Source organism: Calonectris borealis, chromosome 2, assembly GCF_964195595.1.
Source record: "Calonectris borealis chromosome 2, bCalBor7.hap1.2, whole genome shotgun sequence".
Taxonomy (NCBI): Eukaryota; Metazoa; Chordata; class Aves; order Procellariiformes; family Procellariidae; genus Calonectris; species Calonectris borealis.
The window spans coordinates 93,030,575-93,239,996 of NC_134313.1; the positions used below are offsets into that span (position 1 = coordinate 93,030,575).

The following is a 209,422-nucleotide window of genomic DNA, read 5'->3' on the forward strand; positions in this document are numbered from 1 at the left end:
GGCCAGGAACCCTGGAGAAAGACTTGCCTACAGATTGGGGACATAGCAAAACCGGTATCGTTTTGGGTTTGGAGCAATTAGGGCAAGCTCTGCACACGCTTTCAAATGCGTCCCCATTTCTGAACTAGCAAACACAAAGTTTAAATCCTCACCTAATCACAGGACTCCAGGAGCTGGAGCTTTAAGAGAAACAAAGTATTTCATGGCTCGTGCCATAGCCGTGGCCGCTGGACGTGTCCATGGTTGTCTCTTCTCCTACCCGTGTGCCCGGGGCAGCCTGAATTTGAGACTTGATTCGGAGGGCAGCCTCAGCTTCTCCAGTTTGCTTCTAAGGGTCTGCCGGCAAGGAAAAAATAAATTGAAAATCTTTTTATCTGTGGGTGGATAGCTGGCCTGTGCCACCCTAATCTGTATGCCACTACAAACAGCGAACTATGTTCTAGGAATTACACTTTGAGCCCTAAAGTTTTCACCAGCTAATGAAAGGCATTTTGATAATTACGTCAAGCGTAAGGGAAACATCTCTATAGTTACTCAGTAACTAAGATACTTTGTCAACACAGAAGTGACAGGGTTCTTACTGCCTAGTTAGTTACTCAGAAAAATTGAACTATTTACAAGAGAGGCATTCAATATATTGTATTTGCTAATGCTGCATTTCAGTGGTACGGCCATGGTAATCAAGACTCCTTAATAGCCTAGGGTTTGTCATGTTTGAATCATGGTGGAGCCCCTTTTGAAAAAAAATGATGCTTGCAGGGAATGTTTTATATATGTAAAGTGTATTTTATTGGATGGAGAATTAAATTGACTTAGTGAATCAGACGACACAGGTATTGTAAAGTTACCGATCTTCAATTCCCAATTTTTTTCTAAAGACAGGCACCGCTGTGCAGGAGCGTACACCACCAGCGGCATTTGAAGGCCCCTGAGTTTATTCAAGTCAGGGTAAAAAAAGAAATTTCTGGTAAATAGGGCAGAAGAAAGAGCAAAGGTTATTCGGAGAGGCCACCTCTGTCTGTGGGTCGGCGAAGTTGCCCCCTCCTAACCATCAAGAAAATGAAGGCTGAGCTGTGAGAAAACAGCTGTTTAGGAGGGTCCTTTTCAACACGGATGCTGGCGTATTGCTGGCAGGCTGGCTCTTTTCGGTGTTTCGCTACTGCCTTTTGGTTTATGGTATGTACCGCTCTCTTTCCCCCCTCTGTTTCAAAATGAATGAAAGAGATTAGCTGTGACAAGCAAGATGGGGAAAGCACGCACGAAAGAGGTGAACCTTTAAAGCACAAAATAAACCACAGTATTCGATATTCCGCAGTTGGATTTAATTAGGATAATGAATCGTTGCTCTTCTGCAAGTGGAATGAAGTGTGCAAAGCCACGGGCCAAAGACAAGCGGCTTGACGGGCTGGAGGGAGGGGGAGGACGCTGCCAGCTCCACCGCCGGCCGGCGCGGAGAGCTCCCCTCGCCGCGGAGGGGGGCACGAACCATCGCTGCCTTCTCACAGCTCGCCGAAACCGCGCGCTCCGCACGCCAGCCTGCCGCGCCGGGCCTGGCCCGCAGCTTCCCAGCACGCACGCACCTTCCTCCGCCCCGCGGCTGCCGGGCTGGCGGCACTGCTCACCCCCTCAGGGGGACAGGGGGGTCCCTCTATTAGAACTCCCTTTAATGGGCAGCGAGCGCGGAGTATTACGCAAACGAATTTCACTGAAAAGGGGGAAAAGAGGAAACCGACGGAAAAGAAATGACAAGATCCCCCGCTGCTCTGAAGCAACTCCCTTGCTCTTTCTAAAGTAGGTTGCATAAATATTGATCTAGCTGGGATATGCCCTACATTCATTTGCACAGACATTATAAATGTGCTTAAGAATGAGAAACCAATCTTGTTTTCCTGCGCAGTAAACATGTACAGCCAAGAATGTGCGCAGATAATGCAAATTACAGCTCTCGGGCTTGCCACTTAAACATCGAGTCGGAAAAGGCGTTCTTGGGGAATGCATGAGAAAAAGATCTTCTTACCTGTTTGTTTATTTTCAGGTATTTCCATTAATCCCCCTACAGATCATTTAAAACACACTCCCACTCCAATTCTAGTTATAATCTGTCATCTAACCAGTTTTCTGTATTTCGCCTGCTGGATTTGTTTAGGTTACTTTTTCATAACCTTCTCCAAGCAAGGCAAGGTATCACCTTAGGCACCCCTGTAACTTTATCGCTCCTTCTGCCACTAGCCTTCCGTCTGGTTGAGCACTGCAACACTGCAACTGGGAAAATCATATCATTAGGTTGCAAAAGCAGTAGAGTTCCTGCACTAGAGAGCCACGGGGTGGCTTCTGAATCACTGGGCGATTAATAATTAATACGTAATTGTTGGATAATCTGTTTAGACAGTCACAGTGCAGGAAATTTATTAGTATTTTCTCTGGAGAACACTGCTACTAAAATAATAAAATTTTAACAAGTCCTCTCTCATTATAATCCTACTGAATTACCGAAATAGTGCAAAGCTGCCTCATCTTGCTATACATTGTAGTGAAAGATTCTGCCTTTTTACTAAGCCAACTGTATGTATGTTCATAAAGTAGAAGATGTGGCAGACGTTAGGTGACAGAGATAAGGATTTGCATGTTCAGCTGGATTTTAAAAGAAAATGATTCAGCTCTTTTTTAAAGTATCTGATTTACCTTGTTTGAGCTACCATTTGGCCAATTCCTCTGCCAGTTTTATTGGTTTGACTTATTATTTTCAGTTATTTTCAAATTCGTTTACGTATTCTAAATTACATATCCTCTTCGGAAAGCGTTTAAAATGTTTATGTTGTTGCAAAGAGAAAAAAACTTTAAATTAAAAATGCAGAGTCCCTTTTCATAAGCATAACTCCAGCACAAGGAGATGCAGTAAATGAGTAGGCTTTAGATGGTGGAAACAGTATGTTTAAAGACTTGGCAAAGGCAGGAAGAAAAAATGAGTCAAGTGATCCCTATTTCTTATAATTACTCGCCATGCTGACAGAACTCATCACCGTTGGCCTCGAAATGAAATAATTGTCATGCTGCATTTCAAAGCTGTGATTCAGGAGCTGCGGGATGTGTCTTTCTGTTTCACAATGTTGTTATATACAGAGATACTCGCCCATACTGTGAAGATGCTGAACCTAGAATATTCCTGAGTTACACAAATGTGGTTTATTTGAACACTGACTGACATATGCAGAACTTGGTAATTTATCAATTTACTCTTGGTGACTAATGATCCTGTGTTAAAACGCTGGATATTCTTATAATGGGCAGATACTCCATATTATAAAATGCGTTTTATTCAGCTGTATATTCAATATGTAATTTGTAGCTACGCTGCAGAAGCAATCCAAAAAGATAAATTTGCTTCCTGAAGGTAGCTGCCAGGCTCTACTACATGGAGGAGCAGAAGCACCAGCTTACAGAAAGCAGTGCCTTCCAACAAAACGGTTTCAGCCAAAGAAATGGAGCTTAGAGAATAATGCAATGTTACAGCTGAAGTACCGGGATAATTGAGCCTATAACATCTGCTCAAATGTAGTGGCACCAAAAATAAGCACTTCTGTCCATGTTGTTATTCCTTGTTAAAGCAGGGTGTAAGCATGTGACGTGACCCCAGCACATCAGGGAGTTTGGGAACAGAAGCAGCTTGCTGTCACAACTACCCTTTCCCTGCCAAAGAAGGAACTTTCCCAGCAAAACTTTAATAAAGACATTGTTTGGGTTGCTTTCCAACAAGTTTTACGACAAGGAAAAAGGGATCATGTACTTAATTAGGCCCCTTAACAAGGGATGTTCTTGTGTCTGTTTTACAGCTGGAACAAAGGGTTGGGGTTAGGCTGTTTGCTTGATTTTTGCCTTGGAGTAAGAAATGGTATTGAATCCTTCCTGGAAGGAAAACAGTGGCGGGAAAAAAATAGAAAAAAACCTTTGGCATATTATAAGGACTCACTTTCCTAGGAAATTGTTCAAGATTTTTCTTCTGTTGCAAATTACTGTTGAGTTTGATTAACCAGAACCCTTAATTTGCTTATTCAACTCTTTTGTGATTTCACCTGGTTTGAAGCAGTGGGAAGCCAGTCCTAGCCCCAGGACTGTCCAGCAAATCCGCTCATAAATACATGCTGCTAGTTTCCCTTCCACAGTATAAACACAAGGGAATATTCAGTTAAGTTGAAAAGGGACACATTTAAAACTGATAAAAAGAAAATAAATTTTTTGCACAACATGCAATTACTCAGCCAAATCCTTTCCTTCCTAGCATCATCACAACCAAAATCTTAGCAGGAGTTGAAAGAGGACTGGTAATACATGCATAAAAATAAACATGAGCTTTGGAAGGGATTTACACTCTCGCGCTTCTGGGGAGAAGCCAGCATCCATCCACTGCAGCTTTGGGAAAAGCTTTCTGAGGCTGGTCATCCCAGACCCTCTACCATCACACGCCTTGCATCTTTCCTGGAAGTGTGTGGTAACAATCACTTTGCAGCAGGACGCTGTCTAGAAGGACCAGTAGTCTAATCCGCTTATATTCCTGAAAAGATATAGGTAGGAAATCTTACAGAATATTTACAAATCATTTCTGTATCTCAACCCTTACAAAAAAAGGGCCGTTGGTTAGGTATTTGATAACCTGTTGTTACACTTGTTCAGCAGGGACCACATTGACAACCAATTTGCCACGTGACTCAGACTGCTAATTTCAGCCTGTCGAGTCTTGCCTCACTTAGGTTTTGTGCATGACGAGGCCCTGGGTGATGTGATCTCACTTTGACGTTCGCCCTGCTCCCAGAAGGTCCAGAGGCCATCCACCTTAACGCACCTTACTGATCAATACTTCCCCTCTGCAATGAGATGTGTTCATTGTAAGTCTCGTATAGAGGCTTCCCGAAGTCCTTGGATTCCTCCCATCCATGCATCCCTTCAGGGCTACACACTGGTCATGGAGCAGCCTGCCTTTGTACCTGCCTGACCTCTGTCACCCCACGGTGACTCTGGCACAGTGTGATCGACACTTTGAAAGCTGGTCCATGCCACCGAGGACAGGGAGAGTCAGCAGAGCCTTTCTAGTCGCTGCTTTCTGCACGTTCCTGCACAGCTCCTGAGTCTGGCTGCTGGTTTTGGAGAGCTACATGGTTCGTCTGATCCGGAAGAGCGTTCATTCTCAGAGTAAGCGATGAAGAGCAGGCACGCCTGAAAGTAAATAGTCCCTCAAGGCAGCAGAGCTCTGGCTAAAGCACCGGAAGACAAAGCGTCATACACTGAGAATGAGGATACTTCTTGCAAGCAATGCCACCATGTGGGAGAATGATGTGGTAAATGGTTTTCCGCCAGTCACCTAAGAATCCACTGCATGTTCCTTGTATATCGTGGTATCTGATACGGAGAAAATATAAAAGGGCAGCCAAGAATGGTAGGACACAAAATATTTGGCTATCACGCAGAAATGCATGCAGCCCAGCTGTGCTAAGTCATGACGGATGTGAGCCCTGCCAGCAGCCCGGCTGCAAACGCTGCGGAGAAGAGCTCTACGGCTAGGTCTTATTTGCTATACTACAGACCAACCGCATGGAGAAAACATCATCGCTGTTGGGTTTTTTTTAAAAAAAATCTGATTGCTCACGGTCACAGGCACCAAGTTGGCTTCCTCCCTCCGCCTCTCTGACTCTGCAAGGAAAACCTTCATCACATGCTCCAGGCAACACCTTCGTCAGAAGACGCACGCTTGAAAGCTTTGGTTCCCCACAGCATTGAATCCCAGACCCACTACTGGTGCAGGACTGATCTGTTTGGTGTGGCAAAGAAATGTGTCAGGCAGGTGGAAGCTGAAGTTTGTGATGCTATTATGAAAACAGCTTATCGGTATCTGTTGGCAGAAGCAATGTTCCTAAAAATCCAGCTGACTTTCAAAGCGCGGCATTTCCCAACTGCGCGGGGGCCACTGATGGGTTTTCACATGTTCATCGCCTGTCTTCTCAAGAGGCCAATGAATATTTTACCCACAGTACATGTCTTGATCTGTGGAATAGTAGGTCACAGGCACTGAATATCCTGGCGAGCGTGCTACCGGTGACAGTGCGTCAGCATTTACATGCTTGGAAAAACGAAGACCTTATTCTGCTCTATCAATGAGAATTCACATCAGTTTGGAGAACCTGGTTTATCCTTGCTCTGACTGGAGCAGGTGGAGTCTCACAGAGCATTCAGCTCTGTTCTTGGCACTTACAGAACAGCAGAGGACACCTTTGGAAAGCCAAAAGCAGGATGATGCTGCCTCTGGAAGAGTTTGGACGTCAAATAAATACATGTCACTGTAGTTTGCTGTGCCCTGGCCAACATCTGCAAAGCTAACGATGCAGGTTTTCACCTCAGCAAAATCTGGATGCTAAAATATTAGCTGTTCCCCCTTTCCTACGGCTTCCCTCCCGCCAAGTCCTAGGCCAGCTTCTGCACAGATTGACAGAGAGCGCGGAGCAGGGCCTCACAGTGACCTGGGTTACTGCATGGGGAGCCATACGATCTATCGGCTAAATGGCAGCCTCATTTTCCTGGAAATTTTGCTTAGACTCACCCATGAGTACTGGGCTCATTCCCATCATTCCAGCGTATTACCAAGAGCACTCTTAATCTCACGCAACAGCGCGGCACAGCCCTGTGACTACGCAGTCATAGCTGAAATGGCCGAGCGAGCGAGCAAGGGAGGGGTGGAGCTGTTAAGCCGAGGCATCTTTGGTGGGCACCTTCACGTGCCGCTGAGGTGGCACGGGAGGGCAGTTCTGCACACAGGTGTGCAGCCGCCCGCCTAGAAGTCAATGGGCATTTTGTCACTGTAGTAGCTGAAGAAAAAAATTCCTGCTCTCCTAGATTTGACTCCTTCTGGTCCTATTCATCAACCAGAGCTCAGATGTGTTCCCTGCCGATTTCCTGAAAGCCCTTCTGAGAGGGCTGCTTGGGGAGCTGCAGATGTGACAGTGAGTTATTTTAGTATTAACTTCTAGGTTGACCCTGACAATATTTTAATTGTATAAGGCTTTATTTTATTAGTCTCCTTGGAGGATTTCTATGTTTACTCTTAACAAGATACAGGTTTGGTGTTGAAGAAATGAAGTTAAAAAGGTTCCTTCAAAGGGCATAATGTGCACCTTTGTTTATACTTCGAGTATATTACTATAGATGCAGCTGTTGATAGCACTCTGTACTAGTATAAATCACCAGTAACATGTATTTTGAGAGTTTAGCCCCCACTTTGCTATTCTCACTTCAGTGCTTATGCCATTCACAAATAAATAACATGCATTTATGTGATAGATTCTCACTGTATTAAAGCAATAACTGAGATTCTTAAGGCATGATTCATTTTAATGCAGAGCATTTCCATTATCTGGCTGACAGAGCAGCTCCAGTCATACTGGCACACTGGAGTGGGCAACACACCGTGCAGAAGCGGCAAATACAAGTGAGTAGGGGCATGAACTTCCTAAACCAGAAACACATCCTCAGTCTTGCATGAAAGGCCTTTATGTACAGTCTTTTAACAACAGACAGTACCCTCTAAGATATTTATAAGGGAATTAATGGGAGATGACTAACCTCATGAAAAGCTGATATCAAAAGTGTCTGAATCTCTTGGGTCACTTCAAATGTGCCAGTCATGCTATTTTAGGCTATATATTATGTAAAACTATTGCATTCAAGTCACTGTGTTGGCTGCAGCTTAATGAATCCACATTAATCCATCTCTATCAGTAGTGATGAATACTGTACCTCGAGGAGTTGTGGGGCTCTAAAACAGAAAGGGCTTAAGAGCATAAAAGATAAAAAGAAATAATTACAAGGAAGGATTTATAAAGTTCTGGAAGAGAATCTTATAGTGTTAATGTCTAACAGGCAATGAAACTCTTTTCCTTTTAAAAAAAACCCCAAACAAAACACGTAGCTTAAAATGGAAGAGCCGAAGACACAGTAAGAGGATTAGTGTATAGGGGTTGCTGAGTTTACTGGCAATTACAAGTTCTGGCTTTGCAATTAGTATCAACACAAATTAAAACCAAACTCTGGAAAATATTGCTTCAATTTTAATACAGTATTTAATATGACACTAGAATGTATAACATAGACCTGTAATCAATCCAGGTAACAAAGCTGGCGTTTCTTTTTCTCACATTTGTCTCCCTGTGCGTGGCTTTTAGCCATACGGTTAACTCGGTGTCAGCTGCTCATTACCCTGAACAGGAACGGAGAAGCTGCTACTTACTTCTGTAAATTGCCTTCTTCATACGTGATGGGAACAAGAAGTTTGTGCTGGAGAAGAAATTCCAAAATTTGCTAACAAAGCTGCACCTCCCAGCTATGTAACTCCACCGCTAACACAACTCGGCCTGTGCGTGTCACAGTGGGAAACGTTTGTGTCATCGAAGGATCTCCACATCAGGCCACCGACGATGGCCTAGGAAAACCTTACCTTGCTGAAAACAATACAGGTTAGCTCTACAAGAAACTGAAATTCAAGTGGCCACATAATGCTAGCGAGCAATGCTGAGTGTCAGTCGAACAACCTAACAACGGGATTCTCCACCTGGCTCCAGCCCCTCCACCCAGAAAAGCTGGGACAGGGCTTTTGTTCCACAAGAAGGGAGCTTCGCAGCCTGGTGCTCCGCTTTCCGGATGCGGGGACCCGAGTTCTGCCGATTGCCTTCAGAGGGGTTTAATGCACAGCCAAGAAGGTTCTTGCCTCTTTTCTCCTCTCTTTGTAATATGGAAATAATTACACTTACCCACATTTGTAAAGGTGTTGAGGTGCATTGCTGAAGAACATGTAGTAGTGTCAATATTACTTGTATGGGTGTGTTTTTGAAATCAGAAATACAGATCAACCCTGGCTGAAAATTATTTAGGGGGCTGTAGGTACAAATAACCTTCCAGGCAATGCGACTCCTGAATATATAAACACAAGTGTAACCTGTAAGATAATTTACAGCCTAATTCTATCTCAGGCATCACTTAATGCAAACTTCCCAGATTCCCAGATCAAGAAAGGTTCTTAATCCTATGCTCAATCTAAGAACACATTTAAAATTAAGAGTTTCCTTGAATAAGCACCGTCTTAAATGCTTTACTATACTGTAGGCCTTACACACCAAGATAAGCACAACTAGCACAGAACATACACATGCTGTGGTGCTTTAGCTCACAGCTGGAGCAGCGATCAACAAAAAATCTTCAGTTTCTTGTTATCTGCCTATCCAATTTGCTCCTACAGTGGTGACAATTGCCCATATGGATGAGGGATACAGTGCATACCTAGCATTTTAAAAAATGAAATTAATCCCTACCGATAAAATTAAGTATTATTCTGAGAATAGCTTCCATATGATGACATTCAATTTCTCTTTACAAAGAAGGATATTATTATACTCTTTAATTTGAAATGGTCCCTTTGCTCATCCATCTCCTGGTCTTTGAATTATTTTTACAGTGGCAAATGTTTTGTCTTTTGATTCAGCATTTTGGCATTGAAATAAGTCTCTTGCTTCCTTGTCTGTAGGGAAACTCTCCCTTACTAGAAAAACAGGCTACTAAAGAAGAGAGCTGAGTAAGCTCCCTAACATTTTGCAGGGTTGAAGGACACTAAATTCCTTCTTTCTAAGCTCCCTCCCCACCTTCACGTTAACTGGAATCACTGAAGTGATTCATACCTTCTTAAAACACAGATGAACATTTAACAGCACCATTGATGATGACTTATAGCAGAGAAAGTATAAATATAACCTTTCCCACACTAGTATTTCTCAGTGCTCATCAGCTTTTGATCCAGAACTGACTTGTCAGTCAAGTTTTCTGCAGTCAAGGACTGGGGATTAAGCAATTCCTGTTTAATGAGGGCATACTATTCTGAAATGATATCTTTGAAAACAAAAACCAAATTGGGTAATCATTGCATATTTGATCCAATTAAAAAATTCTCTTTGAGTATAGTTCATGGTAAAACAGAGTCTACAGAGGCTGTGTGCTGTTCGTACTATCCCACCGCAGCAGACATCTCAGAAAAATTAGCCAGTACCAATAAGCCATCATTGAATTTCCCAGCAAAATATTAATTGTAGCTAAACCAAGGGGTTACGTGAAATGAAGTGGTATAATGTTAAAGAACAGAACAGAACTGGCAGTAACAGGAATTGAAGTTGGACCCGGCCCTTTCCCCTACATTCCCAGTGAAAGAGTAAGGAAAACCACGGACATCAGCTGATGCCCCATCATCTGTCCCTTCCCTTGTAGAAACATCTAATAACAGCCCAGTGTATCCCTGAGGGCTTTACAGAGTTTGTAAGAATGGGGGGAGGCAGATTTCAGAAGTAGTTGAACGGGAGTTAACATACGCCAAGCACCACTGCTGTTAGTCAGGCAGCTCCACGGTTGCGTACGGCAGCCTGATGCCTCCTGCCGTAGCTGTAGTAGCTGCCGCAGAGGTGTAGGCGGTAAAGATCACAACAGCTCCAGCCTCTGCGAGGATTTCAGCTAAGCTCTGGTCTGCTCTGTTGCTCAGAGGACTCTGTGGCTCTGATAACTCTGGATGTAACATTGTCCACAAAAGTCACCTTGTGGTTTCAAGATCTTCTGGCATTTTCCTGCCGCTGTGGGAATGTATAATCTCTTCATTCAGTATAAAGAGTTTTGGTATGGAGTCATTTATAGTAATCTGCGATAAATTACTTTTTATTCCCTTATTTTTTGTTGACAACTCCTATAATCAGAAAACTTCTTCAGGATTGCCAGATTCTGATTGGAAAACTGCAGATTGCAAACCATCCTGTTTCATTTTACCTGTTTTCCAAATAGCCGCCACCAAACTTTAGAAAAGGGAAATGTGCATTTCACCCTTCCACCTCCTCCTGACAAACATCAATTTCATAAGCTCCATTCCCATGTCTCGCAACAGCAGTTAATCCCTATCAAAATTCACAATTCCGGGAGAGTTTAAGAGTTTCTATCAGTTACTGGGAAACGGAGAATAGCCTCATTTTCTCATAAGCTGGAGAGTTCAGTTTAAATATGCATATACTTACAGATTTCAAGCACATTTCCCTGCATAAAGCAAAAATAACTGGGCTTGGTACCACTAACGTTTGGAGATGCTGGGTCACTACAGAAACTGCCGCCTTCATATTCAGGAAGCTGTGAAGAGCGACAGCGCGGTCCCTTTTTTCCTCATGGTGCAACTCGGGGCTCACAGGACGCTGGGAGCCTCGCTGCAGCCTTCTGCTCCTGAACAAATTTCACAGGGCAGTGATAAACCCAACAATTTTTCCACCCTCAGGACTTCAGTACTGCTACTTTGTTTTTTAATTGCATAAAGCCCTTCGTTAGTAAGGCCGCTGGCGGTGGTGAGTTAGCCTGGCAAGAGGGAGAGCGAGGTGAGCTCAGTCCCCGGCCACTTCTCCGAATGCTATCGCAGATGGCGGCTGCTCTGTGCGGACTCACAAAGCTGCGGCATAAATCCAGAGCTGGAGCTATACCAGTCCACCCCACTGAGGATCTGACCCAAGGCTATGTAAATGACCTTAACTCTGTGTTCTGACACTATAGGGACTATCTCACCAGAGGAGACAAAAAGAGCGTGTTTAGTCTATCAAAGAGAATATGAAGTCTGCCAGGGGATACCATTGCTGCCTATAAGTACCTTGGGGGTAAATACTCTGGAGTTAAAAAGGAAAAAAAAGCTATTTGAGTCAAAGGGCAATGCAATGCTGGCATGTGAGCAAACGGGGATAGACTACCTGTGTGTAAATTCAGATGAAAATTGGAAGGAAGTGCCCAACAGCGAGGGCAGGGTGGCCCTGGGACAGTCTTCCAGTTAGAGCAGAGGACAAATCAGCTCATTTCAAAATGATGTTCAACTTTGTTTATCTACCATGTTAGGGGGGGTTTCACTAACATGGAAGATGCGGTATCTCCAGTCACAAGGGAGAAAATTGGGTATCCCATGAGACCTCTCTTCGGTTCCGTGTTCCTAAGTAACATTGGAGAATCTGTGTTCTGGATTTTTTCTGTGTGTGCATGAACATTCAGGTACTTGAACAATTTGAGAAAAGTAGAGCTTCTCTCTCCCTGCTCCTTCCAAAGAAGAGAAGAGCTGGAAACTGTTTTCTAGAAACTGCCTTTTATTTCAGGTATTACTGTTACCAATATGTCCCTAGAGCTTGCTCTCTCCTTCTTCTGTGTCTCCGTGTGTGTGTGTTTGCACGTTGAATATTTCTCTCACACATTTAAATCAGGAGGCCTGGAGTAACCCTCATGAAGTAGGTGGCGTGAGGGTGGTGCAAAGCAGTAGAAATAAACCCGAATGTACAAAGCAGCCAGAACCAGACCTCAATATATTCAGTGCTGCACTTCTGCTACTGTCAAATGAGATTTTGGGCACCCGTTTAAGCCTTTAATGGCCAAGCGCTGCCGTCATCTTCTGTCAGTCTGTGCTCTGGATGTGGTCCTGGCTGTCTCGCGCGGCAGGAATTCCAAAGACGCTCTTGCTGATGATTGCAACTCCAGATACGGGCCAGCAAACTGCATGGTCAGACTGTAATTAATTTACAGATTGTTCTGTTCAGAAAGTGGGTGGTTTCCATATAAAGGTAAAACGTCGGCTTCGTTGTTACAAAACCTTTTAAAAGGTAGTCACGTATTTCCATGGCAAGTTCCTTGGGGAATACCTCTTTTTTCTGTGATGTTTCACCTGCTTGTACGAGATATGAAGATAGTAATGTGGAAGTGTAGAGGAATGTTTTATTAGGAGATGTAAACTTTCGTTTTATTATGGTTCTGTTTTATTTATGGTTCATATATTATATGTATGCTCTAAAAAAACCCACCAACTAAAAATACTGTTTCACTAAGAGTTTCTCTCGGGCTTCTCAGTGATGATTTATCTCCCCTAACATTGACGTAACTGGTTAATTGCCCAGAACTCCCACTTTATTGCAGTCTATAGCATTTTTGATGAATATCTGGCAAGATGTCTCACTTTGATTTTACAAAATGTATTAAAAAGGAAAGATCTCAGGCAGTTACAGTCCTATCCAACCGATATTACTCAGCTGAAACATGCCCAGGACCATAAGAGATTTATCTGAATAAATACCGTAGTATGGTGTCCTTACAGTATGGAAACTCACGCTTTCACACTGCTAATTGTATTTATCTGATTGTGATTCTCCTTTTCAGTAATTCATTTAAAATCACATTTTGGAGGAAAATGCTGCTATTTAATGGCTGCTTCTAAGCAGCTTTCAAGAAGTAAGTATTTTCAGTAATTTTAGTCCCCGAAATACAGTGACAGACTAATAGCACCAAAATGTTTTCTGTGAGTCTACTCACAAAGCAGCTCTTTCTCTGTGTGTATGTGTGCGTATATGTAATGTGTAATTTCCCCCACACATTTCCATGTTTCTCTCCATCTTGGCTCTGAAGAGATCATCTCCTCGGACAAGAAGATCGTTCGGGCTCAGTGCTTGGGTTCTGCACTGAGACAGCCAACAGGGAGAACATGTCAAATTGGAAAGGGTGGAATGGGTACAGTCACTGAACCTGTAAAATCGTTTCACGTATGCTGCCAGGTGGCTATTAGCCAGCAATTACTGCTAAGCACTGACGTTCCTAGTGAGGTGCAGCACAGGGGTGACTGCACACAGGTCTCATTACCAGCACTCCAGGCCATACAGTTTCCCTTCATCAGCTGTTTCTATAAAACCTTCTGATAAAACTTAAGGAATACAACCATCGAGCGTAGGGCAAAGTCCCGGAATAATTTTAAAACGGATTCAGTCCCGTGCCATAAGGAGTGTCGGCACACTACGCCTCCCCGGGGTCAGCGAGGGCAGGCGGTGGGGCTTCCAGCATATTCCGTGCTCCTGCCCTCACGCTTGGCCAGTCGGCGGGCTCTCACACCAGAGGCTGCCCGGCCCTTGCAGACGGCGGGGGCGGGATCACGGGCAGGCCTGTAACGCACCACGGGGCGCAGGCCGCACACAGCAGCCCGCAAGGCCTCCTCACCAGCGCGGCCGGCGGCCGTTACGGCAGGACCGCGCGGCGCTGCCGATCCCACCGTGGGGGCGGGCGGGCCTCCGACACGCAAAGCAGGGACACCCCTCCCCGCCGCCCTCGCCGCCTGCCTGCGGGGAAAAGGGCTGGGGGACGGCCGCGCCAGGGGCGCCCGCCTGAGGGAAGGGAGCCTGCCGCCCCCCGCCGCGACCAACGGCAGAACGCAGGTGCTGCTGGGACTTGTAGTCGGCGGGGGGCGGCCGGCTCGGGACTACACTTCCCAGCGGCCCCCGCGCTCGCCCGCCTGCCCCTTCCCAGCCCCAGGCGCGGTCACGTTGTGTTTATCGGCGAGGCCCCGCCCCGCCGCGCGAGCGGTGGCGTCACCCTCGCGAGCCTCCCTCGCCCGGTGGCCCTTGTCATCGACGAGGCGGGGGCTGCTTAATATTCATGAGGCGCGGGGAGCGGGCGGGCGCGCGGGGAGCGGCGGCGGGCTCACTCGCGCTCTGCCTGCCTAATGGCGCTCGCGACAGCTGGGGAGCGGGGCTGAGCCGGGCGCGCGGCGCGAGGGCACCGGCGGAATGCTCGCCGCTGCTACGTAATCCCCCCCGGGACGCGGCGCCGCGCTCCGCTCGGCCCCCCCCGCGCCGCGCCGGGCCGCCGAGCGGTGCTCCCAGCAGGGCGGCGGCGGCATCCCCGGCCCCGCGGGCAATGGAGCCCGCGCAACAGCGAGCGAGAGAAGCCCCGGCGGCGGGGAGCGGGCGGGGGGAGCCGGAGAGCAGCTCCCCGGGCAGGAGGAGTCAGGCAGCGCCCGGCGCGGAGAGCGGCGTGGAGCCGTCGGGCGGCGGCGGGCAGCTGGACGGCAAAGGAGCCGGCGGCCCGCGGCGGAGGCGAGGGGTAGCCGGCGGCCTCGCTCCCCCCGCGGCGCTGGCGGCCGGCGGGACTCCGGCGGCCCCCGGCGGGGCCGGCAACGCCAACTCCCTGCTCCTGCGGCGGGGGAGGCTGAAGAGGAACCTCTCCGCCGCCGCCTCCTCGCCCGCCGCTGCCCCCGCCGCCTCGCTGGGCACCCGCAGCTTGGACAGGAAGGCGCTGCTGCTGAAGCCGCCCCGGCAGCTGCAGCCCCTGCAGCCCCCGGAGCGGGACTGGGTGCGGCGGGACCTGCAGCGGGGCTGCGTCCACGTCTACGAGCGCCACATGAACTGCTACCTGCGCCCGGTGCTCTGCACCCTGGAGACCACGGCGGCCGAGGTGGCCGCCCGGCTGCAGCAGCTCGGCCACCGGGGCGGCAGCAGCGTGGTGCGGGTGCTGGGCAAGGCGGGCGCGCCGCCGCAGCCCCCGCCCGAGCCGGCGGCGGTCCCTGCCGAGGCGCCGCCCGAGCCCGCGGCGGAGGGGCAGCGGCCGCAGCCGGAGGAGAGGCCGCGGAGCCGGCGGGGGACGCGGAGCGGGCTGGCCGGAGGAGACTGCGGGGAAGCGGCGCGGCCCGGCCGCCTGCCGCTGGGCGGCAGCGCCGAGGAGAGCGACTTGGCCGGCGGCCGGCCGAGCCCGGCGCCCTCCGACTTCAGCCCCGGGGCGCCGCCGGCCGAGCTGTACCTGGCGGGGCCGCCGCTCTCCTGCCCCTCCCTCCTGGGGGAGCTGGGGCCGGCCGGCTCCGACACCGAGAGCTTCAGCCCCAGCGCCGAGAGCGTCTCCGACCGGCTGGATCCCTACAGCAGCGGCGGCGGCGGCGGCTCGTCCTCCTCGGAGGAGCTGGAGGTGGAGCCGGTGCCCCCCGACGGGCTGGAAGCAGGTGCGGGGCCTGGCCGGGGCCCCTCCTGCCCGGGGGAGCTGCCCCCGGGGCGGGCAGGGGGGGCGCCGGCGGGCGCGGCCGGCGGGCGGGAGCTGCCGGCGGGGGCCGCGCCGCCGGGGCCACCCGCCTTGTACGTGCAGCTCCACGGGGAGACCAGCCGGCGGCTGGAGGCCCACGAGAAGCCGCTGCAGATCCAGAACGACTACCTCTCCCAGCTGGGCTTCCGGGACCTGTGGCGGGTGCAGGAGGAGGGCATGGACTCGGAGACCGGCTGCCTCATCCGCTTCTACGCCGGTGAGCGGGGCGGCGGGCGCCGGGTTGAGGGGAGGGCGGGTGGCTGGGCGCTGCCCCTCCGCCGGGGCCGGCCCCGGGGCTGTCTCCTCTCACCGGGAAGGTGGCCCGCGGGTGTCGCCGCGCCGGGGAGGGGCCGTGCGGGGAGGTCCCCAGCGGCGGCGGCGGGCAGGGCTGCCCCGAGCCGGCTGCCGGGGGGTCAGCGGCGCTGAGGAGCTCTGGGCTGCCCCAAAGCCGACGCTGTGCCAGGGCAGCCTCCCCTCCCTTCAGCGGGTGGGTAATGGAGGTCGCTCTTCTGTTGTTTTCCCTTTCCAGCAGCGGCACTGGGCGTTCGAGGTTAGATCAGCCTAAACCTACTGCTTTCCCCAGTGACGAGAAATGCATGGGTGCCGCTGCTGGGAATGGGAGGTCGCAGGCTGTTCCCAGGGTGCCGGCAGCTCACTCCCGGTGTAGGTGAGCTGTGTGCTCCGGCGTGCTCCGAGACCGCCTCGTAACGGAGCCGCGGGCGAGGCTGGCTTCTTCAGAAGGAGAAAGCTCCGCGCAGTTTTGCCCCTGAAATAGGTTGCAACTATGCAGGGCGCGCGGATTCCTGAGCTGAGAACGGTGCATTCCTGCAAACAAACCCCTCTGCTTGGCTTTCCGTGTGGTTAGGGCTTGCGATCAATTTTCCCGTTTGTTAGAGTAGCGGGGACTTCACTGAGAGACTGAGGCAGTAAGCGAGGAAGATACGCAAGTACAGGACATAGCCTTTGAAAACAGGGTAGTCAAAACCTTTGTAATGAAAAGGCAGAAGCTTTTTAATGCAGCTTTGCTGTTACAACTTACAGTACAGAATTTGGGGAGTATTGGGCGGAAAAGTTAGCTCCCACGTTGTAATTATGCAACCTTCTGCAGTTCTAGAGAGGTTTAAAAATACCTTGTGTGCCAGTTGAATTGGTTTGTATAAAATACTGTAATCTTGGAACTCCTTGGGTTTTAGCTGTCCTGTCCACCTCTCCAAGAAGGAGAAATTGTTTAATGTCCAAGTAAGCGTTCGAATACCTAGTAAGTTTTCCTGTGAAATAGGTAAATGTGGTATCCAAAGATAAGGTCATGCTAGCAAAGTAGTAAATGCCACCCATCCCCGTGCTGGGTTGGCTGAGCGGAGTGGTCCTTCACTGAACTGTGAGAATTCAGTGCTTTAACTCTGAAAAATACGGAGATTCTTCTCTCGAGTGAATTCCGCTGAATGTCAAATAGAGGCGGTAATGGCGGGGTGGGAAGGAGAGCAGTATGCTAGATAAGTGCCCTGCTTTATTCAGGAGAGAATGTGGGAGTGGTGGCGAGTGGTCAGTTCAGCTTTTCTTCAGATTTCTTGGTCTGTCGTATAATGACCCTGGCATAACGAGTGCAGAAGTAGTGTTTGTTCAAGGGATTGACAGAAGTAGGTTAGAAATGTTGGGGTTAGAAAGGAGCTAAAATATTTTCTTGAGATGATGATGGTGGTCTGTGTGCTTCTCTGCTGTGCTGTTGAGGGTGGAAGTCAGCAGGTGATGCTGGAAGGGATGTTGCTTCCTTTATTTCCAGTCCCACCATTAAATGGGGATGCACAGACACGTTTTAAAATGGGACAACCGTGAGCCTCCTTTCCTAACAGCGTGTGTTCTAAAGAAAACACAATCAGAAAATGTAGCTAAGTCTTACACACAGTTAAGCCTGTTTGCATGTAGTTTTTATGCATCAAATGATTAATTCTATATGTTAAACGCGGGTGTTCCAACTGTTTTATTTCAGTATCTCAACTTGATTGCTGACGTAGCTCGTACGTTTTGGACTTCCTTGTACAAAACTACTAAATAGAAATGTATGTCTATAAGCATACACAGGATTAAATTAATGCAAATTTCTTACGCAAGTTCATATGCTAAGAAGTATGCCCCTCTACTTCAAAAGTGCAGTGTTTTTTGAAATCCTTATCTCTTTGAGGGGATCTGTGATCAACATCCAAAACACCTGTGATCAGGTGCTTGAAGCAGAATGGTTGCAGCATCTAATGTACCAGACCAGCCAAAAACAGCTAAGAAAATATTACTGACATGTAATCATACTGATTTTATGTAACTGTCTTGGCAAGTTATCTCTGCTTCCTTATTTTATATTCCCCCTCCCCTCCCCCGAAGATGAAAGGGAAGGAAGGAGAGACACTTAAAAAGAATACACATCAAATTAAACTGGAAAGGGGAGTGGTTTTTGACCCCAAAGTTAGGGTGTTTTGCTTAGGAGAAGTACCTTTTTTATAAATGATCCTCCAGGATCATACCCGAAGGAAAGCTTTAAAACAGTGATTTCCTGTTTGCCTGGGACTTCATTGGTTTAAGCAGCCTGGCTTGTCCCAATGGATAGAGAACCACTAGCATCTCTATCCCTGTAATTTCCTGCAAGCTGTCTCAGTAGGATTTGGCGATCCTGGTCTTGTACTGATGTAAAATGGCATAAACCTAGGCTGGATTTATTGCATCGCTTCTGAAAAGAATTCTTTCACCTAATCCCCTTGGAGTGGGGAGAGAAGAAGAGAACACAGTGGTGACTTTCGGGCTTTTTTATTTCTGGGGAGAGACAGCCTTAAGACTGGAAGATTACCATACTGAAACTTAACGTTCTAAATAAGAGAAGATGATACAGCCAGTGATTTTAGTGATTACTGTAGGTTGGTAATTTCTCTAGTTGCGGAATCTGGAAACTACGTATTTTTAAAAAAAATTACTAGGAGAACTGCAGAGAATCAGGGTTTTTTGCTATGACAAAACAGCTTGCTTAGTAAGTAGCAGTCCACAAACATTCTGTAAATGAAATACCTGTTCTTTTAATGCAGAATTCCAAGTTTAAAGGCCCCCAAAAGCAAAATGTGACACTAGGAAGGTAAAATTGCTTCCTGTACGTTGCCTTGGTCTGTTTCAAAATGTGGTTAGTACATCTTTATTTTGTTATCTCCTCTCCTTTTCTTACTTGGAGTGTGAGTGTGGTTGATTTCCTCAATCTCTTGACTCTGAGCATTAAAGATAACGCCGTTGCTAAAACAAAATCCCTTACAGCTTTAAGGGTCTGATCCTACTTCCTCTAACATCAATTGGAGCAGAACTGGGCATTAGTGACTGGTCATGCATGTCAACTTTTCTCTCTGTTAAAATCTATCTCAACAAAAGATAACTGTTCTCAAAGTTTGAAATACTTAATCTCTATTTCAGAGGATATGGTTAAATAGCTTTCCATTGAGATATTACATTACTGAGTTATGGAACTGTATAAGAATCCATAGTGCAATTACAGTCATGATATTGTCGCTGGGAGACCGATTAGGTCAGGCTTACTAAACTATTCCTAAAACCATAAGAGTGGCTGTGATCCAGAAGGCTTCTCGCAAACAAGTTAGAGTATTCCTTATTGCTGTGTAAAAATAATTTTTGTAAAACATGAGTTGTCCCAGTGGCCTTGACTTCTCTATAATTTGCCTGTGGAAGGAAAAATAGACTAATACACCAATCTCGTCATTTAAAAACTGCAAAACTGCTTATTTGTTTTGAGACTTTCGATCAAAAATAAGCTTGGAATCATATTAGTGCTGTGTTCTGGAGCATCTGCATGGCAAGGAGCATGAGTAACATGATCTTAGTTTTGAAGACTGGTTCGGTACAATGGATGTTTGAGGCTTTTTTGTTTTACTACTGAAAGGTGATGTTATTTGTGATTCTGGCAATTGGCCACCATTAAATTCTCTGCTCTTTGATGTGATATAGGGCTTCTGCACCTGCTCGTGTCGTCAAATATATCACTTTTCAGTAGATGATTGCCTATAGGCAGAATACTAAGAAACGCCAGATGTGATTAGGGGTGTTAATTTTGCAACTGGCTGTCAAATGTTATTTGGGAAGAGATGCTTTTTGCTCATGTGACCTTTTAGAAAGCTATGAGGAGAAACAAATCCAGCTTTGTCTTAAAGTTTATTACAAGAAATGTTGGTCTGTCCAGTATGAAGATAAGGGTGGGAAGATCCAGTGTCAGGATCAGTTGTAGTGATCTAAGCAATTGTTTGATTGTTTTTTTTTTTTTAGAAAAAGTACACTTGGTAGTTGGGGTCACACCAAGACTTCCAGCTATATGGATGGAAACATGGTTTTAGATGCTTACTTTAGGTGAAAACACCATAGGCCTGGCAATGCTGAGCTTTGTGGAATGTGACATGTATTGAATCACCAGCTGCTTGTTGTGCTACTTGGTGAATAACTCAGTTCAGCTATTTAATACATTGGTAAACTCAATTTAAGATGACTAAGTGCCGTTTAAGAGGGGAAAACATGCAAAGACAGACCTGCTTCTTAACTGAGGGTAGGAGAACAGCTGTGCGGTAAAGAGCGTCTGCCTTTGGAGCCCTGACTTAGTTCTGAAATCCAGTATCTTATTTAACGTGAAAGAAATTAATTCACATTAATGTGAATGGATGTTTTTTTACAGATGTGATTGGAAAGGAGAGGTCTCTGAACTTGTCTGAAACCGAAAGGAAAAACCACCTCTGCCTAGGGCTGCCATGATCTTGATTTTTTTCCTTCCTAATGTGACTTGGATGTACGTTCTTTTACCTTGTAATTGTTTATGTGTTGGCATCTCCTGCAAAGAGAAGTAATACCTAAAACTTGCCACTTTTATCTCATTTAAATTACATAGTGTGTTTAAATCCAAGCTTGGTCCTTGGCGGGACCAAAGAAATGACATTTCCAGTCCTGTTCTGCAGGAAGGCTTAAAATGGCTGTGGTGCCATGGGCTTGCTCCACCTGTCCACGTGCCTCGCCGCTTGCTTATCTCCTGGCGGTTGGAATGGGGTCTTTCTAAGGTAGGCGGCTCTGCGAGCTCGGGGGCTCTGAGGGCGCAGCGGCCTCTCCTCCGGTGCAGGAGGAGCCGTGCAGATAATGCTGGAATGCTGGTGAAACCGCAGCTGAGCTTTGGTATGTGACAGCTGCTAAGTACAATGGTTTTTGCAACTCTTAAATTATGTTGTACTCCTGGCTAGCATCCATAATTTAAGTACGTGTGAAGTATCAGCATGGGGGATTTTAGTGTGATGTACATAAGAGTTACTATATATACTAAATATGTAGTACCTAAATTGGTACATCCAGGAGCTGAACTTCCTCACTGCTGCAGCACGGAATGCAGCATTCTCCTTTTTTTTTTTCCCTTTTCTTTTCTCTTTATGTATTTTGATACTATCCCTCTTTCCATATCTCACCAGCTATTTCCTTAACATATTTTTTTTTGTTGTTTTTTAAAATGTGCATAAACATCCTCTTGATGATGAAACTGCTGATATACCTAAAAGCCTTTGTGCAATTAAAACATCCATCTGTTCTGTTAGGACACTGACAGACTGCTATGCATCTAAAGCACTATGTAGTTCTTAGGAAGATGCTACTTAATAGTACAAAAAAAGAAACATTCGTTTGAAACAGTGTTAGCAACCGGTATGTGCTTCTCAACTACCAAAAACTACTTTGTGGCTTTATAAAACAATATAAAGAGAGATTTCTTTGTTATCCAAGTGATCCTCTGGAAAAGAAGCAAGTATAAAACTCTATGTCTGAGAAGGTCAGTTTGAAAAGTATATGCATACAGAATTCCATGGAATAGAAGCTTAGAGAGAGAAATCCTACAGAGTGCTACTTGTTACACTCAGCTGTTTAATTGGGAGGGAATCTGTACCTGACATTCTTTCAGCTGTATTTTCCTCTGTGTTTAAGGGGTGGTCATTTTTAATTAACTGTTTAAGCTATTAGTATCTTGATTTCGGGAAAAAAAAAAAAGGAAACCAAAGACTGACTTTCTATCTGCCTTGGACAGTAGAAGCAAAGACACTTTTACTTAGTCTTCAGTGTTTCGTTATTTCGCTGCTTGTGGAATGTGGCATACTGGCATTTTAGATCAGATAAATCTGCGGGTGTGCTTGTTTTCAGCTTCCCTTGACTCAATTTTATTGGTCTAGTTTAGAACTTTTGCTCAAATGAGGATTTGCATTCTGTGAAGCCGTATGTCTGAAATAGCCCTGTAATAACTTTATTCTTTGACCCAGAGAACTGAATGTTGCGTTTACGTTTGAATTTTTTTTTGTGAGGTCTGTTTTTTTGGTGTGGATTCAAACGGGATAGACTTCGATGCTTGGAGTCAGTTGCAGTTTGTGTGGGGAAACTAACTCAAGTAAAAGGGTCGGGGTGGGGTGTACTAAAGTCTCTCTTGTTTTGTAAGGTTCACTATCTTGGCCGTGCGATTCCAGCTTATTTTTTCCTTCTCAAAGATATTTAAGAGAAGAGCAACCAACCTTTGTAAACAACCAACAAGTTTTAAACTCACTGAAAAATGAATGAGTCTTAACTCTTTCTAGATTTGGCTCCAAAACTGGAATTCTGAAACACTAAGCTTTTCACAAGATATTTAAGAAAATTCACAGGAAGACAGTGTCCTCATTTTAAAAATAATCAATAACCTCTTGCTTATGATAATCATCTGTGAGATTGGAAACCTAAGTTAAAATTCCAACTGCATGGTAATGACAGAGTTGTGTATAGATTGTTAAGCTTTACAAATTTTATGTCAGAAAGTTTCTGTGAAAATTCTAGATTTTCAGCTTCCTGCTGTGCTCAAAAGTGCCTTGTTTTATTCTTTGTGTAACTTTTGTCCTTCAAATAGCTTTTCTGGACAGTTGAGTTAGCTGCAGCATTACCTTTTTGGAGAGAATAATTTTTACATTTTTCACTATAAAATAACTGGTATTTGCTGTAGAATATTTTTTTTCCTATTAGGCTGGCATTTGTCCAGTGTGCTATCTTAACATAGATACCATTTTCCAAAAATAACTAGTGGCAAATTCTAATTGAACATTTTCCCACTGATTGCTGTTAAATACTGAAGCCATCTTAGATATTGGAGGATTTTAAACTTAAGCGTTTTTATTTATGGTATATTTTAATTGACTCTTAATTTACTTTTTGTCATATTTGTGCTATATGATAAAATGTTACATGCAAAGGATAGACATCACTTGCCTGTTGGAATGCAGCAGCTGTCCTAACAGCACGGAGGGACGTATGTGGGTTGTAAATGAATAACAGTATTGTGTCCCGCTGAAATTCTCTTCAGTATTTCAGGTAGGCAAAATTAATAGTAAAACCAGTTTTCTATGATGTCCGTGCTGGCACAGCCACTTTGGTGTCTGCTTTTTTTTCAAAAATATAAGCACTGGCAGTAATCGCCGTTTGGAGTCCTGTCTGTAAGTTACCACGGCTGTGGTCACCTCCTCCACACCCTCTGCCACCGTCACATAAAATCGTTTAGTTACGTCAGTTGATAGTCCAAATTCTTTCTGCCAGTTGCCACAATCAGGATTCCTCTTGCTTCCCTGGTTAGCTACCTAGCTAGTCCTGGCCCTTTGGGTCTGATGGCTGAGACTTCCTGCTCCTGTGGTTGTAGTTAAAATACGTGGAAGAATGGGAGTGTTGCAGAATCTCTTGGGGGGGTTTTGTGTCATCTCCTGTGTGTCCCCCCCCTTATTTAGCGGGCTAAAATTGTTCTTTGAAGAACATTGCATTTAAAAATGACAACTGTTAAATCGGGAAGAAAGACCTCCTGGAGTGAAAAGTCATTTAATTTCACAACATAGCATACTATTCTTTGAAGCTTTTTCTGTCGATGGGGAAGTAAAATTTCTTCCAGCTGGCTTTGACTTATTTGGAAGGATGCTGAAAATACTCATTGCCCAACTAACTGTGTTCCTCGATTTGACAGCTAAGAATAACTATTTACATATTGATGTAAAATACTGAGTTTCAGGGGATTTTTCTCTCCAATTTTATCTAGCTTAGTTCTCGGTGTAGAAGGAAAATGAAATTGTGTAAGTGGAAAAGATTTTTCAAGTTTAATTCCACATTTTTTGTGGGCCAGAGGTAAATTTGGCCCTTTACAGGGTATTAATTGTTCCCGGTGTTGTCCAATGGCAACGGGAATCTTCAAACCAACTTCACGAGGCTCTGAATTGTATTCATAATTCTCAAAACCCCATCATAGCCGCATGAGCCGGTTCCTCTCATCTGCAAGCACTCCAAGGGCTGTGCCAACTTATTTAAATAAAGACAAAACAACGGGCCTTGGTCCAAGGGGTAACGAGGAGCTGGAATGCCTTTGAAGTTCAGGACCCTAGGCTGTAGGTGCGATTTACATAAACCTCATTATGTAATCTGAATGCAGTTTCTCTTCCTGTTTGTTCGATTTATGAATCTTTGTGTCCAAAGAGAAAGAGATAGTAAGACCTGTAATTAAGATAAGTAGCAGGCCACTCCTTTTCTGAATGCGTGCTCTGGTGAGGAGAGAATTTTAGATGCAGCATTAAGGCTAGAACAAAACCTGTGATTCAGGCACCTTCAGTTGATGAGAATAATACCAACTCCTTTCCTTTGAAAAAGCTGCATGCTTCTTTAAACAATAACTATGCCTAGTTCAGCCTATTATTTGCTTTAAAATAAATGGTACAGAAAAGCTTAGAGTTCTTACTGGCAACGATTTTGCTTTTATGTAAGCCATAGATGGTCTTTATCTAAGCAGCTCTCTTCAGTTTTAAAGCTTCCTTGAAACTAGTAAGTTTCTAAGTGGACAATGATTTTTCTGATCAGAATTGCATACCGTGACGTTTTGTTGTTCTCAATCAAACACTTGCTTTTTCTTCCTGTCTGATCCTCGCTAACCTTTTCTTAAAGCAGAGAGTAAGTAGTAGCTCTGGGTTTGTAATAAGAGTCCTGCAAGCAGCAAAGCTAACTGCGTGTGCAGTCTACGTGCTCATGAGATGGTTGGTCAGATCTACCAGTGACTTCTTATCACCAGTTATTTTATGATTATTGACTCAGATTGTAGGTGATGGAGGAACGTATTTTTCCTTCTACCCTGTGTTACTTAGCGGGACAGACCAACCCCTAGGGGACAACAGTCTCCGTTAGCAATCATTCTATTTGTGAAACTTAATTATGTCTGAGACAACCTAATATTGCATGTCCCTATTGGCTTTCTGCATCTGCATATATTTGCTTTCATGCTATAAAGCTTGCCTGTTGGAATAAAAAAGTTAATGACAAAAACTGTTATGAATGAGGTGGTGGAACACCTGGAAGAAGGCTGGCATGTATAACGTACTCAAGTTAACAGGCTAGGAGCTCTTGGTTTCTTCTGGTACCAGTATTACGTGGCTACAAACATGAAGGCAAGATAGTTTGCAGGTTGCAAACGGGATGTTTCTCAAAGTGAAGTTAATCACATATGTGTGGGAGATGCAATTTAACATTTCAGAAATACCAACAGGAGCTTGTTGAAAGCTGTGTAATATGTAATTATACGAAAGGGATTTTTTTCCCATTTCAGTCCTAGAGTTGAGGATTTTTATGTACTGTCTTGGTAAAAGCGTGGAGCTTATAACATGGTTGTGTGAATTAAAATTTCAATGGTTAGAAGTAGACCTGAGTTTATATCCTTTCAGAGCAGATAGTTAACTTTTTTGTCTTGGGTGTCCTAGCTAATAAAAGAAAGGACTGGCTGAAAATGGGAATCTGAACTCTCTTTGAAGTGTCCGAGCTCTGTGAAGTGGCTGTGGATGTGTCTTATCTTTTTTTTTTTTTTGGTGGCATGAAAATCATGTCCCTTGTTTGTATCAACAGAAAGTAGAATCTGTAGTCTGTATATTCAAATAATAAATAAACCAAAGATTAATGTGATACGTTTCAGACTATTAAATACAGAAAGTGTTTCCGTTTCATAACTTCCAGAACAATGGTATCATCTGTATAAGTAGATTCATTCCCCTTAAGATTAGACTATAGCACTGAGAACTGCTTGGTTTGTCTCTCTTTAATCTTCTTAATAAATGACAACTTTAATTCCTGCTAATACGAGAAGAGTACATTAAATTATTTTACTTTATTTTGCTTTACAGATTCCATCTTGGAAGTGTCTCTTGTAAGAAAAATGTTTCGGAATGTTTCTTTTCTGAATCCATGTGATAGAAGATCCTAGTTTATTTTGCAACTTCCAGCTTTTTCCTTCATAATTGAAACCTAGAATGGAAATGTGTTAATCAGTATTGCTAAATATCGTAGTCCAAAGTTTAAGAGGCTTTGTGGCCTGCAGTGGACTAAGTTGTATTCCTTCTATCAGTGTCAGAATAAGTGTTGCTCTGGAGAAAATGGTCTACTAGAGCCTGGGGTATATATTATGTTTAATTTGCAACACTGGGTGGGGTGAGATCCTTTGTATAGTGCTCCACGGGAGTGTGAGCAGTTCCAGCACCTCTTGCTGCTTCAGTTTTGCATTAATAAGAGGTGTATTTTGAGTTCTTGGCAAATAACTGATATTACTCACACTGTGGAAACAGGAGAATGCAGATTTGTCACCTTAGTTGTGAACAGCACTGTCTTGAGACTGTCAGCAGATCACAAAGCATAGATCAACTGTAGATCCTTTTAGTCTAGAATATGCAGCTAAACTTTTTTCCTTTTTTCCCTCCTCCCTTTTTTTTCCCTCCTCCCTTTTTTTTCCCTCCTCCCTTTTTTTTCCCTCCTCCCTTTTTTTTCCCTCCTCCCTTTTTTTTCCCTCCTCCCTTTTTTTTCCCTCCTCCCTTTTTTTTCCCTCCTCCCTTTTTTTTCCCTCCTCCCTTTTTTTTCCCTCCTCCCTTTTTTTTCCCTCCTCCCTTTTTTTTCCCTCCTCCCTTTTTTTTCCCTCCTCCCTTTTTTTTCCCTCCTCCCTTTTTTTTCCCTCCTCCCTTTTTTTTCCCTCCTCCCTTTTTTTTCCCTCCTCCCTTTTTTTTCCCTCCTCCCTTTTTTTCCCTCCTCCCTTTTTTTCCCTCCTCCCTTTTTTTCCCTCCTCCCTTTTTTTTCCTCCTCCCTTTTTTTCCCCTCCTCCCTTTTTTTCCCCTCCTCCCTTTTTTTTTCCCCTCCTCCTTTTTTTTTCCCCTCCTCCCTTTTTTTTCCCTCCCCCCTTTTTTTTCCCCTCCTCCCCTTTTTTTTCCCCTCCTCCCCTTTTTTTTCCCCTCCTCCCCTTTTTTTTCCCCTCCTCCCCTTTTTTTTCCCCTCCTCCCCTTTTTTTTCCCCTCCTCCCCTTTTTTTTCCCCTCCTCCCCTTTTTTTTCCCCCTCCTCCCCTTTTTTTTCCCCTCCTCCCCTTTTTTTTCCCCTCCTCCCCTTTTTTTTCCCCTCCTCCCCTTTTTTTTCCCCTCCTCCCCTTTTTTTTCCCCTCCTCCCCTTTTTTTTCCCCCCCCTCCTCCCTCCCTATTTTTAAATCTTTTTTCCTACAGGAAGTTTTTGGGCATTCTTGACTGCATTTGCCAGCTCACCCATTTTGTACAGTTTTAGTCCTCTTCTTGAAGATTTTAGGGGTTTTCTCTGCAATGGCCATTTATCAGTATGACTCTGTGTGTGTTGTCGTCCCCCCCCCTCCATTTCTATAAGGCTATGTATGAAACAGTACCACTATGTTACTTGTGGAGAAGAGCATTCATTCTAGCATGGCTAACGCAGGGCTGCAAAAATAAATAAGCAAAATTCTCTCCAGAAAGTCACAGCACATAGGTACAACAAATTTTTCTGTCTGTGTATGTTAACAATGTAGGATCAGGCAATGATGTAGTCAAAAGAGATAAAAAGAGCAGAGCCTTAAAGGGGTTTAAAGTCTATTGTATCTTTATATTACAGAAACAAGCATGTGAAAAGTTTTTGGTTTGTTTTTTGGTTTTGCGTCACATGTATGTTCACCCAGTAGTGAATCTCCTGCAAATGTGGGATTTTAAGAGGCAAAGGTTGTGGCCTGCATAATGTTCTCAAAGTGCTTGTGTATAAGAAGAATTTGTAAACTGGTTATGAAAGGCTAATCTTGCATAGTAAAAATTATGGCAGGCAGTAGAAGAGTTCATGCTGTTGTAGCCTTTGAACCTAAAATTGGATGTACTGAATCTTTAACATTAGACTGACTTGTGAACAGTGGTATTACATGCGGCACATCCGTAAGGCTTATGCTTTTTAGGAATGTGTACAGCAAACATGGAGGAGATTCAGCATTTGCCACTGTTCTCTTGCTTGCTGTCACCAGCTAAGGAAGGCATGATCAACTGGTCGAGTTTAAAAAAAAAATGCAGTTAGCAATCATTGTCCGTTCTGAATTGTGAAGTAAGGCGCTGCTAAGGGATACGCTACAGGGCAAGTCTAATCTCTTCTTGTAGCCTGGAAAAAGGATGGATTCCTGGTAAGCAGGTTCTGGGAACTCGGTGTGCAGAGTTCTGTCCAGGAGTGGATTGCATATGTGTACTCGTCACTGGTAAATGCAAGAACAGCTGTAATTTTGATTGGGGCGCACTGTTCTTGTGCCTATATGTTGTCTTCATTCAGTGAGGTTCTTAACCATATCGCACTTAAAGAATTGGTGAATTGCCTTTCCAGATGTGGTATTGTTACTTCAAGTTTGTTCGGATGCTGTGCATATTGGCAAGCCTTAATCAGAGATGTTATTTGACACTCTTCAATAGGTCCTTTGGCCATTGTGCCTCGGCGCTCTATGGGTTTTTGGTGGCACTGGCTTTTTTCACATTCTGGTTTCACTTTTGCTCGGCTCTTTATTGCTCATATCCACTAATTTTTCTAAACGTGTAGGGCATGTACTCGGTTGAAAATCCTTTGAGCCTTTCTCCGTAGACATGGCTATACTGTTTTGCAGCAAAATGTGTAGTTGTTCAAAGATAGTCAGAGTCTTAATGTTTAACCTTCATACCTAATGTAGATGCTGTCCATACCAAAACAAATGCTGTGGCATAAAGTTAATACCCACTAACCTTTTCATAGCAGAAATATCTGAATATAGCAGTGTCTTCATAGCAAGGAAATAGCGCGACATCCTTATTTCCCTAATGAAAGATTAGGCAAACCTTGTCTTATCATTTATACAGAAACATCCCATTTTGCCTTTTGGGATTCTCTTGAGCATTTGCTTCTCTGCACCGGAGTTACTGTTGTCCTTTTGGCAACTCATGCTTAGGAGAATATACCCCCGTGGGACTGTCTGCAGGCAGGCATGCCTGGTTCCTTTGCTTTGAATGTGAATATTTGTTTGCTTCCCTTCTTGTTAGCGAAAAGCATGGCAGTAGCTTGTCATAAGTTTCATTAAGCCATGTCAGCATGGCCACTAATCTGAGCATTTCGCTGTGATTTGAGTTGATGGAGGGCTGTCACCTGTCTGGCAAGGCACAAGGGGGAGGTGCTGGTATCAGTAGAGGTGTCGTGTGTAACAGGCTGAGTTCCCAAATCGTAGCTGAACTGTAAAAATGAGTACGCTGCGCTGTGGGTTACTTTAGTCTTTCCCACTATGTGCTGTTCTCAGCCTATCCGTTTTGTTGCACGTATGTGAGGCTGTTGAGAGATTTGGCGAGCAGCAGAGTTCTCAGTAAGAGGAAGCTGCCTTGGTTTTGTTTCCTAATGATCTGCAAGGCAAATTGCTGAGTGCATTCGTTCCTTGCTAGTTATAAAGGGAGGGAAGATCGCACATGATTGGAAAAAAGTAGAGGTTTTGTCATCTCATTGTTTGCTAGCTGTAGTTACTCTTATTAATGCGTGCGCTTTAATTTTTACTGAAGGCGGTTGAAGTGAAATGAGGATTTGAATGCTGACATGTGAGTGCATTTAGTCAGGGGTTGAAGGTACGGTGGTAAATACAGTTGTAGCGTGCTTGCAAGTGTCACGAGTTTCCCGGTGAACGAAGAGCAAAGGTAAAAAACCTGAGGTGATGAAGAAGCATGGTTTGTCTGCAGGCTAGCTGGTGAAGACTCTTGCCTGCAGGTAGAGCAGTGCCCCACCACCGCCGCCAGCTCTGCCGGGCGCTGGCAGAAGCGTGGTGGTGACATCACCCCGAGGAGAGGGAGGAGGTTAGGCAGAGGCACTGGGGCTGCTTGTTCCGCACAGGCACTCGGGAAAGGGTTTCTTTCGTATGCTGTCTAATAGATTCAGCCTTTTATTTTATAATATAATTAAATAACCAGGCCTTTGTGAGGCTCCTGAATTCCTTTAATTTAGCGGCAGCACAGAAGCTGAATTCAGAGCATTCATGGGCCTGTACTATCTCCCTGACTACTTGCCAGGTCTATTCATGCTGTTCTGAGTGCAGGAAGTTCTCACATTCATTCAGGGTTGGGGGGGTGGCGGTGGGAGGCGTTGTGTGGTTGGCTTTTTTTTTTTTTTTTTTTTAAGAAAGGGAAATGGTTATAAGGAAAATTCTTCAGCGATTCCCTGGGACCAATTTACCAACTGTTAATCTGTGAGTAAATAATGGGAACAGTTTATACACTTGGCAGCTCTTGAGAAAGAGCAAAGAATCATGAGAAGTTCACAGTCCACAGCCCCAAGATAGCTGAATACTTTGGTATGTTAGGATTTGTCTGAACAGGGATAGACCAGTACTTTTTTGTCGGCACATGTAATCTTATATATTCTGAAGTACTGAGTTTGATGAGGAAAACTTCACTCTGGCATGTGGTAGCTGGCTGCTTATACTTAACTTGCTCTGGTTAAAGAATTCTTTCTGTACTTGAGTTTTAATGCTCTAGCCAATATGTTCATAGTCTTCTACAGACTGTTACTAATGCCCTCTCAAGGAGGGGATGAGGAAGTGTATTTGCTGCCCAGTGAGGGGGAAGCTGGTAGCAGTGGCTTTCCTTTGGTTCAAGGGAAGGGAAGGATAAGGGAGGACAAGAAGGTGAGACAAAACTGAGAAAGCAATGACTAAATCAAAGCGTGTAGACAGGAAGTACAAAATGCTTTGCAGACTTAAGCATTCATTTCACTTCCCAGGAACTGTCCCACACCTCTAATCTGTGGTATCTAATCTTTATAACTAGATACCACAGTGGTAGACATAATTGACATGTGTAAAATGCCTAGGAGAAAGGAAAGTGACTTCTCAGTGTGGGTTTTCTGCTGATAGAACTGATGTGTTGTGGGAAGTGCGTAGCTAGCTAGGGTGAGTATAGCAGGTATTTGACAATTTGTGTTTTCACCAAAACAAACAGAATTGGGGTAGTACAGACTCTTCTGCAGAGTTGGTATTCGCTTGTGAACTTCTCTGTCTGGATCCTCTGTTGCAAAATGGAAAGAGAAATGCTTGACAGAAGAATGGGTATACAATATTTGGTAACTGTGAATAAGCAAGAAAGTCCATAGCTGAAAACCTTTTTGTGTAGACAGGGTGAGCTATATCTAACGTGTTCCATCTGGAAACTGAATTGGAGGTGGGGAACCCAAAGTTCGTCTCTCTGGCTCATAGGGTATGTTGAAGTACATGTTTTTATGCTGGGGTATAAAACTTGCAAGCCAATGTACCCTTACAAGTAATGTTTTAAACTTAAATTACTTTAAGGCTAAGTAATCATCTTGATAAGATTCTGCCTTTATTGGGATCCTGGCGTGCGTGGGACTTAATGATTCCCGTACTATGAGACTTAATTTGTTACTGTGATGATGTCCTACAACTTCCTGTTCTGAAAACTGAAATGGGTTTTTGAGTTGCATTCCATTCCTTTGTAATTTCTATACAGAAAAGCATTGCTCTTATACTCCGACAGTGAGTATTTGGGCTCTTCTTACCCTTTTCTCTTTCCATCCTCTAGCTTACAAGTTTTAGAGATCAGTCTGAATTCCTCTTCATAAGATTAAAAGTGTTGTGAATGAAGTAGTTTTCTTAAGGTGCCGTAGTTTCTGGAATCGCAGTCTGTTAAGAACATTTATGTACGGATTATGGCACATTTTACCACACGTGCAACTGTGAAAGTAATGCCAAATGTCTGGATTGTTTGGGCAAAAAAAAAAGGAAATGAGTGTAAAATTAGAGGATAGCCTCTTCATATTGCTCGTTTTTTTCTTTAGAACTATGAGTTTTGATTGCTGTTTTGTATTACAAGTAATGGTGCTGAATATCTATATCAGCTTTTTCCTTTTAAAACAGTTTACCGTTTCAAGCTATAAAAGTACTGTGACGGCTTTGCTTTTCATAGATTTATATTAAAAACCTTCTGCTTGCCTATATGTATAAAATTATATATTATATACAAGTTTTTAATCTCTTCAGAGTTTAGAAGGTCATTACTTAAACTTATTTTGTGAACCCAATTTCATAACAAGACTAAAAAATGTATGGAAGCACACATTTGCTTCAGGGTTGGCTTTCTGGTGTTTTTTTAACAGCTTGTGAAAGTCTTTAGCAAAACGAAGATAAATAGCATCAGCTATTCCACGCGTTCTTGAGTAGTGGAGGAGGGGGGTATGTCAGTTGAGGGAAGGTTTACAAGTTAAAACTCCTGTTGCCAGGCAGCCCAAGAAGTGAGTTGGCATCACTTGGAAATGAGAGCAAATTGTGGGTTGATGTTGGAGCAGAGTGGACAATAGTGAAAATGAAGAGAAACTTGACTGTTTTTAAATTAGCTTGTTTCTGCTTCCAGAATACAAAATATTAAAGAGAAGGTAACTATCTTTGAAAGTCTTAACTGTATTGTGAGGAAGAAGAGAGCTGGGCTGCACGGGAAGTGTAATTCCGTTCCCTTTTTTATTATTCTAGCGTGTTATGGCGAGTTAATGACTGCTGTTACAAAATGGGGCGTTCGAACACTGGTAATTATACTATTGCTCCTCCTAGCTGTAAGAGTTGTGAGTAGATGAATGCTCAAGAGTCACCCTTTCTCCTGTAATGCCACGACTTTTTGTTTCGCTTCTGGCTTATATAAGCGAGTTGAGCATTTCCCACAGGATGCTTCGTGGAAGATACTGCCACCTCTAAGTACCAGTCTCCATAGGATTGTGTTGTTCCCTCTGCCTTTCTAAGCTGGTGTTAGGGACCCATCACACGGGTAAACTAGCAGTCAAAGACTTACTGTGTGGATAAGCTTTACACATAAAAATGTCTTGGTTTTTAATGAAAGCCACTTCTTACTTGTCTCCTTTCCCCACCACCAGTGGTGTAGGATTTGCTCTGTTGAAACATATGCCTTGGTAAGATTAAACTTGTCAGTATGCGTGTGTTTAGCAGAATGTTGTAAGATAGTAATTAATGCTGTAGCCATCATGTGAATGGAAAATATTTCTGCAAACGTGTCTATATATCTAGATACTTAAGAGGATAAAATTAGGCTTTGGAATTTCCCTCTGGTTCTGTTTAACTTAGTCAGCTCTTAGAAACGCTTTTATTATGGTGATAATGGTTATCTGCCATTGTTTTAATGTCAAAGTTGCATGGTCCTTTGCAAGAGCGTAATGTGCAAAGCAGTAGCAGTTGGTGCAAATCAGGACAGTCAGACGGAGGTTATATTGTTATGTTCTGTCACCTGGCAAGTTTCTGTCATTTCTTCAGTTTCCTTGTGAGTTTAAAAACTGTTGTGGTTGTTGTGTAGCACCTTTCTTGAAAATGTTTTAATATTTCTACCTCAAACCTTGAAAGTTGGAAAGTACAGTATTACAGGCATATATTCATTCACTGGTCTTCAGTGTTTGTATTTTATGAGTATAAAAGACACTGATTTAGCTGGGACTCTTAACTTCTCCTAGGATTCTTGTGTCCATACAGGATAAAACTTAACTGTATAATCTTACTGATACAACAGTGCTGTTTTCTTCTTTTCGTCTACATATTTTTGTGGGAAAAAACTGCGTAGGCAACTCTAGTGGATGTACCATGTCGCCTGCTTTTTTTTTTTTTTTTCTCCCAAATTATGTTTAACTTTTGCTTAAGTAACTTGAGATGAGAAATTATTTAGGAAGGCTTTGGGCTAGATGACAAAAATTTGTGGTGCCTAGTCCTTTCCCCTCCATATTGCTGAAGATTGTGAGCAACATTGTTTTAGCACATTTCTTCCATAGTTCTGAACTTAAAACTGGGGGGGGGGGGGGGGGGGGGGAAATGGTGAATTGCTTTTTCTCTCTTCCCTTTCATTTCGTTATTTCATCTCTAGCTGTAAGCATTCCTCAAAATAAAAAAGAGGTAATGCTGTCTTCTTCAGCAATTGAATAGTAGAAGAAAAAATGAGGTGACAAGGTAGTGTTTTTCGATGGGTGCCTATGAAAGAGGAAACATGATCGTTTGACAGAGCAGTGGCAGTCGCAAGCAAGGTAGATTATAGATGGCGTTGGTAAAGCATGAGTGCAATGAGAGAATAGTCTCTCTAGGCTATACACGCTGTTCAACTTTGCTGCGAATACAAGCACTGAAATCCTTTGTCGCAGGAGTGCTTGAGTGCAAAGTTCATTCTGTACTGAAGCTTTTCACCCAGCGTATCTATGATGTGTCTTTCTCATTTAGTACCAGGATTCCTGCAAGTCACAGGAGCACTAACAGAAATCTAACTTCCTCTCTGCACATAAGAAGGAGGAAAACATGTAGGAGAAGCATGTTAGTCCTCAGCAGACTTGCCCTTTGCAAGCAGTATTTGCTTGGTGGGGTCCTTGCGAGATGTTCGGTGCGGCCGCCTGTTGCGTCTCTGCTCCTGTTGCCCCCGAGTGCTCCCCAGGCTTCTCCTGGCTGGGCTTTTCTGTAGCGCGTTCGGAAACCTCTGGGCTCGCCTCCTTCTGTTGGGAGTTCCGTCTTGGAAATTGGGGGAGCAAACGCTTGTGAGGTGGAGGTTTTTCTTCCCTTTTTGTCTCCCCTCTCACTGTGGTATGACTCTGACATGACGGGAAGTCACAAGAGCAGCAGCCTTTTGGTTTCTGCAGTGTGCGGGTGGGCAGTGCTGCCAGCAGCAGCATTCACCTGTCTTCCGAGGAAACCTTCCAACAAATTGGCTGGCCACTGTGCTGTGCTGCCGCAGGGTTGTCTAAAGCAGGCAAGCCTTCTTCCATTTTAACTGACGTCTGTCCAGAGCTGCGTTCGGGTTGTGAGTATTAACACAGATCTTTGTGGCCCTGGTGTTGGAACTTGGAATAGTTTGCGTTAGCAATAGCAAGTTGCTAGGCTAAATCATCTAAAACTTCAGTGGCCGCAAATCTCTTGTTTTAATAAAACCTCCTGTTAACTTCTCATCCGGTGTGCGATTAGTTGCAAGAAATCATTGGAGTGTTTTCCAGAGTCTTAATTTTCTGAGGAATCAAGTTGTTGCTTGAAGGACTCGGCCTTCCTTTCATTTCACTTCTGCCTGAAAGAAAAATTAGATTTGGGAACTTAAAGATTCTAAATGTAAAATTTAGAAGAAAAAATGGAGGAGGTAGGAGGGGTTTGAAAGGCAGAAATTACTTCAGGACCCTAATAAAACGGAAAGAAAATAAGTGTTCTTTTAACATCTTTAAACTTTATTTTTGCCTAGCTTCATAACAGGCTAGGTAAACACTAGTGATCAAGTATGTTATTCTAATTTTTGTACACTTTAAACCTTAATCAGGCTTCAGAGCGTTGCTTTCAAGCTCAGAGGCAATTATCTAGATTACTGAGATTAAATATTTGTGATTGTTGGAGTTTTACCACAGCTTTTTTTGGCTGCCTGTACTTTCTACTGCAGAAATAAAAAATGCAGTCATAGGCAAGGGCATTGCCGTTGTGGTGGTTTTAGGGGCAGACAAGGGGGGGATGCAGAGAGCAAATACCGAATTTCCTGGGAGGGGGGAGGCAGTGCAGGCTGCTCCGCCATCCCGATTGCCTTATTGACTGTTAAAAATTATATATTTTTAATTAAATAGAAGAACAGGTCATCCTTTTTTTAATAATGCAGCTTGGTTTACAGCAGGGGAAGGGTTCCTGACTGTTTTGTTTTTTAATTGTTTCTGAAGGGATCTTATGTGCTGTCCTGAACTGCTGCTCTTGGAGGCCCTGGGGAGTCTGTCGCTGTTTGCACAGCTTCAAGGAAATCTGACCCTTGAGTGCCAAAGGGCTGGTCTGAGCTGAATGAGAACGAAATCTGTTTCCTTTCAAGGGATTTCTGTGCTGAAGACAGTGGTCTGTTCCATTTCTTCTAGAAAACTTCTTGAAGCGGCCGCTTTCCTAAGGCCTGGGTTTAGGTGGGGCTTTTTGCTCAATTCTTCTGGATATCCGTTAAAAGGAGAACACGCTGTCTTGTGCTTGCTAGGCTGCTGGGCATGGTTAAGTAAAACGTATGTGATCTGTGACTTGAAGAGTCTTGTTACTGTTTGTTTTTTCTTTCAGCCCGTAGAAATACACAGGAATGGGATAAGCCTTCTGAAAGAGGGATCTTGCTTTGTCTGAGTGGGTGTACATGGCGATGCTGGCTTCGTTTTTACTGGGGTGGTAACAATTCTGTGCTCTGTTAGCATAGTCTTTTTTTCCTCCTCGCTGTGGACTAATATGCAGTATTTTTTTCCCAAGCTTGGCTGATCTTTATAATGGATGATTCCAGAATTTTGTATCAAGGAATCTTTTTTTTTTTTTCTTTTCTTTATTCCTTATCTTTGGTTGCAGTAACAAGACCTTGCTTTGGAATCGTCTAGAAGTGGTGCCTGTTGTTGAGCTCGGTGCAGTTGATCTTACATGTTTGCATGAGCCTGACGACGCTCACTGGAGCACGCCACTTGTAGGATTGCCTTCCACAGGCAAGTTCTTCCATCCTAATGTCTGTAAGACATTGAGTCTGAAAGGCGTGTTTTGGGGGGTCAGACATGTAGTGTTCAGCAGGCAGTGCTGCTCATCATCTCCTTTTTACAGTGTTGGTACTTGGGGGCTACAGAGAGGTCTTAAAATAAGGTATTTTGTCAGTACATTTACCTGCACCTGTGGACATCTTCTGCATAGCTGAACAAGGAGTAGTGGTGTCTAACTATGCCCTCTTGTGCCTATGCATTTTGTTATTAAAAAGGTTCTTTATAATGGGGACTGCAAAATCAGATGGTACTGGTGTGACATTGTTTTTAAAATATCTTAAAAGTCTTATTTTTGAACTATCTTGAGTGAGGAGTTTGCCTCTATCTCTAGCAGTTGTTGAATTCTCACAGGCTTCTAACTTAAGCCTTCTTAAAAATAAACGTGTAAATATTTACATGATACCTTTTCTCAGTGAGTGTCCTCCTACGTCTCCTGCTGCATACCATCCAATCCACATATTACAGGCTATAGTTAGTAATATATTGAACCTGTGCAGTTACTCTATATTAAGTATGATAGTGATGTGATTTTAGGACTAATAAATCAAAAACTTTAAACTCCAGGCTCCTTCACCTTTGTTAATTTTAATGTCTGGGTGCTGAAAAAAGACAGGTTGCATGCAGTTCAGTGACTAGCTCTTATAGGGATACAAAGGGACAAAGCCAGAACACAAAATTCATAGTCTTTGCTTCTGGAAGTTTGAGGCCCTTCTGTCAGCTAGGCTTTTTTTGTATAGGAATCATAAAATGTGTATAGAGGCTGCACGTATAAAACTTCCTTTCTAAAACAAAGAGAAATGCATCAGTATGATGGGTAAAAGGAACTTGTCTTCCGATTAAGAAACTCATCAAGGAGAAAGTTGATCTTCTCTTTCCTTCTCCTTCCAGGTGCTGGGTTGTCCCCTTGCACAGAAGGTGCGCTAGTTCTGTGATTAGTGTTTTGAAATATGTTTAACTCTGCAGAAGGTTTTCTTACTATAGAGTATTGCGTGATGTGTTACAGCTAAAGAAAACATTTTCAAAATTCTTAAATGACAATTAAAAATGAACTAATGGTGTGGAGGAATTTGAAATAGACGACTGCACTTCCAAACACAAAAATTGAAGGTTAAGCCTGGATGCCCTAACTTGCATAACTTTTAAAGACTTAAGCTCCAGGCATAAACAAAACAATCCATCCTGCTCTTCTCCAAAGTAGCACTTGGTGCAGATTAGAGAATTGCTTTAGGGTAATTTACGCAGTAGTGGTAGTATTATGTTGACGTATCTACTGGCATCCTCTGGATCCAGAGGTCAGTGGAAAAGACTCAAAGGTAAGAGAAATTGGTGTGATATTAGGGGGTTGATTAACCATTTTGCAGTGCTGCTGGTGCTTGATTTTTTTTCACTCTTTTTTTCTCCACTGTGCAGATGGCCAAAATGTTTGGAGGAAGTCCTTTTGCTTTGTGGTGTGTGTTTGTTTTTCCTGGGAGACCCTTTGAGGAAAAAGGTTCTTCTGGCCTGCCTTGCTGAAAAAGAAAGCAGAGCACCAGATAGAAAGTTGTTCTGCAGGAAGAAGCGTCATCTCTGTTAGATCTTTTGGGGTTCCGTATTTCAGCGAGGTATCTGGGTGGTATTTGTGGCATGGGTTTTTTTTCTGGGAGGGATTAAAAGAGCCTTATTTGCATCAGTAGTACCTTGCTGAGGTTTATCTAAAATTCATCAGCTCGTGTAAGTTGACTGGTTACAAAGTAGTTTTGCTGTATAAAATAATTATGTAACGCCTTTTGCAGCAGTTTTCTTGACGTGCAGGTGAAATCCTCACACAGAGAGTTGCCTTCCAGAGTAGAAAATGTTGGCTGTCAAATGCAAATTTTAAAACACAAATTAAAAATGGGTTGTTGTTACACTAATCAGATGTGCTTGCTCAAATTTAAGGTAGAGGTATCCTGAGAGATTTAAGAAGGTTTTTCTTCTCTGTCTGTAGCGTAGTGGGAAATATGTTGGGGTTCTTATATGAGTACTGTTGGATATATTCTGTGCTGTGTGTTCTCCCAGAAGCATGGTTACAGCGAGAACAGCTTACTTGGCTAACATGATAATGGAGTAGCTTGGGCAGCTATTTTAATAGGAGGATTGTATGTATTCAGACACTTTTGAAAGAAGCTGGGTTGGTTTGTTTAAAGCGTTGCTCCAGAACTTTATTGCCCTCCATGAAACTCACCTTCAGACTATAGCCAAAATGTATTGGTGGCTAACTGTTACCTGCTTGTTCTTAGGCTAAGATTCTGATGCTAAGAAATAAAATTGTTTTAAGCATAAAGATCAATTTGGGGGGGTGGGGGGCGGAGGAGGGTGTGCGTGTGTCACATTGTCCCTTTATCCTCATTCATCTCCTTTATGAGCTCTATTGCAAAGACTAGAAGGAAATGCTCTCCTAAGACAGTATTGGTTAAGGTGTTTATGTATAATAGGGGAAAAGAAACGTGTTGTACTGATCCCCTCAGAAGTAGAGTATATAGTGCTAGTTCCGGGTCCTCCTCCTTGAATGTGGGTGACTGTTGTAGAAAAGGAATGCTTCAGGTAATTGAGAAAGGAATTTACAAAGTTGGGGGGGGGTTACTTTAGTTGCTAGCAAAGCAGAGGTTGAGGGAGGATTCAATCTAAACCTAAGTGCTTGGAGTTGAATACAATCCAAAACTCAAAGTGCTTTCATCCCGTCTAACACAATGTTGTTTCAGCCATCTCTGAACTGTGAACTGAAACTTAAGCAAAATAAACGGGATTTGACTCTGATGTAAGTGAACATTTTTTAGGAGTATGTCTGTCTGAAAGTTTCTCAGCTACAGCTTGTAATGAGATTTTCAAAATTAGCCTGCCTTGAAGACAAATGAGCCGTGCAGGAGAAAAGTAGACATTAGTTTGAGCATGTTATACCCTCCAGTAGATGCTGACGTCCTCTCTGTGCTGCACTACTTCTTAACATTTAAGATCTTTCCCATTTAAAAACACGGTTTTCAAGTTTTTTCTACTAGAGAAGAAATGAATCTGACGTTACTCTGCTGTCAGTGGGATGAGTTTTACCCCATTAAATGTAGCTTGATTATCAGGTGGGGATTAGCAAACTGTTTCTTGAAGAAAAGACTTTCTTCAGAGGAGGACATACTTTCTTTGCCAAACACAGGAGTCGAATACCTCCACGCTGAAGACTGAAGCAAAGGCATTGGGACATAGGCTACCTCAGCCTTATCTCTGTGCTCCCACTGAATCACCTGCTCCCACTGAATCACCTGTTCAGCCACGGGCCCGCATTTTCCGTGGTCAGTCTTTTGCGAGTTACGTAGCACTATAACTGTATTTGTTGCCCTTGATGTCCCTTGCAACCTCAGTTCCAGTTGAGCTTTGGCTTTCCTAACATCATCCCTACAAGCCTGGGCAGTGTTTCTAAATTCCTCCTTCAGAGCGTCGTTCAGGACTTCCTTGCTTAAACAACCGCTCCTCACCCCACCCTCCTTTTTTTTTTTTTTTTTCTTCCCTCTTCTTTTATGTCTATTTGTTTTCCTGAGTATGGGGATGGACTGTGCTTGTGCTTGGAGGGTGCTGCTGTTAAAGTGGTTTCATGGTCACCACAACCACAGTTGCTGTTGATTGCTGTAAACCCAGTCAGCTCCTCTTTGGTGAACAGCAGATCAAGCGGGTAAATGATAGCAATGGGTTTACTGAAACTTCCCTGAAGTAACTGAACCTGGGAAGTCAGATTTTATATCTGAGTTCTTCTGTGGGTGTTTCTGATGTCCCTGTTTGAAGAAACAGCACTGAAAGCATTTCAATATCAGATTTGCTTGTAGAATATTTCTCTTTAACTTCTAGCTGCTGTCGTACATTTACTACATGCATTTAGTAGTTCACTTCCGCTCTGTTTCTTTTTGCCATATCTACAGGAAGTAATTGGTGACTAATTTCATGTTTTGCTTACTCCTCTCTCCCCTATCCCCCAGTGTAGTTTGCCTCTTGTGTAACGGTGGTTTTTTGGTGTGTGGTTTTTTGTTTGGATTTTTTTTTTTAAATCCATTGATCTTGATTACTTCAAGACTTTGTTCATTCAGCCTTTTCATTTTGAATGATTGGGGAGGAGGAAGACAGAGTACAAAATGTCTTAACAGGTGAGTGTGTGGAGGCAAAAAGGTCAATGCTGTCTACTGCATTGGTATCAGTAGCAGGGTTTTGGTTTCTTATATAATGTCTAAGGCCATTAAAGAATACCAGAACTGTGCTGGGAGAGAGAATTGGGTGACTTTCTGAAACTTATTAATAAAGGGGGGAATGTGTAGCACCCTGCCACTGTATTTAAAAAGAATAGATAAATAAAAATTGTGTGTATATATATGTCTGTGGAGGAGCAAAAATACAAGTATGAAACTACGATGTTAAAATCAGGTAAGTTTGATTGCTTTACTCATGCTTAGGTCTCTGACCTTTTTGAGGTACCCAGGAACATATAATTCTTCTGTTGCTGCAGAGACAGCCTTTTATGAGGAATAAGTTATATAGATAAAGAAGAACTTGAGGTACCTTGGATATTAGACTTACAGTGAGGGTACCTAGAGCCCTCTTTAGGAAAAGGGGCCAAAGGTTCATTTTCATAAATACTTCTGTAGGTGTTAATAATACTTTATGTGGTTTCTGGCTTTTATTTTATACCATGGTTTGTCTAGTTTCTTCTACCTTTTTTTTTATCTAGGTGTCTGCTATCTGTAGAGGGTAATAGGTTTGGTGACATAGACAAATATGTTATCTACAGATACAGAGCGTTATTTCCCTTATGAACAAAGGTGAAGGTTCAGCTGTCTCAAGCCGACACAGAAGAGAATGAGCTTAACTCAGGGAATGAAGCAATGCAAGGCCAGAGTCTTCAGATAATGTGTGGCATGAAACTGGTTTGGCAAAGCTGAAAGTGCTTTCTAGACTCAATTTCACTTTCCCTTTGCTCTCCTTTTTCTGTCCTGCGTTTGGTGGCAAGTCAAGCACTTAACAGCATCATGATTTACGTATAGTCATTGTCCTGGTTTTGGTTGGGATAGAGTTAATTTTTCTTCCTAGTAGCTGGTATAGTGCTGTGTTTTGGATTTAGTATGAGAATAATGTTGATAACACACTGATGTTTTAGTTGTTGCTAAGTGGTGTTTGCATAGTCAAGGACTTTTCAGCTTTCCATGCTTTGCCAGGTGCACAAGAAGCTGGGAGGGAGCATAGCCAGGACAGCTAACCCATATGTATTCCATACCATATGATGTCATGCTCAGTATATAAACTAGGGGGCGTTGTTCCAGGGAGCAGCAATCGCTGGTCAGGAACTGACTGGGCATCGGTTGGCAGGTGGTGAGCAATTGCATTATGCATCACTCATTTTGTATGTTTTATCATCATTATTATTGTTATTATTATTTTCCCTTCCTTTTCTGTTCTATTAAACTGTCTTTATCTCAATCCATGAATTTTACTTTTTTTCTTTTTTTCGATTCTCTCCCCCATGCCGCAGAGGGGTGGGGGGGATGAGCGAGCGGCTGTGTGGTGTTTGGCTATCTGCTGGGTTAAACCACAACAATCATGCAGAATGTTCTCTGCCTTTTTTCTTTCAAGTCAGTCAAGGACCAAGTGCTTCCTTCTTCTGGAAGCTTGTTTCCTTTTAACCTGGATGTTCCAGACACAAGTTGGAGGAATATACCCTTGCAGAGGTTGTTTGTAAATACAGAAAATGGTGTGCTGCAAGAAGGCAAGACTGTGGAAAATCAAAATAAGTCTTCACATAGCAGTGGATCTTCCTTGATGAGCCAGGTCTGCTTTGCTCCTTTGGCTAACTGTGCCTTTCTGGTTGTTTTTGAACAGAGGTTACATAGGTGCTTTATCACTATTAGCGTTAAACTTGTGAGTTTCTTTCATTAGGAGTAAGCAGGCTTTCCTTCTGCTTTTTTTTTCTTTTTTTTTTTTTTTTTTTGCTGCTGTCAAAGGCAGCATGAATCTCTACTTCTGTAGTGCTATGAACATAGTGCCTGAAATTTTTGTAGCTTAGCTGGGGAAGCCGAACAGGCTTTGAGACTTGGGATCTTCCAGCAAGAGTCATCTCTTGCCTTAAAAACCTGCTTGCAGGAAAGATGTCTAGGGCTGTCTCAGTCCTCTTGTCTGCCCTGAGTCATTGTGGTGGCAGGGTCAGGGTCGTGCCTGGATACACTCCTAGAAAGATAAAATAATTTTAAAGGCTTCTAAGGATCTCTGGATAGTTACAGGTGTAGTTGCAGCTATCTCACAGTAAACCTCTCTCTATTGAGGCTCTTGAATTTTGTTTCAAAGATGGAATAAAATGAAATAACGTTTTACTGTCTTGTTTCTGCTGGATTAATTTGGTGCTTAAAATGTTATCCTTTGTAACCAGTGTGGCAGGGCAGATGCATCCTTGAGGCTATCAGTCCAGGCATGGACTCCAAAATGTTTCCAGCTGGATTCTAAATTTCTGTTACTTTCATAAAAGATTATTTTAAGAGGGAGGAAACTAATTGGTGGATGAGTGATGACTTTGGCCAGCTGAAAGGATGAGTTTACTGTGTAGAGGCTGCATGAAAAGCTCAGGAATTGGAGGGAAGTAAATTGTTCTAGTCAAAGGTTATATAGAAAGAGTCCTGCACAGCAAAAGCAAATGGGTATGATACTTGGGTTTTTGAAAAGAGACTGATTTCTCAACTGACTCCTCACAAATGAGCTGTGTGTGTATATGGAAGTTGGCTGAATATAGTGCAGAAGGAGTTGGAGACACAATTGGACAGACTGTTTTGAGGCTCTTCCAAGAATAGAAAGCAAGAGCAATACCATTTGTATGTGTGGAGCTGAGGGAAAACGGGATGCTGGATTAAACAGATCTAGCTACGAGATGTCCTTAGAGTTCTAAGTAGTACTGGCCAGTGGTAGGGCTTCTACCCTGGTTTATACATGTAAGTACTATCTAATAATAAAAAGAAAACTCTTAACTTAGATTGTGAAAGCTGCATATTAGAGAGAAAAATCTCTTTCCACGTTACTAATGTTTGTATTGCTGAATTGGAAATTAAGTCTCTTGTGAATTAAAAGTTAAGATTCATTAACATTTCTGCACAGAAATACATTTTCTCATCCAAGTTAGTACGTTCATGTTTGTGCAAAATTTCTTTCAAGCCGTTTTAAGCAAAACTTTCTATGTTAGTGGATACATTTCTTGATATTTTTAGAATATGGTGTTCTGTCTTTAAAAGAAATTAACTATTTCAGAGTTGAAGAACAAGTATCCCAAAGTGATTTGAAATAACTTTGTGGAACATTGGCAAACCTTGCAAAAGCATTCTCTGCTTTTGCAGCAATAATTCGAACTGCAGGGCTCATTCTCCAGCACATGACTGTTGTAGGTCCTTGCTTATTCTGCAGCTGTTTTACTGAAGTAAGGGAGTTGAGAGGTATGCGGTGAGTCATTTGTATATCGACGTTCACCATGGCTTTATCTGTAGCAGCATCTCCTGTAGAGCTCTTGTTCTCCGTTTTTACTATTTAAAAATATACACAGGAGATACTTCTTAATAGCAGAAGCTTCAACTGGAGAATCTAGATAAGTAACTTCACATTCTCACAGAAAGCACTATATCTGATATGACTGCTCTAGATGACCCTGTTCAGGTACTTTTTAATACATAAGATTCGTAGGGAATTGCCATTTAGTTTGATGACTTTCAATTCTGTGAATAGTATCCCCGTCAGAAATGGAGGTTAAATCAGTATGGACTGAGATTATAGTATCTTTCCTTCCAAGTAGTTGCCCTTTGTTTTCACTTACAAATGTTCTGTATATTCTTTAAAACAGCTTACACAACTCTTAATAAGGGGTTATTTAATCTTTATAAGGACCTGTCTAGGATTTATCTTACCTTGGATAGCATGAGTAAGCACAGTCTCCTCGGTGAGCTGTGGTAATTGCATCTTAGATAAACCGGTTGTGTTTTCATCAGTTTATAAAATTGGATATTCACTGCAATAGAAACGATACTGGCTTTACTTTGATAGTTTTTATAGTAATGATGTTTAATCTAAATACAGGTGAATTCAGTCTTTATTTACAAAAAAAACCCAAAACCCAACACTTGAAAATGCATAGCTTGAAGGGCTTGTGTGCCTGCTTTCTCTAGCTAAAGAGTTGGCCCAAAAATATTCCTACCTGTATCTGTTGTCTTGCAGTGCACATGACTGACTTCGTATCTGTGGGACTGTGTCAGGAAACGCTCTAAGATTGGTGCTCACTGACTTCTATGACTAAAAAAAAAAAATTTTAATTGTGATATATGACTAAGTACAGAAATCTGTCTTTAAAATCTGTCTTTAATTTGGCTTTTTAATTTAGTTTCTGAGTAAGGGTAATCTGTGTATCCTATTTGAAGAAGTACAGAAGAGTAACACCTAACGAAAGCCACCTAAAGTCCTGCTGCAGTGGTTTTGTTCAATTTAATTGTAGAATCATAGAATTGTTTAGGTTGGAAAAGACCTTTAAGACCATCAAGTCCAACTGTTAACCTAGCACTACCGCTAAACTATGTCCCTAAGTGCCACATCTACATGGTTTTTAAATACCTCCAGGGATAGTGACTCAACCACTTCCCTGGGCAGCCTGTTCCAATGCTTGACAACCCTTTTTGTAAAGAAATTTTTCCGAATATCCAATCTAAACCTCCCCTGGCGCAACTTGAGGCCATTTCCTCTCGTCCTATCGCTAGTTACTTGGGAGAAGAGACCAACACCCACCTTGCTACAACCTCCTTTCAGGTAGTCGTAGAGAGTGATAGGGTCTCCCGTGAGCCTCCTTTTCTCCAGGCTAAACAACCCCAGTTCCCTCAGCCGCTCCTCATAAGACTTGTGCTCCAGACCCTTCACCAGCTTCGTTGCCCTTCTCTGGACACGCTCCAGCACCTCCATGTCCTTCTTGTAGTGAGGGGCCCAAAACTGAACACAGGATTCGAGGTGCGGCCTCACCAGTGCCGAGTACAGGGGCACCATCACCTCCCTGCTCCTGCTGGCCACGCTATTTCTGATACAGGCCAGGATGCCGTTGGCCTTCTTGGCCACCTGGGCACACTGCCGGCTCATGTTCAGCCGGCTGTCAACCAGCACCCCCAGGTCCTTTTCCTCCGGGCAGCTTTCCAGCCACTCTTCCCCAAGCCTGTAGCGTTGCCTGGGGTTGTTGTGGCCGAAGTGCAGGACCCGGCACTTGGCCTTGTTGAATCACATATATTACAGCAAACATGGAGGATTAACCTCTAAAATACTATAAATCCATTGAATTTACAGTATTAATACTTGTCTTTATACATGTGATTAAAATCTTCCTTTTAAATGGGACTCTAATGTATTGGATGATGATTGTTTGCTGTTTGAATTTCCTTAATGTCTTAGCAAAGGCTTAGATGTCAGTTTTATCTGATGCTGCCTTTAACCTAAGTTACTCTATCAGAAACTTACCATAAACTTAAAATAGGGAGTCCCAGCTGCCTGGCCCTAATGGGTTAAAACTTGAATGTGCTTCACTGGTTTGTGAGCTCAGGAATTTCCAGGAAGAGAAGAGATTGAATCAAAGTGGTGGTTTTTTATTTAAAAAAGAAGAACAAACAGTATTTCAAAAGTGTCATTGCACGAATTTTAAGCTCTTGAGTGAATACTTAAGCTTGTCTGTTTAGTGGTGAACATAATTGATTCACCTTCTCATTGCGCAGAACATAACTCAATTATGGTAGGAACAAACAGTGTCTCCAGAGATACAAGCTTGAGTGGATATATGAGATCCTGGCCTCCATCCAGCAAATGATGCTATGACTTCTCTTACTTCTGGTGCTTAAAATCTTATACTAGAGTCTTTCTGCAGGAATTAATGCAAACAGCGGGGAGGCAGAACTCAAGTGGTATCTGTTCAGTTTTAGCTGCCTCCATAAGACATTGCAGTCAGTTTAAAATGTAACATGGAAACTTGTTCTTATCTGTGCCCTTTCGGGATGCTTACTTATCTCCATTGGGTATGCAGACAGTCAAGGGTGGGTTTTTTTGTGGTGGCTTTTTTTGTGTTTGGTTTTTGTTGTTGTTTTTATGCATGAACTCTGTTTTGGGACCTTTCTACTGTTGGGTCTTGACTGCAAACCAGGCGTGCTCTTTTTTTTCTTTATTTATTCTTCACAGTCTAAATGTATTTGACATACTTAACAAAATGCGTTTGTTGCAAGAGTCCAGTAGTGAACTCAGTGCTGTCTCTGCTCTCAGCACTGCAGCTGCAGGTGTGTGGGGATGAAGTGTTTGGGGGTTTTGTTTGAGTTTTTTTGTGTTGTTGTTAATCCCTACTAGGAATCAAGTTGTGAGATTCTTGACTTGAGAATACAATATTGAAGCTCGTTTCACAATGACTTGTGAATCTTTCAAGCAGAGCAATTACTGTTCTTTTCCACAGTACTTCTTTTTCTGTTGTGGCTCTTAGTCCATTTTATCTGCTGAAACCAGCAGGGTGGCAGAAGCATGACCTAAAGTGAACCCCGACTGCAACAGACCTTTGTTTTTTATTTATTAAAAAAAAGGCAAACAAAGAAGATAACACGGAATTACTTAAGTCAGAAGGGACCTCCGGGCCTCAGCTGGTCCCACTTCCCGCTCAGAGCGGGTCAGGTCCAGTTGGATCAGACTGTTCAAGGTTTTGTTTAGTGTAGTTTGGAATTATTTCCATGGAAATGGGACAACCTTCACTTGAACTTTGTACCACTGATCACAAGCTTTAAGCCTGGTGGTATTGTCCACTTATTCAATCCATATCTCAACAAACTGAGGATGTCACGGGAGACCAAGTGAAAGGCTTTGCTAAAACAGCAGTAAAGAACATCCACTGCTCTCCCTTTGCCTGTACAGACCCTCCTCATGTCCTAGAATACAATCAGGTTGATTGGGTGCAGTCTAACCTCGTGCTGGCTAATCCCAGCCACATCCTTGTCCTTCACGTGGCTTCCAGGAGGATTGGCTCTGTAGTGACTTGGGTTGTGCTGACTGACCCCAGATCTTGCTTCTTGCAGATGGGCATGATATTTGCCATCCAAAGAGGGCGGTGGGGCTAATGACCTCCAGAGCTTTGCTCCAGCCAACACGTCTGTGATCTTACACCAGCTGGGATTGCCAGTGAACCTGGGATTGCCTATTGCAGTTTATGCCGCTGGCACCTAGAACTTCTGAAGAACTGGCCTTTCTAGCCTCCAGCTCTGAGCAGTATTTCACGTGTGTGTGGTGCCTTACTCAGACACCTTTTTTTAGGCTTAGTTTTTTCCCTGAGAACTGACTCCAGAGTAGCAGAAGTCTTGTCTTGGGCATCTATTTTTAACGGCGTTTTGGTTCACTGGGTAGATAACCTTGCACAGATTTAGTATGGAGCCGTAATTCTCTCATAAAACTTCTGGAGCTGAATTACCGCTAAGTACAGTAGTAGTTTGTTTTTAACCTACAATAAAACTTATTGAGAGTGGACTTGATTAAAGATCTTTTATATTTGTATGCTGCTGCAAATGCTAGCTTGTCCTAGATAAAAGTACAATATGGAAACTGTACCTGTTTTGCAGAAGGTTTTAGTAAGAGCTGTAGCTGCAGGTGGTTTGGCTCTAAGTGTATTTCTTTATAGGAAGAACCAAAATACAGACGATTGTCTCCTGAAGCTATGAGTGTTCTCTGGCAGAAAGTTGTGAGAGAAGAGAGTTATGAGATCTTGGGATTTTTGCAGGATGGGAACTCACTGGGGAAGTCTGACTTCTACTTAAAAATAAAATATGTTGTTAGTGATGCAGATAAAATGGAAGAATTGTCTGTTAGAGGTGCAGTTTATATAGTAGTCTATTGAGAAGTATAAGCACTGGAAAGGGAAATACAGCTTTTTTTTCTAAGCCTGAGCTGAAACTTTTGAGATGGAGAAATTATCCTTGACTAAAGGTACTCTGATTCTGATTCTTCAGGACTTGTAAGCTTGCTTAAACTTGTGTTTATATTTCTGACTGGAAAAAGTGGTTCTCCTTTGTGAATGTACTTCTGGCTTGAGGGGTCAAACTTTCAAAGTTGAGCATGAGTAACTTGAACAGTGCTTGTTTAGTCTATTTGTGCTCTTATGGTTGAGCTTGTAATTACATGTTCAATCCAGTGTGCCCTTCTGGAAAAGTATGTGTTGCTGTTCTGCGGGAGTCCAAACAAGTATTTGTTTAGCTGATTGCATTCCTTCAGCCAATGTGCAATCTTTAAAAATAAAAATAAAATTCAGAGATTTAAATATACTTACTACAGTAAATTAAGTAGAACAGTTAGTCTCCTCATTTGGAGCAGAATATGTTTAGAAAAAATACTTATGAATGTTATGCATGTTTCTGTAATAGAGGAAAGGGTGAACTATTTATTGATGTTATTTCTTACTATCTCTGGGTGGGAGGTTACCCAGGGATGTATAGAGTAGATATTTCTGAAATCCTGTTGTTTCTGTTGTCCCCTGAAGATGGAACAGGAATCTTTGTAGCATGGCATAGATGCCGCTTCTTCATATTTCTCATGCAGTATCTCAGTGTTGTTGGACTGCTCTCCTTTGCAGAAGCTTAGGCATGCAAGTAATGAGGGGACTGGCAGCTCCCACCAGTCTAACTAGCGCTTTTCAGTCTTGCTCTTCATGTCAACAAGGTAGCTTTTAAAATGCTACACGCTGTTTTAGAAAACTGAGTCTGACGCTTTCTGAAATCCTGACTGGCAATGCCGGATAACAGTTTTCTCAGTTTGAACTCCAGGTGAATCTGGTGGTGTTTTAAAAATAAAGTGGACGTTGGGGCAGGATTTGTGTGAGTGTGTGACAGTCAGTGGTACAGGAAAGTCTAAACTGGCACCGCTGTAGGATGCATGGGGAGTAAAGGAGTCTGAACTTCTCACCTGGGAAGGATGTGGGAAGGTAACACCTTGTGCTTTTTTAAATTTGAGATTAGACTTCAGTGTGGAGGAATTTGTGAGGTACCTGAGCAGAAAAAAAGAAAAAGCCTTGTGTAAATGCAGACTTCTACATCTTCGTTTCTGTTGGTTATGGACTTCGGCGTTCGTAACGATAACTTGTTTCTAATGATAAACACGTGTGGGCACTCTTCCTCTTCACCAAGCCTGTGCCTCTTCTGTCAGATGCAACTTTCCTTACGAGCAGTAGCTATGCCAAATGATTCTTACATGAAGCTTGGATAAATACATTCCTGGGTGGTTAAATTGTGAGTTGTGGGCCAAGCCTCAGTCCTGGTGCTTGGTTTTTTGCCTGTAATTTCTGATGGATGGTACTTTGAGTTCTGTCTTGAGCATTTTTGTGCTGTCTGTTCTGCATGTGATAGGCTTAGATAAATGCTAGATTGTAACACTGATGATAACAAACAGCTATTGTACTCTGCCCTCCAGAATGAATGTCTGCTGTGTTCTGTAATTACTGGGGTAAAAGAGGACACTTGAGTTCTTAAAGTAAGCCATTTTCTGCTGCTTTCCTGGGTAACAGTCATCCAGGCTGTAGAGAGAGCTTGTGTTACCACTTCATGTAGAAGAGTATGATACAGGTTTATGCCAGTCTACTCTTCTCCATTTGTCTGGCAGAGACCTTCATGTAATTGGACCTCATGCAAGTTTGTGTTTTGTTGTTGATTTTGGGGGAGGTGTGTGGGGCAGAAAGTGGCATGTAACATGCCAATAAGAAAGCTATATTTTAACTCCTACTGTGGCCTGGGACTGACTGAGTACATATTCCTGTCTGAATGATTCTGTCCCTGTGTCTTCCTTATTGATGTGTGGTTTCATCTGGAAGAGTACTGCATCGGGACAATTGAGCATCAAGACTTTGGGCTCCTGATCTTCAGTGGGTGTTGCTAGTCACAATTTCCTCAGTAACGCTGTGCAACAGCGTGATGGATGTGCCTTCCCAGAAGCAGTCAGGGTGTTCAGTACATGCATTCTTTTGTTACCTTAAATCTTGGGCATTCATTTGTGTACTACTTTGAGTTGAAAGATAGCGAGTGTGGTATGGGGGGAGGGAGGGGAATGGTTAGTGATAGAATTCACAACAGCTATATAATAGCTGGGAATTTGGCTTTTTCCGTTCCAGTGCTATGTTTTTTTCTTTAGCTGTTACTCTGTGCAAGGACTAGTGGGCATCCAGATGGCATGACGGATGCCTTACACAGGCCAGAAATGAATATTTCATCATGCCTCCCAAAAGATAATGTGTAGTCTACTAAGCAGCTTTTTTACAGCAAGTAGCTCAGCCTCCTGAGAATATCTGTTTCCGAGTGTTTGTCTCTTTGAGGGAGAAAGAGCTTGGGCTTCAGACTCTGCAGCTGACAACCTGGAGTAATCTAGTTCTTGCTCACCAATCTGGGATGGTCAAGATAAGCTGTGGATCCAATTCTAAAATGATGCTTAGTTGCTGGGAATATCTAACCTTAGTGCTTAGGTTTTTGATGTTAGTTATTTGCAGGCTTTGGCAACTTAGCAGCTAACTTAAAGGTAAAAGAAGTTTGTTGTGGTGGAGTGTTGAGTTGGCTTTTTTTTGTTTATTTGTTAGTTTGCTTGGTGGTTTGTTTGGTTTGTTTTCATCCTGAAATGTTCCTGGAAATAAGTAACATCTTCCGTGTCAGGCTACTTTGTGACAGAGTGAAAACACTGAGAGTGTACTCCCTGGCTGTTGTCTCTAATCACAGCAGCACTGAAGTGCTAATTAGTTATCCTGAGAAGAAGTTATTGACGTAGGGTTGGAAACCCTGTTCCTTGAGGAATGGATGCAGTTTTAGCAAAGAAGGGGATTTGAAGGCTTAGAGAACTAGACTGTTTTGATAGGTGGTAGTAGACCCTCAAGCCAGTGCTCTGGTTCTTCAGAATATTTTCTTCTGCCTTCCTTCTCAGACAGGAGAAACACAAGGCTTGACAGGGACAGTGGCTCGTTTTTCATACATGGGTCCCTACTTTCTCCAGACATCCAAGCGCGGGGAAGCATTGTTGCTCTCATATGAAGTTGCTGACAGGAGCAGGCACTGTGGAGTGTTCTCCCTGTCACTGAGCACTGTGAAAAAGCCATGACTGAGAGCATGGGGGGACAGTGCTGGGCAAGGTCTGTTCCCTTCCCATGGGCTGGCGCTGACAAGTTGTTTGAAGTCCTTTCTGAGAGGAGTCGAGGGTGTCATGTTAGGGCAGTTCTGTTCTGATACCTCCTGTAGATATTGTGCTGCTCAGCTTTTCGTGATCAGTGTTAGAGGCAGCTGAGATGTCCATTCTGGTGCTGGCGTATATGAGCTGCAATTGCTGTCTCTAAAGATGCTTCTGCTTTTATTTTAGGTAGTTAAAGGCTGACCCTCTCTTTAGGGCATATGATTCATAAGTACTTTTTTCTGTTTTGATTGATTTCATCCTGTAAGTTAAAAAAAGAAATGGAGAAGGCTTTTTAATAAAACGCAGACCATGATGTCTGGATTTCCATCCTCTGCAGCAAATAGCTAAGATGGCAAAGAAAAAAAAGGGGGTCTCTGAAGCAATTAAAGGACTAAAACTTCTCCGTTTTATGGCTTGTACAATACAGTCAAAACTGGTAGTGATCCTGTGTTTGTTTGTCAGGCAGCTTTCCACTATAAGAGGGAGTGTGCAGTTGCTGGTAAAATGGCCAAACTGATTGGGCTTATGTTTTCCATACAGAGTGTCTGCTTTATTCTGAATTATTTTTAGAAAACCTCAAGAAAAATATTTAAACTACTTTCAGGAAAGATTAAGGCAATTAAATTTTCTTCCTGTGGAAGAGGTAGGGCTGTATGTGTGTATGGTGAGGGGAGGAGTGTTAACAGCTTTAGCACTTCTGTATTCTGGGGAAATAAAAATTTGCCATCCGGTGTGTATTTTACTCATTCAGTGAAAATCCTCAAACTTCTATATCACTTCTCAAGCAACTGAAAATCTTACTGCACACATACTTGGAGCAAGTGTAGTTTGGAAACTGCATTCTTAGAAGACAGCAGCTGTGTGAAACATTGAGGTTCTGCCCCCCCCGAGATGCTAAGAGGATTTCTCCGGCTGCATACAGGATACAAAAAGTGCTGCTTTTGTATAGGATGCAAGTGAAAACAAGGATATCCTCTTCCTTTTTTTTTTTTTTTATTTTGTTTTTATCTTTAAACTTTTCAAAGGCAATATTGGGGGTTGCAAGTTTGACTTGCATGAAAAAGTAATGAGAAACCATATTGGTATTGCCTCTGAATTAGAGGCTTTTTAGACATTATATTTCTGTGGCTGGTGTTCTACTGCTGGTGTGTTTGGCAGGTTGTAGATCTGTAGATTCATTTCCCAAAGGTACATATCCTATGCCTGTATTTTCATCTTTACTTGAGTGTTCCGTAAAGGCTTTGAGGTGTAACCAATTTCCTCGGATGAAATGTCTTCAGTGCTGTATTTTGGCCATATTGGAATCTCATTAACTCTCATGCATATTTTAGGTTGAGGAAATCACTTACGCTTCACGCAGGCTTCAAACCGTGTGTCAGTGATAAACTTTTTCTCATGCTACAGCTGTTGAGCTCTATAGAGTAACGGATGTTTCATCCTGAAACAAGAGGAGGAGTCCCTGCATGATTTCTGGCCAAATTCTGCAGTCTTACAAAATGAGTGAACTTGACATGTGTTTATTGTGGGAGAGGCTTCCCTGGTATTTATTATTAAAGACTGGAATTTAAGTCTAGTTTTCTTTACCACAAAAAAAGAGAGTCAGTTGCAGGCTTCACATGAATGAATTTTTAACAAGAATTTTTCCTAAGTTAGGCTGTTTCAGTTAAGCTATTCTTGGGTTTTTACTGCTGCTGGAGTTTCAGATTGAGACCCTTCATTTATGTCTAAAGAATCTCCTGTAGAGATTTTTGGACTGTGAAAGAGTCTTGAGATTTGGAAGGAAGAGGAGGAATTGTCTCACTGTCTCAAATCTTTCAAACAAATTTAACAATTCAGGCACAGAGCAATTGATTCAAGCCCTCTATAAGACAGGTAGGCCTGATGAACATATAGTGTGGGGTTTTCTGTGTTGTTTACAGTGTAGTACTCAGCAGAACTTCCAAAAGTAATTTTCTTTGTACACAAACCTGGAAAAAATACTAGTGTCTTAACCACAGGGTGAGTGGATTACAGTTCAGAATGTAACTGCACTCTCAGTGACATGCAGAACGAACAGATTATATGGTTCTGTTTTTGTTAAATAATTGTGTGGTTTCTCTTCAGATGTAGCTGTTGTAAGTTAAAAAGTGGAATAGGATTGCTTTGAGATACGGAGTCATGAAATAATGGAAAAGAGAAGGAATGCAGGGAAAAATCACTCCTTTCAGCTTCTCTGCAGCTCTTCAGTGAGAAAAGAATGGTATTCGATGTCCCTGGGAATTCTTACTAGTGCGTGCTCTTGCTAAGTTAGCCATATACGGAATAATGGGGGAATTCTAGTAATTGGTACCTTTCCTATTTAGGCTTGCAAAGACTGATGACAGGTTTTTAAATTTAATTGCAAACCCACGTCTGAATGTTCTTAAAGAACTCGTTAGTACCACGAGCTGCTGGGATAGTGGTTTCTCTCATACAAGATGAAGTTTTGCCAACAATGACGTCTTGACTGCTATGCAGAGAGTCCTCAAGATCGTGTTTTATGAGGAGGGTGAGAGAAACTTGGATGAGTCTCAGCAAAATCTTTAGCAGGGATTGGAGAAAATCTGAGAGAACTCCTCCTAATTTGCTCCCTGTTGTTAGATTTAAGATCAATTTTCATTCCATATCAAATAGTTGCTTCAGCTTTTGTTATGATACAATATGAAGACCAGATTTTACTGAACTTGCCAACATAACTAAGCCAATATTGGGCAAATTCTTAAGCTGCTTTTTGGTTTGTTTTGTTACTTACTGGGGAGACTGCTGATATTGAGAAAGAAAAAAAACTATAGTGAGCTGACAAGGGTTGGAAAGTTGAAAGAATAACTTCTTTCAGGCCTGAAAATGTTGGGGCTTAAATAGATGCTTATAATTGTAAAGTGAAAGAGGAATATCAAGTATATTTCACTTATGGACAGAAGGGATGATGAAAGTATGCCAGAGCTTGCTTGTTGTTCTAACCAAACTCTGCTTTTGTCCAAAAAAATACGTTAAGTTCTCATTTCTAAAACTTTGAACTTCTCTACTAAGGTGGAGGAACACTGTGAAGGTGGAAGATTGTGCTGTTTGCTAGTCTCTTCCAGTTGTACACAGAGTTTTTCAGGTGGCTAAAGACGGCTTCCTCATTCAAGCCATAGAGTTCACAGGCCTTGTGCAGCTAAGCATCTCTCTCCTTTTTTTCCTACTTTTTTTTTTTAATTTATTATTTTCGATATGTCTCTTCATTCTGTATTCAGCCCAGCCATCATTTGCTGGAACTTTGTTACATCTTGCCGAAGGATTGCTCAAAGCAGGTGTCAAGAGGTGAGAGACATCTTTTCTTGCTTTGAATTATTCAATAGTGGGTCTCTAGTTGACATTTCTAATATGAACTTTAATAGAGGCTTCTGTCTCCTCGTAATCCATCTGGATTGCTTGATTGGGTGACAGATTTTTTTTTTTCATGTAAGTCATGAAATCAGTTAGTAGGAAACCTTCCGCAGCCTTCTGTAAAAGGCTTCAGTCTGAATGTCACCTACTTGCTCTTAAAGTAATATAGCACATAGATTTTAATAATTATAAAACTGGCCGCTAGCATGTGGCAGGCACACTTGGAACGGTCACCAGCCTTTTAAGGGGACAGTATGAAGTAACTACTTGTGGTATTTACTAATCTGGGGAGTCTCCTCTTCATCAGCCTACACCCCTCTTAGAGCAGTTTTCATCTGGGATCCTGGAGTAGCAAAGCTTCAATTACTTCTACAGAAATCCCTCATAGTGAGGAGCAGGCTGATTGTCATTACCCCACAGCCTTTCTGTGCAGGGCTGGGTTGGCTTTTTGGCAAACAGGAGGAGACGCCTTTCTCTGCGTGTGTGCGTGTGGTTGCACTCGTGAGTTGCGAGTGATGTATCGTTATGGCCAAAGCTGAGGGGAAGAAACAAACTCCTTAATAATGCCATCTGCCCTCTGGGAAATTGTGGCTGGTATGCCTGTGGCTGTGTCTTGCAGGGCAGCTTTTAATGAAGGAAAACCTTAATAGACTCTATATAAAGGTAAATGAGTATTGGAACAATGCAGCTGACTTTTTGTATAGCTTACTTGCTTATAAACACGTATAGCTTGACTTCATCTGTGGCAGATAACAAACTTCTATGTTAGAGAAGTAGCAGGAGTCTCAAGTCAAACTCTGTTCTGTAAGATGAGCAATGTTCTTTAGTGCACAGGGTGCTGTACCGATAGCAGATGGGGAGAACAAAGGTTGACAGTCGTAGCTGGAAGACTAGGGTAGCTTCTGGTGTTTCATAGCAGCTGGGACTCTAGAAAGCAGGAAAATTGCAATGAAGGGTATGGAAGAGAACAGACAGGAGAGATGAAAGGGAAAATATGCCTAAGCATACAAATTGCTGAGAGTTGCCACCTCTTTTTTGTTTGGGTTTTTTTTTTCTTTTCCTGTAGTTGCACGGAATGCACACGATTCCCATAGCACAGGAGCCACACAGACTATGAAAGCAAGTGTTACTATTTCAAGGCAGTATTTGTTAATACTGTTTCAATTTAGCTCGTCATTTGTCCCATCTAAGTTGCAGTATTTTGCTTGATGAGGGAAATAGATAAAGCTTTTCTCCTCTTATTCTAGAGACAATGAAAATAATTGTTACTTATTCTCAACTCTGTGACTTCAAGAGGGAAGTAGTCCAGTGTGCATTGCTTTAAATATTGTGTATGATATCCCCTTTAAGCACTTCTTTGATCGCTGGCAGCAGGACAGTCTGATGCTGATGAGAAAATCCTACCATGGAGGCTGCAGTTTAAAATGGACCAGCCAACGTCTGCGGCTGAAGGGACTCTACTATTTCTGTCAGCAGAAACGTTGCACGGTGTCAGGGTAGCTTATAAAGTCTGATGAGCCACATCAGAGCTGTAAATCAGTTGGTAAAAGCTCTAGCGCTACATCAATACTGCAAACCTTATCAACCCAGTCATATGCAAAGCAATTCCCATCTTAATATGTGTTGGAGTGTCATCTTCGAAGACTTAAAAGCATTTTTTCAATAATAGCACATTTTACATTTTTTAAAAAAGCTTCATTTTAAATATGTAGTGTTGTCTAGAGCTAGGCTTTGCTGCTTTGTTTTTTAGCCTCCTGTTTCTCCGCTGAAAATTAATTATAGAGATGCAAGAACTGCAGAAACAGACTTGCATGTAAATTTTCACCAGAAAGAAACCATTGCTGTCACTGAGCCTTGAAATGCCCAAGTTTCATCCAATTATTACCTAAGTTATACTAAAAATAATACTGTTGCAGTAAGCACTTGGAAAACTGAAAGGGAAGCTACTACTAATTTTTTGTGGGGGTGTGTACATTGTGATTTTCCACCTTTTGCAGGCAGCGTAGAAGACTTTCTGTGCACAAATCAGGTTTGTAATGTCAAGGGGCCAGTTTGTTGAGTTGATGCTTTCTTTGTGCTAGAAGTTAGAGATGCAGTGACAGCTAAAGCTGGGACTGCAGGCAAGAGCGCAGCTTTGTAGTTGGCTTCATAGGAACAAATTCTTTCATATCCTTATTTTCTATCAAGGCACTTACTGAGTTACTTAAACCATAGTTTTTTGCAGTTGTTTGTTTCTTGCTTTCTAGATTTTTCTTTTTAATTAGATGCACTTTAGCAAGTCAAGATATCAATTCTTCAGACAGTGGGAGTAGTAAAACTTTGCTATCTGAAGGAAGGAGCTGAGGAATGAGAGATGAGATCCTGCTTCTACCACTGACTCATTGTGGCCTGAGGCAAGACTGTCTCTCATCTTAACCATCTGCAGAATGACGGCGATACTTTTCTCATGGTGGTAATTGGTAGCATGTGAGACAGTTAATGTGGTATTGGAGAAATGAAGTGTTCAGTGCATCTGAGGAGTAAATAAGGCAGAGGCTGCTAACTGGAAGAAGATAAAATAATTTTGTCTCATTTCCAGAGCAAGATCCCCCTTTTCTGAGGTTAGTGCTTTACACAAGTAAACTCCTCTTTCAGAGGTGTGAATGCTCTTTTGCAGAGTGGAAGACTCTTGCGGTGCAACCTTTCTTTTCTAATCTCTGCCTTGTGTACTTGCGTTAAGTTTTAGCTGATAATTTTAAGAACTTGGAAGGCCTGAGGATGCAGCTTTAATGTGTTAACTACTACTCAATATAGCATGTGACTTTTTTAATTTGAGAGTTCATGGCCATATTTGCAAATCCAGTGACTTCTGTTCATACTTAGCGAAGCTTCTGAGCAAGCTTGAGCTTGTGAGCTCTCATTGAGCACAAAGCACAGTAAGGTGGTTGAATAATGGGAGATGAAGGCTATAATGCCTGTGAAAGGAAAGACCGTATGCCACATGCAAGGCGTGGTGAGAAGAGCCTTACTATTTCTTCATATATTGAGTCCTCCTGACATCTAGGTAGTAGGAAACTTTTTCCTTGCAGTTGCTCTTAGTGTTGGTCTAGAACAGAGTTGGTCTAGCACTTGTTTTGAATGGCTGCTGCTTTGGCCATTCTCATTACAATGCTCTGACCAGAAATTAAAATGAATGTTTTCAAAACTGTTTTCAGGGGAACAAGTAACTGCTGACACACAGTAGACCATACCAGGTTTTTAATGTATTCCTAATATGAATCCAGATCCTAGAAAAGGCAACTCATTTATTCCAAGGTCTCTTCCTTAGCAAATTAGGCAAGTTGTAGTTGTTGGGAAAAAGTCTTGTTTTCTGAGAACACGTGAAAAGGTGGACATCACTTGTATGTCATGTAGTGGAAAGTGTGAAACGGGATCTGTGCTTCCCTTCCGCTCTGGATTTCTCAGAGTGCATTTGGAGTGTGACTGAGGTCAGAAGGTATAAAAACAGTAACTACAAACTAGATTAATTTTGTCTGACAGTTAATGTGTTAGTTGTGTTATACACAAAGATCCAAGTTTGTCATGTTCTTCACAGAAACATGGAGGCATTTGAGGAAGAGGTGGCCTTAGTAGAAGTAAGCTGTTTGGGACAGGCTTGTGTTTTGTGTGTGCACATGTGCCTTGTTTTTTTTTGTTTTTGTGGGTTAAGTTTGCTGCCTGTATTTAGATATCACCTAGTATAGTGGGTTCCTGTGCTATGACGAGGATTCCTAGGTGTTACAAAGTGAAATAAGTACATAGAAAGAGTTGAAGCAGATGGCTTAGATAAGAACTGTTGGGAATAGAGGAGGCATCAGCAATGTGGTGAGAACACGGTGGATAAAAGTAGTGAAATATCTTTAATCATATCTTGCTAGTGTGTGGCTTTTTCCTTTTTTGCTTCTCTAAAGGGATCAGAAGGGTTCTGAGCTGGTCTGCAATGACTCATTTGAAGTCACTTTAATTCTCTGGGATTCTGTGTGTAGAAAGTACGTCCTTCTAAAGCCTGTTGACCTTCCTTTCACAATCACAGCAGTTTTCAAGAATGGCCTATCCATGTAAAGAAAATCAATGGAGTTTAGTTCCCGTGGCAGAGAGTTGTTTCTTAGCTTCACAAAACCAAATGGAAAGGTGTGAGACTTCCCTTGAGCTGTTTTGGGTTTCTTTTGGGTTCTTGGCATTCTTGCAAGCTCTTAACTTACAATATACTTGATATAAGGAGGGGAGATTGAACATAAGTTCCATGCCGGTAAGGGAAGGCAATACACTAATTTTGAATTAATTGTTACCTGGAATATTCTGTGATGGCTGATGGCAACTTCAGCACTAATTGTATATTGTCTGGGTTACCTGGCTCTTCTGCTCTGTTTTTCTCTGCTTGCTTGTTTTTCCCTTTCTAATTCGGATTCTCAAAAAATAAAAGGGAGTCTCTGTGGGACCCTGCTCCCCTGCAATGTCCTTCACTTGAAAAAATAAAGGAATACATTGCTTTGCTGATACCTGGAAGGGACCAGGTTTGTTCTTGCAGCAGTCCAGTCTGGTATGAAAGCAGAGGGGATACCTGCTATCGTTTCCTTCCAGCACACAAAAAGAAAGGGCACTGTATGCTGCTTAGATAAGAAGGTTGATAAGGAGATTAAGTCTTTTAAATTGTAACAACATACCTGTGTGTGTTATCTTGTCCATAAAGATTTTCATCTGTCTGTTTTTTGAAAAACTGAAAGAGGGAAACGTTAAAAATTGGTATCAGCTTTTTATTTAGGCAGAGTATTTTTATTTAGGCAGAGTATTAAGTTCAAACCTGAGTGTAGTGGAAAAAAATTTTGAAGTGTGAAATCAGAATCAGCCATGCAGGTAGGCTGGATACCATAAACTGTTTCCAAGGAGTGACCTCCTAGACTGGTTCCTTTCAGTTGCTTTAAGTGATATCTGGCTACTGTTGTTATTACAGTTTCTAATGGTGTAGATTCCTGAAAGGAAATGTTTTAGCAAAGCACATCTGGATTCTTGTACTTCTAAAGTTGCTAGAACAACCGGATGCTTTGGTGTTAAGGCATTACACACCTGGGAGAATGCACATCTCTATACAGTGAATCTTTTTAGCATCTGTGTTAGAAATCATTGTAACAACTTTAACTGTTGCTTTGGTTGATAATGACTTTTAGGTTGATTTTTTTTTTTTGAGACCCCAGTCTTTGAAGATGTGCAGAGCACCTGGACTTGAACACCACATTTGCTTTAACAAGATTTCACATATTTTCAGCTCCCTGCTGATAAGCAAGGTTCTCTGCCATGAGATTGCAAGAACAAATGATCAACTGCATGGTAGAAGGAACTTACTATGAGCTAGTCTAGCTTCTTGTTTAAGCTGTACTACTCCTTTACATGAAGTTTTGTTTGGAAAGACTTTTTCTTTTAGAAAAGTTCCTAGTACCCAATCAAAATCGTAGCGCATGTGTGTGTGAAAAACGTACTTCATCTTCCATGGGATTTTTAGGGGGATTTTAAGTAATTTCACCATTAAGAAAGCACATATTTTGCTTTGTCTTGTAGTCTAAATGTGCATGATTTCAACTTCCATCACTGTATATTGTAACGTATTTCCCAGACTTGAAGATAGTTCTTGAATTTTTCATCTAGCATAGAGGAGACTTGAAGACTGAGTTGCCCCTTTTTCCTTTTAATAGGCTAAATAGATGAAACTGTTCATGAATTTCACTTAAAGGTGGATCTTCAATCTTTTTATTTTTGCATTTTTTTTCTTGAATCAGATCTCATCTCAGTCTTTGAGCTGTGGATTTCAGACCTGGCCATAGTATTTCACTAGCAGTTGCACCAGTAATATAACACTTTTAATCCTATTTGCTATTTTCTATTTATATTCTCAAGGATAAAGTCAGCCCCTTTGACCTAGCAGCATGGAGCTTTTCTGATTCAGGTGGGAAAACAGACCAGACTCGTGCCCAAAATTGTTATACAGGGATGTCAAGTCTGACCTGTTGTCAAGACCACCATGTGTCTCTGAGGTTAGCTACTGAAAGTACATTCTGCATGGGGCTTTTTCCCAGCTGTCTGGAAGTAAATCAAGGTCTTTCTGAATTGAATAGCTTCAAAATATTTCACGTACTGGCTGATGGCTGGCCATCCTTCCTTAGCCAAAAAGATATGATTTTCATCTAGGCCTGTTAATTGTTTTCTGGAAGCCAAGGTCTGCTACTTTTGCAGAATTATCTTTTTCAACTACTTGTAAACATATCTTGCTAGAAACAATTATTTTTTTTTTCTTTCCTCTGCATTCATACCCTCCACCAGATTAGATCTTCCATTGGCACCACATCTCTCTCTTTGGCTGAACTCTCTTCAGGCCCTTAGAGGGTCACTTTCCTTATGCCTCTTTGTGGATTTATAGTGATAGAAACACCACCCACAAGAACTTACAGTCACCAACCGAGGTAGCGGTAGTAGTTCCTGGGAAGGTAATCACCTACAAGTTAACCAGATGCATTACAGTTGTCCCTGGTACACTGGGCTCTGATGCCTGTCAAAGGGGTCAGCTGGTTTGTCACCTGAACCTGCATGATCATTTATGGCTTCATATTTTATGCATTGACAGCCGTATCGTTTCGTCCTCTGCAGCTAATCCAGTTGACTGTATACTGATGACCAGTCCTTCTAGTTATTTGCTACTCCCTCTGACTTCTCTCCTCTTATTCTAGTCACTGAAACCATCCCTGCTGGCCCTCACTAAATCTGCTCACCTTGAGTTTTCTGCATCTTTTATGACCTGCTGACTAGTTGATTGGATACCGTCTTACTGCTTAGTATGAAGAAACTGTCTATCAAAAGCCTGCTGGAAGTCTTATGTTAGCAGAATTACCTTTTTCAATTATACTTGCAAAAGAAGAAGGATGAGTTTACATCTATTTTTTGTTAAAAACGTGTTGATTTGGTATGAATGGTCTTATTTTACCATCTCCCCAAACAGTATGTTTGGGAGACTGTTTCAGCCTAGAAGGCCTTAAATACGTGGTTCACTTGGGTAAAAGCATGGCTTTCCTCCAGTGCCGCAGAGCTTTCCTGATTTCCCCCCCCCCACACACCTTTCATTTCTTCTAATTCAATAGCATTCAATAAGCAATAGCTGTGAGATGGAAGTGAGGTGGAAGAACCGTCAGAGCCAGAGTGTTAGTTTTTTTGAAGCAAAAAGGTGTGTGGTGGTTTTTTTTGCTTTTTTTGGTATGGTATGGTGGTGGGGGTTTTAGTGGTTTTTTTGGGGTGAGTGTTTTGGAGTTTTTCTTTTTTTTTTTTTTTTTTTAAGCTGGCTTTTTCAATAGCTGGAGTCAGGAATGTTACTTCTGCTGAACTCTTAATAGCAATAAAATTGGTACATAGGCAAGCTGACATTTAATAACATGTGCTTGTGTAATTGGGATTGGGTTCCTGCAATGTTAGGCATTGTACAAAATATTAATTCCTGCCCTTGAGATCTGTGCATAGGCAAGACAAAACCAAGGTAGTTCAAGCAAGCATAAACAAGCAGAGTAGTAAATGTAGTGGGGCAAGCATGTTTGTTAGGCAGCTGCTTTTCTTTCTGGTCTTGATTAAGTATGGCTTAACTTAATGGAAAGAGGTGAAGGCGAGTTGCAGGGGAGCAGGAGGGAAGGGCGGGAGTAATGTTGCAGTTGGTTATGGAGGAGCTCGATTTGGAAAGAGTGGGGGAGAAATCCCGTCTGGCATCAAGAACCGAGCCACAGCCGCTCAGTCTGTTGGAGGGAGGGCTGGAGGAGGAAGGGGAGCGAGGGTCAGGCTAACTCACGAGGCCAGTGGCTTCCTTGCGGTCTGAAATGACGGCACTACGAGATACGCTCCTTCTGTCCTTTGGACTGTGAGAGCTGTTTCCCCAGCTTTGTTTACTCTTCAATGCAAGCTGTGGCAATAAAAATATTTGCAGTAATTAGAAAAACTAATCCTTTATGAGAAGCAGAGGCAGTGATTATACCACTTACAAGTTGTCCTTACGCACTTCCTGGTGTGATGAAAAGCAATTGTTTATTTGTGTGGTTCTCCCTCAACCCTTTCTCCATTCCCTCGTTCTTTGATATTTGAAAAATAAATACCTTCTCCCCTGCCTATTTTACAAATGGCTGCTTAGTGGCAAGGATATTTCTAAAGAACTTGCTTTAACCGAGAGAGGTTGATCAATGTGATGTGTGGAAGGTTGAGAAGTTGAGTTTTCCCTCCCTGATGGCTTGCCACCTAGCTCCCACATTGCCAACAGCGAACCCTGGAAGTACCAGTGCTCTGTAGGACATGGAGATTCCCCTGGAACCTCCCTTCTTTTGAGGGGCCTACATCTGAATCACAGTTGTCCCTCTTGTGGTGGCTGTGAATCATTATTGCCTTCCTAATGATGGAACACTGGTCTCCTGTGGTTTACTACAATAAGATGAGTCACTGAAACGTTGTCTAATTGCTGTTGAAATGTCTTAAGGTAATCTTCTTAGTTAACTTATTTATTCTAAAAGTGATGCTAATGTTTGTCATGTGTAACTTACCATGTATCTGGTTCTACAGAATCACTTGCGGTAGGTGCAGATGTCGTGAACTTCAGAGGAATGAGGCCCACCTGCTCTGACTGCATTGGGCTCTAACAGCCGAAGTCTATTTCTTTAAGAAGGTAACTGTTCAGAGTAGCCAGAATAATTAGTGTCATTTGCTTTTCTGTAGGTTTGTAGGTCAAGCCTTATGCTTCTCACTCTTTATGTGACTATGGTACGCACACGCTTCTGATGGGAGGTGAAGTTGGAGCCTTTATAATTCTCCTTTATAATTCTCAGGGGTGAGAAGATGATTGTAAATTGAGGATGTCTCAAACTAAGGAATTCAAGGTCTGCCTCCAGTAATAGCAGCTATCAATATCTTAACGATGACAGACTTACCACGTATCCTTGTGACCCTTGTTTTTCCCCCAAAATGGGAGATTATGGATGTTACGCTACCGGTTGCATTTAAAGCAGTGTTTGAAATTGGTTTGTGCAAGCTACCTTGAATATGATGCCATTCCTTGTTTGGATTTGATGCTTGAGAAACGAGACAAAGAATACACAGGGAGCTTTTTCTAAGTTCTGTCAGCCTCTCCTCCTGGTTTGACGTAATTTTTCTGTGTCCTAGGCTTACTCTCATTCCAAAACTAGTGGGAATGGGTGAGGTTCCAGGACAGATTTCACTGGTGTTGGAGGGCAAAGGTGATGAATTTGTCTTAAAAGAGGAACTTTTTTCCTAGCTGGTGGAATGATTTGAGTGTAGATACATTGAGGTAATGAAATATTTCCAACTCTGAAATGACCGAGAAGTACCTGGTCCATGTTTTATTGCTTCTGGGAGAAATATCTTTTCTTGTTCCACTGCGTAGTGGATGGAGCAGGCTGCTATGTGTAACCTCGCAGTCCTGTGATTTCTGTGTCTTGTATTCTGTGTTTTAGTCGCATCGTCTCTCCTTGATCAGTGATGGAAGAAAGAAGGCCGTTTCAAACACTCTGTAGTTATCCAAAATACGCTACAAATGCTATAGGTAGCAGCTTAGCGCCGGGAAGAAGCAAGGGACGTAGCTGTTAAAGCAGTGAATCTCAGAGCCTTGGTAGTTTTGCGGTTTTCTTTTATTTCTCATGCTCGTACCTTAGCGAACAAGTATGTGGTGGGATGAGAGGGTTTTTTGGAGGGATGTTGTCTTCGGAGAAAGTACCAGATTGGGTTCACATCCATTCTGCAGCATAGAAGTGTGCTGTGGCTCTACTAAAGCAGGATTGCTGCAGGGTAGGAAGGGCACTGTAGTCAGTGCTGTAGCCCTTCAGTGCGCGAAGGATGCCCGAGTCTCTGGCAGAGAAAACGCTGCTAAGCCTGGTACAGTATTCTTGCTTTTCTTCACTCTGTTTTCTGTAGGTAAGTCTGTGCCCCTTAGAAGAGGTTACAGGAGTATAATTGGCCCAAGACTAACTGCAACTGTAAAGCAATCTCTGGTGTGTTGGCGCTAGGCTAAATATTAAAAAGCAAGCTTAACCAAGAAGCGGATATACCACTAGGGAGCTGTGACTGTTCCATCTGACTCTTCGAATTAATTCTAGAGCTCAAAGAAGAAGCTTGAGAGCGAGCAGCCTTGGGGCTCAAACAATAAATTGCAAATTAAGAAGTGATATTTTAAGAATTTTGTGAGCATTGGGGTAAGGGAGTTACGTGCTTGAGGTGTGCTAGTATGGATGAAAGCCTAGCTTTTCTGTGGATAGTGGTTTTAATGTTTCTTAAATTTTTTTTACTTAAAATTTTTTTACACCTTGTCATTGGGTTGGGGGACAATTTTTAAAATTTTATCTGAATTCAGTGAGTTTTTCCTGTAATCCCAGCAATTTGACAAAGGAGTTATTTAAGTGAAAGAGCAAGCCTTTATTTGGATTTTCAAGGACACCTTGTCAGATATCATGCTTTTGCAGCCTGTACGGAAGAGAGGGAGCACTTGTTCCAGATGTTATAAGATTTAAAAGGGGGGGAGAGGGGGGGAGGCAGTAAACACGATGAATTGGAATTCATTTATTTGTATATGACATTCAAAACTCCAAAAACTTTGGAAACTTACTTGCATCTTTTAAAAGGTTCTGTAAACTGTTCGGCACAGAAACAAAGTAAGGTGAGTATACCAGTGGAGGAAGTCCTGAAGGCTTCACCTGTACTTAGTTTCCATGACAACACTTATCACCTGCCACTCAGATGAGAATGAGGAAACCATTTTGGGGTTACAGGAGAAATAAGGAATTTAATATTTTTTCTGTTCATTTTCTGCTCTTTGTTAGCCTTTCTTTTTCCCTTGTGAGAGGATCATGCAATATCACACACACCTAGCATAATGTGTCTCCAGATTGTGAAAACTGGATTCAAACACACGTAGCAAACTTGCCACTGTTCCTTCTCTTGAGCCTGGAGCCTAACCCCATTTTAGTCTGCTAAACAGAATTGCAGACTGTATAGTTTGCCCCTAAATTACTTTAATAAATAAATTTTAAAAAAACAAACAACAGAACAAAACCAACCAATCAAAAAACCCCGATGCCAAACCTACTAGTGCAAGGTGTTTGGGGGCTGCTACACAATGAAATCCGACTGCTGCTTTTTTCCTTGTGTCAGTTTCTGTGCTGAGACCGATAAGCTTTAAACTCTTTGCAAGGTATTTAAAACGAAAGCCAACTTGGAGCGAATTTAGAAGAGAAACAAATGGACCAGGGAGCGTGGAGGTGCCACTGCTGACCCTGCAGGTGGGATGGAATGTGTCTGTTTAAAGGAGCCTAAAAATAACCACGGCAGGACACACGTTGCCTAAGCAGGAAGATATGTGCGATTCTCTCCTCTTACTTTATATGATTCTTATGCGGACAATACAAACTTTATCTGTTAGTCTGTGTTTAATCCAATATAAACTGGAGTTTAAATATCTGATACTTACCTGAAAGAGCCAAATGGTGTCAGACTGCTGTGAGCTATCTGATGGAGATGCTAAGCTGTTATATTCAACTTCCACGACCTTGTTTTTCAGTGGCTTTTCTAGCTGCTGTTGTTTTTTCTCCTAGTCAATTAATACAATAGCACACTTTCCTGGCACGGCATTTGTCAGGGCACTAAACCTATGGGCAGGGAGCCCGTAGGGCATTCAAAAAGCAGGGCATGAGCTCCTTTTAGCACATTCATGTAATGTAACTTTCTGCATTGCTATTCACTTCATCAGAGTGGCCTCTCAGCTCAGCAGCCTTTCTACTTCAGAGAATGGTTTGACACATACTTAAATCGGCAAGCTATGGTGCGGCATATCAGCTGGGAGGGTTGTTTGTTTGAAAAGAGTAATACGGAGACTTCTGTTGCTAAGGAGTAGAGACCTGCGTTGGAATCGAGGTCTGGAATGTGCTAGCTTTAATGCTGCTACATTCAGTGATGCCTTCTTTAATAGGCAAACATCTTGTTGAACAAGTTTGCCCAAATAAATACAACCTATAATATAATGAAGACTTGTGGTTGATTTCTTCCTTTTTGAAACACTATCTCATGTAGACTTTGTGATCCTCTTTTATAGATAAGTCACTTTAATCTAAAATGTCTTTTGTGGAAGTGCTTGGGAGTTTCCCTAGCTGTATTTTGGAGACCAGTGTGTGCTTTGTACATGCCCTAAGCGGTGTTTTGGCATGGGAAAGATTCAGATTTAGCCCACATGGTTTGGGTAAGTTATATACAACTGGTTGTTACTCTACCTTTTTTGAGTTTGTTCCCAGATCTTAAAGATTACTTCAACTGTAGGACTGTGATTTGGATGTTGACATGTAAATGAATGTATGACTAATCACATGTAGCTCCAGAACTTCTTGCCTGAGTGTTTTCTTGCTACATGCCCAGTTAACGGAAGCTTCTTCTCTGTCTTCTCCTAGTGTTGCAACTTAAAACCACACATTTACCATCACTTCTGTAGACTGATTGCAGTGTCATAATTTTGTGGGGTGGGAGGGATGGAATGAAACTTTGTGTAGTGATTATGGTTTGTTTGGGGATTTAGATTGAAGGTACTCGGTTCATGAGATTGCCACCTAACCTATTGTTATGTATGTGAATTTTTACACGTGGGGGAAGTCACCTGCAAACAGCAGGCATGGAAATTACAGGGTGGGAAGGAGACAGGCAAGGTGTTGGATTGTAAAAGGATTCAACGAGCAACAGTAGCTTAGAAAAACTCAAAAGAGAAATCTCTTTCATAGCTGGATAATTTCATGGTCTGACCAACTGCGTGTTCCCACAAGCAAGTGTACTGTCCTGGCTGTGGGTGGTAAAGAAAAGGAACACTGGAAATGAACTGCAGAAACAGGGGTAGAAAGGATGATAATACCTCAAGACGATCCTGCTGCTGAAGTGGACACATGGTGTCATGAAACCATGGTCTGAGGAGGAACCCTAACGGGAATGCTTGCTGTCTTGCATGCAGTGTGTGAGATGGTTGTATATAGAGTGAATTGACAGAATAGTTTTTTGTTTGATTTTTTGAGGTGGTTTTTTGTTAGTGCTTGTTCTGTTTCAGTATTGCTAAAGTTAACTATTCCCTTCACATTTTCGATTGTTGGTAAGCAACATGCAGCTGATGGCTGGGCATTTCATGGAGGGATCAGACATGAGTAAAGAGGAACAACCACTCAGCAATCCTTTGACAGGAGGGAGAGAGAGGGAAAGTGTTTCCGAGGTGAGTTTGGGAGATAGCAACCCTCTGATGAAACAATTCAAAGGGCTTGTCTGTAAGAAAGCAAGCCAGATGTAAGTCACCTCTGCAGGGCCCACGTGACTCTGCCTGGACGTAAAGACAAGCGGCTGCAGCAATTTCCAAAACTCATGTTAACATTGTTGATGCTGCTCTACCAAGCTCTAGCTTACATGCTTCACTATTGAAATACTATTAAAAGATTAATACAGTGCTTCATCTTTGTTGACAAAACAGCCCCATAGCAGTGATAGAGCAACCTAGACTGCCTAATGCATGCCACAGCATAAACGTACACTGTTTCTTCCTAGAATATGAAAAGTATGTTGTACTGAGTAACTAGCATACTTTCTGTTCTGTCTGATCTAGCTGATGTTGAACATATCAAATGCTTATCCCTGCTAGGAGTTTTAAGAGTGGCTCCCCTGTATATTGCATTAATGTGAAACTACTTAAAGTATTAGTTGGCTGCTTCAAAAGTTGTCTTGAAAAGTGTTAAGAGCATGTCAGTTCTAAAGTAACTTCTTCCCTTACATGGGAAGATGAATTAGATTGACTGTACTGTAAAAATTTCTTAGGCTGCTACATTGATAATTCATTATCAGACACAGAGATTTTTTAAATTCTTTTTTCCCCCACCTCCCCACCCCCACTTAGTGAAAGTGACTTTCAGTTCAAGGGAGATGGTATTGTGGTTCATGCTGCATGTATCATCCTAAGCATGCATGATCTATTGCAGTTTTAATTAGAAAAAAAGAGACTCGGGAAAGTTGACGGCCCTTGGGAATTAAATGGGCAAAGTCAATCTGCAGAGTGCAAAAAGCAGGAAACTTGGTTTGTTTTTTTTTTTTTTTTAGAGACTTAAAAAGTTTAGCAGCTGTAAGTATCAAAGGAGGACAACTGTTTAACACTAGCTGTTGAGCAGAATTTTTTGGTTTTTGGTAGTTGAAACAATAGATGTCTAATTTACACCTTACACTTTACTACTTTATCCTGTAGCCACTTACTGTATTTTCTGTAAGTTTGCAATTTATATGACAAGGCAGAATAAACTTTTTCCTTTAAACAAGGAATGCAGTATTGCAGTTCTCTTTCAGTTGTTCTGAAACAACTGGTGAAATAAAATTCCGGAAGAGCTTTTTCTCTTCCCATGTAATTGGCTAGCCCTTGCTGAATCGACTGAGACGTTGATACTTGTTCACAAAGCATACTGACTTTCTCACCTTGTACATGAAGGGTGTCTCACTGGTACAGTTGTTTCTGGTCTTTGCCTCCGTGTAATGCCACTGATTTAGTGTATGTTGGTGTCACTTCTGTAGAGTTACTTCTCTCTGCATTCCTCAGTGTGGAAGAAAAGTGAAGAAAAAGAAAAGACATCTATAATCTTTCACGTGGCCGGTCTTTGGTAGGAAGGCTGAGAGAGGAGGAGAGCAGACTTGTGTTTTAAACCCCACTTCAGTTTTAGACAAAATAGTGAATTGCAGCTGAGATGCAGTTGTGGCGTTTTATCCTCACTGGTAAGTTGGTCCTACTGTCCCTTACGCCTTATGTGGTGTGAATATGACCCTTAACGTCCTTGCGTGCAGTAGTCCTTTTGTTGCTTTCGTAACAAAGCCTGAGAAATCTAAGAAATTAAACATCTTCAAGCTGTCCTCTGATCATGGAGTTTCACTGTTGGATTTAGACTGTAAAAAGGAAGCAGGCTATGGGACTTAGGTGGGATTTCATGACATTTGAAAACAGCATATAAGTCTTTTCAGTCCATGAAAGCTATATTCTCTCTGTCTTCAAACCCAATATTAAAATTAAGCTGAAATTGGTGCGAAATACCCGAGTTGTTGAGGAAGGATGCCAAAGAAAAGATAAATGGGCAGCAGCAACCCAAACCCAACAAAATTTTAGTTGTATTTACTTGAGAATAGCCTGTTTCCCAATGTGTAGCATTCAGTTGGGACATAAACAAGGATTGTATGTGTTCAAACTTGTGTAATCTCTGGCTGCAATAGGTGTTAATTCAAGTGAGATTTTTGAGAAGCAATATTGTCATGTCTGCTCAGCTGAGAGCTCTCCTTCCTCTGCTGCTGAGTGGATCAGCTATTTCTGTGTGGGCAGTGTTTGCTGATGCCACTTCTAAGGTGGCTCTGAAAATACTGAACATCAGCAGTCTTCAGCTTTGGGGTTTTTTTTTCCCTTTTAAGGTGGTGAAGTTGATCACCGTTTTGAAGTTGCCAGCATAGTTTTAGGAATTTTGTTTTAAGTTATGGCTATGACTCACTACTCTTTTTCTGGCTTAAGAATGTACAGGGATTTGGGGACAAAATGATAGTTTATGAATGTTACAGAAGAAAGTTGTCTCCAGGAAACCATAGACAAAGATTTTTATTTGGAACACTTTGAATTTGCAGGTGGTTCCTTTTTCTTGTGCTTTACTGAGTAGGTTTAGTTTTATGTCGGAACTAAAATAGCTTTATTTATCTAGTCCTTAATAAAATACTGTGCTCCAAACTTTGTGACTGTGCTCTTATATAATGCCTAAACTTGGGGATGAGCTGGGTCATCTCCCTTTTTGTCAAAACTGTGAGCATTACACGTGGGCTGTTTTTTGCTAAGTAAATACATTTTATTTTTATTTTTTATACAGCTACTTTGAAGTTCTGTTGCAAGCATACTTCATGCTAAACTTTGAGGTAGCTTACTTAAGAAAAGAAACATTATCTCAGCTGGATTTTCAGTTGCAGAAGTTTGTCAGAATCAAGGCCCTTCAGAAGATGGGCTTATCTGTCTCCAAGTGACAGATTTGCTTTCTGTTCCTCAAAACCACAAGATGTGCTGTGGAATCTCATCCGTGTTGTCTGAAGTAAAGACATCTTTCATCTGAGCATGGAGCTGTTTTGTTTAATGCTTCTGTCTTTCACTGGCATTTCTAGAGCAAGTAGAAAAGGAAGTGTGCAAGTAAGATGTAGGAGCTGTTTCCTTGTGTTTCCTGGTCGAGAAACGAAGGTGGACTGTAAGCTTTCTAGCTTTGCGTAATTCTGTCCTTTTGTGTAGGCTTTGCAAGGTATTTAGGCAGTTAGTCTCAAGGAGAACTTTATCTTGAAGCAGGTGCCTTCTCTTTTTCTCACCTGCTTGTAAGAGTTTAATACCTACTTCCATATGCTTGAAGAATGAAGTAACACATTAGTATGCCACAAAGAGCAGAATCTGCAAATAGGTCTTCATCTGTATGCTTTTCTGATAGCTGAAATCATGTGGGTGTCATTAGCTGTTGTCTGAGTGCCACTTCTCTCATCATCGCCTGCATCTCCCATTGTGCGTGGTGGAGGATTGCTGGCTCCTTCACTCCTAAGAAGGACCTTTAGGCCCTCCTGGTGATCTTTGCAGGACAGTGGAAGCATAATCTTGGACAGCAAAATCTATGCTGTACAGGAGATGTGGTAAGAAGCGCAAAAGAAAAGCTCATGTGAACCATATATAGAGACACTTGACAAACACTTTCAAATCTGAAGCAATATCCTTAGAATAGATCTGCCATGAGCATCTTAAAGCCCTGACAGCCGTATGGTACTTTACACTGAGGTGGCTGACCTTGGAAATTCATGTTAGTGCTAGGAAAATGAAAAAAGGAAACAGAGGAAAAGGAAACAGAGGGAGACCGTGGTGAGGAAGGGTTCCGTGGCATTGCGATTAGTTTTGGTGTAATATTACTTTTTTTTTTGTCTTGCTATCATGTGACTGTGCATATAGCATTTGTATTCCAGGTGCTAGGCGCTGTCCTGTGGCTTGTGGAAAATAGTTTCATGTGGCTGTGAGAATAGAACATACCAAAAGGAGTGATCCAGAAATAGCCAGGCTGGTCAGAGAATTGGTATTTAAGATGCCTGTCTGGTATATGTCTGTCCCTTTTATTAATAAAAAAAAAAGTGTGGGGTGTTTTGGGGTTTTGTTTGTTTTGGGGTTTGGAATGGGTTTTTTGGAGGTAGTTTTTGTTTTTCTTCTTGCTATGTACAGCAACCTGGCTGAAGTTACTCAATTGACTGGGTCTGTATATGGGTGTATCTAAGCTGGGGAATCTTATGCTTAAATGGAAGGATGGAAAATTTTGTAAGTTGTGAAATGAAATAGTACTCACTGCTGTAGTCCTGAATCACTGTCCGGCAAAATCTGATGCTACCTCTTCTCTCCCCAAGTTCTTAATCCTAAATGAAAAGAACAAGCACTAAGTATGGGGTCCCATTTCTGGTTTAAATGTCACGGGAAAGGAATTCCTGAAACTGAATGGCTTGCCTTTCATGGATTTCGTCCTTTTAAAACAGAAGCCCAGTGATGCTAAATGGAGAGACAGAATTGGGGGTAGAACCTTATTTCCAGGGGTTTTTGAGGACCAGTGACTGGCATATTTAGGCACTTCTACCTCTGTTGTGTGTATAGATGATGGCGGGAACAGCTCTTGGTGCTTCAAGGGATGGGCAGCCCCTAGAAGAGCATTGTTTTATTCCAAAATGCGATTTAGCGTTGGATGTTCACTAGCCTTGTCGCTTGAACAGCATTTTCTTTCTCCAATAAAAACTGAAGTGGAAGGAATTACTTTCTTGAGTACTGGAACAAGAGTGGAACTAATGCCGGCAAGAATTCTTTGGGGAAAGTATGTCTTTACTGACAGTGCAGACTCTTGTCTGTTTCTGCATCTACCAAATGGTCTTGATATAGGGGCTTGTTAGGGATAATTCCAGTGCAACTAATACAGTAGACTTGAGGGAGATTCTCTGATAAGCAGCATGTATTCCTGCTCAAATACAAACTGACATGGTAACTTCTGCGTGGTTCTGCCAACCCATTCTTTGAACCTAAATATGCACAAATATGTATGCGAGAAACTCTTAAAATAATAAATTATATTTAAGAAGGCCTATAAGCCTTCGGGTAAGTAGGCTTAAGCCAGGTTTGGGGCCTCAGTCATCTTTGAGAGTCTCCTTGTAGAAGAGTGTGAGCGAGCCGGTGTGTGGGGCGTGCAGAGCAGCAGGGACGGGCATCGGGGCTCCACTGCTGTTGTGTGGCTCGTGCCAGTATTATGAATCAGAAATTTTAGTCACCTTGAAAGTACTGTTTGCTTCACAGATGGGCAAGGATGGGAATGAGTTGGTTAAACTTGGCAGTGTCGTCTGGCCCAGAGCCACGCATTTTCTTAACCGGTTGCAGGAACATATTTTCCTCTTTACAGGATCAAGTAGTGAAACAACCACAAAGCTAATTTGCCATTTACTTATTGTGAGATAGATATATATAGATATATGTAATCTCACTATATATATATATATGTGTGTGTGTGTATATAGTGAGCTATGGGAACCAGCTTTAGGATCCCAGATGTGATACTATCACTATGATACTATCACACACACACAAATAATGCTTTTTTTTCCCCAGTAACAGTGTTTAAATTCTGTCTGGCCTACATAGTGCACCTTGCTAACTTCACATCCATAACCTGTGTGGTTTCTCACAGCAAACAAGTCTAGAGGCTAACTTGTTGCTTGTTTTCTGTGGAAAACTTTCCGTCCTAAATAGGTAAATTGAAAATGATTCTCAACAGAAGAGCTCTGAGAATGTACTCACTAGCTCAGGGAAGCTGCTTGCTTTCTTCAAATCCAAACAAAGAGCAGACAGTGTATATTTGAAAGCCTTTTTGTCATGATTCAGACCACTTGTCCTAGTTTCCAAAGGCCGACTCAATAATGTCAGCTCAAGACTTACAATGGGATATGTCAGTATTTATTCTACCTCTTCTCCACTTCATAATATCGTAGTCCCATTATTTCATCCCTGCTCTCCTCCCATTGTTAAATAGCTTGATTCTGTCAGGTTGAATAAATATCTAAATTCTGTCCACTGGAGAATGGCTCGGTTTCATCAGCAGATATAAATGACCCACAATTTCTAGAAAATGGAGCAGCACATTGTTGCTGCCTTTGTCCGTCTGTGGGCTACCCCTCTGCATAAACCCACTAAAACTGAGATGAAGTGATGAGAACTACAGCTCCTGGTCTCCAAGGGCCCTGCCTTTTGTGCTCTAAGTGAGCAAGCAGTTGTGTGAGCCTAGCCCCCGTGGGCTATACTTTGGCCACCCATGTGTTCATATATCATGGATGATGGTAAAAGAAATTGTTTTAACTGCTGATTGCTGCAGACATGCTGAAGTAGCATGTTGCATTTTGTAAATATGATTTGGAGCTAATGAAGCAGATCAGAGAGAAGCAGCCTTTTACATAATGCCATTGCATCAGCACTAATATGACTAATCTATTTGGACAAGTAACGATGAACTTCTGAATGGCTTATTGCAGGATGCTTGAGTAACTCGGTTAGAAACAACAACCTTTGTACTGGCACGATAATCTTTTTATAAGAACAAGTGGCTAGGTTCTCTTCAGAAGTTGTCCTATTTTTGTTTCAGAGTAGTGGGATGACAAGTCTTGGGGCAATGCATTAATAAAAAAAAAAGGGGAGAAACAAAAATCAGCCAAACTTCATTGTAATTGCAGGCTAGAAAACCTTATTTGGATCGTTATCTGTGGATACAGAAGAGAGGGGAGAATGGGACTGGGCATGCATAGTGACACAGGACATGTGTGGGACATAGATAAAACTGCTAATGGCTGCCTATAGAAAGTTTGCACCTTTTGCTGGAAAGAAAGTTTAGGTATTTCATGATTTACCCATAAACTAAGGAATTAATAAACAAAAAAAGCCCTAAGTTTCAGTGTACTTGGGTTTTCACAGACTAGCCAAATCTGTGTTAGTTCCAGGTTGAGGGCTCTGGTGGCTGAGTGTTTTTGTATTTGGTAGATTCACAGGCTCCTTTTACCCTTCTGAGCATGTACTTCTGGTACTATTCTTCTAGCACAGCACATAACATAGAAGACTGAATCTTTAATGATACTTAGACTGAATGCACTTTCTTTTCTCTGCAGATTGGTGTAATGCTGTTGGCTTGTCTGCTTTAAAATGTTACTTCTGATGTGCTATCTTGCAGTGCTGGCTAACTCTCAAGGAAAGGAGACAATAAATCAAATAGCTTACACGTTATATAAAGTATGGGAGTTGGTCATATCTATATAATTTTAATAAATTGAAGCTGCCTTTTGTCAATGAGTGGTATTGTTGCTTTATGCTGCTTCTGTTGGAGCTGGGTGGTTTTTTTATAAACCTCATAACAAGACAGTATGCCAGAGGCAGACATCCTGGTTAGGTGGGAAGCATGGAGCAGCAACGGAGCCTGCAGCATTCCCTGTTTTTCTAGCCTGGTACAGCCTTTGTTTTTATCAGGGGTACATCTGCAGCAAGAAGCTATCTATGCCATGCTGGGTAAGACTGGTACTTGATAGCGTCTTTTATCTTTCAGTAATATACTTCAGCGAAACGTATCTTAAATGTGTTTTGTTCCTCTTTTGTTTTCATTAAATAATAAATTTGGTAATGCCTTGGAGCATTACTGTCCTTTAGTCTAAGGAGGAAGTTAGAAGAGTACACCAAATAATGGCCTTATTCAACAGGAATCTTATTTGCTTAAGAGTTGTGTAGATAAAGCTGAAGGTGACTTGATAAGGAGTTCTGTGCTTTGAAAGGACAGATTTCCTGAATGCGCTGTTTTCATCATTGCGATCTTCTGGCCAGATCTCTCTCTAAAACTGCTGCTGTCACATTTTTACCTTTCAGCATGCTTCCTTTACAGCAGGGATATGAGCCTGTCTGATGCATCTCTGGGAAGATTATATTTAGTCATGGGGAAACGATCTGTTGCAATTATTTCCAAGAAACGTAAGAGTAGTCCTGAGCTACTATACTGAGGTTATGATTGTGACAGTACCTAGTTAGGACTATGAAGTTCGCAAATAGATTTTGAAGAAAGTCTGACTTTGTGTATTGAATTGTATTTACTTTGCTCCCAAACAGATTTTTCCCCTAATGAGAGTTGAATGAACACAGCTGCTCTGCTTGCAGCTTCCATAGAAAGCTTTAAAAGTAATTTTGTCTGTGTGCTTTTTTATTCCCTTTTTTTTCTTTTTTTTCTTGAAATGGTAAGCAAAACATAAAATTTAGAAGGCAAGAAAAGCTGGGGATAGAAGTTTGCATTTCAGTTCAGTATCCTGAGGCCTAGCACAGTGCTGTCAGATCATTTCCATGTTCTCCACAAGCAAACTTTACTGAGGGAACATGAGAATTTCCTTTCCATGCGTTGAATCCTATGTGGTGAAAACTTAATACCACGTGTGGATTCAGAATGTCTTTTCGCGTTAGCTTAAAAAGTCTTGGAAAAAAGCGCCTTCATGTTTGTTACTAAGTAACTGCCACTAGAAAAAAAAATTAATCCCTGTACAATTTTTTCAGAGGTGGTCTACATTCTTACTTTAAAATGACTAAGTTATGTAGATTTGGCTGTTTCAAATTGACCTGATGAGACAAATATCTCTTTCAGCTTAGACTTTGAAGAAGCAAGTTTCTCAATTAAGAAGCAAAGAAGTTAATCCAAAAAAAGTTGTGTGTTTTATGTGTTTCCTCTAATGATCAGGTTCTGGTGGTCTGATGAGTTTATTTTTCAAAGATAGTCAAAGGATTTTGAAACTACATGAAATCCTTGGACTCTACTTCATGATTCAGTAAGAAAAAACCTCAATGACAGCTGCTAACTCATCACCTCCTTGGAGCTGAAATCTCCAAGTCGAAAGTTCAGACAAAGCCCATTTTTGGGGCTGGTTTTGACTGATAGCAAGTTCAGGTTGGCTTGCTGTGCGTATTTCAGAGTATTAGAATATGCTAGGCGGCTTTCCTCAGATGTATCTTACAAATTTGAACACCTTTTTTCCAAAGCTTGTGATGACAAGCCTTCAACTGATTACTTCAGATTTAGAAATCTGTCAAGCCTCTGTGACTGATATGGCACTCTTGGTTCCTGGTTGAGCATTGGTCTAATAATGTGCTTTGTATCAGTTTTGCCATACATTTAAGGTAGCTTCAGGAAAACGATCTCTACTGTGTTAAGTAATTGTGATCTTGGTTCATGCGATAAGCGTTCCTAACAGGACTTTGGTCTGTTCATTTCATCCTTGGAAAACACATGAACTACTGCTGAAGTCAGCTTGTGGAGACAGCGGTGAGTTCTGCCCTGGGAGTAACAAAACCTGAGGCGAAGGAATAGCAAAAACATTTCAAGGAGGAGGGGAAAGAAGTATTAACTAACAGTGACTATAGGAAAAAGATCTCATTGACCCTGAGAACAGAGGCCAAGAAACTTGCGGGAATGATTTTTATTGAAATGCTAAGTTGTATAAATGTTTGATTGCAGCTACTATGGTTGCTCAAAGCCTCTCTGTTTATGAACAGTCAAGACAACTGTATGCTTTTGTAGGAAAAAGGCAAATAATTAAAGTAAATGTGAACCTAAGTGTCTTTAAACTCACCTCATGAGTTCTCACGTTATATTAACAATTCTAATGACCAATAGTTCAGTGGAGCAGCAAGAGAAAGTATGTCTAAACAGCTTTTTATACTACAAGTTAGTATGCAAAATGCAAATTGGATGAGGTAAACTACACAGTTCTTTTCCCTTAATTACATTCCAGGTCACTGGCTTCCTTTGTTTCAAAAAACAGCGGGAGGTCTCTACAAACTCGGATTTGTGAGTAGGACTTTGAGCAAGACAAACCGGGGCAATCAGGGGGAACGTTTCACTTTCCTGCCTTGAAGGGGCAATTCTCCTTCTCATCCCTAATTCCCATTAGACCTTTGCAGACGTTCCCCTGGTGTATGACTGTTCATAAGCCTTCCTCTCATCATCTAGGTTTGATAGCGAAACCGAAATACTGATGCCAGTGTGCCTTGAAGCTGAAAGCAGTTGTTGATGACCATGGTTGCCTTTTTCCTGTGTCATCGTCGGTTCCCTAAGCTCTTGGAGAGGTGCCTCTGCTGGTGGTAGCAGGACGGGTTCCCTGCTCAGTGCTCCAGCCAGAGAAAGGCTGCTTTCAGGGCCTCATCCTCCTCCCCGTACACACGCACGTGCACAAGCGACACGCAGACGTGCGCACGCAGCCCCGTATGACGATGACGATAGCACTTCCCGGCTCGGTTAGAGCACAGATTCAGTTATTTGGGCAGCAATAGCTGACGGAGCAGCTGTTCCCCGTTTTCTTTGGGGAACTGGCATGGGGGGGGGGGCAGATTCGGCAAACTTGGCCTGTTGCCTAATGCCCTGAGTTGTGTTTGCCAACAGTAATTTAGGTTTGTTTCTTGTGTGTGCAGAGTAATGGACCCACTCTGAGGACTCATGTGAGTCCCCTGTATCCTGCAGAGTGCCATGAGTTTCGTCAGCCATTGAACAACAGGCTTAATTTAAATTGCTGCTGATAAAGTAATTATGTCCCATTCCTGTTCTTGCAGCGTCCTTTCTGAGAGTGCTGTCTCCTCGTGTATGCCTTCTCACTTAGTATGCTAGCCAATGTATGATCTTAGGCATTTTGTTCTCTTCCTGCTTAAGATTTAAGGGACGGTCTTTTCAAGCATGTATCCTTCATTTTCAGGTTTGTGCATATCCAGAATATGAATGAAATATAGGAGAAAATAAATCTGATTGCTTTCTTCATCTTTTACTATTTTTGGTAAAAATATTCCATTGAATAATTTATGGTGTTTCAGCTTAAGTCTCATTGTCCTTTACATAGCTGAATGTGATCTGTCTAGCTATCTAGAAATCTTCTACTACTTAAAATGCCTAGAAATTAGAGTATCTATTAAATTAGTTAACTGGGCAATACCGTAAATGAAACTTCCATTTAAAAAAAAAATCATCAATATGAATACTATTGATCTGCAGTATAATAGAATGATATCAGTTTGGAGATTGGCAATGTTTGGCATTTTGTACCCATCACACTTCCATTGTGCAAAGTGCATAGTTCAGTTGTAATTAAAATTAATGATTGTTTTGCTCCTAATAATAAATTTCACTGAACAAAGTTTTGTTTCTGCAATACTGTAAATGAAACTAAAGTGCTGGCAATTCACAGAAGATTAAAAAACAGCTTGCAAGTATAATATATCCTTGACCTCTTCCTTCCCTTTCTTGCTGGGGTGGAGATGAAGATACTTGGAACAGAAATAGATCGTGTCAAAAAAAATAATACTCTTCAGGAGTCTCAGTTCTCCCTCAAAGGAGGGTGAGTGGGCAGAGGAATCAAAAAGATAGTATTTTGGGAAGGATTCTTTTTAAAATCTATCCAAATGCTTTTAAAACTTAATCCTGCGAATGTTTGTGAATGAGAAAGCATCACAAACTTTTCCTGTGGTTTTTCTGACAATGAAGCTTCATACATGTGTTAAAGAGATCAGCTCTAGGAGCGATCTCTAAAGAACGCCTTTGTGTCGTGGATGTATTGCTGTATCCGGTCACGCAGTAGGTCTCTGGAAAGGGGAGGCGAAGGAGAGGATTCTGATCCACCTTCTCTTGTTCCTCCTCTCCGTTCAGTTTAGTAAAGCAGTCGGTGAGATAGCACAGGAGGAGATTTCTGCCAGTAGGGTACATGGTCGTAAGGTCCGGGCCATTTGCATTCCTCTGCGTGGAGGTAACTTGTGAAATGGCTTTCAGAAAAACAAATGTGATCCGTTCCTTTGTGAGGACCCAGGCGCTTAAGACAATTGGTCAATTAGAGCGGGTGGATCAAAATGGAGAGCCTGCTTGAATAAGATCTTGCATATTTTCGGTTTTCCCCCTGATTACAGGGTGGAGGGTTCAATGCAGTTTTAATAAGATTAAGATGTGCTGAACTCTAAAATGATGTGCATTGGAGGGGAGTTGTTTTGTTTCTGTTGGGGTTTTTTTGTTTGTTTTTAGATGCTAGTATTGGACATGGATGGAGGGTGGAACAGTTTGAGTTGCTCTGCTTTTTTCAAAGTAAGCAGTTTAAATACCATGTCTCTATAGCCACAATATTTTTTCCGATGGTAGAGAAAGCATTCGTTTCTATGGCAGAAAAATGAAATACTATTATGGTCTGACCACAATCAATATACTTAAACAGACTTTCTTGTGTGTTATACTGAACACTGTCCAGCTGGACTGCTCTTCTCTCTTGGTATTGAGAGGTCTTGGATTCATATGCCAGTAAAGAAGGTGCTCGACTTTCAGGATGGGGTCCTCAGATGTGTGTAAGGCACTTCAGACTCTTCTGGGTATTTTCACTGAGAGGAGAAAGCTTTGACAAGTAGCCCCAGCTTCAAGTTGATTCTACCAGTGTTGTACAAAGTACTCATGGTGAGTATTTGCGGATCCCTTTCTAAAATTATCATGAACCAGAGTTAAAGTGGTGCTCTGATGAATTTTGAAGTTCCTGGGGTTGTTTTTAGCACACTCACTTTCCTGGCAAAGCTGAATTTACGAACTTGTTTTGATTTCTCCTGGATAATTTCCTGACTTAAAAGAGGCTTCAGGAGCTCTAAATCAGACTGCGTACTTGTAAAACTGGACCTTTGTACAGGCTTTTTCTCCTCTTGCCATGGGTGTGGAAATTTTCAACATTTTTCTTATAGGGATGTGTAGCATGAAACAAGAAACCTCAGAGTGTAGTCAGCCTTATGAGCTAGCACTTGTGATTGTCCTTTCGCAGACCCTTGGAGTGCTTTGGACAGAAAACTGATGGGTTTGGGGATGACTCAGATATGTGATAGTTGATTTAATTTTAAAAGGGAATGGAAAAAGCCAATCTCTTCTGTTTTTTTCCTCTCCTTTGTAATAAAACCGTATGACATGCACTCCTAGACAATTCCCATATGCTATCCAGTTACTTCTAGTCTCTGCGGTAGAAAAGAGAAGAAACGGTGTCAAACCCGATATCTGTGGCCATGCGATAAATCTCCTCTGCCTCTGTTTCCAAAGGTAGAAAGGCATTGGAAAAATGTTCCCTTTCATGTTTCTTCATGATACATATCTCTCACTCCCCACTGTTTCCTTCTTCTCATTTTATAAAATCAGCTTTCTTTCCCTTGACTTTGTTTTTTCTCAGGAATGTGGTCTGAAGTACAGAGTTTTGATACAGGTTGCCTTTTACTGCTGCGTATTTTCATGCGTTGACATACAAGTTTAATGTATGTCAGCATAATCCAACCTTTGTCATGTAAATTTAAAAAAAGCAATCTTGAATGACAGAAGTCGATATAGAGCGAGTCAAAGGGTGCATGTTCTTCAGCAACAAAACAAGGTTATCGGCTACAAGCAGGCAGAAACCGGGGTAGTGAAGCTTTCCAAGGGTAGCTGTTGATGCTCTCTCTCCTTTTCCATCATCCAGGCTTCTGTGTGATTCTTTGAAGCTGCTCCTGCTGATAAGAGAGAAGTGAAAAAGAAGGGCTGTTGGGGTTGTTGTTAGGAACAGTCTCTAGCGACAGAGTTGTAGGAGAGAGGGGGACAGAGGCAACCAAAGAGAGTCCTCCTGGCTTATTGCAGCTCTCACTTTCAGCTGAAGATGTACTCTGTGCCACTTACTCAAACCTGCAAACCAAAAAGGCTCTTGCTTTGACTAGCTATTTGAAAAAAAGGTTCGTATAAACATACTACATAAAATCACATGCACGCACAAATATGGGCTACTGTTATGTGGGGAAAGCAGCCAAGGTATAGACGCAAAATGTATGAACTAAGCTTACCTAGCAAGTTATGAGCAGACTGAATGATATGATGGAGTAAGATTGGCTTATAGGGACATCGCCCAGCCAGAATTCCTTCTAGTCATAGCATGGAAATCTCATGTTAATGAAGCTGAATTTGAAATGTTTAGTGTTTAAGACTGACAGATAATTCTCTCTGACTAATGTGCTCGTGCTGTTTCTTCTGGATTTTGTATTTTTCTGTCTTTGTGCAACTTAAAGCAGTCACTCAATTTTTACCTACTAGTTCCTTTTTTTTTTTTTTAATTTATTAGGTGATGCGGCTTTTGATTGTAGGTGTTGACAATTCTAAATCCAGCATTCTGGCCTTCTTTTTACAGTGCTAAACTTTGGAGGGACTTGACCAGGTAGCATATACATCTTTAAGTATTGTTCCATATCATAATTATCTGGGATTTTTTAAACTAGACCTAATTGAGATGTGCTAGTAATAGCCTTGCAATGCTGTACAGAATTGTTTTGACATAAAGTGCTTATCAGCTGGATCCTATGATAAAGCTTGAGTTTAGATTTTGGTCTATACAATAATGCTGGTACAGTAGTCTGTTGTAGGAAGTGTCATACTTAAAATGCTTTACCTTTACGAGGGTTTAGATTACCACATGCTTTTAGATATGTTATAGAATACCTGACTTGTTTCTTCTGATGAAAGAGCAAAGAGAAAATCATTGTGCTTGGAACCTGAATACATTTAACACAAAAAATAGTTTAGTCATCTTGCGGTTGGTGGAATTTTAGTCTAGAGTACATTGAAAGATGGTGTTTGTGTTATATGTGAAGTCCTTGACCTAGTGTGTCATTGTTCCTCTGTAGCTTTTTTTAAATGTTTGACTACTCACGTCTTCCCTCCTCAGGGCAAGGCAAGTAGGTGCAGGGGTGTGCTGGGGTTTGCTCAACTTTTGCTGGTATGGAGTTTCTATCTTTCTGCCGTAGTACTAAGACATACTGATGAACTTCTGCCAGGGGCTGTCATCGTTCCCTCTCAGAGGAGTGTGCATTCAGGTAGTTATTTTGAGCTTACATTGCTGTGCTTCACGTTGAGCATCTAACACTGATAAAACCTGAAAGCCACTGTTAATTTTGGTGGAGTCATCAGTGCAATTTTGCTCTTGAATTCCATCAAGACTCCAGCTTTGCCTAAACCAGTTGGTTTGCTCAGAGCTTTTGCCAATACAGCAATTGCTTTAGACAGGGTAACTATCTTTTGGGATGCCAGGGATTTTACTGGGCTTGTGGCTTTATTGTGCATTGAGATTATAACAAGTAGAACTCAGTTTTCCATGGCTTCACAAAAATAAATGTGCATTTCCAGCATTCTGTTCACCTGTGCTTTATGGGGGCTGAGTTGCGGAGAAAGGCGAAAGATCGGTTGAGCAGTCATTGGGTCCCATCCTATAGAAGCTGTACATGCTCTTATGCAAGTCATGGTACTGCTGGCAAGGCTTAGTAAGGCTTAGCTTTTTGGCCCCATCTGTTCAATTTTCACCTCTTTAATATCAGTGCATACAATTGTAAAACTGTTCAGAAAGTTGAGTTTCCTGAGGCCATCTTAATAAGGGATAATTTGAAATGTGTTGCTGAAGTACTCTTTAAGAAATAAATGTAAGGGATGTGATCAGATACGAGCACAAATCTTCTCAGTATAAGACTAATTCTGTTTTAAATTTACTTTGACCAAAAATATTTGGTAGAAGATCTCACTGAAGAACTTCTTTAGTAGCTTCCTTAAATGAATCCTAAATTCAAGATGAGAAAGTTGGTTTAGATAGTACTTCCTGGAAGGCTCTAGACCAATATTTCAGCTTTTTACAACTTTGTTAAAGCACAGGAGGAAGATGACATTTTTTCTTGATGGCTCCTTCTCAGGATATTTCAGTTATTTTTCCTTGCAGAGGTGGCATATGGTGCTTTCCCAAAGGAATTGGTATTGAGTTTTGCTGCTGAAGAGCAGGCAACTCTCTCCCCTTTATGAGCTTTCTTCAAAATGAAGTATTTGGACATAACAACAGAATTCAACCTGCACCTCGTTGTATGTCTAATGCAAGCAGAAGTTGGGACATTCAGGGCGCCTTGAGTGCCTCATGGTTTTGCTGAAATAAACAAGCCTGCCTGCATGTGACTTGCTTGAATTTCCTGCAGACAAGTGAGGTGGATGGGAATGCGTAGGGCTGAGAGTTTAAACGTGAAGGACCTGTGTTTCATCTGCAGGAGTAGTCTGTAGGGTTAGATGGGATGACGAGTTTAAGAACAGGTGGGCTTTCCATTTGTTTGGGGGGTGTGTGTTTCTGGGGTTTTGCTCATACGTGCTGTACTCAACTGTTAAACCTGTCAAAATAAATTGCAGCACTTGTTACAGTCAGAACAATTGGATTCCAAGGCTTTGGGTTTGCTGCCTCTACATAGTTATCCAGAGGAACTTCCACTGTGCTTGCTTGCGTTTAATTGCAAGTAGTGTCCTGTTCACCACTATATAGCCTACTTTAGTAGTCTGTTGACTTTATTAAGTCGTCCTACTGTAGAAGTCTTGCTGGTTAACAATGGCTCTTAAATGAATTCTGCTTCAATCACTGTTAGGTTTTTCTTCAGAAGCTTTTGGCTTATGCAGGTTGATATTTAGTTTTTGACAGTAAAGCTATTGCAGCCGTTTTCCGCTGATAAATATGTAACACTTGATAGAAATGCTTTTTTTAAAAAACTAATTTTTGTTAAATTTTGCCTACAGTATCTTTTTAAGTGTTGATACCATGGTTTTAGGGCTCCTGTGTGGAGTCTTGTGAGAACAAGATACAGGGAATGATCAAGTGAACAAACATTGAACTCTGTCTCAGTGGGGAAAAAGAGAGGGATGTTTTCTGCATTATGAAATTCATACAAACCTTTCCTCCAGTGAGGATTTAATATAAGTGGAAGGCAGGATTATTGCTATAAAACTAGTAACTATGTTTTATTGTATCACATCATATAGCGATAATGCTTGTCTTTAAGGATGATCTTCCTGTAAAGTAGGAATATGTTTCACAAAGACTAAAGGCTTGTCTGACTTCTATTCTGCCAGTTTTGTCTGGTAGTGAACATTTCTTTAAAGATAAGATGTTAACACAGTTCAGTAACATCCAATATTTGTGGTCTGCTTTTGTTTCTCAGGTGAAAAGGTAACAGCCTTCAAGTAGTAGAGCTTGAACTGCTAATTCCTAAAAGAAACTTAACCACTTCAGAGCTTCTCCCAGCCCCCGTATTAATACAAAGTGCAGCAAAATGAGGAGTATAATGAGTAAAATCTATGCTAATAGTTTCATGCCCATAAGAACAGCATAATGGTGACTGAGTCCCTTTTCCACAGAGCAATACAGAATCAATTGGCAGCCTTGTGTTAAATCTTAGAGGAATTTTTAAGAGTCTAAATAGCTTTGAGTGCAAAAATTCGACTGCTGTTTTTGGAATGGTTTGCTAGGTGAAATTTTGCTATATATATACACTTGGTTCTGTTACCTTTGCAAAAGCATCCTTGGTTGTTTGCTGGTAGAGACTACGAGGTGAATCCTTGGTCTTAGTTAAATAGAAAACCTGCTAATTCTGTGCCTTTGTTCTTAAATTATGACAGTGTGGACCTTCACAAGGAAAAACACTTCTAATAAGTGTAAGTAGGCTTTCTTCATAAGTTTAAAATAAAAATGAGAGCAATACAATAGTTTCAGAGTTTTTACTTCTACTTTTCTGCTTCCTTTGCTGCCCTCTTTTTTTTTTTTTTTTTTAATCCAACTTGCTGCTTTATTTTTATACATCTCATTGCACTGGGCCTTGCCGGCAGTCATCATCGCTGTCCTTAGTTTGACAAGAATGCAAAGGGAAGCAGGCTTAAATGACTGAGAAGCTTCAAAAACATTGCAGGCATTAGCTGCATCTGTGTTTAATGAAAGGGTTTGGGCAAAAGTAGAAATCCTCAGAATGATCTGGCAGTAAGGGTTCAGCACCAGCTACTGTGGCACAGTTTCCCGAAGGGTGGGCAAAGACACTCAAGGGCTTTCAGTGTTTTGAGCTAATTGAGGCCTCTCTGCACTTATATTTGGGCAAGACCAGTGCTGAGCCTCGATTTGCAGGTTTGCAGGCAAGGCGGGCATGGGGTGTTCCTGATGTCAGTTCAGAGGGATGGTGGGGACGGTGCTCCAGGTGTGCACTAAGAGGCTGCCACCCACCCCGCTGATTTCACCTGGTCAACTGGGAAATAGTCCAGCTCTCCTTAGTGGGTCCAGACCGAAGTCTTCAAAACTGACCGGTGGTTTTTGAGGTTTTCTTTTTCTCCCATGCATACAAGACTTGATGTTCACAGAGTGTTGGCGTGTGAAATATCTTATTTCTGAAATGGCTTGCTGAAAGCCGTGGGTGGGTTTAATTACATATCCTCTCCAGCAGCAGCCACCGTGTTACAGCTCTGGTCCCGTCGTCCCATTCCTCTGCTCTCCATGCTGAACTACTCGCCGTGAGCTGTCCCTAAGGCCTCTCGGTCAAAAAGAGACGCAAGAAATTGAAGCAGCCTGTTTTGTCTGAAGGGGCGCGGGACAGCTGAGGAGGAGCAGCGGGTGCAGTAGGGTTGATGCAATGCTGGCCTCGGGCCAGGGGCCCAGCAGTGTGCAGATGAGGACGACGACCTCTGTAGCTGGCCCAGCTGTAGCAGGAAAAGGACATCCCTAAATTAGGCACTCGGAGTCATTCAGCCACTTCTGAAAAGCCTCAAACTTAGACGTTATTCCTACTGAATAACTAAGCCGCTCTTACCACTGGTGAATACCCAAGGTGGCTCAGGGCGGGCAGTCTCTCCAGCTGGCCGGGCTGGCTGCGCCATGCAGGTCTCGGAGAATTTTTAGTTTTCATTCTGTCAGACCAATATTAGTAATAAAAATAAGACCCACTGCACAGAAGTGAACGCGTTTCTTATGTCAACACTTTTCCCTGCTCTTATTTTGATAATGTCTTAAATAGTTCTTTGGAGGCACGCTTTATTGGCTGTACTTTTCAAACAGGGGGGAATAATAAGTACTTGCAACTTAATCAGCCATATAGCTGCAGAGAGGTTTTTTCCCAAGTACTTTTATGTCCCATAATGAGCTGGTATTTTATAACTTCTGATGGTAATGTATTCCATATGCCTTCCATCGTTGGGATAAAGAGCTTTACTCCAGAATCCAAAGCAAGTGGCTGTGGGTATTTATTTAATAAGGTTTGAAGTCTTTGCACTAGGCGGGATGTCAGTCTGTTGCGTACCCAGAGCTTCCTCGGGCTGCTCGTGGTGAGGTCTTAGTTCTTTAACATCACGGAAAGATCGCTGGTGTCCCAACCGTGCTTCCTGTGAAGTAAGGTGGGGTTCATGGTTCCAACAACAGTCCCACCATTTCAGTCAAATTCCCTGCTTTTCTCTGTCCTTGTTCTAAATACCACTACTTTCCCTCCAGGACTTGGGACAAGCTAAAACTGAGAGGAATTCAACCATAAATGTCAAGATAGCCAAATGAGTGGTCTGCTCATAATTCCTTGAGGCATCTCCTCTAATGCCTCGCGCAGAACAAAAGTCCTGTTGTGGGGGTGGCTTAGGAGTTGCTGTAGTCTTGGAGTCCTGACAGAAACGAAAAATAATCTTTTCATGGTTTCTTGCTAAAATACTCAAACTGCTCTGGTTGGGCTTAGCATTTGAAAAACATTTTCTGGTATGCGACTCTTCTAGATGTTCTGGCATATTTGCCTCCACTTTGATTGAGGTAACAATAATTATCTTATAAGTTTTTGGCAGGATTCAAATTTGTATTTCAAGTCACAAAGGATCGTCGTTACCATTTTATCTGCACGACTGTCGGCTTCAGTATAATATCGCAGACCCCTGTACAAACTCATCTGCTCCCTTTGGGTATAGTTAAAATTGAAGAAAAATCTGAATATGAATCTTGTGCTGTCTTCTGAATCTGGAATGGGAGGTCTGTGAGACAGATTGAGGAAGGTCATTTCAGAACTGCTGATGCTTTTACTGAAAATGGTGCTTGCACTGGTAGGTTGCCTCAGAACCAAATGATTTTTGGTGGTGATGCTGTGGTTATGCCATAATTTGTGGTCTTTGATCCTTAGCCTAAAGGCATTCTGGTGAAGTCCAGATTGCTCCATCTCTCCTGTAAACTTGGAAGAAAAGGTCATTTGCCTTCTGGTTTTATTATTTTCCAGGCCATAGAAAAGGCAGGTACGCTTCTGAGCCCTTTCCTTGTCCTCTGCTCCCCAGTATGTCAGGGACGAGCCCTCCTGCAGGAGCTGGGCCGGGGGCGGCGTGAGACTCTGCTACCTGCTGCCCTCCTCCCTGAAGTGAGGAGCAGCCAGTGCTGCCATCGCTTCGCACTGTTTCCAAGTCCCATCCCGCTTCTGTTGTGGCAGAGCTCACTGTCATTTAAACTTTTCCTGCTTTTATGCTCTCCTGGCAGCAAATATCTGAGCTCTTTAAAGCTGTAGTCTGTCCAAACGTATCTTTCAGTAGGCAAGGCTGCTTCTTGTCAAACAGCTTTTGCTCACAGTTACCTGCAAAACTTCTGTGGATTTAGGGATCTGATTCCACGACTAGTTGGTATGTCCTTGAATAACCTCTACTTAAAATCAAAATGAGCCAGCGGCTTTTGACTTTTTTTTTTCCCTCCGGTTGCATGATAATAGAACACCGTGATACTATCAAATCTCAATGATTACAAACCTTTGGCAGGAAGAAAACTGAATGATATGTGAGCAGATTGCGTCTCAGGCAACAACATGTGATCCAATATTAAACATGGGTTTTTCAAGTTACAGAGTCATAGGCTTGTGGAAGAGCCCAGGTTGGAAGGGACCTCGAAAGATCATCTGGTCCAACCAGATGGTTGGTTATGTAGTGAAGTAGACAAGAACAGGAAGAGAGAAACCATTTGCTTTAATGAAATAGGCCCAGTGTTTTATTTCTGTATGTTCTCATCAGGAATCTTTCACGTAGCAAGGGAAGAAGCTGGGAAGAAGCACCTTAAATTCTTAGAGTTTGAAGGGGCTGTTGTTTATATATAAAAATTTAGTTTTTATATACATATGTTTAGTTATATCTATATCTGTAACTAAAGATTCTTACCCTGGTAATTTTCCCATCAAATCCAAAGTTTGAGAGAAAGTACAGTTCATACTTTGCATGAATACTTCTAATGATAGCTCTGTTCTGGCTTTTCTAATAAACATTTACTGATTATACTAATTGTTACTGTGGCTTGCGACTTACAACCTCTGTGAACTTATATGAAATTTAAAGAACTGCCTTTTACAGACTTCTGAGTAGTTTTACTCAGGAATGTTCAGCTATGCCTAACTTCATGTAGCTAGTCCAAGAGAGTCTGGTCCTAGGAAGCGGGTTTCTCAGGCTTCTGTGTTGTTTTTTTTTTCCCCTGTAACTTTTCTGAAGACTAATTTTTCAGCACCCTTTGTGAAGTGTGGGCACCCAATGTGGTAGTCGTTTTATCACTAGAGTAGACAGGGTAACGTTACTTCTCGATTGCTCCTGAATGCTGTCGTGTTGGCTGCCGAGCCTCTTGGCTGCGGCACTGTAGCGGGAGCTTGTCCTCTTTGTTACCCACCATAATCCTGAAGAACTTCTGAGATTTTGTGTTTTCCAGGACACAAGTCTGCCCATATTAAGTGTGAATTATGCCCTTTGTTCCTGGATGGGTAAAGTTGCATTCGACTATATTAAAATGCTAAATGAGCTTGGCTTCCCAAGGGATTGAGGTTGTGCTTTGAAATCCTAAGGGGTTCAATCAGCAGTGGGTTGTGCTTTTCCAGTGAAGTTAGAGAGCATACAGCCAGAAACAGGCCCCGGAAGATGACCATAAAGCATCATTTTTGAGGTGAACTGCCCACACCCATGACAACTATTCCTTATACAACCGTGCTATTAATACTTACCAGGCACTTGTTATTCCCATTACAGAGATTTCATTGTTTCTGTGTCTGGTTAATTCTTTAATCAATACTTTGTGGCATGGAGTCCATCGTCCTGCACAAGCTAAGTAAATTATCAGTTACTTTAGCAACCACATTTTTCATATTCTGAATGTAAAGTTTGATTCAGCTTTTGTGTTTAATTAAGGCTGAGTTGCTCTATTTTACTCACTTGTATTCCCTATCAGTCTTTCTGTAGCTCTGTGTAGAATGGGTGTCCCCGGTTCCCCTGTATTCTGTTGGGCAAAGTGTTTATGCACACCTTCTGTTGTTGGATTTCGATTTGCTTGGCAGTAAAATTACTGCTTTCTTGGGGCACCTATTTTTGTATTAGATGCGATACCCTGTGGGCATTAAAGTTTCAGTCTTTTAGCTTCAAGCTAAAAGTGATGTTCCTGCAGATCCAAACTGGCAGGCATCGGTAGCCTAAATGCTAGTGTTTATTAGAGCAGAGCAAGGCTTGAGGGTAACTATGCCAATTCGTGGCTCATTAATCTGGCAGGAAGATTCAAGAAGGCTGCTTTTAAAGATAAGGGCAAGAATTGGCACAGGGTAGGCGGGGGTGAGAGAAAGGCAGTGGGTAGGCCATGTGGTAGGTGAGTTCCATCTTCCCATAGATAATTTGAAGGCAAGAGCAGACCCATTGAAACAAATGAGCTGTCATGCAAGTTGGAGTAATAGTGTGCAGCACTTGTCACTGCCACAGTTTAATGGCACTGGTCTGAAATATAGGGGTTATACAGGATCAACTCTCTGCTTTTTGGAGTCCTAACTGGTTATTAGTTCCTTGATTTTTAAGAATTTTGGTAAAGATTAGTGTAGGAAAATGAGTGATGCATCTTTTATCATGGTGGGGAAGCTACTTGGAATTAATGTAGCCTTTGGTTCGTTTATCCAGGGGAGCTCTCTTCCAAAGTTTCACCAGCACTGGCATTCTTCCAGAAATTTCAACTGGTTTAACTTGAATGTGATTATGTCTTGTCTCTGTTTGCAGAAGACTTAGTATATTTGAATGACTCGGATCTGGGCTGGGATGTTTAAGATTTGATAGGGTAACTTTATGTGGATAAATACTTCAGATTAGAATGACCAAATTGTGCTTCTTCCCCTGTATCCCCTAAAAAACCTGGTCCTGTAAGAGCAGAGATGAGACATGCTTGTCTTTGCCATTGTTAATGATGGTTTCTATAGAGTAGAATCTTATTAATAGATTAGATTAGTAGACTCTGAGCCATTTAAAGTCATTTAACAGATTTGGTCTAATTGGTAGTCTTGCTAATAATCTGAATTATTATAAATTGCGAATTCATTGCAATACAGACAAAAGAACTTCACTCTTTCCAGGGCTCTACTCAGACTGAAGCAGGGTCTTTGAGGGGTTTCATCTGGGTTGCATCGGTTTACATTGTGGCTGAGTGTACTGTGGGGTTTGGTCTGAACAGGGTGGGCTGGAGAGAGTAGGGACTGTATTCTTTGGGAACCTATCGAAGCGATTCAAACCACGACCTTAAGGATGCACAGAAGAGACATGAAAGAGCAAAGGTGCGGTTCAGCGTGCAGTACATCACCCCCTTGTGCAGTTACCAGACAGTCAACGTGAACTCAACTGTAACCAATTAATTACTGTTGAGGATGAACATTTGATTTCCAGGTCCCACAGAGAAGACTGGTACCATTAATTGGTACTTCTGTGACTATTGCAGATTATTTCATGTACTGCAAGACTGTGGCTTGCTCTCCATGATACCAACCTGTCATATACTTCTACCTATGAAAGGAGCCTATACTGAAGCTGATACTAAGTTACCTGCTTGCATGGTTTTGAAGCTGAGTCTCATTTGTTGCGCTGCAGTCTGTGGCTTGAAAACTTGCTGATAAAGTCTCAGGATGACTTGAGTGAAAGAGGCAAAGATTTTCCGTGATTAAGTGGATGCTTTTGTTTCTATTTCAGGAAAGCCCCACAGCATTGGCAGCTCCGAACGGATTCAGCTCTCAGGAATGTACAATGTTCGAAAAGGGAAAATACATTTGCCAGTCAACAGATGGTCAAGACGCCAAGCTATCCTTTGTGGAACATGCCTAATTGTCTCATCAGTAAAAGAAAGCCAGACTGGAAAGATGCATGTCCTCCCTTTAATTGGTGGAAAAGTAAGATTATTTTTTTTTATGTATTTGCTTGCTTAACCCCTATTTCTTTACACAGAGAAGATTGCATTCAATTATGATGATTCTTAGCCCCTCAAAAGCTTGTTTCTGTAAATGGGGTTATCAAAGTATATAAATGACTTTTGATTATGGTCAGAGTCATATTTAACAATTTACAATGTGTGGATTAAGATGCTGAAGAAGAGCAAGGGAAACACATTGTTTCCTTTCCATGTGTGCAATGTTAAATGTTTTATATGTGCAATAGTACACAGCCAAAGGATACATGCACCTGTATTGTGTATGATCCGTACCGTGCCTCTTCATCCAGTTTTTATCCATGCTGGGTTACTCTAAGATCTGAAAACTAACCAATAAAGGCATGGGCTTATTTTCAACATTTTTTTGTGTGTTCAGCATTGTATGAGTCGTAGTCTAACACAAGCTAACAGCAACAAACATTTTTACTTGTGAAACGCTGAAACTGGACTTTTTTCTGATTGATTATGTCTGAAACACAGGAGGTCCAGTCTGAACACAAGGAGAACTTTTTTTTCACTGTGAGGGTGACTGAGCACTGGCACAGGTTGCCCAGAGAGGTTGTGGAGTCTCCCTCCTTGGAGATACTCAAAAGCCATTTGGACACGGTCCTGGTCAAACAGCTGTAGATGGCCCTGCTTGAGTAGGGGGTTTGGCCAAGATAACCTCCAGAGATCCCTTCCCATCTCAATCATTCTGTGATTCTGTGAAACTTTAGTGAAGACAGTAAAATTACAACATTACTATTTCAGCCTAAATAGTGTTTCAGAACACTATTATTGGCTTGATTAGCCAAGGTAATGGGAAAAGAATCATTAGCTCGAGGATTAATTTACATCTGAAGTAATGCTCTTTTACCTTGCATACTGATAAGTTTGATTCCTAATAGTCATTGGGAGAGAAAAAAGCTTCAATATGTTACATATGCAGACTAAAGTTGATTCATTAATCTTCTATACTAGCAATGTGGAAAGTAATCCTTTCTTCTAGGAGCTGTTTTTCCTATCTCCTTACATGATTCTTCAACTCTTACCTGGAGGTACTGAAGTAGAGACATTTTCCTCTTCTAGCAGCACTGTCAATTCACTGACAGTGAATTGTACTCCTGGCTGTAGCACACTGGAGAGGACAGGATTCAGGTCCCCATCAGCCTTCTCTTTGAGATGAAAAAGATTTTGTTTTTTTTCCAATTTAAAAAGAGAAGAGATAGTGTACCTTTTTTTTAATTGCTTAACATGGAATTTCTAAGTTGTTTTTGCACAGAAATGCCTAGTGTAATGTAAAACTGTGTTAAGCAGAAAGTTGACAACAAATTTTAAAAGGAAAGGAGAACCAAGCTGAGAAAAAACGTACTGAGGGCTTCTGCTGACAAAGCCTGGGAGGAGGGTGCTTGGCACAGAACTAAGTGTTTTTTAAATTATCGCTCAAAAAATATTCTTCCTCAACCCCATAAATACTCTGCACTTCCTGGTTTGCAAAGGCTTTCCAGAATGCGGTGCTGAGACATTGAGACCATAAGTTGTGTGGGACTTCTCGTGTATGGTAGCAGAATGATGTATTCTGGGTGTTTTTTAGCAAGTTGAGAAATGCCAAGGAATTTAATTGGGCTGTAAGAGAAGCATTTTGTTAAGCCTGTTTTTAATAACCAGGAATATAAATTGTACTTCTTTAGGCTGTGTAAAGACAGCCTTAAACCTTAAAGATTTCACTAGGAAACCTTTTATGGTGCTCAGTCTCTCTTAAAATGTTGATGTTTTTGGTGTGTCTTTCCTTTGGTTCCTTCGTCCTTCTGTTCTCATTCCTTGCTTGCGTAGATTTCATTAATATTTGACAGCCAAGATCCAGCTTGAGGGCTTGAGAGGGTTAGTCCAACTCTACTTGAAGAGCTCCTCTTGGGCACACTTTAACTTTGCCCTGAGGAGTTCTGCAAAGAGGCTTTTGACTCTTGTTTACTAACAGTTTTGTGTCTCTACTGTAGGTGGAAGAAGTGAAGAAGCACCAGCACTGTTTAGCGTTTAGCTCCTCTGGACCTCAAAGCCAGACCTACTACATTTGTTTCGATAACTTCACTGAGTATTTGCGATGGCTTCGACAAGCATCAAAGGTGAGAAGAATGCTAATTCCTGCCTGAATGGGATGTTTGTAGTGTTTCCCCCAGTTCTGTGTTCTCCATGCAGTGACATAGTCATTCTTCTGGGTTCATTATCACGAACTGCTGCTGCTGCTGTTAGTGGTGCACAAAAAAACTCCATTTGGGAGCTCTTGGTAACAATAGGGAGGTGAATTTTTCTGCATTTATACTGAGACTTCTTTCTACTATGGTTGTGTAAGCGAAGTGCTGTGCTGGACTTTCTCCCTTTTCTCATCATGATCCAGCTGGATGGATGGAGTGAGATCATTAGAACAAAAAGGATGACAAATATAACGGTCAAAATTTCAGTTTAAAAAGCTTTCTTTCAGTGTTAATAAAACATAAAATAGTGTCGGATTTTTTTTAATTCGTTCCTACACAGAGCGTAAAGATTAAATTGCTAGAATTAAGGAATTTTTTTCTTGCTTGGAAATGTTGCTGAATCTCAGTTTAGTTTTTGATTTTTTGTTTTTTTTTAATAAGCAATCATTTTATGTCAGTAACAAAAAGTATTAACTAAAGCCTTTGTAAACTAAATTTTATACTGTGCTTAGAGCACAATTTATTACGGGAGTTTAGGTCCTGCATTATTTTGTTTGACTCTTCAGTTCCACTGTGTGTCGTTGAAAGGTTGTTCTTGCAATTACCTGTTTTATGTCTTAATCCCTGCCACTTTTTTTGATAAATCCTCTCTGAAGTAATTTATGTATCTTGAACCACTGATTTTTTTTATTTTTGACATGCGAGTTTTTTGCTGTGCTGTCAGCACTCTCTCTTTGGTTTTCTAGTTGGGCCTAAACTGTCGTTAGTTTGAGACTTCATAGAGCTGTCTGCTGGTGCTCTTTGCTACGTTAAAGCAACTTGGTTTTATGTAGTACCACTGAGAGATATTTATGGCACACTAGCTCTGTTCTGTCTTTTTAGATTCCAATAATGTATTGTCCAGCCTATTGCCAGTGGTACAGCCTGGGTTGTGGGCTTTTTTAAGAGGTTTGATTATTATGTCAAACTTTCTTTGAGCAGTAACTATTGCACCTCCCAACACATGCATCATTTAAAATGTCCTTTAGTTTTTTTTTCTAGTAAGTTTTAAAATTCTTTTTCAAGACGCTGTTCTGGTATCTCTGCTCAGGTCTGTTAAGCCTCAAGGTAAAAATCCCCAAGGCACGTTTTATGAGACGGCGAGGCACGGTCTGTCAGGGTTTTGAGTTCTTGCCGCTTTGTGGCTCTCTCTGGGAGAGTAGTGCCCTTTCATCTCCAGAGGCTTTGACATCAGATAAATGAAAGGCAAATCTAATGAGTGAGAAAAACAGTGGAAAACAATGAACTTCAGAAGTAGAGATAAATGGCCAGAAAGCCCCTCAGAATTACTGGCAGCGTAAGCTTGTTCAGTGCCATGCTGTGCTTCTCTCTTTCTCTCTGGTTCACCCAAATGACTAACAGCGTTGGGACGATAGCCAGCATGAGAACATATCCCCATGCACTCGTGGTACCCTCCCATCTCTCTTATGTAAGAGTAAAAAGAAAACACGTAGTTTCAAGTGTCTTTTCAGACTGTCAGAACTGAAGAAACTCGCTATGCTATTTTTTGTTGGTAAAACATGCTTCGAGTTAAAAAATGAGGCTTCGTTTTCCCCGTCTCCCCAACCCCAAAAACTGAGACTCGGCGCTCTGGATTCGTGGATTTTGAAACAGTACTTTGCCACTTCAAGTTGGTTTTTTAATGTTTGGGTTTTCTATCCTTAGACTGAAAAACAGAGACAAGCATGATTGTATGCAAGGCAGTTGTGTGGGAAGTACTGTGCAGTAACACTGTTTCTGAAGAACAGAAACAGAGAAACTAGTAATGCTGCAAAAGTAACTCAAATTTCCTCCAGCTGATGCTGTTCGTGTCCAAGTTCTTAATTGTAAGGTGCATCGTTCCTGATTTACATGTACAAATAAATGAGAAAAAGTTTCATCCTCAGCTGTGTAGTTCAGGCAAGCTAGTGTTCTCACGCAGGAAAAAACCCCAACATTTATATGAGGTACTCTGCCTCGGGTGTTTGGAAGCTACTCAAGTTCAAAGAAGTTGAAATATTCTTGTTAACCAAGACAATACCGTGTAAAGCATCGTACGTCTAAAGGCAAGCAAATTTAGGAAGGGAGATGTTATGGCTCTAACTTTGAGCTTCTAGTTGCTTGTTATGGGCTAGGTCACACGGTGCTTATATATTTGTCTTTAATCATGGTGGTGTATATAGTTTGTGAATTATTATGAATAGTATTTAAGACTAATTTAAATATAGATGTTATTTAATGGCATTTGTTTTGAAACTGACATTCGTATTAACTTGTGTTCAGTGGTAGTTTTTCTGCAGTCCATGCTCCTGATGAAAACTGCTGCTGCTGAAAACTGAGGCTTCTGATACTTACAAGTGTAATGAAAACTTTAATTATAAATTTTAATGCAGAAGGAGATCCCTGGTAAAATATTTCATTAAAATTGCTCAATTCAGTTTTTAACTATGAAAAAAAATTTCATGTCTGTCTTCTGTATACTTCAAAAGAGCTAGAAGATGATGTTATTTTAACTTTTAAATAACAAGCTTAATCTTGAAAGGAGACTTTGCAAAGAATGCTTGCTCTGCAGTCTTTCTCCCCACAGAATACTGGCAATGTTGACTTTTTAGTGGTGTTCCAGAAGGAGACAAATCCTAACGCATCACTCCTGCAATAAATGTATATATGCTAGAGAAGTTTTGAATTCGTGTTTGCAGAGACTTGGGCTCAATTTAATTAAAAATGAGCATCGCTCTTGTATAATCTGATTGATTCTAACAGTGAAATCTATCTTGCCAAGACAGCTCTTGTGCTCTGCCCCAGTAAATTTTTGGAAGGGGTTTGAGAATAGGTGTTAGGATTGGTTTTCCTGCATGTGTGTGTCCTGAAGTGAACAGAACTGCCGCTTTCAGGACAGACTGGAATTATTGCACAAATACTGACCTAAATATCGAACTTGGTGACATACTTACTCCAAATAGGTCACTTTTAGATATGCTGATTTAGCCTCAAACAGAATATTTTTAAAAGCTGGAAATGTGGCTTGTTCGTTAATATTGATAGTTCTATACCACAGCGCATTTCTTTCCTTTTACTTCCCAAATACTGGAGTCCTAATTAAGGAAGCTTGAAAGGAAAACAACAAAAACAAATTTGGTCCTTTATGATCTAATATGTTCGTTCTGTTGCCAAAAGTTGAAAAATAAGCTTATGCAACTGGGAGGGGGAGCGGAGGGGAAAGAAAGGGACATCGTCATGGCTTTAAAGACTTTTGTCGGCATAAAGTTGGCATGACGGTTCTGGAACCCGCGCAATTATTTGCAGAGCAATTCTGATCTGCCACTTGAACGTCAAATGCAGAAGGACAGGCAAAGAATGCGCGGTTAACAGTGAAGAGGACATGATGAGGGCTTTCCTTGTTTGCCACTTCCAAAACCTAAAAAGCTACACCCTTAATGTAGCAGAAGAGGGAAGTTTTATGTATAAGGTGTTACTGAGTGGTGGAACTTGCTGTCATGAGGTTTGTTTTTGGGGTGTGGTGGCGAGCTCCTGCTGTTTGACACTTCTAGCAGCTAAACTTAGTTTAACGTTTTTCAACCTGTGAAATTGCTGTGTAAGTGTTGACTACTGGACAATTCATGACATGGATGGTTTGGCTGTAGTAAAAAAGGTTATCAGTCCTCCATGTTCCAAGGCACGCGATTAAAATGGGATGTCAACGTCTGCCTCAGAAATTCAGTATTGCAGAGCTTAAGCAGGGACGTAGTACAGAATTTTATCTTCTTGGAAATAGCGTGCATCACTGGGCATGCCGAGACGGGTTATCTGACCCTGCAGAACTTCTCCCCTCTCAGCTTTAGAAGAGCAGGAAGTGTGTCGACAGCTTCATGCGACGATTGTTTCCTGCTTTGGTGCTCGGTTCAACTGGGCAGGTAGAGGAAGAGAGGCGATGAGAGGCAAGGGCTATAAATAATGCACGACTGCCTCACGTAAGCTGCCTGTGCATGGCCGCTCTATACACGTACATGTAGATAGGCAGAGATGTACAGGCACACAGCCGCGTGTGTGTGGACACCATCGGCCGCCTCCAGGCTGAGTTGCACAGCTGCGGCTGGAATGACAGCGCCTTTAGTGGGGAATACGCTGTTGCGTGGGGCTTAGGTGCCAGGGTGGATTTGCACCTATACACAAAAGAACCCTCCTCTTTAAAATACAAGGAATATCCAGAAAGACATCCTTGATGTAAAAACTATCTAACTTAAGAGTTTTCTCCGGTGTGCCTTTGTATTTTCCCTTCCCTGTTTCAGTCACCTTTGTCTTCAAGTCTGCAGTGGAAACGCATGTGGTGTTCCAGACAACCCTAGCCTGCTGTGAAAAAGGAGAGACTAAATTATGATGTCAGCGTACATTTGTGGTGGGTTGACCCGGGCTGGACACCAGGTGCCCACCGAAGCTGCACTATGACTCCCCCCCTCAGCTGGACAGGGGAGAGAAAATATAACGAAAGGCTCGTGGGTCGAGATAAGGACAGGGAGAGATCACTCACCAATTACCGTCACGGGCAAAACAGACTTGACTTGGGGAAATTAGTTTGATTTATTACCAATCAAATCAGAGTAGGATAATGAGAAATAAAAAACTAAATCTTAAAACACCATCCCCCACCCCTCCCTTCTTCCCGGGCTCAACCTCACTCCTGATTTCTCTACCTCCTCCCTGCCAGTGTCATGGGGGTACAGGGAATGGGGGTTACAGTCAGTTCTTCACACGTTGTCTCTGCTGCTCCTTCCTCCTCAGGGGGAGGACTCCTCACACTCTTCCCCTGCTCCAGCGTGGGTCCTTCCCTCCCACGGGAGACAGTCCTCCACGAACTTCTCCAACATGGGTCCTTCCCACAGGCTGCAGTTCTTCACAAACTGCTCCAGTGTGGGTCCCTTCCATGGGGTGCAGTCCTTCAGGAACAGACTGCTCCAGCATGGGTCCCCCACGGGGTCGAGTCCTGCCAGCAAACCTGCTCCACCGTGGGCTCCTCTCTCCATGGGGCCACAGGTCCTGCCAGGAGCCTGCTCCAGCGTGGGTCCCCCACGGGGTCACGAGTCCTGCCAGCAAACCTGCTCCAGCGTGGGCTCCTCTCTCCATGGGGCCACAGGTCCTGCCAGGAGCCTGCTCCAGCGTGGGTCCCCCACGGGGTCACAGCCTCCTTCGGGCATCCACCTGCTCCGGCCTGGGGTCCTCCATGGGCTGCAGGTGGATATCTGCTCCACCGTGGACCTCCATGGGCTGCAGGGGCACAGCCTGCCTCACCGTAGTCTTCCCCAGGGGCTGCAGGGGAATCTCTGCTCCGGTGCCTGGAGCACCTCCTCCCCTTCCTTCTTCACTGACCTTGGTGTTTGCAGAGTTGTTTCTCTCACATGTTCTTGCTCCTCCTCCAACTGTAATTGCTGCTGTGCAGGTTTTTTTCACCCCCTTCTTAACTATGTTATCACCGAGGCGCTACGTCCGTCGCTGATGGGCTTGGCCTTGGTCCGTCTTGGAGCCGGCTGGCATTGGCTCTATGGGACATAGGAGACGCTTCTGGCATCTTCTCACAGAAGCCACCCCTGCAGGCCCCCCTGCTACCAAAACCTTGCCACACAAACCCAGCATAACATTATGTTTAAAAAGTGCTAAAAATAGCAAGAATAGCAAATTCAAGGGAGAAGGGCGTGGTGCCATATTGGTCGTACTCCTTTCATGTCAGCACAGAACACTCTTCATGCATTTATTTGCACCATGAAAGTAGCAGAAAATAACAATGGATTTGAATTTAGTTTGTACTATACAAGTAAGTAATGCAGGAGGCTCTACAGCAATAGTCTCCATCTTTCCTCCTTGTGTAGAGACCTACCTGGAGCAGCACTGCAAAATTAACTTTTTAACTTTTTTTTTCTCTAAAGTTACCTAATTCTGACCAGCTGCCTCAGTTCCCTAGGTATGTTTTTCAGTACAAGTTTGACAATTGTGTTCGGAGACTATGTTGTGAAGTGTGAGGCTGACCGTGTGAAGAGGATGAAGCTGATCTATGACTCTAGTAATACGATTTTTATTTCTGCTGAGGAAAAAAGGTCTGAGTTCTGACTGCACACAAGCTTGGTATTACAGACCTTATTTATATAAATAAATTCTATAGAATTTAAAAATGAATTCCTGAATTTGATTGCAGTTCTGCAAATATATTTCCAAAATAGGAGACCAAGATGATTAGCTTGTGCAAGTGTTTTACAGGAACGGTGCTGAGGAAATGCAGTGAGCAACAATTGAGGACTACTGGTTAGAGAAGTACCTGCTTTTCAGCTGTGTTTCATCCACCTTTGAGCTAGTGAAAGATAATCAACTATGGGACTGCCTTTTCCTTCAGCACGGAAGATTCTGCTCCTTAATTAAAGTGATGGGTAACAAGCCATATCCACTTGTACATATAGCTTCATCTTTGTTTCAGATACTGTCAGATGCTAACGTCTGATTTTCTCGTATCAGGCATGGTCAACCAGGAGAAAGACTAAAGTGTGGATTCCAACTTCACTGTGGAAAACAGACTTTGCAGAGCTTTTCAGTACAAAATACAGCCTTCAGCCGGTAAAGCAGGCTCGAAGGCACTAGTCTCATGGTTAATTTAGCCCTACATTATACTTGCCTTGCCTTGTCCCCTAGCTGATTGACCTGTGTCATATGTGTTTATAGATACTATAATGAGCTGTAATGTCTTTACAGAGTTTGTCATTGCAGGGATTTTTATTACCAAACCTCAGTTTTCTCTGGAGGCATTAAGGACAGGCTTTTCTAATGCTTCCTGGTCAGAACCAGCTCAGAATACCTTTTTCCAAAGCCTTGACCACAGAGCAGTGCCAATGGCAAGTGTAGGGAAAAATCATATGCAAGGATAAAAAGTAGTTTATTCTAAGTTATTTGTGATGTTACTTGTTACAGTGCTGCCAATTTATACTTTAGAGTCACTGGATGCAGTATCTCCTCTCCAGGTGTCTGTTTAGCCTCCATTAGCAACAGATAACCCTCTTCTGGAAGAAGACTATAGAGAACTTTACCTTAGTTTACCATCGTGATTCTGGGCTACCATGTTTGTGTGTGTGTTGGGGACAGGTTGGAGGTCAGGGACGTGCTGGTCACTGACAAGGGTGACTGTGCAGTAGTTGTTTTGTTTCTTATGCCAGTAGCGTTTGGAGGCTTGCAAATGAGTCTGTATGCTAGTATGACCTAAGAATGAGTTTAGTATAATGCCAACATCAGCGGCATCTTTTGAAAACAGCCTTTAACCAAATCCAAGGCTCTGCAAAATCTTGTTTTCTTTGAGGGTAACAACTATCCAGGTTTCTTCAAATTTGTGAGACTAAGAAGTGTCATTAGCCTGTTTGCAACTGTTGATTCAATGTCTATTGAAAAAAAAAAAAAGAACCCTGAAAGATTTTCTCATTTTTCAGTGGGTTTTTTTGAGCTGTTCCTTACTTACAGGAAATGTGATGACTCTAAGTTTAGTACAAGGAAACCATTTTTTCCTCTAATACCATAAAATGACAATATTGAGATAATGCTTTGTCTAAAAATAGATCCCTAAAAATAAACTCACAGCTTCCTTTTAGCGGTGATTACAAGTATTCAAACATAAACAAACCTCTGGTTTCCATGTGGAACTCGACTTCCTTTTTTGTGTGTGTGTAAAATCGTCAATATTTGGGACCTTTGCTCTGCAGTCATATCTGGTCATTCTTGCTGTGGGTGGCTTCTTGTCATCTCAAGTCTGAAAGCAGAAGATTGGGCAAAGCAAACTTGAAGCCAGTTTTGTCTCCCTTTTGATGGTAACACTTGAAAGTCTTCCTCCTCCTCTTTCCCCACAAAACCTATTATTTTGTGCCTTTTGTTGTGAGAGGTTAGTTGATGTTTTGGAAATGAACTTCTGAGTGTGTCTCATTGTAGTCTCTCAATGGTTTGGGAGGGAAGCTTTGTGTTTTGGCTCAGCTGGTTAGTTGTCCATGTCAAAATAGTCCAGCTGTTTCCAAAGTGGTGTAATTGGTGACTTGAAGCTTTTCTCTTAATTTCTGTTCTAGCCAAACTATACCTTCACTATTTTAATTTTTTCTTTTTCCTTGCTGAAATTTAGAGAGTCTGTTTTGAACTTGCTGCCTTCCGTTAATAATACAGTAGTTATTGAAGTATTGCAGCCAAGAGTGAGAACGGAAAAGTAGGTATCGCCCACACATCTGGAATAGCTTTCAAGTAATGTCTTTTGAAGCCTCTAAATCAGGTTCTGATATTATTGAAGCTGAATTTGTGCAGCTCTCACATAAATACAGGAAAGCATCGCCATGGCTTATAGCTAGAAGCTCAGTGAGGTGTCACAGATGACACCTTTTAAGGTGTGTTCAATCCAGGAGGATCCCAAAGTGTTTTCGGTCATCTCTGAGGGTGGGGGTGTGGGAGCGAGTGGAGGAATGTAACTTTTCTCTTAATGAAGCTCAGGGGAACTAAGTGTCTGTGGTGAACAGATCCCATGAGACTGGAGTGGGTTGCAGGGACTGACATATTGCACGGTACTTCCGTACGTATAAGGTGATAACTGCATTGGTCTTGAAGCTGAATGGCTGTAACACTGAGAGCCTTTCCAAGCAAAGTCTAGCAGGGAGGAAAAAAGGAGAGGAATTATTAGCAAAAACTAATTTTAGGGACGTTTGGTCTCCTTAGGCTTCTTTAGTGAGTGGGAGAAGGAGGAAGGTCTCCAGGGAGAAGAGGGAGTGAGTGCTGGAGACCAGTTTTAGACCCTGGGCCAGTAGAGCTATGTTCATGATTGATTGTATTAAAAACACTTGGGTCAGAAGGCCTTTCTGAGTTACTGTGAAATAATGGCATGAAGAGAGTTCGTCTCACTGTAGAATTAATACATATGATGAAGCTGTGTTAGGAGAACCTAGGTCAGAAACTGAGGACCTGGCATAACCTCTTATTTAAAACAAACAAACAAAACCCAACAACCCTCTCCACGTGGGACTGGGGAGACTCAGACAAGTGAACAACTATTGGAAGTCTCACTGGCAAGTCTGAAATCTATAGTAAATGCTGAAAGTAAGTCTTTGCTGGAGGGCTGCTCATTGCAAAGTCTGCTTGCTGGCAGTACAGCGGCTTGTCTTGGTAAAATATTAAGTCTAACACAATTTGTAAGAAGAAAAAGGGGTATTTCTCAATTTTTGTGAGACTGTCACCTGTTTTGCAATATTTACAGATGAATTGTTTTCAGTCAAGCTGTTTTAAGGATGTTAATATTCCTTGCTCCACCAAATGGAGATTCACATGGCTGAATTATAAGTAGCTTAACGCTACAGCTAATTACTGTCCCTTAACTCCAGGTTGCACCTTAAGCCTTGTCCTTGCAGGGATCTTATCAGTGTGAACATCCCAGCGTGACTACCACCAAGGTAACGGAGTTGCTGTCGCTCCCTGTGTAATATTGATACCACTTACCTGATCTCTAAAAGAAGAGGACTTTTCCTCCTGGAGGAACAAAAATACTCATATTCTGGTAACGACTTCAGATAGTACCAAACATTTCCAAATGACAGGTGATGTATGTCACTTTTTTTGACAAATTCTCTCTTACAAGATCTTGATGCTAAACCTGGGACACTGACTTTCACGTCTCTGAAATTTCTTCTGGACTCCTGTCATGAAGGGTAAAAGAGTGCAACTTCTGCTTCGTTACCTCCACATTTCCACCTCCTCACATACATTTGCTGCTGCTGTTTTCAGTTAAGTTGTTACAGCTTTGCACAAGGGCCAGAAGTAGAAGTGAGCTATTTCTGCATGCTGTGTAAATCTCTGTTCAGAGCTAAGGAGAGGAGAACAGGGACAAGTTAAATAATCTTCGTGCCCCGGAGTCTTGCTGGCATGAGGCGTTTGTACCAGAGGCTTTTGGCTGCGTTGCCCGCAGAGGAGAGATGGGGGGAGAAGCACGTGCCCTGTGGATGCTGCCACAACGGCATGCGCTCCTGCCCTTCCTCGTAGTAGGCAATTACGGCTCTTACCTATGGCGTTGCCCCTTGGGTTTGTGAATCTGACTGATGTGTTTTCGAGCTTCTGCTAAGTTTTATCTTTTCTTTGCAAGGCCTTTAGCTTGAGTTAGAATGCATCCAGTTTAATGTTTGAAAGAAAACAAAAAGGAGAGGCCAGAAAAGCCACTACCTTTTCACCCTGTGGACTGCACCCATTTTAAAAGCTGTTATTTAAAAATGAAAATATATGGCTTTAAAGCAAAAGAAAACCTTTTTTTCTTCTTTCCCCCCCCCCCAATCCCTCATTAAGGTTTTTGGCATTAGCGTGTTTACCAGTCTGAACATTTCCTCAGCTCTTGACTGCGGCTGAGGGCACCGACGTGTTTCCTGGCTGTGGAGTTCAGCTCTCGGAGGGAGGCCTCTCTGCCGTGCAGGGCTTTGATGTTCAAATAGAAAGGAGGATTAGGATCTGAAGCAAGGCTAGTTTTGAGGAGAACCTGTTTGCGCTAAGCAGTTAGTTTAGATATTTCCAGCGTATGTATCGCTGTTTAGTTAAGCCTTATGCATGCATTGGTGGGATGTGATGATTATCGAACTGTTTAAAAACAAATCCTAAAGGAGAAAAATTATACTGCCTTTGCATTAGTATGTCTACAGCAGGTGTAATTTAACATCATCAACTCAGTTCAAACAGACTGGGAATTTGGCTGCCTTTACCGTGTGGGCTGTTTAGTTATTTTAATTGTGTTCTGTTGAAGTCCTAAACAGTAATTTCTTATCTGAATAGAGCTATAGGGAATGGGATGAGGGTAAACAGGAAAAAGACATAATTACGTTGGTTTAAATTCACACCACAGGTCACACCAAAAGATGTCCTTGTGTAAACAAGGCTAGTGTTTGTCCATACAGCTGGGTTCAGCTGTGTCCGTTGCTGACATCCATTGTCAGCAACAGATCATTTTTGTAGTATAGCCAAGGCTTTAAAACAAAGACAGTAATCAGTCTTGCTGCATAGCTCGGTGACAGAGGTGGCATTGTACTGATGGACAAAGCAAAGTGGTTTTTTAGCCCTGTGTAGCAAGAAGAGGCAAGAATATTGGTTTATACAAGTATTTTTCTGTATTTTTATTGCCAGCTGCTAAAGATTTACGGTGATCCCATACCATACTTTCACCAGTCTTGAAATACTGTTAAAAAAAAAAAAAAAAAAAAAAACCCAAAAAAACCAAAAAACAACAAAAAAAAAGGGAACACCTTGACGAAACCTTTTTTGTTTAAGGTACTGCTGACTTTTGTGAATCGTTGTTTGTATTTGTAAGTAGTAAGTATTTGTAAGTACTCTGGCACAAGTAACGTGTTTAAAAATGAGTTTTCATATTTGGGAGACTCCTAATTCTTTGCCACGTATGCAGGTCTTAGGCGAGGAGGAGCAGAAGGAGTACTGCCCGAGGGAGCATTATCTGTGGTGGTATTCACAGAATAAAGCTGCATTTTATTGCTGCCGGGGGAAGATTAAAAGCACGATGACAGCTTTTTGGTGTTTGCAGTGGGTAGATCCAGGGCTCTTTCTAGTACATGTGCTGTAGTTGTATCCCGCTTCTTCAAAACTGCACTTCAGTATGCCATACTCACACAGAGACTGGAAAAAAAAACCAAACCGAACTTAGAACACTGTAGGCCAGGGCTCTGTAACTGAGGTTGCAACAGGAACTGAAGGAAAAAAGTTCCACTGGATGTTGTGGTTTGATGTGCGAAGTTGCGTTTGGCCTTACCCTGTTACTACTCCTCTAGTATTACAATGGAGACATTGCAATACAGTGATTGACCGTAAAGTGTTTAAAAATCATATTCAGGGAATGGAGAAAGCCACGTGTTTCATCTTGTTTCTTTGTATTTGTGATGATTAAAAATCCCAACTGAAAAGGACTTTAAAAAGTACAAGATCTTGCTAAGTGTTTGAGCTACACTGCTGTCCAAGTGTTGCGTGTCCTGCTTCTCTGGCAGAGACGGGCATTGATTCTACAGCTTATGCTGTAGCTGCCGTAACTGAGAGGGTGTCACACACCATCTTCCTAGAAGGTCATTATCCCAGTTGTTTCCCCCATGTTATTAGTACTGGAAATGCAGCATGGGTTTCATGTGAAAACAAGTGTTAAGGATGCATGCAGTTCAGGAGACATTCTAGAGGGGTTGCTCTGGGCAATGGCTTCTTCTGCCTGGGGAGTCATGAACTGTGCTGCTTGTGTGTTTTGTTTTTATATATGTACATAAAGCATATAAACCAATTATACTTCTAAGTTTTCCAAAAGAAAACACCAAATAAGCCATAATGAGCACTTGGTGTGGGTTCCACATACATCTAGAAAGCCTTTCCCTCTAGCATTGCAACCACACTGACTCTTCTGTATTGTTTTTGGAGAATAGGTCTGTTGAACCCAGCCCAGGTAGCTTGTTGGGCTGTTTATTTACAGTGGAATGTCTTGGGTTGTTTGGGGTTTTTTTATTCTAGTGGAAATTCTACTTTCTGCAGGTAATGTCCCTTCTTTCAGATGCTTTTTATTCTTTGACTATAAGGGATGTTCTAGTCAATGTTTTCTTACCTTTTATCAGCATATCTCTGCAGTGATTCCCCACAGTGAGTCAAGGAAACCCAATACTTCATTAAAACCTGTATCCTCTTTTAGAAAAATGCTTTGCTCTTAATAAACAATAGCAAACACACACATGCACAGTCTTACTGCATTTAAGTCAATTGAAGACGATTGCAAGATTGAAATATCCCTTTATTGTTCGATTTGGGAACAATATAATTTCAGAATTTCAATATTCAACTTCAAAACAACTGATGAAAGTTTCTGGTGAACCAAAGAAAGTATTGTTAAAATCGTGTTGTTCTTTGTCACTCTGTTTTTCATCTTGTTCCTCTGTTCTCTAGGAATTTGTTACAGAACAGTATTGAGCAATGAAAAGAGAAAAGTCTTTATCCCTGCCTGTGAGAATAACTGTGTTTGTTTACATGAGTATTCCTTGTAACGATTCAGAAGTTAATTCTTAGAGTACTGTTTTGCTAACAAAAAAAGACTTCAGTAAAATTATAGTTGATTCCAGAACTAACACCTTTTAAAATGTGGTTTTAACTTTTACAGTTATCGCTGTGATAGGGGCATCATTGAATATATGTCAATTGCATGAAGTTCTTCCTATAACAAAGGGATTCCTTTAAAAAAACCCAAGCAAACAAAAAATAACCAGAACATAGAACATGTGAAAACAAAATTACTTTTAACTAGATTTTTTTCACAGGGCTTGATGATTTTAAGAAAGGATTTGCATCCTTTTTTGAGGCGAGAGTAGAATTTGGATTTGTTTGGTTACTTTATCACGGTTCACACTCAGAGTTACCAATTCTGGTACTTTAGATATTTTTAGCGTGACATGCCTTGCTAAGCACTGCTGGGTTGCTTATTACTGTTCATATCACATTCCAAACAAGTAGTTGAAGCAACAGCGTATGTAAGCATTACACCTGAAATTACACATTCTCCTTTTTAATTTAACAGGTGTCAGTGCTTTTTCATCTCTTCTGTTTTCAGTGTGATGAGATCTGTACTGTACCAGGCAGGTTCTGGCACCTTAAATAGACTGAATACCTGGCTTTCAGAAATGACTGCTTAGAATAGCCTATGAATAATTTTTATCTAATACTACAAGGGGAAGAAAAATAGTAGCTACAGTAACAAAAGGACTGAACTAATTAAGTAACAAAAATTCGAGCATTTTAATGGATGTGGGAGGACTGGATTATTAACGGTCGCATTAGAGAAAAACACTGCACCGTCTGTTCCTCTCGAAGCTTATGGCTGTGTGTTTATAATAGAGATCGCTTATCCTGAGGCCTGTGTAGCTTGCACTGGAGAGGAAAAAAAGGAAGAAAAAACTCGTTGGCCTTCCTTTCAGTAGCATGCCACTTCACCTACGCCAGCAAAACATGGTGTCTCTAGGTTCAGGGTACTTTACGGCAAGGGCTGTATCTCTGCCCAGAAGGTTGGGTGGTGTCTCCTTTGTCAGAGTTCGGAAGCTCTTGGAGACTGTCACTGCCCATTGACTACGAGTTTTTGGGTTTTTTCTCTTTTTGTCTGTTAGACACGGTGTTTGTACTTCCAGAATCCTAGCATGCGAGGCCAGTAGAAGTGCCAATGACAAAATGAAACGATGGCTTCTCTTGCAGTGAGCAGCTGACAGAACACGTAACCGTTTGAGCACTGTTTGTGCAGTCCCAGAAGTCTAAAATGGTGGTGAAGTTGTTTGCTTCTCCTCCTTTGATCTAAGCCATGCCTGCTCCGACAACACCTCTCATTCTTCTAGCATTTGACCCCTCCTCCTCGCCCACCGTCCTCCCTGCCTTATACTACTGTGTGGTGGTGCTTTGTCATGTAGCTAGCTCCACGACTCTACTTTATGAAAGGATCTTTTTAATAGTATTGGACAGAAAATATAAGAATTCATACAATGCTACATTGCAGTCTTGGTTTGGGTTTTCTTTTAAATAAAGACTAATAAATAAGTAAAGCAGCAGGATGTAGTTTACCCAGCTGTATCCTAGATATTTGGTAAGGGGCAGAGTTGCTGTTACTTGAATTTGTTGCCTATAGGTCTCTGTGGAACAATGCTAGCTATATGTAGTGCTAGGTGGTATGATTTCTTTAGCCTCTATAGACTGTGTTTGTTTTACCTTCCCCTTTCTAGAAAACAGTGTTAAACCCCCAAATCTCAGTTTTGTTTTTGTCACATTTTTATCACTCTTGGACAGTTTTCTAATTCATTGAGAAGAGATGAGTGCTCGATGCTTTGCTGCTGCTGTGATATTTTTTCTCCAGTAGGATATAAATGGAATAACTCTTTCTTCTGCCATTTAATACCTCCTTTTGACCCTTGAAACCAAGACAGAATGATGACTGTTATCCCCTCGTCTCCAGTCACTTGGGTATACTGACCAGTCATGCAGCAATATAGAAGACTTCTGTGCTATGTTTTTGCTGCTGTTACTTGCTAACTAAAGGACTAAACCAAAGTTTATGTCAAATCTCTTATCTTTTTTTCTGGTCGTAGTGTATCGCGTAACTTCCCTGACAAAACAAATCCATTTCACTTATTAGTTTGACAAACCTTTGTGCTTTTCCCCCTGTGTTAGCCATCAGTGGACCTGGTTTTAGCACTGAGGCAAAGCAAGAGATCATGGCATAACTTGCAGCAATGATGTAAACCGTGCTAGATCAGCTATATATGCCGACACTGACTTCTGCTGTGCTTAAAACCAGTTTATCTTGTGCTAGTAGGGGTGAAGAAAATGTTCTTGTTTTATTACAGCATTAACGTATTGGTGTACCTCTTGACTTCCAGGTTGCATCACAACGCATAAGCTCAGTGGATCTTTCATGCTGCAGCCTGGAGCACCTGCCTGCCAACCTGTTTTATAGCCAAGACCTCACTCATCTCAATTTAAAGCAGAACTTCCTGAGGCTAAACCCTAGCCCATCCACAAATAGAGCGCTTAGTGAATTACAAAGGTAAAGTGATACGGTTCTACTGGTCTTCCTCTGTCCTTGGAACCAAGTGACCACTGGTCTGCAGGCTACTACCTCCTCTTGTGGATGATGGGCCTGGCTGTAACACTTCAGAAATGGGTTGACTCTGTGTGTTAGAAATAGCCTAGCTTTCATAAGAAACTTAATGTTTTTCTTGTAAATAGAAGGCAGTTTTCAATCCATAATGCAATTTTCAGAATGTGTTTATTTTTTATATACCTGCTGAGGCCTGAAGACTGTAGTTCTTCAATCTTTGACTCATGTGCGTGAATATGAGTTGGTGAGCTGCCCATCAAAGGGATGCATTCTAGGTAGGAACAGTACTCTGTGTGAATTTACTTAGAAGTTTTTTGTTACCCCCCAAGCAAAGAAAGCCCTGATTTAATAAATTCAGCCGGATTCCTGTCCTCTTTCTACTCTGGTCAACCCTAATTCTTTTTTCCTAGTAACTGTGACCTTCCAGTTGTTCTTTCCACTGCAGCTCATCTGAGAATGTAACAGTGGGTAGACAGCAGCATGATCGGTGATCTGAATGATTTAATGTATGTGTCCCAGAACTGTGGAATCAGCAGGCTTTCTGTATTCAGAAAGATGAATGTTTCCATACTGAATATAAACCTGTGATTTTAATTTCAGTGGTAACTGAATTGCAGAGTACCTCAGGATTATATTTGTGGATGGTCCTGTTCAAACGAAATGTTTTAAACCACATTTCAAAACCCCTTCCTCTGAAAAACAACTGAAAAATACAAGATGGATTATGTGGGCTGTTGTATTTTTATATAATTCCAATTTTATTCTGGAAAAACAAAAAATTTGGCATAATGGAAGATGAATGAACCCAGCAGGTCTGCTTCACAAACAAAGCAGGCAGTGATTCCAAGAGCTTATGAACACAGTCTGGAGAGAAATATTGGATTAAATGTTCTGTGAATGTCAGTATAGGTCTCCAGACAGCAAGTGGAATTTTAGCATAAGTTAGGCGATGAACATGAACAGATAATGAATATCTTTATTTTAATGAATTTTTACAATTTTTCCTTTTTAAATATCAGGAAATGTACAGGAGATACTTGATCATGTTTTGTCCATCCACATATAGCTAATTCTGTCAGGCATCAGAAAGCATTTCTAAATAATATGACGGGCAATGTTCATTGTCTGTTTAATGTTCTCTCGGTGCTGCAGTTGTAGGAACAGCTGAAGAGTCTTGCTGAAAGTTAATAAACTGTTAACATTTTTCTTGCTAATGTGGGCCTGAACGTGCAAGAGTGAAAGAGTTCAGGTGACCAAATAAAACTCTCCCGTTTTCTGAGATTCTTCATCAGGAGAATCTGGAGAAGTGGCATATATCTGAAGTGGTGCAAAACGGATAAGTGTCTCGTTCTTCTGAGAGCTGGTCCTATTCTGTCAGTGAATGATAGTCTGCTCTGCCTCCCTTCCTTTCATCTTACCAAGACAGCACGGGAAGGTCTGTGAACTTCTGGAGGAAAAAAAAAAAAGAATTACTAGGAAGGTTAGACGGCGCTGCTGGAGTGGATCAGAGCCAGAGCCTCGTGAACTCCTGCCCCTTGGCGCTGACCTTCCCTCTGGCACTGCTTATCCCTCCCCCAGCCTTTTCTTCACCCAGCGCCGCTGGCGTCGCCCAGGCAGCGAGTAGCTGGAAGCTGCTGCTGCTGCTGCTCCCCTTGCTGTGCCCCGTGGAAAGGGCTGTGGGAGGGGGCAGTTACTGCTGAGGGGTGGGAAGAGCAGTGCCCCATCGGTTATCTTTTGCCTCCCAACAGCAGCAAAAGCAGGAGCCTGGCCCTGGAGTGCTCTCCCAAGCCATGCTCCTTTCCAAGCCCTAAGAAATACAGTCCCAGCTTCTCCTCTTGAGGGTGGGAAGACTTGAGTTTTACTTGTGCTGCCAAAAAGCTTTGAGCCAGCTGAACTGCTACTGTAGGTCTGCTTTTCTGTAGTGAGTAAATACACAAATATCTAGCAAGAAGGGAACACTGTATCTTTTTTGAAATTATTAGTGAATCCCAGTACGAAAACATGTGCAAAGTAAGGGAAGCTTCCGTCATTCCTGGGAACACAAGTTGTATTTGTCTGACTTTTTTTTTTCGTTTTAATCCAATTTCATAAAACCATTTTCAGCTCTTTTGGGGGGTTACACGAGGTAAAACTTGACTGGATAAAGCGAAAGTCTTTTTTTGTTCGCCCATGTTCTTTCAAACCACTGCAAAGCAAGTACAAAATCTCTGCTGTTCTGATTTGGTACTGTTGGCTTTTATGCCAAATTCTCAATCGCTAAATTGCAGCCGCACACAGGGCACAGCACCAGTGAATCAAGCCCAGAAGTATTTAAGGCTCCAAAATAACCATGTGCTTGGATGTTGTGAACAGAATGCATTGGCATTGATATACCTATCCTTCCTGGTACAATTTTCAATTAAAATCTGGTTAGCCAGGCAGTCTAGGAAAATTTGTCTTGCTATAAGCAGCTCTTGGTGTTAGCTGTTCCTCTTAATAAATCTCTTCAGGTGATAATTTAACAAATACTCATGAATACTATATTTCAAACAAGAGGTATGTTAAAGTCAGAAGAAAATACCAACTTTTCAGCTACCCACTGAGTAGACTTACAAGCATCTGGGTCGTAGTAATGAGATGCTGACATATGCACTGACTTGGCAGGTACAGTCAGGAATGGATTGGGAAAAAATCAAGAATTCCTACTTCTGCTTATGTAGTTACTTCTTTCAGTTGTTACAATAATGTAATTTATTGCATTTCTGAATAAAATACTTAGTCCTGCTCAGTACATGGCATAAGTAAAAAAATCTCCATCTTGGGAACTAAATTGCTGGTAGCATGTGAAGGTTTACAGAGATGTAGATGCACTTTTTTCCTGGTAACGACACTTTCACTTGCTTTACTGTCTGCTCAAACTTGAAGTTCTGTTGCTGTATATACTCTGCAGCTGTGAACTGCTGTAACTGAACTACCTGAATGCTGAAAGGTATATACAGCTAGCTGTATTTTTTTCCTGCTTACCAGGGAATACATATTTCATACTACGTATAAAAGTAGGCAGTCCGAAAATTCATCTGTGTTGAAAAAAACACAGCAAATGTTGGTACTTGTTCTCCCTCACAGTAGGTTTTTTAAAATGATAGGAAAGGGTGTTTTTCTTTTGAGGGGGAGAGGAGATTCCCTAGTTGAAAGATTGCCCAGCTGTTGCAGTATTAGAAGCGGCTGACATGTCTTGTGATACCATCCCCATCGAGTCAGAACTTGCTTTGAAGTCCTTGGTGTTTTAGCTCCTGTATAATGCAAATAGAGTGACTGAAGACATTCTGTTGTCTTAAGTTGTCACAAATTTTATTGCTTACACTCTTTTAATCTTGGTTGGTGGATTTTTTTTTTTTAACCATAAAGTTGAGATTTATATGTACACTGTGTTCCCAAACCTCACTTTCCCCTTATCTACAATGCAACTTCACAACTCTTGTTCTGAAATGCAGAGTTCAGGCTTACTAGTTTTGCAGAGTACGATTGCTCTAGGTTTGAAGTAAATGAATAAACCGTAGTCTTTGTTCACTGTAGCTCTGCTTCACTGGGCTAAGCATGCCCTATATTTATACATAATTGTTTCAGTCAGTGCTGTTGGAAAAAACTGTTGGCATCAAGCATACTGTTTGCTTTTTAATATTGAAAAGTAAGTTGTCAGTATGTGGATTTTTAATATAAGCCTGTTGCAGATTTAAAAAAAAAAAAAAAGAAAGAAAGGAGAAAGAAAAGTGGGATGTAATAAGCCACAAAGTTTGTTTTAACGATAAACAAAATGATGCTTGCCAGTTTTATCTGAAGAGCAAGCTGTTATTCTGATTGTGGTGGTTAATTATTAACAGTGATTATATGGATTTTTATCTTAAGATCTGTTGGTATCTTTTCTCTCCCAGAGCCTCTTTAGAAATCAACTGTCTTCTCAGGCATCTCAGCTGAAACTCTTCTGGGCTGGTGGCAGTAACTTGGAAGTTGCATCTATAGGGTGTGAGAAGGCTAGTGGACTCTGAGACGTTGATGCAAGAGCTTCTGAAATCCCGTGCTACTTCCAACTGTAGGATAGCTATTCTTATCTGAAAACCCAGAATTTGGGGGGTCCTCAAGCTAAACCCTCCTTACAAACCCATCGTGCAGTAAGTAGGTAATTTGAAATGCCGTCATTGCTCAGAGAACACTTAGGTTCCCAGACAGCGAGGGGGGAACAGTATTAGCGACCCAACTGGTGTGAACCCAGCAGACAAGCTTGCTAGAATTCAGCGTGAGATGTAGTTTGATCCTAGCTTGTCCCTAGAGATTGAGGAGCAGGGAAGAAAGTCTCCGGCCTGCCACTTGGTTGGTCTCAAAGTGCATTGAAGTGTTCCTTGTGATTATTGCTTTTAGTGTATGAAATGTAGGTTAGCAAAGAAAGTCGCTAATGACATGAATTAATGACATGGCAAATTTACATCTTCCCCCTTGCCAGGCCCTACAGGGCACTGCCAGTAGATGCAGTGGCATATTTTTTTTTTTTTTGGGTGCTCTTCTGGAAAGGAATTTGCTTTTAAATGCACACATTTATTGAAGTTATTTCAGTGAATCTAGCTAACGTGGGGAATGTACTACTGCAAGGAATGGAGTGCCATTGCATGCCCCACGGTGTGGGAAGATGCTGGGAGCTTTGTCTCACAGTCTGATGGTCTCAGAGCCAGGGAACCTTACTTTTATACTCGTTTCTCCTCTTTCGCTTGAAGCTGAAGACTGAAGCATAGCCATCTAAAGCAGTAGGGCAAGAAGGAGAAGTTGGTGTGGTATTGACAACCAGAGGTCTACTAGTAACAAAATCCATCCAGTGTTTGCTATATTCTGCTGCTATGTTTATTTTCTCAGCTCTGTAGCCTTGGAATATTTTTTTGCTATTTATAATACTAAAGAAGACACTTGGAATATGCTGTTTGTGTAACTTCACTGCTTTTGTTTTATTCCGCTTGTAAATACATTGAAGGAAGAGTTTGGTTTTGTTAGTGCATCTTTCCAAATCTTCATGACTGGTTGTGTCTACGTAGCTCCTGTGTGCCTTTCCAAACTCAAGAAAGTATCCCTCATGTGAATATTTGGCAAAAATCAGTGACATTTGATTAAAGAAAAATAAATTGAAAAATCAAATCTCTACAAGTGACTAAGTGGGGAAGATGGTAGGATTGGTTTAATGCCTGAAACACACTGGATTTTTTGGATTGTTTAAATTGGAGCAGTGAACTCCTTAATAGCGGTAGGAGAAAAATAGATAGTACTAAGAAATAGGCTATAAAATAGCATTTTTAAAAATAGTGTAGTCTAAAAGTAGAAATTGCAGTTGTTAATTGGATTCAGTTTAATGGAACTATTAGGCTAAGTACAGCAGTATCTCTTCCAAATAATGCTTCAAAAAGTAGTGAACATATTTATGGAATCCAGTTACTGTGTATCAGCCTACTCCAATTTACTTGTCTATTGCTTTCTGATACGGCTTCCAAAGTAATAGGTTTTTCTTTTCATGTATTTAAACTTGTTTCAGTTTGGAAACCCACCCCTAGCTAATGTTTTTGTATTTCAAATATAGAGAAGGAGAATATGTTTTTACTTTTTTCCTAGGAATTTTTTTTTCCTCTGAGGATAGTCTTTCTCCCCAATGAAGCAATGTGTGCTAGGTATGTGCAGAAATTGCAAATTGCAAAGTACAGTAATGTAGGTTCAGATTATTTCCACTAACAAAACATACAATTTGTTTTTCTTGTCTTTATGGTCTTCTTACTAACTATGTAATAGAATAAAAGCTTTATTGTTGTCTTAAGTGTAGAGTTAGTCTGAATTTTACTTAACATCTGTGATTATTTCTATATTTTGAAAAATAACTGCCTAGATTTAAGGTTATTCCTTTTTGTGGAGTGTGTTCTCTTCTTTTTCTTCTTCTTTTCTTTGTTTTTTTTTTTAATGCAATCTACCAATTAATTTTTGGCATAGACTCAAGTCTGTATGCCAGAATTGTTGTGCCTTTTATAGTTTTAAATGCAAGTAGAGGGGAGAAATATCAGGATGACTGTTCCTGGTGTGTTGGCATACAGGATAGTGAAGATACCAAAATTGCAGCTATCAGTCTGCTTTTTTCTTTCTTTTTCATTTTCCCCCATGGGTTAAAGAAAGGAGGAAGGAAATAAAAATTCAGATGAAACTATGTTTTCATTTATTCATTCAGCTAATGGAGAAATTGATAATTAATGGGTGAGTTTCTTCAAGCTTCTTCTGACTTGACCAGAATCGATCTTTGCCCTCCAACTAAGTGACCCTCTTTCCTGAGACAGCTTTACTCCATCTGTTTTTGTGTGGTGTGACGTGAGCTACTTAGTTTCTGGCTGAACGCGAATCTTGTCCAGAGAAACGGAGTGGAAAACACCAGCGGAGCTCCTCCTTCCTCCTCTCTATATGATCTATGGAAGACTCTTCTGTGGCCAAGCTGGGGAGGGCTGCTTTTGGCCTCAGTCAGTCAAAGTCTTCACCTGCAGCATCCAAGTGAATCTCCCTAGCTGTTGCAGAAGCAGTCTACCTCTATTCAACTGTCTTGACAAATTTAGCAGGGCAAGAGGGCTGGAATAGTTCATTTTTTATGGTCTAACTAATTTAAGGCTTTTACAACGACACCTTTCTGGGAAGGGAAATGCTGTGACAGTATTTCTGGTGCTAGGCTAGCTGCTCCCTTAGGCAATAAGGCTGTGGCTGGGCGAATCTGACGCAATTGCAAAAAGGCAGTAAATTGGATCATTTATTTCCAAGGAGGAAATCGGTACGTCAGGTTTATATGGAAATTCTCTTCATTATTAAGTTAGTGGCCAAAGTAGCAGGCATTCACGAAGGTGGCAAGTTGTAGTTCAGTTCCAACACTTGCTGCAGTGCATCAGTCTGCTCGGAAATGGTGCTGGAGCTGAGGGACTGTTGTGCTGCTGCTTGAAATGGCGATGTTCAACTGCAACCACAGCATAGTCATGAGACAGCCCAAATACTGGAGGTATATTGGAAAGTGATTGTTTTCCTTAAGCCGAGTCCCTTATTAAGCCATGTCTTCTGTTTTGGGTGTAGTAAAATACTGCTTTTTAATGGCTTTTGGTAAGAGCAGGGCAAGACTGGTTTTGTCAGACGCGTCTGTTATGTTGGCCAATTCGATTATACTATTCCCCCCCTTCCAAACATAGTGGAACACAAATGCTGAACCTTGTAATGGAAATTCCTCTGCTGTGCACGTTGGGTAGATCTGAATTTGAAATTAGCATCTCAGTTCATTGCTTTGCAGTGATACAAACTTCTTTTGTTAGTCCCTCTTCTCATTTTGCATATGTCAAACTAAAACCACTCCTGAAGTGGCAGCTTCAGGATTAAGTAAGTGGGCATTTTTTGGCTCAATTATGGCAATTAGTGTTCAGTCATATTGCATGTTTAAACTCAAGGGTTGACGTGTCAACATTTTGCTCTAGCTTAAAGTAGGACTATTTTTGGCCAGAGAAGTGAGTGTTTATATATTGGTCATTACAATAGAAAGCTTAGTAAGCTAACTGAATATAGCGTGTTGAGAAATGCTGTTCTTCAGGCTGACTTTTTTTAACGGATAACAAAGTTTAGAACCAGGGAAGGAGGGAGAAGAGGAAGGAAAGCATATGTATGGACTCGATACGAGGTTATTACACTGTCATGTCTCAAATGAGCAATGTTGTGCCTTTTCTTCTTCCCGGCAATGCCATGGGGGCAGCATCAATGTGTGCCCCTGCTTCTGGTAGGAGTAGAGATTTGGGGGTGAGAAAACAGCAAAGATGTTGCTCTGTGAAATCTTATTTAAAGCCTGACACTGTGCAAACTCAGCAGCAACAGAAAACTTGAGTCTGTAAAATACTTTTCTTCTACTTTATTTATATTGATGCTGTGAGTGCTACTGGTGCTTCTGACTGTAAATCTATCTAGATACAAGAAACGCTATAAACAATGCAGCATTTTAAATGTGCAGCATGGCAGTGCTCCATAATGGAAGTGTACCAACCCATTTGTGATATGGATAGTGGGAAGTGAGTGGCCAAAGATGAGAAGTAGACCGAGATCTTAACTTTGAGCAAATGCCTGCTAGTTTGGCATAGTAATGTTCTGTATTTGACAGTGCCCCAGGAGGAGAAATGCGACTTTAGCATTTTGTAAATGAACATGTTTACAAAGGAGGAAGAAAATGTGTCTTTCCTGCCAGTTGTCTTAAATTAATCTCTTAACTAAGCTTATGATGTCTGTCTTTCAGCTTTCTTTTAAACAATGTTTAACAATGAACTCTCCTTTGTGGATTATTTGACATACACTTTTATGTGCATTTTCAGCTTCTGTATGAGCATATCCAATGCTGGATGTACTACTCATCCTCCCTTACATACTATATAGACCTGTTAACCAGTTCAGTTTGTGTTCTTGGTAATTAGATTACTCACAAAAGACCCTTAATAAACACACATGAAAGCATACATTAGGGTAGTAGAGATGTAATCCAGATACATTGCGGGGGATGATTCCCCCCCTCCTTTGGCCTAGAACAGTTACACACAAGAATGTGTGCAGAAAACCTTGAAGCTGAACACTGCATTGGAGTTAGTTAATATATTTCTTAGCTTCCTTCACCACCACCACCACCCCCGCCCCAGTCCTCTGTCCTCTGTGTATTAGCTTGATCTTCTGTAATTTTATGTCAAGATTGTATTTGGGGGTCTTCTAGTAGATTGTAGTTTTCACTTGTTTAGTGGGCAAAAGCCCTGAGACTGTTCTTCTGAGACTCCAGAGCGGCGCAGATAAAGGCTGTAGCCTCAGTGTTGATTATTAAATGAGTTAATTCTTTTTTCATGGTTGACTTGAAAATTGGAATGGTTGCATTTTGATGTTTCTCCAGCAGCTTAGTTATTTTGACTTAATCTTCCTGTCTTCCCTACTACCTTTGCACTTACATTTTTTTTCCAGTATTTAGGTAATTTCTAAAGTCCCTGGCGTCTGCTACTTAGAGCACTCTTCTTTGTATTTGCAGTTGACTTTGAGGAAGATGTGGGACAGCTGTTGTGGCTGTGATGACAGCTGTGGTGACAGAATCACCCCAAATTTCAAGGCAGTATATTTGTGGCCTAAATCTACAGTTATCTTCAAGATAAATGCAGGATTGTGGGTTTCAGTTTTAGGTTCAAGATTTTTAAGCCCTTTCTTTCAAAATACAGGAATAGGAAGGTATGGTGTTTAAAATGTGCGTTTTTTTTCTGGCTAGCAGCCCTCATTAACATCAGCTAGCTTACCCTAGCCTCCTTTTTATTTTACAGTTCTCCTTCTAGAGATACATTAGTCATTGTTTCTGCACAGTAGCATTTTTTTTCCCTGCAGCAGTAATTTGATTCCAAGATTTCATTTAGTCTCCATCTAACTCTGTTCCAAACTTCTTCTGCCTCCAGCATGGCACAGGGTGTTCAAAAATCTGTGATAACTCTGGCCATGATTTTTCTGTATTTTTTTCTTCTGCCATCTTTGTGCCAAAATACCAATAGAGAGCACAGCAATCCCTTGCTTGCTGCAAGCCTTTGTAAATGTTAAGTGTATTTGCAAACTTTAAATGTATTTATAGCCTGTCTTTTGGGGTAAAGTTCACACTTCACTTACAACCGCCGTTGAAATACAATACAAAGGCATTACTTACATTTTCATGTTGAGTTTCAGTCAGTGGCATTAGTTTGATTTAGGCAATACTAAAGGTGCATGCCACCATCCTCAGCTGGTGAGGATTTCTAAGAGTTTTTGCCATTAAAACTTTTTAACCTGTTTAGTGTTTGTGTTTTCTGTGTGTGTTTTCTGGTGTAGGGAGGACAAAGTGCTTTGGGGTAGGAGTGTGCTGGACAGATTCAGAGGCTGTGGATGCACTGGCACACGCTGTTGGAGATTACTTTGACGTGGAATAGCAGCATTCATAGGTGCAGTTTTGCTTCCATCACCATGTTATATAAAAGCCTGCTCGCACAAATAAGGGACTTGAGCCTTAACGAAGGGAAAACGAAGTCCAAATAAAATGTCCTGGCATAAGCCATGCCAGAAAAGAAACTTCCTCCCATCTATCGGAATCTGACACAGATCTTTTCATTCTTCCTTTTGCTTGCCTTTAGGCGTACCTCCCAGTGGTTGTTAGGCAACCATAATAATGTTGCTGAACATGCAGGCTGGCTAATTGGATTGTTTCCTTCTTGGGTTTTTTGTTCAAACAGTCTTGGTCATCTTTAATAAGGCAAGCACATGCAAGTTGCTTCGTTGGCTGATGTGATAAACCAAGAGGCCTTTAAGAGTTCCGTGACATATCAAGGATAAAATTTTGAAATCTGTGTGAGCTTTGACATGGTACTTAATCGAGAGCGTAAGAATTTGCCTCTGTCACTACAGAAGTCTTGCTAAATTCTGCTTTAATTCAGCACATTTCCCAGTTGTATTCAAACCAGCCTATTTTAATGAGAATTTTTGGTTGAAGGGCATTATCTACTCACATGAATGGAGCTGAGCTGCACCACAAAAATTTAGTGTTCAAATAGGCTGAGAATTTCCTGCGCCTTGTAACCAGTGTCACTAGGGTAGTCTTACTAGCAAGAAATGTGTTCAGAAAAATAGCAATGGTGTAGTACAGGATGAGATGCCACAGAAGAAACTACATGTATCATAAGGATGGCAAGAGTTTTGTCTTTGTTACACTCATAGGAAAATATATTTGGCGTGTTATTCAGGAGGGTCTGTTTCTCTATGCCAGCTTAATGTGAATGAACTCTTGCAAGTGGTGTTGAACTTGAGTGTCTAGTAGTTTACCTGGTTGTTCTGAGTACATAAACTAAAAATGCATGTGATTTGCATTTACATAACCAAACTTACCTTGTATGAATTATTGCAAGGCAACTCGGTGTGGTTTATGCTCCGCTTATTTGTCTCCTTTATGTTTTTTATTTTTATTTTTTCTTATCTCATTGTAGATTCACCAAGTTGAAGAGCCTTAACCTTTCCAATAACAATTTAGGAGACTTCCCACTGGCAGTCTGCAGTATCCCAACCCTGACTGAACTCAACGTGTCCTGCAATGCCCTCAGAAGTGTTCCAGCAGTTGTAGGCGAGATGCACAAGCAAGTACTTTCTTAAAACTTAACGTACACAGACTGATAATATAGATAACAAGCAGTTTCATGACTCTACATAAGCTTTCTATGAGAAACAGTTTAAACTGGGTTTTGTCAAAGCAGACTGGCTTGTAGATCTGTATGGAAGCAGTTGTGAGCTGCGGGTGGAGAGAAAGCACCCTTTGTGTCTCGAAGCTCTTCCAGTCCCTAGTATTTGACACAAGGGTCACCTTCATGGTGAAGATAATCTTTAAACCCCCTTGCTTATGTCCTTCAGCCATCACGGAAGTTGCAGTTCTGGAGATGTTTGAAGATACGATACAACTGTCTAGCACAGCCTGCATTTCGTAGCTGCAAGGCTTTTAATTATTTGGTTGATATCTTCTGTAGCAGATGTTAAAGCGTTATTCCTTAACATTTTTCTTTCTTCTGCCCTTTTGTGTATTTTATTTCACTGTAATTGCAGCAGATTTGTGTGTTTATAGGAAGGAAATGTGATTTAACAGGTCACTCACTCTCTTTATTCTCCCTTCCCCTTCCCCGTCTTTAATAGCTTGCAGACATTTTTGCTGGATGGCAACTTTCTCCAGTCCCTTCCTGATGAACTGGAGCATATGCATCAGCTCAGCTACGTGAGTCTGTCCTTCAATGAGTTCACCGACATTCCAGGGGTGCTGGAGAAGCTGACCGCCATGGATAAGCTCTGTATGTCAGGAAACTGCATGGATACCCTGAACCTACAGGTGTTAAAAAGGATGCCTCACATTAAACATGTGGATCTAAGGTAGGTATTTGAAAAAGGGGAAAAATAAGTGGGTCTAAATTATTGGTGCTGAAACGGTTTCTCTTTGGCTGTCAGAAGAGCCCCCGGGTGCGAATCTGTTGTGTTAGCCCATTGAGCCCTGTTTCTGGCAGCGTTACGTGACTGACAGCGCTTGCCGTGACTTAGACCTCTTCTTTGAGGAGGAGGTAGCATTTAGGGGGATCAATGGTTAGGAAAATGAGTGGGGGAAACTAATATTTATACCAAAAAAACCAAACAAAACAAAGCCTGGGACACTGGTGACTCCTGCGGTTCTAGTTGGTGCAGTCCCTGACTCAGAAAGCTGCTGTCTGAAATGTTACAGATGCGTGAGATGAAGAAAAGGGTAGCGAAGGTGAAAGGACAAAAATAGATATTTTAGTATTTCTTGGTATGTTGAAAAGCCTAGTCCACCATGAGTAACGTTATTTTATTGATGCCCTCAGCAGAGTCTTAACAGATCCTTATTACAAGTGGCTCTGATATGAGGTGGTTCTTTATTCTTACGGTCTTTGGGGAAGCCAGCTTCTGCAATCAGCTGGGCAGGGCTCAATTCAGAGCCTGGACCATAAGGTCCAAATAACGATGAATTTTACAACTATTTAGTTAAATTAAGCTCTTCAAACTAAAACTAGGTGTACCGTACTGCTGTGTAGCTGTCAGACTTTGCAAATCAAGGAAGGACCAGCATAAGTTAAAAAACCAGCTAAAATAGATGGATGAATTCTGAAGTGTATATGGTGCGGTTAAAATATGTCTGTGTGTTTGTACGTATGTTACAAGTAAATAAATAAACTGGCCTTAGTGCAGGGATGCTGTGGCTGAGCTGGCCGCGAGTGCCAGCAGTGCAGTTCCAGCCCTCTCCTTGTCTGCCGCATCCTTTCTGCACCAAGCTGTGAACAGTGGTTCTGTGTAATGCCACCTGGAATAGTAAATGTCGAACGTGTTTGTAAACCGTACTTGCTGCACGGTGAAGTGCTTTGCTTCGGTGAAATCAAAAGGAAGCACTGCTTGTAAACGGAAAACAGAAAAAGTAGGCTGTGGTATTGGAGGAGGCATATTACCCATTTTCTTTTAATTGGAAAAAGTATCTACTCTGAAAACACAACTGTTACACAGAGGGCAACTCTTTGAAAGCAAGAGTAACAACAAAACTGCAGGTATATGCCCTCATCCTCACTAGGGAGGCTCAATGGGCCAACAGAAGTTACTATACCAGTTCTAGTATTCTGGTGAGAGCTAAGAATTTGAAACTGAACTCTTTGGAGTGCTCTGCCATCTCAAACGTTGCCGGGTTATAGATAATCTTATTTCAATTGTAACTTCTGGGGAAGTTGCCGAGTATTGGCAGCGTCAGTGCACTGCAGTGAAGGTGTGATAAAACTTGTTCTTTTTATCTGACAGACCCACTTGTCTTGGGTTTTTGCTTTGTTTTCTTTCAACACCCATTTTCAGGCCTCTGAATTTGCTTGCTGTGGAACATGGCGAAGCGGGAGGCAAATATGGGAACTCATAAATCTCAATTTGGCCTTTCAGTAAGGCAAGAGACTCCAATATCTGCAGGTTACTCGTATCTGCCAGGCTTTTCCAGCAGATGCTCATGATAGGCCAGCAGGAACTGTAGAGGCTTTGTTCCTTTCCAAACTATCAGGCACAAATAACAGCCAGATCATCTTTTATTTTTATAGACGCAGTAACAGTAATACTTACATTCTTGCAGAGCTTTTTATCGGTAGTTTTCAAAGTAGTTTAGAAAGGAACTTGGTATCATCAGTCCTTTGTCATGGTGGATAAAACAACAGAGCTGATCCATCCTGCTTTTAAAATACCACAACAAAGGGGAAAAATACTTAAAATCAGCCTTGATCAGAACCTGGAGGCGTGCTAGTTTAATCCAGCACAACCGATTGTAGAGTGAGCATTGGTTTGTCAGCAGGAGCCTGCCACGTAACTACACTTAATCTCCTTTTTTGTTTGCAAGATTGAATTCAATTAGGAGGTTGGAGGCTGATGAAATAGATTTTCTGCATCACGTGACCCAACTGGATCTCAGAGACAACAAACTCGGGGAGCTGGATGCAACAGTTTTTAACAACGTCGAAGTGTTACACTGTGAACGGAATCAACTGGTAACCCTCAAAATCAGTGGATATTTTCTCAAAGCGCTGTACGCCTCCTCAAATGGTAAGTGGGTTTTCAGGGCAGCTGTGGTGTTGTCATCTGACTTCGGGTTTTCGTACCTGGTTCTCTGTGGGATGCTTATGGAGTGCAGTGCACGTGATCAGGAGGCTCTCGACCTGACCCTTGGCTAAAAGGGTTTCACATGTGTCGTGTCATGCTACTGTCAATTCTGAGCTCAGAAGTGACTTTCAAATAACATTGGGCTACTGATTTGGAGGTTTCAGAACTGTGAAAATCTTAAAATTTGGGCTGAAATTCCTCTCTGTCAGCAGAGAGGGCTCTTGAAGTTGTCAGTTCTTTGGGTTGTATTAATGTGTTGCTTTGCCAAGGCAAATAGGGAATTTATTGCTTTTCCCCACAGTTGAGAAAGTTTGGACAAGTGGCTGTTTGTGAGACAAACTAAAACAATATATATTTTTGCTACTACCTCTAGCTGCTTACTCTGGACAGAAAGCTACAAATCTATAATGAGTAACTTCATTTGTATTCAATAATAAAAATAATGCAGCATTTTCCAGTTGAATAACTTCTGCGTTCCATGAACAGGATTTGTTTGATCTGTCTCTGGAAGCTGCTATTACTTAAAATACTCAGTTTTCACCACCATTTTTATTGTTTGGAGTAGTTTGGTATGGAATAAACAAAATGCAAGCTCAAAGAGCTGTGAATTTGCTGAGCAGTCTGCACTGCCTTTAAAAGGCTGTCATCTTAACGATACCCAAGCCTGTGCCTTCATTAAGTATTCATGCCAGGATCTTTGTAGCTGAGAAAAGTTAACAATCTGAGCATGTGCTGTGCAATGTGAGCTGAGAACCCAAGTCAACCCCTATCTTGCAATCAACTGCCTATTTGGTCTTGCTGTTCCTCCTGGCTATCCTCTCTTTGCACCCTCAGCCACCTTGTTTTAGTCTCATCTTCCAAAGCAACCATGATGCTTGTTACATTTTCGCTTTAGTGGATTTTCTGTAGGCTTAAATAAATGTCTGCTGGTTTTGTTTCAACCTTAATGCTACCTAAAAACCTTAGAATATGAAATATTATTGAAGCAATCAAAATATAACATTACTAGCAGTAGTTGAGGCGCTATGAAAGGTCTGTAAGGCTGCCTGAACCAGGAACTCCACAGGGATGCAAAGGCTCATGTAATGAGTTGAAAAATACTCTGGGTCTTGCCATGACCTGGAGGACTCTGGGGTATTCTGTAGCTTGCTGTTCCAGAGTGGGGAGTCTCCCTTCTGTGCCTCTACCATGAGAGACCAGTGAAAAAAAAGTAGAGCAGGTTTGTGACTGACTATTCTGGGCAGAGGGTGGCAGAGGTGAAGTTACAGCTCTGGGACAAAAATGGAGAAATGAGAATTTGCCATGAAACTTTTAAAATCCTCCAGTTTCTCCTTTCTTTTATGCAGTGTCTGTCATAGCACGTACAACGTAATATAGCAAATTTATTCAGACATAATAAAGAAACAAAACTTGGTTCAGATCCTCAGAAGTTTTTTAGGTTACTGACTTTTTCTGAAATATCTGGGCATTAGCTGCTTGAAGTAACTCTTATGCAACAGCCATTTAAGTGCGAATCTTTATCACCACTTTTGTTTTTATTTATTTTTCCCCCTAGAACTTGTTCACCTTGATGTGTATCCAGTTCCTAATTGTCTGGCTTATATGGATATTTCTAGGTAAGTATGTTTTTTCTTGGGCTTGTAAAACATACATCAAGGAGGCTTATGGAAAATGACATTCATTGGTATTTTACTGGGAGGGAGTGGGGACAGGAATTGGTCCTTGAGATATGAGAAGACTGATTTTCAGAGTTATAACATGGGCTTTTTTATACTGGCCAGTTCTTCCCTGTTTCCTTTTTATAGACTTACTTTTGAAATTTTTTTTAGTGCTAAAAGCAAAATGTGCCCTTATAGTTAAAGGGAAGGAGTTTCCCTGATTTAAAGATTTCCTATCTTATAGAGATACAACACGATGATTCAAACGTGCACCAATATGAGACATGCACAGAAGTCCCTTTCTGGATATGCCAGTGTCACAAACCCAGCGTAGGTGACAGTTTGATAGTTTACTCATCAGTACGGCAGCTCCTGCAGCTCATCGTGGTTCTCCGCAGCCCTGGCTGCAGCAGGGATGGCTGCAGTTGCCATTTGAATGCATCTGAAAATCTAACCTTAACGAGGGAGGTGGGATAAGGAAAGAAATGGAAAAGGGGGTGTTTTGGTTTGTTTCACCATTTAAGTACTGAATCGGGAAAACACTTTATACATGTGCTTAATGTCTGTCTTATTTAAGGAATTACTCATCTGCATGTTGAAGTGATAATCTCATTCGTTAAAAAGCCTGCTTAAAGCACTTTTAATCTGTTGAGGGTGATCGTAGCAATTAGTGACTTAACCTGGGCGAGTGACCATCAACCTCAAAGTTTTATCAACTATGAGTTAGTCCCATTGTGCACCAGAATGTAACACACAGGTGTGGCTAAATAAGTGTGATTTATTGAAAAGCATTCTTTGTAAAACTGTGTTCTCCATTTAGCTGTGAATTAAATTGGTGCAGAATGCATAATTTTGATCACAAACCCCTTTTTGTGCCTCGGTTCAGTGATGGCATTGTAACTAAATGGGTAGGGTGTCTTTAGCTTCTTGGCTCGCTTGGAATTTGGGAAATCTGGTTGAGGTTGAAAAGGAAGTTATCTGAGGATAAGAGGGGTTGGTTTGCTATCGCATATTTCGGTTAAAGGCTATTGCATGAATAAACTATAGAATACAAGTACATGAATGGGCACGAACATTGATTTATGTTCATGCTGTGTAAGGGTCCTATTCCTGAACGTCAAGTCTGAGAGTGCCTGAATATTATTTGATGTCCAGTTTTGCATCTGTGTATGCTAACTGAAGTAGTGGTTATGTGAATACACATGCAGACAATCTCCCCCATGTACTTTGTGCTGTTAATTTGTGTCTTTAAGGCAGGATACATGGCTGCCCCACTGTGCTTAGCTGCATGTTTTCAGTGCAATATTTGGAAAAACTTACCTCTAAGAACTTAATTTTTGGAAGGGTTAATTTCTGTGAAGACAAATGCAACAAAAGCAAAACGTTTGACTTTAAAGATACACAAAAAGAAGACTCTGCTCTATTCAGTGAGATAGCTGAAGAGTGGTGGAGTGGGCTTCAGGATTGAATTCATGGGGGATCGAAGAGATGTGTTTCAACTATGTAGGGTGTGAATATTTTCTGAGGAGTATCTCACAAATTTTCTTCTCCATAGAGAGACTTCTTCATCCTGGATGCTCTGATACTCTTAATACTTCTTCCCTGATAATTTGGAAGCAGCTTTTTCCATTTTCTTAGTGGCTGCACGTCTAAGGAGGTAGTAACATTGTTAGCTTTCTTGCCCTCTCACTCAGGACCTTACTGCACTGGTAGTGCCCTTAGAGAGGAGGGGTGATGCAATCTCATAGGAAACATTATGTAGCAGATTTATTTCCTGCAGGTATCTGTGTCTCTCTTGAGGCTGTATTCTTAGTAGTCTTTACATCTCGATTATTGTTTAGTTATACCTCTTTGTGTTCTTTATTCATAGAAATCACCTGGAAAACCTGCCTGAGTGGGTGTGTGACAGCAGGAAACTGGAAGTGTTGGACGTTGGCCACAATCAGATACGTGAGCTGCCTGCCCGGTGAGTCTTACAGACCAGTTGCACAATGTGGAAGAGGATAAGCAATTCAGAAATAATTGCTGATTCAGTGTTTAGCTTGTTCCAGTGACTGTCAGGCCCGTTTTATCTTTCGTTTGATTTTATTTTTACCTTGTGGGGTGTCGTCATGCCTCAAGCTTCCACCCAGCCTTTCTTCTTTTACTTTCATGCAGAGAAAGCAGTGCCTTTGAACTCCAGGTGGAAGTTTTGAAGCTGTTCATGTGGCTGTTCAGGCAGGAAAGCCCTTCATTTTTAATAGTGAATATTAAATATTTACAGCCATAACTTTGCATGACAGTTAGAGATCCAGAACTTGTGACTTAGTTCCAGTGGTGCCTAGAGACACCAGTTCACAGCCCTGTTTGAGTGAAAAAGGGCTGAGAGGAGAAGGTAAAGCCTCATCAAGCAAGTAGAGCAATTGCCTTCACTACAAATATGGTCTCTTTCCCAGGAGTCTAAACTTAAAATTGATCAATACAAATGATAGGAAAGCAAGTGAACAGGAAGGAAAATAGGAGTTGAGTTTAAATAATGAATGGCGCTCCTTACTTTTTTTCTAGAGAGACCTGTTCCAAGTCAGTGTACTGGTCAGGTGCTGCTATTGAGAATTTTTAAGTCACTGACTTCACTGGGAGAGAGCTGTCATTCTTGGCTGCTCTGTACGCTTCAAAAGAGATGTTGTGAAAGGGTGTAAAGGGTGAAATTGCGTGGGGATGTGCAGAGCCATTGAAGATTGTAGACAACTAGTGTATGATGAGCTATTAAATATTTTCCTTACAGAGCTGTACAGCACAGAAGAGCATCAGAAACCAAAAAGGATAGTTTTGTCTGGGTCAGATGAATGTGCCATATGGTGTAAACTGGCAGTTTTAGTGTCATGAATGGAAAGAGAATAGATTTCAGAAATGTGGGCAGAAAAGGATGTGAGGAGATTTACCGAGCAAACTAACGGGCTAACGTGCAGACTATTTATCCCTCTGTTTTTTCACACAAAGTGAAACTGTGCCTACTCAGAAGTTGGGGGGAGCAAAAGTTCATTTGCCTTTCATTTGCACTTCATAACAGCAAGGAGTATCAAGGCATACCGGATATCTTTGGGAGATTAATGATTAGCTGAAATTAGGTACAGTCAACATCCCACTTGTCTCTCCTGCCATCTTATCATTAACCCCAGGAAACAGCTTATCTTTGAAAGCTCCTCTTTGTAGTATGTGTCTAGATAGCTTAGCTCCTAATAAGTCAGCTCAGTTTTAAGGCCCAGTTCAAAACACAGGCTTTGAATGTCTGTTAAACTTTAGGGAAGTTTGGGTCTGGATTCAAATGCAAATCGCTCAGGCGTATAGACCTGCTGTTAAGTATCAGGTAAATACCAGTGCCCAGTAAGCGTGTTCATGTGCACTGCTGTGTGCTTTTCCTTCTGCATAGAATAGCACTCTGAAAACCTGCGAAGGGAGTGAGCAGGACTCTCCTAGGAGGATGCTTGCGCCTCTAACCACAAGTGTTCAAGCTTTGACTGACCAGCAGTTTCCTGGAAGCCTGAAGGTTGCACCTAATCTAAACAAACTACAGTTGATGCTATGTGTGTTTGCCTCTTGAAACAGAAAAACAATCCTTGGAAGACAAAGAGTTGAAGCAGTTGAGATAGAGAACTGTGTACTACTGTTTGTCTCAATTAAAGAAAATGGGAACAATGTACACTCTGCTGTAATGCAGCCATTCTGCTTTAAAAGTACTGAAAAATAACAAAAAGGGTACTTAGTCTTAGCTATGCAGGACAAATTCATTGTCATAAAACTGATGTTGCCAAAGATTCCCCAAAGAAAATGGAAATGCTTCAATTAAGAGTTGCCAAAATAACCTTGCCGCCACCAGTGAACAAGATGTCTGTATGTATTTTTGTTCCTTTTTGTCTGTTTTTTTTTTAAAAGATCTATTTGTATTCAACATTATGTTCTCTTGAACAGTTGCTTACTAAAGGAACTGGTTGAATGCTTTCACCAGAACATGTTTTATCAGAAGATGCTGAGCGGCGTGCTTGTCCTTAGAACTTTTTGATCCAATCAAAACTTGCAGTGGGAGTTGGGCAAATGGGAAAGTTGCCCACAGGGAAGAGCAGTCCCAGTGTCCTGGTTCCCCACCCAGCTTGAGAACTAGGTGTCCCAGGCTCATCGGGAGCTTGCTTAGTTAAATGCTGGTGGTTCAATCTCTCTTCAGGCAGCCTAGTTCCTTTGGTGCTTGTATAACTTGGAAAATGAGAGAGAACAAACAAACAAACAAAACCCCAACAACTAACTCAGTTCTTCAGGATTGTTTATAAAATATATGTTCATGGAAAAGCTTATTGCTAAGGTTTTTGCCATGATTTGAACGTTTTTTATTTTAAAATGGTACTGCCCCCTCTCATCCAAAAAAACCCCCAAAGTGATACATTTTTTTGGAGACGCTGTCAACCAAATCTGCTTTTTCCTGTAATGTTTGGTGTTGATGATACTGGCCAGTCTTGATTAGGAAGGGGAATAGAATAGAATGGGAAATCCATAACTGAGAGATTTTCAAGTAAAAGTGGAGTGAAACAAAAATGGTTAAATGATGAAAACATAATAGATATGCTTATCACACATTATGTATAATGTCTTTTCACCCTGTGTTGAGCCTTCTGGAGTGATACAGCTGGCTGTTGACTTGTATCCATGGTCATAACACAGACGATCCAGCCAACTGAGATAACTGTTAACACTGGCGCACAGATACTGAGTATGACTGTATCTGTCAAGGGGAAAATACTCAGCATACTTCATTGATTATTTTGGCACAATAATCCGATGACCTGATGTATTGTAGGGAAGGGGGGCAGGGGGAGGCTCTTTATGTGTATTTGGGTCATTGTAACAGAGGGAAGAAGATTTTTGCTTTAATGCTGAGTAATTTGAGTGTCTTTGATTGAAACAGATCAGCATGATGCACAGGCTCGCCGGATTAAACAGTACAGTAGCGGGAATGTAAGACAGGTGGCAGATGAAGAATAATCTTTTTTTTCTTAATTTGCTGAAAGTGGTTCCCATTCAAAATTGAGAGTTGCTCCATTTTTGAGGTCTTTAGGTGCAGATTTTAAACTCCTTATTATGTTGCTTATACTGCAGATTTCATCTTTACTATTTGATCAAAACAGCTGTTCGTTCTTGTCTCTTTACGTTGCCCTCTTTCTCCCCCTCCCTTTCTCCCCCAGCCCCCCAAAAAATGGAGCAGGGGAATGGGACTCCAGGTCATCTATCACTTGTAAAAGCTCAAGAAAGTAAAGCCGATTAGATAAATTTCATTTGCTGTAGAACTGGAAAGGAGGCTTTATGTTAGTCTGGTATTAACAGAAAAAGAAAATGGGGGGTTAGGGAATTGCACTGGATTATGAGTCAGCACATGATGAATAGAGCACTATGAAGCTTGTGGGGTGACTGGTGATTTCACCCACACTTCTGAAGTTCTCCCATTAGCTGGGGGGATCCCACAAGTGCAGTTTTCTGCAGCCATTGTTAGCAATGACCTCCTTCACTGTCATGCTTCTATATTCATGTTTTATACAGTGCAATAAGATAACCCTTTCTCACTACTTTCACTCCTTGAATCATCCTTAAACCTCCTTCCCTGTCTCTGAACAACCTTTTTACGAAGTTGGTGGAGAGTGGGAAGACATTCTAGGATCCGTGTGTAATTAATACCACGTCTGCTAATCAGTTGGCTGAATCACTTTCCTGTAATGAACTGTGATATCACACCTAAATTCTCAAAGCCACTCTTCGGTTTAGATTTTTCTCATTTTTAATGTTTTTTATTTCTCTAAGGCTGTTTTACAATAGTAGCTTGCGCAAGCTGCTGGCAGGACATAACATGTTAGGAAGGCTACCAGATCGGCTCGAGCGAATGCAAGTGGAGGTCCTGGACGTGCAACACAACCAGCTCCTTGAACTGCCGTCTAACCTGCTTTTGAAAGCAGACAGGTAAGTACAAAGAAATTTGATCTCGACTTGCCTGTGAGGAACCTTGCTTTGTGTGTTACTTCCTAGCTGAAAGGGTAATCTGAGGTTCCCCTAATTTGAAAGTTGCCAAGCCTTGTGTGGTAAGAACAGATGTCTGCCCAACTCACCAAAACACATTCTTTTTATTCTGGTGTTGTTGCCTTATATGGTTGCTTCTTTTTCCCCACCAAGCTCCTGCTGAACACCTACTACTTGAAATCTAGCTGTAAAGTGAAGCACATGCTATTTTCTACTACATACACTGAGATGGGTTAGTGGCAGTTCTTTAAATACATATTTCTTAGGCTTGTTTGATGGAGTGTGAAAGCTTTTTTTTCCCCTTCAGTCAGAGGCTAGAACTTATTTATACCTGTCAAACAAAACAAAATCTGTGCATAAGGCTGTCAGAAAAACTCAGTTATTCCCCTGTCCTTGCTTTATGAATTTTTTATGCCTTTCATATGTTTGTCACTAATTTAGCTGGTGTCACCACTTGATATGCTTTCTGGATTCTTATTTTTATGCTGCTGTTTCTTTAGGCTCAGAGTCTTCATAATCTTTTTTCCTGGGTATGAACATACCCTGTAAAGTGGCTGTGATTGAAATACGGGAGGTTGGTAGCATAGTCTGGGGATGGCGGATGGGCTTGCCCCGCTTGGTGTCAGTGTTCCTTGCACCTCTGCACTTCCACAAATAGTCATGGGATTTCTGAGTGTTCAACCCATGCATAATTTAACAGACAGTGGGATTGTGTGCTGTGTATTTCTAATCCTAACTGTGACAAAAGGAATGCATAGCTCCTGGGTTTCTTGAGCGGTGGAGACGCAAGAGGAGTGGCGATCTCACTGTCACAGCCCCCTCACCCAGTGAAGAGCATTGCGAAACCCCTACGTGTGTACTGTTGCTCATTCTGACATGAACAACAGTTCATGGTTAAATTTCCTGGGATTCACCCTGTTCGGAGTTGGAGAATTAGGTTTGCAGTTGAGATGATTTCTAAATAAACTCTTAACTTGGCTTATTCTTGAACAGTAGTGTTCTGAGGAATTTAGCATTTGGGTTAAAAATTATCTTTCAAAAGGTGAACTTTACTAGGACGGGTTTTTGGTTCTGGGAACCAGTGTGTGATTCATTTCAGCCTTGATTTGCTTTAAAGAACCTTTAAAATAGTTTTTGAACTTGTGATTTTTTTTTTTTTTTTGAACAACACTAACTATTGCATACCTGTCCACATCCAAGCCTGTGTAGGGTACCACCTTTGGAACAAATTGATTATCAGCAAAGTTACTCTGATGTTAATTTACTGTTTCAGTTGAGACTTTACATAAAAGTGCAGTCAAAGCATTGAAACTTAGCAATGTTGCTCCTGTAATAATTGTGATTATCTGGCACATTTCTGTTTAAAAGTGGTGAAATTCATAGCCTGTTCATATGGCAAGGATGTTTCACATCAGCACCTGTAATTGTCTCGTGGATGACTTTTCAAACTATTGTACATTAGAGATTGTATGAACTTCAGAAATGCAACCTTGTAAAAAGCTTTTTTACAGGAAGTTGCAAAATTAGGTCAATAAAAAAAATCCTATTTACAGGTCCCAAGTTGAAATTCCTATCTGTTAACTTGGAAAGGAAAGAAACTTTTAAGTAAGTTTCAGAAAGCTACCGGCATCTTTGAAAGCAGAGAGAGAAATAATTTTGTAAAATTTGTATTAAAAACAGGTTGTAAGTCTAGGATGTAGATTAGTGCAATTTTGGCAGTGAGAGAGAAGCTGAATAAAATTTTCTGTACTGCAACTCATCTTTTTAAACTGAGCTACAAAACTGTAGACAGCTTTTCATTATTCTTCTGTGATGCCAAAATGAACAAGTACAGGCTAAAACCAGAATTGGGGGTAGATTTCCAGAAGTTGCTAAATGTGTGCTGAAAAGAGGTAGAATTGAAAAATACATTGAATAACAGTACTAAATGGCTGATTGAGACTTGGGGGGGTTTTTCCCTCTGCAACTTTGATGTTCTGCAGCTTTCAAGCAGTACAGGGCACGTGTTTTCTAAGTCTTCTATGGGTATTGGCAAAGTCATGAACCGTCGCAGGAGATGAACAGAGCTTACCCGTTCTGGCATCTCATCACCACTGCAATCTCCCTCGTTTGTGATGATAATGGAAGCAGTTGGCTTGGGTGGGGTTTTCCCCCTTCTTCCCTGCCCCTTTACTGGTTTAGATGACTTGGCTCGCAAATGGCTTGTCCATGTTGGTGCTCCCATGACTGCTGCAGAAGTGGTAACTATGAAGGAAAACAGCAGTGCAGGTTAGTGCACAATGTCCGAGCTTTAAGTTTGGAATTTCCTACAGGAAACATCTTTTTTTGTTTTGTTTTCAAATGTTTGCATCTGTCAGCAGCTAAGCGTCAATAGAAATGGGTCTGGGCCAGGGAAAGGTGTTCAGAGGTTTGCTTTGGTTTGTTTTAAAAAGGTAAAATGCTTCTCTTCTCCGAGCGTTCCCTGGGAAGCACAATCTGTACTGCCAGACTTGCCAAGGGAACTGGGTTTCCCAAGTGGTCTGCCATGGTCTCCACCCAGCATGTAATGTTGGACAAATCACTTTACCTTACAGAACCTCTGTCTCTCCATAAAATGACTCACCTTTTGCAGCCTTGAAAGATTAGTTTATTTTTTTGGAAAGGTACTCGGGTCTCTGCAACTGACAGATGAGATCTTGTCTGGATATGAAGTCTCATGCTGTGAATTATAAACGCTTTCTCCTTCTCAATCCTGAATATTTGACAGAAGTGGGTGTGAAGTGCCTTGGGCAAACTTCAGCAGAAGCACTGGTGGGCTTTGACATCTAGAACGTCTGAGGAAGGGAGGGAAATCGGTGTATTGGTGCATGAAGAGAGAACATCACTTTCCCCAAAAAAAAAGGAAAAAATACTGAAAAACCTCTGTTCTCTTAACAGAAGAATCAACCAACATCGCTTTTCTGCCTTAATCCTTCAAAGACCAATGAAAAGATGTCATTCTCTGCGGAAGAGTATAATTTAGGGATATTTTGTTGGTCTGCTTTTTAATTAATTTTCTGTTTTAAACTGTTACTTGAGGAGAAATTGAGGACTAGCCTATGAAACATTTCTCTGACCAAGACAGAACTTGGTTCTGTTTATTGCACTGAAAGTATGCACATCTTGATCATGTTAGCAAGGATTTCTCTTGTAGGGTGGGGATTTTCTTGGCAAGATGAGCGCCACAGAGGCAGCCAGATAATCTCTTCATTTCTCATTACCAGATGCTGCAAAAACAGAGAATTCATGCAAGTGCTACGGCTGACGGGGAAAACTCCCAGGCTGAGTCCTGCCTGAACCTTTTTTCGTGCACCTGCATTCCTGCAGCCTTTAACTTCTATTCACTGCTTCATCTCTTGTGATGTCTTTCCCGCTATGTCTGATTCTTGTACACAGTTTTTACTGCCTTCCTTGTCCAGCTTGCAGCAAACTACCGTTTAATGCCATGAAAACAGTTCTACAAAATGCTCTTCGGATAAGATGGACAAGCATTCAAGAGCTTTAGTGGAGTAGGGTAGAAAAACAGTGGCAGTGGTCGGGGGGGTAAAAATGGAGACACAGTGACAAAGGGCGAGGATTTGCCTCTTGCCTAAGCTTCCTTTCCAGTTAGGATGAACGCTTTCGGTGTAAACCCTTAAAACAGCCATCGGACTATTTAAAGCAGTTGTGTGGTGAAGGTGTGTAGCTGTGATGTGCACAGCTTAACCCTGGGGCTTTGTTTTCTAGTGCCTGGTAGAGGCCAGCTGTGGTGGCTAAGCCCAGCGTCAGCTATTCGGAGCCTGTCTAGGCTCTCGTCTGCATGATTCTTGTTTTCAGCTTTGTTCAGCTGTTCTTATCTGTTTTGATTTTCTGTTTGTTTGTTTGTTTTGATTTTACTTAATTTGTTTTGGTGTGGTGTTTTTTTTGTTTGTGGTTTTTTTTTCTTTTTTTTTTTCTGGAGTTCTGGAAGGTGACCCAGTTAAACTTGCTCTTGTTTGATATTTGCCATTTCCACCCACTGTGGTGGCTGCTTTTTGATGCAAATATTCAGTCCTATGGTGGATGCAGGAGAAGTGAGGGAGGAAACAAAGTCAAATGAATGCAAAGAGCTATTTGAGTGTTTGATGCACATACTTTTGTTGCAGAAATGCATTTGTTTCTTTGCTGGGTAGGTTAGGGTTTGCAAGCAGATATATTAGACACTGGGGAAATCCCAGTTAATGAAACAGCTAAAGATAGGTTAGAAAGTAAGAGCTGAGGAGACAGGAGCAGTTAAGTGGTTTTTTTGGCAGTCCATCAACAGGAAGGGATTCACTTGAATGTTTCCGTCCTTTAATTTTTTTTTTTTTTAAATGTCTTTTGCATGGGTTGGCAAAACTGCCTTGATTCTGCTCCCCCCCCCCCCCTTTCTTTTTCCCCCCAGACACGTTTAGCTTACAGGATTCTTCCTCCCATACCTGCTACCACAATCATAAATTATTTTAGGCTTAGGCGATCAGAAATTGAGGGCAAGTCTCTGCAGAAGGGACTGAAGAAGAAATTTTGTATTTTGATTGCTCTGTGCTGATGGAGATCTTAGGGCACAGGCCAAACTGGAGATCTTGATTTCTCTGCATATTCTCTCTTTGCAGCTGCAGTATTCTTTCCAACTCTTATCAGTACTTTCAAGCTAAGCACGGTGGTTTTGATTTGCTGCTGCTTTGCCATTGGATGCAGTTGTCTGTGTTGCTCCTTTTAATGTTGAACATTCCTAAGCTTTTTGGAGGACTTACATTTTTCAGTGGTGGCTGTGTCTTAGCAAGTTTGCCAAGCTACCTCAGAAAACGGTGAGGAATTGGGAGATGCTGTATTCTCACAATTGTCTATATTCAGCCTTTGTGTGTGCCAGAGTAGGCATTGGTGTTAAAAAATTTCAAACCTTTTGCAGTTTTCAGTAGAAGATTTTCTTCCTCTGCTTTTGGAAGTTCAAACTGACATCAGAATCCTCTGGGTTTAAATAGGGAATGCATGTGACTGCATATTAGGTCTGTTTGTTGAATTAGATCCATGTCCTTGATTCTAGCCTATTCTTTGGGACAGTCTTTTTTTCTGTTTTGTCTCTTGGAGAAGTTAAATCCAGCAAGGGATTGTGCTTTAATACCCCATAAAACCAAAGGTGACTTATTCCGGCCGGAGATCAATGTTTATATTATTACCCCAGAGGAGAATTTGCACCTTGTCAAAGCTGAAGAATTCTGGCATCTCCCTGCCAGCACCTTCGTTTCTTTCTTAATCTCCGACACTCTTTTAGTACTTGTTAATTCATGCTCTCCTCGCTATATTATACTCTGGTATGTGCGCAGGCTGCTGAATTCAGGTTTTTGTAGTGACGCTGTACTTTTTTCGTGAGCTTGTGGTATAGTGTGTGGGTGGAATTGGAAAGGGAAACAATTAATTTTGGACTGAGCTTTAACACTTGACATTCTGCTTCCATCTGATAAGCAATATGAGTGGGATCTCTTCAAGGAATATGAATCAGTTTAAGTCCATGCACAAGAGAACAGTTGTGCCTAAGTAAATTTCCATTCCTCTGGAGGGCATTTGTAAGATGTGCCTTCTAAGGTAGCAGCTGGCGCGTTGCACGAGGATGAAGAAATAGGGGAGTGGAAATAACCTGGAGGAACACTTCTGTGTTAAATCAGTGTGAGGGAAAACCTGATGGGCAAGTATAGATTTTTTTTTTTTTTTTTTGGGACATAAGAGTATAGCACAGAATTGACAAAGCTTTAGCAGTAGCAGTCTGCTGGTTTATCCTGTTCTCTGCCCAAAGAATGGTGTCATTCCCCCCTCCCCCCCTTTTTTTTTTTAAATCCAGATAATATCTTGAAAGAATTAATTGTTTCAGAATGTTTTTACTGTTTTAATGTAACAGCTCATCAAAAGGAACATGTAAATAAGCAGCATACTCTTTTCTAAAGAGTTAATTTAATTCTAATGATGTCAGCTACAGACAGGGATTAGTCTGTGACTATCCTGAACCTGACTGTTCAGCGCTACCCAGCCGTGAGTTGTTACGTGTGGGGTAGGTGAGATACCCTGCTTCCACAGGGTTCCCGTTCTAGACTGTTGGCAAGATTTTGCTAGCCACCTAAACCTTGTTCACATCAAGGCACTAAACTGTAGGTCAGGATGATGGGGATTTATTTCCTACGTTGTCGTATCACTGTCTGGAAGATTTGGCAAAAGGGTGGGGGGGGTACAGAGCAGCAGCTCTCCTCTCTCCTTTCCCCATTAGAAAATATATGCATCAAAACTTATTTTTGGCAGGAATACGCAGATTTTGGCCACTTTTAATACCAGTGAGGGAACAGCTTGAAATTTCTTGTTGTATTCCACCAATGTTGAAAGTTTATTAAAAACAGAAGAGCTTTTGTTTAATTCATTTTTCTTTTAAATTTAAAATGGCTTCAGTATAGTAGACTGTATTAATTTCAGCTTTATCAGAGCAGCGTACCTTTTCTTACTCGAAGCTTTCAGCTGTGTTTTGGGCTACCTGTACTTGAGCGAACTTATGTTCTGCTGAACTTCATAGCCATAGGATGCTCTCTAGGTTATCTCTTTGGCTCCATTTGGTTATTAAAAGAAGGTACCTGTGAAACACTCCAGGTTATTCTGCTGCAGCTTGCAAGAACATAAGTAAAATACAGATTCCTCTTCAGGGTAGAGGAACATGCCCTTTCTTGGGGGATGTTTTGCTGCCACCTCCTCATCTCCATCGTATTGCTGTGAAAGTTCACTTTTCCCAGCAGCCTTAAACCTTTTTATTACTTAAGCTTTTCCAGGCTGAGTTTAAGACAACCGTTTTGTACTATGAGTGGCACAAAAGATACTGTAGCTTTCATGTTAATCAAAGTGCCTTTTTTGTGGAGGGAGAAGACTATAATGCATATTAGATTGAAGTTGCCAAAGTAATAGTTGTCTGTACTTCAGCAATGGGTGTGCTTACTGGTGTTTAATTAAGTACAGGAACCGTTGATGTGGTGTGTTTCAGTTTAATAATCCAACTTTGAATGAGCTTAATATATTTTTGGTTTATAGCTAAAGGGTGAAATTGAGCAGCATCCTTTTAGAATAAATAAATAATTTTAAAAACCCTTTCAGCTGCTTATTCCCTACTCTGTATTAATCCTCCCTCTCTTCCCTTCCTCCTCTGGAGTTTTACCACCCTTGTGAATAATGAATGAGCCTGAGGATTAAACTGTGTTTCTCCAAAGTGGACTCCTCTCCCTGTGTAAAACAGCTAACCTAGTTTCAGTTCTGTGCAGTGCTGAGAGATTTTTGCTTCTAATGGAAATGGTGGGGTTTTTTAATCCTTTGGCATTCCATGTGACTCCTCTGTAGCATGTCTGACCCTTATTTGCTGCTGAGCAAGTTTCAACCAGCTGCAACTCTTGCAAACCCATTTCATTCATTAATAGACTTTAGAGGTCAGTGTGGATTCCTGCGTGCACGAGAGGAGCTATCGGTATTTTATCACTTTCTCTTAAGATCGATGACAGGAGCACACCTGTCATCACACGACGAGTCACACACGACTATCGTGACGTTTGCTGCTCTCTGGATCGTGGGCTGTCTTGTCATAACTTCATACAGCGGGCTTGTATGTGAAATTGTGTCCTGATCAGTGGCTTTATAGGCTTCAGCCAGCTCATTTCTGAGTCTTGATTCTTGAACGCAACTTTGCCCGTTCCCGTTAGTTGGTAGGAGCAGTACAGCCCGGTTTGAACGCGGTCACTGCAGACTGGCAGGCACACACTTACTTCTGTATCACAAGTTCTCCAAGGCAGCCTCTTCTGAAAAGGGGAGGAAGGAAGAGAGAGGTCTTATTTCTGTTGAAAAGGTATAGTCATGCCAGAGTTGGTAACTAAAGGATAAATAGCCTTATTTTTCCATTTCTTTGGAATTGCTTGTGTGAATTCTAGCTCTCAAGATGCCTACAGTGCGTATTCCTTCAGTGCTGCTGTGATCACCAAACTCCCCTCAAGAAACATGAATCCTCTGCCCACAGAACTTGACTGGCAGGAGTGGGCAGTGCCTATACCTCAACAGGTCTTGTTCCCATCCTGGAAAAAGTCCTTTGAGGGAGAAAGAATAACTTCATTTCTGTGCTTCCTCAGTCTTTGCTGCTTGTGGTGGGACTGCAGAAAATATTGACAAGAGCTTCTGCTACTTTGGGGAGTAGGGGAAGGGCACTCAGGAACTACGTAGAGATCTGGCTGTCTTGCCGCATGCATCAGCAAGCAAGTATATAACTTCATTAATTTGATTTACTATTAGCACTGTCTCTCTCTAAAATCTAAAAGGCAAATTACTGCTTGGTTTCAGGTTGGGTTTTTTTTTGTGATTGGTGCATCTTTAGTTTATCCAAATATTCAGAGAGTACTTTTTCATATTTTGTAGTAGCTTTCAGATCTGCAGGTTTAAACAAAACACTGTCTGCACCCTAACCAATATTTAAAACACTGAAAAATTGGCTGGTGTTTTTACCAATGACTTCTCTTAGTCACTTGAAGGGCAGCTAGACTCTCATGGTTCGTTGATGATGAATTCAGAATTCATTTTTATGTAGAATGAATATGGAAATGATGTGGTTTGTTATTGCTTTTACCTGTAGGTTCAGCTGTAGTAATGTTGGAGGTACTGAGGTCTTGATAAGGGGATAGAGGCATTCTGAAATACTCATTTTGCTGATGTTTTGTTCATACAAATGTATTCATTTAAAAATGTGATTAGAAGTTTTGCTCATGTAACGCTAGACTTTTGATCTTTCTGTCCATTGTTGTAAACTTGTTGCTTTTGACCTTTGCTCTCTAACTGTCTTAACTCTTAAAGAAAGATATTTTTATTTATGTTTCTAGACAAAACCTGCAGAATGTTCCACTGAACTCCCTTATGCAACTTCTCTTTGCAGCCTGAGATTTCTTAATGCCTCTGCCAACAAACTGGAAATGCTTCCTCCAGCCACTCTTTCTGAAGAAACCCATAGCATCTTACAGGAGTTGTATTTGACCAATAACAACCTCACAGATAAATGCGTACCCTTGTTAACAGGCCATCCACACCTGAAAATCTTGCACATGGCTTACAATCGCCTACAGAGCTTCCCTGCGAGGTAAGTAACTGCTTTCACTGCCTCTGGCCCACCGGTGGGTGGGCATCATGAAACATTTTCACAGCGAGAACTAAATTGCACAGAAATGTGGTGGCACGGGCTGTATTTTGAATGCGGTGAAACTGCAGTGGGTGGATTCACCTACTATGCCCTCTTGCGCGTTGCTACCCTCTCGTGCGTTACACAGACAAGTGAGTGCTGCACGTTAGTTGGTGTGTTTTGATTGTGCTTGCAATTCTTTTCAACTGGACTAATGCAGCATGACCGCAGTATGCTTTTGAAGTCAAGCAAGGAGGTCTTCTCTTTTCCCTGGCTTGGTCACTTTGCTTACACCTGGTGGGCTTCTCCTTACAAGAGATTTGTGAGCATAGCAGTCTGGAAATGTCCTCTGGAAGTGGACTAAACTCCACTGGGGAAGAATCCTCTCACTCCAGAAGGAGATTCTGCCTTGGCAGCAATTCCATTACTTTCAATTCACTCTGTTTTAATCAGAAATCTTTCAAGTGTAAGATGTGCTGTAAAGCTGATGGGGTACAACCTTGGAAAAGAGATGCCAATAAATAACGGAAGAGACATCTCTGTCCTTCTGTGATGTTCTGAGCAGCTGGGCTTCAACAGCAAGGGGGAGGGAGGGAGATGAATTAGGGGGAAGGGCTAAGTGAGATGTCAGAGGATGGAAGGGAAAATGTGGGGTGAAGTGAGAAACTAGGGTTGAAAGAAAGGGGAAGGAAGGTGGGAAAAAAGTGAAAGTGAGCTGGTGAGCAGGGCAGGGGAATGTAAGCAAAGTCAGTCACTTGAAAAGTAGCATTAACAAAACATTGACAGAAGCAGCACAAATTTTGTTCCGCAACTGTGTTAGCGTCTGATGTGAGGAGAGGTGACAGGCACTGCTGTGAACAAGGACCAAAGTCTGCAATTTTATTTTCTTAAAATAATGAAAACCACTGCTCTTATCACCACTTCAAAATAAAATATGCATGTCTATTAAAAGAAAAAATTCTCAAACTTCTGTTTTCATAGCAAAATGGCCAAGCTGGAAGAGTTGGAGGAAATCGATATTAGTGGGAATAAACTGAAAGCCATTCCAACAACCATCATGAACTGCAGACGTATGCATACTGTAATTGCTCACTCCAACTGCATCGAAGTCTTCCCAGAAGTCATGCAGCTTTCTGAAATAAAGGTAAGGAATGAATGTGCTTTGGAAGAAGCAAGTGCAATGCGACTTTACCAATTCTATTCTACCCTCAGGTAGTATCCTTGCTACAGGATAGTGCATTCTCAGAAATCAGAGATCTGACAGCTGCTTTCTCCTCTGAGGTCATATGCAAAATATTCACCCCTCTGCTGCCTTAGAGTGGAAGAGCCTCAAAATCTGATTTTACGCTCACCTTCACCAGATCCTATCTTCTCTGCCAAATAAGTGTTAATTGTCTTCCTGTGACAGTCTGTTATGATACGACTTAAACATTTGGCAAGAGCTATGCGTAATTAACTCTTGCTGCCTTGGCAATTGGTTGATTATGTAGGAATGGACTTTGTTTAGGGCGCGTGTTAAAAACCGCTGAAACTGCAAAATGGGATAGGCCTTGGGGACAGAGATAAATTCCAGGAGTGCAGGCTTTGAGTATTCAGGCAAGCTACTTTAATTTTCCTAATTGCAGTCACATTTTGCACAACCGGAGGAATGCTTAATCTGTCTCTTGTATGTGTTTCCAGAAGTAATTCTGTACTTTTCCTGACACTTTTTTTTGTGGGATGCATTCTTTGCTTGACCACGCTGAAGAGCACTACTGCTTACCTTTTTGTGAATCGAGTTCCTGCTTCTCGCCTGGCTATAGTGCAGAATATTTTGCACTGCGTGCTGCTTCTGCTGGCCGGAGCTGGGAGACAGTTAACTCACAGCGTACAAATCTTGTGATGTGGCAGAAAATCTGTCGTTCTCCGAGGTTGAGAACTGATTACCTATTTACGGGCTCAAAACAACTTAAGTGTCCTTTGGGCGCTCTGTAAAGTCAAAAGGCTAAGTTCCCAGACTGCCGTGTGTGCCTCAGTGTCTGGAGTCAGGCAAAGCAGCAGGAGCAATACTTCTGTTGGACAGTGAGTACATGTAAAGATGAGCTTTGCGGTTTTAGCCAGGAAATCTCGAACAAACTTGTGGGTTTTTGAATACTCCTCCCTCTTTGGAACAATGGCCGGAGGAAGCGGAGGGCCATTTAGAATCAATCAGAAGCAAAGCCTTTTTTCTTAGAGGAAGAATTGGGGTGGGGGAGCAAGGCTCTGCACAGTAAACTTTCTTCAAAAGCGAGGGTGGTGTCAATCAAAAAAAAAAAACCAAATTAGGATAATGTAAACATGCTGATAGGAAACAATCAACTTTTTCCTTTTGTTTGTGCGTTTTGGGAAAAGCTGGATGTTTTATAAAAGCATCGGTATTTAAAGTGCTACTCTGCCACAACGCTTAGCAGAAAAAGGCTCTTGGAAGACTTGGCAGTTTCTTCCTGCTGGTTCCTTACAGTTATTTAGTTCTCTTTAGCAGAAGAAAGAGGCATGGACGTCACTAACTGTTTTGGGACTGCAGGGATAGCGTGCGTGACCTCATCTAAGAGGACACAGTGCTCTAGGACTCCACCTTTGTGGGAGGAAAATGCCTGGTCAGTACTCAAGCCTGGTTTTGACTTAAATGAGATGAGTTCATATGGTTGCCAGATGGGAAGGTGCCTTGTTGGGCATAGGGGTTCTTCTGGCCTCTGGGTGACTTCTCTAGGTCAGGGTTGGTGTTTGTCAGTTTGGAGGTCAAGCTTGTGCTGCCTGGCTGTATCCATTACTTAGCTTAACTAAAGAGCTCCTTCTTAGGTACATGAGAGCGCTCGAAATGTGCCAAAGTAAGTTCAGAATTTGTTGTTTGAGTATGGATTTGGTTGGTTGTGGAAATAAGCTTGCTTGTAGCAAAGCACAAAGTTGTACAGACTCATGTCACATCTCTGATTATGTCATATTTGATGGTTAATTTTAACTGAGGTGGCATTCAAACACACTAAACTTCTTGGGAAACTCTGTTACCTGAGGTAATGGCTGTTTTGCTTTTGTATTTAATTAGCCTGAGAGGCTGACATGTTATGTTTTTGGAGTCAGTGATACTGGAATAGTTAGTAGCAGTAGTTACTATGCTGAAATAATTTCAGAAGGAAAGCTAGTATAAATGATGATGCTTTTACACTTGCAGTAACTCCAGGGTTTCCAAACACAAGGTCTTTTTAGTGATACAATTGTCTCTAAGCCTTTTTTACAGTTAAGGCTACAGAAGTTATGTATTGTCCTCTGTGTTAAAGAGCCTAGTAGATGTCTCCGAGATATCTTATACAATACATTTTTTAGGGTTTTTATTGTATTTTATGACAGTTATCTATACTGTCAGTTAGGTTTATCTGTGCACACTGAAATGTCTTCTGCAAATGGCTGAGCAGCAGGAAGCACACACACCTGAGTCAGTGCCCCAGAAGACTCTTCCTTACAGCTGTTGTTTGACTTCAGTTTCCTTGCCTTACAAAATAAAAAAGGGCACTTTTAAAATTGTTATCGAGTGTCCTGGTGTTCTTTCGCAGTCAAGCAGCTGAGTACTCCTTACTGCTTGAGCAGAGCTCGGTGACCCAGGCTTGCTTTTCCCACCTGGGACCTGATTGTACTTTATCATCCAGTTTTTGTTGACTGATGAGTTGCTTCTCTTTTGTGGCTGTATTGCTGGGCTGCTGCAGTGAGGGTGATACGGAGGTTTCTTGTCATGGTTTTTGGTCAAGCTTATCTTTCACAGGAGCATTACCTTGAGAGGTGAAATAAGTGAAGATCTAGTAACAGTAGCATCTTAAAGACGAAACTCTCAATCTTCGGTAGGTTTTGTCCTAGTTAAATAGGTTAGTATCAGTATGGCCACCTTCAGTCACAACTGGAGATCACTCAAGTCCCTTCCAGCCTTGGACAAAACAGTTACAAAGCTGTAACTGCAGTGTAAGCAAATGCTGAATATTAAACCCTGTCTTCCAGCTGGCCTGTCCAGTGCAAAATCCTGTGTGCAGTTGCAGGAGTTGTTCTTCTGGTGCGGCATGGCTGGGGCTAAACCAGCTTGCATTAAAATAACGCACGAGGAAATTGGGATCAGTTAGGAAATACTCTTTCCTGCTTGCCTGGGGAGTAGAATAAGGACTAAATTTAACATAGATATGCAGAAAGTCCCTTTTAGCCTATTCTTCAAATAGTACAAATAAAATCTAAGAAATCCTAACTTGATAAATAAGTGATCTTCGCTAGTGCCTAGGGACCAAGGGATCTGCTGTAGGGCGTGGCTACCTTTGGCGTATTGGGCATTTAATGAGAGCAATGAAATTACTTCACCGATTTTTGTACTTGTTATTGCAGCATGCTTTTCCATCAAATTTGTAATGGCATTGAGGTGTTGAACACAGCAAGGCCTGCTGGCAGCTTCTTTAATCTGCAAAGTAGCTCTCTGGAAGCAGCAAGGAGTTGCACAGAGGAAAAAAGCTCCCTGGAATAATTGTTCTGTTAAGCTGTCTACTATTTTGTTTACCTGACAGATTTAAACTCCAATTTCCTTATCAGGCTTAGGTAACGTCAGCAGTTTGTTCTTTGTAGATAATAGGGCCTCCATATTAGACGACCTCAGGATTCAAGATTTGGGTCAGAAATTCATTATTTCTATTGCATGTATTTAATAAAGTGTTAGGAGATTTTTCTTTTCCAGATTTTACTAGGTTATCTTATGCCTTCTTCCAGCTCAGGATCCAATTTCTTTGAATATACCTACGAAAATGAAAGTCTCTCACTTGTATCAATGGAAATTACATAATGGTCAAAATGTGCGGCTAGGAAAAGCCTCCCCCTGCCCCTTTCAGCTTTCTGTTTTATTAAAGTTTTTGAAGTCTTTCTCTTTTTGCAGGTTGAAAGTAGAAAATAATCTTACTGAAAGATGTGGATAGTTCTTCTGTCCTCTGTTAAATACCCCCCTGCTCTGTCCTCTGAAAATTTTATTTTGCAATTTTTGGTGCGTGCTACACTGGTGGTTCTGTAATAGGTTTTCGAGAGTTGGTTTTGTTCTAAAATGCCATATTTTTCCCTGTGTATTGACTTTCATCTGGATATGCAGCTTTAAATGATGTTTGTTTGGGGATTTTGTCATCCTAGTGCACTTGTTCTAGCTCATTTGTGCTTAGCTGGTGGATAGCCAGCAAGTTGCTCTGCTGTTTGGTATCATACTTTTTCTGAAATATTTAAGCTTTTTTTTTCCCCACTCATTTTATTGACTTCATATTTAAATATGAATCCGTCTAAGATGACACGCATTAAAACCATGTTTATAAATGCTGCAATATTTTTTTCCTTTCCCTCTCTACTCCTCCCCTGCATATGCATTCATAACCCTGCCTATTTTAATATCCCTCAGTAAATATTGAATTCCTGAGATCGTGCTCATACTCATGCTGATTTAAACTGACTTCAGAGGAGGGACTGCTATGCCAGTGGCTTAGAAGCCCCAACTGTATTTATCTCCATTTCCTTTATCCATTAAAAGACTGGTAACTGTTTTCATCAGTAACATTTTTTCTTAAATACTTGAAAATACACTGACCATCTTTGTCTCTGTGAGGAGCAGGCAAACCCTACTAATTTTGTAACAAGATGACACCTGGCCAGAGACGGAAGTGGCCAGAGGGAATATATTTCTAGGTGTCCCAGGTATCTGGGAAGTTATTTTGTAAGAACCAACCACTTACCTAAATGAATGGTCTTAGGTCTCGATTGCAACTTTTATTGTTCACGAAACATGCATTACTACATTTAATCACAATTTGTATGATCTTGATGACAGCTGAATTCTCTTGCTTACTTGGCTGCTTTCCTTTCGCAGTGCGTGGACCTAAGCTGCAATGAACTGAGTGAAATCACATTGCCTGAAAACCTGCCTCCAAAACTACAAGAGCTGGACCTGACTGGAAATCCCAGATTAGCCTTGGATCACAAAACCCTAGAGCTCCTGAAGTAAGTTACCCTACAGAGTGGGGAGGGGGCAGAACGACTCCTGTCGCTGGGATGTGACAAAACCACAGTACGCAGAAGTGTAAATCTCTTCAAGGAGTATGGCTCCCCGTTGTCAGTGGAGCAGAAAGTAACAGCTTGGATGGGTCGTTCAGAAATTAATGCTCCATTAAAGAGGATTACTTTGCCTGCTTCAGTGCAATTGCTTTTGGCTGTAACTCCTGAAGGGGTCTGGTGGGCTGGTATAACCACTGTTGGGCCAGTTTGATCTCCGTTTTACTTCCAACATGAGATTCAACCCAAATATTTGTTTCATTCCACCGTTGAGATGCCAGTAGCTACACATTATGGTTTTTTTTCTCACGTTCATCTGCTTGGGTCTGTCTTTGCTGTTGTGCTCCTTTTTACCTCTTAACATAACATACCTTGTTACCTTTCATACCTCTCTGCTTTCGTCCTATAAATACTTTTTTTCATATTTAAGCTGCTCCTGAAGACTCTCATCTCCCACTCTGCTTGCAGCAAAGCTAGTTACCTTGCTTTGGGACCTTCTGTTTTTTTCCTGTCTACCTGTTTGTTTCCTGCCCTGGGACTTACCATCCATAACTGAAATTCGCCAAGTGCCTCGTGCCTCCTTCTGCTGCGTGTTGGGAAATTGTTGCATTAAAACAGATCAGCTGTGGACAGTGGTGCTGCCTTGCGCTTTTCTTATGTCCTGAAGGGAACTGCACCAGCTCAGAGGTTCCTTCTAAGTTGCTTTGATCCTTAAATATTGAATTATTCCAATAAGCCTTGATTTACTTTTTAAGGGTTGAGCAGTCTCTTCGTGTGGTTTGCTTTTAAATGGTTAAGATCAGACACTGGAGTAGTAAACCTCATCTGTTGTGCAAGCAAGGGAAACTTATAGCATGAGTTTACTTTTAGCTTGAATCAGCAGATTTTATCAAATTTAAATGGAAATTTGAATAATTATGAGTTTTCACAGATAAAAACAAGAGTCCGTGTTCTGCAGCAGACAGCAAAAAAAAGGGGTGTTCCTATTTTAAGAGCTGCTTTATTGTATACAGGAAACCTTCCTGAAGAAGCAGTGTGTAATGTTGTTTTGGTTCATATATATATATATATATATATATAACAAAGCTAACTGAATTGTGTCAAAACTTAAAGTGAAAGATCAGCTTTTCTTGTGTATAACCCAGCAGACAAGATGGGCAAGCCAATCTCTTGCCACTTTAGTATTCAGGCAGTGTGCCCTAGAGCAGTATTTTACAAATTTAAGTCCTAAGTAGTAGAAGGGTAGTGTGGCCCAGTTACACACCATATTTTCACTGGCATATGCGTTGCCTTTAATTCACAGAAAATTTTTTTACTCGTGTGTGCGTTTTGTTTGGTTATTTGGGTTTTTTTAATAAATTTTTCTTAAGACCTCAGATCTATTCTCTTTCCTAATATTCATTAGCCATAGTCAGGTGTTTCAGGCCTCCTGAGGGGCTTCGTAGTGTCTGCACTGATATACTACGCTGACTTCTACGGTTTACTGCTATAATTGACTGTGAGGGAGGAGGTGCTCCTTTCACTTTGTGGCAGGCACAAAAATACTTGTGCACTTGGTACTTTTTATATCTTCCTTCTCCATGTGAAAGGCAGCTCTCCATCTGTGCCCTGGCAGGATTCAAGCAGGTAGTAGGTTAATATGTATTCTCAGTGCTGGTGAGAAGAGTCCTGTCATGCATGCTTGCTTTTTTAATATGTATGGAGATCTTAAAGAAGGCTTGCATGCTTAGGAGGATGTTGCCAAGTGATTTATTGGATGTAAGAATTTTCAGTAGCAATTAAAATGAAAAAGAAAAAAAAAAAGATGCTGCTACTCTGATTTTTAGGAAAGAGCATTTAGTTCATTTGTAACAGTCATTTTAAACTAGGGGGAAAATAAACTGTGCTGTCTGGAAGCCTTAGCCCATCTTCCCTGCATAGGATGTGCTGCTGGATATCATTCCTTTCCGGGCACACGGTCTCTTTGTAGTGGTGCTACTGAGGAAGCTGAAAGCAATGCATTGAGGTAGCTTTTTTTACCACTGCTGGGAAGCCTTGAGACAACTCTGGGTCCTTGACCTGCCCAAGAACCAGGGGTCAGTCAACTCGGTTTAAAAAGAAACAAACAAAAAACCCCTTTTGATCCAAGTTCCTCTGCCCTGGAAGATAAGTGCCTTGTATGAGAAGTCTGTGAAGAAAGTGTTTGCTCATGTGTGTAGTGGTGTGCAGGTGGAGACAGAATTAAAATCTCTGCTGCTTTAGAAGAGACACAGGTTTCCAGTTTGATTTGGGGTCAGATAATCTTTTCTAATGTTCGTGGTGAGATGCTTGCCTCCTGTTTGTCACACAGAGGGCTGCAAAACCAAGGGCTTAAAACACCAGTGGTTCTAACGTTATTTATGTAATTTGTTTGCTTTTAATCTGCCCTCACTGATGTACATCCTAAGATGTACAGCGTAAGAAGAAATCAAACTGGATGTGACAGTACTTGGGGTTATTTGAGGAAGGCTGTGCAATGCTGAAAAGACTTTTCTGTATGTTCAGGTCAGGTGGGGGTTTGGGTAGAGAAAAATGAATGCTCAGAGTGAACCGTTAGACCTTTCTGCTTGTGTCCTTTTATGATTCTTTTGGTTCATGAAAGGTTCGGGTGCCTTTGAAGTGACTGCAGCGTGTGGGGAGCTCACTTTCCCAGCCTTTGGAAGAGAGCAGTAGGGAGCAGGGAGGAGGTCATCTCTCCCCAGCAAAGCAGGACTGTGAAAAGCATAAACAGAGAGGGCTGGGCCCTTTTTAAGTCTCTACTACGCTGTGTGAGATATTTGAAATTCAGGCTAAAGGCTGTGTTGGTAGTAAATTGGAGGGTAGAGGATCAAGGGCCTGAGTAAAAATTGGATTGTACAACTGGGGAAGGCAGAAGGGCTGTCCTCGCTGTCGGGACCGCAGGCTGGCTCTTGCAGGTTGGTGCGGGATGAAGATGGAAAGGATTCGGTTTATGGGCATTTTCATGGAAGGCTGTTACTACACGTTGCTGTTTCTAAAGAATTTTTTTTTCCTTTTTTTCTTCTTTTCTTTTTTTTTTTTTTCATTTAGGGGATAGTGTGGGTCATACAGGAAACTTCATTTGAGTACAATGAAAAGAGTCTAGAGACTTGTTAAAATGGATGGGAGAGATGTACAAGTTAAAAAAATCACTCCCCTATACTGACTTTCATAAAGCTAGTGACACATTTGCCTTATATTCCTAGGCCAGGTTTGAAACAAATAGCTCAGGGATGAGAGCAGGGAAAGAAAAGCCGGCTAAGCAAAACAATGCAGCTGACGCCCTCAGAGAGGCTCAGTTATTTACTGCGTTTTTGCTCTTTGTATACAGACACATAAAAGTAACCACTTTGGATGTTCTGCTTCTTTTAAATGTATTACTAAGAACTGGGAGAGAAAAAAAGGTGTTATCTTCACATTTTAAGCTGGATCATGTCAGCGCGTCAATCCGTTGCATCTTTCCCCTTTCCTTTCTCCTTGCAGCAATATCCGTTGCTTCAAGATCGACCAGCCCTCGGCCGGTGATGCTTCGGGAGCGCCGGCGGTCTGGAGTCACGGTTACACAGAAGCGTCGGGCGTTAAGAACAAGTAAGACCTGGAGTGGTTTTTATTACACGAGCATCCTAGCAGCGGAGCACCTCTATGTTGATACAAAGAAATCCTTTTTTCAGTGAAAGTTTTGGGGATGTTTTGGGCCTCACAAAGGCAGAGGCCATGCCATGACTCTATATTTGTATACCGGGCCCCTGCCTGGCTCTCCACTCTGGTCTTTGTTAGGGAAGTTGCTAAGATACAAGTGTAACCAGCACATTTTGTCTGTGCAAGACTCCAGTACTTGCAAAAGATCTGAGTGTTTAAAAGCATTTTCCTCTTTGCAAAGCTTCTTTATCTTCAACCAAAGGATGTTTACCAAGCAAATCGGAGATCCTAAAGGAAGAGGCAGAATGGCCGAAACTCTGAATATTCATAGTGTGCGGTGCTCCTGTGACTAAGGCAGCACTTGACAAATAATGTACCAAGAGTCTGCTAGTCTCTGTGTTGCTGGCAATGTGATGAATCTTTCTTTGTTCCTTAAATACCTTTTTAGAAATCTTCTGCTACCTAGGTTTCCGCAGCAAGTGCCAGCAAGCCTTTCCTTACTGTTGACTGATTTAACGCACAACTTGGTCATTGGCATGTTAAATCACAGGGATGCCTTTCAGAGGGGCAAGTGCAGTTTCAACTGATGTTGTTTCAGGCATACTTTTCTCCCCATTTCTACAAATAAGAAACTTGTTCACATGCTGAAAAGGAGGAAGAATCTTTAGGGCTTGGCTTGAACTTCCAGTATAGTTCTCTCCACATCTTAGCACTGTTGATGGGCCTGACTCTTCTCCATAGCTCAGAAAGCAGTTCTGAAATGCTTGTGAACAGAGGTGGTTAAAACTAGCTGTCAGACCAGGTTGCGTCTTTCTGGTCAGAATGACAAGATGAGAAACTAGTGGTGGGTAACAACCTTGATGTTCTCCTGCTTTGTTTTTTCACTAGGCTGTGTGTGGCAGCGCTTTCAGCCAATAACTTTTGTGACAACCGGGAGGCACTTTACGGTGTTTTTGATGGTGACCGCAACGTTGAAGTGCCGTATCTGCTGCAGTGCACAATGAGCGACATCTTAGCAGAAGAGCTGCAGAAAACAAAAAATGAGGAGGAATACATGATCAACACTTTCATCGTTATGCAGAGGTGAGTCTTGGATCTGAAGCCTTTTTTACCTTGTGTATGCTTACTGGGCAGTTTGTTCGCTTTCAGGTCAGACACCTGCTCTTTTCTTGCTTCAAAAAAATGTGAGAGAGGAGAAAAGCCTCAGTATCTGGCTATGGTGTTTTCTTTTATTACTCGTTTTGTGAGTGTTGCCCTCTGTTCCTTTCAGGTGTGGGGAGAAAAACCCCAACACCTCCCCACCCAAACAAAAAAAAAAAAACACCTGCAAAGTTAGTAAATGGTGGGTGGAGGTTTACTCTTTTCTGGTATCTTCTTTAAGTCTTACGATTCACAATTGGCCGAAACCAACTCAGTGGTATGAATCTCTTGATGATCTTTCAAACTTCCTTGCTACTACGGGCTGCAAAGCCTGGGCTGATCCTTTCTGTTTCTTTGTACCAATTCAGGTTATTTAAGGCTACACAGATATTTAAAACATGTAGCCTGGCTCCTTAGAAATGTCTATCTCCTGTCATCCCTTTGGGCTTAGAATATTATTTGAGCAGGACCTATCCAAAAAGATTGTGATGTGATAGCTGTAAGTGTAATAGTAGCTCTGTGTAGTGGTTTGGAAACCTGTGTGCGTGCTGTTCTTGACAGAAGCAGAAATTGTGCCTGGGGAGACACCGAGTGAAGGAGGAGTACGAAGGGAATTGAACAAAGGAGAACGAAGAGGTCAGGGAAACAAAGGAGAAAGTAAATAAGCAGCTTAGAGACTGAGGAAATGAATCAAGTTAAAAGTGGCCTTGCTTATCGCTCAATTGCTGCACCTTTGGAAAGGAAAAATACTGCAGTTCTGGCATCGGGAAAGATACGGAAGCAGTAGGGTGGTATTGAACCTTACAAACACAAGAGAGAAAATGCTTCCTATAATTGCTTCGAACGGTTCCTCAGACCAGTAGCTGAGAAGGTGGTTGCCATATACTTAAAATATTCAAAAATAATAACAAATTATCGAAAGCACTTATTAAGTGGTTCCGTTTACTACTAATGCAATTTCACAGGAATGTGGCAATCCTACAAAAAACTGGTGGTTTGTTGGTTTTTTTTTTTTTTGTCTCAAATCAAAATAAGCTAACCACTTCTTTGGAGAACCAGAAATAGTATTCATTCCAGTTGCATTTAACCCTTCATTGAGGATTATTACACATGATATGCAATAGTCCTGGAGTGTAGTTTTTAAAAATAAAAAGCACATTGAAGCTTGGTTACAAATTTAGTTGTGCTTTCTCTCCCCAGGTTTTTGAATCAAAAGTTCTTGCCAGCTATACCTAGCCTTAGTATAAATTTTAGTAACCTCTATAATTAGCTTTCTAATTACTGTAATTCCTAATTACTATAGGAGAAGGCCCTGATAAACAAGATACTGGGAAGGATGGATGTTTTTCACAGTCTAGTATTGAAATGAATTTACATTCTAATGACAGGATTCTGAAAACTTCAGTTTTATCCATAGATTTTTTTCACTTTGACCCCTGCTAAAACAGCAGGCTTAAATATTTCCAAGAACGTATTTAACAGGTTAGTAACTGACAGGATAAATGAAGTGTGTGCCTTCTTACAGTGGAGTTAACAGCCACTGTGCTTTTTTGGTCATCATTTGGTACTTTAAGAGCATTATTCTGAAGACATCACAAAACAGTGAACCTCTGCCTTCTGTTTTTGCTCAAAAATAGAGTTTTTACAGTTAGAATTATTATTTTTACAATAAAATCTGTAGCTTCAGAAGCTGAAGAACCAGCTGGATAATATGAACCCCCTTTTTAAGCTCTACCTGTACTCATTTAATAGTCCTCAGTACTTTTCTAACTCTCTCTGTTTCCCTCGATCTGACCTTTAAAGCAAACGTCTTTAAGAGTTGCACAGTTGTCTCCCTTCCTCTACATCTTAAAGTGCAAAGATTTTTGTTTTTTTTTTTTTTTCTAAAATTGAGCAGATTTGCATATCTGCATATGTGTAAATAACACATTGCCGGAGAGTTGAACGTGATTTCTCTGCTGCCGTAGTCTTCTGTGTCACAGTCTTCAGTGGAGACTTTTGTTTCTGTCCCAGTGATCCAATAAAGTCAATGCCCTGAGTGCTTGTGGATGCAGAACAGCGGCTGTTTCTCCGTAGTACCCATAACACTTGTTTTCCAATTAAAGAACAATCATTGTTCTGTTTAAATTCCAGGAAACTTGGAACAGCTGGACAAAAACTTGGAGGCTCTGCTGTCCTTTGCCATATAAAACATGATCCCATGGACCCTGGTGGATGCTTCACGCTAACCTCAGCAAACGTGGGGAAGTGCCAAACCGTTCTCTGCCGGAATGGGAAACCTCTGCCTTTGTCCAGGTGTTACGTGATGAGTTGTGAAGAAGAGCTGAAGAGGATTAAGCAGCATAAGGCCATTATCACAGAGGTTAGAGAGAAGTTAGGGACTGTTGCAACTTGCAGCTTCCTTGGAGAGTATTTGTACAGCAATGCATGAAATTACATGTCGACACTAGTAACCTCAAAGAGGTGGTGTTAATGGTATGGGTTCCAGAGTTGCACATTTCCTTTCAAGGTAGTTCATATCACGCAGTCAGGTTATCATGCAATCAAGTTGCTTTTCCATCCCGTTGCCATGCTGGATTTTGGTTAGCTTCAGGGAGTGAGCAGCTGTGAGCATGGTGTGTTGAAACAGGAAAGCAGACAGCCTCCTCCTAATGGGGAGAGGAATTGTTGTGTTGGAGCTGTCATGAAGAGCCTCTCCGGTCGAAAAGGATGAGAGGGCAGAGCACGTGGAGTGATGCCATCCTTCCCTTAGGAGACTCCTTGCTCCTGCCAGGCTGACTTTGCTGTCTGAGCTCCTATGTTCCCAGAACCGCCCTTTGACAGGCGGCTCTTGAAGAGAGCACTTGCCCAAAAGGAAAACCCATCCTGTGCTCAGCTGAACCATGAGAGAGGAGAAAACTATTTGTTCCCTTCTTACAAGCTTGAAGCCACCGCTGTCAGTTTTGCTTTGCCTTGTGTGAAACATGCATAGAAATAGATAAATACTGAATCTTCCTAATGGTGGAGGAACGAGCAGAAAACTCACGGCCGTGTGCCCGTGAGCAGGGTGTGTGTGTGGAATAAGTCATGTGCCTATTGATCTTGCCGGGGAAGGGTGACGACTGGGATCTCAAACGTGACAAGTTGGAAGGGAGTCACTCCAACATAGCGTGTCTCACCGAGGCACGCTCGTTGTGTTGTTCTGTAGAGGAAAAGGGAAATTTCTGCGCTGAATCTTCAGATGACTCACTGATTTCATGCACATTGATGGCTTATCACTGCTGTCAGCCTTCTAATGGGGAAGTTAACAAGTTTTTTTTTCTTCTGAGTGGTTTTAAAGGGGAAGCTTTTTTTAGTCTTGGTTCACTTTTCTGTGGTTATCTGCTTTATAATAACCACTGTAGTCATCAGCTGGACTAAATGAGTGTAAATCCTCACCTTTGTTTTTCTTCTCGAATAAGCAATTAGCAGGGTGCAGCTATCCCCAGCAGGCTGACAGATAGCCAGGCTTGCTGTTTGAGACACTTCCTCTGCTTATTCTGGCAGCTTGGATTCTAACCAGGACAGGATCCTGGGATTTGGACGTGCATGGGATTTACTTCTCAAATACGTCCATTTTTACTGATGTTTTCCCTTCAGATATTACTCCTCCTCCCCTTGGAAATGTCGTATCTAAGTGGAAACGTAGTAAGTAATTGGGGCATGTAAAACATTTCACTACAACTCAGCTGACTGAGAAATGCAGACTTGCTCTCTGCTGCATTTGACTTGCATGCCTCATTTAAAGTGTTTTTTTTTTTTTTTAAATGAACATTTGTTTCCAAAGTGATGAGCCAAGATGAAACCTACGATTGTTACAGCTGCAAGAGAAGAGTCATAACTGAATGACCTGCCCCTATATCAAATGGAGCTGTGTGTGGCTTTGCCCTGTATGAAGCCAGATATCGTGGGTGGAGGAGGGATAAGTCTGACTCACTGGTAAAACATTAGTCCAGTTGGCTCTCGCAGCTGCAGGAGCAGAATAGATGGCTTTTTGTTGCAGACTTCTGCTTTGTTGGTCTGTGCATAGGTGATGCTGATGACAAATCAGTAGGGTGTAGGAGGCGTAGCGCAGGATTGGAAACCAGCCATTGCTGTGCTCTAATCCCAGCTCTGTCACCTCCTTGCAAGTCACTTTGCTTTTCTGTCTTCATGTCTGTAAATGGCAGTGTTGGGGGTACTACAAAAACAGCCATTGCTAAAACACGAGGAGATGCAGGTGCTGTGGATCCTTGTCTGCTTTGTTTCCAATTTCCTGTCCTTTCTGATTTCAGGATGGCAAAGTGAATGGTGTGACGGATTCAACAAGAATCTTGGGGTACACCTTCCTTCACCCAAGTGTTGTGCCGCGTCCTCACGTCCAGTCCATCACCTTAACTCCGCAAGATGAGTTCTTCATTCTGGGGAGCAAGGGTCTGTGGGACAGCCTTTCGATGGATGAAGCAGTGGAAGCAGTCAGAAACGTGCCTGATGCGCTGGCAGCCGCGAAGAAGCTTTGCACTTTGGCCCAGAGTTACGGCTGCAACGACAGTATCAGTGCTGTCGTGGTTCAGCTCAACGTGACGGAGGACAGCTTCTGCTGCTGTGAACTCAATGGGGTCCCACCCCCCAGCCCAGGCATTTTCCCCCAGTCTGTCAACGTGGTCATCAAGGACAGGCCAACCGATGCGCTTGGGATGCCCTCTTCGAGCAGCGGCATGGCTTCGGAGATCAGCAGCGAGATCTCCACCTCCGAAATGAGCAGTGAGGTGGGGTCCACGGCCTCCGACGAGCCTCCACAGGTAGCCATGAACGAGAACAGCCCGGCCTACCCGGGGGAGCAGCGCTGCATGCTGCACCCCGTCTGCCTGTCCAATTCTTTCCAACGGCAGCTCTCCAGCGCCACCTTCTCCAGCGCCTTCTCCGACAACGGCCTTGACAGCGACGATGAGGAGCCGATTGAGGGGGTGTTCACCAACGGCAGCCGCGTGGAAGTGGAGGTGGACATCCACTGCAGCCGAGCGAAGGAGAAGCAGCTTCTCCAAGTGCCGGTGGAAGCCAGCGACGAAGGTATCGTCATCAGTGCCAACGAAGACGAGCCCGGCCTTCCCAGGAAAGCTGAATATTCTGCCACGGGCACAATAGGGCGCCGGCGGGGCAACGGTTCTGTGGCGCCACAAGAGAGGAGCCATAACTTAATTGAAGTCGCAACGGATGCGCCGCTCAGAAAAACAGGGGGCTACTTTGCTGCTCCAGCACAGCCCGATCCCGACGACCAGTTCATCATCCCACCAGAGCTTGAAGAAGAAGTCAAGGAGATTATGAAGCAGCACCAGGAGCAGCAGCAGCAGCAGCAGCAGCGGCAGTATCCAATGGACCACCTGGCAGACTATTACGATACACCACTATGACCCACTCTATTTACTGCTCAGAAATAAACTAACAAACAAGGAGACTTGTGTGCAGGACCCAGTGGGCTCGCATTACAGCAGGGGTTTTCCTTATCCTTTTCCTTTATATACTTCCTTTTCCTTATCCTGCCACTACAGATAACTGCAGCTTTTCAGTTTGCTAGGTTTAATATTCGTTGACTTTCTTCTAGAGACGTTTGACCGGTAAAGTTTAAAATAGTTAACCTTCCCTTAACATATCAAGTGTAAAAACAAAAAAAATAATAAAAAAAAAATAAAAAGGTTTAATATATTGCTGAGAAACAGATGATGATGTAATATTTTTTAAAATGGCTTGTTTGTTTTGTTTGAAAAGCAGGGCAGTAGCCAGTGCTAAATGATTTAAGTAATATTGTAATACTGTATTTCTTTGAGAGAAAAGGCTTTTTTTGGTCTTGAAAATGATAGACATTTGTAGAATATGGAGACTAACTCCTAGGAGTTGCTTTACTCTTTCAGGTGACTTAAGTCACTGAGATTCACTAATTTTCTCTGAGAGAACAGTTGATTGGGAAATTCCTGTAAATAGCTCAGTGTTGTATAGTGATGCTTACATGTTTTGTAGCCTTGGCATTAAGGACACGACCTGAAAAATTGACCTTTTTTTCTTAAGCGACTCTTTGGGCCATGGTCATTGAGCGTAATGGACTGAGCGGCTGTGTACAAGTTAGCTAGAGCCGAGATGGTGTAGACCATTTAAAGAAACCCACTTTTTCCTCTGGTCTCTTTCTTTCCTTACTTTTACAGACACGTTTTGTTTGTGTTCCTTACTGCTGCCACAACCAGCATGATTGTATAGAGCTCATTTGCTGTAGAACATTTACATACCAAGAGTTATATTAAAGCCGAATGCACAAATGAACATGTCATAATTTTTGTTATAATAAATATGAAATTTACACCTGATGTCTGCTTTTGTCTGAATAGCTGAGCAGCAGCTTTCAAAGAGTAGCTTGCTGTGGTTCATCAGCGTGCTGCTCAGATTAAACTGAGAAGTGTTGGAACTTTTTCGGCTCGATCACGTTTTTACACTAACTGCAGAAGCTCACGTGTACTTTTAGAATTTAAAGGCCATGCAAAATGGCCTTTAAAAGATAGGAAACACCTCTCTGAGGAATTGACCTGTTTCTTTTTTTCTTTCTCGGTACTAATTCAGCACTATTGATTTGCCCTTTGCCACAGTATTGACAATGCCGGAAGACTGAAGAGGAGCCGTGCTCTGGCTCTATCCCACTGGGACCGAGTGACTGAAGATAGAAATGGTGAAGGGATAATGCGGGCTAAGAAAAGGGAGAAAGAAAACATTGGATATGGAGAGAAGAGGGAAAATATAAAGAGAAGGTGGGACAAGTGAACTCAAAGCTACCTGCGCAAACTCAGATTTGCTCGAATGTGTTGAATGAACAGAAGTTTGACTTTGATAGCAAAAACAAATTTGTTGAATGAACAGGCTGTTTGACTTTGGTAGCAAAAGGGCATTTTTTTGTGATTCCTGTGGGAAAGGAGCAACACCTTTTTTCAATATTGCCTCTAACCAACTGCTCCATTTTACTTGTAACTCTTTAAAAAGCTGAATTAGTGTGTGATCATGACAGTGTCTTGTTCCTGCTTGACATTTGGTCTGTATTTTGGGAGAGGACTGTGATAACAGGCTGTGGTCCGTATTTTGTTCTAGGGTGAAATAGCCAAGTTAGGACAGGATTGCTGTTAACAAGAGATTTTGAGTTTCTTTTCCTTAAATAATAACAGTAGAGAAGCAAACATGAAAATACCTGGTTTGGTAAATGTTTATAGTACTATACTGTAGATCTAGAAGATTGTACTTTATTGTAATTTGAGCTTCAAAATATCTCTTTCTTAAAGAAAACTCATTAAATAATGTATTTAAACAAAAAAAAGTTTATGGTTTATTGGCTAGTAACTCTTAGGTGTTCTTTGGTAAACAGTTTGTATATTTCAAATTTTGTTGAATGATCCGTTTTCCTTAGTGTCCTTGGAAAGTGTTATCTTTTTTTTCTTCTGTTCAGATGTTGCTTGAGGCTGAAGGTGATGACTAGCAAGGACACTACCATGGCCTAGGCAAGTGATTACAAGTTTAGGGTTTCCTGAGCAAGCTGGAAAATTCTCTGTACCTTAAAAAAAAAAAAAAGGGCAATTCTTTTCCACGTAGCACCCACTGCTAGTGGAGGAGTAATCTTGCTGCCGCTGTCTGTGGTCTCTCTTCATGATAAGGTGCCTCTGGTACGCTCTACATGTACTCCAGAGAGAGGAGCAGAGGTCAGAGCAGGGGTGGAAGCGGAACCATTTCACGTGAGCTAAACTTTGGCCCGGCACTCCCTGCTGTGCCCTTTTCTCCTGTAAATAGGAGCATATGCACGCAGGCTTCACAAAGGCTTTCCCTTCCCTTCGTTTGAAGGACACACTCCAAGAACTTGCCAGCCCCTGTGGCGTTAGCAGCTTACAGGCATCAATGCGGTTTCTCTCCTTATGCCCTTACCTTGAAGCAGAGATGGTCAAAAATGACAGCCCACCAAAGCCTGCCACTTTCAGCGTGGTACCTTCCGTAAAGTTAACGACGGCATTCTGGAGTCAGGGCTGCTGTAGCATCAAGGTGACAGGATTTTGGCTGAGGAGCTGTACCTTTGGATTTCTGGCCTGCCTGAAGAAGACGTTTGTGGTAGTTGCCTGTCTTAACAAGTCATAACGCGAAGGACTGATGCATTCATAGGGGCGACTTCTTCCCTCTACTGGGCTTCCCATAATGTGTTGAACTAGATCAGTAGGTTGGATGGCTGGGAAAGTTTATTTTTAAACAAGGGCAAAGGGTATTTTGTTCTGGCTTTAAACTGGGACTTAGAAAACAAGGTTCAGTTTTTGCAGCTCGTGACTTCTCTGGACATCGCTGTCCTCTTTCACAAAAGGGGGTTAGTGTGTTCTTATCTCGTGAGGACTGAAACTGAAGTCATTGATTTCATCTAGATGCGTTACTATTGTATGTGATTTTATGATTATGTGCACAATACACTTTACACAGTTTTGACCTACCGGGAACTATCTGACTCGAACAGAGAAGTGGATTTGTTTGCAGAACTTGACAGCTGTAGCAGGGGCAAAGGTTGGGGGCTAAAAAGAAAGGAAGGCTTTCAACTGGGGAAAACGTAGAACCGTATTACCTTTATAATCAAACCTTTCGTGTCCTTTGAAACTTGCTGATAGCCGTATCTGAGACAAGCAGAAGTGCATGAACAGGAAGAGGTAGATGGCTGGTGGCAGAAAAATGAACATATTTACATTATTTCCTGGAAGATAACTTTAAATAGGAAGCTATGATGGTATTGGGAAGTAACTGAGTTGCTTATGTGCTTGTATATGCGAGCTTTTTTTTGTGGCGTAAAAGCTTTTTTTCTTGCTTTCTGCCATAGTGCTCTAACATAATGTGTTTTGCTGTGCACGAATGACCTGTTGGCGTTCTGCTTGTGCATTGAGCCCGTGGCGCCACCATCTTCTTGTTGGTAACTGGTGCCGTGGTGGCATTGCCTTCCTCTGGCTTACTGCTCTTGGAGTGCGCCAACTACGTCCATGTAGGTTGTCTCCCTCGCTGCTAGAGAATGTGCTGCTACTGCAGCGCCCCATATGTTACCCTTTAAGTAGTCTCAGCTTGATGACTAGCCGTCATGCTTACAACTCATATGCGTAATTTTCTAGCAAATTGTACGTATTTATTTTTTTAAGTATAATTTTGCTACTTTGGAAGCACATGCACGTGGGGGTGGGTGTTAATGAAGTGTCACACACCTTTGGAGGGAATTTCTGCATCTCTGCCCTAGTCATGGATGATGTCTTCTGGGTTCAACCTTGCAGGTCTGGGCTTGCAAATGTTCACTTGAGTGGGTTGGTTGGGATAACCTAGTGAACACTTTACTGATCTGGGGTGCAGAAGGGCTTGAGTTGATTCAAGCAGAGAAGTAGGATTCAAAGGAGTAAACACAACAGTGACTTTAGCCCAGTCGGCTTGATTTCCCTGGACACTGGCTGCCGTTGATGAAGAGCTGAGCTTTCCTAAGAGGAGAAGGCACTCAAGTCTTAAGCTGAGCAGTTCTCAGCAGTGCTGTAGGGTCAGATCCCTCAGAGCTTTGGCTGCAGGGGGAGCTGTGTGGCCATAAGTTGGTGAAAACATCTTTCAGGCTGAGTTGGAACCAAGACGTCTTGGTGTCTGTTAAACGACTCTACGTTGACTTTTTTCTGTTAACCTGCTTTATTGTCCTGCTTTGTTAATTCATTTGATTTGCTTCAGGGCCAACTTATTGCACTATTGTTGGATTAATTGATTTGTTTCTTACCGAATTAATTGTTACCTGCATGCTTGCACTGCTTGCGGTGAAGATTTCATGGAGTGCTGCATGAACCAGCCTGTTCCTCTTGATTGATTCATTTCGGCAAGGGGTACGCTGCGTCCTGCGCTGATGGTGCAAGTGTTCAAGTGCCCTACGTAACAAGACTACTGCTTCTGTGGAAAGATGAAAGTTAAAATTCATCTGCTGCCTGAGAACAAGTAAAACCCTTTGCAGCCATTTCAGTCAAAAGGTGAGGGTGGAAAAAACCTAAATATTTCATAGATTAAGAGCAGCCCCAGGGCAGAATCAGTATACCATTTTTCTAAGGGCATCAGTGGGGGAAATGTTGCTTGTTTGCGTCAAGTCCCTGGTTTAAATGATTGGTTCCTACTTTTCCCCAGACTTTTTAATTTTTATTTCCATTCCTGGTGAGTTCAACAGTTCATCCTTTCTCAGGCTGACAAGTTGGGATTCACCTGCAGTTGACTTGGATACCTCGTCCTACCTTTTATCTCCGGCAATGAGCTAAGCTTGCCCTCTAGGTTATGACAGGCAGGATCTGAGTGGGGCAGACGCTATCTCATCTTTTTCCATATTTTCTTAATATTGAAAGCTGAAGGGAGATGCTTAATCTGCAAGAGCTTGTCAGGAGCATGACGGCACTGCAGTGGTGAGGAAGCTGTCGTATAACAACTGCAACGTGACAGAGACCTGGGACAGGCAGGGCTGGTCTGCTCCCCGGCAGGGAGACCCAGGAGTAGATGAGCCCCTGAGGCTTTCTGCTGTAGGAGAACCAGAGAGCCTGGTTTCCAGCACCTCAGGCTGGGGGGAGAGGATGAAGTCAGCAATACCAAGGTTGGGAGGTAGTGCCTGCTGGTGGATGAGGTTTAGCTGGCTCTTACTGCCCCGTCCCCTGTTAGGGTCTCAGTTCCAGTGTCCTGTTGCTTGTCACAGGCGCCTGTTTCATGTTTTCATCTGAGCTTGTTCTGTGTCACTTGTCAAAACTTAAGCAAACAACCAAAATAGGGGTCGTTTACCAGTGGTTCTGTGAAAGCGCCTTTGGAGGCCCGTGTTCAGGGTATGTAGGTGACTTAGGGGTCCCAGGGGCCACCAGTGGCCAGGGATGGGGCTGTGGAGGCCTTCAGGAGCCCCCGGTGTCAGCTGGGCTGCAGCCCTGCAATGGGACCCTGGGCACTAGACACGATGCTCTGAGCACAGCAGGCTTTTCTCCCCCCTGTCAGATTAAGCACAGCTGCACCGAGAGAGATAATGTATATTTTAATAGTTGTCAGTATTGACTCACAGAACAGATGGAATTGTTTTGCTAATTGAATATATGCTGTTGAATGCTTTAAAGAAAATTGGGATGCAGAACTATGAAGGAAGGCTGGTGTAGCAAAAGTGTGCAACTCTGTGACTTGTGAATAAGATGCTTTTTCATTGTAATCCCTCCTAAGGAGAGAGACGCCAGCGTTTTGGGGGGGGGGGGGGGGGGAGGAATCTTGCAGTAGGTGCACTTGCAGTTAGCACTTATCTTGGTCCTGAAAAATGGAATATATAAGTAGAATTATAGAATATATAGTGCCATATTGTGCACAGAATAGTGCATTGAATATATAGTGAAGTACTCTGCTCAAACGTATTTAAAATTGGGTGCCAAAGGAGAGCAAAATCTGCTGTGTCTTTTCAAAGTGGCCAAAGCTGTCCTCCTGAAAGCAGCAAAGCTCCCCGACAGCAAGCTTTGTGAGCCCTATTGACAAGTCACCTGTGGTAGGGTCATTTAATGAGGAGTAAAGAGATGAACCCATTCTCTCATTTCTGTTGGGCAAAATTTGACCACAGGACTATTCAGAGTCAACTCAGGTACCAGCAAAGTCTTTCCCCGGCATTCTTGGAGTGCCTTGAAATGACAAATTAGATGAGAACGTGGAATAATGAGTCTGAGGTCCACCCTGGCCCCTCTTCAGAAATGGGGATGTGTGGGGCGGGAATCCGTCGTGAGTGACCTTCCCCTCTCCGAGTGATTTGTGGCTTGCGCTTGGTTGAACCAGAAGCGGTCTTCTTGTGAAGAAGATAAGAAACGGCTTTCAGGCCTCCTGTTTTTTTCTGATTAGGAACTAAGCCTTTGTATCTGGGGTAGAAAAAGGCGTATTGCTACTGTCTCTGTTAATTGAAAACTGCAAGGGCTCCCCCTCGTGTTACCGCAGGACAGGACCAGAATTGCTGCATCTTCATCCTTGGATGGTGCCAGTCAAACGAGTGTGTCTTACCCCCTTGTGTACACCATCGTGTGAAATCACGCAGGAACACCAGTGGCCCGGAGAAGCCTTCCTTCAGCCGAACAAACGGCAGCAAGGCAGCAACACTGACATTAGCAGGAAGCCCCTTCGTACCGGCCAAGGACCCTGGTGCACACCGAAGCCTCCCAAGTCTTGGAAGCGATTGCTGCAAGTCTGACAAGGATGCCAGGGCTGAGGGAGCCGGGGCAGCTAGACCTGCTGCTGCTAGTAGAGCATCTGCAATGCTGCCAGGTACGAAGACGGTCTTAGCGAGCGCCCAAGTAGTCTTAGCGAACGGGCAATGAGATTTTGATCAGAGCATGCCTTATTTATTTGGACCAATAAATTGCCTGATCCTCACCATCAGAGCTGATCCACAACAGTGTAAAAATCTGAATCTCCTTTAAGTTGCTCAGGGACATAGGGCCATCTTGTTGGGGAGTTATTTTGGCAATCTGAAGGAAGAAAAACACCCTTTTTACTGTTTGTGGCCCCCCCCCCCCCCCCCCCCCGGTGACTAGGAACGCTAGCTAAACTCCGCTTAGAAAGTCTTAAACTCATTAATTTTCTGTCACCAGCTCTTTCAGTGTCCCATGGCTTCCATCATTCTGTGCTGAGAACCCTGCCCTAAAATACTCAGTATTTGGAAGTCACTGTGGTGGGTCCTTCACGCTTGCAGATTCGGGCTGCTGTGGTGTGGGCGAAAAGTGATGTGGGTGTGCAGATGATAGTACAAAGCTATGCTTAAATCTATAAATCTGGGTATCGTGGGAAGCCTGTGAGTAATGTATATGTGATGCACATAGTGTTTTCACAGCTGATGAAATCCAGTTTTCACTAAACAGCTGGGCAAGTTCAAGCCTCCTTTTCTCCTCCTGCACTTCCATTATCCATATTTACCTTAGACGTCAGTATGGGATAGCAAAAATTCAAGGTTTTTGTCTAACTATAAATGCCTAAACACCTCCGTTACATAGTTTCTCTTGTAGTATTGAAAGTAATATATCCAAACCGTAACTGAGTTTTCTAAAGCCTGTTTAAAACATATGGTCCTTACCTGTGTGCATCTGTCTCACGAGCCTTTCTACATCCTTCTGAAAAACTAATTACCTGTAAAACGCATGCATGCGTTTCCCTCACTTGTGCTCTTCAGAGTTTTGGGAAGTCCAGTAGCAGGTGCAGGTGTGTGTGCAAATGGCATCGCTGGAAATCAATAGACCATTTGTAGTAATGAAGGGCATCCTGTGACTTGCCCGTTTTGCACTGTCACAGGCCAAAACCAATTACATCAAAGGCCCTGACAACCTGCAGACCTTGCAAGGAGTCTCATGTTTTATTTATGGTGGGTGACGGTGAGCATCTGTGACACTTTTTGTGCTGTGCTGGCATTAAGCTGCTGCGATATGCTGAGCGGAGATGGATGTTGTGCAAGAGATGAGTAATGACGAATGTCACAGCTGTCATAAACAACGCGGTCATAGTCCCCTTCAATAACTTACCTGAGTCTTGAAAAAGAAAAGGAGACACACAAATTCCGCAAATGTAATTGAGAGATCGGAGTTGCCGAAGGTCTGTTGTGTATCTATAGCTTTACTTAACTTATGGTGAATGTAAGTTGTGGTGGAAAATTACCAGAAGAGTAACTTTAATGAAGATAAATCTGCACTGGGAGTAAAATACATGGATTACGAAAGAACAATTTCTTCAGACTGTTCTTTGGTACTCTAATCCCTGTATGTATTCTCATCACTTTAAAGCAGTTTCTTGTGTAAACTGAGATCCCAGCTTTTCTTAACGCTAAGCCTTGAATTCACTTTCTGCTGTTGCACAACCCATTTGTGTCCCTAGTTGTTTCTCCTTTGGGTACACTCAAACTGTTCTGAAGAACTGATGGAAAAAGTTTGAATCGTGATAAAATTTAATATATTCTGGGAATGTTGTCTTAAACACCTGAATAAGAAAGCTTGCTGTTTATGCTTACTTGAAAATTTCCTTTCTGCAGATGGGTACAAAGGTCTCTCCTCCTTACAGCTGGTCAGCAGCAGGAGGGCAGTGCCCTAACACATGCAGATCTTCCAGCAGTGCTGGATTTACAGTTCCAGATAACTGAATCATTTGGTAAATGTAAAGGTTATGTTAAGCCTATTTGGAGGAGTAAATATCCTCTCTCCTCTCCGGCCTCACCCCCCCAATTTTGCATTTTACGTTGAAACAAGACACTTGTGGCTTCGGATACTGGTTTGCTCTGTTCTGGACAAGATTTCCCCCAGACTGAACTACTTTTATGAACTATTGTTTGAATAAAGGAGACATTCAGAAAAACGGGTGCTCAAAGGTACACAGTCCACCATGATGAAAATTTCATGGTAGTTTACTCAGGGGTGGGATGCAGAATCGGGGTGGGGGGGAGGGTTTCTCTCTTTTTTTTTTTTTTTTTTTTTTAAATATAGTTATCCTAAACATCTTCTGCCTTTTGTTTCCCTCTCAGATTAGGGCATGGAGAGACATTTTGTCAGAGATTGTTTTTCTCTGTGGCTCTTCTGTGGGGAGGGGGTCCCTTTGTGGATAGTTAATGGCTGCTGAGCTCAGCTGGAGGTTTTGCTCTCAGACTGACTAAAGCTGTTTGCTCCTGCATTGAAGGAGACAGGTGCAAATTGATGGTTTCAATCCAAAGGGGCTGGCTGAGAGTCTCGCAGGTGACTCTGAGATAAATGAGCTGCACCCCAGCACCTTGCACCGGTGACCTGTCATCTGTGGTGGGGCTTTTCTCCTGTCAGGCAGCTCCAGTTCACCCTGCAACCTGCATCTGTTCCTTAGCATCTCCAGGGAATGGGATGGTGGCCATTTTATTCCTCTTTCTGAAGGTTCAGAATAAGCTTGGCGAGCCAAACGGCTTCCTACTGCACCAGTGGCGGGGCCCGCAAGGCTTTTAGGTTGAGAGAGGCCATACTGTCTACCCACAAGACAACCTTTCAGGGAAGCACAGATTTGACCTTTGCTATCACTGTTTCCCTTACAGCCGGTGATAAGCTGACAGTGGTCACAGCAGGCAAGCTGGATACACCCGGAGGCTCCCTCTCACCAAAAAGGGACTGAGGGTGACGACTGTGCGCAGTCCTTTGGTTGCAGGTGAAACTGGGCTGTGAGGGGCTGCATCGAAGCAGCAAAAGGAAATGGGTGAGGTTATCTTCCGTGCTGACCCTGAAGGTTGCACGCGGGCGGTGCATACATGCATGCATGGGGCGGGCAGCAGGGAAAGGCTAAAAGAAATTATAAAGCTGAGAGGAGCCATTTACCCTGCCTTTGTTTACTGGTCCAGATGAAGATTATTGTCCTGTACAGACTGGCAGTCACTGCGCAGAGGTAACGGCGGGGCACAGCCATCTGCAGCAGAAGGTGGGAAGGCTCATCTGCCCTGGAGGGTAGGGCTGCCTGCAGCGGCAGCTGGGGACGGCAGCCGGTTGCAGCCTTAGTCGTATGTGCGTGCCAGGAAAACTCTGCTCTTGTATTACACCTTCCCAGCTCGCACGGTAAAGATTTTCAAGTCGGCTACAGGATACCAAACATGGTCTTGTTACAGTCGGGAAGCAGGGTTGTTTGGATTGCTCTGATGGTATATGGCTCGCCCTTCACCCTGAGGGGAAGGAAAGCTGCTTTTTCCCTGCCCGAGTCCTCTGAGGAGTATTTCTGGGATTTTCCCCTCTCCTTTCCTACACTTCCCTCCATGAAGGTGAGCAGAGGTAACAGCACTGATGTTTATTTCCTCTTCACGATTATTTCCTAGTGATCTTTCTTCATGGTGGCAGGGAAAAAAGCAAATTCGAGGCACAAAGCTTTCAAGAAGCTGGCAATCTCTGGGCTTTGGCTTTCTTTGTGGTGCCTCTGCTTGCAGCGCTTCAGGACCTCAGCAAGTTTGTGGATGACACCAAGCTGAGTGGTGCAGTTTTTACGCTTGAGGGAAGGGATGCCATCCAGAGGGACCTGTCAGGGTGTCAAGGCTTGAGAAGTGGGCCAATGTGAACCTCACAAAGATCCAACAAGGCCAAGTGCAAGGTCCTGCAGCTGGGTTGGGGCAATCACCAGTATCAGTACAGACTGGGTGATGAATGGGTTGAGGGCGACCCTGCCGAGAAGGACTTGGGGACACTGATGGATGAAAAACCTGATGTGAGCTGGCAATGTGCACTCGCAGCCCAGAAAGCCAGTTGTATCCCGGGCTGCATCACAAGAAGCGTGGCCAGCAGGTCGAGGGAGGCGATTCTGCCCCTTTCTCCACTCTTGTGAGACCCCACCTGGAGTACTGCGTCCAGCTCTGGAGCCCTCAGCACAGGACAGAGCTGTTACAGCGAGTCCAGAGGAGGGCCACGAAGATGATCAGAGGGATGGAACACCTCTCCTGTGAGGAAAGGCTGAGAGAGTTGGGGTTGTTCAGCCTGGAGAAGAGAAGGCCCGGGGGAGACCTTATCGTGGCCTTTCAATGTACGAAGAGGGCTGATAAGAAACATGGAGAGAGACTTTTTACCAGAGCCTGTAGTCACAGCACAAGGGATACGGTTTTAAACTAAAAGAGGGTAGATTTAGATTAGCTATAAGGAATAAACTTGAGGCTGCGGAGGTGAGAGACACGAGGGGATGGTGAATGCAGGGAGGCAGCTGGGTGAGGAGCTGAGAGAACGTGCCCGGGACCGACCGGATGCTCGGGCAGCGAGCGGGTCCCAGGAGTCTCCAACCGAGCACCTGTAACTAGCAACTACTTTTTGACTCTCCCTGTAAAATGCATAAAATTGCTCCTGTTAACAGGAAAGGGACCCAAAAGGGATTGACTGTGAGGAACCCAAGTGTCCAAGGGAGGAACACTACAGCAATAGTCCACAGGGAAACTCTGCGTACCTTGTTCTAAAGACTGAATTACCTTGCAAATGAGGCCTTTACCACACACACAAGGAAAAAACAGACAGAATCGATGCTCGCAGAGGACTCTTGCTTTTGCACAGCGATGGCAGGCAAGCATTCAAAAATGAATGGGGCAGAGTAAGAAGCCCTGAGATTAAAATTCGTATCACACACATATTTAAGGACTGAGTCAAGATTTATATATTCTTATCTGCAGCCTTTTCTAATCTTTTGAATGTGTCACTTCAAGGTGCTGCTTTTTGTTGTTTGTGTATGTTAATAACAGCGTGTCATCACGTAACTGAGCCTGCATTCAAAATGTGCAAGATGCAGAGGCAGCGCAGGACCAAGTGTGCAGGCAGAAATGCCTAACAAGTGGTTAGCTGCGGCTTTAGCGGCATGCCAGACATCCCTGTAACACACTTTCCAGCCGATTACAGCATACCAGTCAAGGTCTGCGTTTGGGCAAAGAGCTAGAAATCGAAGTCTTAATTTCATTACTCTATCACTACTGTGAGTCATGGCAAGTTTGGAAAAACTCTTCACTCCTGCCTCTTCATAAGCATCATAATGCTATGAAGCTTCTTGATGTTCAAAGTGTTAAAGAGATGTTTAAGGTATTATATTAAATACTTGTTGTAAAGGCTTATGTAATTGCTTCTAACAAAACCATAACATTTTCTTGTTTAGCTTATATTACCACAAACATAATCCTTTGAGATCTGTGTGTGTGTGTATACATATAAAAAGTATACAATAAATAAGCTCTACGGTGGTGCAAAAGAGCCTCATCTGGGCAATGACTCTGAGCCAGACAAAACTGAAAAGAGTGAGCACAGCCAGAATAAAAATTGCCTGGCAAATCTTATGTACTTCAAGAGCAGCCTTTTTTTCTCACTCCCTCATCTATGAAGACCAGTGATCTATTTCATCTGCCTCAAACAAAGGACTCTTGAAAGATGTTCTCTTAAATTTATTTTCTCAACCCTGGGGGCATACAATTACTGCTGTTCACTCATGCTTTGAGTGTTTAGATATTGGAAGGACACAAGTACTTTCTGTCATTGTTACAGCATTCCCATGGAAAACTCCAGGGCAGCCAGCGTGTTCCCAACTCGGGCTCTGCCCACCACTGGCTGTGAAGTCAGCAAGCCAAACCTCGTTTAGGTGGTTACAGAAGCAAGCGGTATCTTTACTAAGCTAATGGCTGACCAATGTGCTGCCTCTCAGGTTCTGATCTGCGCTCAGTGAGATGAGGAAAACATAGTACAGAACTGGAGGAGGACCAAAATGCTGCCTTTGAAACTGCAGCTGGTTCCTCCCAGCAGCATTCCTCAGGGAGCGCATGATTGGCACGTGTCAACCCCCGTGACTCAAAAGATAAAAATGCTTCATTAGCCCAAGTGAAACAGGTTACAAGCGTAGCTTCGGCTGTGATTCAGAAAAGCAGTGTCCTTTGCTTTGTGAGCGGTGTGGCGTAAGGCAATAGGATGCATCAACAGGCACAGGATCTGTTGAAGGCTGCCCATCCTAGCTGTGCATTCGATTCCTTATGTCATGGGAGAGGAAAGGAAGTGGCGGTTCGCCCAAGTTTGGCAGCACTGCGGTTGCAACCTGTTAACAACCCATTGCTGGTTGGATTTGCTCTATGCAGGATGAAAACATTACAATCAATCAAACACATTTAAATGCAGGAGTCCAGCTTGAGAGACTGCTACAAAAAACCTTGTTAAAACATCTGCTCAACGTCAATTTTACTACATCATGTTATAGCAGTATTGTTACATTTGGTGATTCGATACACACTTCAGCACCTTGTAGGACAATACATTGTGGACTGATCGCCTGTTTAGCATGCGATGCCCGGTGCCCGTCCCTTGCTGAAGCTCCAGCGCTCTGGCACAGTCCTAGAGCTGATTTCATACTAACGTGGCCAGAGCCTGGACATTGTGGGAGCTTTCAGAGGTCCTGTGGATGGCATGGTGGTTTCTGACGCTTTTGTCTCTAATGCTGCTTTTGGGGCTGTGCTGAGCCTCGGCCGCACGGCTCTGGAAGGCCCGGACAGTTCGGATAGCACGGACGCAGACCACAAAGCTGGCAAAGTACAAACAGGCAGCAGTGACACCAAAAAGGCCGACGGCTGCGTCACCGCCCTGGACCACACAGTTCATGGAGGTATAACCACGGCGCGCATACAGCCTCTCGCGCCTCTTGCAAACTTCTGTGGAGTTCACCTGGCTGACAAAATGCAGGTAGAGGCCAACCGCTGCGATGTACGCCACGCCGGCCAGCAGGTTGAAGGCACATTCGCCTGCCAGCAGCCCCATCCTGAGCTGGTGGATGGGTTTTGCCCCCACGACAAGGAAGACAAGGGTAAGTACTGCTGCTGTTAAGCTGAAGGCTACTCCGCCATACACGCAAGGAGCTCTCATCTGGGTGAACTGCATGTCTAGCTCCCTCACCTCCCGGAGCTCTGTGCCCTCAAAGGGGCTATAGGCTGAATTCAGGCCAAAGGATCCAGTGCCGAGACCGCCAAGGGACGTGAAGCCTGCAACAGAGGCTTGGGCAGCGCCCACGCAAATCAGCACCAGGAGGTTAACCATGATTTCCACAAATTTCAAAATGCCTGTAAGGAGCAGAAAGATGGGAATAGGTGTCAAAATCACATCTTGTGCAAACTGGGGGTGACAGAAGTACACCAAAACCATAGACAGAGAGCACTGTTACTGAGATGATAGTTCTCTTGGCTACAGCTACAGAAGAGCACGGCTTAAAAAAAAAAAAAAAAAAAAAAAAAGCACTAGCTCTCGTGGGTACATTTCAGAGGTTGGGCAAATTACTTTTTTTAATTTGTCAGCGTGCTTGATAAATGGATCTTCATGCAGGGAAAGAAATCCATAAAAATTTTACTGTGCTTGTGTTATTGCCAAGGCAAGCGCACAGTGATTGTATTTTGGCCTGTAACTACTTGGCATAAACACACTGAGCAAGAAATATCCAGTATGAAATGCTGAGGTTAAAGCTGACAAAAACCTAGAAGCTTCTAAAAAATTGTGCAAGTTATTTAGGTCCTTTAAAATGTGTTTACTGCTTTAACTTACACCCTTTTTTTGTCTTTCTAAGTGTTTGTTGATTTAAACTTATTATCTAACCAGATGCAACTTCCACTTCATCTCTTTCAGAGATAAAAATCTCTTCATAAATCTGAAGAAGCAGTTCCTGATTGCACAAAAAAAAGAGGAGGGGAAGGAGGCAAAAAACTACCTTATATGCAGAGGTGTAAGTAAGTGAACTTGATACTGGGTCATGTGTTCTCTTCCACACCCCCACCTTCAGAAGAAAGCCTTATGACTTCTGAGCTGACTCGTCTCTTCTTTTTCTTATGTTATGCTACTGATAAAGGTAACCACGTTTTTTTTAAGAAAAAAAAAAAAAGTGGATAAATGACTTCTTTTTGTGGTAGCTGCCTGTCAGGAAGGTGCAGCATCTGTTAGATAAATCTGATTATTCTGTGACAGCTCACTAGGGGTCAGACTAAGATTAGTAAACATGACGGATGTTGAAGCGTAGCACAGCTAGAGTTGCCTATTGGGGAAATGAAAACCTCTAGTGTATCACGCGTGTTGCCCCTCAAGTTCTGAAGTTAATTACAGAATTGTGAATCTTATTATTCCATTGCAGTCTGACAGCCAAGAATGTAAGATGCTCGACACAGTGGTCCTATATTTGTCTTTAAAGTGGGGCAGGATCTGCGGTTTGCATGCAGACTTTCATTTTATGCTGCTAACATTGATCAGCGTGGCATTTTCTTCTTGAGCAATGGCTCAGTTGCTGTCAAGGCTGTATGGGCTTGAAAAGAAAGGGCTGAAGCAGCACGCAAGGGAATTAGACAAATTCCTCTCTTGTGTTGCCAGATGCTTCTAACTAAGGAAAGCCACTGACAGCCACCATGAAGGATTATCGGATATTCCCATTCTGCCCCTTCTTATTCCCTCCACAAAGGGCTGAGGTAACGAGCACCTTACTGCTGGTGCTTGCTCTTCAGGGGAAGGTGCTTGCAATGGTTTGACAAGCGCCTTTGGCCACTTCAGGAGTTCCTGCTTCACCTTGTACCCAGACTGGTCCCCTCACTTCTGCTAACACAGCTGTACGTAGGTACTGAGCTCATTCACATCGTGGCCTTGCAAACCATCCCAGAAGCACAAAGGGGAGCAGTGATAGTGGTGGTCATACCTGGGAACAGAGTATGTGAGGCTCAGCATGTTTCTCTGTGTGCTCTTGTTGAGGAGGAACTAAGCGTGCAGTTCTATGTATGTGTTCTTCAGAGGTGATGCTGATTTCTGCATGACAACATGCCTTTTCCTTGACCCTTCCACACAACCATTTCTGTGAAGCAGGGCAATAACCATGCTGGTTACCAAATCTGTTCAGGAGGTTTCAAATATTTCAAAGGAAGTATTTGTGAAGCTAAATGTAAAGAGAAATTTAAATCTTGGTCCGTGAGACAGGATTTGGAACTCCTTGTACCAAATTCAAACAATGCAGCCAAAAGACTCAACGTTTTTAATGGTTACAGAGTCATAACTTTACCAGGACTGTTCAAAATATTTTGAAAGAGTAATAGCTGTACAGGACATTCATTGGAACTGGATCAGATATTTTTTGTCTGCTCAGCTGAGCTGTACAATATGCCTTCCAAATACAGGGAGTCAGCTTAGGTCCTCAGGGCCCTTGGACAGTGTTGGACGCAAAAGGCCACTTCCCTTTTTAAGGGCTGACTACTGATTTCAAAGATGCTCCATCAGGAAGCAGTTCTTACAAGTCTACCGGGAGGAAAGACCATTTGATTAAGGGAAACATAAATTTTAAATATGTTTGGGAACTTGGAAGTTGAGAATTCATGACCAATCAGCTTTCTTCTACTGCTGTCTTCAGAATTTCCTTTTCGTCTATGACTGGTGAGGCACTCTGACCCACTGAGCATCAACTTTTCCTGTACATCACCTTGCTGAGCTTTAGAAAAGGCAATTATCTGTTGTCAAAGTAGTCAGCACCTGCTGCTAACCTCCCCACATTTATAACTGACCCCAATCCTAAATGATGCTGTGAATACATAAAACTTCTTATGTATTCACACAAATTCTGCATGCAACCCCTTAACTTCACTGAGCCGATTGCTGGTACCACAGTAGGGCTGGCAGAACATGTCTCTTTGCTCATGGGATGACAAATATGATCAATGTAGGTCTACTGTATTTTTAACTGCAGCAGTAGATGCTTTTATGGCATGCTTGAAAAATTTCCTTAGACAGGGCATTCAGGTTGGACAGGTTTTGTATGTACCTGTAGAGTTTTCACACACGCCTGCTGTAGAATTGATTAGAGTAATTAAATAATGGAGAGAGGTTCATTAGCAGTTACTCCACCAGTTATTTGCATCACATGGATTAACTTTAAAAAAAAAAAAAGTGCAATAACAAAGCCTCCTGTATTAAAGAAAATCCTAAAATGATAAGCAGTATGCAGAACGAAGCTGTGAATTACAGGTCTACAATGAGAGCCAGCAGGGTTTGTGGAAGTAGCAGACAATTAGTGGAAATCCCTAAGGCCTTGTACAATCACCAGGACTTTGATGGAAATATTAAGCCCTACAGTATGTTCAGATCTTGACCTGGGCACCCCAAAAGCCTCATGCAACCTTGATCTGTGATAGTCACAAGATAATACCCGATCCTACTATACTAGTATGAACAGGATAGTCTTGAGAAATAAGGAATAAAAGGACAGTTACGTTTTGAATCTTACCTCTGTCAAGGTATACTAACAACACACACATACTCGCAGTGACATACAAGCAGTATCGCTGGCAGAAAGGGCTGAGTTAAAAGCCACGCTTCCGAGTCTGTGCTGCCATTCCTGCTTTCACAGGCCGGTTAGCTATGTCATCTTAAGAGTTAGCTGCAGAAACTAGACTGCCAAAAGGTCTTCCTATGGGGAAGTTACTTACCTCTACAAGTATTCCCTAATCCCATGCAACAATGAACACATTGCAAGACTTCAGTGTAAAATAACAGGAGGTCTGAAAATCTCAGAATTTCACTGCTTTGGTTATTTTTTCCTTTCTCAAGCTCAAAATCTTGGGATCTATCTAAAATGTTACTGATTTGTATTAAAATTAGCACAGTGAACAGCTGGCTTTGGGAACTAACCCTCTCCATACTGAGCAAGTAACGAGACTCAAGTCTGGGCTCCTGGATTTCCATTTCCTTTCCCATGCTTCTTTCCTGCACTGCTTTTCAGCACTGAAGGTGAGGAGAACGGCTGCAATCTAAAAGACAGTGGGTGTTGCTGGAGCTTTCCAGAGAATTGTTTCATTCATTCCATAAAATCTAAATCTGCAATGGATAGTAACTTCAATGTATCATACTTGTTGACTTTGAATCCAGTCTTTTTTGCTGCGAGTAGGCTTCCTGCTATAACAAACAGCAGCCTTCCAATTTATAGTATTAATCTACTATTCACGTTTTCTTTCCCTTATATACCAGGTGCATGCTGGGCTATTGCCTTGGTATTAACCCACTGATAAATGGTTTTGTCTTCTGTCAAATGCTGGTCTCAAACGTCCAGCAAAGCAGCCAGGCAGGCTCTTAAGGGTACAGATCCACAGGCAGCTGACCTTACTCTGACAGCTCCTACCCTTGGCTGGGCAGTCACCACTTTTCTCCCCTGCCCAGTAGTAACTCCGGCCTAGCATTAGACCCTTCCAAGAGCTGTTTTAATAAATTAAAATAGCAGGAAACGATTCAACTCTTTTCTTGTGTGCTGCTGTTTTTTCCTGCAACTTTAGCAACTTGAAGTGACTCACAGCATATCTGATGAGCAATCAGGCTGGCATGAGTTTAGCAGGGGAAATAACGCAGCCAGGACCAGAGAAAGACCAGAAACTCTCCTTTTCAGGTGAGGTGAGCTGTTAAATCTGCATGTTCTGCCTCATAAAACTACACTGCGGCTGACCGTGTGGTACCCAGTAACTCAGCTGTGTGCTCAAGTCTCATGCGTCGGAAGCTGTAAAGAGACATTTTCATCCAGGCACTGTGGCAGGATGGCCCCAGTGTTCAGGTGTCAGGATCACAGTGTGTGTACGTACCTGGGTACATAAAGTAAAATGGTCAATTCATGTTTGTTCCTATGTTTTTGCAGCTGACATAAATTAATCTGCAGGACAGTTCTGGCTCTTTCTATTGAAGTTCCCTGACCCCATGAGGGCCTGACTAATAGAGGAGGCCTTCAAAGTGTCTCCCTCCACTGCATCTTGGCACAGTAGTCACTTTTTTCCTCTGTTGACTGCACATGGACTCTTTCTCCTATCTCTTCTGGTGTCATTCCCTGCTCTTGAGTTAACATCCCTGTGTACTTCTAAGATTTTTTGTTTTTCATTCTCCATTCTGGTTTGCTTTCTCCCTCTGCTTCCTCTGCAGGCCACGTACCACCGAGACCAGTGGTACCCAGCTGGCAGTCCCAGGGGTGCCCGGCTGTCCCTCTCAGACACCTCGAGCCCAGCAGCAGGGCAGCAGCGCTAGGAGACGCACAGGTCAGCAGCGCCTGTGTCGCATCCCATTATGGGTCACTCCAGGAGAAGGGAAGAGAGGAATGAGAGGCTCCAACACACACATTAAAAATCATTCTCCCACCCTTTCTCACTGGAAGTTGTCTTTTGTTTTTTTTTTCCAGTTTGGGTAGCTTTCCGCTTTTCAGAGGTAATCTTTTTTTTTTTTCTCCAAAGGAGCAGACAAGTGTTTTGACCATATATAGTGACTTACAAAAGCAGCAGTCAGTCCTGAAAAGGATCTCAAATGCTGAACTTCTGCCAGTGCAGGTCTGGCATTCCCCAGAGAGTAAAGGCACAGCTCAACGCGCAGCTTTGGTCACCTCTCTGCTAAACTGAGTCGGTGGCGGGAGGAATAGATAAGGGGGAAGGGGGAGAAAACGTCAAAGGAAAGAGGGGTTTTGTTCTGCTTTTGGAAGGGGACAAAACTGTGAAGAAACAAAACAGCAGAGGAGAACTGAACAAGGGAAATTACAACAGTCACAACAGATTAAAAATATTAAATCTCGATGCAAAGTATTAAAACATCTTGCTAACGGTATTATTCCCCTTACGTATACCAGTACAAAGTAAGATCTTACGGAAACCAGTAACAAGAATTCAACCAACTTCACTGATGCAGGATCAGGGCAATACACAGCTTTGTTGTAAACGAACAAATCCCCCCCAAGCCCCCACCCCACCATTGTTTTTGTAGGTCTCTGTCTTCTTCAGCCAGTGGAGGGATTTAGCTTTCACTGAGTTATGCTAAAGTCTCCCTAATGGATTAATGTTCAAAGGCGGAAAAAAACACAACCCAACCCTAAAACACAAGAGTTAGGCAATGTAATACCAACAGAATCTTGGCTTTTCAAAGGACCCAAGGGAACTACGTACTTAGAGCCAACTGAATTTAAATGGCACATAAGTGCCCAACACATTTATGCTCATTTGAGATATCTGCCTTACTGGAAATCAATGGAAACATATTTAAAAACTGGGAAAATTAAATGATTTATGTGCTCTAGAAAGAGGCATTATTATTATCTTTTAGTAAGTTGTCCCTCTTTAGTCGAGATAATCACTCCATTAGGAAATCTCAAAGGATGACCAGCCTTGTTTTTCATGATTCAGAGAAGCCTTACGTTCACAATCAGAGTGCACAGATCCAAATGTATTGTCCTGTTTTTTCTGTGTATCATCTTCCCTTAAAAAACTACTGTCCCACCTGCTCTATTCCTTCTGCTTAATACCCTCCCATCCTCTAAACAGTGCTGTCCAATTTTCACAGGAAAGGGTGGACTTAATTTGTGGAATTACTGCATCAGCCTCTACCCCCACAGTTTCCCACCACTGTATGACACTAAGATTTACTTGCCATCAAGACACAGTTTCAGTACAATCCAGCCCCGGGGAACAACAGCTTTGGTTTACTTGTTCCCTTTAACTACTTTAAAGTAGTTCTTTAAAGCATCACTTCTAGCATGTTCTTGACTTCTCTCCTGTTAACGAGCATGAGTCATTTTCCACAATTTTGGAGAGGGTGGGAAACAAAAGGTCTTGCATTAAACTGTAGCACTTGGCAATACTGATTTAAATACAACGGCTGTAAAAGGCTGTTCATGTATTTGTAGCACTGGTAGGTCTCTGTGCAGTCATCTCATGTTCTGTGTTTCAGGAAATGGCCTTTTTTCTTCTTAATGTACCCACAGTTTTTTCAAGTAGTAAACAAATGTCTCGGTATCGAAACAAACTTGCAGGAGTTTTTTTAAAAAAGAGTTCAGAAAACAATGAAACACTCTTGTTCCTTATGCCAACTTTCCATAGCCACTCCCGCCGTTTGAACTGAAATTAAGCCGCCTTTAGAAAGTACAAAGATTGGGCTGTTATTGCTCTTTAAGTAATCATAGTCTGGCTGAAGGTAGGTCAGGTTGGAGGCACCTGTGAACCTGAGCTTCTCATTCACTTTACCAATTGTGGGTTGTCACACTTGGTGAGCAACATTCCTGACTGGGTGGATTTTTCTCCTTTAAGTGAGCTGAGATCACCTGCTCAACAAATAGAGCTACAGTCTAGAGCTACACTCACTAGATAGTCAGTCTGCTGTATCAATTAGCTTTGAGAGCCAGTTTTTAAAAAGTTGAGTTTTTCTTCGTTCCCAGAATTTGGGTCAGATGTGGGAAAGACAAACCCAGTGGTCTTACAAGGAATGTGGTGCAGCTCCTGTTCTATACTGGTAGAGAGCAGACTTAACTAAGATTTCCCAGTAGGGAAGCACGACTAGAGTCTAACACATACCTAAAAGCTAACATCAACTTTGCCAGTATCTTCCCCTGCCAACTTATGCGAGTCTTCTCAGTTGTAATTCTGCCGTCTCCAAAAACAATAGTGTACATGTTAGCACAATGCCAAAAGGTGGATGAAAAAGATTTTATATTAAGACGTGGGCAGAGTGAAGTCCCATACGTTGGCAAGGAAACAGTTTGCTAGAGGTAACATTTGGCATCTGCAACTAGTGTAGCTGCCCTGCATGTTTTTATAGAGCTAACTGCTCATGGCTATTTGTGTTTCACAGCAAACAGGACTTACCTCCAAGTGAAATACTTTAACTTCAGAACCACAAGGTTGCCTGCAGCTCTGCCACTGTATCTTGTTAATGTGCAATTTTAATTAAGCATTTTGAATAACTGGGATTATTTTAATCTGTACAGCTCCATCCAATTCCCACTACTAATATCCTCTGTCTTCACAATTACAAGATCAAAAAACTTGATGGCAAATTCAGTCTGTTAGTCACTCTGTATTTAAAATATACTTTGTAACAGACAGGAGGCGGAAGCCATCTAATTACAATGAGACTACAGGGGACCTTAGTGCTCCCTTCTTAGAGCAGAAATACATTGAAATTAACAGCCACAGAAACAGTGTATGACAGCCTTGAGCACAATTTAAAGGAGCCAAGCGCGGCAGATTGTAGGGGCAAAATGTGAAGATGGTGACTACAAAATATAGCAGTTTCTAATCCTATTGGGTGCCTCCACAGAAAGGTAAGTATCCTGCTGACCACTGCTGAGAAGATCTAATGTGTTGCTGAATGTACTTGTCAAATGCTTGTTTTCATCCACAAAGTCACCTGCATTATGCACGTTTAATGATCCTTCCGTGTTTTTGAACACACATCACTGAAGCTACTGAAGGTCTTTTACTTCAGTCCAATGCCTCTAGCAGACCACTGTTCTCCCCCAACATCTCCACAGCACTCGAAGGGATACAAGTGCTCTGCAAAATATTTTTCCCCTCCCGCTCCCACGTCTGAACTCCAAGAAGAACGGCATCAGGACGTAACAGAGCAACACAACAGCCGCAGTATAATGGTTATGAACAATGGCATAACACAAACCAAGTGCCTACTAGTGTGAACCTTGTGTTCAGGGTGACTTTTCACCTCAGCATTTTTTCCAGTCTATCAGTATTTGCCAGCATGCATAGCTACAGGAAAAAAAATCGACTATGTTTTGTAAAAACAAAACCTTATAGATGTTTACATTTGAATTAATGCTGGCTTGTTAATGCATGAATATATCCTGGAGAAAGTAATTGTTACTCCCTAATTCTATTTCCTCCTCCAAATAAATTCAGTTTGATATTTCCTCCTGGCTATGCTTGAAATTGGAGACTTTTCTGGTTGTTACAAACCATAATGCTGTCTTTTTCTGAGAGGAAATTGGTCTGAAGGTTTTAACAATTGTGGATGTTAGAATGTAGGCTAAAGGCATGATTGTTTGGAAGTGCCTACAATATGCTTAAGAAATCTGACACTATTCATGGCGCAAAGCTGCATTCATGGTAGCAAAGAACAGAGATTCAATTATACTTGCTCCCCCACAAACTGTTTTCTAACCTTTTTAGTGCTGTCTCCCTTAAATGCCAAGTGGGTTGAAGAATTAAAAAAAAATTATTAGCTCAGAAATTATGACCAGCACAGTAAAATTCTATACAAGGCAAAAGCGCAAGCATTTCCTGAGTCACATGCTGACCGAAGATGGGAGAAACTTAGTTTACCTCCACTGTTTACGCAAAATTAAAGGAAGCATTATCCTGGAATTGCATTGCTCCACCTCTTTCACATCAATATACATAATAAAAATAAAATGAAAAGTTTTCAAGGTCAAGTGACCAAATATCTATGACCGATTTAAGATCAGCAATTCACTCTTGGGTTCAACTCAGATTTTGCTCTCTCTAAGGTGAAGGTAGCAGCATGGCAGCCAGCCTTGAACACTCCTCTCATTCCCTTTGGTAACCAAAAGCACTGAATCCCACCCCGAGGGGGGTCCTTTGAAAGACAAGTATGATTACTAATTTAGTTTTTATACACAGAAGAGAGAACTACAAAAATTTTACCTGCGCTGTGAAAAGCAGTTTTCTTCTGAAAGAATTTCAGCTCTAAGTATCCCCAGGCCAAAAACTCTTGTCGTTTTCAACGTGTGCTGCTTTAAACGGCATGCACTATTGTGCATAAGTAGTAAGAAATGGTTACTGCAAGCAATAGTTCCTTAGCTGATGAAAGATTTGTCTTTATCACGAACAGTTTATTTCCAATTCCCATATAATTGTACCTAGACAGCTTGACACCAGTCTATAAGCTGTTCCTTAAGTGTCCTTCACTACTACAGAAACAGAAGGTGGCAGACTTCTGTGTTTGTATTGCCTTTTGAATCTGTAATCTGCAGATCCACAATTGTGACGTCCCTATGAAAACAACCATATAGAAACCAGACATAAAGATAGTATAGCAGGGAAGAGTCAAAAGTCTGTTAGAGGGAAGTAATTTGAAAGAATCAGCAGATGTATGAAGAAAGGCAATCCAAGTGGTAGTGCTCTTAAATGACACAAGGTCTTGTAAGATAAAAGATCGTCTCACAGGTTAGTAGTGGTTAAAAGAAAATAGTCAGAGGAAACAACCAGTTTTCAAACAAATAGAGTTAAGAGAGAAATCTCTGTTTTATGCTGCCTGTCACTAGTTATGCCCATATTAGCAGTGCAATAGGAATGGATCTGTAGAGTTAAACAGTTGGAGCTGAAGATCTAGGGGCGACATGATAGGTATTTTCTGGGGAGAGAAAAGTACTTCATTTTAGCTCTAATTTGGTACAAAGGACAGTCCTGCTAAGTAGTTACAGCTCACCCTCTCATTTAGTTTTATCTGAAGGAAATATAGTTTGTGCATCCTGAGACTGCTCTGCAACATGGCCCAAAGGCTGTAAGTGGGGACTCCAAAGAGATTCAGCTCAAAAGTACACACCAAAAAACTATGGTAGATGCACAGACTAATGAATTGAAAAGACTGAAAAGTAAGATGGTGAAGTCTGTTTTAATAATAATCACAAAAAATTCTTCAGGATTGCCAACTGTAAAGTTGGTAGGCTGCTGAGAGCTCAAGCTCTTGAATGAGAAATCAATGAAGTCAGTGTTTAAGACGCAACCTCACACTTCATGCATATACACAAACACCCCGCCGCCCATCTACAGAGCACACAGATGGGCTCTAAACAAATAATTTCCACTCAGGAAAGACATCAGATAGCCTCCTCTGAAAACATCAGCTCAGTGTTCACTGGTAGTCAAACACCACACCAAAAGCTAAGAAGCATTAGGATAGGACTACAGAACCAGAACCTTCATGCAGATGTCTGATTCCTTTGGGAATTCACGTTGAATTCTGAGTGCAGTTCTGGTCAGCCCATCTCAAAAGGGTACAATGGATCTGGAAAAGGTGTAACGCTGGCAAGCTAACCAGAACTGGAAAGACTTCGCTCTTGATAGGGACAGAACTGACTATTCTTCAATCTATGAAGAAGCAATAGGTGCACAGTGACAGGGAGAAAGAGAAGACATCACTCTAAAATCATAAATCTCATGGAGAAGGTGCATATATGAGATTATCATTAGGTATTTCGAATACCACCGGAATCAGAGACACTTTCTTCGAAATGTTTTAGGGAACAAAACAGTACTTCTTCAAATGGCACAAAGAAACTGTGGGACTCCTTGTCATAAGACAATGTGGAGGCCAAACATTCAAAAGGGGATTCAGAAAAAGATTAAACAAATTTGATAGGTCTGTAAAGAGGTATTAAACATGACAAAAGCGAATGCAGTTTTCCAATTCAGAAAATTCCACCAATCTGAAGTTTGGAGAGTATTCCAGAGAACAGCTCACTCTCTACTGGTCCAAACTTTGATGGTCCTCCTAAATTTGCACTCCAATACATTGTTTGAGAGGATGCGTAATTAGGTGCCTCATCTGATCCAGTACTGCTAGCCACGTGATCCTACATGAATGGCTTTGAACAGGTGTTGCTCACATCATTACATTTTAACAGACTTTTTTCCTTCTGCTTTCAAAATGAAAGGAATAAAAAGGAGCAGAATATTTTGAAGTTTCTTAGATGGTATCAAGTGTTTCCTACCGGAAAACGGGTCAGTATCAGTTGTTTTTTCCATTTTATTTGGGTTGGGTTTATTGTCTTAATGCGGTTGTAGGAAAAAAAAGGGGGTGGGGATTAGGGAGGGAAGGTGGGAATAACAAAGATAGGAGAACGATGTCCTTTTTTCTGCTCCTGCTTGCAGCTAAGATGTTCGAATGATCACTGCAAAAATAACTGCCTATTTCTGAAACTCAGCCTTAGCTTTTTGGGATATTGCTGGTGAAAAGGACGGATGAACAAGGCAGTATCTGGGTGAAGGAGATACTTTTCAGAGCTCTGGTTTTTAGAATTCCTCTCTAGTTTGCCAAACTGGTAAACATGCACAAAGAGCTAAGTATATTCGCTGGGCAAAAGGAAAAAAAAAAAAACATAGTGAAAATAGAGTGATGCATGGTCAGAAACTAAGGTTCACATTTCAGTTGTTGCTTTGGAAAAGACTGTGGTACATCACTTGATTTCCCAGCCTTGTTTGATACTAGTTTATTTTAGAATTATGGTAATTGGGAAGGGGGAATTTCACGAGAGTGCTGATAAATCATTGGCAAAAGAAAGAGATGGTTAAGAAGTATTTACAGAAACTTTTCATGCTGTAAGAAGTTGTAGCTCACATATACTGAATTCTTAGTAAACAATTCATGTAGCTTTTCATGTGTAACATTTACTATGACTGCAGGGAATACAGAATTCTGCAAAACAATTCTAGGAAATTCTGCCACATCTTGGTACTTTGAAAAATTAAATAGGGGATTAACATTCTCGTAATCTTATCAACCTTCAATATCTTTTCATTTTTTGAAGTAAAACTGCTAATAAAAGGGTTTATTTTCTACATAATCTCTTTTCCCTCTTCCACTGCAAGCTCGGGTATTAAATTTTTGGAAAATACCGAGCAATACCTGGGAGAGGGGTGGGAGTGAAATCATCATCATCAACTGATGCATCCAAAACTAGGACATTTTGCAAATGTTAATGATGTTTAATGCACTGAAATAATGAGAAGCAAATGCAGGTCAAAAAACCCCCAGCAAGTCACATTAAGCTATCCATAAGTCTAAACAACCAGTGAAACTGAAAACTAAAAATAACTTGCCACTTCATTTTTCTAAAGCTGTGATAAAATAAGGCATGGAGTTTTCTAGAGCTTCTCAGACAACTAACGATAATTTAGTATTATTGAAGAAGAAACTGCTGATACAATTTTATCAGGGATAAAATATCAGTATGTCCCTGTATCATTAAATATGCTCTACTAACTGTTGGAGTTAAATCTCCTAGAGATGAAAAACAAACTGCATACAAATACACAGAACATATTTATAAGAGAAAATAGTTCAGCTCACTCTTAAAATTGTTCACATATTCACATACAGAGAAATATTAAGAGCAAATTGAGTGTGTTATTTAACTTTCCTTCATGGAGTGAAGAAATAATCTAATATGTATTTTAATTTTCTTCCAACAGCTAAACTCTTCATTTGTCTCTCTACCGGAGGACAGAGAAAGGCTATTTAGACTTCGGCCAAAGACTTTGCACCTAGCTGCAAGTTCCAACTCAGACTGCAGTGGGCCTTTTTTACAAACAAGGTGAGAAAGCTCATTGTCCTGGAAGAGGGAAAACTTTAAAGGTGTAATGGATATTTTAGTGCCATTTTTTTCAGTTTACGGGAACGAGTTTACTAAGTGTTAAGGCTGATTTCCTCCCACATTAACACTCATTTCTCTGCTTGTTGTAGTCACTTGCTAGCTATGAAAAAACCAAGTTATTTCTCAAGAGCTGTTTTATTGGATTCATGTCCATAAAATAGTTTTGTCTCCCACAATGTTGCTTTATAAAGATGTATCAGGGATGACTGGATTAAATCCAGAGTTGATAAAAAGTCTGAGAAGAATGTGTGAGAAATAAACTAGCATCAAAGCTTCAACAGCCATCTTTAAATTGCCTACAGATGCAAATATCTATTTTATTCCTAAATCCCAAAGGTTAACTCTTGCTGCACAACCTGAGTGATTACACACATGACCCACTCTGATGCTCTGTATGCATACTCTGGAGATGCATTTTCAAGTATCTAAATATCTCTATAAATCTTGCCTTTAGATGCCTAAAACGTGCTAGTAACCCGCAGTTAGGCCATTCATTAACTTTAACTCTTCCAGTTTGTTTTGTTTTTTTAAATATTCCTCTAGCTTTACTTTGTTGTGCTTCTAAACACAGAAACCAAAACCAAGACAAGTCCTTGGAAGGAGAGGAGTGGATGGCAGGCAATAAGAATCTCACATACCTCTTGTTGTGCATACCTTTGAACACTTCATTGAGAAGGTTTCCTTGGGAGGATAACATTCTGGTGGTGGGCCAAAATATTCCCGTGCGGTTCCTGAGGTTTTAGAGTCAGGGTCTGAGCAAACAGTGAAAGTCCTCGAGTGCTGGCCACCTTGGATGTCTTCTGTTGATCTACAATGGAGTAAACAACTAATGTATATAAATTAGATCATGCTCTCCCCTGAACATCAGAACATGAGAAAGTGGCAGACGCTCCTGTTAGTGGAACCAGCTAGCCTGCTTCGTAAGTGTCTGATCTTTTTTGCTTGCATGTTTTGAAAGCAAATATCCCAAATACTTGCATAAATCCATGTTCACAAGGGTATTTGCACTTGATCGTTGTTATTTTGGAAAACTGTGTACTCACTGAGTAGGCTGAATTATTTAGGTTACTTGCAAAAGGTAGTAAGGAGGAGGGTGTGGGGAGAGTTCCTATTCCCGTAAAAACAAGTAAAGGCTTTTTCATGAAAACCAAACATTTTTAGCTAGTCCATAGCAGCCCAGAGAATAAAAATGAGAAATATTTTCATATAATAAATGTGTAAGGTAGCACAACTATTTCATGGGTAAGCGTTTTGTCAAGTCTGTACTTCCAATTACCACGTCCCACAAAGATGTCTTTTAAAAGAATGAAAGCTATTAAAAGCAACAGATAAAGATTTTAAAGTGGGGGAAAAAATTGCCTATTTAAATATTTCTCTTTTTTTTCTTTTTTTGAGATCTTTGATGATATTTAAAGAGGAATCTAAAATCGACCCAAAAAAATCAATTTCTCGTGTCTCCGATTAGACTCTTCATTTGTATACTTCAAAATGGAATCGTCCACTTTGCTGCAATGACATACAGCTCCACATCTGAAGCCTGATGATTTTTAAGGTTGGTGAGATTTAGATTATTCTATGGGAAAACGGCAATTTGCCCTTTTTCAACTGAGCTAACACTCAGGTTAGAAGAAACATCGGCTGTAAACTGTTTTGTAAGTGTCTGGTCTAATCTAAATGTTCTCCCTCATCTGAAGGAGAATTGGAGCTTGCCTTTTTGAAGGTACAGCTGGATGATTTTGTTATTAAAGGGTACTTTAAGTCTCATTCAGCGTTATTATTTTTAAAAGTCTTCTCCCTATTCAGTTTTTATCTTGAATTTCTTATCCACAGATCAGCATTTTCAACTGTAGTTTTGTTTCTTAGTATCACTGCACTGCACTAAGGTTTATCTTCATCCAATTCCAGATTCAACTTACAAATATTATCTCATTCATCCACATTAAATCATGTTCTTTGTAGTTTTTACATTTTAATTAAGACATTCAATAACAAGACCAATGCTAACATCTCTGCGTGTAGCTGCCAACAGCTCTATTTGGCCGAAACATTTCTGATTTTTCTGACCTTTGTCCTGTGTCTTGTGCAACCACCAAAGCATCCTGCACAGCTGTGTCACATAAATTAAATAAGCTGTGTGATTTATAAGACTCCCAGTTAACTTGAAAGCAATCCCTTTGGTACTTCTGATGCAGCTGCTTCTCTCTATTGTATTCTGCTACTTGCCAGAAAACAAAACAAAACAAAACAAAACAAAAAAACCCCAAAACAAAACCCCCCTAATGTTCAGCAACAGAATACAATTAGGAAAAAAAAAAAAATTCTTTCTTTTAGATGCTTTTTTCCTCACAACGGCCTACTCTGGCCACCTTTGCTCCTGTTTTCCTTCAGGACTTTCCAGTTCAGGATAATGCAACTCTTTCTCCTCAGCAATGAGAGTAAGCTTGGTATAGGAGTTTGAGACAGAAATGCATTTGGAAAGAGAAATACTCCGGCTAGAAAGTCTTGCTCGTAAGGGATGAAAGTATCAGGCACCGAAATTACAGTTTCCATGAAACTCTTCCCATCTATTTCATTATAGTATCCGGAGGTCTTTTGGTCCATCAGCCTAAGTCTTCAGCAAAATACTGAAATTTCCTTACAAAAGCAGCTGGTTTTGTCATGAGAGCTGGGGGAATGCTGTTAGGTTAAGCCAAACTCCATCAAAACAACTGACAGAAAAGTTTTTCAATTAGTTGTAGTGACGGCTGGTGTCCCGCAGATTCTCGGCTTGACTCTAATAATTATCTCCATGGCTGTTACAGATCTGTTGCTGCCGCTTCCCTTCCTCTAATCCCCGGTGGATACACGGATGGTCTGTTGGCCTTTATGGTCCTTCCGCCAATTTTCAGTCTACGTGTCCAGTCATTTAAAACTAACAGCAAAAACAAGAAGTCTAGGGAAGTGTTTTACTAAGAAGTGGTGGTTTACTTTATAGCTACCCTTTCACACATTGCTTTTATTACGCTATATATGAAAAAAAAAACCACCAAAAACCCCCAAAACCCAACCCTTTTTTTTCCTCCACTGTGCAATTAATGCATTCCTGGCATTTGCTGCTCTCACTTCTAACATGTTCAAGATAACTTAACTATATCCCCTCCTGATCTCTGCTTTTGCTAAGGACAGTCATTCAGCCTCTGAGGATGATTCTTAGGCTGACCTTTGTTCCCATTTCTCTCCAATTTTTCATGATTTAAGAGAGACAGAAGAAAAATTCATTAGCTATTTTCATAATACAATAGGATTACCACCATCCAAATGTTTTATACTTAGCCATAAGTTGTCCTTCTAGTCCACACAGTGCTCTTCACTACTGCTTTTATTCTCATCCTGTTTTTCTTGCTCAAATGCAAGTACTTCAGTACTTCAGCTTTTCAATAATCTTAACTATATTTATTTCCTCTCCCTCTTTGCCTCTATTCTTAAATTGCCCTACAATCATGCCCCCAGAGACTAAACAGGAGTGAACACCTTACTGCCATGGCCACTTTGCCAGTGTTGTTTAGAGGTACAGACCTCTCTCTCAACAATGCAATCACTGGCACACACTCAAAGGAAAACAGCCTAAGCTCACTTCTAATATGCTGTAGGTTAGCCAGGCTGAAAGGAGAACTGTAATATCCCAAGAGTTTATTTGTCACTCCAAACCTTCTATTAGTTGATCTGCTTATTGTGCTGATAGGGGCTGATCCACTATCAAGTGCTGCAAACAGCCTTAGACACTTAAACAAGTACTAATTTATTGGCTGTGATTACTGAAATTAATTTTGGTTTAGATTAATATGAACTTGTTCACAGCTGAACTAGAGCAACCTGAGAGTTCAGTATGTCCCTGCGTTGGTCTCAGTCATGTAACATTCTCATTTAAGCAATGCCTGTTGGGCAAGCCATGGCTTGCTACCACCTGCTGACCAGCCTCCTCAGGAACTGTACTGACACATGGCCACACTTCACCTACCTGTGACTCAACTTGATCCAGATAACCCCAGGAAATTCACATCTGCTTGTGTCACATAGCCTATCTTTCTGCCCCCTCTCAAGTTCAATACAAAGAAAAAGGTTAAATTTCTTAGTGTAAAATAGCTCCTTGATTCCAAATGTGGCGTGCTCATACTTCACGATTTCAAGGCTGAGTAAATGCTTTCTTTACTATTGTAATATGAAGGTATTTAAAAGCAAACAAAGAAGATGACAGACGTTATAGACCTACCGTGATATGTTTCTTTAAGGTGATAAAGACGTACCTTGCACTGTACGGGTATGGTTTTCTCACTCTTCTGTCTTCCTCGTATCTATCAGATCCACGGTTCTCATGGTGCCTGTGTTGCTTATATTGGTATCGTCTCCCGGCATGAGACATCTTGTTTCTTACATGTATTCTTGCTTTCTAAAATAGCTTCCTGAGCCAGAGAAATAAAACTAGTTCATTTTACAGCTCTGCTTAAAGTTATTCATTGACCAGCACTCATATCCCTTTCATACTGATTCAAGACTTAGTACAGACTTCCTTAAGAAGTGACGGAAGTAAAACCCTTTAAATACAAGCAACATCATTAAAGAAGGAAGTTTTTCTTTAAATTTTCCTATTCATCAAGTAATTGTAATGTTTCTATAGTCAACATTTATTGCGCTTAGCTTATTTCCTAGGTCTGCTCTGACTCTCCTCTCTCTGCTGCAAGGACAAGGTGTGGTGTCCACTAAGAACATGAATCTTGGCTTCTCTGATGTTGTCTCTTTACATGAAGTATTTAACCCAGCACACACCAGCGCATTGCATGAGGGTGCATACAACCGCCACTGACGGCAGGGCAAACCTGAAGGCGCAGGCTGTGACCCCTGTCCTGGAAGTTTCTAAGAGGGCACCCGTCGGTGTCAACAGATGCAGTACCAGATGTCGCCTGTGGCTTGGATAAACGTTAGGTACAGGCAGAGCTGTGCTGGCCTGAAAATAGGTTGGTGAGAAAATACTCCCTTGATAACTTGGTATTAAATATTACAGGGATGTTATTTCCTGAAAGTGTCTTTACCCTTCCAAGTGCCAACACTTAAGCCCAAACCTGTAAAATACGGAAACGCACAGTTTAAGCACCTAAGCAATCTTTAATCTCATTTGCCTTCACCACAGCCCTTCAGCATTTCTGCAGAAGTGCCTGCAGTCGATTTAATTTTGACTGATCAAGCTGAGGACTGGCTTAATGACTTCCCTTCCGTCTCCTTAGGGTGTCACTAAAGAAATAAATTAATTTTTATTTGTTTACGGCTAACAAAAGAAAGAGCCAGTGCCTTCCTCCGGGGGAGGTCAGCTCCTCTGCTCCGGGCAGAAGCCATTTAGCAAGCCGCAGCCCCGCACCTTTCCCCACGGCCGGTTTCTGGTGTCGGTCCCGCCGCCTCAGCGCCACGGCAGCAAGCCGAAACCCCCTTCGCCCCCCAGGAGTGACCCTGCCGGCGGGGCCCCGGCCTGAGGCCTCGGAGCTGAGGCCGTGGGCGCCGCCCCGGGGCCGGCTCACACCGGGCACCTCCCCACGTCCCGCGGGGGAAAGAGTTGGCGCCCTTCGCTCTCCACCCGCCGGCCAGCAACGGCCCCGCGCCTCCCCTCCACCTGCTCCTCCGAGGACACCCCGTCCCTCGGCACCCCGGGGGCGAAGGCCAGCGGCCCTCACCCCTGCCGCCCCTCACCTCAGGGGAGCGCCGAGCTCCGGCCCGCCCAGCAGCAGCTCCCGGGAGCAGGCGGGCCCGCCCGGCCGCCCACCTCCGCCGCGCCTCCCTCCTGCGGCGGGCCGGCCCCCGGCGCAGGTGCTGCCCTGCCCGCCCGATCGCCGCGCCGGCGGGGCCTGCTCTCCTCCCTGGGGACGAGCGCTGCGGGGGGAGGGAGGGGTGCTGCCCCCGGCCCGCCCTGCCCTGCCCGGCCGTAGGGGGGAGCTGGAAAGGGAGGAGAAAATCTGGTGCCTGAGGGCGTGGGACAGGCTGGGCTTTGGTTTACTGTAGTAAAATGAGGCCACCGTGCGCCATGGTGCCGGGGAGGAATCTGGTAAGCGGGGCCCTGAGAGGATGTAAAGCTTGAAGGTTAATAAAGTTAAAATTCAACGTCCCCACCGGTTGCCTTTTTTTTTTTTAAAAAAGCCAACTTCATGGACTCAGAGTGCTGAGGGCGGGAAGCCCTGTGGTACAAGATGTACTTAGGATAGAAGGTAGAAGAAAATGGGGGAAACTTGTCCCCAGGAGCAAGTGGGTGGGAACAGGCCGTGTTACGCCAGACGGGTTGGAAAGGGAGGTAATCCACTAAACTCTCCTCTGGTGCAAAGACACGTTTAGATAATTGACCATTTGAATGCATTTCTTGGTGCTCTGCTGAAAGCCCTCCCTGTGGTGGATCTCCAGGGGCTTTGTCCCCTCACTGCCAGCCTGTGATGTTTCTCTTACAGAGGAACGATGCACTGGTGCCCTCAAGATGCTTTCTGTTGGGGATATATCTGTTTTTGTAGACAGTCTGGCGCAGACCCATAGACCAGCATTGCAACAAACAACTTGTTTATTGTGCAGTCCTGTACACAAAAACAATCTGTGCCTGAGAAGCAGGATGGTGGTGTTAATGTGGCGCCATGCCCAGCTAATCTTGAGCCTTGGAAAGCTTCCCCGGGCTGTGGCACTTACCCTGCACAAAAGCTGGGACCAGAAAATCCCTTTTCTTCCCAGGGCTTACACAGCAGCACGCCTGAGTACCAGTGCTTCTTGAAGTTGGGCTTAAGATACATAACTGTTAGTGCAGTCCCATGCTCGGGCTAAATCCGAAATCCCCTTTAAGTAACATGCAGATATCAGAGGAACCGCTGTCCCTGAAATGAGGAGATACCTACAGGAACTGAATACTCAAGACATGTTTTGTAAATCGCTGGACCGTGGTAAGACTGTGATTCCCTGCTCCGGTTGAGCTGTGTTAACAGCTTCCTCTGCTGTTTACCATTCTCACCTCGCCTAGACCTCTTCTGCTGTTCCTGCCTTCAGCTGTACAGTTCGTCTTCTCTCTGTCTTGCACCAACCCCAGTGCTTGCTTGATCACATAATAAGCCAATTCAGCTTGCTTTCCAGCCAAAACCAATTTACTTTCTGCTGTTTTAGTGAGTTGAATTGGCTTTGCTGCAATCAAATGTGTGCTGGAGCAAGGACTTGGCAGAAGCACTTGTCCCACAGGGAAGAAACTGGGGGAGGGATGGGGGGAGAGGGCTACCTCTCTTGGCAGCAGTGAGTGGTGAATGTAACTGAAGCCTTAATGTGAAGTTGCAGTTTGAGACACTACTACCCATCAGCCAGTCGCTGCGCCTTCTCAGTTTGGGGCTGTCATCCTGCTAGCAAAGGCAGTCTAACAGCAGGAGTGTTTTACTGCTTCGTAGTTCTGTTTGTTTCTAGTTCTTACTGTTTCTAATTCTTACTGTTTCTAATTCTTACTGTTTCTAATTAAAGGTAGTTTAGGCTAGTTTGGCAGATTTTACCCTGAAGAAGATTAGGGTGCTTGCATGAATTCTGTTCTCCTGTCTAGATGATAAACATGTGGGAAATACATTCTTCACTTGCATCCAGCAGAGGATATCTGCTCTTGATGGGGGGCATGAGGAATTACAGCTCCCTTCAGATAGGCAGGTTTCATACAAACAGTAGAAAAATCACAAGGCGACATGGCTGGAAACAGACTTCTGGGGGGAGGGCTGAAATATGAAAGTACATTAACAACCACTGTTGACAGTATAACTATAGTTTTGTTAAAGCATTTCCCTTTCTGGACTGAAAGGGTTAGGGTGTGGCCATTTTGGTGGGATGGAAGACTGGGTGGAACTGAAGGGATACGATTATGGACTGGGTAACATTCAGTGAAGCTGACGGGCAAGGTAAGTGTTTAAAAAGTGGTTAAAGTAATTATGGAACCAGGTAGTTGAAATAATGGGATCGCAACTGACCCAGAATTACATGATGAGATCTACATTAAAAACTTAACCATGTGACCAAAGGGATTTTCCCTGGGAACTCATAAAGCAAACACAAGGCATTGAGGTAGTGATTGCTGCAGTTGCCTATATATGACATAAGAACCAGTGAAACAAGCCACAGAAAATGGTGCTGATTAGGGAGAAACAGCCAGAGGCAGCAGTAGGAATGTGCCTCTAAGGAGAAAAAAGTAGAAGGAGCTCATGAAGGGATTGGATGTGGTACTGGCTGTCTTTGGATGAGAACCATCAAGGAAAAAGATCTCATCATTTGTTCTTACCTTGTTGCAGGTAAAAGGATGCTGTGTTGTATGTAAGCAGACAGGTTTGTATCAAAGATACACCTGATTCTGTCATCAATTTGTCCTTTTAATAGAAATAACTTTTGGACTGGATTTTGGCTAGCTGCTGAAGACCAGAGGGACTGATTCGCAGAAAACGAAGTGTGAACCATTTTGATTTTTTTTTCTGGTAATTTACTTGAGTAGGTCACATCTATGTGTTGGATCAATGCAGTCCCGGATACTTGCTCCAGTGTAACAAAACAAACCAAAAAAACCCCTAAAAACCAATCTAGGTATAGGGTACCTTGATCTCCAGGGACAGATTTCTCCAGCCAGCCAGGCAGGCAGGGCACCACTGGAGTCTGTTCTGTCTGACGGGAACACTAAGCTCCTGAGATCAGCAGGACTAAAATTAGCTTTGGAACATTTTTTTTCTACCCTCTTGGTGTTGCTTTTACATGAAATCTGCTGCTTATTGTTATAAACAAGAAGAAAAGAATTTGGGTTGAAGGCTTCCTTTTATTTCTTTTTTTTTTAATGTTTTTTTTCTCTTAAAGAGATTTTGAAATCTTTGGTCTTTGGAATTGGAGGTAAATTGAGTTTGGGAACTAAGTAATTGGTTATGTGTTGGTCAATTTTTTCTGTCCTAGTGAAAAAAAAAACCCATAACAACACCAAACACTGCTTCAGCAAAAGAAATGTAAACAATCGTGACTGATTTAATATTCATATTGTATCCTTGGTGTGTGTTACAAATACTTATTTTTAAAAGCAATGGAAACCGTCCTTAGGATTCTTTTATTGTTGTCTTTGGTAACGTGTGAATTGTTTGGTTGGTAGTTGTTTCTCTTCCAAGGCTGAGTGCTTCCCAGCATCTTCTGAGCAATTGCCTAGTTCTGATTTAAAGATCTTACAACACAGTTTTCTGAAAAGTGGGATTTTGTCACTCTGGCTGGGGAATAGCCGGCTTCTGGGACACATCCAAAACAGGCTGAAGGCAGTGAGGATGTTTCTATTGAAGCCTTGAATCCCGAAAGACTGTTGTCTGTGGGCCCCTTTGTATTTATATCAGCTTGAAGTACGGAGCTGCAACACCAGCCTCGGGAATGCTCTGCATCACCACAGCTGTCACTTTCATGCTGACTTTCCTCAAGTTCTGATGTTGCTGGCCACCCAAGCTGTATCTGAAACCTTATCATTCATTTTCTTTTTCCCTCTTATTAAGCGGAGTTGTGGTAGGCTGAAGCGATTTTTCCCCTTCTAAAATGATGAGCAAAACCAAAACGGCTTTTGAAATCTGAGAAACTGTTAGCATTAAAATTTCTCCCTCATTTCTTAACAGCTTAAGAGTCCTTTCTCACAAATTCCATCTGTGTTGTGCTCAGCTTTGGGGAACCCCTGTCTGAGTAGATCTTGGAGACTATCTGCAATCCCATACTTAGTTTTCTATAATAGTTTACCACTTAAATGTAAAAGTATTTCAGGACTGAAATTTGCCTTCAGAGGACATTTAGACCCTGTGCAGATCTTTGCAGTCTTGACTGGTCTAAAATTCATACTGGTGGACCTTTGTGAAGTGCCTTTGTCTTGACCGACCTGGAGGTCTCAGTAGTCCTGGGCTTACGATTCTGGCTGCCAGCTTGCAAACTGCACAAAATTGCAGCAAGAGGAGCTATCAGGGAGCTCACGCCACCTCCCTGACTCCTGGCATGAATACATTACATTCCATTTTATATTAATAAAATATTTATGAAGTTTTATTAACATGGTAGGAGCTCTTGCCTCTTTTACAAGAGGTAAGAATTACGAGCAGTCTGCCTTCTCTCATTTAATCTACTCTCCCATCTAGCAGTTTTTCTTTTCTCATCTGGACGTAGATAAAATCCAATAACAGGGGATATTTGTTTTGCAGTCAAAACTATCAGGGTTGGAGTCAACACTCCTGGCAGTCATTGGAAAGATTTCTTGTGCATAGAAAATTTACGAACACACGGAGCTGCTGGGTTCAGTAATCTAGCCTTAAAAGGTATCCAAACATTTTGTTCCCAATCAAAACACGTAATCCTGTGCAGCTCTGAGCTATTTACATCTGCTTGGTCTGTCTGGGGCTGTAACGTTGGCAATTATATGCGTTAAGAAGGGAAAAGAGGCGTTAAATTTAGGTGTCCAGTTCACGCAAATGTTTTGTCGCAGTTTCTTTTGACCCCCTGAAAAAGAAATGCAACAGTGGCATCCTGTGGCCCGAGTAGTTCATGGCAGGTGGGTCTGGTGTAGGGCAGAATCCGCCACCGAGGTCTTCCTGCACCAAGCGGGAAACGGATCAAGTTCTTTCTAAGTTAGTTTACAAAAGAAGTCCACAGTATTTCAACCCGGTGCACATTTGCAACCTGAAGTACAAAGCTGCTATCTACTTTTCAGCAGGGGCTTTCCACCAGCTTACCTTACATTCTGCTGCTTTTTTGTCTACCAAACACTTTGGTGTTTGGGACAGAGAGGATGACTTCAGTTACCCACCAAGGAGACAGGACTTCTGTGTCGCTGTCTTTGTGCTGCTGAACCTTTCCTCAGAAAAGAGGAATAGAGGAGAGGCTGCGAGTGTCCCGTTTTCAACTAACCCACAGTTTAGTGCAGCATACTTTGTCTAAAAATGAGTGTTTCGGGAAAGTCCGACAAAGAGAAGACTAATAAGAGTTGTTTTCCCTTGCACCTACATCATACCCGATGCTGACTCCCACACACCGTGTGTGTGCATGTGTGTGTGTGTGTCTCTTGAGTTTGATTTCAAAGTCCTGGCCTTTACTTGTTTAACTTGGACAGCCTGTGATTTGCTTACCTCCTCACCAGCAGATATTGGCAGCCGTGACCACCAGGCTCTCTAAAAGCTTGCAGGCGTGCCAGAAGGCACATTAATGAGGAACATACAGGCTCACCTGCACTCCTGTGGGCAATTGTCAGGGAAACTGCTGATGGCCTCATTTTTCCCTCTTCTCCTCCTGGTTTTACAGTGACTTCTGTTCTGTAAGTGAGGAGATCTTAAGGTGGTGTCTTCCTTCCTACTTCTTACCTTCGTACGTAGAGGTGCAAATGCTATTGAAGGCTCAGCATCAGGAAGGAGTGGGGGGAAAATGAAACAACTTTGTTCTTTTTAATTTTGCATTTTCTTGTATCCAGAAGGCTCTGCATGTTTTGGGTGATCTACCTTGAGAGCTGGAAAAGCAGAGTAGGGGCAATGTTGTCCTCTGCTGCCTGTGCGTGGAAGAACTTGCGAGCATTAAGTCTTCTGTTGTGTGGGAAAGTCACCATGATCCCCTTCTTGGGATGGCTGAAGCAGGAGGCAGGGAAACAAAACCAGCAGCAGGCAGGGGCTTAATTGTTGCCTTTAATAACGAGTGTGTACTCTTAAGATTTTTGTGAAATTGCCTAACTGAGCTTGCACCGCAGTTTCTTGCCAGTATTAATCCCTGGGCTGCCTCTTAAAACACGCACATGCATGAAAACAAACAAATGCTAAGACTGGCTGTGGCTCCAGTGATGTTAACCCCTGCTCCTTTTTGTCAGTTAAACTGACAACCAAGATAAGAAGAGCCGGTGTCGGTATCGTCTCTTGCATAACAAACCACTCTCGACAAAAGAAGCAGCCTCCTGTCAAACGAATTTCCTTTACAACTGCCGAGGGGACTATTTTTAGTTTCATCTGCCATTCTTTACTCCTTAATCATCTGGTTTGCTTTTCTCAGTTTTTCTCTCTTTTTCCCCTTCCCCGCCAGCTCCGATACCAGTTACTGCTGATAATCTGCGGAGGAGGAGGAGGAGGAGGAGGGCGCTGGGCTCTCGGCCCTTCCCTGTTAGCACGTGTCTGCAGCGGGATGCCACCGGCCTCACCGCCTCCAGCGCAGCTCCCGCCTGTGACGGGAGGGCCTTCAGAGAAAGGCAAATAGACCGCCCTAAATCTAGGCCAGGGATGTCAAAGGCCAACAAGTAAATGAGATCAATTCTTGTCAGGAAAGGGTTTTAGCTAAGGCTGCGTTCAGAAAACGTGCTTTAAGTTACAGGCGGGAAGCTACAAATGTCCGGCGTTGAGGCAACGTCACAGGCATACTGCATCAGGCAGCGAACTCTTCATATGCCATTAGCAAAGCAAGGCCGAGCCTGGCTTTTCCACTGGAGATAAAATTAAAGTGCTTTAGGAATGATGGTGTTTATTCCGTAGGTCTTGGCTCTATGGTACTGGCTGTCTTCCCTTTTGGTCTCTTTGACCCACTGCATGTTTTTAGGCCGTTGAGCAGCAGAATGATTCTTGTCTTCTGACTGAGATATAAAACAGAAGTCCTGCCTATCTGTAATCCATTAGAGATTCTGTGGTGCTGTTTGCAGGAGTAAGCGTGTCTTAAGGCTTCGGTCGTTCAGGAAATAGGACTGCTTTGCTCAGTTGCACATCGTAGTTCAGTCAAGTCCATCATCCTCTGCAGCATCTTTCTAAAGCCTAATTCTTGTGGGTTATTATATATGCTATACCTTCTTCCTCCACAGTATGCAAGAGCTTCACAATAATGAGTGGTTTTATGCCCACGGTGCTTCTGTAAGGTACAAGTTGCTGTAATACCCGTTTTATAGCTGGATTTGAGGAGCATAGAGGCAAAGTGAATAGCCCAAAGTCAAGAGGGAAGTCTCTGGCAGCAGAGGGAATTACGCCTCTGTCACCTGAGTGAACGTAACAGTCCTGAAGTTAGCATACTAGCTAATGTTTTCCAGGGAAGTGCCACAATTCTCATGAAGAAGGAATTACTAGAAATAGTCAAAAGTTTTAACCTTCACTATTTTCTTAACAAACACGACTTTTCAAATGATCCAGAATGTTTGCAGGAAATGCGTGTATTTTGAGAAAGTGAAGTAAAATTTGTTGGATTCACACCAAAATGAGTTAGGTTTATAATGTAAATGTTCCCATTGGTCTCTTTTTCCCCAGTGGAAAAAAAAACGAAGAAAACCTTTTGGGGAGGAAAGCAAAAAGGGACCTGGTTTCTCAAATGGAATGAGAATACAAATGTATCGCTGATGGAAAAATAAAAACTACATTGCATCTTCAGGCTTTCCCCTCTCCAGTCTTAGTCTTTTCTTTTTGTCTTTTGAGTATAACTGACTAGCGCAAGAGTGACCAGTCTCCTTAACCCTAAAAAATGTGCACCAGCACTTTGAACAACACTCCTTAGCCAAGTAAAGTTAGAGAGTTGGGAAGAGGTCTTGTGACTGACGACAGCGGCTCCTTATGTCTTTGGCTGCTTTACTGTCTAATAGGATGAACAGGGATCTCCTTAGCAGTTTTTGCTGGCTCACTGCCTTCCACTGCTTGGGTTCGGATTGCGCAGTAGCCCCCAAATTCATGCACCCATGCTGGGAGTCACCTGGTGTAATCCCAGACTACGCATAGCAGAATTATTTGTGTGCTTCTCGAGGGCTGGTTACCCCTGCTGTGGCATACACCGCTGCGCAGCCTACGGGCTGACATCAGACTGTTCCTTCTTTTCTTTTCCCCTTTATTCCATTGCTTTTGACAGTGTAACTTTTTAGTTTCACGTTTCTTTATCACGACATTCGTGAGCTTTGTATCTGATTCTGCTCTTTTCAAGCCCCTGAATTAGATTTTGTTTTAGGAGCTGGAAGTGGGGGAAGCACTAGAAGCAAGGTTGGTTTTGTATTTTTGAAGATGCTTGAAAGTCTGCCAGAGAGCTGTCAGGTTAGTGATGGCTTGTGACATATCAGAGCAGACAAGCGAGGTTCATAATAATTCAAGATCTGTTGAAAACCAGATTGAAACATGGCTAGCAGTGACGTCTTTTTAAAGAGAAAATTATTATTGTGGATGTTCAGACTTGTAAGTGTATTTCAGCCCTTGCTGTGGGAAGAACCTGTCATTTTAGCTTCACGTGCATCCTTTGGGTTTTGCCTCTCTTACTCAGATTTTCAGTGTTTTCATCCCAGTTCATCTGTCACATGTCTTGCCCGGGTGCCTGGTGGGGACACTGCCCTTATGTGGCTGCATACGTGGACTCCCGGTTTCCCTGCCACCTGTGCACGTGGAGCCTTTCTTTCAGGCATTTATCCCCTTGCTGAGTAGTCCAGTTCCCTGCCTCTGTAGGCTTTTGTTGTTCTACAAAAAGCAGCAGTTGCATCTCCTCCCGGATCAGTGGCATGAGAAGTAGCAAGAAACTTCTTGGCAGAGAGCCTAGAAAAAAATCATTTAGGTTCCACCAGGTGAAGAGGGTCTGACCTTCAAAATTTCTCACAGCATGTTAAGAGGTTTTGGGCAAAGATGTCAGGAAGAAATGAGAACTCTACTTTCAAAATGGCTATGAAATGAGAAAGCCAAAGAAAAAAGCAAATTTTCCTCTCGCACTGTGTAAAAGGCCTCTGTGCTGAAGACATCACCAGCTGAATGCATATAAGAACTCGCCAACAATCATTAAGCTCAATTAATCTTGTTCTTGAGCCCATGATAACGTCTGTGGATTATTTAAACAAAACGATGGTGGGCAAGCAGGAGAGGAAAATTAAAGAAAAGAGGTTCTGCTGTGAACACTCGTACCACCATCACCCAAGCGACGCTGTAATATAGAAACTGGGTCAGAGACACCCTTCCCCCTCCACACTGTCAAAGTTATTTGAGCGTCTATTGAAACCCTCACAATAGAAGAGTTTGGCTCCTGCATTCGCTAAGCAAAACTGATTCGTGTTTCTTGGTTCAGAAAAAGCTGCTGGGTAATTTTCCGTGCGAGTACAATGCGGCAGTTCAGCTGATCCCTGAAAGCTGATTTCTTGCTGATTTGCTTTTCGTTTAATAAGGCACCACTGCTTTTATTTAGCATTTCTAAATTGACACGCTGAATCTGTGTTTAGAAGCCTTAAACCTCTCTCTTGCCTGTGTTAGTTTTAGGAGCTGCACTGGTAGCCTTCATTCAAAGTTCAAAAGATTGCTGTAAGTCTCTTGAGATGTCACTGGCTCCGTTGTCTTACTGATGATATAAATCTAAGTTAATTAGTTTATTTGCTTCTAGGATAATTGAATTAAAATATATTAGTTTGGAAGTACGGCTTGGATAGATTCAAACACAGCGCTCTTCTGGACTCTTCCCACTGCCCTTTTTAATCCCGTATTTGAGTTTTTCATCCTTGTTTACAGCTGTCCCGTAGCAGCCTCAGCCTTCCGGTGTGCTCTGTCCGCTCTGGGGTTTTTTGTCTTGTTTTTCTGGCTTCCTTCAGGGAGTCCCAATGGCTCTACCTTATTGTGAAAAGAAAACCAAGCTACGCTTCATACTCATAATGACACTCTGCACAGGTTGTCGGTGAGCGCAGAACCTGGGAGTTCGGCTATCAGGGGTGACATTGTTTGGCAGTGGTCGTAAGCACTTATTCCAGAGGAGACCCCAGTGAAGCGAAATAGCAGGGTCCAGAGTTTGAACCTGTTTTCTAATATTCAATTAATATACATTCTCTAATATCACTTCCCCTCCCTGCTGCCCTCAGCATGCACTTTCACAGAGTGAGCACGTGCCCGCTCACACTTTTTTCTCCGTACATAAAATGTCACTTGTTTCTTGAAAATTGCCTGACTTGATGGACAGTGTTGCCTGGAGGTGTCTGGGGGACCTACTTGGCCACAGAGCCAAGAGGACTGTTTGGGCCATGACTGCTGGGAGTTGCACGCCCTAGTAGTTATAGCGTAGTGTGTTAAGGAGGCATGCTTGGGGGTGATGGAGGAGGAGGAGAAGGAACATTATTTCCTTGCTTCCTCCGTAGCTTAGTCCACTCCCTGGACAAGGTACTTATTGTTATCAAGCAACAGTGAGAACCTTTCTGCCCATTCATGTCTAGCTCAGTTCTGATTCTTCGTCTTATTGTATGTTAAAAAAAAAAAGGAAAAAAATACCCCAGTTTGTGTGTTAGTTTCAACAGTGAACATCTCTTGAGCTACCTTTCTTGAACAGGCACACAACTATCTATGTCAACATGTCTTCCTTGCATCCTCACTACCAAGAACAAGAAATAGAAATTCTTGCCATTCCACCCCATTGCCCAAGTTATGGGACAAACTCAAGAAGGAAAGCCGTTTGCACCCTGAAGTTTGATGGCAGAATGATAGACTTCTCTTGTTATCAAGGCTAATCGCTTTCCAGCCCTGTCTCTGGCAAATACTCTATCTATAATAATCAAGTCAGTGCATATGACATAGTTTTTTGACAGGACAATATTTCTTAATAATTTAGTAGCATCGCACACACACACAAAAATAGAGTTATAATTAGCTCTCATCACTAAAGTTGGAAGAGCTTTTCAGTTCGTTGGAGGCTGCTGGCCAATTCTCTTATCTAATTGGATGAAGTTCCTACTTTCTCCCATTTGTACGATGTCTGCTTTTACACAAACTCATTAAGTGCAGCTGTACTCAAAGTTTGTAACAACAGCCCCAGTGAAGACTAGGCAGAAGTTTAATAGCCGTTCTGTTCTCTCTTTTTCATCTGATCTCAGTCCATTTTGGTGGTTGATGTGTGCCCAAACATCTTTCCCTAGCACCTAATTCTCCCCCCTCCAGCTTTTTATTATGAATTATCTTAATAATTAGAAACCAGACAAATTGCATAAGATTCATCTGTCTGTTTTGAAACTGGAGAGTTTACAGCTTGCTTTCAAGGAAGATGGATTTAAAGCAATTACTTGTTTCTGTGAGGCATACAGAAGTGATTTTTTCCCTTCATTTTAAAGCTGGCATTAAGGTGTAATCACATAATTGCTACACTATTCTTTAAATCTTCAGAGGCATTAAGCTGATTATACCCGTAGAATAGCAGCACCATAGTTAACATTATATTAAGCTTTGGCGTTTAGATGGAATTTTTGGCGAAATAAATACATTTTAAAAAAAACCCAAAAATTTTTGTCAGTATGACTCCTTTTTTCTCATGTTCTTGTGTGTAATTTTGAATTTCTACTTAGTAGAGTAGATATAGTAACAGAAAGTCTTCATTTGCCAGAACTTGAATTTGTCTTACTGTATTGCCTACGTATATTCAAATCACATTTACGAAGAAAGATTCACCACCTACTTCCTGCAATACAGATACATCAGTTTTAGAAGTGATTTTGTAACTTCCATGGATGTTTTTCTTCCACCGGAGAACTATTCCAAGGTTTCCTGGGGACCTTCCAGCTGTACAATTTCCTTCCCTTACCATGTTCCATCTTCCCATCAAACAAGGTCGGGGAGGCTGGAGGAGAGAGGGAAACTCAGGGAAAAAGTTGTCTCACAACACTGATTGTTTCATGAAGGCACTTACCTGTGACAGTAAATGCTCTTTATATAGCCCAGTGGCAGGGAGACCTGTCTGACAAGGAGGACATTAATCAGTGCTGGGGTCTTAAGTTACAGCTATGTATGTGCACACATCTGCAGTGCAGAAGAGGGGAGACAGCAAAGGAGAAGAGTGAGACACCAGTGGAGGGATTCAAAGGGACCCCCTCCTAAGCCAAATTCCTATAAGAAGGGAAATCTCCATCTGCTGGTGCCCCACCTCCTAGCATCGATACTCCCTTCAGGTTGTAGTGCTCTCCTGGCTCTGAAGGTCACCAAAGGCTTGGCCCTTACGAGGTTCACAACACCCTTAGCTCCATCTAGAATTTAAAGATACAAACATCTTGCAAATTCCAAAGCCCGATATGAGTAGGGAGGACTCATTTTTAAAAAAATTTTAAAATTCTTCCAAAAATAAATTAAAGGGACGCCCCCCCCTCCCCCCCAAACCCCCTTGCTACTGAATCCTGAACTTGCTCTACCTTATAGTCCTCCCTCAGTTCAAGTAATCATAAAGAGGTACCGGAGCTGAACGTTTCTGTACCTGTGAGAGTATGAAAAACGAGCAGTGTTGTGACCAAGTCCCTGGTTATTGCTGTCAATAGACCTTTATGGCAGAGTTCATGTGTGCAGGCTGATGATCAGTCTTCTCGATGACACCAACAGGTGGTTTAATTGATTGTTCTAATATAAAACTTAATCTCGGCATGAGTCACAAGTAGTTTTGACTGATAAATGTCTTTACTTGAAAAATGAAATCTGCTACCATCTCTTGTTTTCAGATAGTTGTCTCCATCTGTAGACGAGTTCTATCATGTGCTCAGCTCCTGGTTAGACAAATATGAAATACGGGCATTCTTCTTGTTTCCCATAGCTTTTGTTGTTTCCATTTGGGGCTGCTGCCCCACGTGTGCATAAGATAAACTTGCCTGACATTCATAAGCGAGAACACTTAGGTCTCTTCTACCCAGTAAAGATAATTTTTATAATTGACCTCTACCACCCTGTTGTCTTCTAAGTATGCAAGCTTATTTTTATAGGAAATACTTTACGTATTAAAAGGGCTCATATAACACTGGAACATTTGTTTTGCCAGCTACAGACATCATAGGCACATCATTAAAATGACAACGGTAGCTGCTCTGTGCTGTCTAGTTTTGTAATGTTTTGACAGAATTTAAGACATGAATGTATGTTTGTGCTACTAGTCATTGGTGAATCATACCACTTAATTGGATGGGTCAACAAGATAAATAGATGTGGTCTTTGGGAAATGAAAATGGCTTCTTTGAATTTGTTTGCACACTGCTTTTGTTGGAAGTAGCATTAGTTGACGGAGATTATGGAAAAAGCGGTGACTTATTTTCCTAACACTTGAGTGAGTGGTGATAGTTGTGGGAGGATGTGATGACAGAAGAAAAGCGGGTTTTAATTTTGGTTTTGAAGTGGGTGGGGGTGGGCAAATGGATACTCAAGACACATTAATGAAGTTATGTTGACAACTGTTAAGTGTGAAGTCTGTCATGTATCTCACTGAAATGAATGTGTCTTTATGAGCAAACTGTGTTGGAGACATCTGTGCAATTGTCAGCTGTAATTAAAGAAAAGGATGATTCGGCAGTGGACATACAGTTGAAAATGAAGGACGGGTTTTTTTTTTTTACGTAGGTGTATATACTCCTGTTTGCCGAAAGTGACCTATTTTTTGACTGGCTAGTTCTTTCCAAATAACTACTGAATCGAAAAAATTAATTGAACCAGGGTCTTTCGGTTTTTTAATAAATTTTCTCCTGTAGGAGAGAATTTGAACATTTTAGGGGAAGCAAATGGAGCCTTTTTGATCATGTCCCTATTGGTGGCATTCTGGATATGCATAGAGAAATTACTTCCAGAAAGACTTGGGAAATCATGAGGTAAAATGTCACTTGTCAAGCGTGCAAAATAAGTAAAGAAACTGATACTGCTTAGACCAGAGTACATCTGTGTTTGCACGTGTTATGCTCACTTGTGATACATGTCACAGCTGTGTGTCATGTTCCATTTTCCTAATACCTTTCTGACTGTATCACGGGTTTTGGTGTTGCTTTCAGAGGGGCTTGCAAGTATTGTAAAGGGACAGCTGGGGTTTTGTCCTCATAAGGGATGAGCAGTATTTGGGATAGCTTTTTTTGGGGGGATGGGATTTTTTTCCAGCCACAGAGCTTCCCACCACAATCAACTTGAACTAAAGAAAAGTAAAGATATTTGAAGAAAGATCCGTGCTTTTCTCAGGTAGTTGAATAACCTTGTGTAGCAGTTAAAGCTGTTCCGCAGCTATCAATGGCTCCGCTTCCAGTGCAAGTACTAAAATATCTCTTCCTAGCTCCAGCTGATATTAATGGGAGTTTCCCAGTAGATGGTGATGGCAGTAGTTCTCGAGTTGGTAGCATGCTCTGAAAAGTGTGTGATGTGAAGAGGAGCCTAGAGTTATCTGAACCGGGGATGCCGTCTCATCTCTTGTTGGAGGTAGCTGTATAGTTTTTTTCCTTTTATACTTCCTGAATACCTTTTATGACCTCTGGACTGGCCTTCCTTTCCCCCCCCATCTTGGCAGAAAACAAGGAAGCAGCCGCAAAGTAACAGGATTGACGTCTTCCAGAACTGGAAGCTGTGCCTTGGATGTAACTGGAAGCAGTGCTCTTTGTCCCTGGTTAAAGATTGATTTTATGTCCCTAATGAAAACACTGGGACAATTCATTGTGCTGATTTAGGTGGTCAGTGGCTAGAGTGAAGGGCTTATTAGATACCTTCTCTGTGAGATGGAGGAGTGAGGAGGAGCTGAAAATGAGCACCTTTGTTTAAAATACATCTGTTTCTTTTCCACGGCCACGTTTTTTAAGTGTAAAATGTAAAGCTTCTTTTAGAGCTGTGTGTTGGAGGAAGCTGTGCCTGCTGCTAGCAGTAAATGAGTTACTTAATGGGAAGAATGTTTGCAAAGCCTGGAGAGAAATAACAGCTGCTTTTTTAAGTGCAAAAAAAACCCCTATAACATTTCAAAACTGTGGCGAGATCAGGGATTTTTTTTTAAAGGCCTGGATGAAAGGAAATTAGTAATGTGTAGGGGGTGCTGAGTGGCCCAGGCACCTCACCTGTTTTATTCCTAGCTGTAGAGGGAATTCGAAGTTGGACGACGCCAGATGGAGAGCAAACCCAGAGCCACATGAACTACTAGCCAGTTTCCTTCAGCAACATTAATTTACAGTCTCATGAGAGAACACCTTGGTTTGCTGCCAGTTTTGGCTTCAAGCGAAATTATCAGAGGACAGAGCAGTGCAGGCAGCGGTCCCTTTCAGGCCACGCCGTCTGGGCGGTGGAGCAGACGGCACAGGCTGCTGGCTGGGCTCTGCCGAAAGCATTACGGAGTACGTCTGCGCCCCGGCTCCCCGCTGAAAAGCAACATTAATTATACTGCAGCACTGTGGCTTCTCCTTCGCCTGCCGGGCGTATTACAGGGTGCTGGCATCTTTACGCTATGAAAGTGGGCTTGCCAAAACTTGTGTTTTGAGGTTGGTTGACGTGTTTTGCGTTGCTGGGTCCTGCCGGTGGGTTCCTCTGCTGTTCGGAGGGAGGGGGCAGAGGGTATGGCACAGGACGGGAAGAGGGGCTGTTTAGCCAAAGTCGCTTTGATTTGCTGTTTGCAGTGCTGCGGGATCATGTAGTAACAGGTATGGAGGCGTGATGCCTCTCAGCATTTTGCAGTGATACCGTCTTGAAGGAAGTGCATTTCCAAACTGCCTTGTCGCCTGTTATGGTGTCTCACGTGGCACTTGGGTTCACTTTCCAATCTCCCGCTGTTTTCTTTCCGAACTATCCAGGAGTCACAGTGTCAATTTATTTATTTTTAATAGTTCTAGGTGCTGTTAAGACTTGAAATGTGTAAGTTGTGACAGGACAAGGGGCAATGGTTCAATCTGAAAGAGGGTAGGTTTAGATTGGACCTAAGGAAGACTTTTTTTTACGATGAGGGTGGTGAAACACTGGAACTGGTTGCCCAGAGAAGTTGTGGATGCCCCATCATTGAAAGTGTTCAAGGTCAGGTTGGATGGGGCTTTGTGCAACCTGATCTACTGGAAGGTGTCCCTGCCCATGGCAGGGGGGTTGGACTAGATGATCTTTGAAGGTCCCTCCCAACCCACACCATTCTCTGATTCTGTAAAACACTGTGCAGTTTGAATGTTGCTAAGCATGCTCAGACAGCTAGAGGTATGTGCTGTCACACAAGTGTCTTGGAGGGTTGAACCCTAGAAGAGAGCAAAAGGCTTTTTGACAGGTGAGTTGTTTTCAGGTTTTTTGAGTAAGCTTTTAGTAAATCAGGGATGATTATTTCCACTGCAGCAATAACCTACAGTCTAGTTTTTTCTCCGTTTTAGTGCTGAACGCAGCATTTTCTGCTTTCACAATTTCTGATGTAGTTGCCCCAACAAAGACAAAGATTATGGGTCCATCAAAGCTATTGCCACCCCAGTGTGAATGGGTAAGTTTGTGGCCCCAGTCAGTGGTCGATAATGGACTGCATGCATTGACCTTTTAAGTGTTTGCATCAGATACGCTTGTCAGTGTATAAGACATGAAGCTTATTGTGTTTCAGTGGTACGATAAATCCAATTTTGGGATTCATGATACTTGACTGAAAGAGCAGTTTTTGAAGGAATATGAAGTAGTTGCACGGCATGCATTTACATAAATGCATTACATGAAGTGCTGCCCCAGTGTAACCCCTGCTGGGTCAAGTTGACCAAATTTTTTTCCCCTACTGTAAGTTAACTTTCTGCCACAGAGCTTTACGGTGAGTGGGATAAAGCCTGTTTGTGCCATTTTAACTAGATGACGCTGGATCAGGTGTCATTCATCCCCCTACAGCCTGAGTAAACACCTTAGCATGGGCTGCGGCTGCTTTGACACAAATAGCATCAGGTGTCTCTTCACAATCTGGATGAAACTATCTCAGCTTGGTGGCCTAGCAATGCAGAGACCACCACGGTGCTTATCATCACAGCAGCATAGCCTGAGATACGCACATTGGACATTATTGTTAATAATCCACTAATAGTATCATCCACATACATTGCACCTTATCTGCCAAAGGGTCTGTAGTGTTCCCAGAGAGGTGAGAACAGTAATATTCTGGAAGGCACAGGTGGGAAAGGGAAAAGTTTACTTACTGGATATATTGAAGATCAGTAATCTTTTCAGAGTGGGAATGTACAGATGGGGAGAGTTTTAAACCTGCATGGAACTCCAGGTGACCTCAAGAAAATTACTAACTAGGGCATTGGACAACATCTCTGACCACGTAGGGAGGTAAATGTCTGTAGCTTATCAGGTAGACAAAGAAAGGGAAGGAGGTTCCTTTTCCGTTTCATCTCTAAATAAATAGATTGGCTGGCTTTTATTTCTGGCTTTATAAAGCTTTGCACCAGTACTGTCTGCTCCAGATGCACATTTTTATCTGCATGACCAGGACCTTGTTTGAGTTTGAGTGCAGATTTCAGAGCGTCTCACTATAATCAAGGCATTGCATTCCCATCGTTGCGGTCATGCTTGTAATGGGAGTTCTGGAGGACACATGCAGAAGAGGACACACTAATACATTTCTCCAGAATATCCAAGAGGCAACTCAGTACATTTAAAATCAGTTGCACATGTCAGTACCAGAACAGGTATCACCATCGGAGAGGAAGAGGCATCTTCTGGTTGAAATAATTCAGAAACACTTTTCAGTATATGGCAGGATAGCAAGGAGCGTGCCTGCACCTTGAGAAGTCCTGAAAAAAACAGATACTGATGGTTTTTACTGACTTGCATATTTATCCCTTTGAGGTTTTAGCGAGCCATTCTGAACATTTTCAGTACTTGCGCTCAATTGTAGTGGGGTGCGGTAAACTACAGACTATGATGGCACACTTCAAGAGCTGCTCTGTTGCTTGTCCATCTGTGGAAGTCAGTTTCTTGCGGTGCACAAATCTTGACTGCTTGCTCTTTTGCCCTGAGTAAAATGTCCTCAGAGGCAGTTCTTGATACCAAAAAGTTATTTACAAGCAGAAGGATAACTCCTCTTAGGGTCAGGTGTTATGTGAAACTTAAATGGCATGCAGTTGTTATCTGGCCATTCATAACAAAATAAATTTCACTTTGTATCATTTGCGGTCTCCCATTAAATATTTAATAAGCTAGGGGGACAAAAGCAGGAGCTATAGGTACTATGGGACTGAGAGCCTGCTGCCACAGAGGGACTGCAGCGCACTGCCAGCAGCGCAGCTTCTGTGCAGACTTACGGTGCTCGAAACCATTCGAGTATAGTTTGAGAAGGGAGCTTTCTGGTTTTGGCCCAGCAAAACTTATTTTAAAGGTGCTCCTACCTAATTTTCAGATAGCTGAAACCCACCTGAGTTATCAGGTCTAACGTTCATTTTGTCTTTCTCCAGACCTCTTCTGTTCTCCCCATCTGTTCACTGTGCTTGGTCCCAGTGGTAAGGTAGGCATTTAATCATGGGTGCTAATCTGTTAGCTTTTTAGAAAAACTGGAGTCATCTGACTGGGCAGAAAGAGGAGAATCACTGAACTAATTTACCTGTTTTTGCTGAACTGGGTTTGCCTCCCTAGGGAAACTTAATCCCATCTTCCTTTGTTAGGTTTTAGCTAGAAAAAAGATAGTGCTGAGGCTACTTTCCTCCAAGTCCTTTTCTTCTTTTTTCACTCTCACAGAATAATGGGGGGAAAATGGCAGTACTTGCAGAACTGCAAATTGGCTTACCTTCTGCCTTGCAAA

General features: G+C 42.2%; 1 protein-coding gene and 1 pseudogene across 1 annotated transcript; one reads left to right on the top strand and one right to left on the bottom strand.

The window, feature by feature from the left end:
* The first annotated feature begins 14,459 nt into the window (after window positions 1–14,459).
* Window positions 14,460–158,647, top strand: PHLPP1 (PH domain and leucine rich repeat protein phosphatase 1). Its single transcript, XM_075142541.1, has 17 exons — window positions 14,460–16,123; window positions 92,293–92,489; window positions 94,504–94,629; window positions 110,133–110,299; window positions 121,381–121,527; window positions 122,075–122,305; window positions 124,305–124,507; window positions 126,120–126,180; window positions 128,093–128,188; window positions 132,043–132,198; window positions 141,203–141,403; window positions 142,424–142,586; window positions 147,324–147,454; window positions 151,004–151,108; window positions 152,048–152,242; window positions 154,433–154,661; window positions 156,592–158,647. The coding sequence occupies exons 1-17, from the start codon at window positions 14,494–14,496 to the stop codon at window positions 157,705–157,707; spliced, it is 5,154 nt and encodes a 1,717-aa protein (XP_074998642.1). The 5' UTR covers window positions 14,460–14,493; the 3' UTR covers window positions 157,708–158,647.
* A 12,431-nt stretch (window positions 158,648–171,078) lies between these two features.
* Window positions 171,079–191,020, bottom strand: LOC142078375 (MARVEL domain-containing protein 3-like; annotated as a pseudogene).
* Window positions 191,021–209,422: the final 18,402 nt, after the last annotated feature.

Coding starts and splice junctions, on each gene's coding strand:
- PHLPP1 (XM_075142541.1), top strand. CDS start 14,494: ATGAGGCGCGGGGAGCGGGCGGGCGCGCGGGGAGCGGCGGCGGGCTCA. Junction 141,404..142,423: donor CTACAGAGCTTCCCTGCGAG/GTAAGTAACTGC, acceptor CTGTTTTCATAG/CAAAATGGCCAAGCTGGAAG. Junction 147,455..151,003: donor AAAACCCTAGAGCTCCTGAA/GTAAGTTACCCT, acceptor TTCTCCTTGCAG/CAATATCCGTTGCTTCAAGA.